The 270000-nt window shown below is 40.2% G+C and overlaps 2 protein-coding genes across 2 annotated transcripts in view; one reads left to right on the forward strand and one right to left on the reverse strand.

Moving 5' to 3' along the window:
- The first annotated feature begins 32098 nt into the window (after window positions 1-32098).
- Window positions 32099-155843, forward strand: LOC128693322 (short transient receptor potential channel 4-associated protein). Its single transcript, XM_053782944.2, has 16 exons — window positions 32099-32338; window positions 40364-40483; window positions 42504-42605; window positions 45433-45564; window positions 46584-46737; window positions 50080-50190; window positions 54146-54274; window positions 67761-67898; window positions 83460-83667; window positions 83980-84100; window positions 93164-93522; window positions 110496-110586; window positions 113955-114101; window positions 133450-133665; window positions 149203-149397; window positions 154697-155843. The coding sequence occupies exons 1-16, from the start codon at window positions 32237-32239 to the stop codon at window positions 154823-154825; spliced, it is 2454 nt and encodes an 817-aa protein (XP_053638919.2). The 5' UTR covers window positions 32099-32236; the 3' UTR covers window positions 154826-155843.
- A 69235-nt stretch (window positions 155844-225078) lies between these two features.
- The window catches only part of LOC128693170 (MAM and LDL-receptor class A domain-containing protein 1-like), a 63330-nt gene continuing 18408 nt past the window's right edge, over window positions 225079-270000 (reverse strand). Inside the window, exons 4-16 of the mRNA XM_070089543.1 lie at window positions 268051-268223; window positions 261815-261991; window positions 261395-261551; window positions 259886-260070; window positions 258789-258873; window positions 257654-257827; window positions 252149-252257; window positions 250151-250331; window positions 249105-249192; window positions 241109-241267; window positions 237376-237596; window positions 235890-236043; window positions 225079-227008 (exon numbers count right to left, since the gene is read on the reverse strand). Coding sequence (XP_069945644.1) covers window positions 226971-227008; window positions 235890-236043; window positions 237376-237596; window positions 241109-241267; window positions 249105-249192; window positions 250151-250331; window positions 252149-252257; window positions 257654-257827; window positions 258789-258873; window positions 259886-260070; window positions 261395-261551; window positions 261815-261991; window positions 268051-268223 — 1901 coding nt within the window. The 3' untranslated portion in view covers window positions 225079-226970. The remainder of the gene's footprint in view (window positions 227009-235889; window positions 236044-237375; window positions 237597-241108; window positions 241268-249104; window positions 249193-250150; window positions 250332-252148; window positions 252258-257653; window positions 257828-258788; window positions 258874-259885; window positions 260071-261394; window positions 261552-261814; window positions 261992-268050; window positions 268224-270000) is intronic.

Below are 270000 nucleotides of genomic sequence, written 5' to 3' on the forward strand. Positions count from 1 at the left end.
TCAACGAGATAAAGTCAGTTGATCAAATGAAAATGCTGGCCCACAGATGGCTCCAACTTCATCCTGTTCCCTACTTGTATGTCTCATAACAATAAAAATGCTTTCAAATGAGCTGATGTAAGTAACAGCTCTTAGCTTGCCAATAAAGTTAGGAATCCTTAACCTGTAAATAGCTTGTCAATAAAGCTAGGGATCCTTAACCTTGTCAAACCCTGTGTAAAAAAAAAAAAAAAAAAAAAAAAAAAAGAGAGAGAGAGAGAGAGAGAGAGAGAGAGAGAGGTGCGGGTGCCGAGAACACCATCGTCAGTATTTCAAAATTGTTTTGATGAAGACTAACAATAGTATTTAAAAGTATTCTATCACAATATATGATAATTACTGTTGCAGTGAGACTTGCGGGGAAAAAAAGTGGAAACTCAGTATATACATTATGGAACGAAATACAGTAGCCAAGCTTTACTTAAACCCCTATACTACAATAAATTCAATAATCAAGATAGCACTTTAGAACACTTGCGGAACCTACAGCACACAAAGATTATGAACAACAGTTAATTAAAGTTATATAAATTCTTATACAGGTTAGGTAAAATAAGTGACGATATATTACGTTTTTTTGTGAGATTAAGTTGTTATTATCAACCTGGAAGCTCCTAACCCGTAGGTCTCATACAGCTCCTAAGGAACAGGAGGTAATGAGCTTTGATCTGAGGAAAAGTAGTTCCAATTCCTTAGATCAAAAGCATTTTACCATCAAGGCACTAGCCCGGGAGGACTTAGGTTACGTTCCTATATTAATTTTGGTGAAAAAGTAAAATTGTCAAAATATTAGCATAACTTTTTATATATATATTTCATGGGGTGGGAGGAGGGGGGTTGAATTGTGAGACAGCGGTGACAATGTTGTCAGGTTTACAATCATGAGGACACATGCAGGTGGTGGCTGGAAGCTCAGCCTCCACACACTGCCCGTTATGTTTGGTAGCTTTGTCCGCTACTTCTGCTCCTGTTTTCATTTCCCCTTGTGGTTATATCAACACTACGTGCCGTGCTTGATTTATGGCAACTTTCATCACCTCAAGAAACACAGACTTTTGCAATTTTCCGAGTTTTCTGAACGGAATTAATCTCACATTTGCAGAGATAGTGACAGTGTACAATATGAACTTAAAGGTTTTTCTTAGGTTTAAGGCCTACCGAATATGCAAGGTTCAATACCCTGTCCATTAACATTAAGAATACTTCATTTCCTAAAATAGTGATTAAGTACTGTGTAAATATATGCACATCTCTATGGTGAAACATGCGTAGGCTACTGATGTTGGGCGTGCATCTTGCAAATACTAACAAAAACTCTCCTAGTGCTTCACGTCTTTCCTTTTTTTACTAACTCCGGTAGCTATCCTAATCCAGATGAGAGGTTGCACTGCCATGAGTTAGCTATTTCCCATTAACGTTTCCATGCGGAAGCATGGGTTGTTATACATAGGGTTGACAGTCTACTAGCCTCAATCCGCGAACTTGGAATGAACCTTGAAGATTTTATCAATTATTACAATATATACAAGGTAAAAATTTTATGTCGCGTTCAAGTTCTGTAACTTTTAATAGTCTGAGATTCGAAGATAAAACAAAGAAATCTGTATTCTTGCTCTTTTACATATACTACATGGCGTAATAGCGCACAAAATGCGTGCTAAAGGAATAACAGGAAAAGTCGGTCGATGGATCTATAATTTCCTCACTAACAGAACACAGAGAGTAGTCGTCAACAGAGTAAAGTCCGAGGCAGCTACGGTGAAGAGCTCTGTTCCACAAGGCACAGTACTCGCTCCCATCTTGTTCCTCATCCTCATATCCGACATAGACAAGGATGTCAGCCACAGCACCGTGTCTTCATTTGCAGACGACACCCGAATCTGCATGACAGTGTCTTCCATTGCAGACACTGCAAGGCTCCAGGCGGACATCAACCAAATCTTTCAGTGGGCTGCAGAAAACAATGTGAAGTTCAACGATGAGAAATTTCAATTACTCAGATATGGTAAACACGAGGATATTAAATCTTCATCAGAGTACAAAACAAATTCTGGCCACAAAATAGAGCGAAACACCAACGTCAAAGACCTGGGAGTGATCATGTCGGAGGATCTCACCTTCAAGGACCATAACATAGTATCAATCGCATCTGCTAGAAAAATGACAGGATGGATAATGAGAACCTTCAAAACTAGGGAGGCCAAGCCCATGATGACACTCTTCAGGTCACTTGTTCTATCTAGGCTGGAATATTGCTGCACACTAACAGCACCTTTCAAGGCAGGTGAAATTGCAGACCTAGAAAATGTACAGAGAACCTTCACGGCGCGCCTAACGGAGATAAAACACCTCAATTACTGGGAGCGCTTGAGGTTCCTAAACCTGTATTCCCTGGAACGCGGGCGGGAGAGATACATGATTATATACACCTGGAAAATCCTAGAGGGACTAGTACCGAACTTGCACACGAAAATCACTCACTACGAAAGTAAAAGACTTGGCAGACGATGCAACATCCCCCCAATGAAAAGCAGGGGTGTCACTAGCACCATACAATAAGTGTCAGGGGCCCGAGACTGTTCAACTGCCTCCCAGCATACATAAGGGGGATTACCAACAGACCCCTGGCAGTCTTCAAGCTGGCACTGGACAAGCACCTAAAGTCGGTTCCTGACCAGCCGGGCTGTGGCTCGTATGTTGGTTTGCGTGCAACCAGCAGCAACAGCCTGGTTGATCAGGCTCTGATCCACCAGGAGGCCTGGTCACAGACCGGACCGCGGGGGCGTTGACCCCTGGAACTATCTCCATGTAAACTCCAGGTAAACAAGTATAAAAATAGTATGAACACCTGCATAAATCTATGGCATATGCACTCCTAATATCAACAACAAATCATTTCCACTAGTATACACATACTTAATTAATTATAGGTAAATTTTAACAATGTAGATTCGAAAGGGCTATCGAGCGTTTAGAATGATACTAGTGGCGCTCATCACTGAAGGAACAGAAATACTGCACATGAGTTTCAGTGTGAATGCGTAATTTCTTGAGCTATCGTACTTTCGTGGTCACTGGTCCAGCAGAGCTACTACTACGGATAAAAGAAATTAAACAAGTTACAAAGCATGACAGATGATTTTACTCTTATAACTGAAAGCACTGTACTAAACCGCAGTGGTGAAGATTATTCACGCTCTACAGTATTTTCTATAAATACACATGAATGGTAGGCTTGGGTACCTTTCATGTGGGGGCTGTGATGCATTGCGTGTCTTGATGCTAGTGCAGGGCTATTTGTTCGAAGGAATTTCAACTTCCCTTTCCTTCCTTTGATCAAACCTAATTGGTTCCCACTCCCAAGCTCTGTATTACCCTTGTGGGTTTAGCGCTTGCCCATGAACTTAATCATAGTTTATTCAGGCTGATCATTGTGTGTGTACATTAAGCGGATCACATAGTTTTGCAAATTTTTAGATAAGTTAGGACTGTTAGGTGAATCATTTTTATGTAAATTTTAGCAAGGTTACCTGTAGCTGCTTCCTGAGGTTACCCTCCCTCTTCGGTAGCACTGTCTCAGACCAGGCCTCCTGGTTGCTGGCCCAATCGATCAGGCTTTTGGTGCACGCCGCCTGCAATTCCAGGTATGCACCACACACAGCCCAGCTGACCGGGAACTGATTTGAGCAACTTACCGAGTTCCTCTTGAAGACAGCTAGGGATTTGTTGGTAATTGCCCTTCATGTAGGCTTACCATACGTTCCGTTTTGACCGGAATTATCCCGGTTTGAAAGTCCTGTCCCAAAGTCCTGGTCGGCTTGTCATTTGTCCCCAACAGAAGCATCACAACAAAAATAAAATAAAAAAAAATATGAAAAATGGAAATTTCAATAAATTTGCTACACTGCGCATATCTGCGCTTGTAGTATTTTGGTCTTCAAACTGCGACATTTGGAAAATAACTAATACAAATTTTGAGGGAAAAAAATGAGTTCAACTCATTAATCATTTTAAGGAGCAGAACATTTCTCTACTTAACCCCAGCCGTTTCATGGTGTATGTTTTATGTCTACTAGGCACTTCTGCTCCTGCTGAAAGGTTATTCTCGCTGATGAACAATGTATAGTCTCAGGAAACGGGTAGAATGACTGAATCTACAGTAAAAGACTAATGTACCGCAAAATAAATATAGATTTAAGGTATATGTATAGAGTTTTATGAGAAAATACAAAAATAACAAACCATTACTCACGAAAGTTCATTCTAGTTTAAAATGCGAATGGTTCTCCAAAGAGTGATTACATACTTTAGGTGTTTTGTGTTTTTCATTCTGTAGTCCTTAATTGGGAAACTCGTACATTTTAGCCCTCACTTGTTTGCATTAAAGAAAACATACCTACTTTATATTTTATGCATTTTTTTTTTCAAAATCTCAAAAATGTCCCGGTTTGAGTCAAAGAAGTTATGGCAAGCTTACCTTTATGCACAATGGGAGGATATTGAAAACTCATGATCCCACGGAGCTATCTTGCGCCGTCAGTCAAGCCTTTTGTATTTGTATGGAGTGATTTCGATGTTTAGGTTTGGGATCAATTCCTCCAGAATCTTTCCAGGTGTCGATTATGATGTAGCTTTCTCGCCTACATTTTAAGGAGTACTAGTTGTGAAACTTCTCTGTACATTCTCCAGTTCTCCAATTTTGCTTAACTTCAAGTAGGTCTGTTAATATATAGCAATATTCCTGCCGAGAGAGAGGACGAGTGGTTCGAAGAGCATCATCATTGGCTTGGCATCACTTGTTTGAAAAGTTTAAGTTGTCCAACCTATCATTTTCTTAGCGTTTCGGATATCGTTGTTGTGCTTCTTAAGATAGGCAACTTTGATGAACGATAGGAAACCTTATTGATCCACTTGCTTTAAGCCTAACAGACAAATCGGTTTTTTCGACTGTGATTACATGCGGTATAAAATTCCACACAGCATACTGCTATCAATAACCGCATTTTCGTGCTGTATTGCAGTGGGATATTCTCATGCTGCGTGCAGTGCGCAGTCAAACTGATACTGCTTAACAAAGCTCATTCTCGCTACATGCATGTAGATTATGTTTGTCTTCTTGTGCCGCAGAAGTTTTGTAGCTATTATTTGTGGTTAATTATGTGGGTTTTATTTGTTTATGTAGCCTAACAACATAAAATAAACTATTTGTAAGCCCGGAAGGAAGAGGTATGAAGTCATCTTCACTTCAAAAACCTGTAACTAAAATGTATGTATGCTTACATAGTGTGTATGTGTTCACGCCCGAGCGCACTCACTAATTGCGTTTGTAGGGGTCAAGGCTCAGCTCCTGGCCCCACCTCTGCTGACCGCTACTGGTTTCGCTCTCTACTAGCTGTGCGAGCCCTGTCATACCTGTTCTTGAAGCTATGTATGGATTGTCTTTACCACTTCACTGTTTAGATCGTTCCATTTCCTGATAATCACTCTAAGGCTGAAGAAGTATTTCCTAACATCCCTGTGATACATCTGTGCTTTTAACTTCAGCCGTGACTTCGTGTACCTGAGACCTCGCATCTCGACTACTTGTCCTCCCTGTCAATTCCTCTGAGTATATTATACGTTGTAATCATGTCACTTCCTTCTTTCCTTTAGTGTCGTCAGATTTAGTTGATCTAGCCTTTCCTCATAGTTTATACCCCTCAGCTCTGCGACTAGTTTAGTTGCGAACCTCTACACTTTTTCCAACTTCTTTACATGCTTTAGCAGATGCGGGTTCAATATTGACGCTGCATACTCCAAGATGGAAAGCAATGATTTGTAGTGCTGGTAATGGTTTGGCCTCAGTGATGGTGTGGGAGTAACTAGGGTTGTGGTGGTGGTGGTATGTTTTTTTGTTGAAACATTTATGTGTACCATCTCGATGATGAAATTATTAATCGTATGAACCTTGCAATGTGGTGACTGAAAATAAGCAAGTGTTACAAACCATGTTTGACTTGCAGCATCTTTGTTCCGTCAGTATAACCGCTCCAGATGACCTTAAATTGTTTAAAGAAATGAAGTTAACTCTTCGAGGGCAATCCTAAATACCTAAATTCACCTCCTGGCTGTTTCTCTGTTACTGTTATTAAATTTTGGTGGTCCGTGGCCTGGTAGGTAAAACTCTCGCTTCACACGCTGAGGTTCCCTGGTTCGATTCCCGGCAAGGGTGGAAATATTGGGTGTATTTCCTTACACCTATTATCCCTGTTCAACCATCAATAAAATGGGTACCTGGGTGTTAGTCGACTGGTGTGGGTCGCATCCTGGGACAAAACTGACCTAATTTGCCCGAAATGCTCTGCATAACAGGAGCTTTTCTATATAGTAGTGTCATTGATGTGTTAGGCCTGCACACCTTGTACATGTATTTGTAGAAATAAAGATATTATTATTATTATTATTAGTTATTATTATTATCTGTGTTGGTGACCGCGAACTCACTGGCTGCAACTCATCCTCATAATATATCTTTCAAGCTTCAACATATTTGTCTTGTCCCATTTCCAAACGATCTACGTCGCTGCACATATCCTACCCAAGGTTCATTTAAGCTGTTTTAGGTTAGGCTACTTTCAGTTGACTTAAATATACAGTAACCTCCCTTAAAAAAAGGAGTACTCACCTAATTGTAGTTGCAGGGGTCGAGACTCAGCTCCTGGCCCCTCCTCTTCTCTCCCCCTGCTCCATGAGCTTTATCATACCTCGTCTTAGAGCTATGTATGGTTCCTGCCTCCACTACATCGCTCGCCAGACTGTTCCACTTCCTGACCACTCTATGACTGAAGAAATGCTTCTTAACATCCCTGTGGCTCATATGAGTCTTCAACTTCCTAGAGTGACCCCTTGTTTCAAAGCAGACATATGATATACATCGTCGTGCCTATTTCGTTGGAAACCCGAAGATCATTATCATGTCTTTGTTCATAAAAATCAGCGGAAAATGTTCATACTAAGTACAACTTCCTTATATGTGCATCTTTCATGAGTGACGGTTATTTTTATTCATATTCACGGGGAGCTAAACTAGCAGGGGTCATACATCGCCTGGGAAATGGGAGATACTCAGGTTTGATCCAAGGATGATTAGCGTAGCTCCTATTCCTTGGCCCAAGAGCCGCTCACCAGTATCAAGGCACTGACAGAATCACTGCATTGTCTAGGAAAGATTAATTAATTTATCTGGGTGCCTGTATGTTGGAACATTTTTATGGTCTCCGCACATCATTCACGTCATATGAAAACTATTACCAAAACATTTGTTTTAATCAGCAAATCGTTCTGTTACTGTGTGTAGCCCTTAAATGTAAATTTGCATATAGTGGTCATAAATATCAGTCTTAATGCTAAATTTTCACTCTCCTATTTGAAGCTCAGTGGAAGCTGTGTAGCCTTTCAGTGTTAGTTGTGCTGACTTATACAGGATTTATGTCAGCCATATATATAGCACTTTATTGTTAGTCAAACACTATTCCAGTGTCAGTCATACACTACTTCAGTGTCAGTCATACACTACTTCAGTGTCAGTCATACACTACTTCAGTGTCAGTCATACACTACTTCAGTGTCAGTCATACACTACTTCAGTGTCAGTCATACACTACTTCAGTGTCAGTCATACACTACTTCAGTGTGTCATACACTACTTCAGTGTGTCATACACTACTTCAGTGTGTCATACACTACTTCAGTGTCAGTCATACACTGCTACAGTGTCAGTCATACACTGCTACAGTGTCAATCATATACTACTTCAGTGTCATACACCACTTCAGTGTCAGTCATACACCACTTCAGTGTGTCATACACTTCAGTTGCAGTCATACACCACTTCAGTGTCATACACCACTTCAGTGTCAGTCATACACCACTTCAGTGTCAGTCATACACCACTTCAGTGTCAGTCATACACCACTTCAGTGTCAGTCATACACCACTTCAGTTGCAGTCATACACCACTTCAGTGTCATACACCACTTCAGTGTGTCATACACCACTTCAGTGTCAGTCATACACCACTTCAGTGTGTCATACACCACTTCAGTGTCAGTCATACACCACTTCAGTGTCAGTCATACACCACTTCAGTGTCAGTCATACACCACTTCAGTGTCAGTCATACACCACTTCAGTTGCAGTCATACACCACTTCAGTGTCATACACCACTTCAGTGTGTCATACACCACTTCAGTGTCAGTCATACACCACTTCAGTGTCAGTCATACACCACTTCAGTGTCAGTCATACACCACTTCAGTGTCAGTCATACACCACTTCAGTGTCAGTCATACACCACTTCAGTGTGTCATACACCACTTCAGTGTCAGTCATACACCACTTCAGTGTCAGTCATACACCACTTCAGTGTCATACACCACGTCAGTGTCAGTCATACACCACTTCAGTGTGTCATACACCACTTCAGTGTCAGTCATACACCACGTCAGTGTCAGTCATACACCACTTCAGTGTCAGTCATACACCACTTCAGTGTGTCATACACCACTTCAGTGTCAGTCATACACCACTTCAGTGTCATACACCACTTCAGTGTCAGTCATACACCACTTCAGTGTCAGTCATACACCACTTCAGTGTCAGTCATACACCACGTCAGTGTCAGTCATACACCACTTCAGTGTCATACACCACTTCAGTGTCAGTCATACACCACTTCAGTGTCATACACCACTTCAGTGTCAGTCATACACCACTTCAGTGTGTCATACACCACTTCAGTGTCAGTCATACACCACTTCAGTGTGTCATACACCACTTCAGTGTCAGTCATACACCACTTCAGTGTCAGTCATACACCACTTCAGTGTGTCATACACCACGTCAGTGTCAGTCATACACCACTTCAGTGTCATACACCACGTCAGTGTCAGTCATACACTGAAGACAACAGTTCCCGCCCATTGATCACCAGACACGATGGATTTTTTTTAATTAAACATGCATAATACATTTTTATTATTAAAACACTTACCTTGGCCCTTTTGTACTATCTTTATCTTCGTTTCCTTAATCTTCTTCTGTCCACTAACCGTTCACTATTATTGTTTTTAATTGTTTTTACTATATCTTCTCACACTGCCAAGTTGTTTACTCCATTGGTCAGGCCTACCATTTGTCACCGAGTGGCTAACTTTAATATTAGGCCATTATTCAGGCTTTCTTTAATTTATATATGCTTTAGAATGTTGTATTTGTCTCTATATGTGTGTGTGAAAACTTTTTTTTAAGTATCTCATCCACTTAAAATATTGTTACAGACTTACAGTATTTATGGAAGCTTCTTTGACTGGACTCGACGTTAGAGTCACAGAAAACTGCTCGTCGTTTAAGGCTAACTAAGATATTTATTTCAATCAACTTTTTTTAATTTCTTTTTTCACGTGCCAATATAGATGACGATCCTGAATCCATTATGCTCTTTCGTAATCTTTCCGCCACCTCCCAAAGAGCAGGTTTAAAATTTATAATAATATCATAAAACATATATAATATTTCCAGTCAAATTTTACTTGTGAAAGAAAACATACGTGCAGTTGTGATATTTATTTCAAATTCAAGTTCTTTATTTCACATGATATATCATTTGCATAACAATGGATGAAGAAAATGTTTCACACATGTGGCTTCTTCGGTCCTAATATGGAGACAGCCAAAGTACAGATATAAATATATAGTAAAGTGGGGTCTGGTGAAATAAGATAGGGAAGTGAGTCGACAGTTCCCTGTGTTGGAGTTATCTGACGGCTGTGTTAAGCTGGTTAACAATTGATTTGATGAATTAGACATATGTGCAACACTTGGGTATCTTTAATATGTAGACGTTTCGCCAATCAGTGACTTTATTAATACAATACAGAAGACTGGAGAGGATAGGGGACTGATTACCTCATCTTCTACATCCCCAGTCTTCTGTATTGTATTAATGTTGGTAGAATTACCGACAATATGTTAGGTAAAAGGACACAAGTGCAACTAATGTGACATTTTAATGTGGCAACGTTTTGCTCTCCAGGAGCTTTATCAACGGCTCGATAAAGCTACTGGAGAGCAAAACGTTGCCACAGTAAAATGTCACATTAGTTGCACTTCTGTACTGTAAAGATAAAGCCACTGGATGGCGGAAGGTCTACATAGTAAATATATCTAGATGTTGCACATGTGTCTAATTTATCATCTTGTCGGTATTGTATCATTTTCGCCCGAAATGCACATGCATCCTAATGGCTTTCTCTGTGCTTAACAATATTTTATTACATGTAAACTACACTTGTATACTACACAAAGAAATAAAATTTGTCTGTTTTATTGATATTTAGCAATTGATTTTCTAAGTATCTGGAGCCCTGAAGTCGTCCGACTTCTGTGGGATGGTGTTTGAGATTGTTATAGTGTAACTTTAGTGGATGGCTAGCTACGCATCACCATATTTCACGAGATGCCCCTGGGTGTTATGATGGCAAATGTGCACCTATAGAGCCTCAAACTTATAGTGTTCCATCCACCTCTTAAGACTATGCCTCTGACGAGGCAGAGTCAAGATACTTCATTAAAAATTGTAAGACAGTTTTAAAAATAAAATTGGTACCCACACCCTCTAATAACAATCCCAACCTTCTTATAAGTAGGATGCACCATTATTGAAAGGTTGAAGCTAATCAGAAGAGGCTTTCTCAAGTTATCACACAGAAACCAAAATTGAGAATTGTCTATATAAGTTTGACTAAGGGGCACCTACACATGTCAGTTGGTGCATGAATCTTTCCCTAGTTGCAAAAACAACTGTAAGCAGCAACAACTACACGCAAATTATTACCCTATGAAAGCTCACAAGCAATGTGCTAGGATGGCTCACAAGCAATGTGCTAAAAAGGCTAACAAGCAATGGAATTTATGAGCCATCATACAGAAACTAGTATCTAAATTTCTTCAAACCTTTCAAAGAGACCACTACCCTAAAATACACTCACATTAAACTTGAAACTGTTCAGAAGTTGTACTATCAAGTTATCAGCATGGAAAGGCTGAAGGTAATCAGATACGACGCTTTCAATTTATAGCATGAAAAGCAGTATTTAATTTTTTTTCAAATTACACTCGCCAAAATTATTACACATTTTCCTCTAGGTAAGACTAGCCAGCTTGTTAAAAAGTAATTAGGCACAGCAAACAATGGTATTGTGGAAAATTGCATTTATCTGTATGTATAATTATGTACATAACAGTAAATGAACATAGATAATTATTATTTATCAGTTAGACAAGTAGGAATTTGGGACACCTAGGTCGCAAAAATGTCCCCCTTCGATACCTACCACTGTCATATCCACAAGTTGCTCTGGACCTATTAATTAAATGAAATATACATACACCAGGAATACTGGTAAATATATAAATTTGTGGACTGTATATTAAAAATAATAAATGGTTATATATATACACAATTACATAACAGAAGGAAAATATATCTTAATATCACTCACCAATTTGACTGGATATTAAGTTGTATCATACTCAGATAAACCTCACTAACTAAATTTATGAAAACACTGGCCAGAATTATACACAAATCCAGAGAGCTTATCTGAGGTTCCTGGAGCTGCCTTGTCCAGTCGTCTGATATCTCAAGTTATGCAGGAATGCATGTCCAACAATTTCGCCTCCTATTTGAGAGGTGTCAGCCCAATTTCAACCTCTAGAGCACGAAAATTCCTTCCCATCACACCAACGTTGTATACAATTCAAAACCAAGATGGCGAGTCTCCTTCTGCGCAGACGCAGACTCTCAGTTTTCTATGACATAAATATTATTAAATACAGTATGGCCATCTATTTACATATAAATACTGAATTTCTGGAAAATATATACAGTATTTTCCACACTGCGGCCGGCCGGAGTTCGTTGCTAAACGACTCAAATTGCTCATTTGACAATGGTGGAGGACCTGGGTACATATAGGATCTGGCATCCACACGACGACATATTACACAAGATTTAATCACCCTTTTTACACTTTGCCGTCCTTGTGGAATCCAGAAAGTTTCCCTAATACAATTTAAGGTATCTTGTACCCCACCATGCATTACATTTTTATGGGCATTTAGAACAATCAAATTTGTTAGATGATGAGTTTTGGGCAGTAAGATAGGGTGTTTAGCATAATAACCCAATTCAGCATTTTGTAACCTACCTCTGCACCTAATTACACTGTTCTCTAAATACAGCCCCAATTTCTCTATTATGGAACCTTTCACAATTTTTCTTTCCATCATCAATTTAATCTCATTTCCATAGATTTCCTCCTGTACCCTCCTTATCCAATACTCAAGAGGATGTGAAAACTTATATGATATATTCATCTTGTTTAGAAATTTAAACACCAACTTAGTTACATTGATTAGTTTGGGTAAAGAAGAATACCTATTTATATCAATGGCTAAGGGAGGACAAACTATTGGAGCGGTGGTCACAGTAATTTCAACAGGAGCAATATACTCCTTTTGTACAGGCCAATTAGCTTTATTTACCAACCAGCTCGGTCCTTTAAACCATGATACAGCATTTACAAATTTAGCATAAGGTAAACCTCGAGACATGAAATCAGCTGGATTCTCCTCACCAGGTATATGATTAAATGTTAACACATGCTGACCCAAACTATTATACTTCTCTTGCATCTGATTAATTTCAGTGACTCTGTTTTGTACGTACACAATTTTACTGTTTCCATTACGAATCCATTGTAAGGATACCTCATTATCAGACCAAATTACAGTGTCGCTAATATTTATCTCCTGCAACTTATTTCTTATATAATTAGCTAATTTGACACCTACATAAATGGCTGTTAATTCCAACTGAGGTAAAGTACATGATTTAATTGGAGATACTTTAGCCTTAGACATAACAAGAGAGATAACACTATTACATTGAAGGTAAGCAACTGCTCCATATGCCAATTTTGAAGCATCACAAAAAATGTGGAGTACATTTTCCCCATTTGGATTGGCCACTTGGTGTGGGAACTCCAACATTGGAATTTTCTCATAATCACCAATTAATTCATCCCACCTGTTAATGAATTCCTCAGGTAGAATTTCATCCCAAGCACATTTAAGTTTCCATGCTTCCTGAATTAATAATTTCCCTCTTATAGTAAGGGGTGACACTAAACCTAGTGGATCAAAACATTTGGAAACTTCAGCAAGCAAAACTCTCTTAGTTAATTTATTGGGCATACTGTAATTATTAGGTTTTAACATTAACAAATCTCTCTCAGTATCCCAAGTTAAACCCAGTACATTACTACATTTTGGCATTTCATCTCCAGGGAAATCTTTACTTATTTTGTCCTTTAATTTGGACGAATTACTATTCCATTCCCTCAGAGGCATATTTGCACTTTGCATTATTTTATTAGCCTCTCCATAAGTCATTAACAGTTCCTCTTCAGTTGATGTCACACCCAGGAAATTGTCCACATAAAATTGTTTGCTCATTACTTTACTCAATGGACTTTCCATACATTTAAGGTGTGCATTTATCGTCGCTTGAAGTAGGAATGGACTGGATGTAGCACCAAATAATACGCTCCTAAAGCGAAAGGTTTTCAGAGGGCTAAGTGGGTCACTAGGATTCTCAGGCCATAAGAAGCGGGTACAATCCCGGTCAGCCTCTTGTAAACCTACTCTTAGGAAAGTTTTACTTATGTCAGCCGTAAAGGCATAGTGGTTCACTCTGAAATTTAATAAGATATCTCCTAATTTTTCCGTCAACGACGGACCTGTCATCAAACAGTCATTTAAACTAGGTACATTTTTGTTATACTCCTGGCACTACAATTAAACACAATTCTCAGAGGAGTGGTCTTAGAATCCATCTTCACTCCGTGATGTGGCAAATAGTGACCATAAATTTTGGCTTGCTCAGGAGGTACCTCTTCTATAAATTTATTAATTAATTGTTCAGCAATTATATCATTATAGGCAGTTAACAATTCTGGTGTCTTACTCAGTTCGCGGAGCTGAGCCTTTAACTGTCCATATGCCATTCTGTAATTAGTGGGCAATTCTGGATGGTTCAGTCTCCACGGAAGTCGCACCCAGTATTGTCCAGATTCAAATTTTACATCTCTCAGGTATTGATCCTGAGTAAAAGAATCGTCTGGACTTTCTTCATTTACATTTATTCCAATGCTGTCTAATTCCCACAATTTATGCACTGGCTCAACACCATCCTCTATGGAAGAATTATACTTGGGTACGATTTGATGAGTAAGACACACAGTTATGGTATTTGTAGTTTCCTCTAGTCATGAATTATTATTACGAGGAATCCTACCATACATTACTTGGCCTCCTGCAGTCTTCAAAAGGGTGACACCACATTTCTTTACCATGCCCTTTACAAAGGAGGCATAATAGTCACTACCTATCAAAATATTTATTGGGCCTACAGAATCATCACTTACACCAGAAGGTGCTAAATATACATTATGTGAAAGTCTTTCTGTAGCTTTACTAAGTCCTACTGTAGATATTTTCTCTGGAAGTCTATCAACAATTACTGCATTAACACGTTTTTTCTCATTGCCCAACCTGACAGTTACATAAACAGTGTCATACAATTGAGCCCTTTTATCCGAGAGAAAACCAGATAATTTTAAAGTTGTGGGATCTCCCATCTGTACTTTCATACCATCAAGACATTTACGTTTTATGAAAGTACGCCGGGATCCCTGGTCCAATAATGCAGTTACATTTTTTTTATTTATGTCTTTTATCATCATTTTTTACCTGTAACACAGGTAAGGCTACTTCATTAAAACCATCATTATTAACATTAGCAGCAATTTTTACATTAGCCACTGTTGTGTCAGGATTGTCAACATTATCATTATTATCAACATTATCATATAGACCTTTACACATGACTATATGGTGTCTTCCTTTGTGACATTGATAACAGAAGTTTAATTTGGCATAACAATCCTTTACATTGTGATTACCCAAACACCTGATACATCTGTCAAGTTCCTCCAATCTTTCAACTTTATCATTCCATGAAATGTATGCATTGCAATTCTTAGAAAAATGAGTACCCTTGCAGAAAAGACAATCTCTCTTTTCTTTGACTGGTTTCTTATTAACTAGGCTACTCTTAGGAGGGTACTTATTCTTCTTACCTTGTGGAGAATCATTTTTTCTGACTCTTGCTACTTGATATGCACCTATGCAACTATTTTTAGGAAATGAATTTTGATTATTGCCATTGGGATAATTTTTTCCTTTGTGAAAGTTGACAGATACCTCAGATTTATTATATGTTGCATCTTTAAAATGAGTTAGTTGGCTGGTCTGCAACTGCACAATTAATTCTTGTAGACCTAGTCTTATTTCCTCAAGTCCAAAATAACCTTTGTGATATTTATTCGAGAACCATTCAAGTGTTTTACAATTTAATTTATTCTGTACCATGGCACTCAATAACCAGTCTGATTCCTTCAGATTATATTTATTACTTAAAGTTTTGAGAGTGCTCTCCAGTTTAACTCTAAACTGTTGTAAACCTTTGTAAGTGTGATCTGGAGATTTTAAATTAACAATGATATTCACTAGATCCAACCTACTTTGTTCTATATTACCATAGGTGACCCTCAACAAGTCAACTGCTTCTTTGTAAGAATCATCTACATTGGGAAAGGCTTGTATGAGTGTGTGAGCATCTCCTCTTACCTGTCCTTTGAGGTAAAATAATTTAGTTACACAGGCTAGGTCACTCTTGTCATGCACAGCTGCTTTAAAAATTGACCAAAACTCCTCCCAGTTTTCTCCAGGATTAAATACAGGTAAACATAATTCTGGGAGTTTTGGCAAAGGCATCTTATTTGTTGGAGCAGACTGATTAACTGCCTGGTTTACACATTTTAATTTATTCAAGGCCTGACTTTTCCTCTAATTCACAATACTGATTAATCATAAGATCTACTTCAGTCTCATCTACACAGTTTACTAATAAATCTCCTTCACATTTGTTGTAATATAATTTGTATGAATCATATCTCTTACCTGGAGTTTACCTGGAGAGAGTTTCGGGGGTCAACGCCCCCGCGGCCCGGTCTGTGACCAGGCCTCCTAAAGCATCTAAATACAATTTTAAATCATCAGTATTCACAGTTTCTTGATTCATTAATTCCAAGCACTTATTATATGCCTTGGTTACATGAACTTTTCTAGCCTGTATTGTTGCTTTCTTTACTCTATATTCCATATGTTTGTCTTTTATATTAATTTCCTCATTTTCAGCCATGATGCAATGTATTAAATTCAACTTAATTAATAAGACTGATTACAACTTACAACACTGATACAACTTACCTCTGAATAAATCCTAGCTACTTGAGCTTAGCAATTACATATAAAAGATTGTAATATAAATTTTAAATGTACATGAGTACAAACCTTTAACCAGCCTTGGCTTATCAAAATTATTATACAAATTAATATAAATCCTTGCCAGAATTTGGCATAGCAAAATTAATATTATACACAATATAATCTTTAGCCACACTTGTCTTATCAATTACAATTACACTGATATAAATCTTGGCCAGAATTGTCTTATCAAATTAATATTATACAAATACATTAATATAAATCCTAGCCACTTTGGCTTTGCAAAATTAATATTATACACATTAATATAATCTTTAGCCACACTTGACTTATCCAAATTAATATTGTAATAATTATAATCCACTACACATTAAGTAAATTTGTGAACTTAACATCCACCTCCTTCTGTCATTTCACATATAATTATTAAGTAATTAACTAATTAATGACTTCACTAATTACCTCTGGTTCAAGAAGGACCAACGGGCAAATTAAATGTGGAAAATTGCATATATCTGAATGTATCATTATATACATAACAGTAAATGAACATAGATAATTATTATTTATCAGTTAGACAAGTAGGAATTTGGGACATCTAGGTCGCAAAAAATGTCCCCCTTCAATACCTACCACTGTCATATTCACAAGTTGCTCTGGACCTATTAATTAAATGAAATATACATCACCAGGAATGCTGGTAAATATATAAATTTGTGGACTGTATATTAAAATTAAAAAAGGATTATAGTATATACACATTTATATAACAGAAAGAGAATATCTTAATCATAACACTCACCAATTTGACTGGAGATTAATGTGTCATGTACAGGACCCCCCCTTTTGCCTACATTTATGAAAATTTTACTGGCCAGAAATTAAACATAAATTAGACAGCTTATCTGAGGTTCCTGGAGTTGTCCTGTCCTGTCGCCTGATATCTCAAGTTATGCAGGAATGCACATCCAACAATTTCGCCTCCTATTTGAGAGGTGTCAGCCCAATTTTAACCTCTAGAGCACGAAAATTCCTTCCCATTACACTAACGTTGTATCCAATTCAAAAACCAAAATGGCGACTCTCCTCTTTTTTAAAAATACACTTTTATTAAATACAATATAGGGCATCTATTTACCTATAAATTACCGTATTTCTAGAAAATATACAGTATTTTCCACAACTAGCATGCCTATGCATTTCGGGCAGACTTACAGAACGCATACGCTGAACCTGGCCGAGTATAACTCGATGCCTATTCATCTCCAAGCATGCACACTTCTGCACTAGTTGTGTCTGAGCTGCTTCAGACATAAGAAGTGACTCATGAGCACCATACGGTAGCTACAGCCTATACTGTACTACAAAAAGAAATGTTATTTCTGTGGTGGACTATTTCCTATCGGCAACAAGTGCCCAGCACGTGATGTTGCCTGCAATAATTTGCAGAAAGAAAGGGCATTTTGCCAAAGTCTTCCGGTGAAGGGCATTGGTGAGTATTGCTACACTATAATCCCACTGCTCCTGCAAGTAGTTTTATTTCCTTAGAGTCTCTCACATGCAACTACTAAAGTGACAGCAAATGGGTACAAATTTGATGATCGACTCGTGTAGTGAAAATTCTGCTAGATTAGATCTAATAGAATAAGACTCAATTAAAGAGATCTCTATGATATTAATTTCATTAAATACTAGCTCCTAGGGTTTTCTAATATAACCTTGGGAATCAATGACTAAACTTAATTCATTTACTAGCCTTGGAGTTTTGAAAGATCTGTTTTGTGACCTCCTTTAAGGCCAAGATTTCCAGAAACAACACAGAAGTTTGACATTCAAGTGTGGGGACGGGGGGGGGGGGGATATAACCAGAGTTCACAGTTCCTGATACTAATTCAGTCTGTACAATCTTACCAGTTTTGATTAACGAGCCAAACCTGCCCCATCCCTCATAATGTAAATCCATTTCAACTGAATCACAGCGCGTCGGGAAGGATGACCGTGTGCTGAGAAACAGACATCTCACTTGCTGTCAAGCTAGTGAAATGAGGACGCTCATGGTGAACGAAACGTCTCCTAAATAAAAGATCCGCATGAGTCTTCTTGATACACTTGTGGGTGCTAGTTATCGTGTGTGCTCTGTAATAATTGATTTCAGATTTCTACTGGCAGGACTCTTATGAAACACAGGAAAATAAAAATCTTCAATAGGTTGTAAGATTTTCCTGTCATCTTTCATGTCCGTGAACCAAAAAGAAAAAAACAAGCAATCATATCAGAGTGCAAATCATTTAACAGGCTTCCGTTTCTCAAACAGAAGACAGGACAATAATACTTCCTTAAATAGTTGCTGTTTGTCAACACTGATCAGTCCACGACTCGCTCACTCATTAAAGGCTTCGTAGAAAATTTATTTTAAAAAATAATATTGGATGATCAAGTGTGTCCCTGACTGCACACGATCACTGAATAAAAATGTACTTCTTGAAGTAAAGCTATATAGGCTATGTTCATCAGAGTTGTGCTGCTGCTCAGACCAGATACCTTGAGGGATGTGTGATGTAAGGCTTAAAACAACAGACGTGTATCCATTCTTTTACAGAAAAAAATAGCGATATTTGTACAGGTTATATGTTAAACTGCTACAGTTTATTCACTTTATATTAAATGATCTTTGTTTCAAAAACTAAAAATATAATGCCGATGATCAGTTACAACAATTTTTATAATAAACTCTATATAGTTAATGAAAAGTTAATGTGAAGTGAATGGTACTCTAAACAGGCTTACAAAAATAATAAAAATTTCATACAGTCATATAAACATATTTACATCAAATTGTTCAAGCTTTTTCTCGTGTGTCCAATATTGCTTTATTATACCAGTGTCCAGAAGCAGTCGGCCATCAAAACGATCATCAGGTGTTCCTGATATCTCTTCTTCATGATGGTTGTGTCTTGGTGAAATCATTCACCGTGTTCATCACCAAAGCCACGTAGGTTGGGTGGGAAAATTCAAGTTGAGAATGGAGGAAAGGAATCTTCAGGAGCATCCGATATTCCGTTTAAGAATGGTATACAATACCGACAAGATAAAATTAAGACACATGTGCAACATCTGGTATCTTTATTGTAGACGTTTCGCCATCCAGTGATTTTATCAATACAAATTCCAGAACATAACTTGACAGTAGAACTATGTACAGAAGATGAGGTAATCAGTCCCTCAACCTTGGAGTAGGTGCAAAGAGCACCGTAGTCGTGGAGATTCTGAAGCAGAAGCAATTCGTCTGACGCTTATATACTAACGTCAGGTGGAAATGGGACGGGTAGCAGACGAGGGGAACTGGGGAATCCCGCCTACCAGTGACAATGCCCTCGTCTGCTACCCGTCCCATTTCCACCTGACGTTAGTATATAAGCGTCAGACGCCTTGCTTCTGCTTCAGAATCTCCACGACTACGGTGCTCTTCGCACCTACTCCAAGGTTGAGGGACTGATTACCTCATCTTCTGTACATAGTTCTACTGTCAAGTTATATCCTGGAATTTGTATTGATAAAGCCACTGGATGGCGAAACGTATACAATAAAGATACCCAGATGTTGCACATGTGTCTTAATTTCATCCGATATTCCGTTAGGTGACAGAATGTTAACAGCGCTTCACAGTAATTCTTTATGTATTTATAATCATCACTGTGATGACTGCCCATAAAATCTGCACAAGTGTTCTTGAATGTCGCCTGTACCCTCAGCTCAGGATCTTGGAGACTTTCATCAAAATGAGGATCATTTAGCAATTTCCGAATTTAAAGTCCGATGAAGTTATCTTCCTTGAGTTTAGCGTCACTCTGGGAAACCTCTCCTTCAGATAGGCAAACCTTGCTCCTTCTTTATCCAAGGCTTTGACAAAGTTTTTAATGAGGTCTAGCTTGATGCATAAAGGCAGAAATATGTCCCTTGGGTCGACTAACGGCCTGCGTAGTACGTTCTTCACACCTACCTCATGATTCTCGAAATGTCCACTTACATTGAATGTAGTGCTGTTTCGTATCTCGAGTGTCCCATAAGTACTGAAACAACAGTACTTTGTAAGTCCACCTTGCAGTTCCATTAACGAACCTGTTAATTTAAGGTCACCACAGATTTTTCCACCCAAATTTTTCATGTTCGATCAGAATGACAAATTTATGCATTGTTTCCTGTTTCTTTCAAATTTCTAGCTACAGCTAAAGCTAGACTTGGTAGGGTGTTGCCGTCTTGAAGTAAGATTGTCTTCAGACTTCAGACTTATTTTGCTGGAATAAAAAAATAATGCCACATTGCAGGATCATATTTACAGGATAGTGATTCTAGTACAAGGAGATCCTGTGAATGCTCCACCAGTCTGACTGTAGAAGGAAGATCTGTGTGTTATTTTAGATTAGTTTTTTTTATATATAAAAATCCTTACACTTGTGTGATACAGAAATAATCCGCGGTGTGATCCTTTGGTTGCCTCCATACCATCGGGACTGCAAATGGCATATATGACTTCCAGCAAACCATTCGTGTAAGGAGTTGGAGCAAGTCACAAAATAGAGATGAGGTGCCCATAGCTTGTCCTGATCTCTGACCTTCATACCATAGTAATAAAAATAGGTTGTTATCACAAAAGACGTGAAGTTTCGTCTCTGCTTCGTCGGAGTAAAGCTGCCACATATATAACAATAAAACAAAATTACGGAAAGAGTAAAAAAAAAAAAGGCGCAATGCTGTGGCTGGGACATTATACGAATAAACCTCACAAAGGATAATGAAACTTATGGCATCGTTTCGGTCCAACTTGGACCATGAACTAGTTTGTTGAAAATTTTATATTATACCTACAAGTTGAAGAGTATGATCTACATCCACTGGGGAATCTCGCCTACAGTGACAATGCCTTCATCTGCTGCACGTCCCTCATCTGACGCCAGTCTTCATGCCTATGCTTCAGATTCTTCAAGACTACGGTGCTCCTCACCAACTCCAAGGCTGAGAGACTTGATTACCTCGTCTTCTGTATATAGCTCTACAGTCTTCCCATTATGTCTTTGAATTTGTATTGATAAAGCCACTGGATGGCGAAATGTCTACAAATAAGGATACCCAGATGCTGCACATGTGTCTAATTCTTCATCTTATCCGTGTTACATACCATTCGCATACATCTTTATTGTTGGCTGAAACGTTTCGCCTACACAGTAGGCTTCTTCAGTCAAAGACAGAGGCAGCAGGCGTAGTAGCTAAGTAAAGATGATGTAATCAATCCATCAACCTTTACTTCGCTACTACGTCTGCTGCCTCTGTATTTGACTGAAGAAGCCTACTATGTAGGCGAAACATTTCAATCAAATATAAAGATACCCAATTGTTGCACATGTGTCTTACTCTTCATTAGTAGCCCACGAGGGTGGTACCAAAAATACAGGGATGGGGGGACCAAAGGGCAGAACTCACCTAGGCAGAAGAAAGGAAAGGCAAAGAAAATACAGGATATGAAAAAGGGTAAGGAGAGGAGGGGGAGATAAAGATCAGGTCAAGTCACAAGTGTTCTGAAGTTTTGAGCATTTGACAATGTAATGAGAAAGAAAGGCTTCTACAGAGAAAAATCCAGGACTAAGATTCATATTAGGAAGCTGTTTATAATGAAGGGTAGACTGTTTTGGCAGAGGACCAGTTAAAAGGATGACTGTGATCTTCATACGACAGAAAAGAGCATTATTAATGTTGGCAAGTCTAACACTTCTTTTGTGTTCTTTAAATCTGTCAGAAAAAGAGCGGTTAGTCTCTCCAAAGTATTGGAGAAGCCAAGAGGAGCAGCAAATGGAATAGACTCTGGAAGCATCAGTAGCAAGAGAAGTACGAACTAGAACACTACGAAGGGGGTTAGTTTGGCGAAAAGTAAGTTTGATATTTATGGAACGGAGAGAGTCGTTAAGATTTGAGAGACTGGAAATATAGCGAAGGCAAAGAACAGGAGATTTCATAGGAGTAGATAGTCTGGGAGAGAAGAAAGTCCGTTTAGCATATGAGAAGGCAGTTTCTGAAATCATAAGGGTAAACAAGGTGAGAGAACGAATTGCAAAGAGTGGAAATTTCCGAGTCAAGGAACTCAGCGTCACGAATGTGAAGACACGTAAAAAGGGAGGAATGTGAACAGTCTCTTGACAGAAGCAGCATGGTAAGAAAAGTAGTGAATGTACATGCAACTATGCATGAACTTTCGATAAACTGAGAAAGAAAAACTTGTAGCCAAGAAATGGACATGCGCATCAAGGAAAGGAAGCAAAGTGTTTGATTCCGTTCAGCTTTGAACTTGATGGAAGGTGCAAGATTGTCAAGTGCATCGAGAAATGATTGAGAGAGACTAGGGTCATGTGGCCAAAGAGCAAAGATGTCATCAACATAGTGGAGCCGGAGGGAAAGGCGTACACCAATATTAGGAAGTAGAACAGTTTCGAAGTATTCCATGTAAGGATTAGCAAGAACAGTCAATAGAGGAGAGCCTATAGCAACACCGAAGGTTGGATAATAAAATTTACCTAGAAAGGAAAAAGAGTTGGAGTCCACACAAAGGCGAATAAGATCATGAAAGACATCAGTAGGTATAGGGAGATGAAGTAGCCCTTCGTTGGCCTTCACTCTAAGAAAATTGAGAACATCATCAAGAGAGACGGTGAAGAGGGACACGACGTCAAGACTTAACATCTTACAGGTCGGATGTGGCCAAAACATTCAATGAAACCTTGAGAGTGACGGAGGTGAGCAAGAGAAAAGTTACAAGTAAAGGCTTGAGAGTTTTGGCCGGTCAAGAGTTTTAGGGAGACCATAGAAATAAAGTGGAGAGGGACAGATAACACGGAAACATTGAGCAAGATCAAAGTCAGGAGGACAGATCGGAGAGAATCCAAAGTTTATGATTGAAAATTCTCTTGATGCGATCATGAGGGTTGGAAACGAAAGGAACGTAAATGTTTGAACCAGAGAGTAAGGCTTCGGCTTTTCGGAGGTAATCCTCTCGATCAAGGACAACCACCGAATTGTATTTGTCAGAAGAAAGGAAGACAATATTGGTATTTGATTTAGAGAAGAAAGGACAAGTTGATAGCGAGGAGGAAGGTGGCATTTCATAGACAGCAGGCTATCAAGGGTAGGACTGAAAGCACCACGAACAGAGTGAGGCTGACGAAAGAATTCAAAGGAGCTAATCAAAACAAAGAAGTTCAAGCTAATGCTGGGAGAGTGTGACAGAAGACAGATTAGTAACAGTATGGGAAAATTTAGACCAAGGACTATCGGAGATAAGCTGAAGTTTGTTCTGTAGTTTAATAGAATGAATTTTCAAATTAAAGAGGGCAGTGTAGAAAGCATTGGTAGTGAGAAGGTTACAAAGACCTTGTGGGAAAGAGGAAAAGAGAGCACGTTAAGGTAGACAGAGGGTGAAGAAAACATCAGCTTGAGACTTATTAGAAAGTATGACCTGCTGAAGTAAGAAGCAGGCATGATCAAGAAAGGGAGTGCCCTAGGTGGTGAATTTGAGAAAATGGGAGAAGGAAGGAGGGGGGGGGGGTTGGCAAAACTTCTTTAGCAAGACAGTCACATAGAAAGTGAAGTTGGTTCTTATGGCGCCTGGAAGCAATAGGAACAGCCTCATTTAAGTAAAAGAAGGATTTAAAAGAAGAACAAAAAAAGTTGGAAAGAAGTAGACGCTTTTCTTCAAGGTCCATAAAGAATAAAAGGGAACAATACACAAATAACCAGCGCATAAGATAAAGAAGCTTATGACGACGTTTCGGTCCGACTTGGACCATTAACTAGTCTGTTGAAAATGGTATAAAATATCGACAAGTTGCACATTTTTATTGTTGAAACATTTCGCCTACGCTGTAGGCTTCTTCAGTCAAACACAGAAGGTTGATGGACTAAGTACACCATCTTTACCTCGTCGTTTCTGCTGCCTTCAGTCCTTTCTCTGTATTTGACTGAAGAAGCCTACCGCGTAGGCGAAACTTTTCAACAATAAAGTTACCCAACTGCTGCACATGTGTCTTAGTCATTAACTAGTCACACAGAGGCTTGAAGGATTTAGGTTCAGATTCAGGTTCAGGTTCAGGTAGGTTTGCCAGGACGGGGCCTGATCCGGGTCTTACCCATGTGGTGACCCGGCAGTGGCTCCCGAAGGAGTGTCGGAGATTGTACAAGTGATGTACTGTTTACAACCCTATGGCAGGGGCAGCCCTATGGCTGGGGCAGCCCTATGACAAGGGCACGTGAGTCTTCAGGTCAGACTCAGTATCGTTTACAGCCCTATGACGGGGGACAGCGATGAGTCGTGTTCGGTTTAAGTGGTGTCAGGACCCGTGTTCTCGCTGGTATGAGGCTTTCAGCTCTCCGAAGCTCTGCCTCATTTGAGCCATTCTCAACACACGGACCTCAGCCCGAGTGTCGGGGCGATTCAGTAGATTTTCTGGAGGTGTGTTGTGACTGCTGAATACTGCGTGGTTTGACTGATTGATTCGTAAGGAACTGCGTCCCGACACGGGTCTTAATCCTAAGATGATCTGTCTGAGACTCTCGAAGGAGATGTCAATATAATTCAGTTCTGTGGCCGCGATCAGGGTCGGGACTAGAGCTAGTATATATGCAAGAGGGGGGACACAGGGATATGGGGCTGGGAGAACAAGAAGATGTACAAGTAGTGGTAGAGGTAGTGGCGGTAGTAGTAGTAGTTGTAGAGGAGGTACAAAAAAAAGAAAAAGGAGCACTGCAGGAGAGCTAATGGCCCACAAGGATAGGACCAAAAACACAGGGGAAAACCCCATATAACATTAATGTCGTTTAAGTAACTACGAGGCATTGTAAATTTATAACTTGACATTCGAAAATATTTAATTTGAAAAAGAGAAAATATACAGTTCATTAGTGAAAAAAAATTCTCACAAATTCACAAAACTCAAACAAAACCATGCATCACCTTCCACAGAATGACCAAGCACTCGGTAGACAATAATATAGTTGAAAAGTTATTGGGGGTAAGGGGGGTCCACTACACAAAAATTATATGTTTTGTAGCAAAACTAAGTTCAGAATTGAATTCAGTGTCCCAACATTAGTTAGAAGCACATATTTTTAAATCTGAATTGAAACCTTTGTTGACCAGTGTAATCATTATTTGTGAGTGAAATATGGTATAATACTGTGTGATAGTGCAGTAAATAATTTAGAAAACCGACAAGTTGAAGAATGAGACACTTGTACAACATTTTGTAATCTTTATTCTGGAAACGTTTCGCCAGTGAGTGGTTTTTTCAGTCCAGTACAGAGAAGAACGGTGTATACCTGGAGTTTACCTGGAGAGAGTTCTGGGGGTCAACGCCCCCGCGGCCCGGTCTGTGACCAGGCCTCCTGATGGATCAGAGCCTGATCAACCAGGCTGTTGCTGCTGGCTGCACGCAAACCAACGTACGAGCCACAGCCCGGCTGGTCAGGAACCGACTTTAGGTGCTTGTCCAGTGCCAGCTTGAAGACTGCCAGGGGTCTGTTGGTAATCCCCCTTATGTATGCTGGGAGGCAGTTGAACAGTCTCGGGCCCCTGACACTTATTGTATGGTCTCTTAACGTGCTAGTGACACCCCTGCTTTTCATTGGGGGGATGTTGCATCGTCTGCCAAGTCTTTTGCTTTCGTAGTGAGTGATTTTCGGGTGCAAGTTCGGTACTAGTCCCTCTAGGATTTTCCAGATGTATATAATCATGTATCTCTCCTGCCTGCATTCCAGGGAATACAGTTTTAGGAACCTCAAGCGCTCCCAGTAATTGAGGTGTTTTATCTCCGTTATGCGCGCCGTGAAGGTTCTCTGTACATTTTCTAGGTCAGCAATTTCACCTGCCTTGAAAGATGCTGTTAGTGTGCAGCAATATTCCAGCCTAGATAGAACAAGTGACCTGAAGAGTGTCATCATGGGCTTGGCCTCCCTAGTTTTGAAGGTTCTCATTATCCATCCTGTCATTTTTCTAGCAGATGCGATTGATACAATGTTATGGTCCTTGAAGGTGAGATCCTCCGACATAATCACTCCCAGGTCTTTGACGTTGGTGTTTTGCTCTATTTTGTGGCCAGAATTTGTTTTGTACTCTGATGAAGATTTAATTTCCTCGTGTTTACCATATCTGAGTAATAGAAATTTCTCATCGTTGAACTTCATATTGTTTTCTGCAGCCCACTGAAAGATTTGGTTGATATCCGCCTGGAGCCTTGCAGTGTCTGCAATGGAAGACACTGTCATGCAGATTCGGGTGTCATCTGCAAAGGCAGACACGGTGCTGTGGCTGACATCCTTGTCTATGTCGGATATGAGGATGAGGAACAAGATGGGAGCGAGTACTGTGCCTTGTGGAACAGAGCTTTTCACCGTAGCTGCCTCAGACTTTACTCTGTTGACGACTACTCTCTGTGTTCTGTTAGTGAGGAAATTATAGATCCATCGACCGACTTTTCCTGTTATTCCTTTAGCACGCATTTTGTGCGCTATTACGCCATGGTCACACTTGTCGAAGGCTTTTGCAAAGTCTTTATATATTACATCTGCATTCTTTTTGTCTTCTAGTGCATTTAGGACCTTGTCATAGTGATCCAATAGTTGAGACAGACAGGAGCGACCTGTTCTAAACCCATGTTGCCCTGGGTTGTGTAACTGATGGGTTTCTAGATGGGTGGTGATCTTGCTTCTTAGGACCCTTTCAAAGATTTTTATGATATGGGATGTTAGTGCTATCGGTCTGTAGTTCTTTGCTGTTGCTTTACTGCCCCCTTTGTGGAGTGGGGCTATGTCTGTTGTTTTTAGTAACTGTGGGACGACCCCCGTGTCCATGCTCCCTCTCCATAGGATGGAGAAGGCAGTTCTTGATGAACACGGAGTTCCACGAGTCTGGCCCTGGGGCAGAGTGCATGGGCATGTCATTTATCGCCTGTTTGAAGTCATTTGGCGTCAGGATAACATCGGATAGGCTTGTGTTAACCAAATTTTGTGGCTCTCTCATAAAAAATTCATTTTGATCTTCGACTCTCAGTCTGGTTAGCGGCTTGCTAAAAACTGAGTCATATTGGGACTTGAGTAGCTCACTCATTTCCTTGCTGTCATCTGTGTAGGACCCATCTTGTTTAAGTAGGGGCCCAATACTGAACGTTGTTCTCGACTTTGATTTGGCATAGGAGAAGAAATACTTTGGGTTTCTTTCGATTTCATTTATGGCTTTTAGTTCTTCCCGCGATTCCTGACTCCTATAAGATTCCTTTAGCTTAAGTTCGATGCTTGCTATTTCTCTGACCAGTGTCTCCCTACGCATTTCAGATATATTGACCTCTTTTAGCCGCTCTGTTATTCTTTTCCGTCGCCTGTAAAGGGAGCACCTGTCTCTTTCTATTTTACATCTACTCCTCCTTTTTTCTTAGAGGAATAAGCCTTGTGCATACATCGAGTGCCACCAAGTTAATCTGTTCTAGGCATAAGTTGGGGTCTGTGTTGCTTAGTATATCTTCCAGGCTTATATCGGTTAGGACTTGGTTTACTTGGTCCCACTTTATGTTTTTGTTATTGAAGTTGAATTTGGTGAATGCTCCCTCGTGACTAGTCTCGTTATGTCGGTCTGGGGCTCTATGCATACATGTCTGAACCTCAATTATGTTGTGATCTGAGTATATTGTTTTTGATATAGTGACATTTCTTATCAGATCATCATTGTTAGTGAAGATGAGGTCCAGTGTATTATCCAGTCTAGTAGGCTCTATTATTTGCTGGTTTAAATTTAATTTTGTGCAGAGATTTAAAAGCTCGTGTGAGTGTGAGTTTTCATCAGAGCTGCCTCCTGGTGTTATTACTGCAACAATATTATTTGCTATATTCCTCCATTTTAGGTGCCTTAAGTTGAAATCCCCCAGGAGCAAGATGTTGGGTGCAGGAGCTGGAAGATTTTCCAGACAGTGGTCAATTTTTAACAGCTGTTCCTGGAATTGCTGGGATGTTGCATCCGGAGGCTTGTAGACTACCACAATGACTAGGTTTTGGTTCTCGAGATCCCCCCCCCTTTTGCCTGTTCACTCTGTCACATCTGTATAGGTTGTAACCTGGGATCCATATTTCGTTGTCCAAGTGATCCTTTATGTGGGTCTCAGTGAAAGCCGCGAACATTGCCTTTGCCTCTGCAAGCAGTCCACGGATGAAAGGTATTTTGTTGTTTGTTGCTGGCTTTAGACCCTGTATATTTGCAAAGAAGAATGTCATCGGACTGGTGGTGTTGTTGGTACTGGGGGGGGGATTTTTTTTCCGGCATTAGTATCTGTATCTGTTGGTTTGGAGTGGAGGCCATCGACTGTGGTTCCACTCCAGGAATGACTGGATTTGGTGTACGATTTCTGCCATTTCCTGCCAGTTTTTTTTCCTTCCTGGCACTAAAAAACCTCTCCCTCTTGAGTGGCTGTGGCTACCCAGGTTTTCCCATGGCCTGGATGTTTTGTATCTTTTTGTACCCTTTAGATGGTGTGCCTGGCAATTTAAGTTATAGCACAATCTTTCCTGTACTGAAGAGGTACACATTTCAGGGTGAAAAAGCTTACAGGGAGGGAGTTTGCATTTTCCTGTTGTCATATGGGCATGGCATTTTCTAGGGTGGTCATAGTTGCACGTCCCGTCTGTTTTTTTTCCAGATTTCGCATGTCTGCAGATACCAAGTGCATAGTATGTGCACAGGCTTGGTTTCCGTTTGCCTTGGGTTTCTGTGACTGTATTCCCTGTTGGTGCATGTTTCCCTGTCTTATTCCTATCCTCCCTAGCACCAACAATGGAGCTCCCACCAGTTGTTTTTGGTAATATATCCTCACTATTGCTAGTGGAGTCCTCTTGTTTGCTATTTCCTGTGGTATTTCTAGTTTGCAATATTGGTTTTATCTTATCTATGACTACACTTGTTTCCCCACTATGGCTCCTGTCCCCTATGAGGTCATTTATATGTATTCCTTCCTGCGTATAATTCCCGACTACCTGGACAAAATCTCCAGCTTCACCATTACTGTCTCCCAGGACAGCACCTCCAGCTTCACCATTACTGTCTCCCAGGACAGCACCTCCAGCTTCACCATTACTGTCTCCCAGGACAGCACTATCAGCCCCACATTTACTGACTACCAGGACATCACCTCCAGCCTTACAGTTTCTGACTACATGGCCAGTATCAAGGGCAGTACCATTCAGCCCAGACTTTTTATGTTCCCATCTGTTGTAGAAAGCTTCCAGGTTGTCTATGAAAGCAGCTTTGATGTTATCCTCTTTTAATACCCTTGTGATTTTAGTCCACAGATTTTCCTCATTTGGGAGTCGATGTGTTCAATCTGTCAATCTTGAGAAATAGATTGATGCTTGATGGACTGAACACAACGACACGGTGGCCCGTGGCCTGGTAGGCAACGCTCTCGCTTCACACGCTGTGTCCATGGTTCTATTCCCTAAAAAGGTGGAAACATTGGACGTGTTTCCTTACGCCTGCTGTCCCGTTCACCTAGCAAGCAAGTAGGTACCTGGGTGTTATTAGACTGGTGTGGGTAGAATCCTGGGGGACAAGACTGAGGACCCCAATAGAAATATGACACAGTCCTCGGTGATGCACTGCCTTTCTTGGGTTATCCTGGGTGGCTAACCTTCCGGGGGGTAAAAATTCGAACAAAATCTTATCTGATTCCAGGCTGAGGGACTGGTTACCTCAAACACCTCATCTTTTACCCTTCGTGTTGGACTAAAGAAGCCACTGGTTGGCGAAACGTTTCCACAGTAAAGATTCCTAAAACTTGCCCAAATGTCTCATTCTTCATCGTGTGTGATGGTTGTGATGTCCATGTTCAAGTAACTTCAGACCTGCTGGTGGAATTCTAGTCAAATATACAGTCAAATGAACTTGGTTTTAAGCTTGACTTGCAGCAAAGGAAGAAAAAGAAGTAGAAACTCAACAAAGACTACTAGTATGCTTTATTTCCCTTGTAGTTAAAGAGCTTGTTGATAATAACCTAATGAGAGTTGTTAATAAGCTTGTTCCAGGTGCTACCTTGGTACGAGTACATCAATCTTGTAGTACATGACTGTGAAGAATAAAAAGGCACAGTACTGTAACTGGAAACATCACTTTTTTCTTCCTTTTTATTTTTGGAAGGTTATAAATGACCATAATTTTTAAAGGGGTGGACCGGTAAGCCAGCGGAAGGCCTCGGTCAGATGACCAAAAGCTCCAAAGGCGGGTCATCATCTGACTAAGACCCGCGTCAGGAAACATTTGTCCTGTTTCCTGACGAACCTTACCTAACCAAACCTGTAACTGGGACAATGTACAAATAATCCACATATACGAGAAAGAAACTTACGATAACGTGTTGGTCCACCGTGGACCATTAACTAGGCACACAGGAGCACGAAGGTTGGTAGTCAGGACGGCGGGACGGAAGCAAGAGAGGAGGAAAAAGTAATACGAAAAAGAAGCTAGAGGAAGTGATAGTAGTAGTAGTTGGTAAGGACCCCAATGGAAATAAATAACTTTGCCTGTCCTTTTTCGGGTTATCATAGGTAAGTAAGTTTATTTAGTCACAGGCACACATAAGTACAATTATCATAAATAGTGTAAATTACCTTGGAAAACCGTAAAAAAAATCAAAGTCCTTGACTATGTGTGATAAATGTACTTATGTGTATCTGTACCTAAATAACCTTACTTACTGACTTATTCCAATAATAATAATAATAATAATAATAATAATAATAATAATAATAATAATAATAATAATAATAATAATAATAATAATAATAATAATGGAATTAAAAGGACCCCAATGGAAATAAGTCACTGACTTTTTTGGGTTATCCTAGGTTCTCTACACATATGCTGCTATGTATGATAATCTATGTATCTGTATTTGTGTACATGAATGGCATATAATACCGACAAGATGACAATTAGACACATGGAACATCTGGGTACCTTTAATGTAGAGGTTTCGCCATTCATTGGATTTATCTATACAAATTCTAGGACATAATTTGAAGACAATAGAACTATATACAAAATATAAGGTAATCAGTCCCTTAGCCTTGGAGTTGGCATGAAGAGCACTGTAGTCGTGAAGGCTCTGGAACACAGGCAAGAAGGCTGGTGCTTATATACTGGCGGCAAGTGAAAAAGGGACAGGTAGCAGAAGGCATTGTCACTGGTAGGCGGGATTCCCCAGTGGAAGTAAGTCACTTTGACTTTTTTGGGTTATCCTAGGCTCTCTACACATATGCTGCTATGTATGATAATCTATGTAACTGTATTTGTGTATACCTGAATAAACTTACTTAATATACATATGAATATATTTCTGCAAGTACAAGGTATGCAGACCTAGCTAACGCAAGTCATTTTATCTGTCTTTTTGGGGTTATCCTACGTAATTTACACAATGTATAATAATTGTACTTATGTGTACGTGTGCCTAAATAAGCTTACTTCAGGGTAGTTGACTATGTTGAGTTTGAGTGTGGCGGTGAGTGGTGGGTGGTTGGTGTGAGGATGTTAGGGCCGGGAGGAAGGTTGTGTGAGGTGCGCCTCACTTGTCTGCCTCACATCAGCTGTTTGTTTGGGACGACCACAGGAAGAAGGACTCAGGAACTCAGTGCTCAACTACACGGTCCTCTCTGCACACTCTCAACATGTCTTCACGGTACTTAGTTAAGAAAAGATACAAGAATCTGTCAAGATATCGCCTCTACAAGAAAGAAATCAGTGGCCATGATACAAATACTGTATTTATGGTAGGTGGAGGGGATTGTTTAGGTTGATGACGTACAATTTGTGATCTGTATATTTCTGTATTGTTATCTGATAAGCTAGTGTACCATAAAAATGGAAAACAATGTGTGAATGTGTAAGGTATTTCTTTTTATTCGTTAGATTTACACGTGCTCATTGAAATTGGAAAGAATGGGTCCTTCATAAAGTACCTTGAATTATGCAACACCTTTAACTACTTCACCTGCTGCTACCTTCATCCTGGTGTAGAGTTCTTGATCCAAGGAAGGGAAACTGCCCTTGGGTTAAACTTGGTTGCTTTTCATACAGTAAGCACTGTATGACCCCCACAGGAAATAAGTCACTTTGTCTGACTTTTTTGGATTAGGTAATTTAAACAATGTATGGTAACTGTTCTTATATGTATCTATGCCTAAATAAACTTACTTACTTATAGATTTAGTGTTTCTGGTGAATATAATATTGTAATAATTATCCAGCTAGTACAGATATCAAGTATATCAATACTAACATTGTGGAGGAATGACACACTTGCAACACTAGATATTTTATTAAAGAAACTTACTGTCTTTTGCTTTGTCAATCCAGTAATTGATAAAAGCCCTTTTTGGATAAAACTTTTCCCAAATAAATATTCTTAAATGTTGCCCGTTTGTCCTTGCTTGCTATAATCCACCTGCTGCTGCAGTCCTGTGAGGTAGTTTGATGAATGTTTTGCTAGAGAAAGTTGCAGAAGGAAAAATGGTTGGCTTTTTTCCAGAGTGGTGAGGAAAGTAGCAATCTGTTGCTTCATCACTTGTGATTGAAGGATGATGAGTAACATTACTTCTGCATGACTGCTGAATTCAGCATGATGGTTACTTCTCTGGGTGCTTGAGCTGTATAGTCCTTGTGGCTTAATGCTTCTTTTTGATTATAATAATAATAATAATAATCTGGGTGCTTGAATATGTATACTGCAAGTTTATTTGTATTTACATAATACAATAGTGACCTGTGGGGGTGTCACACTGCCATGAAAATATAAAACATGTATTTTTTTTTTTTACAGACTTATTGCCTTACTTGTTTTGCAGTTGATACTGAACCTAAAGGTGTAGCTGTCAGGTAACTGGTAGATGCCTTATTAGTATCAGTGTACCAGTAATGTGTGCTGCAAAACTTCCCACAAAATTGTGAAAATTAAGTAATGTTTCCTTGTTTACAATGTCGAATGCTTCTGAAAATAAATTTATGATCAAGGCTGTTACCAAATGGACCAAATTTGAGGAAGTTTAGTACTGTATTCAGTCAAAGAGTGACTCTGTATTTATTATTACAATGTATTTTACTGAACTAATATAATTTGAATCATGGCTTTTTGTCTTGTTAAACAGTACTGTACAATGTTTCTTTATAGACAGCATCAAAACAATTGCTTTCATTGCCACTGACAACCATCGTCAGTTTATCTGGACATTTACATTAGTCTTGGTAGTCTGGATGTCTCGCTTTGCCCTGGGCATCGATAGCATAATCAAGAATACACGAGTGAAGGTATATTGTCCATGCTAGGCAGGTCTAACTTGCATACCAGCTACACCCATTAGTATACCTGTCCAACCTATATTTAAGGCTACACACAGTTCTCACCTCAGTGACACATGTTGGTAAGGTCATGTGTAGATTTTGCTAAATAAAACTTAGCTTTTTAGGGAAGCTAGTTCCTTATAGTGTGGCACATGAAAAATTTATAAAAAAAAATAGGCAATGGTCATTATTCATTTTTATTATAATCATGGAGTGCTAAACCCATGAGGAAGGGGATGGAAGGTATTCAGACTAAATTCAGGGAACTGAAGCACAGATCCAATTCCCCAGATCAGGACCCCCTCACCAGCATCAAGGAACCTTCCCTGAGGGGTGATCATTATTCAGTATTAGCTTTTGATACAGAAATACTATTGAGCCAGCAGACTGAAAAAGTGTGACTTGCTTAGTGAAGGCCTCTGATTTTTTTTTTTTTCATTCTGTTCTGAACAAATAAAATTGTATTTAACCATAAAACATTAAGTATGTGTGTGTGAAGCTATGGAACTTAACAATAAAACCTGCTTGTTATGCCCATGTTAAGAAATTGGTGAAAGTTCTCTGATTGGTTGTAGCATGTTTGAAATAGGACTTTTTTTCAGTGAAGTTCTCTTAAGTTTTGTAATACAGTAATGACTGATGAAATAACTTGCCAGAGTACATGAGATGTATGAAAAAGGCCATACTACACATCAAACCTAATTTTTTTTTTTTCATTTTTATGAGCCACACAGATTAGTTACAATAGTTAAACATTCAGATTTGTTATACAGTACATTTTGAATTTGGCGTGATTATAATACAGATATAATTCGATACAATATAAGGCTCAGAAGAAAGCTGCTAATTATGTAAGTGCATTTTGGTCAAACTAATCATAAGGCTTACATACTACTAGTATCTAGACCTATTACATAATTTTAGCACTGCTGGGGTAATTCGTTATACTCATAAGTATAATGAGATGGGTTGCAAATGAAGAATTGATTACTATTTACAAATAAATTGCATTGAATTTACACCGGATCAGTGATTTGCAGTTTATGGAATGGTTGAACTGAGCTGGTGAAATCAAAGAATGACAGTTTACAGACAATTAACCCTGTGACTGTTTTGGTCGTATATATACGTCTTACGAGCCAGTGTTTCAGACGTATATATCCTCAATAATTCTAGCGGCTTCAAACCAAGCGGAAGAAAGCTGGTAGGCCCACATGTGAGAGAATGGGTCTGTGTGGCCAATGTGCACCACAAAAAAAATCCTGCAGCACACAGTGCGTAATGAGAAAAAAAAAACTGATCGTTTTTTTTGGATTAAAACGCCGACTTTGAGGTGTATTTTCGTATAGTATTTATCAATGTATTTGCGTTTTCATGGTCTTAGCCGATAAAATGGAAAACATATTACAGAAATAGAGATGATTTTCATTACTTTGACGATGAAAACAACCTTGAAACTGAGCTCAAAGTAGCGGAAATGTTCGATTTTTACCAATGTTCAGGAGTAAACAAATCACACCACACGTCCAATACACGTCAACCGGGGAGTCTAATATTCTTTCACTAGTACACTGATATTATTTATACCATTTTTACATTAATGCAGTAGTCTGCATAACAGTAAATTTTGTATTTTTTTGTATGAATAAAAAATCAAAATAGAAAGCAATAATAATATAAGAGGGGCCTAGAGATGTGACTAATGAACAGAGGATATGTTATTTTAGTGCCAAGAATGTCTACCTTGTTTATTCTGGACCCTATATTGAAATTGGCATCTTTTTTAGTTTGCGTGAAATTGGCCAAATTGCCAATTTCTGACCACAATATTGGGTAGTCCAAATTGGTAAATTGGAGGTTTCTTGTACTCAGCTGATAGGTAAAATGGAGTTCTAAAGAAATAGCTATGAGTTTGGTCAACTGGAACAACGGAATTGGCTGAAAATAGGGCTCAAAGTCGGCGAAATCGCCGATACGCATATGTCGCAGAGACTGCTAACTTCGCGGGAGCGTAATTCCATGAGTTTTCGACCAAATTTCGAGCTTTTGGTGTCATTACCATCGGGAAAAGATTCTCTATCATTTCATAAGAAAAAATAATTTTTTTTTTTTTTTCAAAAATTTAGCGACATAGAATGACAGTTTCAGAAAGGGGCCTGAAACAGTCAAAGGGTTATTGGATATAATATTTATGAGAGATTTAATAAGTGTTTTTTAATGGATATAACAATTACAAGAGATTTAATAGGTACTTTATGAGATATTTTTTGAAATTTCAGTCAGTAGGCTACAAATTTGGGTGCCTTTTATCTGCATGGTCTTTTTAAGCTGGTTGAGTTCTACATGTGAAATGTCAGAGATACTTGTTCCTTGTATTATGTCCATGCTTTCTGTTGCAGCTCTCCAAATAGAATTTATGCTGTGGGTATGTGTTTGAATTAAGTATCCTGTAGGCATTGCATGCATAATAGAAAGTGTGAAAATTTTATACATTAAGAGTGATTATTTAAGTAATTATTCTGAGAGCTGTTTTTTGGTGAGTAACAACAGGTTTAAGATGATTAGCTGTTCTTGATCCCCATGCATAGGTACTACACACAAGGTATATATATGGATAAATTAGAGATTAATACAAAGTAAATAGGGATGTTTGGGGAGCGTAATAATGTGTTTCTGAGAGAATGCTTACAGTTTTGAAATTTTTTTTGGAATGTTCTGGTTTCTTGTGATGAATTTTAGTTTGCTGTCCAGGTGTATTCCCAAGAATTTCCTTTTGTCCTGCTCATCAGTTGGTGTATTGTTTAATATATATTCAGATGAATTTCTTTTGCTTTATTCTCAAACATTATATAGAAAGTCTTGCCAATATTGAGTGTGTTTGTTGTGACTGAAGTAGATATTTTGTCACGTTCGGTATTTACTGTGTTGTTGAGTGCAGTGGGATCAGGGTTTGAAATGACAAATGTGTCATCGGCAAACAGAATTGATTTGAGTTCCTGTGAATATTGGGAAGATCATTGATATAGATTAGGTATAGCAAAGGGCCCAGAATACTACCTTGTGGAACCCTTATATTGATCGATAGGCTGCTTGCGGACTTAAGTCATTAATGGTCACATGTTGGTGTCTGTCACTCAGGTAAGATTTCATGCTTGAGAGAGAGCATGTTCTCTTATTAATGTTCAGATTTTAGCAGTAGAATGAAGTTATACATTTGTTTATATATTATTTTTTTCAAAGGTTTTGGAAAACAGACAAATTTGAAATTGGCCTGTAATTATTGACTTCTGTTGGATCACCACTTGTTGATTTGTGTAACTTCTAATAGATTAAGTATTTTAGGAAAACTTTTGGCTTCACTTGATTTATTGAACAATTCTGTAATAATTGGAGATAACACAGAAGCTTTCTTGTATATTTGTTTCTGGATTTATTTTTTTTTATTTTTATTTTATTATCACACCGTTTCTGGATTTATTTTTTAAACTTGCAACATTCATCACCCACGCTTCACACCCATATAAGAGCGTTGGTAAAACTATACTCTCATACATTCCCCTCTTTGCCTCCAAGGACAAAGTTCTTTGTCTCCACAGACTCCTAAGTGCACCACTCACTCTTTTTCCCTCATCAATTCTATGATTCACCTCATCTTTCATAGACCCATCCGCTGACACGTCCACTCCCAAATATCTGAATACGTTCACCTCCTCCATACTCTCTCCCTCCAATCTGATATTCAATCTTTCATCACCTAATCTTTTTGTTATCCTCATAACCTTACTCTTTCCTGTATTCACCTTTAATTTTCTTCTTTTGCACACCCTACCAAATTCATCCACCAATCTCTGCAACTTCTCTTCAGAATCTCCCAAGAGCACAGTGTCATCAGCAAAGAGCAGCTGTGACAACTCCCACTTTGTGTGTGATTCTTTATCTTTTAACTCCACGCCTCTTGCCAAGACCCTCGCATTTACTTCTCTTACAACCCCATCTATAAATATATTAAACAACCACGGTGACATCACACATCCTTGTCTAAGGCCTACTTTTACTGGGAAAAAATTTCCCTCTTTCCTACATACTCTAACTTGAGCCTCACTATCCTCGTAAAAACTCTTCACTGCTTTCAGTAACCTACCTCCTACACCATACACTTGCAACATCTGCCACATTGCCCCCCTATCCACCCTGTCATACGCCTTTTCCAAATCCATAAATGCCACAAAGACCTCTTTAGCCTTATCTAAATACTGTTCACTTATATGTTTCACTGTAAACACCTGGTCCACACACCCCCTACCTTTCCTAAAGCCTCCTTGTTCATCTGCTATCCTATTCTCCGTCTTACTCTTAATTCTTTCAATTATAACTCTACCATACACTTTACCAGGTACACTCAAGAGACTTATCCCCCTATAATTTTTGCACTCTCTTTTATCCCCTTTGCCTTTATACAAAGGAACTATGCATGCTCTCTGCCAATCCCAGCACCATAATTATAGAAGCAGCCTCATTTGAAATAGTTGGTGATAGGTATAGAGGGCTTAGGTGGTTATCAGTGAAGTAATCATCAACTTAAGCAAGAGAGTGGGATTTTTCTGGCTAGATGTGTTCCAGTAGAAAAGAAGCACGTAATTTAATTTATTTGCTCCCTCTGAGGCTTGGATGGGAAGTTCATTAAGTTTGGTTTGATCTATTTGGTCAACTTTCCAATGCCTAGTATCTAAGAGTCTTTTCCCAGTCTTTTTTTTATATCTTCTTAGCATAATACTGTGCAGGTGTGCCCTGCATATACGTATAAAGACACACAACATATCCCTCCAAACTGCCAATATCCCAAACCTCTCCTTTAAAGTGCAGGCATTGTACTTCCCATTTCCAGGACTCAAGTCCGACTATATGAAAATAACCGGTTTCCCTGAATCCCTTCACTAAATATTACCCTGATCAGACTCTAACAGATCGTCAGGTCCCAAGTACCATTCATCTCCATTCACTCCTATCTAACACGCTTTCAATTATACCCATTATTTATTCAGACTTCGTACAGTAAATATATTCACTATTAACTAAGGATGAAAATATTTTAAGGCAAGTAATGTGTGTACTGTATGCATTTTTTTAGGCTTAGCTCTATTGTTCACTTAATATATGATAGTGTAAACCTGTTATCAGGCTTTTACTTGCATTTGAGAGTGAGAAAAGGCTGTTTCACTTTACAGCCATTTAAGCTTTACAGCAGTAGCCCGGAACCTAACCTGCTGTATAAACGGGACTCTCCTGTATATCTGTTTTTATTTCTATGAGCATTGAGTGTAAAATCTACTGCCAACAAGAAGTGAAACATCTGACAAATTGTGTGATGTATCATGAAAATTATGGTATAGTATCTCATCTTTACTCTTTACACTCCTGACTAACTGAGACACCCAGGCTGAACAAGGACTTAATTTCTCTTCAGTAACTACTGTTATAGGTGTATTGTATATTCTTAGTAAAACATTATATTTGTCCATATTCAAGATTGTGGTTAAGTACTGCTGTGCACTCACTAGTGATTCCAGACTTAAGCACTGGAAAACAGTTTCAGTTCACAAGTTTCCAACCATTTGGAATGTGTCACCCTTGAACAGTGTTATTTTCCATTGCCACTAAAACACTAAGCACTCCTGGAAAGAAAAACAAAACGATTTTCCCTCTTTCTGACCCTCACTGTTCTGAAAACACTGCTAACTTCTCCACAAGACCATTCTCAATGCTACCACCATCACCTCTTCCTATATCAGCAAAATCACTAGAATCTGCATTGGTTGCTCCTTGATGGAGCATGTCCAGTGTGGGGATGACTAGCAGCAACACTATACACGAGTATGTACAGTGTGTGTTACTGGCTGGCAGCAGCAGCATTCATGGAGTATGTATAGTGTGTGTGTGTGTGTGACTGGCTGGCAGCAACACCATTCGTGGAGTATATGCAGTGTATGACTTGCTGGCACCAACACTTTGCATGAAGTATGTGTGACTGGCTGGCAGCAACATCATTCATAGAATATGTGCAGTGTGACTGGTTGGCAGCAACACGTTACATGAATATATGTAGAGTATAACTAGTTGGCAGCAACACCATTCATGGAGTATGTGTAGAATGCAGTGTGTGGCTAGTTGGTTTCAGTGTCATACACAGAGTATATTTAGGTTGTGCTACTGGCAGCAATACTGTACTTTATGTACTGTATACAGATTTATTTCCTCTGTGCAAATAGAGCATTATACATGGACTGTTAATCAGTGGGGTTCTAAGGTAAAACAGATACACAATTACTTTTCATTATTTCAATACTCAATTTCCATTGGTTATACAGGTTTCCTGATATTTTATCAAACATCTGCACTTTTCTTCTTTATTTATATAGTACTGTATACATAAACCAGCTTGATACATCTTGTTTCTACAGGTTCCTGAAGATGGATTTGAACATATGCCACATAGTGAAGTTATGAGAGCTCTAAGAATTCTTGAGGCAGCTCTCCAACAATTTGAGGTCACTAGATTTTCTATTATGACACAGCTCAAGGTAATATTCTGAATAAGAAAATATTTTCTTAACTTATCTATTTACAAGATTGAAAAATTATTCTCACTAATATCACTCTATTTCTAGACTTCTTAAGAGCGGTTTTATCTAATCTTCCTGTTAAAGCTACCTATATTCTGCATACAGTCATTGGCTATTATAAGTTAGTGTCTAAGTACCACATATAGATTTAAAAATACTGTACTACCATGTACAGTACTGTACTATACTTTTACTTTATTTTGTCTTTTATATATACACTATACCATATGCTGTATAATAAAAGTTCATGTTTAGTCAAAATTAAATATCCAAATTAACCTCCAGAAATTGGAAAATGGTTGTCAAATGCTTTACACAAGCACTAAGGATGCTGCATCATTGTCATGGTGAAATACAATAAAACCTCAATAAAATTAACTTTTATAAAACTAATATCAGAACATCTGACTAGACAAAGGCTTAGTATGTTCACTTAATGGAGTGTCCAATAAAAATAGCAATGCAGTGGACTGAGTCTGCTGTATTGCACCACTGTCTGGTCCAGTCGTACTGTTGATAAAATGGGCCAAGTCTGATTAATTACAGGTTTGTCCAGCCCAGACTTTGTCCGGGACATGTCCATTTTCATTGTTCCTTTTCAACATCAGTTATATACAGTTCAATACAGTGTGGCGAAATGTTTCCACAATAAAGATATCCAAGTGTTGCATGTGTGTATTTTATCAACTTGTCAGTTCTCTGAACCATTTATCTACATTCCTGTCAGACACAGCAACATCTTGGAATCTTGATACAGGGAATTTTTCACTTGCCTAACCTATAAACATGACCTACTTTCACCTGTGGATTTGTCCAAGGTGACAGCCTATGACTGCTTCACCTCATCTGTCTGCAGTATAAGCCCTTTCTTTATGCATATGCTGTATTTTTATCAAGATTGATGGACTGATTACATCGAATCCAAGCTGAGAGGCTGATTACCTCAAACTCCTCTTGATCTTCAACCATTCTTCTTTTTATTAGACTGAGGAAGTCACTGTGTGGTGAAACGTTTCCACAAACAAGATACCCAGGTGTTGCACATATCTAATTTATCAAGTGAAAGAATTTGTGAAGATTTGTTTAACAGATATAACCCCAAGTTGAACTGTCCAACCTCTCCATATCTACTTTCAAGAAATTCAGAAATGGGTCTTTCTGCAAATCCATGTAAGACACTACACTCGACACTTCCACTTTAGTCCTGCCTGCCTGCTATCCAAGACTACCACTGGAAGACTACCTGCCCCTGCTGCCCTCTACATCTCGATGAATGCTTTGCTGGTGGGTTTAGCCCTGGTTCTTTATGACAGAAAGCACTACTCTCATGCAGTATTCTTTGCCTGTCTTCACTTCAAGGCTCACCCTCATGTGGTCTTTTCTGAATTCTGTCACTATCAATGTTATTGCTAAGCAGTATTACTGCTGGAGCTTTACAGCACCTCTGACTCAGGATAAGTTATTCTGGGTCACCACTAGACTACATGGGAATATTGTGCATCTGTAAGCTCTTCTATCCTCCAGGAAAGGCAAGAATAATGACTATACTCTACTGTATTGTACTTTACTTTCAACTCTTCTCTTCATGTACAGGTACAGTTGTATTCTACAGTACCACATTGTAATATTGTACTCTGGCTTATTCTTTGTATGTCAGGTGGTACACCAATAAAGTAAACTAAGTCTGCTTCATTGGGCATTTGTCTATGTATGGTAGTCGATCAAGCGAACTATGTCTGCTGAATCAAAACTTTAAATCTAATGCATTTTTGCTAACGCAGACAACCCCCCCCCTCCCATTAGTCCGGCTTATGGAGGGGGTTTCAGTGTAATATGAAAAATATACAAGGGTCACACTTAGTGTAAATGAAAAGCCTTTGCCAGTAATTTTTCCATTTCTAGAGGGTGTTTTGATACAGTATGGTGTACATATTTTACGGAATGAATAGCATTATTGAACTTGTATATCATCTGACAGGTATTACTAAATAATCTACATACAGGACAAGAGGAGAATCTTGGTGACAATTCTACAATGATAGATGCTATTTCCCAAATTAGTAAGCACAATGGTGTTAAGGTAAGTGCTTGGCAGTTACTAACAGTATTTGTTAATAGTTAGCTCCATTTAATACAGTTTTTTGCAGGTTTCTTTTGAGACATCCTGTATACTAGCATCAGTTTACTCCTAGTTTTCTCTTACCCTTAAGTTCACTTAGCTTCACTTCACTAGGGTATTAATATAGTAGTTAAGCATTCTTCCATATTCATACTATGTACAGTCTCTCCTCACTAAACAGCGTATGTACTTGTTTACCGACGCCTCAAACTTAAAACAGGCTTTCTGACCAGTATGCGTACCTAAATAAAGTATATTAGAGCTTATTTCCTCTATTCTGTTTATTACAATGTACAGTACACTACTGTATAAACATTTAAGAATATACCAGTAATGTTATAAATGGTGCAGAGGTGACATTAAAACAATATCAGAGATGGTTGACACAAACCCACTACCGTTATAGTATGCTCCTCACTTAGCGATGAATTCATTTACCGACACGTTCTTAGGAACGAAGCTCTGTTGTTAAGTGAGGAGAGGCTGTACTTGTATAACAAATCTCTGTCTTCCTATTTTAAAAATATATGATGCACAAAGCCACAATTATAAGTTTTCTTTATCTATTGTCCTTACAAGATGTCCACTTTAGAAAATCCACCATTGTCTACTGACTGTGAAACATTACAGTATTTGTCATAGTTCATTAATTAATATGCTGTAATGTTCAATAGGAAATTCCAAATAATAATGTGGATGAGAAATAGTAAATTGTGGAAATGACAGTGGACATTATTGTACATTCACTTATTGTTTTGAGTGAATTGAAAACTCAAATATTTCATACATAAATTTAGCTTAAACCAAGAGCAGTAGGAAAGAGTTACTTTTGTAATATTAAAATCTTTAAAAGAATGCTATGTAATTTGATGAATACAGCAGCATAAGAAATACTATGTTAACTGGAGGAATATATTAGTGTAGTAAAGATGTAATATAGAGCCTGGTAGTCAAAGAGAAGGCAAGCTTCCATTGGTATTCACAACAAATACCTGGTGCTTATTTTCACACTCATTGTCTTTGGTTTAGCCACTAAAGGATGTGAAAAACTATTGTCTTCATTTAAAAATACCTTTGCCCAAGTGCATTGATTTGTTTTGGATTTTTGTTGCTCCTTAACTGTAAATTTTATTTATGCTGAAGGCAGTTTATTTTATGATTAATTCGTAATTTTTTGAGGGAAATTGTACTTATTATGATACATACACACTGGTAGAAGTGGATATCTATTTGTTATGGATTAGTGGGATTGGTGTTTAATATAATTTTTTTAAGCACACTGGCTATGTCTCACCAAGAAAGGGTGACCCCAAAAAATAAGAAACACCATCACTCACTTTGTTGCTGTCTTTCCAAAGGCATGCCCCTCCAAACTGTTTGCAATATCTTCACCCCTCTTGGAGTGCAGGAACTGTACTTTCCACCTCTGTGACTTACAGGTTTCCTTGAATCCCTTTATAAATGTCCAGACCACCCAACAACCCCTCCTCAGTTCACTGGATAATACTTTTAGTAACCCTATGCCACCTAATCTCCAAACTACGAATGATTTGCATAAAATTCACTCCACACATTGCCCTCAGACATGTTATCTCACTGCCTCCAACCTTCTTCTCAATGCAGCATTTAAAACCCATGCTTCCTACCCCTATAAAAGTAATGGTACAGTACCATTATACTCTGGTGCATTTCCCCATTTGCCTCCATGGATTAGGTTCTTTGTCTCCACAGATGCCTCGATGCATCACCCACCTTTCCTCAGAAACTTGTCTCTCTTTCTCCCCCTCTTCCTCCCTCCATTCATTTCTGGGAAGACCCCTTTCCCTTTTACCTTCCACTGCAGATTTATACACCTTCAACCTATCCTTGTCCATTCTCTCTACATACCCAAACTAGCTCAAAAACCCCACTTCAACTCTCTGAATGTTACATTTGATCACCCTACATTGCTTTTTAAAATTCTATGCTCTAAATTCTCTGCATGATATTCACACTACACATTGCTCTCAAACTTGGTATCTCTGCTGCTTCTAACCTCCCTTTGTAGCATTAAAAACCCATGCCATGCATCCATATAAAAGTGTTGGTACACATGAGTGGACATGCTGCTAATATGCCCACTCAGTCATCTAAATATAGCCGCCACTTCCATACTCCCTCCCTCCCTCCCTCCAATCTGATGTTCAGTCTATCAATGCCTAGACTTTGATACCCTCATTACCTTGCTCTTCTCTCTCTTCACTTTAAATTTCCTTCTTTTTACTTACCCTCCCAAATTCATTCACAACCTTAGTAATTTGCCTTCAGAATCCCCTAAAAGAACCATCATCAGCCAAGTGTAAGTGGGATAACTCCCACTTTGATGAGTCAGTTGTGTAATAGAACATAACATCTATATTTTCATTTCCAAAGTGCGTGTTATTTGTGAATACTTAAAAGTTCTTTACTGTGTAGTAAACAGTGTACCATAATAGGTTACAGTGTATTGTTATATATTCAAAATAGCTTAAGCCATTTTAAATTTATAAAAATGTATGCTTATGGTAAATTAACCTGTTCACTATCTTGTATGTAGACAGTGAATGAGCTCAGGGAGCTCAGCTCCCTCTGATGAGCTGTGAGCAGTAAATTTTGTCTTAGACTTATATAAAAGTGAGTGTGCATGGTATAAAAGAAAAAATCCTCCCCAATACATTGCAGGATGTTATTGCTTGTATATCTGATTGCAAATATAATAGATACTTTTGTATTTTGGACTTTTTTTCATTGTCTTTATTATTCATTATAGACACTGGTATCTCTGCTAATGTTACCGGATCTTGGAGGACGGTGTTGTGATCTAGAGAGATGTGACCATTCTATCAGTGTTGGCAGCCTTCAAGCAGCAACGCTTAATATTCTCAAAAAACTCACGACACTGGTAAGGTTCTCTTTTTTTAGTATCTGGCCTGCAGGATGCTTGATGTCAGTGCTTGTGTTTCCTGCAGTCTGGAAGGAAGAGAAGATAGAAAATAATGATAAAGTAATTACTGCAATAAAATAATTGAGATAATATTAGTACAGTACTGTAATAATTTTTAATAGTATTGCTCATAAAGTAGCATTCTCCATAAATATCATTTAGTCAATAATTATTATATTTCATTTTTTTTTTTTTTTTAATTTCTGAGAATATCAATATTGCACTGCATTAGTTGGTGTCCAGATGTTCCATTAAGCCATTTAAAATATTAAAGAAAAAATCCAATAGAATTATTCCTGGTAATCAAAATGTAATGTCCACACAGAAGGAATGTAAGATTGAGTGAAATCAATGTTTGACTGTATTGGGCAAATGTAGAAAAATGGGTTTTGGTATATGGTGTAACTAAATTTGGCTAAGTTTTGTGGAATGCATCTTATTTGTTAAGTGGCAAACACCTGGATCAGTCTGTTTTTAAATATCCTTTTAAAAATGAAGTAAATATTGAAGCTAGAAAACACACGAGATCTTTTACTGTTTGCATTGAATTGCTAAAGCATATACCATTAAACATGGTCTTAGGTTACATTATTAGGAAGATATTTGAAGGTAGGACAGTTCCTCAAGCTTGTTCAGGCTATGCTGGTTCAGGAAAGTTGTGATGGTTATGTAGGCTTACTGGCCAGAAGTAGCAGTAACCTGGCCGATCATGCAGTCACTAAACAATTGGCAAGCCATTGGCTTACTTTCAGAAAGAGTACTAAATATAGTTTTTAGGTAGATACTTTTCAAATAATAGCAAATTATATGTCCTTGCTTATACAATGCCGTGTATGGCAAGATTAGCAATAATGGGATGCATATTTTTGAGCAGGTATGTTGTCTGAACTGCTGTGCCTCCGTGGCATGTATTTTTTAAGAAAGTATGCTGTTTAAACCACTGTGCCTCAATTTCTGTCTTTAATACTCATTGCCAGGATACCTCCATTGGAAGCCAACTAAGCGACAGTGATGAAGTACTACAAATTCTTTTCTCAATGATGTCCGACTCTGAGACATACACCAAAGCCATTACACTTATTGAACATCTCCTCATACTGAGAAAAAGCACTCTACAACTCGATACAATACGTAAGTTGAGTAGGAAGTATTATACATTAGTAAGAAATTTTATTGTTGAGGAAAAATGCAGAGTATGCAAGTCCATGACTCCTTAAGATTACAGGAGTGTACTACAGTAGTATGTCTGTTCATTCAATGGATTAAATGAATGAGTGAGTGTGTATGAGAGTAAGTTGAGGGTAGGAAAAGGAAAAGAACGGTAAGATGTACAGGTACTGCAAGTGTGAAATACTGATGAATGCAGGTGGGTACTGTATGAGAAGTGACAGTGAACATACTCTAAGTACTTTGTTAGTTGGAAAAAATGCTCAGATCTTATTCATGACAGCTCATTTGGTGTAATTTTACATGTTTGTAATATGGGTAAAATAATTATGTGCGTGTTTCATTAAAGTATGGTGTTATGGTAATAGCTTCTTGCGTGTCTGTAATGGGATGGCCCATGATTATAGGTACAGTGGAACCTCAAAAATCGAACTGCTCCCAACACAACCAATTATGTAAGTGTATTTTTTTAAGTGCTTTTATAAGTGTATTTTTGAGGGTCTGAAATGGACTAATCTAATTTACATTATTCTTGATGGGAATAAATTCATTCGGTAAGGGCACTCGAACAGCCTTCTGGACCGAAGAAAGTTCGATATTTGAGGTTCCACTGTAAACTTATTTTAAATGTACCACTCCTTATGACTACTCTTGTTCCACTTCAGAATGTCTGCTAACTAATAGTAATAATAATAATTTGGGATTTTATTATTCCTGAGTGCTTGTTCTTTTAAGAAATTCACAGGTGCTTGCACACCTAACCATAAATGCAACAACAATAATGAAAAAAGACTCAAGTATATATTCAAGAGGGACAGTATGAGCAGGATCATAAGCTCTAGAAAAGAAATGTGCTTTCAACTCTTAACAGACACTGGCAGCCTGTTGAACAGTCTGGGACCTACAAAAGAAAAGGCTCTTTCTGCGAATGATTTCTCCCCAACAGCCAGGGCCGCAGTAAGGCATGGGCTTTAGGGGCTGCAGCTCAGTGGCCTCCTCCAGCTGGAAGGCCTCCAGAGATTAAGTGAAAAGCGTTCACAATTTCTTTCCAAGAAATTACACAAAGCAAATGTTTGAATTTTAATTGTTATTAACCTTTTAAAAATAATTTTAGTATTTATTTACCTTTTTTCCTTTTGACAATATGACTGGGGGCCCCTCACAATACTGTAGCCCAGGGGCCTACAAAATCTTAATGCAGTTCTACCAATAGCACAAGGTTCAGTCAGTTGAAAAGGGTTTATGGCAATTCACAGAAACATTTCTGAGCCTGATGTTAAAGGTACAAGTGTATAGCAAGCTACTTGGACACATTAAACTTAATAGCTTTAAAAAGTAAATATGCAGAGCTTAAATAAAGTTCTTTCTTTGATAGGTAGTTATTGCAGCTTGTATTACTAGGTACTAGTGGGAACCTCAGCTGGGAGCAAAAGTATCAGTCTTGCAGCACAATTCAGTACAGGCTGAAGTCTTTTTAGCAAGTAGTTAGTCAAACCCACTAACAAACTTAATTACAAAAATCTATATGAGAGGAAACAAATACATGGATAAAACCTAATAATCTGCTTAAGATATTTTCTGACTGCATAGACACTGCAAATAGAATTTCAAGAATTAACAGTGTTTGTTGATGTGTTCAACTAATGACAATGAAGAGTCCAGGTATACACTCAGTGTCCTCACTGATTCTATAGGCTGCAAACTGTTAGGGCCAAAATATTCAGTCTGTACTTCACTCTGTGGTTTTCCTAACAAGCAGCAGGCACCAGAAAAGGTGTGTGGGGAGAAAGATGGGCTAGAGAGAGTAGGTAATGAATTTATCAGAGGTATGGAGTAGATTCAAGATTACAGTAGTAAGACTGTGCAGCACAAGTTTGTGGGTATAAGAGGGTGGGTGCTGGAGGAAAGAGGAGCGATTGGTGGAATGATGGGATAAGGAAGATGTGAAAGGTTTTTACAATGTAGAAGTGATTTACCTAGGGTAGAATATATGAAGAGTAATTTCTTGCATTGGGCAGGGAGGTATACTGTCATATAGGAGTGAGGGGGAGCCAGATGTAAGCAAGGGGAAAAGTGCATGAAACAGTGGCTCGAATGAAAGGGGATAAAACAACTGGGATAGATGGGATTAAGATAAAAATTTTAAAAGCAGGTGGGGATATAATTTTTGAGTGGTTGGTACATTTGTTCATATGCATGTGATGGGGGAAAATGCCTGGGAATTGGCAGAGAAGATTAAAAAAAAAAAAAAAAAAAAAAATTGGCAGAGAGCATGTATAAGGGTAAAGGGAATTAAAGAGAATTTAAGAATTATAAAGGAAAAAGCCAGTAGTGTGTTGTACAATTATGATTGAGTAGTGCATTGAGGTTTCTGTAGATACAAAGAATGTTTTCCATTGAGGCAATGGATATGGGTGTGAAGCATGGGCTATTAAACATTGCAGTGTGGAAGAGGCTGGAGGCGGTTAAGGAGTCATGTCTGAAGGCAATGTGTGGTGTAAATATTATGCAAAGAATTTGTTGTTTGGAGATTAGGAGGTGTGGAGTTACAAAAAGTATTATTCGGAGGGATGAGGAGGGGTTATTGAGGTGATCTGGACATTTAGAGAAGATAGAACAAAATAGGATGACTTGGAGGTGTAGTGGCAGGAAGGAGGGAAAGGGGTCATCCTAAGAAAGGTTGGAGGGAGAGGATAAAGGAGGTTTTGTATGCGAGGAGCTTGCACATCCGACAGCCTTGTTTGAGTGTGTTTAGATAGGAGTGAGTGGAAGCAAGTTCTTTTTATGTCTTGACATGCTATTGGGGTGTTAGTGAGGTAAGGTAACATTTATGAAGGGATTCAGGAAAACCAGTTAGCCAAACTTTAGTCCTGGAGGGGGATATTGCAGCTTGGAGGGGGCATCTGAACTGTAGTGTCAGTTCACCTCTAGCAAGACAGTTATGGAGTGATTGACGGTGCAAAAGTTTTTTTTTTTTTTTTCAAGTCACTCTACAGCTGGTGTATTAAAAATTTTTTTTTTTACTTTGGTTGAAGAGTAATTTGTTTCCATTTTTTCACTTGAAAATGGAGATAATAGGATTGTAATGTTCATAGAATGCAGTAAAGTGATAGTACTGTGAGTGTGAATTAATAGTTTACCATTGTGGCATTTATGCAGTTCACAAATGCATTTAAATGCATTTAAAAAAAGTTGGAACTAACTATTAGTTTATAATTCCCTCAAATTGATGTATACCTCTATATATTATCTTTAAAAGCTGCATAAATAGTGTTAGAAATATGCTGTTATTCCTGTGTGTTCCAGCTGGGCTGGAGAGACTCATTGGCCAGTTGGACGGAGAATACCTGGCCAATTTTTGCAGTATACTTGCAGTCACCATTTCAGATCTCGACGTTTATGAAAATAAAACTTTACGTAAGTAACATTGCCATGAGATTTTTGTTGTGCAGTACACGTGGTTTATTTTTATTGAAGGTTGACATTGAAAGTTTGTGTTCCCTGTATAGAGTAATATGACTGTTTGTTGGTCCATAGTCACTTGCATTGCTTCAAACATTATTTTGTAATTATAATTTAGAGAGGATGGAACAAAGTAGAATGACTTGGAAAGCATATAAATCTGTAGTGGAAGAAAGGCAGGATAGGGGTTGTCCTAGGAAAGGTTGGAGGGAGGGGGTAAAGGAGGTTTTGTGAGTGAGTGGCTTGGACTTCAGCAAGTGTGCGTGAACGTGTTAGATAGGAGTGAATGGAGATGAATGTTTCTTGGGACCTGATGAGCTGTTGGAGTGTGAGCAGGGTAATATTTGTGAAGGGATTCAGGGAAACCGGTTAGCCGGACTTGAGTCCTGGAGGTGGGAAGTACAATGCCTGCACTTTAAAGGAGGGGTTTGGGATATTGGCTGTTTAGATTGACATCTAAACTGTTGTATCTGAGCACCTCTGTAAGAACTGATTGTGTGTGAATGATGATGAAAGTTTTTTCTTTTTGGGGTTTTTCTTTCTTTTTGGGTCACCCTGCCTCGGTGGTAAATGGCTGACGTGTTAAAAAAAATTATTGTTTTATAATATTTTTATTTTTTATTTATTATTTGTGAAAAATAAAGCCTTGAACTTTAAAGGAAGATCCAAGTTTTATTCCTTTGTGAAAATGAAGGATAGAAAATACAGTGGACCCCCGCATAACGATGGCATCACATAGCGATTAATCCGCATACCACTTGCTTTAATCGCAAAAATTTTGCCTCACATACCGCTTAAAAACCCGCTCACCGATTTTCGTCCGAGACGCGTCCAATGTGCGGCCTGAGCCACGCTCACATGTTCCGCCGGTGGCATTGTTTACCAGCCAGCCTCCGCGGTAACATCCAAGCATACAATCGGAATATTTCGTATTATTACAGTGTTTTCGGTGCTTTTTCTGGAAAATAAGTGACCATGGGCCCCAAGAAAGCTTCTAGTGCCAACCCTACAGCAATAAGGGTGAGAATTACAATAGAGATGAAGAAAAAGATCATTGATAAGTATGAAAGTGGAGTGCGTGTCTCCGAGCCGGCCAGGTTGTATAATAAACCCCAATCAACCATCGCTACTATTGGTGGTACAGCTGCTGCTGCTGCTGCTGCACTGTCAGCTGCTGCTGCTGCTGTAGCATCGTCTGCTGCTGCTGCTGCTGTAGCATCGTCTGCTGCTGCTGCTGCTGTAGCATCGTCTGCTGCTGCTGTAACATCGTCTGTTGCTGCTGTAGCATCGTCTGCTGCTGCTGTAGCATCGTCTGTTGCTGCTGTACCACCGTCAGCTGCTGCTGCTGCTGTAGCATCGTCTGCTGCTGCTGTAGCATCGTCTGCTGCTGCTGCTGCTGTAGCATCGTCTGCTGCTGCTGTAGCATCGTCTGCTGCTGCTGTAACATCGTCTGTTGCTGCTGTAGCATCGTCTGCTGCTGCTGTAGCATCGTCTGTTGCTGCTGTACCACCGTCAGCTGCTGCTGCTGCAGCATCGTCTGCTGCTGCTGTAGCATCGTCTGTTGCTGCTGTAGCATCGTCTGCTGCTGCTGTAGCATCGTCTGTTGCTGCTGTACCACCGTCAGCTGCTGCTGCTGCTGTAGCACCGTTGTTGGTGTGGCTTATTGAGAATACCAAGAAACAATTAACCCCAGAGGATTTGCCACCCAGGATAACCCAAAAAAGTCAGTGTCATCGAAGACTGTCTAACTTATTTCCATTGGGGTCCTTAATCTTGTCTCCCAGGATGCAACCCACACAAGTCGACTAACACCCAGGTGAACAGGGAAAAATGCCTGGAACTAGTGCTCATATTGGTGAATTTAAAGCCAGCAAAGGTTGGTTTGAGAGATTTAAGAATCGTAGTGGCATACACAGTGTGATAAGGCCTGTTCTGGAAGAAAATGCCAAACAGGACCTACAGTACTCAGGAGGAAAAGGCACTCCCAGGACACAGTGTCTCATCAGTCATTGCTGCATCTTCAATAAAGGTAAGTGTCATTTATTCTTCATTTAGTAGACTAGTACATGCACAATATATACTGTGCATGTACTACTCTACTATTGTGCATGTATCCTTCTCTTTGTGTGTAGGAAAATGTATATTTCATGTGGTAAAAATTTTTTTTTCATACTTTTGGGTGTCTTGCACGGATTAATTTTATTTCCATTATTTCTTATGGGGAAAATTCATTCACATACCGATTATTTCGCATAACAATTACCCCTCTTGCACGGATTAAAATCGTTATGCGGGGGTCCACTGTAAAGGTGTTATTGTACCTAAGAATAATCAAGAGGGAATAAAGTAAAGGTGTTGTAAAACAATACCCACTCAAAGAATAAAAACTCAGACATGAAAGATAATTCTAAATTCAAAACAAGAGATAATGTTGAATATAGAGTCATGATTCTCAGCACTGTGTGTTCTTCAGCAAGTAAACTAGTAGTAGTAGTAAAGCATCCAGCAAGGGGGTTATAATACTCTAATTCACAGGTGACCATCCCGTCGAGTATAAGAGGTAGGATGGAGCTGAAGTAGTCCAGGGGATCAAGGTGGAGACAGGGAAAGTCAGCATTTAAATCTCAGGTGTCAGACAGCCTCACATTCCAAAGCTGATAGTTTTTAACTTAAGAAGGGAGTGAGCATTGCATGTTGAGTAGTAGAGGTAAAGGTAAAGATGGGGGACAGGCTGAATTCTACTCACCCAGGAGTGAGGCCACTAATATGACAGGGTTGACAGCTGACACATTTCAGACACATTTTACACTTTCATTAATAATGAGGTGATTCACAAATGTTAGGAGAAGGCTGGCTCACACAGACAGATGAAGAACATGAGACTTGTAGAATATAATTATGAGCACCCTCTTGGTCTGGTGAGTGTTTCTTTTTATGGGTCACCCTACCTTGGGATATGGCTGGTGTGGTTAAAAGCAAAACAAAGAAAAATTTTGAGCCATTAAAAGAACATATTTTGTCCTTTATAGGGGGGATATACTAAAAATTTTTTTTTTTTTTTAGCTTGATCTACAGACCTTGACATTATTGGTTTTATGTGCTACTTTCAATTCTCAATATTATTCAGATTAATGATGTATAGAATAGTATATTCCTAGGTAATAAGTTGGTAGACAGCAACCACCCAGGGATATACTACTGTCTTGCCAAAAGAGTGTGAAATGGAAACCTGTAATTGTTTTACACGATTGTAGTATTGCTGGTGTTTTTTTTTTTTTTTTGTCTCATACCTGGTATCCCACATGGTTATATCTTGCTACTTGTACTTGCACTTAGGTCACACTACACATGCATGTACATGCATATACATATATAGATACCCATCTGGGTTTTCATCTGTTGTCATAATATTTGTTCTTGTTTATTTCCTCTTAACTCCATGGGGAATTGAAACAGAATTCTTCCTCCATAAGTTATATATGTCATAAGAGGTGATTAAAATGCTGGGAGCAAGAGGCTAGTAACTCCTTCTCCTGTATATGTTGCTATATTTAAAAAGAGAAACTTTCATTTTTGTTTTTAGGTCACCTACCTGGGTGGGATATGGTTGGTTTGTTAAAAAAAAAATGAATAGTATATTGTTATCAGTGGAATGAATTACTAGTGTAGTACAGCCATCTTAGCACTGAGTATTTATATTTATTTTGTATGTTCCATAATTAGATTGTTTCCTGATGAGTTAAATTTTGTTAGATATTGACTTCACTTTTTATCAGTCAGTGCTTTAGTCTACTTTGTCCATATAATAAATGATGTTTGTGCCACTGTTATTCTTGTAAAGCTTTTAAGTTAAGTTATTATAAAGGGAAACACCATTTTATGATTAGTTATATGAAGTTTCTATCTACAGTATATGAACAAAGTAAACTTCGCAGCAATATTAAGAGCCTCTCACCTCTACGTGACATCAATCAGGAGTACATTCTTAGCATCCCAGAATTCCTCCCTCGTTTGGTTAATTTTGCAACAAAACTACCATGTAAGTATTTTGTGAGACTTATTCTGGATTTAATTAAAAGTGTCCTTTTTTTTTTTTTTTTTTTTTGTAGTTATAAAATGTTTAAGGATTTTCTATAGTAGAATTGATGCATGTATGAGAGTTAGAGAAAATAAAATTAGAGAAAATAAAAATTACAGTATTTTATTTTTTATCAATTGCTCTGATAATTATTAGAGTATTGGTGATTCTGTGGCCGCCATAAGCAAAAAGAGAGAGAGAGAGAGAGAGAGAGAGAGAGAGAGGTGTGATCAGTTTTATGGTAAAATGCAAGCACAGTATAGTATTACAATAGGAATAGAATACAGTACCATTCTTTGCATGTGTGCTACTAATGATTGATGTCTTATAAACATTTTGATCATTCCTTTTAGTAAACATGCACAATAGGCACATTTAACAAAATTATGGGAAAGTTTATATAATAATTTTAGATACAAGTTCTTGATAGAATTTATTGGAAGTCAGATGTGATTTAACCCCATAAATGTGGTATACTTCAAAAATAAAATTCTTGTGTGCTGGGAATGGGGGATGGGGATTAAAAAAACTTCGTTTGAAAAGTACATTTGCAAACTGTTGGCAGTGTTGATGCTAAAGTGCCGATTATTTTTTTCCAGTTTCTGGTTTTTCCAAGCTAAATAGTGTGATTTCATTTTTTATTGCACTTGTTAACACTGAGTACCACATTTTGCAATGGAAATATCCTGATTTCAAGCAAAAATAATACTGTACCATAAATAGCTCAGGAAGCACACTGCACCATAATAATAATGCAGTATCAATATTTGCTGTATATCTGTACAAAATCATGGTCTGTCTTGCATTTAATTATTGTTATACAACACTGTTCACATTTTTATTGCTGTATTAGAACTTTTTCAAGGTATGTTATTCGCAAGCCACACTGCAATACTACTAAACTTAGAGATGTATCTATTCGCTTGCTTTACTTTCTAGTTGTGTGCTGACTTACATAGCATTGTTTCTATGCCTTTTCCTCCTCCTGTGTAGCAAGAATAATGTCAGGAAAGTGTGCACTTCATTTCAACCAAAATGGATCACTTACACGGTGACATGTTGACAGCCTTAACCTGTTATCTGTCTTATGATAGATGGAAATCAGCCAGCTTGGATTTGTCCTGTTTTCACATGAAGCATATTGCATGCATTTAGCACTGCAACATCCAGTAGATGAAAAAGCAATTTCATGTATCACTTGCAGCTCCTCCTGATGCATTCCACAGACCCAGTTTGCATGTCAGAATTGTCTACCAAATGCATGTTGGTATTATTGTCAATGGTTGCATGGGATTTCACAATAGGTTCATTTGTTTGCCAGTCAGCCTTTCCAGTTTCCTTCATTTGATGACCATGTATAGGTATCAGATGCATTGAAATGGCAGTCATTGGTATGAAATACTTGGACTTCACTGGTACCCAGGGCTCTCGTGAGCGACAGCATGTTTTTTATTTCTTCTCACTGTTCCACTTACGTCAGTATTGTTCATGTTGAGGAAATCACAGTGAGAAGGGCTTGTGTACCAATTCTTCTTCTTTCAACGCACCAGCTGTATCCCACCAAAGCAGGGTGGCCCAAAAAGAAAAACAAAAGTTTGTCTATATAAATTTAGTATGTAAGCAGGAGAAGGGGTTACTAGCCCCTTGCTCCTGGCATTTTAGTCGCCTCTCACGACACACATGGGTTACGGAGGAAGATTTCTGTTCCACTTCCCCATTGTGTACCAATTATCTTTGAATAAACCATGGATAGGGTGGAGTGTGAACCCATGGCAAGCAAATCCTAAAATTCACAAACTAGTGAACTGATGTGGTTCCATCATATTCCTCACTGCACCAGAGAGTCCTAGCAGTGACAGAAAGTGATCAGTGGGCATGTTTTCACCAAAAGCTGGTGTTGCTCCAAGTCTATATGTACCCCAAAACTTAGATATATTATTCTTGTGATTGTATGGCATCAGCATTTATGAAAGTGTGTATGGCATCAGATAAAGCTCTGCAGCAATCATGACCTTTTATTGAAACATAAGAGTTGGTCACCATATACTTGCAATAGTTATTTGTTTGAACAACGATAATATTCATTAGTGTGTCATCAAAGAATAACTAAAAGTAGTCAAGTTTATTGGAATCATCTGTTATGCGGCAATTTGGCTAAATTCCTTTTTTTTTTTTTTTCCTCAACATGTTGGTTGTCTCCCACCACTGAGGCAGGGTGACCCCCCCCCCAAAAAAAAAAAAATTTACCATCTTTCACCATTGTTCACACATAATCACTGTCTTTGTAGAGGTACACAGATATGACAGTCAATATATCACTCTAAATAGCCAATATTCCAAACCCCTCCTTTAAAGTGCAGGCATTGTATTTCCCACCTACAGGATTCAAGTCTGGCCAACCGGTTTCTCTGAATCCCTTCATAAAATACTACCCTGCTCACACTCCAACAGTTCATCTCCATTCACTCCTATCTAATACACTCGCATGCCTTCGGTATGACCGTGTCCCTTACACACAAAACCTCTTTTACCCCTTCCCTCCATCCTTTCCTAGGACGACCCCTAATCATCCTCCCCTCCGCTATAGATTTATGCACCTTCCAAGTCATCCTGTTTTGCTCCATCTCTCTAACCACCTCAACCTCTGCTCATCCCTCACAATAATACTTCTAGTAACTCCACACCTCTTCCTAACTTCCACACTATGAATTCTTTGCATAATATTTGCACCACACATTGCCCTTAGACACGACATCACTGCCTCCAACTTCCTTGCTGCAGCATTTGCAACCCATGCTTCACACCCATATAAGAGTGTTAGGGCCACTGTACTCTCATACATTGCCTTCTTTACCTCCACAGTTCTGTGGTATACCTCGTCTTTCATTAACCCATCCGCTGACAAATCTACTCAGAATATCTGAACACATTCACTTCTTCCATACTCCCTCCCTCCAATGTGATATTCAGTTTTTCTTCACGTAACTCATTTGGTACCCTCATCACTTTACTTGTATCTATGTTCACTTTCAGCTTTCTTCCTATTTTTTTTTTTTTTTCTCTCAACAAGTCGGCCATCTCCCACCGAGGCAGGGTGACCCAAAAAAGAAAGAAAATCCCCAAAAAGAAAATACTTTCATCATCATTCAACACTTTCACCTCACTCACACATAATCACTGTTTTTGCAGAGGTGCTCAGAACACAACAGTTTAGAAGCATATATGTATAAAGATACACAACATATCCCTCCAAACTGCTAATATCCCGAAGCCTCTCCTTTAGAGTGCAGGCATTGTACTTTCCATTTCCAGGACTCAGGTCCGGCTATATAAAAATAACCGGTTTCCCTGAATCACTTCACTAAATATTACCCTGCTCACACTCCAACAGATCATCAGGTCCCAAATACCATTCGTCTCCATTCACTCCTATCGAACACCCTCATGCACGCCTGCTGGAAGTCCAAGCCCCTCGCCCACAAAACCTTCTTTACCCCCTCCCTCCAATCTTTTCGAGGACAACCCCTACCCCCCCCTTCCTTTCCCTACAGATTTATATGCTCTCCAAGTCATTCTACTTTGATCCATTCTCCCTAAAACGATTACAGGCTTTCGTTTTACACTCACTTGGCAGGACGGTAGTACCTTCCTGGGCGGTTGCTGTCTACCAACCTACTACCTACTACAGTATTACTATTACTACCTACCTATTACTGTCATCAAATTGTAAAATATTTGACACAAATGAAGTACTTATCTGCCTGTTCCACACCCTATTGGTCTTTGGGCACAAATACGTAATGGTAGTGGTAGCTGGTAGTGGTGTTGCTGCTGGTGGCATTGTTACAGCTGGTGTTGCCACTGCTGGTGTTGTCATGAGTGTTGTCATAGATGAGGTTGTCAAAGGTGTTTGTGTTGGCACAGCTGGTTCTGTTTTCACTGTTATACTTTCACAGCTGGTGTTGGTGCTGCATGTTCCAAATACCAATGAAAGCACCATCAATGTCTTGTTGAAAATTATATAAAATACCGACAAATTGAAGATTGAGACACATTTGCAACAGTTGGGTATCTTTATTGATAAAACATTTTGTCTACACATCACTTTTCTTCAGTCGAACACAGAGGGAGCAGGTGTGGTAGTGAAATAAAAATGACGACGCACATGTGTCTTAATCTTCAACTTGTCGGTATTTTATACCATTTTAGCATAGCTGTCAGACACTGCAGCGCAACAGTATTTTGGTACAGAGGGCATCTTCCCCTGAGAAGAGTTGGATTCCAGAGGGACCTGCCTTCTTTCTTCTGCCATTGAATCCCATTCCCTGCAACATCTTCAAGATCTTCCACCTAACTTTCGACAGTATTTAAGACTCCATTCTTATGCTTCAGCTTTATATCATTCCAGACCATGGAGCTGAATTCTTTCTCTAGGCTGAGGGACTGACCACCTCAAATACTTTTTCTCCAAGGACTTATTACATCATTATTTCACTACTACACCTGCTCCCTCTGTATTTGACTGAAGAAGCCTATTGTGTAGGTAAAACATTTCATCAATAAAGATACCCAACTGTTGCACATGCGTCTTAATCTCTACCATCAGTGTCACAATCACTATATCTCCTTCAACAATATCATACTGTCAAAGTGTCTTACCATAGAACAATTAAGCATCACACAATGGAAATCCAGACTCAGTGTTATGCCACACCAGTGTTTGTTTCAAGGGAGAATATTCTGCATCACTCTCCTCTTTATACATTATTCCTCTCCATAGTCTTTGCCCAAATCACACCAGGCACTGTCCAGTTTTGGGGTAAATATTATGTATAATAATGTTTCAGAGTTCAGTCAGTATGTGTTTTCATATTTCAGCCATTTTAACCTTATCTCTAATGCATTGCTTCTCACGAATATTCGTTTGAGATGAGAAGAGGGGTAACTCCCAGCTCTTTCAGTTTTTCCGTAACCACTCGCAGGGCAATTCACATTTCAGGAGGAAATGAGCTCTGCCTAATAATATGATGCTTCATTTTGTATCGCAAGTACGTCTATCAAGAATAAATACCAGGAAATTGCTTTTGCTGGGTTGGGTCTGCACCAATTCCTTAGTCAAAGATTAAGACGCTAATGCAACATATGGGAATCTTTATTGAAGAAACATTTTGCCACACAGTGGCTTCATCAGTCCAATACAAAGGAGGACGGTGTAAGGAGAGTAGGAGTTTGAGATAATCAGTCCCTCAGCCTGGAATCAATGTGTTCAGTCCATCACACTTGTAGAGGCATTTCTTCAATAAAGATCCCCATATGTTACATTAGTGTCTTAATCTTCAACTTGTCGGTTTTCAAAACCATTTATCGCACAATTCCTTAGTCACAGAATTTCAAGAGTAACTTTATTACGTGGTTTAAAAAAATGCCATGCTTCATTGCATGCAGTAGAAAACCTCATGCCACATGGTCGTAGCTCACATTTTCATTGTGATTTAAATTTAGGTTTTCATTTCCAGTAGAAGCTCACCCATTGCCATTAAGGTGCACAGGTGCAAAATTCATTTCCATTGGTGGTGCACATTTCTGTTGAGGAGCACTGCCTCAGGCAGGCCTGAGACCTCCCCAATATACATTAGGCAACTTCATTATCTTAGCACTGCTGGGGAGGGTGATGGTACAGAAACACTATATCAACCTCCCATGTGAGCCATTGTATCTGGACATGTATGATTTTAGCTCGGTGTACATCACTAAGTTTTTCATTTTCACTGCCCCATCTTGTCTCTGGATACTTACCATGGCTTGCAAAGGAAGTGCAGGTGATGCTGGTGAAGCAAGGGAGATGATGAAGCATGAAACCATGCTATTAGGAAGAAACTAGAAGTAATCGAGATGCTGTAGGGTGGTGCATGCATCATTGAGGTGCACAGTGTTTGGTGTTAGAGAATTAATGATTCTGTCAATTAGAGTGCAATGAGGCAAAGATAAGGGCTTGTACATTAAGTGATCCTTAGCATGACAGTGAAAAGACTGAGGACTAGGTCCACGGTTACCTCCTAAATTCACTTCAACATGTAAAGCATCCTGAACTCAAAGGTAACAAATAGTGTGGAGTATAAATGTATCCAGTTTTTTTTTTAGCCTATGTGCTTTCTTTAAACTGTCTGAACCACTAGAGTTCAGATATTTCACAGAGCATCATCTTTGACAATTTTTTTTTTTTTTCAACAAGTCGGCCGTATCCCACTGAGGCAGGGTGACTGATAAAGAAAATCCCCAAAAAGAAAACACTTTCATAATTATTCAACACTTTCACCTCACTCATACATAATCACTGTCTTTGCAGAGGCACCCAGATACAGCAGTTTAGAAGCATATACAGTGGTACCTCGAGTTTCGGCCATAATTTGTTTCAGAAGGCCATTCATGTGCCATTACCAAACGAGTTTGTTCCCATAAGGAATAATGTAAATTAGATTAGTCCGTTTCAGACCCCCAAAAATACACTTACAAAAGCACTTACAAAAATACACTTACATAATTGCTCGAGTTGGGAGGTAACAAAACACACAGTTGACAACTTCATTCATCTTGGACATCTAATTATACAGGCTATGTACATTTAAACCCAACTCTGCGAGGGTAAGATTTACATATGCAGAATGGTTATTGTCTTTGGGAGGATCGAATTCCTTTGCAATGGCTAACACATACCTTGACTGAGGGAGATCTGAATAAGCATCTACAAAAGATACAGCTACATTCACTAGTGACTGTGGAATTACTAACTGGTATACTCTTCTGCTTGGAGTACCCAACTCGGCTGTTCAATACAGTAATTCTTGGCTTATTACAAAGTCACTAATGGGTGCTGGTGGCTTCACAGTCAGAACAAGATCTTCCTGGAGCAGGAATTGAATCACACCAGACCACAAGGGATCGGTTCTTTCTTACTGGAGGAATGAACAAACTCGGTGGAGTGGATGACTCTCCCGGGGTGGAAAGCTGGCTAGCAGGCAGGGCAGGTACTTAAGACAGGCTGGATGGTGTAGGGCTCAACTCCCCCCCCTTCCCCCACAGACTGGCTTGGCGGCTTGGCTTAATTTGCAAACTTGGGTCAACCCCTCGGAAGTAATGCAAATAAGCAAATAAAACACTAAGATACAAAGACTGACCAGGAAGCAGGAAGCAAACAGGCTGGTGGACGCTTGCTCGGGGTAGCTGGCTGCTAGGCTAGGCCGCCATGCTGTCTCACACACAATGTCCGTCGTCGGCTGGCACCGTTTGTTGGGAGGGTTCGTGGAGATGTTATGGTTGGAGTTACACACACTTGTTGGATGGTAACACTTATATTAGCAGAGTGTGAAAGGGGAGCCTAGACTGCTTGTGTTGCCTGTTCGTAGACCTAAGCGCGGAGTAAAGGAGGAGGCCGGGAGCGCAGCGCTCGCATGCGGCATCACGTGATGTCACACATGCTAGTCACTGAGCCTAGCAAGGGGTCAACTATGTAAAGCATATGGATGATACTATGATACTCGGATAACATATACATATACAGGGGATCAGCAACTATGCAGACATCATCAGCAAAGAGCAAGTGTGACGACTCCCACTTTGTGTTAGATTCTTTAACTTTTAACCCCATACCTCTTGCCAACACCTGAGCATTCACTTCTCTTACAACCCTATCTATGACTATATTGAACAACCATGGTGACATCACACATCCTTGTCTAAGGCCTACTTTTACTGGGAAATAATCTCCCTCTCTCCTACATATTCTAACCTGAGCCTCACTATCCTCATTAAAACTTCACTGCTTTCAGCAATCTACTTCCTATTCTATACATTTGCACCCTATTCACCCTGTCATATGCCTTTTCCAAATCCATAAATGCCACAAAAACCTCTTTAGCCTTACCTAAATACTGTTTGCCTATATGTTTCACTGTAAACATTTGGTCTACACATCCCCTTTCTTTCCTAAAGCCTTCTTGTACATCTGCTATCCTACTCTCTGCCTTACCCTTAATTCTTTCAATAATAACTCTGTCATACACTTTACCAGGTATACTCAACAGATGTATTCCCCTATAATTTTTGCACTCTGTCCCCTTTGCCTGTATACAAAGGAACTATGCATACTGTCTGCCAGTCCCTAGGTACCTTACCCTCTTGCATACATTTATTAAATAAAAGCATCAACCACTCCAGAACTACATCCCCATCTGCTTTTAACATTTCTATCTTTATCCCATCAATCCCTGCTGCTTTACTCCCTTTCATTCTACCCACTGCCTCATGAACTTCCCCCACACTTACAGCTGGCTCTTCTTCACTCCTAGATGTTATTCCTCCTTGCCCTATACATGAAATCACAGCTTCCCTATCATCATGAACATTTAACAGTTCCTCAAAATATTCCCTCCATCTTCCTGATACCTCTAACTCTGCATTTATACCTTTCATATTCCCTTACAATCTTTTGTTCCTACATTAAATAATCACCCATGATCTCAAATATGACACATCTGCCTCCAGCCTCCTTTTCACTGCAATATTTAAAGTAGTCATTTTTTCTCTTTTGCCTTAATGGCTAGCTTCCCACCAATGTGCTTGACCCAAAGAAGTACACATTTTTTTTTTTTTTTTTTTTTTTTTTTTTCAACAAGTCGGCCGTCTCCCACCGAGGCAGGGTGACCCAAAAAAGAAAGAAAATCCCCAAAAAGAAAATACTTTCATCATCATTCAACACTTTCACCACACTCGCACATTATCACTGTTTTTGCAGAGGTGCTCAGAATACAACAGTCTAGAAGCATAAACATATAAAGATACACAACATATCCCTCCAAACTGCCAATATCCCAAACCCCTCCTTTAAAGTGCAGGCATTGTACTTCCCATTTCCAGGACTCAAGTCCGACTATATGAAAATAACCGGTTTCCCTGAATCCCTTCACTAAATATTACCCTGCTCACACTCCAACAGATCGTCAGGTCCCAAGTACCATTCGTCTCCATTCACTCCTATCTAACACGCTCACGCACGCTTGCTGGAAGTCCAAGCCCCTTACCCACAAAACCTCCTTTACCCCCTCTCTCCAACCCTTTCGAGGACGACCCCTACCCCGCCTTCCTTCCCCTATAGATTTATATGCTTTCCATGTCATTCTACTGTGATCCATTCTCTCTAAATGACCAAACCACCTCAACAACCCCTCTTCTGCCCTCTGACTAATACTTTTATTAACTCCACACCTTCTCCTAATTTCCACACTCCGAATTTTCTGCATAATATTTACACCACACATTGCCCTTAAACAGGACATCTCCGCTGCCTCCAACCGTCTCCTCGCTGCTGCATTTACCACCCAAGCTTCACACCCATATAAGAGTGTTGGTACTACTATACTTTCATACATTCCCTTCTTTGCCTCCATAGATAACGTTTTTTGACTCCACATATACCTCAACGCACCACTCACCTTTTTTCCCTCATCAATTCTATGATTAACCTCATCCTTCATAAATCCATCCGCCGACACGTCAACTCCCAAGTATCTGAAAACATTCACTTCTTCCATACTCCTCCTCCCCAATTTGATATCCAATTTTTCTTTATCTAAATCATTTGACACCCTCATCACCTTACTCTTTTCTATGTTCACTTTCAACTTTCTACCTTTACACACATTCCCAAACTCATCCACTAACCTTTGCAATTTTTCTTTAGAATCTCCCATAAGCACAGTATCATCAGCAAAAAGTAACTGTGTCAATTCCCATTTTGAATTTGATTCCCCATAATTTAATCCCACCCCTCTCCCAAACACCCTAGCATTTACTTCCTTTACAACCCCATCTATAAATATATTAAACAACCATGGTGACATTACACATCCCTGTCTAAGACCTACTTTTACCGGGAAGTAGTCTCCCTCTCTTCTACACACCCTAACCTGAGCCTCACTATCCTCATAAAAACTCTTTACAGCATTTAATAACTTACCACCTATTCCATATACTTGCAACATCTGCCACATTGCTCCTCTATCCACTCTATCATATGCCTTTTCTAAATCCATAAATGCAATAAAAACTTCCCTATCTTTATCTAAATACTGTTCACATATATGCTTCAATGTAAACACCTGATCTACACATCCCCTACCCACTCTAAAACCTCCTTGCTCATCCGCAATCCTACATTCTGTCTTACCTCTAATTCTTTCAATTATAACCCTACCGTACACTTTTCCTGGTATACTCAGTAAGCTTATTCCTCTATAATTTTTACAGTCTCTTTTGTCCCCTTTCCCTTTATATAAAGGGACTATACATGCTCTCTGCCAATCCCTAGGTACCTTCCCCTCTTTCATACATTTATTAAACAAAAGTACCAACCACTCCAACACTATATCCCCCCCTGCTTTTAACATTTCTGTCATGATCCCATCAGTTCCAGCTGCTTTACCCCCTTTCATTTTACGTAATGCCTCACGTACCTCCCCCACACTTACATTCTGCTCTTCTTCACTCCTAAAAGATGGTATACCTCCCTGACCAGTGCATGAAATTACTGCCTCTGTTTCTTCCTTAACATTTAAAAGTTCCTCAAAATATTCTCGCCATCTACCCAATACCTCCATCTCCCCATCTACTAACTCCCCTACTCTGTTTTTAACTGACAAATCCATATTTTCCCTAGGCTTTCTTAACTTGTTTAACTCACTCCAAAATTTTTTCTTATTTTCATTAAAATTTCTTGACAGTGCCTCTCCCACTCTATCATCTGCTCTCCTTTTGCACTCTCTCACCACTCTCTTTACCTTTCTTTTACTCTCCATATACTCTGCTCTTCTTATAACACTTCTGCTTTGTAAAAACCTCTCATAAGCTACCTTTTTCTCTTTTATCACACCCTTTACTTCATCATTCCACCAATCACTCCTCTTTCCTCCTGCCCCCACCCTCCTATAACCACAAACTTCTGCCCCACATTCTAATACTGCATTTTTAAAACTATTCCAACCCTCTTCAACCCCCCCACTACTCATCTTTGCACTAGCCCACCTTTCTGCCAATAGTCGCTTATATCTCACCCGAACTTCCTCCTCCCTTAGTTTATACACTTTCACTTCCCTCTTACTTGTTGTTGCCACCTTCCTCTTTTCCCATCTACCTCTTACTCTAACTGTAGCTACAACTAAATAATGATCCGATATATCAGTTGCCCCTCTATAAACATGTACATCCTGGAGCCTACCCATCAACCTTTTATCCACCAATACATAATCTAATAAACTACTTTCATTACGTGCTACATCATACCTTGTATATTTATTTATCCTCTTTTTCATAAAATATGTATTACTTATTACCAAATTTCTTTCTACACATAGCTCAATTAAAGGCTCCCCATTTACATTTACCCCTGGCACCCCAAATTTACCTACTACTCCCTCCATAACATTTTTACCCACTTTAGCATTAAAATCCCCAACCACCATTACTCTCACACTTGATTCAAAACTCCCCACGCATTCACTCAACATTTCCCAAAATCTCTCTCTCTCCTCTACACTTCTCTCTTCTCCAGGTGCATACACGCTTATTATAACCCACTTTTCACATCCAATCTTTATTTTACTCCACATAATCCTTGAATTAATACATTTATAGTCCCTCTTTTCCTGCCATAGCTTATCCTTCAACATTATTGCTACTCCTTCTTTAGCTCTAACTCTATTTGAAACCCCTGACCTAATCCCATTTATTCCTCTCCACTGAAACTCTCCCACCCCCTTCAGCTTTGTTTCACTTAAAGCCAGGACATCCAGCTTCTTCTCATTCATAACATCCACAATCATCTCTTTCTTATCATCTGCACAACATCCACGCACATTCAGACTTCCCACTTTGACAATTTTCTTCTTCTTATTCTTTTTAGTAATCTTTACAGGAAAAGGGGTTACTAGCCCATTGTTCCCGGCATTTTAGTTGACTTTTACAACACGCATGGCTTACGGAGGAAAGATTCTTATTCCACTTCCCCATGGATATAAAAGGAAAATTAATAAGACCAAGAACTATTAAGATAAAATCAAAGAAAACTCAGATGAGTGTGTATAAATAAATGTGTACATGTATGTGTAGTGTGACCTAAGTGTAAGTAGAAGTAGCAAGACATGCCTATAATCTTGCATATTTATGAGACAGACAAAAGACATCAGCAATCCTACCATCATGTAAAACAATCACAGGCTTCGTTTTACACTCACTTGGCAGGACGGTAGTACCTCCCTGGGTGGTTGCTGTCTACCAACCTACTACCTACATATTACATATATTTACCATCATTCACACAATATCGTTCCATACCACCCCTCCTTCAGAGTACAGGCATTGTCCTTCCCACCTCCTGGACTCAAGTCTGGCTGACCAGTTTTCCTGAATCCCATCATGAAAGTTACCTTCTCACAGTCCAACAGCACATCCATTAAAAATCATTTGTTTCCATTCACCCTGTCTAGCATGCTTACACAAGCCTGCTGGTTGCTCAAGCCCTTAAAACTGTCTCTTTTTAACCACCACCTCCACTCTTTTCTTGGATAACTCCTATTTTAACCTTCCACCCCCATATTTATACACCTTTGACAGCCTATCAACCTCTATCCTCTCTACACGGGTTACCTTTAGTAATCCCACTTTTAATTTGTAGGCTCTGCATTCTCTGAGCAATATTCACACCACACATTGCTCTAAAACATGACCTCACCAATACCTCTTGCCTCCTGCCTCCTCCTCACTGCATTATTCAAACTCTTGCTTCAAACCATTATACTCTAGTATATTCCCTGTTTTGCCCTCTTAGATAAGCTTCTCTCTTTCAACAGGTGCCTTAATTGACATACCACCTGCCTCTTGCCCCCTCATCTATATTAGGTTTCATGACCTGATGTGCTGTTGGAGCTAGAGTGAGGTAACATGAAGGGATTCAGGGAAATTGGTTAGCCAGGCTTATGAAATCAAAATCAAAATGATTTTTGACTTGAGTCCTGGAGATGGGAAATACAGTGCCTGCACTCTGAAAGAGGGATAGGAATAGGGGTAAATTTGGGATATTTGCAGTTTGGAGGGGCAACTGAACTGTAGTATGAGTGAGAGTCTGGCAAGACAGTGATGGAATGAATGATGGGTGATGGTGTTTCTTCTTTTCTTCGGGTCACCCTACCTCGATAGGAGATGGCCAGTGTGTTAAAAAACAAAAGTTTAATTACTACGTTAATTCACCTTTTGTTTGAAGGGTGTGATATTCATTGCATATTTAACCATCTAATGTGGCTCATTTTTGCAGAAAAGTTGTGGACAACTGCCTTAAGGGTATTTGTTTTCGCTGATTTAGTCTTCAATATTTTTAATGATAATTACATTTATCACTCAGATGAGCCACGGTACCAGGGGCATACTATGGAAGTTGACCACTGGATGCGTCTAATTGAAGACTCCATGTCTGAGGTGCTTCACCAACATGAATCACAAATGACACCATTCAATTCTAATTCTACTCTCTATGTAACAGGTATGGGAATTTCAACTTTATTAAAATCCATCTATAGGCTCACCAGCCCTGTTCTAGGCTCTGCATGATTCCTATAGCTTTAACATTTCCAAATGATTGTCATAGTAAAATAGTATGCACTTTGTGAGTGTACTAAGTAATTTTTCTTTCTCATTTTCTCTCGTATTTTTTATTTGTTGGTAAGTACGGCCAAAAGTAATGCCTGTTTCGCACGTTGACAGTTTCCTTCAATAGTTTGTGATCATTTGCAGTTGTCTTTCTGGTTTCAGTGGTCCTTTCTTTTGCTCTTATTTTTTTTTCTATGCTTGACTGCATATACATAATTCTTATTCGCTTTTCTTATGCATGATTCTTCCTTCTCAGAAGTTCCCTTTGTTTTACATATTCTTCAATTATATAAAAAATTTTTTAGGCAGGGTTTTAGTTTGTTGTATTTAACCCTTTGAGGGTAGGTCCCATTGTACTACAGCTTTGAAGCCCGGTTCAGTCTTGTTATTCTACGTGATGATCTCAGCTCTCAGATAAGGTGTGAGCAGTAAATTTGGGCCTAGATACAAGAGAATGGGTCCATGCAGTAAGTGTGCACCATATAAAAAAAATCCTGCAGAAAGCAGTGCATAATGAGAAAAAATTGCAACTGTGTTTTTGGTTTAAAACAGCAACTGTGCTGTGTATTGAACTGTGTTTTTTATGGTCTTATTCTTGGTTTCATAAGAACATAAGAATGGAGGAACACTGCAGAAGGCCTACTGGCCCATACAAGGCACGTCCTTATCAAAACGACCTCTACCCAAAGCTGCCCAAAAATTAACTCCCATACCCAATGACACCAATCAAACCCAGCCCCTCCCATTCATATATTTGTCCAATCTCTTATTAAAGCTACTCAAGGGCCTAGTCTCTATCACCCTACTGGGAAGATCATTCCACGCATCCACAACTCTGTTAGAAAACCAGTACTTACCTATGTCCTTTCTAAATCTAAATTTATCCAACTTAAATACATTATTGTAATAAAGTTGGTAGAATTACCGACAATATGTAAAGTAAAAGGACACAAGTGCAACTAATGTGACATTTATTGTGGCAACGTTTCACTCTCCAGGAGCTTTATCAGGCCATTACAAACAATACATGGACACAGAGGGTATATGAAGGTTCAGAGTGAGGTGCAATACTAGTGAGGTACCATTTCGATGTTCACTAGTGGTAGTAGTAGTAGTAGTAGTGACAAAAGTAATACAATATGGTAGAGCAATTAATTCGTACATGAGTAAAAGGATATAAAAGCTATTACTTGGGTAACATAAAAATAGGTTGGACAAATATAGACTGGAAAGAGGCAGCTTGTTCACTCTCTGTAATGTGCTTTGTGTAGTATAACAGGAGGGACTATGTGATGGCAGGGTTTACTGTTTTCAGGAGGATTCTTGCTAAGACTTCGGAGATGGTGAAGCTGCCGTTGTTTTGTTTAACTGTATTTGAAACAGCGATCAGTACTGATTCGAGGCACTTGCGTCTGCGGAAATTAGTTTCTTTGATCACTAATTGGGCGTCTCTGAATTTCATGATTGGTGGAATTTCGGTGTTGTACACAGGCGTTGTTCAAGTTATCGTTCCTACATGCGTAAATGTGTTCATTGAGGCGGGTGTCGAGGTTTCTTGCTGTTTCGCCTACGTAAATCTTGTCACAGCCTCCACAGGGTATAGTGTAAACTCCTGCATTGACTGGTTCGTAGTGCTTGGATTTTGTCCTGGTTAGATCCTTTATTGAAGTGCTAGAAGCAATGGCGACTCTAGTGTTAGCTTGTGAAAGTACTTTTGAGACGTTCAGTGCAACCTGGCTGTTGGGAAGAATTATAACTTTGTTGGGAGTGGTGTTGATGCGTGGAGAATTAATAATCTGAAGAGCTCTTTTCTTGCAGTCTTTGATGAAAAAAGAAGGAAAATGTAACTCAGTGAATGTTTGGTGAATGTACGTACATTCCTCGTCAAGAAACTCAGAACTACAAATTCGGTATGCTCTTAGGAAAAACCCGATGATGATGCCTCTTTTGGTCTTGGTATCTTGACTGGAATAGAAGTGTGTGAGATCATTTTTATTGGTGGGTTTCCGATAAACTTGAAATCTTAGGTTGTTGTCTACTTTGTGAATGAGGACGTCGAGTAAAGGTAGCTTGTCATTGGACTCTTCTTCTAGTGTAAATAGTGTTAAATACATTATTTCTGGTTCTTTCCTGGTTCGACACCCTCAATACTTTAATAATATCTCCCATGTTTATGCCTGTCATCTACTTACACACTTCAGTGATATCTCCCCTCATTCTACATCTCTCCAGAGAGTGAAGATTTAAGGCTTTAAGTCTATCTTCATACAGGAGATTCCTTACACACTAAATCATTTTAGTCATTCTTCTCTGTATGTTCTCTAATGAGTCTATATCCATTCTGTAGTAAGGAGACCAAAACTGAGCAGCAAAATCTAAATGAGGCCTCACTAGTGATATATAGAGCTGTAAAATAACTTTTGGACTTCTGTTACTTATACTTCTTGAGATAAATCCAAGTACGTAATCTGTTAGCCTTGTTGCGCACACTTAGGCACTGCTGTCTTGGCTTCAGGTTTCTGCTTACCATAACTCCCAAGTCTTTTTTTGCATTCTGTATGATCAAGCTCTACTTCACCTAGTTTATAGCTTTGAGGGTTATTTTCATTACCAAGGACCTTACACTTATCCACATTGAACTTCATCTGCCATTTTTCAGACCAAGACATTAATTTGTCCAAATCCTCCTGGAGTTCATTGCTATCCTCTCAGAATGAATCATACGGCCTATCTTTGTGTCAGCAAATTTGCTCATGTCACTCGTAATCCCTTCATCAAGGTCATTAATGTAAATTATGAACAAGAGAGGGCCTAAAACTGATCCTTGTGGAACGCCACTAGTGACTAATCCCCATTCAGATTTGACCCCATTAATCGAAACTCTCTGCTTTCTATTGGTAAGCCATGCCTCTATCCATGCTAGAACTTTACCTCCTATACCATGAGCTGCCACTTTCCTTAAGAGTCTCTTGTGAGGTACTCTGTCGAAGGCTTTACTAAAACCCAAGTAAACAGTATCATATTCTTTATCACTGTCTACTGCCTCAAATGTTCTCTTGAAGAACGTCAGTAAATTTGTCAGACAGGAACGACCTCTTGTGAACCCATGCTGAGATTCATTTATCAAGTTATGCTCTTCAAGGTGACCTCTAATAATGTCAGCTATAACTGATTCTAGTAACTTGCCCACTATAGATGTCAGGCTTATTGGACGGTAATTTGAAGGAACGGACTTATCCCCTGATTTGAATATAGGAACCACATTAGCCAACTTCCACAACTCTGGCACAACACCAGTAAGGATGGACGCATTAAACACACTCGTTAATGGCTGACTAAGTTCCATCTTGCATTCCTTAAGTACCCTGGAAAACAACTCATCTGGCCCTGGGGACTTATTTTGCTTCAGTTTGTCTATCTGTTTGATAACCATGTCCTTCACAACAGTAATATTAGTCAATTTGAATTCGTCAGGAACTGAATAATTGTTAATTTCTTGAATCTTATTTATGTCTTCCTGTGTAAAAACTGACAAAAAATAGTCATTAATATGGAGCACATTTCCAGTTCGTTATCTGTCAGCTGTCCATTCCCAGTTTTCAGGGGTCCTACTTTTTCCTTCACCTTCATCCTATACACTTGAAAGAACCCCTTTGGATTGATCTTTGATTCATTAGCAACTCTAATTTCATAGTCACGTTTAGCATTTCTAATTCCCTTTTTCACTTCTCTTTTAAGCTGAACATATTGGTCAGTAAGGTTAACCTCTCCTCTTCTGATGCTCGTATAAATTCCCATTTTCTCCCCTAATAGATGCTTCAGCCTCCTGTTAACCCATTTGGGATTGTTATTATTAGACCTAATTTCTCTCTGGAGAATGTATATACTCTGAGCACGGTGTACATTATTAAGAAAAAAATCATAAATGGAGATCCCTTCGTAATCATAAGTATGATCATCGTCAATAAAATCATTAGCTAGATAACCCCAATCGAGATTAGACAGATGTTCCCTAAGTCCATTGTAATTGGCAGAACGAAAATCAGGGATTTTTACCGTATTATCATTATTCTTGTATTCCCAGTTAATGCTAAAAGTGATGGTTTTGTGATCACTTGCGCCAAGCTCTTTATGATCTCCAGATTATTTACGATTGTTTCCTTTTTTGACAAGACTAGGTCAAGCAAATTATTACCCCTGGTAGGCTCTGTTACACACTGCTTCAGAAAACAGTCCTGAACTGTTTCCATAAAGTCACTGGACTCCAGATTATCAGTCAAAGAAGTCCAGTTAATTTGACTAAAGTTAAAATCCCCTACTATCACTACGTTATTGTGTCTAGAAGCCCTAACAATTTCATCCCAAAGAAGTCTCCCTCTATCGTGGTCCAAGCCTGGAGGTCAGTATATTACACCTAAAATTAGTTTTTCTTGACCTTCTACAAACTACCCAAACAGATTCTGTTACTGTTCCATCTATTTTTATACCTGATTTTGTGCAACAAGTAATATTCTCTCGAACATATAATGCAGCTCCTCCCCCCTTCCCATTACATCTATCTATTTGGGACAACTTAAACCCTTGAATATTACACTCAGCAATCATATCCCAACTCTTTAAATCATACCACGTTTCAGTTAATGCAATGACATCAAAGTTCCCAGCACATGCTACCAAACCTAATTCATTAATCTTATTTCTTGCACTTTGACTGTTAGCATAAAATACCATCCTATGTTTTTTCTTCTGCACATTTTTCCTATTCACCTTTGTTTTTGCACAATTTCTGAAATTATCATTACCCAGAGTTACTCCATGACAGTTACTATTAAGATTCTTAATATCAGAGCATAAGTCAATATATCCATACTCATTATTTATCATTTCTAAACCCATGCCTCTAACTTATCCTAGTTTAAAGTCCTAACAACCCCCTCAACTGAGCTAGCAAGAAAACCCACACCTGCCCTGGATAAGTGAACCCCATCCCTGGCTTACATGTCATTTCGGCCATAGAAGTTGTCCCAGTTGTCAATGAATGGTACTGCATTATCCTTACAGTGTTTATCCAGCCAATAATTAATACCAATTGCTCTGGACAACCATTCATTTCCAACACCCCCTTCTTGGCAAAATGCCACATATAACAGGGTGCTCCCTTCTTCCTAATTATGTCTATTGCTGTCCTGAACCTTTTAACTAAATCCTCACTGCTACGCTTGCCTACGTCATTGCCTCCAGCACTGAGGCAGATAATAGGATTGATCCCATTACCGTTCATAATGTTGTCAAGCTGGCTAACAATATCCTCCATTCCAGCCCCAGGAAAGCAAGCCCTCTGTCTCCTACTCCTGTCCTTCAAGCAGAATGCCCTATCCATGTACCTAACCTGGCTATCCCCAACAACAACAACAACAACAACAACAACAATATTCTTGCCTTCCTTGGTGTTATTCGTCATGACGTTCCCAGTAGTCGACTCACATTCGTCGGGTAGCACGGAGAATGCATTAGATGTTTCCACAACAGTTTTCACAGCAGTCTCTTTCTTCTGCATCATTTCTACCTTTCGTCAACTTCGTTCCATGCTATCCAGCCACTGTCCAGGTTCCCTTCTTGACCCGAGGACTTGAAACAGGAGGACTACTGCGAATCCTCTCGTTTTCCTCAGTCAATCGCCCTATCTCCATCTTCGCTTCCCTCAATTCCTCCTCAAGCTGCTGGTAAAGTTGCTTGATGGAGGGCATTTTAGTTCAGTCCAAGGAGAGTACACTAACGTCCTCACTGAGCTAAGTACACGTCACCACTGAGCTAAGTACACGTAACCACTGGAGCTAAGTATACACTTACCATCCGATTTACGACCGTGTTTGGTTCCGACCAACCGGTCGCAAGTCAAAATGGACATAAGTCGAGCCTTAGAAAATTGCCGACGTACTGGGTAATAGTAGTAGTTATACATGTGGTGGAAAAGTCAGCTGGTACATGAGAAAGAAAGGTTACAAAAGCTATGGTTTGGGTAGCATAAAACAATAGGTTGGGCAAATGTATATGGATGGATATGAGAAGGCATGTTTCAGTGTCCTCTATAGAAAAGGTAACTTGTCATTGTACTCTTCAACATTAATAAGAACATAAGAAAGGAGGAACACTGCAGCAGGCCTGTTGGCCTATACTAGGCAGGTCCTTCACAAATACATCCCACTAACAGAACATTTGCCCAACCCACTTTCAACGCTACCTAAGGAATAAGAACATAAGAATAGAGGAACACTGCAGAAGGCCTGTTGACCTACACTAGGCAGGTCCTTTGCAAATCCATCCCACTAACAGAACATTTGCCCAACCCACCTTCAATGCTACCCAATCAATAAGAACATAAGAAAGGAGGAACACTGCAGCAGGCCTGTTAGCCTATACTAGGCATGTCCTTTATGTAGTAGCAATTATGTGATGTGGAAAAAGACACTTATGTACAGTTCAGGACATTTATTAAAGGAAATGTTTCGCCATGAGGCTGAGGGACTGATTACCTCAGTCTCCTCCTCTCCTTACCCATGTCTACTTTGTATTGGACTGATGAACTTCAGGAGGATTTAAACAAACACAATTCCTGGTCAGAAAAGTGGCAGATGCAGTTCAGTGTAGATAAATGCAAGGTATTGAAGTGTTAGGTGAGACACATGCAACAGTTAGGTATCTTTATTTCGAAACGTTTTGCCTACACAGTAGGCTTCTTCAGTCAAGTACAGAAAAGTTGATAGAAGCAGAAGAGACTTGAAGACGATGTAATCAGTCCATCACCATTTGCCTACTGTGTAGGCGAAACATTTCAAAATAAAGATACCTAACTGTTGCATATGTGTCTTACCTAACAACCTGTCGGTATTTTATACCATTTTAATGTTCACAAGGTACTGAAGCTCGGGAGTGTCCATAACCCTAGTACTTATCAGTTAAATAACGTAGAACTTAGCATACAGATTGCGAAAAGGATTTGGAGGTTATGATAAGCAGCAACCTTAAACCAAGACGGCAGTGCCTAAGCATACGTAACAAAGCAAACAGATTACTGGGATTTATATCTAGAAGTGTAAGCAACAGAAGCGCAGTGGTTATTTTACAGCTTTATACATCATTAGTAAAGTCTCACCTAGATTACGCAGCTCAGTTCTGGTCTCCATATTACAGAATGGATATAAATTCGCTAGACGAAGAATGGAGGAAGACATGATCGAAGTGTATAAGTGGAAGATGGGTATTAACAAAGGGGTTATAAATAAGGTTTTGAGGATATCACTTCAAGAAAGAACCCGGTGAATATCAAAATGGTATACAATACCGACAGGTTGGCAGGTAAGACACATAAGCAACAGTTAGGCAACTTTATTCTGAAACGTTTCGCCTACACAGTAGGCTTCTTCAGTCGAGTACAGAAAGTAGGCAGGAGCAATAGAAATGTGAAGACAATGTAATCAGTCCATCACCCTTAAAGTGGTAGATTTGAGGTAGTCAGTCCCTCAGCCTGGATAAGTTCTGTTCAAAAGTCTGGAACTAACTGAAAATCAAGCAACAGTGTGGAGACTTAAATACTGTCGGAAGGAGAGGTGCAGAGTAGTAGTAGTGAGAATGTAGCCACTGATAGGTCACATCCCTCTCAGATCAAACAGTTCTCACTTGAATAAGTTGTCCAAGGTGTTTTCTCTTCTGTACCAAGATGCCATTGTGTTGCAGTGTCTGACAGATTTAAATATTCAATTATTTTTTCTCCTACAAGCTTTTTGGTATTCAAAATCTTAAAAGTCATCTTCACTACATTATTTTGCTTTTTATTAAAATAATAAAAAATGAGTTTTTATTTTTCCAACAAATGCATTTGTGTTACAATGGTTGTTGTACATTGTAATTTCTTCAGTGGAACTGCTCATAGCTAGGCAAAGCATTTTGGGCAGAATAAAACGAGACCAATCTTTTTTTTAATACATCGGCCATCTCCCACAAAGGTAAGGTGATCCAAAAAAGAAGAAACACTTTCATCATCACTGTCTTGCCAGAGGTGAACTGATACTACAGTATCAGGCACAGAGTGCAGGCACCGTACTGTACTTCCCACCTCCAGGACTCAAGTTGGGCTAACTGATTTCCCTGAATCCCTTCATAAATGTTACCTTGCTCACACTCCAACAGCACGTCAAGTCATAAAAGCCACTTGCCTCCATTCCCAGCTTCATGAATACATGTCCAGTATGAATGCTCCTTAGGAGCTAGCTGTGTTTGTGAATTGCGTTTTAACTTTTAATTGCCATATCTCATATCTGCCAAGCAATTATGGCACCCAGTAGGCATACAAGTGTTGCTGAAAGTGGTAAGAAAAGGTATAAGCATTTAAGTCTTAGAGCTGGAAATAAATGGTATAAAATACCGACACAATGGAAATATAAACACATATGCAGTATAATGTGATCCTTTATTGACTATGTTTTGCCCACACAGTGGGCTTTTTCAAGTCACAAACAGATCTACCTGGGGTGGAAGGGACGCGAGTATTTATAGTCAGGTTCAGAATGCTGTGGTCAGGTGGAGAATGCTGCATCTGATGATGTACCGAGTGGGGTTATAGAGTCTGAAATCTTGGGTAGCTTGGAAAGGAGATTGGATAAATACTCGCGTCCCTTCCACCCCAGGTAGATCTGTTTGTGACTTGAAAAAGCCCACTGTGTGGGCAAAACATAGTCAATAAAGGATCACATTATACTGCTGCATATGTGTTCATATTTCCAAGTCTTAGAGCTAACGAAGAAAATAGAGACATTAGACAAGAGATAGCCTATGGCGTTAATGAAGCTTCAATTTGTACAATTAAAAAGAACAATGTAAATGTATGAGTTTGTGTAACGAATAGCTGACTGACTTATTTATTTGACTTAACTTGACTGACTTAAAGTTAGACTTTTTCACTGAAAAGGACCCCTGACAAATCTAGAAGCAGTGCTCTGAAATGGTGTCTAGAGCAGCTGATGCCTTACTGTCAGCTGTATAATATACTGCAGGGTAAAATAGAACAGAAATCCATTACAGAATTTATGCATACTCCAGTACAACCATCGACTTCAGTACGGAAACTTCTGCCATCCACCTCAGCCCAGTAGGGCCACAGCATAACACTCTACTCTCTTCACAGTCATCAACAAAATCAGCACCCACAATTTAAGGTAAATACTATTATTTCTGTTGCATTTGTAGTGTTAAGCAGTAAACAGCATAATACATCACGACGACAACAACTACATATTCACATTTATTTTTGTAAGATCTGGAAGTCCAAAAAAAAGTTGTTTAGATTTTTTTGGGGCTCCCAGGAATGTAACCCAATTTTTCCCATAAGTTCTTCAGTTTATCTAACATGGATTCACCTAACACAGCATTTTCAGGAACATAACTACTGTGTAATATAACGGTCTACTGTATATGATTTTAGGATTGCTGGTGTCTTTTTATTCTGTCTCTTAAGCATGTGGGATACCAGGTACGTATATCTTGTTACTTCTGGTTACATGTCAGAGTCATTATGTATATATATGCATTTTTTTTTTTTTAACTTAGTTGGCCATCTCCCACCAAGGCAGGGTGACCCAAAAAGAAAGAAAATCCCCAAAAAGAAAATAATTTCATCATCATTTAACACTTTCACCTCACTCGCACATAATCACTGTTTTTGCAGAGGTACCCAGAACACAACAGTTTAGACGCATATACGTATAAAGATACACAACATATCCCTACAAACTGCCAATATCCCAAACTCCTCCTTTAAAGTGTAGGCATTGTACTTCCCATTTCCAGTACTCAAGTCCAGCTATATAAAAATAACTGGTTTCCCTGAATCCCTTCACTAAATACTACCTTGCTCACACTCCAACAGGTCATCAGGTCCCAAATACCATTCGTCTCCATTCACTCCTATCTAACACGCTCACACATGCTTGCTGGAAGTCCAAGCCCCTCACCCACGAAACCTCCTTTACCTCTTCCCTCCAACCTTTTCAAGGATGACCCCTACCCCGCCTTCCTTCCCCTACAGATTTATACGCTCTCTATGTCATTCTACTTTGATCCATTCTCTCTAAATGACCAAACCACCTCAATAACCCCTCTTCAGCCCTCTGACTAATACTTTTATTAACTCCACTCCTCCTAATTTCCACACTCCAAATTCTCTGCATAATATTTACACCACACATTGCCCTTAGACAGGACATCACTGCCTCTTCACTGCAGCATTTACAACCCAAGCTTCACACCCATATAAGAATATAAGAGTGTTGGTACCACTATACTTTCATGCATTCCCTTCTTTGCCTTCATAGATAATGATGTTTTTTGTCTCTACCACTCACCTTTTTTCCTTCATCAATTCTGTGGTTAACCTCATCCTTCATATATCCATCCGCTGACACGTCAACTCCCAAATATCTGAAAACATTCACTTCTTCCATACTCCTCTCCAATTTGATATCCAATTTTTCTTTATCTAAATCATTTGATACCCTCATCACCTTACTCTTTTCTATGTTCACTTTAAACTTTCTACCTTTACACACACTCCCAAACTCATCCACTAACCTTTGCAACTTTTCTTTAGAATCTCCCATAAACACAGTATCATCAGCAAAAAGTAACTGTGTCAACTCCCATTTTGTATTTGATTCCCCATAATTTAATCCCACCCCTCTCCCCAACACCCTGGCATTTACTTCTTTTACAACCCAATCTATAAATATATTAAACAACCATGGTGACATTACACATCCCTGTCTAAGACCCACCTTTACCGGGAAGTAGTCTCCCTCTCTTCTACACACCCTAACTTGAGCCTCACTATCCTCATAAAAACTCTTTACAACGTTTATTAACTTACTACCTATTCCATACTTGCAACATCTGCCACATTGCTCCCCTATCCACTCCGTCATATACCTTTTCTAAATCCTTAAATGCAATGAAAACTTCCCTACCTTTATCTAAATACTGTTCACATATATGCTTCAATGTAAACACTTGATCTACACATCCCCTACCCACTCTAAAACCTCCTTGCTCATCTGCAATCCTGCATTCTGTCTTACCTCTAATTCTTTCAATAATAACCCTACCATACACTTTTCCTGGTATACTCAGTAAACTTATTCCTCTATAATTTTTACAATCTCTTTTGTCCCCCTTCCCTGTATATAAAGGAATTATACATGCTCTCTGCCAATCCCTGGGTACCTTCCTCTCTTTCATACATATATTAAGCAAAAATGCCAACCACTCCAACACTATATCCCCCTCCTGCTTTTAACATTTCTGTTATGATCCCATCAGTTCCAACTGCTTTACCCCCTTTCATTCTACGTAATGCCTCACACACCTCCCCACGCTCACATCCTGCTCTTCTTCACTCCTGAAAGATGGTATACCTCCCTGTCCAGTGCATGAAATTACCTCCTCCCTTTCTTCGTTGACATTTAAAAGTTCCTCAAAATATTCCCGCCATCTACCCAATACCTCCGTCTCCCCATCTACTAACTCCTCTACTCTGTTTTTAACTGACAAATCCATTCATTCCCTAGGCATTCTTGACTTGTTTATCTCAATCTAAAATTTTTTCTTATTTTCATCAAAATTTCTTGACAGTACCTCTACCGCTTTATCATCTGCTCTCCTTTTACACTCTCTCGCCACTCTCTTCACCTTACTTTTGCTCTCCATATACTCTGCTCTTCTTATAACACTTCTGTTTTGTAAAACCTCTCGTGAGCTACCTTTTTCTCTTTTATCACACCCTTTACTTCATCATTCCACCAATCACTCCTCTTTCCTCCTGCACCCACCCTCCTATAGCCACAAACTTCTGCCCCACATTCTAGTACTGCATTTTTAAAACTGTTCCACCCCTCTTCAACTACTCATACTTGCACCAGCCCACCTCTCTGCCAATAGTTTCTTATATCTCACCCGAACTTCTTCATCCCTTAGTTTATACACTTTCACCTCTCTTACTTCTTGTTGCCATTTTCCTTTTGTCCCATCTACCTCTTACTCTAACTGTAGCTACAACTAAATAATAATCCGATATATCAGTTGCCCATCTATAAGCATGTACATCCTGAAGCCTACCCATCAACCTTTTATCCATCAATATATAATCTAACAAACTACTTTCATTACGTGCTATATCATACCTTGTATATTTATTTATCCTCTTTTTCATAAAATATGTATTACCAAACCTCTTTCTATACATAGCTCAATTAAAGGCTCCCCATTTTCATTTTCCCCTGGCACCCCAAATTTACCTACTACTCCCTCCACAACATTTTGACCCACTTTAGCATTGAAATCCCCAACCACAAGTACTCTCACACTTGGCTCAAGACTCCCCACACACTCAGTCAACAATTCCCAAAACCTCTCTCCTTTACACTTCTCTCTTCTCCATATATGCATTTTTTTTTTTTTCAACAAGTCGGCCATCTCCCACCGAGGCAGGGTCACCCAAAAAAGAAAGAAAATCCCCAAAAAGAAAATGCTTTCATCATCATTCAACACTTTCACCACACTCACACATTTTCACTGTTTTTGCAGAGGTGCTCAGAATATAACAGTTTAGAAGCATATACGTATAAAGATACACAACATATCCCTCCAAACTGCCAATATCCCAAACCCCTCCTTTAAAGTGCAGGCATTGTACTTCCCATTTCCAGGACTCAAGTCCGACTATATGAAAACCGGTTTCCCTGAATCCCTTCACTAAATATTACCCTGCTCACACTCCAACAGATCGTCAGGTCCCAAGTATCATTTGTCTCCATTCACTCCTATCTAACACGCTCACGCACGCTTGCTGGAAGTCCAAGCCCCTCGCCCACAAAACCTCCTTTACCCCCTCTCTCCAACCCTTTCGAGGATGACCCCTACCCCTCCTTCCTTCCCCTATAGATTTATATGCTTTCCATGTCATTCTACTTTGATCCATTCTCTCTAAATGACCAAACCACCTCAACAACCCCTCTTCTGCCCTCTGACTAATGCTTTTATTAACTCCACACCTTCTCCTAATTTCCACACTCCGAATTTTCTGCATAATATTTACACCACACATTGCCCTTAGACAGGACATCTCCACTGCCTCCAACCGTCTCCTCGCTGCTGCATTTACCACCCAAGCTTCACATCCATATAAGAGTGTTGGTACCACTATACTTTCATACATTCCCTTCTTTTCCTCCATAGATAGCATTTTTTGACTCCACACATACCTCAATGCACCAATCACCTTTTTTCCGTCATCAATTCTATGATTAACCTCATCCTTCATAAATCCATCCTCCGACACGTCAACTCCCAAGTATCTGAAAACATTTACTTCTTCCATGCTCCTCCTCCCCAATTTGATATCCAATTTTTCTTTATCTAAATCATTTGATACCCTCATCACCTTACTCTTTTCTATGTTCACTTTCAACTTTCTACCTTTACACACATTCCCAAACTCATCCACTAACCTTTGCAATTTTTCTTTAGAATCTCCCATAAGCACAGTATCATCAGCAAAAAGTAACTGTGTCAATTCCCATTTTGAATTTGATTCCCCATAATTTAATCCCACCCCTCTCCCAAACACCCTAGCATTTACTTCTTTTACAACCCCTTCTATAAATATATTAAACAACCATGGTGACATTACACATCCCTTTCTAAGACCTACTTTTACCGGGAAGTATTCTCCCTCTCTTCTACACACCCTAACCTGAGCCTCACTATCCTCATAAAAACTCTTAACAGCATTTAGTAACTTACCACCTATTCCATATACTTGCAATATCTGCCACATTGCTCCTCTAACCACTCTATCATATGCCTTTTCTAAATCCATAAATGCAATAAAAACTTCCCTACCTTTATCTAAATACTGTTCACATATATGCTTCAATGTAAACACTTGATCTACACCTCCCCTACCCACTCTGAAGCCTCCCTGCTCATCCGCAATCCTACATTCTGTGTTACCTCTAATTCTTTCAATTATAACCCTACCGTATACTTTTCCTGGTATACTCAGTAAACTTATTCCTCTATAATTTTTACAATCTCTTTTGTCCCCTTTCCCTTTATATAAAGGGATTATACATGCTCTCCGCCAATCCCTTGGTACCTTCCCCTCTTTCATACATTTCTTAAACAAAAGTACCAACCACTCCAACACTATATCCCCCCCTGCTTTTAACATTTCTGTCATGATCCCATCAGTTCCAGCTGCTTTACCCCCTTTCATTCTACGTAATGCCTCACGTGCCTCCATCACACTTACATTCTGCTCTTCTTCACTCCTAAAAGATGGTATACCTCCCTGGCCAGTGCATGAAATTACCGCCTCCCTTTCTTCCTCAACATTTAAAAGTTCCTCAAAATATTCTTGCCATCTACCTAATACCTCCCTCTCCCCATCTACTAACTCCCCTACTCTGTTTGTAACTTACAAATCCATACTTTCCCTTGGCTTTCTTAACTTGTTTAACTCACTCCAAATTTTTTTCTTATTTTCATTAAAATTTTTTGACAGTGCCTCTCCCACTCTATCATCTGCTCTCCTTTTGCACTCTCTCACCACTCTCTTCACCTTTCTTGCCTTTTTTGCCTCCCTCTCCCCTGCTGCTCGAGAAAACTGCTACAGCGGTTGCTCACTGCAAGCGTGGACATGGCATATATGCATATACATGCATATATATGCATACCCATTTGAGTTTTCTTCTATTTTCTTAATAGTTTTTGTTCTTTATTTCCTCTAATCTCCACGGGCAAGTGGGACAGAATTCTTCCTCCTTAAGCCATGCATGTTGTAAGAGGCAACTAAAATGCTAGGAGCAAGGGGCTAGTAACCCCTTCTCCTGTATAAATTACTAAATTTAAAAAGAAAAACTTAGATTTTTATTTTTGGGTCACCTGCCTTTGTGGGATGTAGCTGGTTTGTTAAAAAAAAAAATACGAGTGCTTATTGGAAACTGTGTAGGCATGTATAATCAGAATATATTTGAAGTACAGTGGACCCCCGCTTAACGATCACCTTCCAATGTGACCAATTATGTAAGTGTATTTATGTAAGTGCGTTTGTACGTGTATGTTTGGGGGTGTGAAATGGACTAATCTACTTCACAATATTCCTTATGGGAACAAATTCGGTCAGTACTGGCACCTGAACATACTTCTGGAATGAAAAAATATCGTTAACCGGGGGTCCACTGTATTTTAAAAGGCAGCTAAGTATCATATCATTATACAAGAGGCTCCTCCTTTGAGAAAAGAACGTTTATAAAAACAGAGCTCTGACAGTACTGCAGTAGTAGTCAGTTTCTTTTTTTAAGTTAATTGCCTACATACTGATGCATTCTACACTTGATTTTGACAGAATTGATGGATAGAATACAACCCCAAGCTATTGCAAGTCAACTAGAAGCCTTAACCAGCCCAATGTTGCAGCGTGTTGAGAGTGTTTATGTTTTAGGACTTCTGCTTCTTGGTAAACAGCGGAAAGATGTGCAAACACAACTAGCAAGACTTCGGCTCATTCCCCGCCTTTCTCAACTTTTTGATCTTTTTATTTGGAAGTGTGAAACGTAAGTAAGAATGCCTCCACTTGGTGTATATGGGTGTTAAAGTATATTATTCTGGTGTCATCATGTTTCTGGGATAATACTTATAACACCATTTGAAAACAGAAATTGGTCAGTACAGTACAGTACAGTATAGGGGCTAGTAACCCCTTGTCCTCTATAAATTACTAAATTTAAAAAGAAAAACTTTTTAGGTCACCTGCCTCGGTAGGATACGGCTGGTTCATTGAAAAAAAATTAATGTTACTGTGAACTAATTCATAAAATGTTGGGGTCTTGAGTCTGGCTTATAAATGTCTTTGGCTATACACACAGGTACCAGGAGCGAATAAGAGTGCCGGGTCACTTGAGTTCATGTGAATGCAGCCCAGAAGTAGCACTCAAGATACAGTTCCTGAGACTAGTTCATAGCTTTTGTGACCAATCAGAATACAGAGTAAGTTTTGTGTTTCAGCAGTGCTTTTCTTTCCTGTTTCTTAATTGTTGGATTTCTTTTTGCTGTTTTTTGGAAAGAAAGCAAGCAAGCCTACCTGTACTGTAGTGTTATTCAGAATTTAAATTTCAAGGAAGGTTCTACACATTGCTAGGGGATTGAAAAGCTATGTGATCTTAGAGTAGTTGACACAGTGCCCAGGATACATAACCCCTAACAACCTTAGATGCAACAGGACCACATCAGTGACCACAGACAGCACAGTAACCACAACAAAGAATTCTGAAATGTACTGACCCTTTGAGATATCGTAGATTGTCAGTCTGAAAATGCCTAGCACTAAGCCTGATAGAGACAGTTATGAGCATATCAAGGCTGGTCAGCAGTGGTATGCATTTTGAGAGAGAAAAGCCACAGTGTTCTAGGACAGAAACAGTGACCATAAAAATTTAATGTGCCATGCCCACACCCTCTCCAGTAACTAGTCATAGGCGTAACATAACCTCAGCAGCAGCATCAAACAGAGCAACAGTTACTACATAGGATAAAAATATATCAAAACTTCAGCAGCAGAGGCCAAAAATAGTTTATTCCATCAAAGACAGCATGCAACAATATCCATAACAGTCAATAGTAGGGATGGGATAGCAGCAAATATTAGCCAATTCTGATACTCTGTTTTAGGCTTATAATGCCTTCAAAATTAACCAATACCCACTGATACCATAAAAAAATAGCCAGTCCCACCTATACTCATGCTTTGGCACACCCCTAGTTGATGGTGATACTTTCTGGGCTGGGAGAATGAGTGGTTTAACCCTGCAAATCCCTTTCCATGCCTTGTTTATTCTGTAAGAGTTGGCAGTAAGCCATCAGTACTGTAGGGGTCTAACTCATGATGTTAATTCATTTCAGAAAATTAATAGTAAGTAGATTCTGTGGTACCCAGAGAATCTACTAAAGATTTTTCCGTAAGAAACAGTGTAAAATAATGCATTCCCAAACCATAATATTCTGCATATCTAATTTCAATTAATTTTTTGCAAAGAATATTTTGCATACAATACTGTTCATTTTCACTTACAAATTGATGAGAGGGGATTAGTGTGAGAGAGGATGGGTGTGAAGATGAGTGGAGTGGATGCAATGATGGGTGGTGTGAGTATGATGGTGGGTGGTGTGTGATGATGGGTGGTGTGAGGGTGGGCAGAGTAGGTGTGAAGGTGGTGGGTGGATAGGTTAGTGGGTGGTTGAGGGTGGGTATGAGAGTAGGTGTTTAACATTAGGGAAAGTGTTCTCACATGGTATTGCATTTTAGTCCATCTGTTTATTGAGCACATCCATGACACAGCTAGCAGTGCTGAGTGGGGAAAGGGGCTCCCACCTGGCCAACAGCCAAACCACCAACCTCCCTGTCTTGCCAACCCCCCACCCCTGTCCTCCACTACCAACTACTGTTGTACTAACAATGTAAATATTAAATATTTAATTGTTAACCATTCTTTACCAACAAATCTGAGTTCTCTATACATGCATTAAATAAACATCAACAAAGTTTGAATTCATATGGTAAAAACAATGAACAGAGAAATATATTCATACTTAAAAAAATAATAAATAAGTAACCCTATGTTGGAAGAGCAAATCATTGTTCATAAGCAATTAGTTGGTTCCAAAATACCACTGTCAGAAGTGTGAAACCACATAATTTGGAACCTTACAAGTAAAGGCTCTTACGTACAAACATACTGTTCAGATATTCTCTTTTGCATTTTGCAAGCACATTAGCATTAAAAAATGATGGGGTTTGGTCAAGCTGTAAGGCAGAAAAGTTGACCGAAAGATGTGAGTATGTAATGGGATGTGGTAAAAAAATTCTCGAGTTCTCCTTTGAGTATGTTCTAACTAAATAGCAGTAAGCATATGATAAAACCTGCTCCCTGAAATTCTGATTCCAATTACATGAGGGTAGAAGATTGAGACACTTATGCAGCATATGGGAATCTTTAGCAGCATATGGGAATCTTTATTCAGGAAATGTTTCGCCACACAGTGGCTTCATCAGTCCAATACAAAGAGGAAGGCGTAAGGAGAGGAGGAGTATGAGGTAATCAGTCCCTCAACCTGGAGTCAATGTGTTCAGTCCATCAATCTTGTAGAATGTACAGCATAGGGCCGTAGACGTGGCTTATATACTGTAGTGAGGTGAGGTGAAGCAGGCGGAGGTGGGGTCATAGTGGTACCATCCACTAGTCGAAGTAGGTCTTCATCCAAAGGTTGAACAAGTGTTGAAGAATTCTTTGTAACAAGATCCCATGATGCTGCAGTGTCTGACAGTTGTGATGAATGGTTTGAAAAACCGACAAGTTGAAGATTGAGACACTTATGCAGCATATGGACTGAACACATCGACTCCAGGTTGAAGGACTGATTACCTCATACTCCTCCTCTCCTTACGCCTTCCTCTTTGTATTGGACTGATGAAGCCACTGTGTGGCGAAACGTTTCCTGAATAAAGATTCCCATATGCTGCATAAATGTCTCAATCTTCAACTTGTCGGTTTTTCAAACTATTCATCACAACTGTCAGACACTGCAGCATCATGGGATCTTGTTACAAAGAATTCTTCAACACTTGTTCAACCTTTGGACGAAGACCTACTTCGACTAGTGGATGGTACCACTATGACCCCGCCTCCGCCTGCTTCACCTCACCTCACTACAGTATATAAGCCACGTCTACGGCCCTATGCTGTACATTCTACAAGATTGATGGACTGAACACATCGACTCCAGGTTGAGGGACTGATTACCTCATACTCCTCCTCTCCTTACGCCTTCCTCTTTGTATTGGACTGATGAAGCCACTGTGTGGCGAAACGTTTCCTGAATAAAGATTCCCATATGCTGCATAAGTCTCAATCTTCAACTTGTCGGTTTTTCAAACCATTCATCACATACATGAGGGTATTCAAAAACAAGTAGGTCAGGGTTTCCTGTATAAGTGATCAGATTCTGTTTAATTTGCAGCCGAAATCCTCTGCAATAAACCCCATCTTTCCTAATATTACAGTTCATTCAATATGATGTAGTATTAGATTAATGGTCTTGAACTTAATTTCATTAGTATTTATTTTTACGTTATTCTACTCTTGAATTTGCCTTAAATTCTAATGAATTTTCAAAATTAATTTTGTCTCTAATCCTATTTCTGAGTGATTATATTGATTAGTTTGCTAGCTATATAAATGCCTGCTGTTGTATTCCATCACATAACACTTGATACTAGTCACCTTGGAGTACCTGCAGATGGTCTGGTTTGATTTAGACTTGCTTTTTTTTGCCTGGATAAGAGAAATTACAAACTATATCACACTCCTTAACCATGCTTGCTACATAAATATGCTTAATAAGAATAAAATATTTTACTCAGGTTAATTCCTTCATACAAAACAATTTATGCATTATATTGGTTTTTAACCCTTTCAGGGTCTAAGGCCAAAATCTGAAGTGGTGCCCCAGTGTCCAAGAATTTTCAAAAAAAAAATTTGTTATTTTTTCTTTTGAAATAGTAGAGAATCTTTTTGTGAAGGTAATAAAACAAAAAGTACGAAATTTAATGGAAAATTGACGAAATTATGCTTTCGCAAATTTTTATGTGTCAGCGATATTTACGAATTGGCGATTTTGCCTACTTTGACTCCCATTTTAGGCCAATTACATTATTCCAGTCGACCAAATTCTTCGCTATTTCACTAGTATTACTTCTATTCTATCAATTGAGCACAAGAAATCACCAACTGTTTCAACTACAAAATAAAGTGATCGGATATTGGTAATTTGGCCAATTTAACACAAAGTTCAAAATATTCCAATTTCAAAATAGGGTCCAGAATAAACAATGTAGGTATTCCTGGCACTAAACTAACATTTCCTCTGTTCATTAGTTATGTATTGAGGCTTTACAAATGAATTCCATTTTGATTTTTTATTCACATAATGAATTTTTATTCACACCAAAAAATAGAAGATTTACTCTTATGCAATATTGTAATAATTGTATAAATATCATCACCACATTTGTGAATGTATATTAGACCCACCAGCTGGCGTGTATTAGACGTGTGAAGTCGTTTGTTTACTCTTGAACATCGGGAAAAATTTAACATTTCCACTTCTTTGAGCTCAGTTTCAAGCCATTTCCAGTGCTAAAACCAATCAAAATCATCTCTATTTCTGTAATATGTCTTCCATTCTATCAAATGAGACCAAGAAATCGCAAATACAACTATAAAAAACATACAAAAAAACACTGCAAAGTCGCTGTTTTAATAAAAAATCACGGTCTCAGTTTTTTTCTCTCATTATACACAGTGTGCTGCAGGATTTGTTTTATGTGGTGCACACATACCACATAGATGTATTCTCTCATATCTAGGCCCAAATTTACCACTCACAGTTTATCAGAGTGAGCTGAGCTCATGGCGTAGATCTACGGTTTGGACCCTGAACGTAAAGCCGTAGATCTACGGGACGGACCCTGAAAGGGTTAAACTTAATAGTTGTTATTACCTACATTTGCAGATTTTTTTTTTTTTTTTTTTTTTTTCAACAAGTCGGCCGTCTCCCACCGAGGCAGGGTGACCCAAAAAAGAAAGAAAATCCCCAAAAAGAAAATACTTTCATCATCATTCAACACTTTCACCACACTCGCACATTATCACTGTTTTTGCAGAGGTGCTCAGAATACAACAGTCTAGAAGCATAAACATATAAAGATACACAACATATCCCTCCAAACTGCCAATATCCCAAACCCCTCCTTTAAAGTGCAGGCATTGTACTTCCCATTTCCAGGACTCAAGTCCGACTATATGAAAATAACCGGTTTCCCTGAATCCCTTCACTAAATATTACCCTGCTCACACTCCAACAGATCGTCAGGTCCCAAGTACCATTCGTCTCCATTCACTCCTATCTAACACGCTCACGCACGCTTGCTGGAAGTCCAAGCCCCTTACCCACAAAACCTCCTTTACCCCCTCTCTCCAACCCTTTCGAGGACGACCCCTACCCCGCCTTCCTTCCCCTATAGATTTATATGCTTTCCATGTCATTCTACTGTGATCCATTCTCTCTAAATGACCAAACCACCTCAACAACCCCTCTTCTGCCCTCTGACTAATACTTTTATTAACTCCACACCTTCTCCTAATTTCCACACTCCGAATTTTCTGCATAATATTTACACCACACATTGCCCTTAAACAGGACATCTCCGCTGCCTCCAACCGTCTCCTCGCTGCTGCATTTACCACCCAAGCTTCACACCCATATAAGAGTGTTGGTACTACTATACTTTCATACATTCCCTTCTTTGCCTCCATAGATAACGTTTTTTGACTCCACATATACCTCAACGCACCACTCACCTTTTTTCCCTCATCAATTCTATGATTAACCTCATCCTTCATAAATCCATCTGCCGACACATCAACTCCCAAGTATCTGAAAACATTCACTTCTTCCATACTCCTCCTCCCCAATTTGATATCCAATTTTTCTTTATCTAAATCATTTGACACCCTCATCACCTTACTCTTTTCTATGTTCACTTTCAACTTTCTACCTTTACACACATTCCCAAACTCATCCACTAACCTTTGCAATTTTTCTTTAGAATCTCCCATAAGCACAGTATCATCAGCAAAAAGTAACTGTGTCAATTCCCATTTTGAATTTGATTCCCCATAATTTAATCCCACCCCTCTCCCAAACACCCTAGCATTTACTTCCTTTACAACCCCATCTATAAATATATTAAACAACCATGGTGACATTACACATCCCTGTCTAAGACCTACTTTTACCGGGAAGTAGTCTCCCTCTCTTCTACACACCCTAACCTGAGCCTCACTATCCTCATAAAAACTCTTTACAGCATTTAATAACTTACCACCTATTCCATATACTTGCAACATCTGCCACATTGCTCCTCTATCCACTCTATCATATGCCTTTTCTAAATCCATAAATGCAATAAAAACTTCCCTATCTTTATCTAAATACTGTTCACATATATGCTTCAATGTAAACACCTGATCTACACATCCCCTACCCACTCTAAAACCTCCTTGCTCATCCGCAATCCTACATTCTGTCTTACCTCTAATTCTTTCAATTATAACCCTACCGTACACTTTTCCTGGTATACTCAGTAAGCTTATTCCTCTATAATTTTTACAGTCTCTTTTGTCCCCTTTCCCTTTATATAAAGGGACTATACATGCTCTCTGCCAATCCCTAGGTACCTTCCCCTCTTTCATACATTTATTAAACAAAAGTACCAACCACTCCAACACTATATCCCCCCCTGCTTTTAACATTTCTGTCATGATCCCATCAGTTCCAGCTGCTTTACCCCCTTTCATTTTACGTAATGCCTCACGTACCTCCCCCACACTTACATTCTGCTCTTCTTCACTCCTAAAAGATGGTATACCTCCCTGACCAGTGCATGAAATTACTGCCTCTGTTTCTTCCTTAACATTTAAAAGTTCCTCAAAATATTCTCGCCATCTTCCCAATACCTCCATCTCCCCATCTACTAACTCCCCTACTCTGTTTTTAACTGACAAATCCATATTTTCCCTAGGCTTTCTTAACTTGTTTAACTCACTCCAAAATTTTTTCTTATTTTCATTAAAATTTCTTGACAGTGCCTCTCCCACTCTATCATCTGCTCTCCTTTTGCACTCTCTCACCACTCTCTTTACCTTTCTTTTACTCTCCATATACTCTGCTCTTCTTATAACACTTCTGCTTTGTAAAAACCTCTCATAAGCTACCTTTTTCTCTTTTATCACACCCTTTACTTCATCATTCCACTAATCACTCCTCTTTCCTCCTGCCCCCACCCTCCTATAACCACAAACTTCTGCCCCACATTCTAATACTGCATTTTTAAAACTATTCCAACCCTCTTCAACCCCCCCACTACTCATCTTTGCACTAGCCCACCTTTCTGCCAATAGTCGCTTATATCTCACCCGAACTTCCTCCTCCCTTAGTTTATACACTTTCACCTCCCTCTTACTTGTTGTTGCCACCTTCCTCTTTTCCCATCTACCTCTTACTCTAACTGTAGCTACAACTAAATAATGATCCGATATATCAGTTGCCCCTCTATAAACATGTACATCCTGGAGCCTACCCATCAACCTTTTATCCACCAATACATAATCTAATAAACTACTTTCATTACGTGCTACATCATACCTTGTATATTTATTTATCCTCTTTTTCATAAAATATGTATTACTTATTACCAAATTTCTTTCTACACATAGCTCAATTAAAGGCTCCCCATTTACATTTACCCCTGGCACCCCAAATTTACCTACTACTCCCTCCATAACATTTTTACCCACTTTAGCATTAAAATCCCCAACCACCATTACTCTCACACTTGATTCAAAACTCCCCACGCATTCACTCAACATTTCCCAAAATCTCTCTCTCTCCTCTACACTTCTCTCTTCTCCAGGTGCATACACGCTTATTATAACCCACTTTTCACATCCAATCTTTATTTTACTCCACATAATCCTTGAATTAATACATTTATAGTCCCTCTTTTCCAGCCATAGCTTATCCTTCAACATTATTGCTACTCCTTCTTTAGCTCTAACTCTATTTGAAACCCCTGACCTAATCCCATTTATTCCTCTCCACTGAAACTCTCCCACCCCCTTCAGCTTTGTTTCACTTAAAGCCAGGACATCCAGCTTCTTCTCATTCATAACATCCACAATCATCTCTTTCTTATCATCTGCACAACATCCACGCACATTCAGACTTCCCACTTTGACAATTTTCTTCTTCTTATTCTTTTTAGTAATCTTTACAGGAAAAGGGGTTACTAGCCCATTGTTCCCGGCATTTTAGTTGACTTTTACAACACGCATGGCTTACGGAGGAAAGATTCTTATTCCACTTCCCCATGGATATAAAAGGAAAATTAATAAGACCAAGAACTATTAAGATAAAATCAAAGAAAACTCAGATGAGTGTGTATAAATAAATGTGTACATGTATGTGTAGTGTGACCTAAGTGTAAGTAGAAGTAGCAAGACATGCCTGTAATCTTGCATATTTATGAGACAGACAAAAGACATCAGCAATCCTACCATCATGTAAAACAATCACAGGCTTCGTTTTACACTCACTTGGCAGGACGGTAGTACCTCCCTGGGTGGTTGCTGTCTACCAACCTACTACCAATAGATAGTAGATAATAATTAGTTGTTAAATTATCATTACTTAATATAGGTGTCAGATCAACCAGGCTATTATGGCTATGTGGGGCAATGGGCTGCCAACAGCAGAAGTCTGGTTGAACATGCATTCAATAGAATTCTGGCCTAGGCCTGGTCACTAAGGTAGAAAAACCTTTTAAATCAGTCACAGGTAGCAGAAATTTACTTTAAATTTTTAAGTGTTGCTGATAGGTTTTTAAAGTTGAGATGTTTAAGGAAATTTAAGAAACTTTTTGTACATAAATATGAAGTGACATGTGATTTGATGAAACTGCTGTATTAAATTATTAAAAATTTATTTGGCACTACAACAGTGAGACTTTTGGTGCTGTATTATACTGATTTGTTCTGCATGTGATTCATTAGCTATAAGGCATCAGTTAGCAGTGTAAAGTTGTATTTTGATTTTTTATTGTCATTGCTTTCCCCTCCACTTTTGATGGTCAGTATTTTCTCTTGCATTTGTGATTGTCACTGATTACTTTACACTTCTTTATTATCACTGTTTCCCCTACATTTTTGAACCAGAGCTATTTAGTGTATTGTATATCCTTGTAATCATGTGATGTTTTAAAAGGAGATGCTGTGAATAGTTTCAGCATTATTTACATTAAAAATTAAAATTCTACATAATTTTTATGATAGTTGGGTCATTGTTTTTAAATTTGTAGTACTGTACTTGATGTTGAAACTTTTTTTTTTTTTTTGACAGGAATTGATGTTGACACTTGTTGTATTTAATTCACAGTACTTGATGTTGACACCTGTGGAGTACCGTGAAGTTTGTAGCATCAGTGCTGCTAAGGTACTTCTGGAAGACACCCCAAGCCCAACCACAACTTGTATGGAACTGACTGTGACCCAAGGCTCTAACAGTAATGGATGTGGTTCACAAGAGAGCAGTTCTCCTACAAGTGTTCTCCAAGAAGATAGTGTTGTTAGCAGGGAATCTTCAAGTATTTTGAAATTAGAGCCTCTGGGTGGGTCTGGATTGGCAAATCAGCTACCAGTGGAGTACCCTATAGAACAGATGTGTTCTGGTCCTCAGGGGCTTCTCTCAAAAATTGTCGAAGCTTTAAAAAAGGAAACTACTGGGTCTACCTTTAGGTACAGTGTACTTGTTTTAATCTCCAGCTACAGTGAATATTTTTTATACAATAGAACCCGTTTCCATGGTTTCAGTTATCCGCTATTTACTGTGGCCCAAAAATAACTTAATTTTGCTTAATGATGACACCAAATCACAAAAGTGGTGAAGAAGGCATTTCTTCAAAGTCTAGCCATGAAGCGCTTCACATCAGTGAAAAAATGTTTTGACTTGTGCATAATTTACCAATTAAACTTATCATAGGTATGTACAGTAGACTGTCAATTAACACGATAGTTTTTTTTTTTTTAAACAAGTCGGCCATTTCCCACCGAAGCAGGGTGACCCAAAAAGAAAGAAAATACTTTCATCATCATTCAACAACACTTTCACCTCACTTACACATAATTATTGTTTTTGCAGAGGTACTCGGAATACAACAGCTTAGAAGCATATACATATACAGATACACAGCATATCCCTCCAAACTGCCAATATCCCAAACCCCTCCTTTAAAGTGCAGGCATTGTACTGTACTTCCCATTTCCAGGACTCAAGTCCAGCTATGTAAAAATAGCCGGTTTCCCTGATTTTTTTTTTTAACGAAACGGCAATATCCCACCAAGGCAAGGTGACCCAAATAAGAAAAATGAAAGTTTCTCTTTTTAAATTTAGTAATTTATACAAGAGAAGGGGTTACTAGCCCCTTGCCCCCGGCATTTTAGTCGCCTCTTACAACCACACATGGCTTATGGAGGAAGAATTCTGTTCCACTTCCCCATGGAGAAGGTTGCCCTGAATCCCTTCGCTAAATATTACCCAGCTCTCACTCCATCAGCTCGTCAGGTCCCAAATACCATTCGTTTCCATTCACTCCTATCCAACACGCTCATGCACGCTTGCTGGAAGTCCAAGCCCCTTGCCCACAAAACCTCCTTTACCCCCTCCCTCCTACCTTTTTGAGGACAACCCCTACCCAGCCTTCCTTCCCTTACGGATACACTCTCCATGTCATTCTACTTTGATCTATTCTTTCTAAATGACCAAACCACCTCAACAACCCTTCCTCAGCCATCTGACTAATACTTTTATTAACCCCACACCTTCTCCTAATATCCAAAACTGTTGTCCAGAGGGCTGAGGAAGGGTTGTTGAGGTGGTTCGGACATGTAGAGAGAATGGAGCGAAACAAGAGTGACTTCAAGAGTGTATCAGTCTGTAGTGGAAGGAAGGCGGGGTAGGGGTCGTCCTAGGAAAGGTTGGAGGGAGGGGGTAAAGGAGGTTTTGTGTGCGAGGGGCTTGGACTTCCAGCAGGCATGCGTGAGCGTGTTTGATAGGAGTTAATGGAGACAAATGGTTTTTAATACTTGACGTGCTGTTGGAGTGTGAGCAAAGTAACATTTATGAAGGGGTTCAGGGAAACCAGCAGGCCGGACTTGAGTCCTGGAGATGGGAAGTACAGTGCCTGCACTCTGAAAGAGGGGTGTTAATGTTGCAGTTTAAAAACTAGTGTAAAGCACCCTTCTGGCAAGACAGTGATGGAGTGAATGATGGTGAAAGTTTTTCTTTTTCGGGCCACCCTGCCTTGGTGGGAATCGGCCAGTGTGATAATAAATAAATATAAATAATAAATAATATTTACACCACATTGCCCTTAGACAGGACATCACTGCCTCCAGCCATCTCCTTGCTGCAGCATTTACAACCCAAGCTTCACACCCATATAAGTGTGTTGGTACCACTATACTTTCATACATTCCCTTCTTTGCCTCCATAGATAACGTTTTTTGTCGCCACATATACCTCAACGCACCACTCACCTTTTTTCCTTCATCAGTTCTGTGATTAACCTCTTCTTCTTTCTTTCTAAATCCATCCGCTGACACGTCAACTCCCAAATACCTGAAAACTCGGTGTTAAACAAAATCGTGTTCAACAAATTGAAGAACTTTGGGGGGGGGTAATAGGGTTACATTCCTGGGACCCCCCCAAAATGCCAAACAGTATTTTTTTTAGGTCTCCAAATCTTACAAAAGATAAAAATGATAATGTAATTATTGTTCATTGTCATGATGTATTACATTTTTTTATTACTTAAGGCTACAAATGCTACAGAAATAATATGTCTTACCTTAAATTGTCCTAGGCAGTAGGTTGGTAGACAGCAACCGCCCAGGGAGGTACTACCGTCCTGCCAAGTGAGTGTAAAATGGAAGCCTGTCATTGTTTTACATGATGGTAGGATTGCTGGTGTCTTTTTTTTGTCTCGTACACATGCAAGATTTTAGGTACGTCTTGCTACTTCTACTTACACTTAGGTCACACTACACATACATGTACAAACATACATACATACATACATATATATATATATATATATATATATATATATATATATATATACACACACATACATACATACATACACACACACCCCTCTGGGTTTTCTTCTATTTTCTTTCTAGTTCTTGCTCTTGTTTATTTCCTCTTACCTCCATGGGGAAGTGGAACAGAATTCTTCCTCCGTAAGCCATGCGTGTTGTAAGAGGCGACTAAAATGCCAGGAGCAAGGGGCTAGTAACCCCTTCTCCTGTATAAATTACTAAATTTAAAAAGAGAAACTTTAGTTTTTCTTTTTGGGCCACCCTGCCTTGGTGGGATACAGCCGTTTCATTAAAAAAAAAAAAAATGTGGTTGCTGGTGTTTGTTGCTGATTGTAAAGAGTGGAGAGGGATTCTGTGGCCCTACTGGACTGAGGTGGATCATTGTTGGTTGTCGGCTTAAGTAAATGGTTGTTGGCTGAGGTGATGGTTGTCGGCCGAGGTGAATGGTTGTCGACTGAGGTGGATGATTGTTGGTTGAGGTGGATGGTTCTTGGCTGAGGTGGATGGTTCTTGGCTGTCAGCTGAGATGGATGGTTGTTGGTTGTCGGCTGAGGTTAATGGTTGTTGGTTGTCAGCTGAGGTGGATGGTTGAGGTTCTGGTACTGAAGTCAGTGGTTGTATTGGAGTGTGGATAAATTCTGTAATGCATCTCTGGTCTCTGTTTACCCTGCAGTACATTATACAGCTGACAGTAAGGCATCATCAGCTGCTGTAGACCTCATTTTAAAGCACTTTCTAGATTTATCAGGGTTCTCTTCAGTGAAAAAGTCTGCAACTTAACCAGTAATATGGAACTGCTCACAAAACTGTTGCAACGTTAACTCTTTTTCTTCAGGTTCTTCTTCATCTTCTGTTATCTGTCTCCCTTCTGTCTGTGCACTGAACTCTGCTAACATTTCCTCTGGACTCCTGTCGTCGTCATCGTCGTTGTCTTCGTCTTCGTCTTCTTCTAGCTCAGTCACATCATCTAAGAGCTCAGTCACATCATCTAAGAGCTCAGTCACATCATCATCCTGCATATCTTCAAAGCTGTCACCTGGTAATCTTGCCAGCTGAACTATTTCCTGCACTTGGCTGTGCAGCAAGGGAAAAACCAGTGAAAGAATTATTTACACAAGGCCATAACTTTCCCCAGCCTGCACTAACCCTTTCAGGGTCCATGCCGTAGATCTACAGCTTTACGTTGAGGGTCCAAACCGTAGATCTACACCAAAATTCTAGCGGCGTCAAGTTTAGCACAAGAAGGCTGGTAGGCCTACATCTGAGAGAATGGGTCTGGGTGGTCAGTGTGCACACTATAGAAAAAATCTGGAAGCCCGCATGACATTGTGGGAACGCCACCAAAGTAGCTTTGTTCATCGTGCCTCGCGGCAAGGAAGCTCTCACTCCCCACTCACTCTCCGGGCGAATTCTGACTCTCCTCTTCACAACTTAGTTCTAAGACTGATGGAAGTGGAGCTGAAGAGGAATTCTATGGTTTTGAACCATATGGTACAATGGTACCATATGGTAAATTGGTGCCATATTGTAAATTGTACCATATGGTACATTATACCATATGGTACATTATACCATATGGTACATTATACCATATGGTATATTGTACCTTATAGTGCAGGGACCCTAATGGAAATAAGTCTGACTTTTTTGGGTTATCCTAGGTTCTCCAAACATATGTTGCTAAGTATGATATTCTATGTAACTTTATATGTGTATACCTAAATAAACTTACTTACGATGCCACATGCACTTGAGTAAGTTTATTCAGGTGTACAGAAATACAATTACATGGATTATTATACATAGCAGCATATGTATAAAATCCTAGGATAACTCAGAAAAGTCAGGGTGATTTATTTCCATAGGGATCCTTGTATCTGTACCATATGGTGTCCTGTACTGTATGGTACCGTGTACTGTATGGTACCCTGTACTGTATGGTACCCTGTACCATATGGTACCCTGTACCATATGGTACCCTGTACCATATGGTACCCTGTGCCATATGGTACCCTGTACCATATGGTACCCTGCACCATATGTTTTCCTGTACTGCATGGTACCCTATACCATATAGTACAATGTACCATATGGTACCCTGTAACATATGATACCCTGTAACATATGATACCCTGTAACATATGATACCGTGTACCATATGGTCAATAAGAGGTGTTGGTGGCACGAAACACCAGCCAAGACTGAGTGAGTGGCGATGTAAGCTAGCTACTGACTCAGCAGTTTCCAAGACAAAACGCTTTGTCATCCACCTCAAGGAACATGTCGAGTTCCTGTACATTTGTAAATATATAATAGAACATTACTAATATACAACATTTTTGCATATTTTTGTTGTAAACAATTTAAACAAAATTATGATGAAAATATAAGTGTGTTTATTGTGTTGAATACAACGGTACCATATGGTACAATGAACCATATGGTATCATTGTACTGTATGGTACAATGTACCATATGGTACCATTGCACCATATGGTACCATTGCACCAAATGGTGCCATTGTACCATATTCTACCATATGGTACTATTGTATCATGTGCCATTGTATCATATTGTACAATTGTACTATATGGTATCATTGCACCCTATGGCACCATTGTACCATATGGTACTATATGGTAACGTTGTATTCAACACAATAACCGCACTAATATTTTCATCATTTTGTTTACAATAAACTTGTAAACAAGTTTTGTAAGCAATACATTATAATGATAAATTAGTGCAGTTATTGTGTTGAATACAATGAGTGTACACTTATATAATATACATTATATTGGTCTCACAGGCCACAAATGTTACTAGAAAAAGAAAAAAATTAGAAAAGAAAAGAAAAAAGTATAAAAAATGTAAAATAAAAAAATGCAATTTTGCGGAAGTCACTGATGTTGCTGCCACCCGGTCATTTTGGGTCAACTTCCCGCCGCTGTATCTCGGTAAGTACTGATCAGAATTTTTTTTTGTTTTATTACCTTCACAAAAATAATATCTTTAATTCTTTTTTTTTTTTTTTTTTTTTTTTTTTTTTTTTAAATTTCTTGGACACTGGGGCACCCCTTCAGATTTTGGCCTTGGACCCTGAAAGGGTTAATGTTGATTGGGCATTTCATTCCATGCACTTCTAGCATAGTTGTTGGCATCTGCATTGTTAAATTTATTCCAGAAGTTTGGAACTGCCAGGTTGGAGCTTTTTCATCACTTCTTGTGTAGTTACTCTTGCATGACATAATAACTCCACAATCCAGTGGTTATATTAAAGATGTTGTATTTGGAGGTAAAAATACAACTTTTACATGTGGATTCACATCCAGCAAAACTTATAGATAAGTACAGAAATTATCAAGAGTGAAGAGAATGAAGTAGTTCATAAACCAGTCAGTAAGGTGCTTTTATCTACACCTTTCAAAGCACAAGAATTCTTGGAGTGATAAATAATCATGGGCTTGCACTTAAAATCACCTGATGCATTACCACAAAGGAACTAGGTGAAATGATCCTTTGTTGCTTTGAAGCCTTGTGCACTTTTCTCTTGCTGACTGATATAAGTTCTTGTTGACATTTTCTTTTGAAACACACTTGTCTCATTAGCATTAAACACTTGATGTAGCTTGTAGTCACCCTCAGAATAATTTTCAGCAATTCAGCTGGGAAATTACTTGCTGTTGAATGATGAGCTGAAGCACTTTCACCAGAAAACTTAATATTATATAACCTGATCTGTAACTTTAGCTTGTGGAACCAGCCAGTGCTAAACACACTCTTGTTCAGGCTTTCCTTCATCATCACACACTGTTTTATAGAACTCTAATTAAGATAAAATTAAGTGGTGCACCTTTCTTTGTTTTTTGCTCAACCCACCCAATCAGTAAATATATTGTTTTATTTACCTGTTGTGATCTATGTGTTATTCTTTTCAGCAGGTGACAACCAGGGTTATTCATTGCACAAGCCCGTATATTTGCCTCATTCTTTCTAATTGTGTGAACTGAAGCTTCATTAAGGCCATAAGCTTTCACCATGTCCACCACACATGCTTGTCTAATACAGTGGACCCTAATTTTTCATAATTAATTCATTCCAGAGAATGTGACTAATATCGAACTTGACGATTTGTGAAACCATTTTTCCCATAAGAAATTATGTAAATCCAATTAATCCGTTCCAGACACCCAGAAGTATTAAAACAATAATTTTTTTATGTGAACTATACATTTACCTACACAGAAAGCAATGAGACATGAAGAATAAACAATAATAGCATGACACTTAACTTTATTGACAATTCTTCTTAGTGTATGGCTGATGGGAGGAGGGGAGAGGATGGATTACTTACTGTTTGGAAGGGGAATCCCCTTCCATAAAGACTTCAGGTACCAAGTACATTTCCTGGGTTATTTTTTTTTTTATTATTATTATCACACTGGCCGATTCCCACCAAGGCAGGGTGGCCCGAAAAAGAAAAACTTTCACCATCATTCGCTCCATCACTGTCTTGCCAGAAGGGTGCTTTACACTACAGTTTTTAAACTGCAACATTAACACCCCTCCTTCAGAGTGCAGGCACTGTACTTCCCATCTCCAGAACTCAAGTCCGGCCTGCTGGTTTCCCTGAACCCCTTCATAAATGTTACTTTGCTCACACTCCAACAGCACGTCAAGTATTAAAAACCATTTGTCTCCATTCACTCCTATCAAACACGCTCACACATGCCTGCTGGAAGTCCAAGCCCCTCGCACACAAAACCTCCTTTACCCCCTCCCTCCAACCTATCCTAGGCCGACCCCTACCCCGCCTTCCTTCCACTACAGACTGATACACTCTTGAAGTCATTCTGTTTCGCTCCATTCTCTCTACATGTCCGAACCACCTCAACAACCCTTCCTCAGCCCTCTGGACAACAGTTTTGGTAATCCCGCACCTCCTCCTAACTTCCAAACTACGAATTCTCTGCATTATATTCACACCACACATTGCCCTCAGCCATGACATCTCCACTGCCTCCAGCCTTCTCCTCGCTGCAACATTCATCACCCATGCTTCACACCCATATAAGAGCGTTGGTAAAACTATACTCTCATACATTCCCCTCCCCTTTTTTTTTAATGCCACTAGGACTAGCTTGAGAGTCACTGCACACCTGTGGCACTAAATATCTGTCCAGAGAGCTCTGTTTCTGGCATCTCTTTAAAATTTCCCTAAAATGGGACAAGACATTGTCATTGTACATGTTTCCGACACAGCTTGCAAGAGCTTTGTCAGGTGTCGTATTCCTCCACAAATCTTTCCATCCTACTCTACATTGCATAAATCTCCTTAATCTCTGAGGAAGGCACTTTCTTCCATCTCTCTCCTTCCATCTCTGAAGCAATTTCCTGAGCTGTGGTCTGTTGCTGTTGCAGATGAAGCTCTTGCAGCTCTTTAGTGGTTAGCTCTTTGTTGTGGTCCTCCACCAACTCTTCCACATCCTCGCTACTCACATCCAACCCCATGGAATTCCCCAATGCTACAATAGATTCCACAGCTGGCATAGGGTTCTCAGGGTCAGCCCCAAACCCTTCAAAATCCCTCTCTTGGACACAATCTGGCCACAATTTTCTCCAAGCAGACTTCAAAGTCCTGGAAGTCACTCCCTCCCAAGCCTTACCTATAAGGTTTATACAATGGAGGATACTGAAGTGATCTTCCCAAAACTCTCTTAGGGTCAATTGAGTGTCTGAGGTCACATCAAAGCACCTTTGAAATATTGCTTTGGTGTAGAGTTTTTTGAAGTTTGAAATGATCTGCTGGTCCATGGGCTGGATGAGAAGAGTGGTATTAGGGGGCAAGAACTTCACTGTGATGAAATGAAACTTCTCCACAATTTGGTCATCCAAGTCTGGATGATTAGCAGGTGCATTATCCATTACCAGGAGGCACTTGAGTTCCAATTTATTTTCCAGGAAGTATTTCTTCACACTGGGGCCAAACACTTCATTGAACCAATCAAGGAAAATTTTCCTTGTGAGCCACACCTTACTGTTAGCCTTCCACATCACACACAATTTACTCTTGGTGACACTGTTTTTCTTGAAAACTCTGGGATTTTTAGAGTGGTATACTAGTAAAGGCTTCACTTTGAAATCCCCTCTAGCATTACTACAGAACAAGAGAGTAAGCCTGTCTTTCATAGGCTTGTGTCCTGGTAATGCCTTTTCCTCCTGCGTGATGTAGGTCCTCCTTGGCATTTTCTTCCAAAAGAGGCCTGTTTTGTCACAATTGAATACTTGTTGGGGTTTGAATTCTTCAGCCTCTGCATACTCCTTGAATTCATGCACATATTTTTCAGCCACATATTTGTCAGAACTGGCAACCTCACCATGCCTTGCCACACTGTATGCCACTATGCTGCTTAAATCTCTCAAACCAGCCTTTGCTGGCCTTAAATTCACTAACATCAGCACTTGTTGCAGGCATTTTCTTTACGAGATCGTCATGCAGCTGCCTTGCCTTTTCACAAATTATTGACTGCATAACACTAACTCTTGCTAATTGTTTCTCATTGATCCACACTATCAGTAACCTCTCAATATCTTCAAGTACTTGTGATCTAATTTTTTGAGCATATTTACCACTTTTGCAACAACAACTTCCTTGATTTCCTTTGTCTTGGCCATGATGGAAACGATGGTTGTATGGGGTTTGTTATATAACCTGGCAAGCTCTGTGACACACACTCCACTTTTGTATTTTTCATTGATGTCTTTCTTGAATTCTATTGTTTTTCTCACCTCTACCAAAGGCCTGGCACTAGGAGCTTTCTTTGAAGCCATGGTGGCTTATTTAGCAGTTGCAAGCACTAAAACGATACCATATGTCTCGTATAAATGCGTTAATAAACAATGGCACACTGGCTGGGAATAGAGTGTGGGGCTGCTCAGGGCCGTGCGTACGCATCTGGGATGAATCACTATTTGCGAGGCAATGTTTTGACGGAAAAAAAAAGTTACAATTTTTGAAAATTACGGCTTCCAGTGCTTACGAAAAACGAGGGCCCACTGTATCACGATTTTCTACATACCACCCAGATTGGAATGCTTAACCCTTAAACGGTCCAAACGTATATATACGTCCACGCGCGTAGCGCCCCAAACGTATATATACGTTTTCTTTGTCATTCATTCAACATTGCCACATTAAGCCTGAGTCACCTAGACATGAGAGAATGGGTGTGTGCACTCACTGTGTGTCATATTAAAATAATTGGGGATGCCTGGGTACCATATGCTCTTTTTTCCTTTTAAAAGAAAAGATTGTTTTTTTTTCCTCAAAAAAGTTGGGGCGCTACGCGAGTGAACGTATATATATACATTTGGACCGTTTAAGGGTTAAGCTTATTTCTTGCCACTTCCAGCATCATTCTCATACCTCTTGGGTACCAAGGTTGCTTAGCGGATATAAGATATGGTAATGAAAAGATCAAAACCTGATTTCACAAACACGGATCTGGGAATCATACAGGACATGTATATACAGAGCACTGAGACACGAGAGGTGGGACTGGGTGGTAGGGGAGGAAGCTAGGCTTCCCCTGCAAAGACGGTGCCTTGACCCACAGGCAGGCTGTCCAGGAGCCCATTAGATGGAAGGGGAAAAATCCTGAGGTCCAGTTCGCAGTGCTCCAGTTTTTTCCCCACCCAGAAGCAGAACTGTGTTAATTGAATTTTACGAAGTGTTAGTCGTCGGCAATATGCTGCAATTTTACAGTAGTGTAATGGAGAGAACATGATAAAGGAACACCTGTTAATCAACAGTCTATTGTGCGTAAACTAAAAACGATGTACATATGAGGTTTGCTATTATCCATGATTTCAGGTATCCGTGGTAGGGCTTGGAACATATCCCCAGTGGATATGGGAGGACTACTGTGTTTATACATAAAACATTAGATTTTTTTTTTTAATTAAAGACTGAAAATAGCATGCTACAAATTTAACTTTGCTTCTGTAGCTGCAAATAGGTCATCACACATACACAGAAGTAGTGGAGGCAGGTTCCATGCATAGTTTTAAGAGCAGGTATGATAATGCCAATGAAGCCAGAAGGAAGTGAATCTCGTCAAGCAGCAAGTCCTAAGAGGAGGGGCAAGGAGCTAGGACTTGGCAACTGCAGCCCCCACACACTCTCACGCACACACACACGTAGCGTAAGAGCATGCGTGCGTGCATTCTGATACTTAAGTAAGGAATCGTTCAAAAGACTATTCACTGTGTACGTCAAGCCCATACTGGAATACGTAGCACCAGTTTGGAACCCACATCTGGTCAAGCACGTCAAGAAATTAGAGAAAATGCAGAGGTTTGCAACAAGGCTGGTTCCAGAGCTAAGGGGAATGTCCTACGAAGAAACATTAAGGGAAATCGGTCTGACGACACTGGAGGATAGGAATGGCAGGGGAGACATGATAACGACATACAAAATACTGTGTGGAATAGATAAGGTGGACAGAAACAGGATGTTCTAGAGATGGGACACAGAAACAAGGGGTCACAATTGGAAATTGAAGACTCGAATGAGTCACAGGGATGTTAGGAAGTATGTCTTCAGCCACAGAGTTGTTAGGAAGTGGAATAGTCTGGCAAGTGATGTAGTGGATAGAGGAACCATGCATAGTTTTAAGATGAGGTATGATAAAGCTCATGGAGCAGGGAGAGGGAGGACCCAGTAGCGGCCAGTGAAGAGGTGGGGTCAGGAGCTGAGTCTCGACCCCTACAACCACATTTAAGTGAGTACACATACAGACACACACACACACACACACACACACACACACACACACACACACACACACACACACACACACACACACACACACACACACACACAAAACCTGAGGTATGGAAAACGGCAAATGTAGTCCCTATTTTTTAGAAAGACAGAAACAAGGCCTTAAGCTACAGACCGGTGTCACTGACGTGTATAGTATGCAAAGTCATGGAGAAGATTTTCAGGAGAGTGATAGAGCACCTGGAACGGAACAAGATTATAAACTACAACCAGCACGGATACGTGGAAGGAAAATCCTGTGTCACAAACCTTCTGGAGTTTTATGACAGTAACAGAAGTAAGACATGAGAGAGAGGGGTGGGTTGATTGCATTTTCCTGGACTGCAGGAAGGCCTTCGACACAGTTCCTCACAAGAGATTAGTGCAGAAGCTGGAGGATCAGGCGAGTATAACAGGAAGGGCACTGCAATAGATCAAAGAATACCTGAAAGGGAGGCAACAGTGAGTCATGGTACATGATAAGGTATCACAGTGGGTGCCTGTAACAAGTGGAGTCCCACAGGGGTCAGTCCTAGGACCAGTGCTATTTTGGGCATATGTGAATGACATGATGGAAGGGATAGACTCAGATGTGTCCCTGTTTGCAGATGATGTGAAATTAATGAGGAGAATCAAATCAGATGATAATCAGGCAGGACTACAAAGAGACCTGGACAGGCTGAACACATGGTCCAGCAACTGGCTTCTTGAATTCAGCCCCATCAAATGCAAAGTCATGAAGATTGGGGAAGGACAAAGAAGACCACAGACAGAGTGTAGGTTAGGTGGCCAAAGACTGTAGACCTCGCTCAGGGAGAAAGATCTTGGGGTGAGCATAACACCGAGCACATCTCCGGAAGCACACATCAGCCAGATAACTGCTGCAGCATATGGGTGCCTGACAAACCTGAGAATAGTGTTCTGATACCTTAGTAAGTAATCGTTCAAGACTGTACTCAGTGTATGTCAGGCCCATACTGGAGTATGCAGTTTGGAACCCACACCTGGTCAAGCACATCAAGAAATTAGAGAAAGTGTAAAGGTTTGCAACAAGGTTAGTTCCGGAGCTCGGGGGAATGTCCTACGAAGAAAGATTGAGGGAAATCGGCCTGACGACACTGGAAGACAGGAGGGTCAGGGGAGACGTGATAACGACCTACAAAATATTGCGGGGAATAGATAGGGTGGACAGAGACAGGATGTTCCAGAGAGGGGCCACTGAAACAAGGGGTCACAATTGAAAGCCGAAGACTCAGACGAGTCACAGGGATGTTAGGAAGTATTTCTTCAGTTACAGAGTTGTCAGGAAGTGGAATAGTCTGGCAAGTGATGTAGTGGAGGCAGGAACCATACATAGCTTTAAGACTAGGTATGACAAAGCTCAGGGAGCAGAGAGAGAGAGAAGACCTAGTAGCAATCAGTGAAGAGGCAGGGCCAGGAGCTGAGTCTCAACCCCTGCAACCACAATTAGGTGAGTACATGCACATACACGTGTGCACGCGCATGTATGTAGAAGAGTGTGGAAACTTAAAAAAGCTTTCGGAAACCTAAGCAAGGATTTATTAGCAGCACTATATACAGTATGTGTCAGGCCCATAGTGGAGTATGCAGCACCAGACATTAAGAAACTGGATAAAAAGCAGGGGTTTGCAGTGAGACTGGTCCCAGAGCTAAGGGGTATGAGCTAAGAGGAGAGGCTGAGGGAGCTAAACCTGATGACATTAGAGGACAAAAGAATGAGGGGTGATACATGACTTACAAAATAATGAGAGGAGTTTATAGGGTGGATGGGGTAGAGTTTTTGAGACCAAGGAAACAGGAACACAAGTACAGCTGGAAGTTTAAAATACAGCCTTAGAGCAGTTAGGAAACAGAACATCCTACCAAGCAAGATTTGTACATAGCTTAAACCTTAAACTTCTTATCATTAACCATTTCAGGGTTTACGACGTACTAGCACGGCTTACGCACCAGGGTTATTGAAGTACTAGTACGTTTAAATTCTAACGCCTTCAAATCTAGCGTGAGAAAGCTGGTAGGCCTACATATGAAAGAATGGGTCTCTGTGGTCAGTGTGCGCAGTATAAAAAAAATCCTGCAGCACATAGTGCGTAATGAGAAAAAAAAACTTTGACCGTGTTTTTGGATTAAAACAGCGACTTTGCACTGTATTTTCATATGGTATTTATGGTTGTATTCTAGTTTTCATAGTCTCATTTTATAGAATGGAAGACACAGAAATTGAGATGATTTTGACTGGTTTCATGATGAAAAGTACCTTGAAATTGAGCTCAAAGGAGCAGAAATGTTCAATTTTTACCAAAGTTCAAAAGTAAACAAATCATGCCAAGCGTCCAATACACGTCAACTGGTGAGTCTAATATTCTTTCACAAGTGCGCTGATATTATTTATACCATTTCTACACTAATGCAGTAGTCTGCATAACAGTAAATCTTCTATTTTTTTGTAAGAATAAAAATTCAAAGTGGAAAGCAAAAGAAATAAGAGGGGCCTGGGGACATGACTAACGAACAAAGAACTTGTTATTTTAGTGCCAGGAATGTCCTTCGTGTTTATTCTGGACCCTATTTGGAAATTGGCATCTTCTAAAATTTGTGTGAAATTGGCAAAATTGCCAATTTCTAACCACTTTATTGGATAGTTGAAATTGGTAAATGGGTGGTTTCTTGTACTCATTCGATAGAAAAAAATGGAGTTCTAGCGAAATAAATATGATTTTTGCTGATTAGTACACAGGAATTGGCCAAAAATAGGGCTCAAAGTGGGCGGAATCGCCGGTGTAAACATTGGCGAGACTGCTAACTTCGCGAGAGCATAATTCTGTAAGTTTTCCAACAAATTTCATACTTTTGGTGTCATTATGATCAGGAAAAGATTCTCTATCATTTCATAAGAATTTTTTTTTTTTTTCCCGAAAAATCTTCGACCCTGAGAACAAGTTTAGGAGAGGGCCTCTCGACCCTATCACCTAGTTAGGATATAGTTAAGTGTTTTCAGTCTCTAAAAAAAGTAACTCATATCTCTTGGCTATAAGAGGCATTTGTAGCATGTCTTGGAACCTATCTTATCTACATGGTACTTTTAGGTGTGAACATAACACTACCACTACATTTTTCCAATTCTGACCTAATGTAGTTGTATGCAGCTCTTTTTAGCTTTTCTTAGCCCATTTATATTGTCCAGAGAAAAGGTTTTTAACAAAATATTATTTCACAGGAAAAGTGACTGATCATGTGAAAAGTAAACTTGAAAAACTGATCTGGGAGACAGTCATAAAAGCTAATTGTGCCGTAATCATGCAGTCCCGTGTTTACCCTTTCAGGGTCGAGAGCCCCGATCCCGACCTCACTCTCAGGGTCAAAAAAATTAAAAAAAAAAAAATCATGAAATGATAGAGAATCTATTCCCAATGGTAATGACACCAAAATTATGAAATTTGATGGAAAAGTTACGGAACTGTGCTTTTGCGAAGTTAGCGGTCTCGGCGATATTTACACATCGGCGATTTCGCCCAATTGGAGCCCTATTTTTTGCCAGTTCCAATGTTCTAGTCAACTAAAATCATAGCTATTGTGCTAGAACTCTATTTGTTCTATCAAATGAGTACAAGGAACCTCCCATTTACCAATTTCAACTACCCAGTGAAGTGTTCAAAAATTGGCAATTTGACCAATTTCACACAAATTTCAAAAGATGCCAATTTCAAAATAGGGTCTAGATTAAGCAAGACAGACATTCCTGGCATTAAAATAACATTTTCTCTGTTCATTAGTCATGTCTCCAGACCTCTCTTATATTACTCTTGCTTTCCATTTTGAATTTTTATTCTCACATTATTGTAAAAAGGATATAAATAATATCAGTGCACTTGTGAAAGAATATTAGACTCACCAGTTGACGTGTATTGGACGTGTGGTGTGATTTGTTTACTCTTGAACATCGGCAAAAATCAAACATTTCCGCTAATTTGAGGTTAATTACAAGGTACTTTTCATCATGAAACCAATCAAAATCATCTCTATTTCTGTAATGTATCTTCCATTCTGTTAAATGAAACCAAGAAAACGAGAATACAACCATAAATACCATATGAAAATACACTGCAAAATCGCAGCACTGTGTGCTGCAGGATTTTTTTTTTTATACTGCGCACACTGACGACACAGACCCATTCTTTCATATGTTGGCCTACCAGCTTTCTTCCCCTTGATTTGAAGGCGCTAGAATTTACACAAACAAGTACAGCACTGACCATGGCTCTCAAAGCCGTACAAGTATGGCACCAACCCTGAAAGGGGTAATAGTTATGTACCCACTTCAGCTGTATTTTAAAATTGTTGAATATGTTGACAATTGATAATAAGAGTGTGATAAGTTGTTAAATGATAGTTGTTTCATGAAGATGTGATGTTGGCTGAGGTTTAACTTTAACAAAATAGCTTCTGTTCGAGTGCTTATAGGGTCACAGTGTCACCACAGCTTATGTCATATTGGCCTGTATTGGCCCTCCACACCACTGGGAGTAGGCTAGGATGGCTCAAGCCATCCTAGCCTTTAAGAATCAAGAGCATCCAGCTTCATTTTATTACCATATTACTGCATTTTTCTTGATTATTACTTTCTTAAATACCTTCACATTTAGTAAATATTTGTATGGTATATACTTGTGGTGAGTTCCTGTATGTTTAGTACTATTTGGTGAGGAAATGTGGTTCATTTTTACTGATCTTGTCGTTGATGGCAGGTAATTGTGGTGGTAGCTGAATACTTCCTGCCACATGTTTACACAGGTATTGTACAAGGCCACATCAACACTCTCTACACACTTAAGAACATAAGAAAGAAGGAACACTGCAGCAGGCCTACTGGCCCATGCGAGGCAGGTCCAATTCTACCTTCGCGTCACTGCCTTAAGCTAGCCAGGTCAGGTCACGTTCCCTTAAGGAAGGAGCACGGCATCTGACCTAGTAGCACAAGCTAGTCAGGTCAAACTCATACCCACTTGTGTACTTATCTAACGTATTTATAAAACTATGCAATGTCTTAGCCTTTTGACGGTACTCGGGAGTTTGTTCCACTCATTCACAACTCTATTACCAAGCCAGTGCTTTCCTGTATCCTTCCTGAATCTGAAATTTTCCAGCATAAAGCCATTGCTGCAAGTCCTGTCTAGGCTAGTTATTTTTAGCATGCTATTTACACATCAAAAATTCTTGTTTGTAGACTCAAGAAACATAATCGTATTTTTGCCCTATGTTATTCATTTCAGTTAAAGCTATTTTTCTGGAAAATAACCTGTATGATAATTGGAATTTGACTGTACAGTGGTACCTCGGGATATGAACCTAATTCATTTCAGAAGGCTGTTCGAGTGCCGATCTGTTCGAGTACCGAACGAATTTGTTCCCATAAGGAATAATGTAAAGTAGATTAATCCGTTTCACACCCCTAAAAATACACTTACAAAAGTACTTACATAATTGTTCAAGTTCATATCCCAAGATTCCACTGTATTTTGAAGTTTACCAGCGTAGCATAAGTATTTCTCAAACTTTATTTAGGATTTTTCTTCGACCCTCTTGCCACATTGGAAATGTCATTTTGAAGTCAGAAAATTATGGAGTCTAAGATGACAGCTGGAGAATTACTAAGAATTTACTGAATTAATGTAAATCTTCACTGGAAGAGCCGTTTTAAGTGTAAACTATTTTCTGTGAATTAAATATCTTGCAAAACTTATAAATTTTGATCATGAATTTGCAGGTTTTGGTTTTCAAGAGCTATTGAAAGTTATCTAAGAAGTGCTAATCCCTATGCTGACCAAGTATTCCTACTTAGGAGAGGTCTCTTGAAGGTAAGCTTGCTACTTCATTTGGTGCCAGATAGCCTCATCTCATAATTCCTTATTAGGGCTCTTTAGTTACTAAGTATATGAAAGTATATATGATGAACTTCAACATTTAACATTTTTAAGATAGTGTGTTGCCTGAAACTAGAGTTTATGGTACCAATGGCTGATTTTTTGTGTGATAATGTACTTGAGGTACTAGAGGTAGTAGGATAGTTGGCAGACAGCAGCCATCCATTGAGTTACTACTGTCCTGCTATATGAGTTTTCCAGCTAGATTGATTCTTCTCATCCATAACACTGCTGTCAGGTGACTTGAGAAGTGAGATGTACTGCAGTGGGTGTACTATCTCATGTTAGGTAGATAGACACTCCTCACTTATTGACCTACCTGTTTAATAACCATGCGGACTTATGACCATCTTTCCGACCAGTTCGTATTGTATGCTATACAAGAATTTTGGTTGCGGAAACGACAGTGCGCCATGCTTAATTTAGATGTTGAAGTGGAAGATATTGAAGAATTAGTGTAACATGTTGAGGGAGAGCTAACTAACGAAGATTATTTAATAGAGTTGGAAGTGCAGCAGCACTTGGAAGAGGGAGAAGAGGAAAGAATGGAAGAAGTGCAAAAGTTCACTGTAAAGGGGTTAGCTGGTGTGTTCTGGAAAGTGAATGCAGCTATATTAGAACTAGAGGGTATCGACCCAAATGTTGAATGGCTGATGAAGGTGGAGTGGCAAATGGATGAACTTTTACAATGCTATCGTGAAATTCATGAAAAAAAGAAAATTACAAAGCAGACCACACTAATTGGGTTCTTCTCAAAGCTACACCCTGAACCCCTACCACTACAAGTCATTCCATTTCCTCGCCATCATCTCCCTTATCCAGGCCCTCTACAGCTCCTGAGAACCCTGCTGATAACTCCGATGATGATGCTTCTCGCTTATCGACTAATTTGCTTAACGACCTAGTCTTAGGAACGGAATTCGGTCATTAAGTGAGGAGTGCCTATACTGTGTTTTTCAGCTGTCTCTGCATTAGGATTGATAAAGCTACAGGTGGCAAGTCTCCTTCATTAAATGTGATTGTGCATGTGTGACTGTTACTATAGTTAACATGTTTTTAGGTGGGGTAAAAGAAATGAATGCTAGGGTGTTGGAGACTGGTGCTAGATTTTAAGTTACTGGCTCTGGGAGATTCTGTAAAGTTACAAATATTGATGGAGGAATTTGGGATTATATGTAGAAGAGGGAAATTAAAGGTGAATATAGAAAAAGAGGAAGATGATGAGAGTAACAAAAAGTATTAACAATGAAAGAATGAGTATCACATTGGACAAAGTGAATGTACTTAAATATTTGGGCATGAAGATGTTGGCAGATTGGTCTATGAAAGTCAAGGTGAACCATAGAATAAATGAGAGGGAAAAAGAGTAGGTGATGTGTTAAGGTTTCTATGGAGAGAAAGAAGTTTATCTATAGAGGTAAAAAAGGAGACTGCACCAGGGTATAGTGGTGCCAACACTTTTATATGGATGTGAAGCATGAGCTTTAAACATTGCAGCAAGAAGGCTAAGGGCAGTGAAGATATCAGGTTTGAGAAAAATGTTTGGTGTAAATCTGATGCATGAAATTCATATTGTAGAAATTAGAATATAGCGTGCGGCTACCAAAGGTATAATTCATAGGGCTGAGAAGGGGTTGTTGAGGTGCTTTGGGCATTTAGAGAGGATGAAGCAGAATTGGATGACCAAGAGGGTATGTAAATCTGGGGTGAAAGAATGGAAGGGTAGTGCTCATCCCTAGAAGGATTGAGGGGTAAAGAAGGTTTTGAGAGCATCCAACAGGTTTGTATCAGTGTCTGGTAGTATCAAGGGTAGGCTTGGGTAGATTCATCCTTACAAGAGGTTTTTATGACTTCACATGCTGTTGAAGTATGAACAAGATAACATTTGTGTAGGGATTCAGAAAACATCCTCATCTCATTTTCAGGAGGGATGGGGATGTTTCTGTTAGAAGGGTCATTTTGAATATGAGGTCTGTACACTTGTACTAAGACAGTTATTAAATGACTGGTCATGAAAGCGTTTCCATTTTAGCATCGCTGTACCTTGATAAGAGATAGCTGGTGTTTAAAAAAAATGTACCCATTATACTGACACCTCCAAATATGGAAAACACACAGATAGCATAGCTGTTTTGTAAATGCCTCGTCTTTGACTGTGCCTTAATTAAGGAAGAGCCCATTTCCCATACTGTGGTATCAATGCACCATGCAGAAACAAGCAGGTATATACAAAGTAAAATCACAGTCAGCAGAATTCGATCCCACTGCAGGGAGACTGTCAGGGTTCCCAACATGACACACTACACTGCTCTGCCACAAATGCTTGTAAAGGATGAAAGTTGAAAGTGAACATAGATAAGAGTAAGGTGATGAGGGTATCAAATAAGGTGGGTAAAGAAAAATTAGGTATCACATTAGAGGGAGGGAGTATGGAAGAAGTGAATGTGTTCAGATATTTGGGAGTAGACTTGTCAGCATATGGGTTTATGAAGGACAAGGTTAACCATAGATTTGATGAAGGAAAAAAGGTGAGTAGTGCATTGAGGTATCTGAAGACAAAAAACTATCCATGGAGACGAAGGGAATGTATGAGAGTGCTATAGTGGTACAACACTCTTATATGGGTGGGAAGCATGGGTTGTAAATGCTGCAGCAAGGAGGAGGCTGGAGGCAGTGGAGATGTCATGTCTAAGGGCAATGTGTTGTGTAAATATTACGTAGAGACTTCATAGTATGGAAATTAGGAGGAGGTGTGGAGTTACTAAAAGTATTACTCAGAGGGGTTGTTGAGGTGGTTTGGTCATTTAGAGGGGAAGGAGCAAAATAGAATGACTTGCAGGGTGTATAAATCTGTAGTGGAGGGGAGGAGGGGTAGGGGTCATCCTAGGAAAGGATGGTGGGAGGGGGTAAAAGAGGTTCTGTATGCAAGTGGCTCACACATGCAGCAGGCATGTATGTGCATGTTAGATAGGAATGAATGGAGAAGAATGGTGTTTAGGACCTGACAAGCTGTTGGAATGTGAGCATGGCAATATTCTGTGAGAGGATTCAGGGAAACTGGTTAGCTGGACTTGAGTCCTAGAAGTGGGAAGTACAATGACTGCACTTTAAAGGAGGGGTTTGGAATATTGGCTATTTAGAATGACATCTAAACTGTTGTTTCTGAGTGCTTTTGCAAAGAGTGATTGTGTGAATGATGGTGAAAGTGTTTCTTTTATTTTGGGTCACCCTGCCTCAGTGTTAAAAAAAAAAAATGCTCTACATTTATTATTGAAGAGTTTAGAACTTGCTTTATTTTTCAGCACCTGGCAGGCTCTTTACTGCAGTGTGATCCTGGACCAAGTCAAAAAGAGGTATTACAGTCTACCTTTGATCTTCTTGGAGAACTGCTCAAATTTAATGTAGAAGCTTATCGTAGATTAGACAGCATTATATCTACGGATCCTAAAGTAAGTTGACTATAAATGTATTTTAATGCTTGAAATAAAAAGGAGTTTAATTTATCCAGATGCCATACAATGACATTACATATTAAAATTCACTTTTCATTTCTTAATTTTAATTTTTTTTTTTAAGTGTAATATCACTATTTATACAGGAGAGGCTTTCATTGTTTCTCATACTAACTCTCTCATGAAGAAAATTGCAGCCAGTAGTAGTATTGTGTTGCTTTTATACAGTTGTTTAACCCTTCAACTGTCCAAACGTAGATCTATGTCCACGTGTGGGCGGCTCTGAACGTAGATCTACTTTTTTTTTTTTTACATGCTTTCAAATGGGGAAAATAAAGGTCAGAGCGCTACGCATGTGAACGTAGATCTACGTTTGGACAGTTTAAGGGTTAAACCTGAGCAATTTCTTAATTATTTTTGTGTAAGCAATGCTAAATGCTGGCAGGATTACAAAAGGAATCACTTTTCAGAATGTTTCATGTGTCTGTTAGATATTCTCTGTATGCTTCCATTAATAAGAGGTTATGATACACAGTAATTGCCCTCACCCAAAATTAAGATTATCATCACTCCTACTTGTGGTTCAGACAAGTGTCAAACACACAGTTGTTGTTAAAAAAAAAAAAAAGTTGTCTGCCAGTTACTGCATTATATTTGACACTCAAAGTGTATTAGGGACTCTGGTAGGCAGAAGGAAAAATTGCAGTGCAATTGAATTAAAGCAGAACTAATGCATTCAAGATCTATGGCAAAAAATCAGTTTATCTGGATGACTTTACTTGTTTATACCATGTTGTCACTACATCAGTGGCATCAACAAAACACTTAAGATTTTCTTTCACCAAATAGCAAACCATGCTTAAATGATGTAATGAGTTGGGGTGTCTTGGTTAAGGATATCTGAATTTTGCATCTAATTTGTTTTAACCATTATAGTTTATTTAACCTTGGGAGTAGGTTGGTACACAGCAACTGTCCAGGGAGGTACTATCATTCTGCCAAGTGAGTGTGAAATGGAAGCCTGTAATTGTTTTGCATGATGGTAGGATTGCTGGTATCTTTTCTCTGTCTCATAAAAATGCAGGATTTCAGGTACATCTTGCTACATCTACTTATACGTAGGTCACGCTACGCATACATGTACACACACATACGTATATGCATACTCATACTCCTCTGGGTTTTCTTACTAGTTCTTGTTCTTGTTGTTTATTTCTGCTTATCTCCATGGGGAAGTTGTACGAGGCAACTAAAATGGCGGGGGCATGAGGCTTGTAACCCCTTCTTCTGTATATATTACTAAATTTAAAAGGAGAAACTTTTGTTTTTCCTTTTGAGCCACCTAGCCTCAGTGGGATACAGCCTGTTTGTTGAAAGTAGTAGTTTATTTAGCACTTCAACAGGCTATTAACCCTTAAATGGTCCAAACGTATATATACGTTTTTTCAACATCTGAAAGTATGTAAAAAAATGTAGATCTTTTTTGTTTTACATTTGAAAACGTGTCGGTATTTATCTACTTTTTTTTTTGTTATATTTCAAAATATGTAAAAAAAAGTAGATCTACTTTTGTAGCACTACGAATTTGAACGTCGATCTCTTTGGACCGTTTAAGGGTTAAAATTTAATTCCACATTATAAAAATCTTCAGTTTAACACTGATCACATACAACTAATATATATTGCATATAATGAATTTATGATATCAATGGGATATAGCATAATAGCTGATTGGCATAATGCAAACCCACATAGAGTGAGGAAAAAACTTGTATATTTGAGAAAGGAAGTTTGATAATTTTCTTTCAAAATAATGTTGTATACCTTACCTCCAGCTAGTCAGTGTGGGTGGTCTTCAGCTGTGTTAGTACAGTGAAACCTCTCCTTGCGAATTTAACCCGTTCCATGACCTTGCTCGCAACTGGATTCGCTTGTTTGCAGAGACAATTTTCCTCATTTAAATTAATTGAAATGCAATTAATCCGTTCCATTGTAATTCTGTACTTCAATAATTTTGCTAATATCAACTCTATGGCTTATTTATCTATCTCACTTCATCTAATGTGACATAATAAACAATATAAATAACATAGAAACCTGATATATACTCTAAAATGATGAATTAAATATGTAATTCATGTAGTGGTATGGGCGGTGTCGGTGGTGGACGAAAGTTTGTCTGGAGACCGGACAAAATACTTCTTGAATAATTTCTCTAATATCATATATATGGCTTATTTATCTATTACAGTTCATCTAATATGACATAATAAACAATATAAATAACATAGAAACCTGATATGTCATGTGGTGGCGGCCAAAGAGAGTTTGTCTGGAGACAGGACAAAATACTACTTGAATATTTCGCTATCGTCAACTTTACGGCTTATTTGTCTATCACAGTTCATCTAATATGAAATAATAAACAATTTTTTTTTTCAACAAGTTGGCCGTCTCCCACCGAGGCAGGGTGACCCAAAAAGAAAGAAAATCCCCAAAAAGAAAATACTTTCATCATTCAACACTTTCACCTCACTCACACAAAATCACTGTTTTTGCAGAGGTGCCCAGAATACAACAGTTTAGAAGTATATACTACATATAAAAATACACAATATATCCCTTCAAACTGCCAATATCCCAAAGCCCTCCTTTAGAGTGCAGGCATTGTACTTCCCATTTCCAGGAGTCAAGTCCGGTTATATAAAATAACCGGTTTCCCTGAATCCCTTCACTAAATATTACCCTGCTCACACTCCAACAGCTCGTCAGGTCCCAAATACCATTCGTCTCCATTCACTCCTATCTAATATGCTCATGCACGCTTGCTGGAAGTACAAACCCCTCGCCCACAACACCTCCTTTACCCCCTCCTTCCAACCTTTTCAAGGATGACCCCTACCCCGCCTTCCTTCCCCTACAGATTTATACGCTCTCCATGTCATTCTACTTAGATCCATTCTCTCTAAATGACCAAACCACCTCAACAAACCCTCTTCAGCCCTCTGACTAATACTTTTATTAACTCCACACCTTCTCCTAATTTCCACACTCCGAGTTTTCTGCATAATACAGTGGACCCCCGCATAACGATGGCATCACATAGCGATTATTTCGCATACCGCTTACTTTAATTGCAAAAATTTTGCCTCACATACCGCTTAAAAACCCGCTTACCGATTTTCTTCTGAGACGCGCTCACATGTTCCGCCGGTGGCATTGTTTACCAGCCAGCCTCCGCGGTAACATCCAAGCATACAATCGGAATATTTCGTATTATTACAGTGTTTTCGGTGCTTTTTCTGGAAAATAAGTGACCATAGGCCCCAAGAAAGCTTCTAGTGCCAACCCTACAGCAATAAGGGTGAGAATTACAATAGAGATGAAGAAAAAGATCATTGATAAGTATGAAAGTGGAGTGCATGTCTCCGAGCTGGCCAGGTTGTATAATAAACCCCAATCAACCATCGCTACTATTGGTGGTACAGCTGCTGCTGCTGCTGCACTGTCAGCTGCTGCTGCTGCTGCACTGTCAGCTGCTGCTGCTGCTGTAGCACCGTTGTTGGTGTGGCTTATTGAGAATACCAAGAAACAATTAACCCCAGAGGATTTGCCACCCAGGATAACCCAAAAAAGTCAGTGTCATCGAAGACTGTCTAACTTATTTCCATTGGGGTCCTTAATCTTATCTCCCAGGATGCAACCCACACAAGTCGACTAACACCCAGGTGAACAGGGAAAAATGCCTGGAACTAGTGCTCATATTGGTGAATTTAAAGCCAGCAAAGGTTGGTTTGAGAGATTTAAGAATCGTAGTGGCATACACAGTGTGATAAGGCCTGTTCTGGAAGAAAATGCCAAACAGGACCTACAGTACTCAGGAGGAAAAGGCACTCCCAGGACACAGTGTCTCATCAGTCATTGCTGCATCTTCAATAAAGGTAAGTGTCATTTATTCTTCATTTAGTAGACTAGTACATGCACAATATATACTGTGCATGTACTACTCTACTATTGTGCATGTATCCTTCTCTTTGTGTGTGGGAAAATGTATATTTCATGTGGTAAAATTTTTTTTTTCATACTTTTGGGTGTCTTGCACGGATTAATTTTATTTCCATTATTTCTTATGGGGAAAATTCATTCACATAACGATTATTTCGCATAACAATTACCCCTCTTGCACGGATTAAAATCGTTAACCGGGGGTCCACTGTACAGTGGACCTCCGGTTAACGATATTTTTTCATTCCAGAAGTATGTTCAGGTGCCAGTACTGACCGAATTTGTTCCCATAAGGAATATTGTGAAGTAGATTAGTCCATTTCAGACCCCCAAACATACACGTACAAACGCACTTACATAAATACAGTGGACCCCCGCATAGCGATATTAATCCGTGCAAGAGAGCTCATTGTTATGCGAAATTATTGTTATGCGAATGAATTTTCCCCATAAGAAATAATGGAAATCAAATTAATCTGTGCAAGACACCCAAAAGTATGAAAAAAAAATTTTACCACATGAAATACACATTTTCCTACACACAAAGAGAAGGATACATGCACAATAGTATAGTAGTACATGCACAATATATATTGTGCATGTACTACTCTACTAAATGAAGAATAAATGACACCTTTATTGAAGATGCAGCAATGACTGATGAGACACTGTGTCCTGGGAGTGCCTTTTCCTCCTGAGTACTGTAGGCCCTGTTTGGCATTTTCTTCCAGAACAGGCCTTATCACACTGTGTATGCCACTACAATTCTTAAATCTCTCAAACCAACCTTTGCTGGCTTTAAATTCACCAATATGAGCACTAGTTCCAGGCATTTTTTCCCTGTTCACCTGAGTGTTAGTCGACTGCTGTGGGTTGCATCCTGGGAGACAAGATTAAGGACCCCAGTGGAAATAAGTTAGACAGTCTTCGATGACACTGACTTTTTTGGGTTATCCTGGGTGGCAAATCCTCTGGGGTTAATTGTTTCTTGGTATTCTCAATAAGCCACACCAACAACGGTGCTACAGCAGCAGCAGCAGCTGACAGTGCTACAGCAGCAGCAGACGATGCTACAGCAGCAGCAGACGGTACTACAGCAGCAGCAGCAGCAGCTGACGGTGGTACAGCAGCAGCAGCAGCTGACGGTGGTACAGCAGCAGCAGCAGCTGACGGTGGTACAGCAGCAGCAGCAGCTGACAGTGCTACAGCAGCAGCAGCAGCTGACAGTGCTACAGCAGCAGCAGACGATGCTACAGCAGCAGCAGATGGTACTACAGCAGCAGCAGCAGCTGACGGTGGTACAGCAGCAGCAGCAGCTGACAGTGCTACAGCAGCAGCAGACGATGCTACAGCAGCAGCAGACGATGCTACAGCAGCAGCAGACGGTACTACAGCAGCAGCAGATGGTACTACAGCAGCAGCAGCAGCAGCAGCTGACGGTGGTACAACAGCAGCAGCAGCTGACGGTGCTACAGCAGCAGCAGCAGCTGTACCACCAATAGTAGCGATGGTTGATTGGGGTTTATTATACAACCTGGCCAGCTCGGAGACACGCACTCCACTTTCATACTTATCAATGATCTTTTTCTTCATCTCTATAGTAATTCTCACCCTTATTGCTGTAGGGTTGGCACTAGAAGCTTTCTTGGGGCCCATGGTCACTTATTTTGCAGATAAAATCACCAAAAACACTGTAATAATACGAAATGTTCCGATTGTATGCTTGGATGTTACCGCGGAGGCTGGCTGGTAAACAATGCCACTGGCGGAACATGTGAGCGTGGCTCAGGCCACACATAGACGTGTCTCGGACGAACAGCGTTGAGCGGGTTTTTTAGCGGTATGCGAGGCAAAATCTTAGCAATAAAATGTAGCGGTATGCGGATTTAACGTTATGTAAGGCCATCGGTATGCGGGGGTCCATCCACTGTACACTTACATAATTGGTCGCATTGGGAGGTGATCGTTAAGCGGGGGTCCACTGTATTTACACCACACATTGCCCTTAGACAGGACATCTCCACTGCCTCCAACCGCCTCCTCACTGCAGCATTTACAACCCAAGCTTCACACTCATATAAGAGTGTTCGTACTACTATACTTTCATACATTCCCTTCTTTGCCTCCATAGATAACATTTTTTGCCTCCACATATACCTCACTGCACTCTCACCTTTTTTTCTTCATCAATTCTATTATTAACCTCATCCTTCATAAATCCATCCGCTGACACGTCAACTCCCAAATATCTGAAAACATTCACTTCTTCTATACTCCTCCTCCCCAATTTGATATCCAATTTTTCTTTATCAAAATCATTTGATACCCTCATCACCTTACTCTTTTTCTGTGTTCACTTTCAATTTTCTACCTTTACACACACTCACAAATTCGTCCACTAACCTTTGCAATTTTTCTTTAGAATCTCCCATAAGCACAGTATCATCAGCAAAAAGTAACTGTGTAACTTCCCATTTTGTATTTAATTCCCCATAATTTAATCCCACCCCTCTCCTGAACACACTAGCATTTACTTCTTTTACAACCCCATCTATAAATAAATTAAACAACCAGGTGACATTACACATCCCTGTCTGAGAACCTACCTTTACCGGGAAGTAGTCTCCCTCTCTTCTACACACCCTAACCTGAGGCTCACTGTCCTCGTAAAAACTCTTTACAGCATTTAGTAACTTACCACCCATTCCATATACTTGCAACATCTGCCACATTGCTTCGCTATCCACTCTATCATATGCCTTTTCTAAATCCATAAATGCAATAAAAACTTCCCTACCTTTATCTAGATACTGTTCACATATATGCTTCAATGTAAACACCTGATCTACACATCCCCTACCCACTCTAAAACATCCTTGCTCATCTGCAATCCTACATTCTGTCTTACCTCTAATTCTTTCAATAATAACCCTACCGTACAATTTTCCTGGTATACTCAGTAAACTAATTCCTCTATAATTTTTACAGTCTCTTTTGTCTCCCTTCCCTTTATGTAAAGGGACTACACATGCTCTCTGCCAATCCCTAGGTACCTTCCCCTCTTTCATACATTTATTAAACAATAATACCAACCACTCCAACACTATATCCCCCCCCCCCCCTTTAACATTTCTGTCATGATCCCGTCAGTTCCAGCTGCTATTTCCCCTTTCATTCTACGTAATGCCTCACGCACCTTCCCCACACTTACATCCTGCTCTTCTTCACTCCTAAAAGATGGTATACCTCCCTGTCCAGTGCATAAAATTACCGCCTCCCTTTCTTCGTCGACATTTAAAAGTTCCTCAAAGTATTCTCGCCATCTACCCAATACTTCCATCTCCTCATGTACTAACTCTCCTACTCTGTTTTTAACTGACAAATCCATTCCTTCCCTAGGCTTTCTTAACTTGTTTAACTCACTCCAAAATTTTTTCTTATTTTCATTAAAATTTCTTGACAGTGCCTCTCCCACTATATCATCTGATTTTCTTTTGCACTCTCTCACCACTCTCTTCACCTTTCTTTTACTCTCCATATACTCTGCTCTTCTTATAACACTTCTGCTTTGTAAAACCTCTCATAAGCTACCTTTTTCTTTTTTATCACACCCTTTACTTCATCATTCCACCAATCACTCCTCTTTCCTCCTGCACCCACACTCCTATAACCACAAACTTCTGCCCCACATTCTAATACTGCATTTTTAAAACTATTCCAACCCTCTTCAATCCCCCCACTACTCATACTTGTACCAGCCCATCTTTCTGCCAATAGTTGCTTATATCTCACCCGAGCTTCCTCCTCCCATAGTTTATACACTTTCAACTCCCTCTTACTAGTTGTTGCAATTTTCCTCTTGTCCCATCTATCTCTTACTCTAACTGTAGCTACAACTAGATAATGATCCGATATGTCAGTTGCCCCTCTATAAACGTGTACATCCTGAAGCCTACCCATCAAACTTTTATCCACCAATATATAATCTAACAAACTACTTTCATTACATGCTATATCATACCTTGTATATTTATTTATCCTCTTTTTCATAAAATATGTATTACTTATTACCAAATCTCTTTCTACACATAGCTCAATTAAGGCTCCCCATTTTCATTTACCCCTGGCACCTCAAATTTACCTACTACTCCCTCCACAACATTTTTACCCACTTTAGCATTGAAATCCCCAACCACAAGTACTCTCGCACTTGGTTCAAAACTCCCCACGCATTCCTCAACATTTCCCCAAATATCTCTCTCTCCTCTACACTTCTCTCTTCTCCAAGTGCATATATGCTTACTATAACCTACTTTTCACATCCAACCTTTATTTTACTCCACATAATCCTTGAATTAATACGTACATTTATACTCCCTCTTTTCCTGCCATAGCTTATCCTTCAACATTGTTGCTACTCCTTCTTTAGCTGTAACTTTATTTGAAACCCCTGACCTAATCCCATTCATTCCTCTCCACTGAAACTCTCTCACTCCCTTCAGCTTTGTTTCAATTAAAGCCAGGACATCCAGCTTCTTCTCATTCATAACATCCACAATCATCTCTTTCTTATCATTTGCACAACATCCATGCACAGTCAGACATCCCACTTTGAAAATTTTCTTCTTTTTAGTAATTTTTACAGGAAAAGGGGTTACTAGCCCATTGTTCCCGGCATTTTAGTTAACTTTTACAACATGCATGGCTTACGGAGGAAAGATTCTTATTCCACTTCCCCATGTATATAAAAGGAAAAGTAATAGGAATCAAGAACTATTAAGGTAAAATCAAAGAAAACTCAGATGAGTATGTATAGATAAACATGTACATGTATGTGTAGTTTAGTTAACTTTTACAACATGCATGGCTTACGGAGGAAAGATTCTTATTCCACTTCCCCATGTATATAAAAGGAAAAGTAATAGGAATCAAGAACTATTAAGGTAAAATCAAAGAAAACTCAGATGAGTATGTATAGATAAACATGTACATGTATGTGTAGTGTGACCTAAGTGTAAGTAGAAGTAGCAAGACAGACCTGTAATCTTGCATATTTATGAGAGAGACAAAAGACACCAGCAATCCTACCATCATGTTAAGCAATTACAGGCTTTTGTTTTACACTCGCTTGGCAGGACGGTAGTACCTCCCTGGGTGGTTGCTGGCTACCAACCTACTACTAGTAATATATATTGATATATTTATAGATGGGGTTGTAAAAGAAGTAAATACTAGGGTGTTCGGGAGAGGGGTAGGATTAAATTATGGGGAATCAAATACAAAATGGGAATTGACACTGTTACTTTTTGCTGATGATACTGTGCTTATGGGAGATTCTAAAGAAAAATTACGAAGGTTAGTGTACGAGTTTGGGAGTGTGTGTAAAGGTAGAAAGTTGAAAGTGAATATAGAAAAGAGTAAGGTGATGAGGGTATCAAATGATTTAGATTTTAAAGAAAAACTGGGTTTCAAATTGGGGAGGAAGTGAATGTTTTCAGATATTTGGGAGTTGACGTGTCTGCGGATGGCTTTATGAAGGATGAGGTTAATAATAGAATTGATGAGGGAAAAAAGGTGAGTGGTGCATTGAGGTATATGTGGAGACAAAAAACTTTATCTATGGAGGCAAAGAAGGAAATGTATGAAAGTATAGTAGTACGAACACTCTTATATGAGTGTGAAGCTTGGGTTGTAAATGCTGCAGCGAGGAGGCGGTTGGAGGCAGTGGAGATGTCCTGTCTAAGGGCAATGTGTGGTGGTAAATATTATGCAGAAAATTCGGAGTGTGGAAATTAGGAGAAGGTGTGGAGTTAATAAAAGTATTAGTCAGAGGGCTGAAGAGGGTTTGTTGAGGTGGTTTGGTCATTTAGAGAGACTGGATCTAAGTAGAATGACATGAAGAGCGTGTAAATCTGTAGGGGAAGGAAGGCAGGGTAGGGGTCGTCCTAGAAAAGGTTGGAAGAAATGGGTAAAGGAGGTTTTGTGGGCAAGGGGCTTGGGCTTCCAGCAAGCATGCATGAGCGTGTTCAATAGGAGTGAATGGAGACGAATGGTATTTGGGACCTGACGATCTGTTGGAGTGTGAGCAGAGTAATATTTAGTGAAGGGATTCAGGGAAACCGGTTATTTTTATATAGCTGAACCTGAGTTCTGGAAATGGGAAGTACAGTGCTTGCACTCTAAAGGAGGGGTTCAGGATATTGGCGGTTTGGAGGGATATGTTGCGTATCTTTATACGTATATCCTTCTAAACTGCTGTATTCTGGGCACCTCTGCAAAAACAGTGATTATGTGTGAGTGAGGTGAAAGTGTTGAATGATGATGAAAGTATTTTCTTTTTTGGGATTTTCTTTCTTTTTGGGTCACCCTGCCTCGGTGGGAGACAGCCGACTTGTTAAAAGAAAAAAACCTAAATAACATAGAAACCTGATATATACTGTAAATTGAATAAAAATGTCATTATGTAACAGGCGGAGGCAGCCACAACCGCTCCCTCTTTGTTGTGGTAAACACTGCCATCTAGTGTCGGCCTTTTGAAGCCATCTATTATTATAATTATTATTATGTAGTACATTATTATTATAATATACAGTGGACCCCCGCATAGCGACCTTAATCCGTGCAAGAGGGCTGGCTGTTATGCGAAATGTTCGCTATGTGAATGAATTTTCCCCATAAGAAATAATGGAAATAAAATTAATCCGTGCAAGACACCCAAAAGTATGAAAAAAAATTTTTTTTACCACAAAAAAATGTTAATTTTAGTACACACAAACTGAAAAAGGCATGCACAATTACATGACACTTACTTTTATTGAAGATCTGGTGATGATTGATGGGATGGGAGGAGGGGAGAGAGAGTGTTAGTGTTTAGAAGGGGAATCCCCTTCCATTAAGACTTGAGGAGGCAAGTCCTTTTCTGGGGTTACTTCCCTTCTTCTTTTAATGCCACTAGGACCAGCTTCAGAGTCACTGGACTTCTTTCGCACAACATATCTGTCCATAGTGGCCTGTACCTCTCGTTCCTTTATGATTTGTCTAAAGTGGTTCACAACATTGTCATTGTAACAGTCACCAGCACGGCTTGCAATAGCTGTGTGAGGGTGATTTTCATCAAAAAAGGTTTGCACTTCAAGCCATTTTGCACACATTTCCTTAATCTTTGAAGTAGGCAATTCCTTCAATTTCTCTCTCCCCTCCTTTGAACCAGTTTCCCCAGGTCTGGCCTCTTGCTCTTGAAGTTGATCTATCAGCTCATCAGTGGTTAGTTCTTCATTGTCCTCCTCCACCAACTCTTCCACATCATCCCCACTAACCTCCAACCCCAAGGACTTCCCCAATGCCACAATTGATTCCTCAACTGGTATACTCCTCTCAGGGTTAGCCTCAAACCCTTCAAAATCCCTTTTGTCTACACATTCTGGCCACAGTTTCTTCCAAGCAGAGTTCAAGGTTCTCTTAGTCACTCCCTCCCAAGCCTTACCTATAAGGTTTACACAATTGAGGATATTAAAGTGATCCTTCCAAAACTCTTTTAGAGTCAATCGAGTGTCTGTGGTCACTTCAAAGCACTTTTGAAACAGAGCTTTTGTGTACAGTTTCTTGAAGTTGGAAATGACCTGCTGGTCCATGGGCTGCAGGAGAGGAGTGGTATTAGGAGGCAAAAACTTCACCTTAATGAAGCTCATGTCCCCATAAAGTCGCTCTGCCACGTCTGTAGGATGACCAGGGGCATTGTCTAACACCAGGAGGCACTTAAGTTCTAATTTCTTTTCAGTTAGGTAATCTTTCACATTGGGGGCAAATGCATGGTGTAACCAGTTATAGAAAAATTCCCTAGTGACCCATGCCTTACTGTTTGCCCTCCACAGCACACACAAATTATCCTTGAGGACATTCTTTTGCCTGAACGCTCTGGGAGTTTCAGAGTGATACACTAATAAAGGCTTAACTTTGCAATCACCACTAGCATTGGCACACATCAACAAAGTAAGCCTGTCTTTCATAGGCTTATGTCCTGGGAGTGCCTTTTCCTCCTGAGTAATGTAGGTCCTGCTTGGCATTTTCTTCCAGAACAGGCCTGTTTCATCACAATTAAACACTTGTTCAGGTTTCAGTCCTTCAGTTTCTATGTACTCCTTGAATTCCTGCACATATTTTTCAGCCGCTTTGTGGTCCGAACTGGCAGCCTCACCATGCCGTATCACACTATGTATGCCACTACGCTTCTTAAATCTCTCAAACCAACCTTTGCTGGCCTTAAATTCACTCACATCATCACTAGTTGCAGGCATTTTTTTAATTAAATCCTCATGCAACTTCCTAGCCTTTTCACATATGATCGCTTGAGAGACGCTATCTCCTGCTAGCTGTTTTTCATTTATCCACACCAATAAGAGTCTCTCAACATCTTCCATCACTTGCGATCTTTGTTTCGAAAACACAGTTAAACCTTTGGCAAGAACAGCTTCCTTGATTGCCGTTTTCTTGCCCACAATAGAAGAGATGGTTGATTTGGGTTTCTTGTACAACCTGACCAGGTCGGTGATACTCACTCCACTTTCATACTTATCAATGATCTCTTTCTTCATTTCTATAGGAATTCTAACCCTTATTGCTGTAGGGTTGGAACTAGAAGCTTTCTTGGGGCCCATGGTCACTTATTTTCCAGAAACAGCACCGAAAACACTGTAATAATACGAAATATTCCGATTGTATGCTTGAATGTTACCGCGGAGGCTGGCTGGTAAACAATGCCACCGGCGGAACATATGAGGCTGGCTCAGGCCGCACATTGGACACGTCTCGGACGAAGGCCGCTGAGCGGGTTTTTGGGCGCTATGCGGGGCAAAATTTTAGCGAACAAAGCGTCCGCTATGCGGATTGTCCGCTATGCAAGGCGTCCGTTATGCGGGGGTCCACTGTATATATATACGTATAAGGAGGTTTTGTGGGCGAGGGGCTTGGACTTCCAGCAAGTGTGCGTGAGCGTGTTAGATAGGAGTGAATGGAGACGAATGGTACTTGGGACCTGACGATCTGTTGGAGTGTGAGCTGGGTAATATTTAGTGAAAGGATTCAGGGAAACAGGTTATTTTCATATAGTCAGACTTGAGTCCTGGAAATGGGAAGTACAATGCCTGCTCTTTAAAGGAGGGGTTTGGGATATTGGCAGTTTGGAGGGGTATGTTGTGTATCTTTGTGTGTATGCTTCTGAACTGTTGTATTCTGAGCACCTCTGCAAAAACAGTGATAATGTGTGAGTGTGGTGAAAGTGTTGAATGATGATGAAAGTATTTTCTTTTTGCGGATTTTCTTTCTTTTTTGGGTCACCCTGCCTTGGTGGGAGATGGCCGACTTGTTGAAAAAAAAAATGTATTATTATTATACGTATTATATTATTGTTATTATTATTGTATTATATTATTCTACTATTATTATTATACGTATTATTATTATTACATATTTTTATTATTATTATTATATAAATTGTAATTTTTATTCACACAAAAAATATAAGATTTACTGTTATGCCTTATTGCAATAATTGTATAATGTCAACCCATTCACGACTGCATATCGGAGTGGACAGTGACATCATTTGTTTACTCTTGAACATAGCCAAACAATCGAACATTTCTCCTACGTTGAGCTCAATTTCAAGGTACTTTTTGTGGTGAAAGCAATCAAAATCATATCTATTTCTGTAATATATCTTCCATTCTATGAAATGAGACCAAAAAAACGAGAATACAAACATAAAAATCATACGAAAAAATGCCGCTAAGGGGTGGCTAATTGCTGAGAAGTGAACTCCCTTATTTATGCTCCGATTTCTTTCATTTTTGGTGTACATTAAGAAGCATCTTTCCATCATACATTGCCCAAGTTTTAAAAAGATAGTCCAACAAACAAATGAGATACAATTCTCTAGATCAAGAGCAAGAGCCCCTCACCAGTGTCAAGGAACCTACCTTGAGGTCTTCTTGCTTATGGAAATTTTGCTTGCATATGGTAGCAAAAAATCGACCCATTGACTGCTCGTATTTGGAAAAACCCTTCACGTGGATGCACTTGCAAGTAGAGGTTCCACTGTATAGGTTTCAGGCACTGATGTAGACTTCATCTTACAGTGGTGTTGCTCCTACATGTATTTTTTAATAAAAATGGAAACAATGAAATATTGTGTTGACAAAGAAAATCTTAAATTTAGATATGCACTGGAGAAACAGGGCTTTATAAAACTGACACAAACATAAAAATAACAAATACATACGTAATGGTGAATAGTTTTTTTTATTATTAAATACTGTATTTAGTATCATTACCGAATTACCCAGTAATTTAACCCTTTCAGGGTCAAGACCCCAGATCTCAAACTTGCTCTCAGGGTCAGAGAATTTAAAAAAAAAAAATTCTTATGAAATGATAGAGAATCTTTCTGAAGGTAATGAAACCAAAAATATGAAATTTGACGGAAAACTCAGCAGTCAGCGGTCTTGGCAATATTTATGCACTGGCGATTTTGTCCTCTCTGAGCTCTATTTTCAGCCAATTCCATTGTTCCACTCGACCAAACTCAGTTATTTTGCTAGCACAGTGGACCCTTGGTATTCGATGGCATCGGTATTCGATAAATCTGGTATTCGATGCATTATATCACAAAAAATTTTCCTCGGTATTCGATTGAAAACCCGGTATTCGATACGATTCGTACAAGACCTGTCCACGTGTGGCCTGAACTGCTCCGTGTGTGCCAGTGTTTACAAGCCAGCCAGTGTGCGCGCATCTAAGGATACATTCGGTACATTCCATATTATCACTGTGTTTGGTGCTTGTTTCTGCAAAATAAGTCACCATGGGCCCCAAGAAAGCTTCTAGTGCCAACCCTGTGGTAAAAAGGGTGAGAATTAGTATGGAAATTAAGAAAGATTTTGAAGGGTTTGGGGCTAACCCTGAGAAGCCTATGCCAGTTATGGAATCCATTGTGCCTACTTCAAAAATTAAGGAAATGTGTGCACAGTGGGTTGAAGTGCAAACCTTTATGGATGAAAATCACCCTAACACAGCTATTGCAAGCCATGCTGGTGACTGTTACAATGACAATGTTGTGGCCCATTTTAGACAAATCGTAAAGGAACGGGAGGTACAGAGCTCTATGGACAGATTTGTTGTGCGACAGAGGTCCAATGACTCTCAAGCTGGTCCTAGTGGCATTAAAAGAAGAAGGGAAGTAACCCCGGAAAAGGACTTGCTACCTCAAGTCCTAATGGAAGGGGATTCCCCTTCTAAACACTAACACCTCTCCCCTCCTCCCATCCCATCAATCATCACCAGATCTTCATTAAAGGTAAGTGTCAATTATTTTATTGTTATTGCAATTATTCTATTGCATTAAACTTAATATTTCATGTAGTAAAATTATTTTTTTCATACTTTTGGGTGTCTTGCACGGATTAATTTGATTTCCATTATTTCTTATGAGGAAAATTGATTCGGTTTTCGATGTTATCAGTATTCGATGAGCTCTCAGGAACGGATTAATATCGAATACGGGGGGTCCACTGTATTTTTTTATCGATTGAATACAAGAAACCGATCATTTACCTATTTTAACAACCCAATAAAGTTATCAGAAATTGGTAATTTGCCCAATTTCACACAAAATAAAAAATTCCCAATTTAAAATAGGGTCCAGAATAAACAATGTAGACATTCCTGGCACTAAAAAACATTGCCTCTGTACATTAGTTACATTCCCAGGCCTCTCTTATTATTACGCTTGCTTTCTATTTTGAATTTTTATTCACACAAAAAATAAGAGATTTACTGTTATTCAGACTACTGTATTATTGTAATAATTGCATAAATAATGTCACTGCATTCCTAAATGAGTATTAGACTGGCCACTTGGATGTGTATTGGATGAGTGATGTCATTTGTGTACTCTGGAATATTGGCAAAAGTTGAACATTTCCATAAATTTGAGCTCAATTTCAAGCTACTTTCAGTCCTGAAACCAATCAAACTCATCTCTGTTTTTGTAATATATCTTCATTTTGTCAAATGAGACCAGAAAACTGAGAATATAACCATAGAAACCATACAAAAATACATGCAAAGTTGCTCTTTTAAAGCAAAAACATGGTCGCAGTTTTTTTTCCCATTATGCACTGCTTGCTGCAGGATTATTTTTTGTATGGTACACATTTACTGCATAGACCCATTCTCTCATCTTCTGGCCCATATTGACTGCTTACAGTTTACCTGAGTTAGTTGAGCTCATGGTGTAAAACGAAGGGACACACCCTAGCTTCAAAGCTGTATACTACAGGACTGACCTCAGAAGGGTTAATATTGTCTTAGTTTATTTAAAAATTTGTTTTAGGTAGGTTCATACCTAATTGGCTAACTTAAGATTATCATACCAATTAAGTTTTTTTTTATACTTTTGCTTACCGTATATGCTGGTATACAAGTCAGCCTGGCATACAGGTTGACCCCTAAAACTTTGAGAAGTTAATTCAGGTTTAGGCATACATTTACAGGATAGGTTGATCCCTATACTCCAAAAAAAAAACAAGGCAGCATCACTTGCAGTAGACTGTCAAGTTCAGAGGGTCTGAGTGGACTGACATGGAACATTAGGGAAATAGGTACATCTTATTTTCTCCAGCATTTGGAGTGAGATTAACAAGTTAAGAAAGCCTAGAGAACAAATGGATTTGTCAGTTAAAAATAGGAGAGGAGCGTTATTAAATGGAGAGTTAGAGGTATTGGGAAGATGGAAGGAATATTTTGAGGAATTGTTAAATGTTGATGAAGATAGGGAAGCTGTGATTTCGTGTATAGGGCAAGGAGGAATAACATCTTGTAGGAGTGAGGAAGAGCCAGTTGTGAGTGTGGGGGAAGTTCGTGAGGCAGTAGGTAAAATGAAAGGGGGTAAGGCAGCCGGGATTGATGGGATAAAGATAGAAATGTTAAAAGCAGGTGGGGATATAGTTTTGGAGTGGTTGGTGCAATTATTTAATAAATGTATGGAAGAGGGTAAGGTACCTAGGGATTGGCAGAGAGCATGCATAGTTCCTTTGTATAAAGGCAAAGGGGATAAAAGAGAGTGCAAAAATTATAGGGGGATAAGTCTGTTGAGTGTACCTGGTAAAGTGTATGGTAGAGTTATAATTGAAAGAATTAAGAGTAAGACGGAGAATAGGATAGCAGATGAACAAGGAGGCTTTAGGAAAGGTAGGGGGTGTGTGGACCAGGTGTTTACAGTGAAACATATAAGTGAACAGTATTTAGATAAGGCTAAAGAGGTCTTTGTGGCATTTATGGATTTGGAAAAGGCGTATGACAGGGTGGATAGGGGGGCAATGTGGCAGATGTTGCAAGTGTATGGTGTAGGAGGTAGGTTACTGAAAGCAGTGAAGAGTTTTTACGAGGATAGTGAGGCTCAAGTTAGAGTATGTAGGAAAGAGGGAAATTTTTTCCCAGTAAAAGTAGGCCTTAGACAAGGATGTGTGATGTCACCGTGGTTGTTTAATATATTTATAGATGGGGTTGTAAGAGAAGTAAATGCGAGGGTCTTGGCAAGAGGCGTGGAGTTAAAAGATAAAGAATCACACACAAAGTGGGAGTTGTCACAGCTGCTCTTTGCTGATGACACTGTGCTCTTGGGAGATTCTGAAGAGAAGTTGCAGAGATTGGTGGATGAATTTGGTAGGGTGTGCAAAAGAAGAAAATTAAAGGTGAATACAGGAAAGAGTAAGGTTATGAGGATAACAAAAAGATTAGGTGATGAAAGATTGAATATCAGATTGGAGGGAGAGAGTATGGAGGAGGTGAACGTATTCAGATATTTGGGAGTGGACGTGTCAGCGGATGGGTCTATGAAAGATGAGGTGAATCATAGAATTGATGAGGGAAAAAGAGTGAGTGGTGCACTTAGGAGTCTGTGGAGACAAAGAACTTTGTCCTTGGAGGCAAAGAGGGGAATGTATGAGAGTATAGTTTTACCAACGCTCTTATATGGGTGTGAAGCGTGGGTGATGAATGTTGCAGCGAGGAGAAGGCTGGAGGCAGTGGAGATGTCATGTCTGAGGGCAATGTGTGGTGTGAATATAATGCAGAGAATTCGTAGTTTGGAAGTTAGGAGGAGGTGCGGGATTACCAAAACTGTTGTCCAGAGGGCTGAGGAAGGGTTGTTGAGGTGGTTCGGACATGTAGAGAGAATGGAGCGAAACAGAATGACTTCAAGAGTGTATCAGTCTGTAGTGGAAGGAAGGCGGGGTAGGGGTCGGCCTAGGAAGGGTTGGAGGGAGGGGGTAAAGGAGGTTTTGTGTGCGAGGGGCTTGGACTTCCAGCAGGCATGCGTGAGCGTGTTTGATAGGAGTGAATGGAGACAAATGGTTTTTAATACTTGACGTGCTGTTGGAGTGTGAGCAAAGTAACATTTATGAAGGGATTCAGGGAAACCGGCAGGCCGGACTTGAGTCCTGGAGATGGGAAGTACAGTGCCTGCACTCTGAAGGAGGGGTGTTAATGTTGCAGTTTAAAAACTGTAGTGTAAAGCACCCTTCTGGCAAGACAGTGATGGAGTGAATGATGGTGAAAGTTTTTCTTTTTCGGGCCACCCTGCCTTGGTGGGAATCGGCCGGTGTGATAATAAAAAAAAAAAAAAATAAATTTTGGTGTTTTAGGTATTTTCATAAAATGTGACATTGTTTTTAATTCAAAACATGTAACTGGGCAACAAAAATAAAATTGTTAAGTGGCAAGTAATACTTGGGACTGTGGTACAAGTTATAGTACTAGCATGACAGCATTACTAGTTGCATGGTATCACTTCCCTCCTTCGCCAGTGTGCCTTGGCCTTATTTTCACCTGTGTCACATATCGGCAACTTTTATGTTCTGCTTAAACATTCGACTTATATGCTGGTATATATGAATGAAATCAGTATCCAAGTTGGTGAGAGAGTGGTTAACCATGATTCTGGATGAGCATAAGCCAGTTAAGAGAGGGATCACTGCATTTGGTGTCTAAGACTCAAACAGTGATTTTAAATTTTTTATGAAGTGGTTTACAGTGTCTTTGAGGGAGATTAACAAAAATATGTGGAGTCGTGACCTTTACCTAAATAAAAGATTTTTTGCTTTAGGAGTCTAGTTGGGAGAGCAAAATGAGATAAAGCTTAAATTAAAACCTGAGACATTCCAAAGATAAGAGTATGTAGAACAAACAGTATATTTTTAGGATTATTATAGCCACTTTATGCAATGATGTAATTAAAAAACAAAATATTAATTGTACTGTATTTGTTTTTTCTTCTTTTTTTCAGGAAAAGAAACTGTTCCGCCTTGTAACAAAAAACTTAGTAGATTCCAATATGTTAGTACGATCATTAGTTTTGTCCAATGATCTCTTCACTAGAGAAGGCAAAGCTGTTGAGTTTGCTTCTCGCTCGAGGACACTAAGACATGTTGCAACATTCAAGCAAAGACTAGACTTCTTGGTACAGCTAATCAAGACAATCAGTGTGGACACTTTAACACAGGTCAGTATTCCAAATAAAACAGTAATAGTGTAAGTACCTGTGGCCTGAGGTTACCTGTAGCTCCATGGTGGCATGTTTGGTTTGGAACCAAAAGAACCTGGTTTTGATTTCCAGATGAAGTGAAACATATGGGTAAATCTTTCACTTGCTATGTTCCCCAGCAGTAATTAGGTACCTAGGAGTTGGCTGACTGTTGTGGGTCACATCCCTGGGGAAGGCAGCAAATGAAATTATGTATATTATTGTCTTTGAAGGGTTATCCTAGGTTAATAGCCATCCTGGGTTCTTCTGAGTTAATAGCCCACCTGGGTTATCTTGGGTTAATAGCCCTCCTGGGCTAAACAATGTTAAGGATGCTTTTCTTATTGCTGTTTCTGCTCAAGAAAGGTTCCTTGATACAGGTGAGGGGCTCTTGATCCAAGGGACCTGCAGTAGAAACAAGTCACTTACTTTTTTTTTTTTTTTTTTTTTTTTTTTTTTTTTTTTTGTTGTTGTTATCCTAGGTAATTTACATGTGGTACTATGTATGATCATTTTTTCAATGCACTGGCTGTCTCCCACTGCGGCAAGATGACCTAAAAAAATAAAAAAGTTTTTCTTGTTTACTTGTAGTAATTATACAGGAGAAGGGGTTACTAGACCCTTACTTTTGGCATTTTAGTCACCTCTTAAAACCCACATGGCTTATGGAGGAAAGATGATTTTTCACTCCCTGAATTTGTATAACTGTGCTTACTTGTACCAGTACCTAAATAAACTTGCATACCTCCCTTTGGTTGAACCTAAATGTGCATCTTTCTCCCATGTGATGTATATACGACCTCTGTAGGTTTAGTGTCCTTCACCGTGAACGTAACAATAGTAATCTGCTATTTTAAATTGAAATCTGTTGTGATGGATACCGGTCCACCCCCAGACACTTCATTCTCACCTCCCACGTCTTTTTTCACATTGCCTTTCTTCACGTCATCCCAATACAGTGATCCCTCAATAATCGTCCGGCCTGAAAGTCGTCCATTTCGGAAATAGTCCTGTTATTTGGTCTAAACATTGGCTCGCAAATGGTCCGTTAACTCGCTAATCGTCTTTCATCCTGGACGAGTACTCACGGCTCTGAGCCGCATCGTCCTCCCTTCCCAGCCAGTGTGCTATTGTTTACCAGTGAGTGACGGTCCCCTCACGTGTTCATACAAAATATTTCATAATATTCCATTCATTTTAGTGCTTGAAAGTGCTAAATAAGCTAACATGGCTCCAAAGAAAGCTCCTAGTGCCAAGCCTTTGGTAAAGAAGGTGAGAAATATGATTGAATTTAAGAAAAACATCATTGAACAATATGAAAGTGGCGTACGTGTGGGCGAACTGGCCAGGATGTATAACAAATCCCATACAACCATATCTTCCATCATAGCCAAGAAAAAGGAAATCAAGGAAGCTGTTGTTGCAAAGGGGGGTAAATATGCTGACAAAAATAAGATCACTAGTACTCGAAGATGTTGAGAAGTTATTATTGGTGTGGATAAACGAGAAACAATTAGCAGGAGATAGTCTTATGACGTCGCTTATTTGTGAAAAGGCTAGGCAGTTCCATGACGATTTGGTAAAGAAATTGCCTGCAACTAGTGGTGATGTGAGTGAATTTAAGGCCAGCAAAGGCTGGTTTGAAAGATTTAAGAAGCATACTGGCATACACAGTGTGATAAGGCATGGTGAGGCTGCCAGTTCGGACCAAAAAGCGGCTGAAAAATATGTGCAGGAATTCCAGGAGTACATAGAGGCTGAAGGACTGAAACCTGAACAAGTGTTCAATTGTGACGAAACAGGCCTCTTTTGGAAGAAAATGCCAAAGAGGACCTACATTACTCAGGAAGAAAAGGCACTGCCAGGACACAAGCCTATGAAAGACAGGCTGACACTCATGTTCTGTGCTAATGCTAGTGGGGATTTCAAAGTGAAGCCGTTACTAGTGTACCATTCTGAAAATCCCAGAGTGTTCAAGAAAAACAAGGTTATGAAGAGTAAATTATGTGTGTTTTGGAGATCTAATAATAAGGCATGGGTCACGAGGGACATTTTCGTCGAGTGGTTCAATGAAGTGTTTGGCCCTGGTGTGAAGAATTACCTCCTGGAAAAGAAATTGGATCTCGAGTGCCTCCTAGTAATGGACAATGCACCTGCTCATCTTCCAAACTTGGATGACCTAATTCTGAAGGAGTTTGGGTTCATCACAGTAAAGTTCTTGCCCCCGAATACTACTACTCTCCTCCAACCCATGGACCAGCAGGTCATTTCAAACTTTAAAAAACTCTACACCCAAGCAATGTTTGAAAGGTGCTTTAATGTGACCTCAGACACTCGCTTGACCCTAAGAGATTTTAGGAAAGAACACTTCAGTATTTTCCATTGCATAAGCCTTATAGGTAAGGCTTGGGAGGGAGTGACTACCAGGACTTTGAACTCTGCTTGGAGAAAACTGTGGCCAGATTGTGTCCACAAGAGGGATTTTGAAGGGTTTGAGGCAGCCCCTGATGAGCCTATGTCAGTTATGAACTCTATTGTGGCACTGGGGAGTTCCATGGGGTTGGATGTGAGTTTGGAGGATGTGGAAGAGTTGGTCGAGGACCACAACAAAAAGCTAACCACTGAGGAGCTGCAAGAGCTTCAGCAGGAGGATGTTAGGTAAGACACATATGCAACAGTTAGGTATCTTTATTTCGAAACATTTCGCCTACACAGTAGGCTTCTTCAGTCGAGTACAGAAAAGTTGATAGAAGCAGAAGAGACTTGAAGACGATGTAATCAGTCCATCACCCTTAAAGTTTTGAGGTGGTCAGTCCCTCAGTCTGGAGAAGAGCATTGTTCCATAGTCTGAAACAGACTATTGTTTCAGACTGTGGAACAATGCTCTTCTCCAGACTGAGGGACTGACCACCTCAAAACTTTAAGGGTGATGGACTGATTACATCGTCTTCAAGTCTCTTCTGCTTCTATCAACTTTTCTGTACTCGACTGAAGAAGCCTACTGTGTAGGCGAAACGTTTCGAAATAAAGATACCTAACTGTTGCATATGTGTCTTACCTAACAACCTGTCGGTATTTTATACCATTTGAATGTTCATTCAGCAGGAGGAGCAACAGATCCCAGCTCAGAATCTTGCTGCAGAGGAGGAGGAAGAAGAGAGATGGAAGAAGGTGCCTTCTTCAGAAATTAAGGAGATTTTTGAAATGTGGGGTAGGATGGAAAGATTTATGGAGGAACATCACCCTGAGAAGGATGTTGCAAGCCATATCGGCAACTTGTACAGTGACAGAGTCTTGGCCCATTTTAGGGAAGTTTTAAAGAGAAGCCAGAAACAGAGCTCTCTGGACAGTTTTTTTTGCGAGACAGGACTCCAGTGACTCTCAAGCTGGTCCTAGTGGCATTAAGAAACAGAGAAGAGAAGTAACCCCAGAAAAGCACTTGGTACCTGAGGTGTTGATGGAAGGGGATTCCCCTTCCAAACAGTAATTCAATGTCTCTCCTCCTCCAGTCTTCCATACACTAAGAAGAATCGCCAATAAAGGTAAGTGTTATGCTGTTAATGTTTCATTCATCATGTGCCATTGTATTTTTATGTACTACATCTATATTTCATGTAAAAAAATTTTGTTTTAATACTTCTGGGTGTCAGGAACGGATTAATTGTATTTACATTATTTCTCATGGGGAAAATAGATTTGAAAATAGTCTGTTTCGATAATAGTCCACTTCCAGGAACGGATTATGGACAATAATTGAAGGACCTCTGTACTTCACTTCTTACTAGTTTCCAATTGCCTCTGCTTGTTGACTTTACTGACTCTCCTGGCCGGTAGGCATGTGCAAAGTGTTACTGTTATGCTCTCTTAGCTGATCATGGCATATTTACAATGGAATATTCGAGGCCTCGCGAGTAATCGGGGAGAGCTTCAGATATTGCTCTTCTCAGTTTTCCCTTGTTTGTGTCTGTTTGCAAGAACCAAAATTGCGCTCTGCTGTTGACCATCCCATTTCGGGGTATATCTTATTGCATTCATCGGATTGTTTTCCCACTGGGACTTTCAATGGAAGTGCACTTCTCATGTGCCACAGTATACCACATTCTCGGCTCCTTGTCTTTACTTTGCTGCATTACACTGCAGTCCACACCTACTTGGACAACTGTTATAGAGTCTGCTCTTTATGTCTTTCTCCTTCTCAGCCATTTTCTGTTCAGGATGTGGCATCTCTGGTTTCTTCCCTACCTCCTCTCTTCTTATTAGGAGATTATAATACTCATCATTTCCTCTGGGGAGGGTCTCACTGTGACACTCATGATGACCATTTAGAGGCTCTTCTCACTTCTTTTACCCTCCATGTTTTAAATACGGGTACTCCCACTCATTTCAACCCTCACACTCGAACACACACACTTGCATAGATCTCTTGATTTCCTCCTCAACTGCACTCGACTTTATCTGGTCATTGCTCCCTGATTTAAAGGACAGTGACTATTTTCCCATCTTATTTGCTTCTCATACGTATTCTTAATCTTGAGCCCATAATGGTGGCTTGATTGGGTGAATTAGGCCACTTACTCACATCAAGCTGTTTTTAGTGAAGAACCTTCTCCTTTATCCTCAACTGCTGAGCTATTACAATTATTCTTGTCCTCGGTTTTATCTGCAGCCTCAAATACAATCCCTCAAACCTCAGGTAGGAACCTTCAGATATATGTGCCTTGGTGGTGTTCTACTTGTGCTCGTGCAGTGCATTTGAAATGTGCTGCATGGGGTCGATATCATTATAATAGGACCACAAAGTGACTCCTTGATTTTAAGTAGGATAGGACAGTTGTCTGACATTCCATCCAAGAAGCTAAATGCACTTGTTGGCAGGATTGTTTCTCCTGTCACTTCGACTTCCTCTGTGAGTGCAGTTTGGAAAAAAGTACAGAAATTGAGTGGCAAATACTCTCCAGACCCAGCTCTGGTTCTTAGGGTTGCTGGTGTCAGCATAGCTAGCCCTCTTGAAGTTGCCACAGAAATTGAAAATCATCTTGTCCTATTTCTCAGGGGCTCCATCTATACTCTTCAGATATTTCCTCCAAGTCTGCCAGAGAGTTACTGCCTTTAGACTTTTCTTGTTGCAGAGAAGTCACTTGCTGATCATCAGCAGCTAGGCTTGATGGCATAAATGTTTGAATACCTAGGCATTTACATCCATCAGCCCTCGTAGTCCGCTTACATCTTTTTTAGCCTTATTTGGTCGCAAGGGGTTCTTTCCCAGCTGTGGAAAACTGCCGTTGTACTGCCTTTTTGTTAACCAGGTACTTCAGGCCATGATGCCTCACACTATCGTCCCATTGCTTTTATCAGTGCAGTTTGCAAGTTGATGGAATGTCTAATAAATAGATGTTTGGTGTGGTATTTAGAGACATGCAATAACCTCTCCACTAGTCAATTTGGCTTTTGTAAGGGCCGCTCTACTACCCCTTACTCTGCTTAGATACCTGTGTTCATAATGCCTTTGCTAGTAACCTCTCACTTATTAGTCTCATTTGATCTTGAAAAGGCATATGACACTACTTGGAGATATAACATCTTGGCCCAAGCTCATTCCTTAGGCCTCTGATGCACTCGACCACTTTTTCTTAAAATCTTCTTATCTGAGAGAGATTTCCGTGTTTATGTTAATAATTTGCTTTCCCTGGACTTTACTCAAGCTGAAGGTATCCCTCAAGGATGTGTCTTTAGCACTACTAATTTTTGTACTTGCTATAAATGATCTGGCTTTTGTTCTCCCATCCAATATTTGGTCATCACTTCATGTTGATGACTTAGCTATAGCTTGTGCAGACACTGACTCACCTAGTAGCAGCCTCTCTCCAGAATGCTTTCAACTATGTTTTTCACTGGGTCACAACACGTGGGTTTAAATTTTCTGATGCTAAAATGCACTACATTACTTTCACCAGAAATTCCCTTGTCCCTGATACTCCATTGTACCTGTATGGTTCCCGTATTCCTGAGCATGATACGGTCAGATTTTTCGACCTTCTGTTTGATCGCTGGCTGTCCTGGAAACCTCACATTACCTTCCTGAAAGCAACTTGCCATAGCTGGCTGAACCTTCTTAAAATCCTTGCTCATCTTCTGTGGCAGGCGGATTGTTGAACTCTCCTTTGACTGCATTCAGCCCTAATTTTATTGAAACTAGACTATGGTGACCAGATATATTCTACAGCCTCTCCTGCAACTCTTTCTAAACTTTATCCCATCCATCATCAGGGATTACATTTATGTCTAGGTGCTTTTCCCTCCTTCCGTGTCGAGACCCTATATGCAGACATGAATGTTCCATCCTTGAGCAATCACCGTGATGCCCATTGTCTCCATTATTTTGTCTGCTCTAATGACTTTCACGATCCTTCTACATACAGGATAGTAAAGGACGTTAGTAGTGGTCCATTATTTGTTTGCTGCCTCTGTTTACTCCATCCCTTTTGTCTTCATCTTCACTTGCTCTTATCCTCTCTTTGGTTGACCCCCCCATCCCCTTTATATGTACCTCTAGCATCTAACTTTTCTCTTTCCCCTTGGGAGGTTCCGACAGTTCGTGTTTGTTCTTCCACACTGCCATACATGAAAGTTTAGATACCTACAGTGGCTTCTCATTCACTTTTTCTTAACCACTTCCGGTCTCATTCTCATGCTGTTGCAGTTTACACTGATGGTTGTAAATCCTCTGATAGTGTCAGGTTTGCAGCAGTATTCCTGGACAATGTTTTTCGAAGTCATTTATTAAACTCAGCTAGCATCTTCACAGCTGAACTGTATGCAATTCTCTTAGTGATTATCCGTATTGCGTCCAGGCCTACCTCAACGTTTGTGGTAGTCTGACTCCTTTAGTGCTTTGCAAGCTATAAAAAAATTTAATTCGCCTCATCCCCTAGTTCTTCACATACAACTTTGGTTGCAATGTATTTCTAATTAAAACAAAAATCTTTTTCTGCCGGATATCTGGGCATGTTAATGCTCAGAGCAATGAGCAGGCAGACTTTGCTGTATGATCAGCAGTACATGACCTTCCAGTCTCATATATTCCATTCTCAGATTATTTTGCTGTAGTCTCTAACCACCTTCACATCCATTGGCAACACCATTTGTCTGAATTGATTCATAACAAATTTCACTCTTATCAAGCCGAGTTTAGGATCCTGGTTGTCTTATCATTGATGTCTTGATTGGGAGGCTATACTTTCCCATCTTTGCATCGGGCACATACGTCTCACTCATGGGTACCTTATGGAGAGGCTCCCAGTTCCACTCTGTGAATTGTCAGGTTCCAATTTCAGTTTGCCATATTCTGTTGGACTGTCCAGTCTATCAGCGAGCACAGAAAATTTACTTTCAACATCATCACCGCTTTAACACCCTTACTTTATCTTCCCTCCTCGTTGACAGTCCCACTTTTGACAGACTTCCTCTTTGACTTTTTGACAGCAACAGATTTATTACACAACCTTTAGCACCCTTCACCAACCTTACAATACCTATCCTGCAGCACTGTATGACCCTGGTGGTTTAGCACTTAATTTTGGTTATAATAATAATAATAATAATAATAATAATAATAATAATAATTAATAATTTAACTGTTATAGAAGTTTTCAAGAGGAAACTGGACTTCTGCTTACTAGTGCCAGATCAGCCAGGTTGTCATGACAGCAACAGCCAGGTTAGCAAGACAGTCAGTAAGAAAGTCTGGCCTCAGGCTGGGCTATGAGGGCACAGTAACTCAAAATCAGTCACAAGTATGTCACAGGTATGAAATAACACAAACTCAAATTTCATTTAGCTGAGACTGAGAAAGAAACTGTGGACAAAGGAGGAGTGCCCTAGTAGGAATTTACAAGTAATGAAATGTAATAATATTAACCCCTTCCCTGTTCGAAGCCCTAAATTAAAATTGCTTTCAGTGTCCACATTTTAAATAATTTTTTTTCTTAGCAATTAAAAGAGTACATTGTTTTTGGCAGCAACAAAACAAAAATCCCTGTCATTACTTTCTGAGATGTGAAGGTGTGAAATTAAAAGTTGATGACCTGCTGATGGCAGCATTGGTGATTGTCATTTGCCCCACATTTTTCTGTTTTATTTTTTTGTACTTTTTCAAAGATTTTCTAATTTTTTACATTTTCCAGTAACACTTGTGGCCCATGAGACCCATATGCACAGTGTACATATATCCATCCATTGTATGCATCACAATACCTGCACTAATAGTGTCATCAGTACATTATTTACAAAACATGTTTACACAACATAAACATATACAAATGTTTCACATTACTACTGTTCCAACTTTTTTTTTTTAATGCACTGGCCATCTCTAACCAGGGCAGGGTAACCTAAAATGAAAAACAGAAGTTTTTATTTTTTACATTTAACCCTTTCAGGATCGACTGGCCCTCTCAGAGACTTGTTCTCAGGGTTGGCCAAATTTAAAAAAAAAAAAAAAAAAAAAAAAATTCTTATGAAAAGATAGAGAATGTTTTCCCAATCATAATGATACCAAAACTATGATATTTGATGGAAAACTTACAGAATTGTGCTCTCATGAAGTTAGCGGTCTCGACGATGTTTACGCATCGGCGATTTTGCCCACTTTGAGCCCTATTTTCGGCCAATTCCAGTGTACCTGTCGACAAAAATCATAACTATTTCACTAGAACTCCATTTTTTCTATCGAATGAGTACAAGAAACTACCCATTTACTGATTTCAACTATCCAATACAGTGGTCAGAGTTTAGCAATTTTGCCAATTTCACACAAATTTCAAAAGATGCCAATTTCCAAATAGGGTCCAGAATAAACAAGAAAGACATTCCTGGCACTAAAATAACATTTCCTCTGTTCATTAGTCATGTCCCCATGCCCCTCTTACATTCTTTTGCTTTCCACTTTGAATTTTTATTCTCACAAAAAATTAGAAGATTTACTGTTATGCAGACTACTGCATTGGTGTAGAAATGGTATAAATAATATCAGCGCACTTGTAAAAGAATATTAGACTCAGCAGTTGACGTGTATTGAACGCATAGCATGATTTGTTTACTTTTGAAATTTGGTAAAAATCGAACATTTGAAATTTGGTAAAAATCGAACATTTCTGCTACTTTGAGCTCAATTTCAAGGTACTTTTCATTGTGAAACCAGTCAAAATCATCTCAATTTCTGTAATATGTTTTCAATTCTATAAAATGAGACCAAGAAAACTAGAATACAACAATAAATACCATACAAAAATACAGTGCAAAGTCTCTGTTTTAATCCAAAAACACGGTCAAAGTTTTTTTTCTCATTACGCACTGTGCTGCAGGATTTTTTTTATACCGCGCACACTGACCACATAGACCCATTCTTTCATATGTAGGCCTACCAGCTTTCTCTCGCTAGATTTGAGGGCACTAGAATTTAGGAGTATTAGTACATCAAAAACCCTGGTGCGTAAGCCGTACTAGTACGGCCGAAACCCTGAAAGGGTTAATAATTTATACAGGAGAAGGGGTTACTAGCCCTTTGCTCCTGGCATTTAGTTGCCTCTTACAACACGCGTGGCTTATGGAGGAAGGATTCTTCTCCACTTTCCCAGCATTTATGTACATATACAGTAAGGCCCCGCTTTATGGCGTTCTGCTAATATGGCGATTTCAAATTATCACCAAAACTTGCTATACAGCTCTCCGTCTTTATAATAGCGCGCTCCCCACCTGGTTTGTTTACATTCTCCATGAGCACATCTCTCTATTATGTCTGGAAACTTTCCAAAATTTCAAGCATTTTAAAGTTATTGCATATTTTATATGTACTCTGATAATTACACTTATGTGTACCTGTACTTAAATATACTTACACTCTGTGCTGGCATACAGGTACACATTAAAATCACTAAGAGTCTCCCTACCCTTGATGCCATAAAATAATCTCTTGGGTGCATTAAATATCGTATATTACATTATTATAAACATTTCCATTAATCCATCTATGATATTTTTTTCAAATTTATATAATAAATATACTACATAACATATAAACATGATACATACACCCACAGTATAATAATTGACATAAATATGAGATGTGTTTACCAAGCGGTTTATTGGAGTGTCGGAAGAATTATGTTTTTTCTAGTCAAACACCGTTACTGGGGAATAACTGTAGAAAAATATTCCTTTTATATGCCTTCACTCTATCTATAGCTATTCACTACCCTTGTGAGTTTAGCACTTCTTGTTTATTAAAGTTATAATAATAATATCATTCACTCTAAAAATGATATGTTGCATGAGAGTGGGAGTGTTGCTGCTTATTTATTCTTCTGTACTAACTTGTCAGAGCATCATTCCTTCTAAAAATGTAACATGAGAATGGAAATGTTGTTCTTTATTTATTCTACTGTACCACTATGGAGACAACTTGTACATAATGTAAGGTGTTTGTATGAATGTGTGTCAACCATAACCAGACACGTTTGTTCGTTTGTTTACATAAGTACAGTGGTCCCTCGTTTTTCGTAACTAATCTGTTCCTGGAACCGTTACTATAAACGAAATTTATGATTTGCGAATCAATTTTCCCCATAAGAAATAATGTAAATACAATTAATCCGTTCCTGACACCCAGAAGTATTAAAACAAAAAATTTTTTTACATGAAATATACATGTAGTACATAAACAATACAATGGGAAATGATGAATGAAACATTAACAGCATAACACTTACCTTTATTGGAGATTCTTCTTAGTGTATGGGAGACTGGAGGAGGAGAGAGAGTGGATTGTTTATAGTTTGGAAGGGGAATCCCCTTCCAGCAACACCTCAGGTACCAATTGCTTTTCTGGGGTTGCTTCTCTTCTCTGTTTCTTAATGCCACTAGGACCACCTTGAGAGTCACTGGAGTCCTGTCTCGCAAAATAACTGTGGAGAGAGCTCTGTTTCTGGCGTCTCTTTAACACTTCCCTAAAATGGCCCAAACTTTGTCACTGTACATGTTGCCAATATGGCTTGCAACAACCTTGTTAGGGTGATGTTTCTCCATAAAGCTTTCCATCTTACCCCACATAGTAAAAATCTCTTTAATTTCTGAAGAAGGCACCTTCTTCCATCTCTCTTCCTCCTCCTCTGCAGCAAGATTCTGAGCTGCGATGTGTTGCTCTTCCTGCTGAAGCTCTTGCAGTTCCTCAGTGGTGAGCTCTTTGTTGTGGTCTTCCACCAATTCTTCCACATCCTCCAAACTCTCATCCAACCCCATGGAAATCTCCAGTGCCACAATTGATTTTGCAACAGACATAGGCTCATCAGGGTCAGTCCCAAACCCTTCAAAATCCCTCTTGTCGACACAGTCTGGCCACAATTTTCTCCAGGCAGAGTTCAAAGTCCTGGTAGTCACTCCCTCCCAAGCCATACCTATAAGGGTTATGCAATGGAGGATGCTGAAGTGTTCTCTCCAAAATTCCCTTAGGGTCAAGTGAGTGTCTGTGGTCACAGTCAAGCACCTGTGAAACATTGCTTTTGTGTAGAGTTTTTTAAAGTTTGCAATGACCTGCTGGTCCATGGGCTGGAGGAGAGGAGTGGTATTCGGGGGCAAAAACTTTACTGTGATGAACCCAAACTCCTCGAAAATTAGGTCATCCAAGTTTGGAGGATGAGCAGGTGCATTGTCCATTACTAGCAGGCACTTGAGATCCAATTTCTTTTCCAGGAGATACTCCTTCACACTAGGGCCAAACACTTCATTGAACCACTCGACGAAAATGTCCCTCTCCCGTGACCCATGCCTTACTATTAGATTTCCAAAACACACACAATTTACTCTTCACAACATTGTTTTTCCTGAACACTCTGGGATTTTCAGAATGGTACACTAATAATGGCTTCACTTTGAAATCCCCACTAGCATTAGCACGGAACATTAGCGTCAGCCTGTCTTTTATAGGCTTGTGTCCTGGCATTGCCTTTTCCTCTTGTGTAATGAAGGTCCTCTTTGGCATTTTCTTCCAAAAGAGGCCTGTTTCGTCACAATTGAACACTTGTTCAGGTTTCAGTCCTTCAGCCTCTATGTACTCCTGGAATTCATGCACATATTTTTCAGCCGCCTTGTGGTCCGAACTGGCAGCCTCACCATGCCTTACCACACTGTGTATGCCAGTACGGTTCTTAAATCTCTCAAACCAGCCTTTGCTGGCCTTAAATTCACTCACATCACCACGATTTGCAGGCAATTTCTTTACCAAATCTTCATGCAACTGCCTAGCCTTTTCACAAATAATTGAAGTCATAAGAGTATCTCCTGCTAATTGTTTCTCATTTATCCACACCAATAATAACTTCTCAACCTCTTCAAGTACTGGTGATCTCATTTTTGTCAGCATAGTTACCCCCTTTGCAACAACAGCATCCTTGATTTCCTTTTTCTTGGCCATTATGGAACATAAAGTTGTGTAGGGTTTCTTATACATCCTGGCCAGTTCGGCCACACTTGTACCACTTTCATATTGTTCAATGATGGTTTTCTTAAATTCAATCGTATTTCTCACCTTTACCACAGGCTTGGCACTAGGAGCTTTCTTTGGAGCCATGGTAGCTTATTTAGTACTTGCAAGCACTAAAATAAATGGAATATTATGAAATACTTCGCTGGAGCACATGAGGGGACCTTCGCTCACTGGTAAACAATGCCAGACTGGCTGCCGCCACGGCTCACGCCGTGGGTACGCGTCCGGGACAAATTGCGACTCGCGAGTCAACTTATGAAAAGCGAGTCCATGTTTATACGAAAATGACCCTATGATTGGCGAAATTTACGATTGCCGGGAACTGCGAAAAGCGAGGGACCACTGTACTCTGCAGCTCTGTCCTCTTACTCATTCTCTCTCTCTCTCTCTCTCTCTCTCTCGTTTATTCATTTTTATCTCGCTTACTCGCCTCTCACTCTACATTAAGACTACAAATATTTTAAGTAATGGGTGTACTGTATGTGCATTTTATCGCTCTTCGGTGCTTTAAATGTAGTGTATTATGTGTGGGTGGAGTGGCCTGGTGGGCTACCATACCTCCTTCACCTGACTTTCTACAAACAAATGCTTTTCACCTCTCACCCTGCATTAAGACCATTACAACTACAAATATTTTAAGGTAAGTAATGAGTGTACTGTATGTGCATTTTATCACTCTAGGGCACTGTAAACATTGTAGTATATTTGTGGGTGGGGTGGCCAGGAGAGCTACCATACCTACCACACCTGTCTTAAAATAAATACTGCTAGCCTTTTGCCCTACAATAAGACTACAAATATCTTTAGGTAAATAATGAGTGTACTGTTTGTGTATTTTACTTTTTATTGTTTTTAATGCCTAGTTCTATTGCTAACTAAATATATGTTAGTGTACACCTGCTATCTGGCATTTATATATATTTATAAGTAGAAAAAATGGCGTTCTGCTTTCTGGCGATGTCCGCTTTCCGGCGGCAGCCTGCAACCTAACCTTCTGTATAAGTGGGGCCCTACTGTATACAGGCACTGATCGTGTTCCTAGAACTGTTGCAGTCTGTGGAATTTCTGTCCTCCAGTCCCATCAGGCTGAGTCCCTTAACCACTCTTCATAGGACATACCCCTTATCTCTGGAACTAGTCTTGTTGCAGACTTGTGCAGACCATAGAACTGAACTCTTCTCCAGGCTGAGGGGCTAAGCCATCTCAAACTGTTTCTCCAAGGTTGATGAACCTCTCTACCATTACTGCTGTCTACAATCCATTTTCCTCTGTACAGCCTCTCCTTGCTTAGCAACGTACTCATCTACCGACCACTCGGACTTAGGACCAGCTCTCCAAGCAGTATACATACCTAAGTAATGTATATTAGATCTGATTTCCTCTATTCTGTATATTACAGTATACAGTATGCTACTGTATAAACATTTAAAAATGTACTAAAAATGGTTTAAATGGTGCAAAGGTGACATCAAAAAAACAATTAAAGATGGTTGACACAAACCCACTACCAGTATAGTATGCTCCTTGCTTAACCCTTTGAGGGTTTGTCACGTACTTGTACGTCATTGCATCTAGGGTCGGTCACGTACTTGTACGTGTAAATTCTAGCGCATTCAAATCTGGTCGAAGAAAGCTGGCAGGCCTACATACGAAAGAATGTGTCTGAGTGGTCAGTGTGCACAGTATAAAAAAAATCCTGAAGTACACAGTGCATAATGAGAAGAAAAAACTCTGACCATGTTTTTGGCTTAAAACAGCGACTTTCAAGTGTATTTTCATACAGTATTTATGGCTGTATTCGCATTTTCTTGGCCTCATTTGATAGAATGGAAGATATATTACAGAAATAGAGATGATTTTGATGGGTTTCATGAAGACAAGTATCATGAAATTAAGCTCAAAGTAGTGAAAATGTTCGATTTTTACCGATGTTCAAGAGTAAACAAATCATGCCACAAGTCAAATACACATCAACTGGTGAGTCTGATATTCTTTCACAAGTGTGTTGTTATTATTTATACCGTTTTTGCAATGATGCAGTAGTATACATAAAAGTAAATCTATTTTTTGTGAGAATAAAAATTTAAAATGGAAAGCAAAAGTAATATAAGAGGGGCCTGGAGACATGACTTATGAACAGATAATAATTTATTTTAGTGCCAGGAATGTCTGTCTTGTTTATTCTGGACCCTATTTTGAAATTGGTGTCTTTTGAAATTTGTGTGAAATTGGCCAAATTGCCAATTTGTGACCACTTTATTGGGTAGTTGAAATCAGTAAATGGGCAGTTTCTGGTACTCAGTCAATAGAACAAATAGTTTTAGCAAAATAGCTATGATTTTAGTTGAATGGAACATTGGAATTGGCCGAAAATAGGGCTCAAAATGGGCAAAATCGCCGATGCGTAAATATTTTCAAGACTACCAACTTCATGAGACCATAAATCTGTAGGTTCCGTCAAATTTCTTACTTTTGGTGTCATTATGATCGGAAAAAGATTCTCTATCATTTTGTAAGGCCCCCCCCCTCCAAAAAAAAAAAAAAAAAAATTGACCCTGAGAACAAGTGGGAGAGGGCCTCTGGACCCTCAAAAGGTTAGCGACCCGTTCATTTACCAACCTACTCATAAGAGCGGAACCCTGTCGTTGAATAAGAAGAGGCTGTATTTGGCTGAAGAATCCTACTGCATAGGCAATATGCTTCAATGATAAAGATACTCAACTGTTGCATGTGTGTCTTGCCCTGCCCTGCCCCTGGTTTTTTAAAAATAATTTCAGCTTTTATTTTTCAATATATTTGCGACACACATACAGGAAGTATTATTTCTAGGTATGCCACCGTTAAACTCTAATAATAGAACTTCATTGGTGCACCACTCAGGCAGTATACATTTAAAGTTTTCTAGTAAAGCATAAATAAACATTTAGTTGTAAACTTACCAATAGCTGCTAAAAATTTGTATTTTTTATTTTTTTAAGGAAAATGTAAGCTGTCTTAACACTTCATTAGTAATTCTGATGTTGGCACACCGGCATGCTGAGCTGCCACTATACCTAGAGGGCCTCAGAAGTCATGTTGAACCACATCTTCTGACAAATCTCCGTTCTCTTCTCCGCTTCTGGCAGACACATTATCTGCATAATAAGGATAAGGATTGCAACACACTTCAGAGGGTAAGCAACTGGTTTATCGAGCTATTTCTTTTTTAATTTTTTAATTCTAGTATATTCTAAGTATATATAAATTTTTTTACCTCGGCAGCAGTCTCCTGCTGAGGCAGGGTAAATTATAGAAAGAAACTCATTCACTGTCATTGATTCAATTGCTGCCTTTCCAGAAGTGTGCTGACAGCACAGTTAGGATTACCCTTTAGTTAGTTAGTTTAATATGTTTATTATGCACCCCATACCCATCCTGTGGGCGGTAGTCAAAAGATTACAGAGGTACATAATGGGTCCAGGGACTGGGCCTCAAAGTTTTGATAGCTGAGCAAGCCACAGAGGCAATGAACTCACAATTTACAAAGGTAATGAACTCACAATTTACAAAGGTAATGAACTCCAGGTAGGTCTAGTCACAATCATTACAAGTTACAAAGGTATTTACAGATTACAGAGGTACACAATGGGTCCAGGGACCGGGCTCCAAAGTTTTGATGGCTGAACTAGGTACAAGGTAATGAACTCACAAGTTACAAAGGTAATGAACTCACAAGTTACAAAGGTAATGAATACTGTAAGAATGGTTACTTATGTTTATACATGGCTGCAATCATGAACAAATTTTAGAGTAATGAGCAATTCACACTTCCACACCCGGTCACAACTGTAGTGAGTTATTGGTGCAAATGTTGATTGCTGAGTCTCTCTCTCTCTCTCACACACACACACACACACACACACACACACATACAAATTCATACACACACACACATAAACACACACACACACACACACACACAAACTCATACACACACGCACACACACTCATACTCACACACACTCATACACACACTCACACTCATACACACACACACTCATACTCACACACACACACACACACACACACACACACACACACACACACACACACACACACACACACACACATGCACACATGTGGTAATGCTTTATTTACAGCTAGCAAAGTCAGGGTATTTCTCCAGAATGGTCTGTAATATACCACTGTGGATAAAATACTTAGCCATTTCTTGAACACTTCTGAGTGAGTTGTTTCTAAATTCATTAATTTTATCGCACTCCAGTACATAATGACGCAGGGTGTGACAATAATCCATCTGGCAAAGTTTACATTTCGTTTGGTCTACATCTGGTGGTGGTGATTTAACCTGCCAAAGATACTTGTAACCCAGCCGGAGCCGGGCGGTAGTGACATCCAAGAGTCTGCTTATTTTGTTGGATGCACCATAGACATGTGGCTCCTCCTGCATGATAGAATGATGATAGATGGACTCACTGGTGTCAATCTCCCTGAGCCTTAAGTCCATAAAATTCAGCTGAAGTTCTTTTCGTATTATTGTTCTCAAACTACTACCTGACAAGCCAAGATTGTAATCTACTCCCTCTTTGAAAGCATACAGCTTAGCCAATTTATCAGTTCTATCATGCATCTGAAGACCAATGTGAGATGGAATCCACAGCATGTGCACTCTGACTCCACTGTCCACAATCCTACCATACCTGTGTCTGGCTTCTGACACAAGCATGCCACAATTTATGCTTAATGAGTTGAGAGCATTTATGGATGACAGAGAATCAGTTACAATTAAACTGTCAATCTTTGATACATAGATGCATTTCAGTGCAAGGAGTATGGCAAACAGTTCTGTCTGAAGGGTAGAGGCCCAATTATTGATGCGTGCTCCAATTTCTTTAAGAGAGCCATCACTCTGTACGACAACAGCAGCACTACCAGCTGCACCAGTGGATTGGTGAACAGAACCATCAACGTAAATAATTTGCGAGAGTGTGTGCTGTGTGACTAAGTTATCAATACAGCTTAAGGCCTCATGTTTGGCTTCAAGGCGAAGTTTTGGTTGTGATTTAAGAAGTAGTTTGGGGGGAAATGGAGGAATGGTAGTTTGGAATGGGGTAATATTCCATGGAGCGGAGAAGTGCCGCTGTTGCCTTACTTGACATAGATCATGTATCTGATTCATGCGGAGGTCGGTTCCAGTCTTTTCGATCCATCTGGAGGAGTGTTCACCAGTGCTGAGGAAAGTTTGGAGGGCTTCTGTGCAGGGGTTTGAATGAGCTTGCCTGAGCATATTAACCCCAATTAGGATATTTCTTTCAGTAACACGATCTCTGATGCTTGGAATATCAAGTTCTTTTTGCATATTTAAAATTTTGGCAGTACGAGGGCATCCTAGGATGATCCTCATTGCTTCGTTCTGCAGTTTTTCCAGCCCTCCAAGCTTCCAGTCAGACACAAGAGCAAGTAGTGGCGCAGCATAATCAACCAATGATCTAATATAAGCAAGATACATCATTTTCACAATTTTAACATTAGCACCATACCTGGGGTGAAGCCCTGCCACAACTCTAAGTGCTCTTAGTCGTTCTTTGTATTGGCAACAAAGTCTTGTTACAACAGGTCCAAGTAGTGGAACTTACCCCTTTGACTGAACCATTCCTACCTCTTCTTCAGAGTGCTGGCACTGCCTTTCCCACCTCCAGGACTCAAGTCCAACCGAGTGATTAGATTTCTTATATCATTAGTGAATGTTGCTGTTCATGCAGAGACTTTGTACCCACTTGTATGGTTCAAGTTTTATTTACCATCGTAGATTATTCCGTATGTAGTACATACCATCAGTGGTGATATTGCTTTCACTGCTATTTAATGTAATTTTATACAGTAACACCAAGATTTTTATTTTTATCTGTAATGCAACAGGCATTGTTTCATGCTAGAGGGTTTTGTGCTTATATATGATACTGGGATGGACCCAGCATGTTTGTTTTTTGCTACGAACATTTTTATCTTTGCCACTTCATAACATATCTGATCAGTTCATTAGTTGTTTACAATCGTATCACTATGATTTTGCCAGTCATTTTTGTTGCATTTATTGTTTCTGGTATCATATTCACTGTGTTTTGAATAATACTGTAATAAACAGTAAAATTAGTGTTTACCATCCATAAAGTATCATTTTACCATGGCAGATGAGTTCAGTCTTGCTGCTTCTTGACTTTACATGTTTTATTTGGTCTTACTATCTTCAGAACTTTAAAGAATGCCATAAATATCTCCACCAGTATCACTCATGGCTGCCTGCAATAATATATAGTAACACCAGTATATTTTTTCCAGTAAGGCAGAATGTCTTCATGATGACTACTTCATTATTAAACAACCTTCCTTGTTGAACACAAAAACTTTTTCATTTGATATCAGTTTGGTGTGCAAAACCTGAAATATTTTTCCTTAGTTACATCATGTCATGTCTGTTTAAATTAGCCTGCAAAAATTAAATTGATTGTTTTGTTTATGTAGTAAACAGTTTCACACACAGTTGTAGATACTGATGAAGTGATTAAGACTTAAAGACAAATTTTGATAGGTGTATGAGATAAGCACTAATGGACTATAAACATGCCTCACACTCATAAAAGTGCTGGTACCACTACTCACCATCCGACTTATGATCTGCATGTCATACAACCACTCGACTTACGACTGTGCGTCTGGCAGCAGGGCTGCCAGACACACAGTTTGATGCAGCAGTATAATGTGATCCTTTATTGACAACGTTTCGCCCACACAAGTAGAGGTAGTAGTAGTAGTTATACATGTGGTGGAAAAGTCAGTTGGTACATGAGAAAGAAGGTTACAAAAGCTATGGTTTGGGTAGCACAAAAAATAGGTTGGGCAAGTGTATGTATGAGGATGGATGGATTTGAAAAGGAATGTTTCAGTGTCCCTTCCCTATTACATAAGAACATGAGAAAGGAGTAACACTGCAGCAGGCCTGTTGGCTCAAACTGAGCATGTCCTTTATGTAGTAGCAGTTATGTGATGGCAGGGTTTACTGTTTTCAGGAGGATTCTCGCTAAGACTTCAGAAATGATGAAGCTATTCTTTTTTTTTTATTATTAACACATCAGATTCCCACCAAGGCAGGGTGGCCCGAAAAAGAAAAACTTTCATCATCATTCACTCCATCACTGTCTTGCCAGAGAGGTGCTTTACACTACAGTTTATAAAACCAACATTAACACCCCTCCTTCAGAGTGCAGACACTGTACTTCCCATCTCCAGGACTCAAGTCTGGTCTGCTGGTTTCCCTGAATCCCTTCACAAATGTTACTTTGCTCACACTCTAACAGCACGTCAAGTACTAAAAACCATTTGTCTCCGTTCATGCTTGCTGGAAGTCCAGGTCTCTCACACACAAAACCTCCTTTACCCCCTCCCTCCAACCTTTCCTAGGCCGATGCCTACCCCGCCTTCCCTCCACTACAGATTTATACACTCTTGAAGTCATTCTGTTTTGTTCCATTCTCTCTGCATGTCCGAACCACCTCAACAGCCCTTCCTCAGCCCTCTGGACAACAGTTTTGGCAATCCCGCACCTCCTAACTTCCAAACTATGAATTCTCTGCATTATATTTGCACCACACAGTGCCCTCAGACATGACATCACTGCCTCCAGCCTTCTCCTTGCTGCAACATTCATCACCCATGCTTCACGCCCTTATAAGAGCGTTGGTAAAACTCTACTATCATACATTCACCTCTTTGCTTCCAAGGACAAAGTTCTTTGTCTCCACAGACTCCTAAGTGCACCACTCACCCTTTTTCCCTCACTGACCCGTCTGCTCACACATCCACTCCCGAATATCTGAATACATTCACCTCTTCCATACTCTCTCCCCCTAATCTTTTTGTTTTCCTCATAACCTTACTCTTTCCTATATTCACTTTTAATTTTCTTCTTTTACACACCCAAGAACCTTGTCACTGGCAGAAGAGGAACTGTGACAATTCCTGTTATAATGTTGGAAGCATTATCTTCCAGTCCTACACCTCTCCCAAACCCTAATATTCACTTTTTTACAATCCCATCTATAAATTTATTGACCCACAATGGTGACTAAACACATCTTGGTCTAAGGCTTGCTTTTACTGGAAAATAGTCCCCTTCACTCCTACATACCAAAACCTGAGCCTCACTTTCTGTATACAAACCCTTTACTGCTTTTAGTTAGTAACCTGTTACTTCTGTACATTTTCAGCATCTCCCACATTGCCTCCTTGTCCACCCTGTCATATATATGTCATATATTTTCTTGAGCAAGTACGGTTTTCAAAAGTAAAAAGGGCATTAGAGATCTGGGCAGAAGAATTGTATAATTTTTGTGTTTGCTGTATTCTGATAAATTAGTAAATTTATTGTATCACACAAAGTATTACATTGAAAATTAATTCAAGCTTTTCCCGCAGAGTTCTGGCATTTCATTTGACTTCTGGCGGGAAACTGTGGCAACACTGGTTGCAGAGAATAAGCTCTCACCAGACTGCATCTTCCACTACCTCTCTCCCGAGGATCTGAACCTCTCTCGCACCAGCTAGTTGATGATACAGTTAGCTGCTGTAGAAGAAAGAATGCAAATATGGATGATAAGTTACACCATATAATACAAATGTATTATTTTTTCATCATTACTGTTTATATGCAAACAGCATCAGACAAAACGACAGTAGCTTGCCCGTTATGCATATTTTTGCATTTTTTAGTACAAAATTGTAGCTTTATGTCCTGTTTGCCTTGATATTAACATGATATTTGTACCAAGGCAAAGGAATAATGTGCATGGCATACTGTCAGCTACATTGTTTTGCTATTGCTCATAGCAATGCGGTATTTTCGCTATCAGCAGCGATGATGATGATAAGGTACAGGACATATAGGGAGTAAATATGTATCCATAATGATCTAGTCATGATATTTAACAAAGGACTAGATTATATGGTAATTTTAATTTTGCATTTTGATTATGTTTGCTGCAGGTCAAAAGCTGTGCCACTTTATTTTGACACTTGTTATGGATTTAAATATATGCTGGATATAATACCATATCACATGAGAATGTGATCAATTTCAATTATAAATTGGGCTGAAAGTAAGTTGGTCTGAAATGTAATAAAATACTGTAGTATGTATATACAATGAAGAGATACGGTGTTTCTGTAGTGTGCAGAAAACATTTTTGTTAATTTTTTCACTTGAAGCCAAGATTATGATTTGTGTGTCCTAGTTCAGGCTCTTCTGGATCAGTGCTAGTTGTGAAGAAGTAAAATAAAAATTGGTTCTCTGGTCACCATTTAGCTTCCTCCTGTTTGATCAATTTGGTTTATCATTTGCATTCATGCCATTAGTAAAACTTCCTCTGCAGTCAGTTAGAAATTAAAGTGATGAGTTAAAACTCATTGTACATACATTTATTTGACTCTGTAAATTGCAAAGTTTTTCCAGTGTTATAATTGGTAAATGTCTTGCAAGTTAGTGTGTACTTATATCTTAAGATATTTAATGTGGAAATTAGGAGAAGGTGTGGAGTTAATAAAAGTATTAGTCAGAGGGCTGAAGAGGGGCTGTTGAGGTGGTTCGGTCATTTAGAGAGAATGGATCAAAGTAGAATGACATGGAGAGCATATAAATCTGTAGGGGAAGGAAGGCGGGGTAGGGATCGTCCTCGAAAAGGTGGAGGGAAGGGGTAAAGGAGGTTTTGTGGGCGAAGGGCTTGGACTTCCAGCAAGCATGCGTGAGCGTGTTAGATAGGAGTGAATGGAGGCAAATGATATTTGGGACCTGACAAGCTGTTGGAATGTGAGGAGGGTAATATTTTGTGAAGGGATTCAGGGAAACTGGTTATTTTTATATAGCCAGACTTGAGTACTGGAAATGGGAAGCACAGTGCCTGCACTTTAAAGGAGGGGTTTGGGATATTGGCAGTTTGGAGGGATATGTTGTGTATCTTGATACGTATATGCTTCTAAACTGTTGTGTTCTGGGAACCTCTGCAAGAACAGTGATTATGTATGAGTGAGGTGAAAGTGTTGAATGATGATGAAAGTATTTTCTTTTTGGGGATTTTCTTTCTTTTTGGGTCACCCTGCCTCAGTGGGAGACAGCCAACTTGTTAAAAAAAAAAAAAAACTATCATGTTGGATAAAGGGGCCCAATGGTAACATAAAGATAAAATCAAATTACAGGTCGGCCATCACTAATCTGGCATCATTGGGGCCTGTAGAGTGCTGGATTAGTGACTTTGCCAGATTAGAGAGTGGTTAGGTTAGAATACACTTAACCCAATGGTGATATTTACGCATTGGCGATTTCGCCCAATTTATGCCCTACTTTTGGCCCATTCCATTGTTCGAGTCTACCAAACTCGTAGCTATTTCACTTGTATTCCTTCTGTTCCGTCGACTGAGTACAAGAAACTGCCCATTCACTTATTTCAACTACCCAATAAAGTGGTAAGAAATTGGCAATTTGGCCAATTTTGCACAAATTTCAAGGGACACCAATTTCAAAATAGGGTTCAGAATAACAGTGAAGACATTCCTGGCACTAAAATAATATTTTCTCTGTTCATTAGTCATATCTCCAGGCCCCTCTTATATTACTCTTGCTTTCCATTTTGAATTCTTATTCACAAAAAATAGAAGATTTACTGTTATGCAGACTACTGCATTATTGTAATAATTGTATAAATAATGTCAACCCATTCAGGACTGTGTATTAGACTGGCAGTTGAACACGTATTGGATGGTGACGTCATTTGTTTACTCTTGAACATTGGCAAAAATCGAACATTTCTGCTAATTCGAGCTCAATTTCAAGGTACTTTTCATCATGAAACCAATCAGAATCATATCTACTTCTGTAATATATCTTCTGTTCTATCAATTGAGACCAAAAAAGCAAGAATACAGCCATTAAAAACCATACGAAAATCTTCCACTGAGGGGCGGCTAATGGCTGAGAAGTGAACAATGTTATTTGTCATCCAATTTTTTTTCATTTTTGGTGTACGTTAAGAAGCATCTTTCCATCATGCATTGCCCAAGTTTCAATAAGATAACCCAACAAAGAACTGAGAAAAAAATACTACCAAAAATCATATATGGCAGGCCCAAGCCAGATATTGGCACTACGAGAAGCTGTTTGGGCACTACCTGCTGATAAAACATTGCTAATCCAAATTTATCATGAATGTAATTACAGTGGTCCCTCAATTATCGTCCATAATCTATTCCTGGAAGTGGGACTATTATCGAAATGGACGATTTTCGAATCAATTTTCCCCATAAGAAATAATGTAAATACAATTAATCCGTTCCTAACACCCAGAATTATTAAAACAAAAAAATTTTTACATGAAATATAGATGTAGTACATAAACAATACAATGGCACATGATGAATGAAACATTAACAGCATAACACTTACCTTTATTGGCGATTCTTCTTAGTGTATGGAAGACTGGAGGAGGAGAGACATTGAATTACTGTTTGGAAGGGAAATTCCCTTACATCAACACCTAAGGTAAAGTGCTTTTCTGGGGTTACTTCTCTTCTCTGTTTCTTAATGCCACTAGGACCAGCTTGAGAGTCACTGGAGTTCTGTCTCACAGAAAAACTGTCCAGAGAGCTCTGTTTCTGGCATCTCTTAAAACTTCCCTAAAATGGGCCAAGACTGTCACTGTACAAGTTGTTGATATGGCTTGCAACATCCTTCTCAGGGTGATGTTTCTCCATAAATCTTTCCATCCTACCCCACATTTCAAAAATCTCCTTAATTTCTGAAGAAGGCACCTTCTTCCATCTCTTCCTCCTCCTCTGCAGCAGGATTCTGAGCTGCAATCTGTTGCTCTTCCTGCTGAAACTCTTGCTCCTTTCATATTGTTCAATGATGTTTTTCTTAAATTCAATCATATTTCTCACCTTCTTTACCAAAGGTTTGGCACTAGGAGCTTTCTTTGGAGCCATGATAGCTTATTTAGCACTTGCAAGCACTAAAATGAATGGAATATTATGAAATATTTTGTATGAACACGTGAGGGGACCGTCGCTCACTGGTAAACAATGGCACACTGGATGGGAATGGCTCAGAGCCGTGAGTACGTGTCCAGGACGAAAGACGATTAGCGAGTTAATGGACCATTTGCGAGCCAATGTTTAGACGAAATAATGGGACTACAGTGGTCCCTCAATAATCGTCCGTAATCCGTTCCTGGAAGTGGGACTATTATCGAAATGGACGATTTACGAATCAATTTTCCCCATAAGAAATAATGTAAATTCAATTAATCCGTTCCTGACACCCAGAAGTATTAAAACAAAAAATTTTTTTACATGAAATATAGATGTAATACATAAACAATACAGTGGCACATGATGAATTAAACATTAACAGAATAACACTTACCTTTATTGGCGATTCTTCTTTGTGTATGGAAGACTGGAGAAGGAGACTGATTGGATGAATTACTGTTTGGAAGGGGAATCCCCTTCCATCAACACCTTGGGTACTAATTGCTTTTCTGGGGTTACTTCTCTTCTCTGTTTCTTAATGCCACTAGGACCACCTTGAGAGTCACTGGAGTCCTGTCTCGCAAAAAACTGTCCAGAGAGCTCTGTTTCTGGCGTCTCTTTAAGAGTTCCCTAAAATGGGCCAAGACTCTGTCACTGTACAAGTTGCCGATATGGCTTGCAACATCCTTCTCTGGGTGATGTTTCTCCATAAATCTTTCCATCCTACCCCACATTTCAAAAATCTCCTTAATTTCTGAAGAAGGCACCTTCCTCCATCTCTCTTCCTCCTCCTCTGCAGCAAGATTCAGAGCTGCCATCTGTTGCTGTTCCTGCTGAAGCTCTTGCAGCTCCTCAGTGGTTAGCTCTTTGTTGTGGTCCTCCACCAACTCTTCCACATCCTCCAAACTCACATCCAACCCCATGGAAGCCCCCAGTGCCACAATGGATTTAACAACTGACATAGGCTCATCAGGGTCAGCCCCAAACCCTTCAAAATCCCTCTTGTGGACACAACCTGGCCACAATTTTCTCCAAGCAGAGTTCAAAGTCCTGGTAGTCACTCCCTCCCAAGCCTTACCTATAAGGCTTGCACAATGGAGAATACTGAAATGTTCTTTCCAAAAATCTCGTAGGGTCAAGTGAGTGTATGAGGTCACATTCAAGCACCTTTCAAACATTGCTTTGGTGTAGAGTTTTTTAAAGTTTGCAATGACCTGCTAGTCCATGGGTTGGAGGAGAGGAGTGGTATTCGGGGGCAAGAACTTTACTGTGATGAACCCAAACTCCTTCAGAATTAGGTCATCCAAGTTTGGAGGATGAGCAGGTGCATTGTCCATTAATAGGAGGCACTTGAGATCCAATTTCTTTTCCAGGAGGTAATTCTTCACACTGGGGCCAAACACTTCGTTGAACCACTCTACAAAAATTTCCCTCGTGACCCATGCCTTACTATTAGATTTCCAAAACACACACAATTTACTCTTCATAACATTGTTTTTCCTGAACACTCTGGGATTTTCAGAATGGTCCACTAGTAATGGCTTCACTTTGAAATCCCCACTAGCATTAGCACTGAACATTAGCGTCAGCCTGTCTTTCATAGGCTTGTGTCCTGGCATTGCCTTTTCCTCTTGTGTAATGAAGGTCCTCTTTGGCATTTTCTTCCAAAAGAGGCCTGTTTCGTCACAATTGAACACTTGTTCAGGTTTCAATCCTTCACTGTTTATGTACTCCTGGAATTCATGCACATATTTTTCAGCCGCCTTGTGGTCCGAACTGGCAGCCTCACCATGCCTTACCACACTGTGTATGCCAGTACGCTTCTTAAATCTCTCAAACCAGCCTTTGCTAGCCTTAAATTCACTCTCATCATCACTAGTTGCAGGCAATTTCTTTACCAAATCGTCGAAATATGCCTAGCCTTTTCACAAATAAGCGACGTCATAAGACTGTCTCCTGCTAATTGTTTCTCATTTATCCACACCAATAATAACTTCTCAACATCTTCGAGTACTGGTGATCTCATTTTTGTCAGCATATTTACCCCCTTTGCAACAACAGCGTCCTTGATTTCCTTTTTCTTGGCTATGATGGAAGATATGGTTGTACGGGATTTGTTATACATCCTGGCCAGTTCGCCCACACGTACGCCACTGTCATATTGTTCAATGATGTTTTTCTTAAATTCAATCGTATTTCTCACCTTTACCAAAGGCTTGGCACTAGGAGCTTTATTTGGAGCCATGGTAGCTTATTTAGCACTTAAATAACTTGCAAGCACTAAAATAAATGAAATATTATTAAATATTTCACTGGAGCACGTGAGGGGACCGTCGCTCACTTGTAAACAATGGCACACTGGCTGGGAAGGAAAGGCTGAGGCGGCCCGAGGCCGCTCAGACTGTGCATACGCGTCCGGGACGAAGGACTATTAGCGAGTTACCGGACCATTTCCGAGCCAATATTTTGACGAAAAAACAGGACTATTTCCGAAATGGACGACTTTCAGGCCGGACGATTATTGAGGGACCACTGTATTTCCGAAATGGACGACTTTCAGGCCGGACGATTATTGAGGGACCACTGTACTGTAATTTGTCCTATCTTCATTCTTTAAAAAAATAAAATTAATATGGTTTTGACATTTAGCAAAATATCTGCCTTTTACCCTCATACAAATCAAAAACAAATTGTGATATTTCAAAAATAACTTCACCAGTTTGTAAGACAATCATTCTTTTATGTTGTCTGTGAAATTCATTGCATTCCTATTATTATTAATGCCACTGTGTTAAGATATAAATGAATAACTTACTTCCTAGATAATCAATGAAAACAAGCACGCACCAAAAAAAAAAAAAAAAAAGAGAAAATATTTTTTTTTTCAGTTTTATGGTGCATTACAAGCATATATCACAGTTAGCCCTGTACTACACTACGTTTTCTCTCATATCCCATATCCTCTAGCAGTTACTTCATACCTCTGTTGGACTGCTCGGTATTATGTCAAATATTATTCATTCTGGAGTATTTACCATGTTTTTATGTTATTTACATTGTTTATTAGGTCATACTAGAACACTTGTGATAGGTAAATAAGCTGTAATAATAAAGCATATTCCCCTGCATCACAAGACCCCGGAATCCTGCTGACATAAGCAAATGTTCCCAGATTGTTCCTGATTGGCTCTCAGACTCCATAATAGCTCCACCCACTCTGTTATGATGCCAAATTGTGACTTACTATATTAGAAAGAATAATAAAAGAAATAAATGAGAAAAATCGGAAAATTCTGAAAATTGACATTTTAGCACGCATCCTACGGGTGGCGACGTCACCGTATATGTTATAAATGACTATAATTCCTTGTAGGAACTTAGTACAACAATGATTCTTATACCAGTGTGTTGCCAAAGTGTTAAGCTATTTTTCTATATTCGTGCGCATTAGCTGCCCCTAAGTTGCTGTTTTACACCACGGTCACAGTTTTTTTTTTCTCATTATGCACTACATGTTGCAGGATTTGTTTTTATATAGTGCACACTTACCACACAGACCTATTCTCTCATATGTAAGCCCAAATTTACCAGGCACAGCTTATCTGAGTGAGCTGAGCTCATGGCAACCGACAGTTGCTTTAAAGCCACCTTATCTTTCACGAATGATGTATGGTGTATGTGCTTTACACAACGAGAAGCATTTCTTTTATTTGTTGGAACTATGGGTAGGGCTAAAAGTAAGCAGGTTATAACAATAAATGGAGAAAAAAAAATTGAAATGACTTGTGCAACAAGTAGCGCCACCAAACAGTAGCAGCTGGTTGGTGTGACGACCTTGGAAATTTGAAATTATGCTAGCTGAAATTAGTGCCGGATTACTGATGGAACCGGATTAGTGATGGCTGACCTGTACTTCGTATTTCATGGCATGCCAAAGAATGCATATAAAGAATGATACTTCTTTATCCGGTACATAATTGTCGTTTTATGCACCCAGTAACAACACGACTTAGGTCTTTGTTTATGACCATTATGTATAGAGCAGTTTTTTTTTTTTTTTTTTTTTTTTTTTTACCTGGCAGTTTCCTTTCACTGGTGATCCTGGTGATCTGGAAGTGTGGTTAAGGTCTCTGGCAGATGAATGACTGAAACCATAAATTGCATCATCCATTTTTTATCGATGTTCTGTTGGTTTTGCCCTGTAAAACTTTTAATTTAATTCTTGCTTTAACTGCAGGTGGTTATGTTTTGGCAAATTACAAACATGGTTTTCAATCCCTTTCTTAACTGTGTTTTGTAACTAAGTTCATTCAATAAATAATGTGGTTTTAATACAAATTAGGCACTGTCAAAAATGTGCTGAAAAACCTGTATTCCAAGATTTGCCTGTATATTTGGTACAGTATTCATTTTTATATCGATCTGGTGGGCTATTATCTTTGAATAATTCTTATTAGTATATGAGTCTAAAGCTTTAGTGTTAGAATTTCTTTGTGATATCTTGGTTTGGTTTCTTCCATTCAAGCCACAACAGCTTTATGTGAGAAAAGCATTATCAGTGTAATATTATACTACAGTTCTGTATATTCTGTCATGATTTCTACCTCATGTAGTACATATTGAAAAGGAAGACACTGATTTGGGCAAAACAAATGGCTTCTTTGTAGTTACTTGGCTTTATATATATAATAAAGCACAGGTAATAAAATGGCACTTCCACATTAAAGAAGATAACTTCTGTTTCCCAATAATTAAAAAGAAATATTTACTCACTATTACTGCTGATCTAGAAGAGTGTGCATTTGTATACAAGCTAAAAGGCCATCATTTTGGGAGAACACAATGGTAGTGTATAGTTATTGTTATGAGGTACTTTGTTTCAGATGAAATTATTTTAGTAGTCTCCTATTATTCCAGATTGATTGGCAGATTTTTATAATTAAACTTGTTCCATTAAATATTAAAATTGCATACTGTATATACTTCACAAACTACTTTTGTCATCTACCCACCTCTTGAACACTGGTTAATGTAGTAATGCTGTACTTATTCTAACTCTTTTCAAATGACCTTCCTACCTCTATATTGTGTGATAACACCACTAATTCTGATTCCTACCAGATGACCTACCCACTTTTTAATATTGTGCAGTACCTCTGTACTATTTCTGACACTATTCCCTTAATGAATTAGTTTAAATATTTAATGAAATAGTTATATAGTAAAACCTGAATATTAATCTGAAATTTTGAGACATACTTATAACATTAATTTTAAGTGTACTTCCAGTGTTAGGCAGCTTAATCATAAATGGCTGTAGGAGAAATTTGATTTGTCAAAGATCTCATTGTCCAAATAGATGGACCTAAGTATTTTTCATATTATATAGAGTTGGTGGAAAATTAAATGACATGTGATATCTTTAATAAAATTAAGTTAAAATCATATTCAGAGTTTAAGCCATTTTTTTTAAAACCACTCACTCTGTAGAATGAGTAATACCTAATTTTTGTGCAGTATTTTATCTAAGAGCTGTATACCTTTCCTTTTTCTTTTTAACCAAATCTAGATACTAGCAACATCTTGCATAAATTGTCAATAGGAAGAGTAATTAAGAATGTTTAATAGTGTATAATGGTGCATGAATGCCTTTAAATAAGATTTTCTTGTAGAAAGTAACAAAACAGATTTCAAATAAACACTTTTGAAGTGAGCCAAATTTAACTAAATATTGCACTATTAGCAGCATTTTATATTTGTGTGTAAATGGTTGTGTGTGTGTGATATAAAAATGTGGTAATTTGAAGACACTCTCTCAAGCTCAAAATATATTAAGGATGTTACACAATTTGAGCTCAATTATTATAAACAGTGGATACTTTATTTTTGTTTAGCTATGTATGCCAAAAGGGTAAGGTTAAGCCTGCCTGAACACCTTAATGAATTATGATAGTGAAAATTAACCTTTCAATATTACATTAATTTTTTTGTGTCAATGCACAAATTGTACACAACCCAATTTAACTTGTTTGGTAGGTACATCTATTAATTTATACCTGAATAAGTTAAAGAATTAGAGTATGTAAGTGTCACTTGCTTACACAGTTATAACCATAAATACAAGTAGGTGAGTGCAGTTTTTGAGCCTTAGTGTTAATAACATTGATGAGTGCATTAGAATGAAAGGGGAGAGAGAGGGGAAAGAAGGAAGACAGAGAGATGAGGATAGGGGAAAAATAAAGGAGAGGAGGGAAGAGGGGTGTACTATAATGCAGTCTGACTGCATATTTAACATAGTGGTTTCTGTTAACTATTATCATTAGATCAGAAGTGAGTGGATAACATGCAAACAGGTATTATTATATGATGAGCATGTGAGGCAACACTCCTTCCTGGTCGATCACCACACAGTGACAGGCCCACTTCCTCATTACCACACTTGCCACTCTCTCTCCTACTTTGTGTTAATTAATAATTGTGTGTGGTTTTTGTGTGCACACATGTGCTTTTTTTTGTGTGTGTATGTGTGAGCAAGTAAGAGTTCCAATACAAAATGGTAGTTGACACAGTTATTTTTTGCTGATGATACTGTGCTTTTGAGAGATTCTGAAGAGAAGTTTAAAAGATTAGTGGATGAGTTTGGGAGGGTGTGTAAAGGATGTTGAAAGTGAACATAGGTAAGAGTAAGGTGATGAAAAATTGGATATCAGATTGGAGGGAAGGAGTATGGAGGAAGTGAACGTGTTCAGATATTTGGGAGTGTATGTGAAAGACAAGGTGAACCATAGAATTGATGAAGGGAAAAAGGTGGGTGGTGCATTGAGATATCTGTGGAGACAGCGTTATCCATGAAGGCAAAGAGGTGAATGTATGTATAGTGGATATTGCAGCAAGGAGGAGATTGGAGGCTGTGGAGATGTTGTGCCTGAGTGCAATGTATGGTGTAGATATTGCACAGAGAATTCATAGTTTGTAGATTAGGAGGAGGTATGGAGTTACTAAAAGTATAATCCAGATGGCTGACGAGGGGTTGTTGAGGTGGTTTGTTCATTTAGAGAGGATGGAACAAAATAGGATGACTTGGAGGATGTATAAATCTGTGGTGGAGGGATGGCGGGGATAGGGGGTCATCTGAGGAAAGGATGGAGGGAGGGAGTAAACAAGGTTTAATGTGCAAGGGGCTTGGACATACAGCAGGCACATGTGTGTAAGTATGTTAGATAGGAGTGAGTGGAGACAAATGGTTTTTGGGACCTGACAAGCTGTTGGAGTGTGAGCAAGGTAATACTGTGTGAAAGGATTCAGGGAAACCAGTGAACTGGACTTCAGTGCTGGAGGTGGAAAATACAGTGCCTGCACTCGAAAGGAGGGTTCAGGATATTTACTGTTTGGAGGGCCATCTGAATTGTCATATGTGTGTGTCTGGCAAGACAGTGATAGTGTGAATGGTGGTGAAAGTTTCTTTTTCAGGTCACCCTACCTCAGTGGGAGATGGCCAGCATGTTAAAAAAAACACACACACGCACACATGCACAAAGGCAGTAGCAAGTCATGCCACGCGACAAGGTGTCGGAGTGGGCGCCTGTGATGAGTGGGGTTCCACAGGGGTCAGTTCTAGGGCTGGTGCTGTTTCTGGTAAATGTGAATTTCATGACAAAAAGGAACAGACTCAGAAATGCCTCTGTTTGCAGATGGTATCAAGATAATGAGGAGAACTCAATTGGAGGAGGACCAGGTAGGACTACAAAGGGATCTGGACAGGCTACAGGCCTGGTCCAGCAATTGGCTCCTGGAGTTGAACTCTGCCAAGTGCAAAGCCATGAAGAGCGAGAAAGGGCAAAGAAGACCACAGAGAGAATACAGTCTACCAGGCCAAAGACTACAAATCTCATTCAAGGAAAAGGGTCTTGGGGTGAGTACAGCCTCTCCTCACTTAACAACGGAGTTCCATTCTTAAGACCATGTTGGTAAACGAATTTGTCGTTAAGTGAGGAGTATACTGTAATGGTAGTGGGTTTCTGTTAGGTATCTTGGATATTGTTTTAATGTCACCTTTGCACCATTTATAACATTTCTGGTATATTTTTAAATGTTTATACAGTAGTGTACTGTATATTGTAATAAACAGAGTAGAGGAAATCAGCTCTAATATACATTATTTAGGCATGCATACTGGTCAGAGACCCCATCGTAAGTCCGAGGCATCAGTAAACGAGTACGTCGCTAAATGAGGAGAGGCTGTATAACACTGAAAATATGAAGCTCACATTAACCAAATAACTGCTGCAACATACAGGTGACTAGCAAATCTAAGAACAGCATTCCGACATCTCAGTAAGGAGTCATTCAGGAATCTGAGCACCATGTACATTAGGCCCATATTCTAGTATGCAGCACCAGTTTGGAACCCACACCTCACCAAGCACATCGAGAAATAAGAAAAAGTGCAAAGGTTTGCAGCAAGACTATTCCCAGAGTTAAGGGGCATGTCCTATGTGTTTAAATACTTGGGAGTGTATACGAAAGACAAGGTGAACCATAGAATTGATGAAGGGAAAAAGGTGGGTGGTGCATTGAGATATCTGTGGAGACAAAGAAAATTATCCATGAAGGCAAAGAGGTGAATGTATGAATGCATAGTGGATGTTGCAGCAAGGAGGAAGCTGGAGGCCGTGGAGATGATGTGTCTGAGGGCAATGTGTGGTGTAAATATTATGCAGAGAATTCATAGTTTGGAGATTAGGAGGAGGTATGGAGTTAGTAAAATTCTTAGGTTTGCTAGTCGCCCGTATGTCGCAGCAGTTATTTTCAAATTCAAATTCAAAGTTTATTCTCTATAAGGATTACAATGCTGAGTTTACAGAATTTGGTTATTGTGTGGTTTACATGTAGTAAAATAATAATTACAGAGTGTACCACTAGAACATCTAGCATGGCTAGGCATTTCGGGCAGACTTAGATTAAATCTTAAGTTTAAAATATTACAAAATTATGAGGTAAGTTGGTATTATGGCTAAGTGACTGAATACTAGTTTGTGAGTTTAGCAATGTGAATGCTTTTGTTTTGGCACTATACATAGTTTCAGTATTGGAGTATCACAGGCCAACTTATGACTAGTTAAGATTCATTATTTTGAGATTGAGATTGATATTTCTGTTTATGGTCAAATGGGTGAGTGAGTGTAAGTGTTAACCACCAGGTGGTATTCGTGTAATTAGTTGACAGGGTGTATCAGGGAGATGAGATGTTTTCTGATGGTAGTTTTGAAGGTGATGAATGTGTCTGCAGTTTTAGAATTTTCAGGTAGGGTGTTCCAGATTTTAGGGCCTTTGACATACATTGAATTTTTGTAAAGGTTTAGTCGGACACGGGGAATGTCATAGAGATGTTTGTGTCTGGTGTTGTGCCTGTGGGTTCTGTCACAACTATCAAGAAAGAGTTTTAGGTCAAGGTTAATATTGGAATTTAAGGTCCTGTAGATGTAGATTACACAGTAGTAAGTGTGGATTTTCTGAACAGGGAGTAAGTTTAGATCTATGAAGAGTGGGGGGGGGGGGGTGTTGCCAGGGATGGGATTTAGTGATTATTCTTACTGCGGCTTTTTGTTGGGTTATTATTGGCTTTAGGTGTGTTGCTGCAGTTGAACCCCAAGCACAGATAGCATAGGTGAGGTATGGATATATAAGTGAATGGTATAGTGTGAGAAGGGCAGTTTGCGGCACGTAGTATCGTATCTTGGAGAGGATCCCAACCGTTTTGGATACTTTTTTGGTTATGTGTTGGATATGGGTGCTGAAGTTCAGGTTGTTGTCGAGGTACAGGCCTAGGAATTTGCCCTCATTATGCCTGGCAATTAGAGTGTTGCCGATCTTAATGTTAATTTGCGCATCTCCTGCTCTGGTTGATGTGCGCCTCAGGAGACGTGTTCAGTGTTATACTCGTCCCAAGATCCTTTCCCTTGAGTGAGATTTGTAGTCTTTGGCCCTCTAGACTATATTCTGTCTATGGTCTTCTTTGCCCTTGTAAATAAATGGTATACAGTACCAACAAGATGAAAATTAAGAAACATGTGCAACATCTGGGTATCTTGTGGACGTTTCATCATCCAGTGGCTTTATCAATACAAATTCAAGGACATGAATGGAAGATAGTTGAACTATATACAAAAGATGAGGTCATCAATCCCTCAGTCATGAAGGTGGTGTGAAGAGCACCATAGTCGTGAAGATTCCAGCGAGTCATGGTTTGGCGAAGTGTCAGAATGGGCGCCTGTTACGAGCAGGGTTCCACAGGGATCATTCCTAGGACCAGTGCTGTTTCTGGTATTTGTGAACGACATGACGGAAGGAACAGACTCAGAAGTGTCGCTGTTTGCAGATGATGTGAAGTTGATGAGAAGAATTCAGTCGGACGAGGACCAGGCAGAGCTACAAAGGGATCTGGACAGGGTGCAGGCCTGGTCCAGAAACTGGCTCCTGGAGTTCAACCCCACCAAATGCAAAGTCATGAAGATTGGGGAAGGGCAAAGAAGGCCACAGAGTACAGTCTAGGGGGCCAGAGACTACAAACCTCACTCAAGGAAAAGGATCTTGGGGTGAGTATAACACTGGGCACATCTTCTGAAGCACACATCAACCTAATAACTGCTGCAGCATACGGGTACCTAGCAAACCTAAGAACAACATTCCGGCATCTTAATAAGGAATCACTCAGGACCTTGTACACTGCGTATGTTAGGCCTATATTGGAGTATGCAGCACCAATTTGGAACCCACACCTAGCTCTGCACGTAAGGAAACTAGAGAAAGTGCAAAGATTTGCAACAAGACTAGTGCTGGAGCTAAGGGGTATGTCCTATGAGGAGAGGTTAAGGGAAATCTACCTGACGATGCTGGAGGACAGGAGAGAGAGGGAGGGATATGATAATGACATATAAAATACTTCCAGCAAGCATGCGTGAGCGTGTTCGATAGGAGTGAATGGAGACAAATGGTATTTGGGACCTGATGAGCTGTTGGAGTGTGAGCAGGGTAATATTTAGTGAAGGGATTCAGGGAAACCCGGTTATTTTTATATAGCCGGACTTGAGTCCTGGAAATGGGAAGTACAGTGCCTGCACTCTAAAGGAGGGGTTCGCGATATTGGCAGTTTGGAGGGATATGTTGCGTATCTTTGTACTTATATGCTTCTAAACTGTTGTATTCTGGGTACCTCTGCAAAAACAGTGATTATGTGTGAGTGAGGTGAAAATGTTGAATAATGATGAAAGTATTTTCTTTTTGGGGATTTTCTTTCTTTTTGGGTCACCCTGCCTTGGTGGGGGACGGCCGACTTGTTAAAAAAAAAAAAAATAAAATACTGAAAGGAATCGACAAGGTGGACAGAGACAGGATGTTCCAGAGATGGGACACAGCAGCAAGGGGTCACAGTTGGAAGTTGAAGACTCAGATGAATCACAGGGATGTTAGGAAGTATTTCTTCAGTCACAGAGTTGTCAGGAAGTAGAATAGTCTGGGAATTGATGTAGTGGAGGCAGGATCCATAAGGTATGATAAAGCTCATGGAGCAGGAAGAGTGACCTAGTAGCAACCATTGAAGAGGCAGGGCAGGGAGCTGTGGCTTGACCCCTACAACCACAACTAGGTGAGTACATATTCAATGTGAAAAATGCTTCCTGATAGTTTTTCATCAAAAGAAGGGGTAGCTGGCAAAAGTAGTGAAGGTCTTATCTCTCTTGTATAAAAAAAATCTTCAGCTGCTTATGTCAGCTTATCCTCAGAGGCAAAGAATGCTTATGTTTTAATGGTTCCAGATAGTTTTTAATTATTTTTTCTTTTACTCAGCAGAGACCAATGTAATTACTTTGTTACCTCTGATTAAAAATTTCTGGTGTTGTTTCCATGTCATGCTTAGGCTCCTTATCTCTCCTCAAGCTAAGACTACTGTTACCAAACTTTTATTTTGAAAATTTGGTATTTTACAGGGGTGGCACCACAATTTCTATACTGAGGGACTTGGGGGTTGCATCTGGTTGGAAACAAGGAAAGGCTTTTTGACTTTTTTTGAAGAAATGTTATTTTTTCATTTTTATATGAGAAACTGAAAGTTTCCTTGGAGCTCCCACCTCTGGTATTCTATTTTAAACTCACAAGTGTACTGATTTAACATAATACCAGTAGCAGATAACTGAGAATTGCCACTGCCAATTTTCTAGATATTTGTCTTCATTTCAGTGTTATTAATATATTCTTACTTGTTGGAGATTTGGGTAGACTTTCACATTGCAGGGATACACTGAACTGTATAGACTGTATTGGTAATATGAGAAGAAGAAAAAAGTAGCAGTATCCAGATATCATGAGATGATGCATCTGTCTCATTTCAAGCATTTGGAACCTCATGAGTTTTATATATATTGTATGAAGATTAAATACACTCAGTGCTTGAAGTGGATGGTAATGCTGGTATGCATATAATTCCTACTTCTCTAACTGAATATTTTTTATAATCCCACATGAGCAAAACGATTACTCTTATTTTTTTGTGTACATTCAAAAGCTACTATAGTTTTACACTGATCTGTTGTACTACAGTACTAGTAAGTTTTTTGACACGTTCCAAAAAGGGTACATGACAGGAGAGAGGGGTCTAGTGCTAACAATAGAGCATGTGTGTCTAGAAAACAGAGCTGCTAAGCTGGAAAGAGCTGTAATAGAAAAAAGTTTCATGCCAAAGTGGCTTCAGTTCTATCATCCCAGCAACATCACATCCAGCAGTAATCTGCAGGAGGCACACAAGTCAGGTGCTAAGATAGTTTAGAACCTGGCTATATACTGAAGATGTTAGGGGTCATTCTAGCTAAGGGATGGCAAATACTTTTTCATAAAGACAACAGAAAATGTTAACTGCGCTAATATTTCCACCTCTTTAATGGATCATTCTCATATTTCATGAAGCGTAATCAGGCTACTACATGATGTAACATACAGATTAAAAATTCTAAAAATGGAAGTTGCTACAGTATTGCCATTTTATGAAGGAACATTGCCTTACTTTTGTATTTTCTACTCTGGCCTTTGAATTCAATTGTCTTTTTTTTTTTTCATAAGGTTTTACATTTAAAATACAATACTATAATTTTTAAGTGTGACTAAGACAGTAGATGAACTACAGATGTATAGAATTAGCTGTTGTCAACACTGTTTTGCATTTTGAGCTAAATTAACTCTTACAACATCGATACTCCTTTAGTAGCATTATGATGCGGTGAAAGAGTTTGGATCAGATATTTGCAAATCGTTTCAGTCATTTTTTTTTTTTATTAAAAAGTGTGTTGTTAATTTTTGTAAGACTAATCCTGAAACTCAAGAGATATATTATTATTATTTTAAAATATTGAGGTTAGGTTGTACAGTATATTGTTAGAGGTATTATAATTCCTGAATTAAAATTTCTCCAGAAGTTTTATGATTTTATTTGCACATTGGCAGACAATATTTTGCACTGTCCCAGTTCTGTGAAATTTTTCATAAAATAAAGATATTGCATATCACAAATTATTTGTTATCTCTATTTGTTTTCATAAGTGCTATTTTGTGGTTTAATCAGCACAATTGTTTTACTGGTTGCATCTTGATCTTTTATTTATGATTGGTGATATAAAAGCCCTAAATGGGCACATACTTAATGCACAAATTCCAGAAATGTTTGGATCACTACTGCATTATAAAGCTAATATATAAGTTATCCTCCCTGTTTTATCATTATGAAAATTGCCAAAATTTTTGTAGTCAAGATTTGAGAGTTTATAACATAAAAATATCTTGAAAACCAAAAATTTTTGTAGTCAGTCAGGATTTGAGAGTTTTTAACTTAACATTTCTATATTTACATGTACTGTAAATAGTCTTTTGCATTAATTGACTAAAGACAAAAAAAAAAAAATTAGCTATGAAAATCCTTACTAGTATTGCAGTGCTTTATCAAGTACAGTGGACCCTCGGTTTTTGTGTTTAATCCATTCCAGAGCCATCGGCCGAAACTGAAATCGGCCAAAACCAAAACCATTTTCCCCATAAGAAATAATGTAAATGGAATTAATCCGTTCCAGACACCTAGAAGTATCAGCAAAAAAATTTTTTTTTACCTTAAAGATAGATTTACATGCACAAAAGAATGAACACTACACATGACACTTACCTTTATTGAAGGCTGTTGTTGCTGGAAGGAAGAGAGGGAGGAAGGGAGAGGGAAGAGAGGTTATTCTTTCAAAGGGGAATCCCCCACCATAAGGACTCTAGGTACCAAGTCCTTATCTGGGGTCACATCCCTCCTTTGCTTTTTATTGCAACTAGGGCCAGCTTGTGAATCACTGGACCCCTGTCTCACAAAATATCTGTCCAGAGTGCTCTGTTTCTGGTGTGTCTTTTAAGATTTGCCTAAAATTGGACATGGCATTTGTCATTGTAAAAGTCGCCAGCACGGATTGCAACAGTTTTCTCAGGGTGATGTTCCTCCACAAATGAATATACTTTAGTCCACATTGTACAAATCTCCTTAATCTTTGAAGAAGGCACTTTCTTCCATCTCTCTTTCTCCTCTGAAGCAAGTTCCTCAACTGTGGTCTGTTGCTGTTGCAGATGAAGCTCTTGCAGCTCATCAGTGATTAGCTCTTCATCGTGGTCCTCCACTAACTCTTCCACATCGTTGCCACTCACATCCAACCCCATGGAATTCCCCAATGCCACAACTGATTGCACAACAGGTGTAGGGTCGACAGGGTCAGCCTCAAACTCTTCAAAATCCTTCTTTTGGACACAATCTGGCCACAGTTTTCTCCAAGCAGAGTCCATCGTCCTGGAAGTCGCTCCCTCCCAAGCCTTATCTATAAGGCCTATGCACTGGAAGATATTGAAGTGATTCTTGCAGAACTCTCTTAGGGTCAATTCAGAGTCTGTGGTTATGTCAAAGCACCTTTGAAACATTGCTTTGGTGTACAGTTTTTTGAAGTTTGCAATAATCTGCTGGTCCATGGGCTGGATGAGAGGAGTGGTGTTAGGAGGCAAGAACTTCACTGTTACAAAGCTGAACTCCTTAGACAATTGGTCTTCCAAGTCTGGAGGATGAGCTGAAGCATTGTCCATTAACAGGAGGCACTGGAGTAGCAATTTATTATCCAGGAGGTATTTCTTCACACTTGGGCCAAACACTTCATAGAACCATTCCAGGAAAATTTCCCTAATGATCCATGCCCTACTGTTAGCCTTCCACATCACACACAATTTACTCTTGACAACACTGTTTTTTCTTGAACAGAGTGATGCACCAGTAAAGGCTTCACTTTGAAATCTCCACTAGCATTACCACACAACAAGTGTGTTAGCCTGTCTTTCATAGACATGTGTCCTGGGAGTGCCTTTTCCTCCTGTGTAATGTAGGTCCTCTTTGGCATTTTTTTCCTAAACAGGCCAGTTTTGTCACAATTGAATGCTTGCTGGGGTTGGAATTTTTCAGCCTCTACATAACATTTGAAGTCTCGCACGAATTTTTCAGCCTCTTGTTTGTCTGAACTGGCACCTTCACCATGCCTTTCAACACTGTCTATGCCATTTCACTTCTTGAATTTTTGAACCAGCCTTTGCTGGCCTTAAATTCACCTACATCAGCACTTGTTTCAGGCAGTTTTTTTATGAGATTGTCATGCAACTGTCTTGCCTTTTCACAAATTATAGACTGCACAACTCTATCTCATGCTAACTCTTTCTCTCTGATCCACACCAACAACAATTTCTCCACTTCTTCAATTGTTTGGGATCTCTGTTTGGTTATCGCATTCACCCCTTTTGCAACATCAGCTTCCATGATTTCTTTTCTCTTTGCCCCAATGGAGCTGATTGTTGATGGCAACTTCCCGTACATCCTGCTGAGTTCAGCAATGTGCATGCCACTATCATATTTTCTTAGGATTTCTTTTTTTAGTTCTACGTTGTTCCTCACTTTCTTTACCAAAGCACTGGCACTAGAAACTTTCTTTGGGACCATGGTCGCTTATTTAGCAGTCATACATAAACAATTCGCATTGGATCAATGGGTTATTACGAAATGTTTTGTATGACCTGGCAGGATATGTTCACTCACTGAGAAACAATGCTACACTGGCTGAGAATGGGTGTGGGAGACGGCTTTGCGTGCTGAAAAGTCAGCGAAAACCGAAATCAGCAATAACGGAGATCGACAAAAATGGAGGGTCCACTGTATTACTGTTTTCATTATTAACATAATTATGATTATTTTCCACTGTTATACTCTATTAGCAGGCTAAAAATGGACTGTAAAAATTTTATATATACTAATTACACTAGTACTGCCTGTTATTGCCAAGGTAAGAGCATAAGCTACTGATAATAAAAAGAATTCATTGTCAGAACCATTTTATAGTCATTTTTATTCTTATACTAAAGTTGGCCTAATTTGTTCACTAATAATGTTTTTATGAGTGGTTTAGTTCTCATCCTCAGTATAGACTATGAATGTGAGAGACCCGTTGTCACTGACATTTTCACCGATAAGTGTCAAGTTGCAATATATTAATTTTTATCAGTGGCTGTGTAATAAAGATGCTCTATTTCATTTACCTTAAGATCCTTCAACTAGCCTTAGTTTAAGAAAAGTATATGTACATACATTACATTTAAATGAGTTTGTTAATATATTTCACTGAAATGTTACTTGTGTTTTAAATTTCATAAATGTTAGGAATATATACAAGTATGTCATATTATTGAATTATAGGGGTATTTGTTTAGTTATAATTAGTATACTGTATATTCAAAACAAGCACTGAATCTATATGGGCTTAGTGCCTGTTCTGAATATATTTTGTTGTGCTGAATAACCCATATGGGTCATTTAGCACTACATTGGAAAGAATGGTGACATTCAAGGGTAGAAGTGTGGAAGTTGAGCTCATCTGCAAAAGGAGGTAATCATAGCTTGTGTATTAAGTCATTTCCAATTATGCATCGAGAGTGGGAGGTAGGTAAAGAATCAGTAGTCAGTATTCAGCAGCAGTGGAAGAAAAGTTGGAATACTTGTGTTGGGTGCATTGCAGGAAGGTCCTGCAGTGTGTGGTTCAATTCAGCCTGGCTTAGTCTGGTCTGTTCAGTCTAGTCTGGCTTATTCCAGCTCAGTTCTACATTTACAACGCCTTTGCCAGAGGTCTGTGTGTAGTGGCAGTCTTTTTCAACTTAGAAAAGACTTGAATACATTGTATGGTAATATTACATCTTGTGCCAGGTCCATTTTGTCAGCTTGTTAGTCAACTCCCACTTTTTTTTCAAAACGTTCATGACAGATCAGTATTTTAGTTCCTGGATCAGCAAAAGCAAAAGGCGTTCCACAAGACTGCTTTCTTAGTACAACTCAGCTATTAATGGTTTAGTTTCAGAACTACCTCAGGGAATTTAATCCCTTCATACCTCTTCAAGGGGGTCTCCTTGGTGTGGTGAAGAGGCTCTTGGTTTGAGGAATTAGACCTGTTGGTCTCCTTCCTCAGACCGAACCTAATTACCCCCCAACCCCCCCTTCCCTCTCCCATCCTTCCCTTCTTCCTTTTTTCCTCCTCCTCCTCCTCTCCACCCCTCCCTTTTGCCCTTCCTTTTTGGCCTTTGGGATTTTTTCCCACAGGCACGCTAGTTCCTAGGTAGGGGAAAGGGTACCGGGGTCCATCCCATTCCGTTGAGGTTCTTGGCGGTGGTGTAGTTTGCCGTGGAATCTGGATTGCCTGGGGATGTCCCGATCCCTCTCCGGTATCCCGGAGGGTGGCTTTGGGTGTCTCTCGAGCGACAGGTGTATCGCTGGAAGCCACCTTTCGGATTCTCGGGGTGGTGGCCGAAGGAGGTATGCTTTGTGGCAGATATCCGGCCGCCCTCTCTTTTGTCCACCGAGGTAGCTCGGCAGATGTGAGGTTGCTATCCCGGATTGCTGGTTGCATGATGGGTAAAGAAAGAAGTAACCTAACCATGGCAGCCCTAGTCCATGAACCTGCTACCCCCAGGCCCCTTCTTGATACCGCACCCCGTTCTGACCCCGCCTCATCTTTGGACCACTCTTCGGACACTCCTCATGCCTCTGTACCTCTTGCCGGTGCTGTTTCCTCACCCACTTCAGGTACTGAGGTCTCGACTGACTCCTTCGATTTATCTGACCTCCGCTCTCCTTTGACTATGCTTCCGGCCTCTCCCTCTACGGTGCGGCAATTTTCGAATCGCCGGCCCGTTCCACGTCGGACCAACTCTGGTCCCACGCCTAAACGCCAACGACAATTACCTGCTGATGATACTTCTCCACCTTCTCGTTCTTCTCAGAAAAGATCGACACGTCCTGCACTCCCTTTCCACGCTCGGTTTCAGAATGCACAATGGACTAAATTCTTCACTTTACGACCGACTTCCTCTACTGCCTATCTTTCTGACCACAGTATTGGCAAGGCACTCCTACTCCATGTTGGTAAAGATATTTCTTTTCATGCTCTTAAGAGCGGTACGTGCATCATCACTGTACAGAATGCTACCCAGGCTCATGATCTTTCTCTTCTTTCCCATATCGATACTGTTCCTGTCACTATTGAAAAACATCATTCCCTCAATTCTTGTAGTGGTACCATCATTCTGCCCCATACCATAGTTCAACAAAATTTCCAGACATGTGGCAATGACATTCTTGAACAGCTGGAACTCCAAGATCTCCCAATCCTCAAGGTAGACATTTATGTTCTTCCTGCCCGCGGGCGGAGACGATACCCTAGCAATGTGGCTCGTTTAACTTTTGACAGCCGTGAACTCCCATCCTCAGTTTATGTAGCAGGACATCGGTTACAAGTTCGAAAGGTGATCCCTACACCACAACAGTGTAGAAATTGCTGGCGATTTGGCCATCCAGCGAAATATTGCAGATCTATAGCCGAATGCCCAGTCTGTGGTGCCGATGACCATTCTAATACATCTTCCAATCGACCTCCCTTTTGCCTTAATTGTCATGAGGCTCGCCCTTCGTACTCTTACCGTTGCCAAGTCTACTCAAATGAGCGGGAAATCCGTTACCTCAAAGAGGCAGAAGGTCTCCCTTATGCCATGGCAGTTTCTCATCTCCGCCTCCAAGGGAGACTAACTCCTGTTTCTTATTCCCATGTTTCAAAACGTCCCCCCACTTCTGGGGTCCCATCTTCTGCAGCCTCCTCTGTGGTTACCTCTCCCATAGACACTCCTGTATCTAATTCTTTTGCTGTCCTAGGCTCAGACGTCCCTACTTCAACGCCTCAGTCTGTTCTCTCTTCTTCGTGTACTCCCTCATAAGCCTCAGTATCAACGAGATCTCGTACGACACCTCCTCCCAATCGTCCCTCTACTTCTCAGAAGTCAAAAAAAGGTCCTTTAACCCCTCCTTCCCTTCTTCCACCTCCTCATTTTACCTTCCCTGTATCTGTACCTGGTTCTTCCCCTATCACTGGCTCTGTTACAAGTGTACCTTCCTCCCCTGTTCCCTCCCGAGTTTCTTCCTCTTCTGCCACCTCCCAGGTTTCTGCCTCTTCTGTCCCCTTCCACGCTTCTCCAGTTCCCTCCACCCTTTCGCCCCCCCCCCTACCTTGGTACAGTCCATTACAGTTCCAGTCTTTACTCATCCTCCCCCTACCATCTGCAGTATTGTCTCCTATACGACGTCTCTGAATTCCGAAACACTTGAAGCAATCTCTTAACATATTGTAGAGACCAAACCATCATTGGACACTGATCCACCCTCTGTTCCTTCTCTCTCCTCTCCTCCATCTGCGCAACTCCTTTCTCCACAGCGCACCGTTCCTTCGCTGCTTGAACGTTTTCCGCTGCCTCCGCATGTGGACTTTTCAAACTCCTCTAGTCCGTAGGAACCCTTGCCTGCGGATTTCAGGTATCTTTATCATTGCCAATCATGGCCTATTTGCAGTGGAATATATGCGGCCTCAGGGGTAATCGGGGTGAGCTTCAGATGTTACTCTCCCAGTTTTCCCCTGTTGGTGTTAGCTTACAGGAACCAAAATTACACTCTGCTGTTATCTCTCCCATCTCAGGCTTTAATGAAAGTGCCCTTCTACGCACTGATATTCCATAACATCAACTATTTGTTCGTACTTCGCTGCATTACACAGCAGCCCGTATCCACTTGCATAGGTGGTATATGCTCTGTTCTTTATATCTCTCTCCTTCTCGGGCATTATCTATTCCGGATATTGCCTTTCTTGTTTCATCATTACCGCCACCGCTTCTGTTACTTGGCGATTTTAATGCCCATCATTTTCTCTGGGGGGGGGGTCTCACTGTGATTCCCGTGGCATTCAGTTAGAGGCTTTTCTTGCCACCCACCCCGTCCATGTTTTAAATACAGGTACTCGCACCCATTTTGATCCTCGGACTCTCACTCTCTCTTGCATCGATCTCTCAGTCTGCTCTTCCTCCGCCGCATTAGACTTCACCTGGTCTGTTCTCCCGGATTTACATGACAGTGATCATTTCCCAATCATTCTTACTTCCCCATCATATTCACCACCTCTTCGTATCCCACGCTGGCAATTTGATCAGGCAGATTGGAGCCTTTACTCACCATACCCACGGCCGGGATTGAACCCACGGTCATAGAGTCTCAAAACTCCAGCCCGTCGCGTTAGCCACTAGACCAGCTAGCCACAATAAGATTCATCCAACTAGGTATATTTCTACACCATAGGGTATGGTTTGTTTGCAATCGTGTCATTATGATTTCTTGAGTCATGTTGACGGCAGTGAAGGGACTTGAGCTAGAGTTCGTCACGGCCACACTAGCTGGAGATTCGTCTGTAAAAACTTGCATTTGTGGTCACAGAGGTGCCTGTGCTAACTTTCCTATGGTGTAGAAATATACCTAGTTGGATGAATCTTATTGTGGCTAGCTGGTCTAGTGGCTAACGCAATGGGCTGGAGTTTTGAGACACTATGACCGCGGGTTCAATCCCGGCCGGGGGCATGGTTTGTTTGCAATCGTGTCATTACGATTTCTTGAGTCATGTTGACGGCAATGAAGGGACTTGAGCTAGAGTTCGTCACGGCCACGCTAGCTGGAAATTCGTCTGTAAAAACTTGCATTTGTGGTCACAGAGGTGCCTGTGCTAACTTTCCTATGGTGTAGAAATATACCTAGTTGGATGAATCTTATTGTGGCTAGCTGGTCTAGTGGCTAACGCAATGGGCTGGAGTTTTGAGACACTATGACCGCGGGTTCAATCCCGGCCGGGGGTATGGTTTGTTTGCAATCGTGTCATTACGATTTCTTGAGTCACCTTTACTCACAACTAACTGTTTTTAGTGAGGTTCTTTCTTCGTCCTCCATTGATGAGCTTTTACACCTCTTCTCGTCCTCTGTTTTAATCACAGCTTCTCATTCTATACCCCAAACTTCGGGCAGGCATTCTCAGAAATGCGTGCCTTGGTGGTCTCCTGCTTGCGCTCATGCAGTACGTTTGAAACGCGCTGCATGGGGCAGGTACCGGTACAATAGAACCACGGAGAGACTTCTTGATTTTAAGCAGAAGCGTGCGATCGCTTGCCGTGTCATCCGTGACGCTAAACGCACTTGCTGGCGAGATTGTCTCCACCATCACCTCTGCTTCCTCTATGAGTGCAGTCTGGAAAAAAGTACGAAAACTGAGTGGTAAATATTCTCCTGACCCGGCTCCTGTTCTGCGGGTTGCCGGTGTTGATATAGTAAACCCACTAGATGTTGCCAATGAAATTGGCAATCATCTGGTCCGTATTTCTTAGGGGCTCCATCTATGCCCCTCGTTTCTTTCCTCAAAGTCTGCCAGAGAGTTAGCACCATTGGACTTTTCTTCTCTCAGAGAAGAACAGTATAATGTGCCTTTTACACTTTAAGAACTGGAGGCAACACTCTCAGCTTGCCAATCGTCGGCAGCTGGGCCCGACGACATTCATATTCGTATGCTACAACATTTACATCAGTCAGCCCTTGCAGTCCTATTATGCCTTTTCAACCTTATTTGGTCACAAGGAGTTCTTCCACAGCTGTGGAAATCTGCCACTGTTCTCCCTTTCCGCAAACCAGGCACTACGGGACATGAAGCCTCCCACTATCGTCCCATTGCTCTTACCAGTGCAGTTTGCAAAGTGATGGAACGCCTGGTAAATAGACGTTTATTGTGGTAATAAGAGACACACAACAGTCTCTTCACTCATCAATATGGCTTTCGTAAGGGACGTTCTACCATAGACCCCTTACTACGCTTGGATACGTATGTTCGTAATGCCTTTGCGAATAACCACTCAGTTGTTGCCATATTTTTTGACCTTGAGAAGGCATATGACACAACTTGGTGGTATAATGTTTTGGCCCAGGCATTTCCGTGTTCGGGTTAATAATGTGCTCTCCCCGGACTTTATCCAAGCTGAAGGTGTCCCCCAGGGATGTGTTGTGAGCACAACACTTTTTTCTCCTTGCTATAAATGATTTGGCCTCTAGTCTTCCATCAAATATTTGGTCATCACTCTATGTTGATGACTTCGCTATTGCCTGTGCAGGCGCTGACTGTCACCTCATTACAGTTTCTCTCCAGCATGCGGTCGACTGTGTTTCCAATTGGGCCATCACACATGGGTTTAAATTTTCCAGCACCAAAACTCACCAAATTACTTTCACTAGACGCTCTGTCTTCTCCGATCATCCTTTGTACCTCTATGGCTCCCGTATCCCTGAAAGTGATACAGTCAGGTTTCTGGGCCTCCTCTTTGACCTTAGGTTATCCTGGAAACCTCACATTACCTCTCTGAAAGTAACTTGTCACAGCCGGCTGAACCTTCTTAAAACCCTTGCCTATCTTCCATGGGGAGCTGATCGTCGAACTCTCCTTCACCTACATTCCACCCTCATTTTATTGAAACTTGATTATGGTGACCACATCTATTCAGCGGCCTCTCCTGCTACTCTCTCTAGCCTTAACCCCATTCATCACCAAGGATTACGTTTATGCCTTGGTGCTTTTCGCTCTTCCCCTGTTGAGAGCCTCTTTGCAGAAGCGAACGTTCCATCCTTATCCGATCGCCGTGATGCCCATTGCCTTCGCTACTATGTACGCTCTCATGATCTCCGCAATCCTTCCATTTATAGAATGGTCACCGATATTAGTAGATATTCTTTATTTGTTCGCCGCCCCTGTTTACTCTGTCCCTTCTCTCTTCACCTACATTCGCTCTTGTCTTCTCTTCAGTTACCACCTTCTATGTTCATGTAGCATCTCACTTTTTCCCTACCCCCCTGGGAAGTTCCAGCTGTTCGAGTCTGTTCTTTCTCTCTCCCTTGCTCGAAAGCCCAACTGCCTACGGTCGCTTCCCGCTCTCTTTTTCTTGACCACTTCCACTCTCATTCTCATGCCATTGCAGTGTACACAGATGGCTCTAAGTCTTCTGACGGCATAGGATTCGCAGCATTGTTTCCGGACAGCGTCGTACGAGGGCATTTACTATCTTCGGCTAGTATTTTTACTGCTGAATTGTATGCCATTCTTGCAGCACTTATCCGTATTGCATCTATGTCTGTGTCATCATTTGTGGTTGTCTCAGACTCCCTTAGTGCTTTACAGGCTATACAGAAATTTGATACACCTCACCCCTTAGTCCTCCGTATCCAACTTTGGGTACACCGCATCTTTACCAAGCATAAAGATATTGTTTTTTGTTGGGTCCCTGGTCATGTTGACGTACAGGGCAATGAACAGGCAGACACTGCTGCGCGGTCAGCAGTACATGACCTACCAGTTTCATGTAGAGGTATACCATTTACGGACTGTTTTGCTGCAATAGCTACCCACCTTCACACCCGTTGGCAACAAAGTTGGTCTACTATGCTAGGTAACAAACTTCAATCTATTAAACCGAGTATAGGTTACTGGCTGTCTACTTGTCACCAGTGTCGAGGTTGGGAGACTACTCTCTCCCGTCTTCGCATTGGCCATACTCATTTTACTCATGGATATCTCATGGAGAGGCGCCCTGCTCCTCTCTGTGAGAATTGTCAGGCTCCATTATCAGTCAGCCACATTCTGTTGGACTGCCCACTTTATCAACGAGCACGCAGAATTTACCTCCATCGTCGTCTTCGCTCCGCTGCTCTCTCTTTACCTTCCCTTCTTGCTGATGGACCCACCTTTCATCCGGACTCTCTCATTGATTTTTTGACAACTGACTGACTTCACAAACTCTGATGATACTTTCAGCCCGTTCTACCTCAATCTCTTGCTGCCCTCTACCCCTGCACTATCCCCTGCCCTGCTGTTTTCTGTAACCTACAGATCATCCCTCCCCCCTTCTACCGCCCAATGCCCTCGCTTCCTTCCCTACCCTGCAGCGCTGTATAGCCCTTGTGGCTTAGCGCTTCTTTTTGATTATAATAATAATAATCCCTTCATATGTGAATGATTGCCCCACTGTGTGTGCAAGGATTTGCCTCCTTACAGAATGCAATTAACTCTTTATCTAGCTGAGCTACATCACACCTAATATCCAAAATGAACTTGATTATATTCACTTGGCACCTTGCCATTCCCCATTTTGTACTCTCCCTGTATTGGTTTCCTTATTCTGAACCTAGAGACTATAAAATTTCTTGACCTTCACTTTGTAGGATGAATGGAAATTATGTGTTTTAGCAGACTGAATTATCTGAAAAGATTGTCATTTTACTTTGGGGTTGATAAGTAAGTTCTTAGTCTTCATATGGCCTTGGTTCTATCAAATTTGATTATGGAGAGCAGATGTGTTCTTCGTCTTCATCAATATCCATCATCAAGGGCTTCATTTAAATGTCTTGGTGCCTTTTCTTTGTCCCTGTTTGAAAGTCTGTATTCAAAATCAAATTTTTCTTAATTATAATACCATCAAGATAATCATTGTGTTATGTTCTTCACTTTTATGATCTTCACGACCTTTCAACCTATAGAATAAACACATGTAAGTAAAGTTGATACTTTCAGTTGTCATTGTCTTTTATTACATTTTTTTTAATCTCCACTTTTAGACTCTAGTTTCTTCCCTTGGTCTCTTCCCCCATCCCTTCCTTTTCTTTCCAAAGTCTTATATCTCTGTCATGGACGTCCACTCCTTCCTTGAGCATTTTTAGTTTCTTGCTACTGCTGTGTATGCTGAATATTCCAAATCTAATGGCACAAGATGTACAGCAGTTTTTTTTCCAGATATTATGCTACTGAGATGCTTGCTTTAGTGGTTAGTATTTTCACTTAAGTTATACACGCATCTTGTTGCTATCATCCATACTGTCTCTTCCAACTTTTTTATTGTAGTCTCTGATTATTGAAGTGGGTTAAAAGGTCTTTGGAACTGACTAATTGTATCTCATCCTTAGCTTTCAACACTGGTTGTGTTAATTCTTCAGCAAGCATAAAGACTGTCTTTTGCTGGATTCCTGGTCATTTTGGTGTTTCAGAGCATAGAACTTACTCTTCTACACATTGTATGGTTCAGAGCCTCTCTATATCTTGCAGGGATCTGATTTTTTTTTTTTTCCAAACTATTTTTGCAGTTCTGTCTTGAAGTATTCAGGATTGATGGCAGCATTGTTGGTCCAGGTTAGGGAACAAGTTGCTATAGATGAAATCAACTTCTTTTTGTTTCTGTTTCATGTGGGAAATAGCTTTTATGTGACTACATGTTGGCCACAGGACTCCCACCTAGCTATCACAAGGAAAGTTACCTGTTGCCTTGCTCTGATACTTAAGTCTTGTTGATGATCAAACACCTTAATTGATTTTAACATATACCAATCACTCACACTATGCTTTTTTTCACTGCAACCGACTTGTTAAATAAGTTCACCCTTCTCACTGTTACCCTTTGCCAATAACTCTCCTCAGTCTTACAGCACTTTATGCCCCATGTGGGTTTGATAAATTTTTGTAAATATGATAATCCATCAGCCTTGCAGTGCTGTATGATCCTTATGGGTTTGGCACATTTTTGCGAATACTATATAATAATAATAAGTTGATTATCTTGTTCATTAGGAAGCAAGTGATGAGTCGCATCTAAAGTGCGCGTGCGAAAACAAACAAAAAAAGCAAACACACACACACACACACACACACACACACACACACACACACACACACACACACACACACACACACACACACACACACACACACACACACACACACACACACACTCACACACACACACACACACACACACACACACACACACACCTACCTACCTACCTACCTACCTACCTACCTACCTACCTACCTACCTACCTACCTACCTACCTACCTACCTACCTACCTACCTACCTACCTACCTACCTCCCTCCATCCAGCTGGCCAGATAGCCACCACCATGGTAGCTTATTTCACAGTTGCACTTAATAAACAAGCACCAAACACAATGAATTAATTGTGAAATGTTTAAATGAGCAGCAGGTTAGTGTTCATACAAGCATCAACAAAGCCAGACTGGCTCACGAGGAGATGAGGACAAATCGGACTGGCGGACAGGTTCGGTACCCAGCGGTTTGAAAGATGGGTAGAGTTCGATACCCGGAACAAAATTGGTTTGAAAAAAGCGTTCTAAACACGAAAAGTTTGATAATCGGTAAGTTCGTAACTCGAGGGTTCACTGTACACACAGATACACAGTCTTGAAGATCGGGGAAGGGCAAAGAAGACCACAGACGGAGTATAGGCTAGGTGGCCAAAGACTGCAAACCTCGCTCAAGGAGAAAGATCTTGGGGTGAGTATAACACCGAGCACGTTTCTGGAAGCACACATCAACCAAATAACTGCTACAGCATATGGGCGCCTGGCAAACCTGAGAGTAGTGTTCCGATACCTTAGTAAGGAATCATTCGAGGCACTGTACACTGTGTACGTCAGGCCCATACTGGAGTATGCAGCACCTGTTTGCTTGATCAGGCACATCAAGAAATTAGAAAAAGTGCAAAGGTTTGTGACAAGGTTAGTTCCAGAGCTAAGTGGAATGTCCTACGAAGAAAGGTTGAGGGAAAGCGGCCTGACGACACTGGAGGACAAGAGGCTTAGGGGAGATATGATAACATACAAAATACTGCATGGAATAGACAAGGTGGACAGAGACAGGATGTTCCAGAGAGGGGACACAGAAACAAGGGGCCACAATTATAAGTTGAAGACCCAGATGAGTCAGAGGGATGTTAGGAAGTATTTCTTCAGTTATAGTCAGGAAGTGGAATAGGGTAGCAAGTGATGTAGTGGAGGCAGGAACCATACATAGCTTTAAGATGAGGTATTATCCAGCTCATGGAGCAGGGAGAGAGAGGACCTAGTAGCACTCAGTGAAGAGGTGGGGCCAGGAGCTGAGTCTCGACCCCTGCAACCACAATTAGGTGAGTATGCACAGATATATACACACACAGATGACCATAACTTCGAGCACATCTCTGGAGGCACACATCAACCAGATAACTGCTGCAGCATATGGGCGCCTGGCAAACCTGAGAATAGCGTTCCGATACCTTAGTATGGAATTGTTCAAGACACTGTACACTGTGTACGTTAGGCCCATACTGGAGTATGCAGCACCAGTTTGGAACCCACACCTGGTCAAGCATGTCAAGAAGTTAGAGAAAGTACAAAGGTTTGCAACAAGGCTAGTTCCGGAGCTCAGGGGAATGTCATTTAACACTTCTTTTTTTAATATAATAATAATAATCAGGGGAATGCCCTATGACAAAAGGTTGAGGGAAATTGGCCAGATGACACTGGAGGACAGGAGGGTCAGGAGAGACATGATAACGACATACAAAATACTGCATAGAATAGATAAGGTGGACAGAGACAGGATATTCCAGAGAGGGGACTATCATGCTGGGGCATTTTGGGCAGACTAATCCTAGTACATAATAACTATTTAAATCTAGATAATAGTGGTTAAGTTTGATAGTGACAATGACAATGTTTATTTCTTTGTAAAGCTTACAATGTGTGGTTTACATGTTATTAAGTATTAATTACAAAGAAGGCCACTAGCATGCCTAGGCATTTCAAGCAGAATAATACTAATTCTTACACTGTATTGATATAGGTTATGGAGCATTATATTTGAACATACATAATTAGATTTATAATAGTGAGGTAGTATAAATGCTCAACAATATTACAAATGTTAAATTTAGTAATGGGATTGGATTTGTCTTGGCATGATACACTGTTTCTATTAAAACTCCTATACTGGAAGAGTATATTAGGCAAACTTAGGACTAACTTAAGATTTAATAGGCAATAGTTATATTAGGAATTTTATATTTATAGTCATTCGGGTGAGTGTATGTGTAAGTTATGGGGAATTACAGATAACGAGAGGAAAACTATATTGTTTTGGGTGTGTTCATGATACAAGACCCCTCAGGGAAGGTTCCTTGATGTTGGTGAGGGGCTCTTGATTTAGGGAATTGGAGCTGTGCTCCAGTTCCCTGAATTAAGCCTGAATGCCTTCCACATCCCGGGTCCCCCCCCAGGCGCTGTATAATCCTACAGGTTTAGCACTTCCCCCTTGATTATAATACTGTAATAATAATCATGATACAAGAAATGAGAATTGGGTGGTTTTCATTTGGTTGGCTGATGATGGAGTGTGTTAGGGAGATAAGATTTTTTTAACAGTAGTTTTAAAAATGGTGGTTGAGTCTACAGTTCTAGAGTTTTCAGGTAGGGAGTTCCTGATTTTAGGCCCATTTATGTACATTGAATTTTTGTAGAGGTTTAGCCAGACGAGGAATGTCATAGAGATTTAGCCAGACACGAGGAATGTCATAGAGATTTTTGTGTCTGGTATTGTGTCTTTGGGTCCTGTTGCAATTGTCATGAAAGTGTTTTAGTTCAGAGTTAATATTGGAATTTAAGGTTCTGTAGATGTATGTTGCACAGTAGTAGGTGTGATTGTTCTGTACAGTGAGTAGGTTTAGGTCTTTGAAGAGTGGGGGGGGGGGGTGTTGTCAAGCATTGGATTACATGATAATTCTTACTGCAGCTTTCTGTTGGGTTATTTAAGTGAGTTGCTGTTGTTGATCCCCAGGTACAAATAGCATAGGTAAGGTAGTCAAGGTGGAGGTTTATAAGAATAATGTTGAAGTTGCACATAAAAACAATATTGCAATTAATGGTTCAAGCAGTAATATTTCATAGATTAGCAGATGTTTAATAGATTAGAGGTCACATAGTATAATAACTGATTAGAAGTTGTTTTGGTTGGTTTGGTTAGTATTGAGAGATGAGTTAATTTTTAAGCAAAGTCCTAAATTTATAGGTAGTCAAGGGATCCTTTACCAATTCAGGTAGTGAGTTCCAGATCTTCAGGGCCCTTTATGTGCATTGCATTTTTGCATAGTTTGAGACTGACACGAGGAATGTCAAAGAGTGCCTTATGCCTTGTATCGTGACTGTGCTTTCTGTTGAAGCTATCAAGGAGAAGTTTGAGTGGAGGGTTTATATTGGAGTTTAATGTTCTGTATATGTAGAAGGCACAATAATATGAGTGTATGTCTCATATATTTAGCAAGTTCAGGCTTTTGAAAAGTTGTGGGGTGTGTTGTCTAGCACAGGAGCTGGTAATCATCCACACAGCAGCTTTTTGTTGGGTTACAGTGGTGACCTGTGAAGACGTGTCTAGTGTACTCTGTGGACTGAACCAAGATGCCCTCTATTGAGCAACTTTACCAGCAGCTTGAGGAACTAAGGGTGGCCAAGCTTGAGATACAGCGATTGACAGAGGAAAACAAGAGGATTCATAGTTCTCCTGTTGTTAGTCCTCAGATCAAGAAAGGAACCTGGGCATTGGTCAGACAGCATCGAACGAAGTTGAATATCAAGAAGAGTGGAGAGGTAGAAGCAAGAGACTGCTGTGGAAACTTCGAACTCTTTCTCTGTGCTACCAGACGAATGCGAGTCGACTACTGGGAAAGTCTCAATGAAGAACATTAAGGAAGGTAAGAATATTGTGCTTGTTGGGGACAGTCAGTTTAGGTACATGGATAGGGCCTTCTGCTTGAAAGATAGGAGTAAGAGACAGAGGGTGTTTTGCTGGGGCTGGGATGGAGGATATTGTTAGCTGGCTTGACAACATCATGTATGGTGATGGGATCAATCCTATTATCTGCCTTAGTGCTGGAGGCAATGATGTAGGCAAGCATAGAAGTGAGGAATTAGTTAGAAGGTATAGGGCAGCAATAAACATTATTAGGAAGAAGGGAGGGAGCAGTGTTATATGTGGCATTATGCCAAGAAGGAGTGTTGGAAGTGAATGGCTGTCCAGAGCGATTGGTGTAAATTGCTAACTGGGCAAACACTGTATGGATAATGGAGTACCATTCATTGACAACTGGGACCACTTCTATTGTGGTGGTTCACTTACCCAAGGTAGGTGGGGGTTTTCTCGCTAGTTCAGTTAAGGATGTTATTAGGGCTTTAAGCTAGGATTAGTTAGAGGTACGGGTTTAGGAATGGAAAATAATGAGTGTCGAAATATTGATTTAGGCATTGATATCATAAATCTTAACAATAACAGTCATCGAGTAACACAGGGTAATGATAGTAACAGAAATTGTGTAAAAGAAAAGCTGAGTAGGGAAAAGGTTCACAAGAAAAAACATATTAATGTATTTTATACCCACTGTCGAAGTGCCAGAAAGAAAATTAATGAATTACATTTGGTAGCATGTGCTGGGAACTTTGATGTCATATTCAAGAGTTTAAGTTGTTCCATGTAGATAGATATAACAGGAAAGGGGGTGGAATTGCATTACTTATACTATATGTACGAGAAAATATAAATTGTTGCATAAAAACGGGTATAAAAATATATGGATCAGTAAGAGAATCTGTTTGGGTAGAGTTTCTAGAAGGTCAAGAAAAACTAATTCTAGGTGTAATATACCTACCTCCAGACTTGAATCACAATAGAAGGAGACTTCTTTGGGACAAAATTGTTAGGGCTTCTAGACACAATAACATAGTGATAGTGGGGATTTTAACTTTAGTCAAATTGACTGGACTTCTTTGACTGGTATTCTGGAATCCACCCTACCCTTCCTAAAGCCTTCTTGTTCATCTGCTATCCTACTCTCTGTCTTACTCTTAATTCCTTCAATAATAACTCTACCACACACTTTACCAGGTATACTCAACAGACTTGTACCCCTATAATTTTCACTCTCTCTTTTGTCCCCTTTTACTTTATACAAAGGAACTATGCATGCTCTCTGCCAATCCCTAAGTACCTTACCCTCTTCCATACATTTATTAAATAAAAACACTAACCATTCCAAAACTATATCCCCACCTGCTTTTAGCATTTCTATCTTTATCCCATCAATCCCAGCTGCTTTACTTCCTTTCATTCTACCCTCTGCCCCACGCACTTCCCCCACACTCACAGCTGGTTCTTCCTCATTCTTATAAGATGTTATTCCTCCTTGCCCTATACATGAAATCACAGCTTCCCTATCTTTATCAACATTTAACAATTCCTCGAAATATTCCCCACCATCTTCCCAATACCTCTAACTCTCTGTTTAATAATTCTCCTCTCCTATTTTTAACTGAAAAATCCATTTGTTCAATAGGCTTTCTTAACTTATTAATCTCACTCCAAAACTTTTTCTTATTTTCAACAAAATTTGTTGATGACATCTCACCCACTCTCTCATTTGCTCTCCTTTTATGTTGCTTCACCACTCTCTTAACCTCTCTTTTCCTCTCCATGTACTCCTCCCTCCTTGCATCACTTCTACTTTGTTAAAACCTCTCATATGCAAACTTTCTCTCTCTCTCTTACTACTCTCTTTACATCATTATACCACCCACATCTTTATTCTTTATATCATTATTCCTCCCACACCCACTTTCCTGTAACCACAACTTCTGCTGAACACACTACCACTATACATGTATTCTTAAACTTACCCCATACATCTTCTACCCCATTGCTTATACTCTCACTGGCCCATCTGTCCTCCATCCTCCAACAGTTGTTTATATCTTACCCTAACTACCTCCTCCTCCTCTAGTTTAGTTTATAAACCTTCACCTCTCTCTTACTTGTTGCTTTCATTTTCCCTGTATCCCATCTACCTTTTACTCTCACTGTAGCTACAACTAAAGAGTGATTTGATATATCCGTGGCTCCTCTATAAACATGTACATCCTGAAGTCTACCCAACAGTCTTTTATCTACCAAAATGTAGTCCAACAAACTACTGTACTGTCATTATGCCCTATATCATATCTTGTATACTTATTTATCCTCTTTTTCTTAAAATGTGTGTTACCTATAACCAAACCCCTTTCTATACAAAGTTCAATGAAATGCTCCCCATTATCATTTACACTTGGCATCCCAAACTTACCTACCACACCCTCTCTAAATGCTTCTTCTACTTAAGCATTTAGGTCCCCTACCACAATTACTCTCTCACTTGGCTCAGAAGTTCCTACACACTTGCTTAACATCTCCCAAAATCAATCTCTCTCTCTCTCTCTCTCTCTCTCTCTCTCTCTCTCTCTCTCTCTGTCTCTGTCTCTCTCTCTCTCTCTGTCTCTCTATCTCTCTATCTCTCTCTCTCTCTCTCTCTCTCTCTCTCTCTCTCTCTCTCTCTCTCTCTCTCTCTCTCTCTCTCTCTCTATCTCTATCTCTATCTCTCTATCTCTATCTCTATCTCTATCTCTATCTCTCTCTCTCTCTCTCTCTCTATCTCTCTCTATCTCTCTCTATCTCTCTCTCTCTCTATCTCTCTCTCTCTCTCTCTCTCTCTCTCTCTCTCTCTCTCTCTCTCTCTCTCTCTCTCTCTCTCTCTCTCTCTCTCTCTCTCTCCCCCCCCCCCCCTCCCTCCCCCCCCCCCCCCCTTCCTCCTCTACACTCCTCTCTTCTCCAGGTGCATACACTTATTATGACCGACCCTTATTTTAATCCACATAATCCTTGAATTTATTAGAATCAATTATAGCTGATATTATTAGAAGTCACCTTGAAGAGCATAATTTGATTAATGAATCACTAGAAGTCATTCCTGCCTGACAAAGTTACTGACATTTTTCAATAAAACATTTGAGGCAGTAGACAGTGCTAAAGAATATGATATTGTTTATTTAGATTTCAGTAAGGCCTTCGATAGAGTACCTCACAAAAGAGACTTAAAAAAAGTAGCAGCTCATGGTACTGGAGGTAAAGTTGTAGCATGGATAGAGGCATGGCTTACCAATAAAATACAGGTCAACTCTGAATGGGGATTAGACACTAGTGGTGTTCCACAAGGATCAGTTTTAGGCCCATTGTTGTTCATAATTTACATTAATGACCTTTATTTATTTATATATATATATATTTATTTATTTATTTATTTATTTATTTTATGTCTTTGCAAACAGTACATTGAGATTTTGTATTTTTCAACAGTGGGTTGCAATGCAAAGAGAGCCTCTATTATGCCTAGGCATTATGGACCAACTTAATATTATTGGCATACAGTCTACTTTATACTAAGGAGTATATCATAGTTGTACAGTAGGATAGTAATTATTTCATAGTTATACAGTAGAATATTAATTATAAATGAATCAAAATTTGTATAATACAAAGATATATTTATATTCTAAAATGCTTTTGTGAAAACAATGATTCAATTATATTCCTGTCAACAATGGATAAAAGGTTCAATGTGATTGTTTCAGTTATGATGTGTGTGTATGTTATGAGTAAGTGTGTACTGAGTATTTAGCATTTAGTCTAGGGTGATTAAGTGGCTTTTGAGAAGAGTCTTAAATTGATTTTCAGACTGGGTTACTTTAATATCTTCTGGTAATGAATTCCATATTTTGGGGCCCTTTATGTGCATAGAGTTTTTACACAGTGTGATATGGACACGAGGTATATCAGAGATATGTGTCTTGTGTTGTGGTCATGTGTCCTGTTTAGGTTGGTGAGGAGAAGTTTGAGTGGGGGGTTTATATTTGCGTGTATTGTTCTGTGTATGTACTAGGCACATGAATAAGTATGGATGTTCTTAATGGTAAGCAGATTCAGACTTTTGAAAATTGGTGGAGTATGCCGGCGGGAGTGGGTATTTGTTATCATTCTTACTGCTGCCTTTTGCTGGGTTGTTAGGGGTTTTAGGTGATTGGATGTTGTTGATCCCCATGCACAAATTCCATATGTAAGATAAGGGTATATGAGTGAATGGTGCAGTGCCAGGAGAGCTGTTTGTGGAACATAGTACCTTATCTTTGATAGTATGCTTACAGTCTTGGAGATTTTCTTGGTGATTTGTTGTATGTGTGTCCGGAACTTAAGGCTACTATCAAGGTGGATACCTAGGAATTTTCCCTCTGTGAGTCTTGTGACTGATGATCCATTTAGCGTTATGTTAATTGAATCATTTGCAGCTTTGTTTCCAAACTGAATGAAATAGGTTTTATCAGTGTTCAGGGTAAGTTTGTTAGTCATCATCCAGGCAGATATTTTCTGTAATTCAGCATTGACTGTGTTTGCTAGTACGACTGTGTTTGGGTGGGAAGAGACATATGTAGTGTCATCTGCAAATAATATGGGTTTGAGTAGCTGTGATGCATCGGTAGATCATTGATGTAGATGAGAAAGAGGAGTGGTCCAAGGACACTTCCTTGTGGGACTCCTACTTTGATTGGTTGGGTGGAAGAGTTTGCATCATTTGCATACACATATTGAGTTCTGTTACTGAGGTATGACTTTAGGTAGTTGAGGGAGTGGCCTCTGATACCATAGTGCATTAATTTGGAGTACAGCAGTTCATGGTCAACTGTATCGAAAGCTTTACGTAAATCAATGAAAATGCCCAGCGGGACTTCTTTCTTTTCAAGTGTGGTATATATTAGTTCTAGCATGTGTATGATAGCATCATTTGTGCTTTTATTATTCCTGAATCCAAACTGACAAGGGTTTAATATGTTGTGTGAAACGAGGTAGGAATAGATCCGTCTATGAATTAATTTTTCAAAGATTTTAAAGAGCAGTGGTAAGTTAGATATTGGTCTATAGTTATTCAAGTCAGCTTGGTCACCTCCTTTATGGATCGGAGTGACCCTCACTATTTTAAGGATTGTTGGGAAGGTAGATGATTCAATGGATTTGTTAAAGAGCGTTGCAATAATTGGTGACAATACTTGAGAAGCTTTTTTGTACATAAAAGCAGGCAAGTTGTTTATGTCTCCTGCCTTGTTTTTAAGGGTGTTTATGATGAGCGTAACTTCAATGGGGTTGGTTGGAGCTAGGAATAGCATATTTGGGTAGGTACCTATGAGGTAGTCTGATGGACGGGTGTTTGTGCTTGGTATTGTGTTTGCTAGATTTTTTCCTATGGCGGAGAAGAAAACATTAAGTCTGTTTGCTGTTTCGGTTGGAGTGAGTAGGGGTTCATCTGATTTTGTTAGTTTAATTGCTTTGTTTTTGGATAACTTTTAAGTTCCAAGAATTTCAGATAGTTTTCCAGGTTTTTTTCATATCACCTTTGATGTTATGTAATCTATTTTCATAATACAATTTTTTTGACCTTATCAGGCTGGTAAGTGCTGACGAGTAACTTTTCAACTGTTCTCTAGTTATTTGACCCATTCTATACTGTTTTTCATATTTGTGCTTTGTGTTAATGGATTTGAGGATGCTTGGTGTTAGCCAGGGATTATTCAGTCTCTTTACTGTGATCTGTTTAGTTTTTCTAGGGCAATGTCTGTTATAGAGGCATTGGGCTTTTTTTAGAAAATTATTTATACATTCATTCATATCTGTATGTCATATTACATGAATTGTGATAGATAAATAAGCTGTATAGTTGATATTAGGGAAATTATTAAATTATTTTCTCGTGCCTGGAATTCCACTGGAGCGAATTAATTCCATTTCAGTTAATTTAAATGAGGAAAATTGACTCTGCAAATGAGCAAATCCAGTTGTGAGCAAGGTCATGGAATGGATTAAACTCGTAAGTAGAGGTTCCACTGTATTTCAAGAAGTATAAGTAATAGAAGTCCAAAAATTATTTTACAGCTCTATACAACTAGTGAAGCCTCATTTGGATTATGCTGCTCAGTTTTGGTCTCCTTACTACAGGATGGATATAGATTCATTGGAGAGCATACAAAGAAGAATGACTAAAATGATTTACTGTGTAAGGAATCTCCCGTATGAAGATAGACTGAAAGCCTTGAATCTTCACCCTCGGGAGAGACGTAGAATGAGGGGAGATATCATCAAGGTGTATAAGTGGATGATGGGCGTAAGCAAAGGTGATATTAATAAAGTACTGAGGATGTTGCTAGGTAAGACGCATATGCAACAGTTAGGTATCTTTATTTCGAAACGTTTCGCCTACACAGTAGGCTTCTTCAGTCGAGTACAGAACAGTTGATAGAAGCAGAAGAGACTTGAAGACGATGTAATCAGTCCATCACCCTTAAAGTTTTGAGGTGGTCAGTCCCTCAGTCTGGAGAAGAGCATTGTTCCAAAGTCTGAAACAATGCTCTTCTCCAGACTGAGGGACTGACCACCTCAAAACTTTAAGGGTGATGGACTGATTACATCGTCTTCAAGTCTCTTCTGCTTCTATCAACTTTTCTGTACTCGACTGAAGAAGCCTACTGTGTAGGCGAAATGTTTCGAAATAAAAATACCTAACTGTTGCATATGTGTCTTACCTAGCAACCTGTCGGTATTTTATACCATTTTAATACTGAGGATGTTGAACCAGTTAAGAACCAGAAATAATGGATTTAGGTTGGATAAATTTAGATTTAGAAAGGACATAGGTAAGTATATTTGGTTTTCGAACAGAGTTGTGGATGTGTGGAAAAATCTTCCAAGCAGGGTGATGGAGGCTAGGACCTTGGGTGATTTTAAAAAGAGATTGGACAAATACATGTGTGAGAGGGGCTGGATTTGATTGGTGTCATGGGTACAGGAGTAAATTCTTGGGTAGCTTTGGGTAGTGGTGGTTTTGATAAGGACCTGCCTTGTATGGGCCAGTAGGCCTTCTGCAGTGTTCCTCCATTCTTATGTTCTTATTAACGTTCAAATTCGTAGTGCTACAAAAGTAGATCTACTTTTTTTTACATATTTTCAAATATAACAAAAAAAATAATGTAGATAAAAGTTTTTTACACGTTTTTATATGTAAAACAAAAAAGAAGATCTACATTTTTTACATACTTTCAGAAGTTGAAAAAACGTATATATACGTTTGGACCATTTAAGGGTTAAAGGTTTAAGGTGGTTGGCTGTGGTTGATCCCCAGGCACAAATACCATAGGTGATTTAGGGATATATAAAAGAGTGGTGTAGGGTAATGAGTGTCATTTGGGGTATATAGTATTGTATTTTGGAAAGGATACCTACTGATTTGGAAATTTTCTTGGACATATGTTGGATGTGGGAATGAAATTTAAGATTACAGTCAAGGAGAAGACCGAGACCAAGAGAGTGCAAAGGTTTGCAATGAGATTAGTCTCGGAGTTATGGGGCATGTCCTACGAGGAGAGGGTAAGGGAAATCGACCTGACAACACTGAAGGACAGGAGGGATAGGGAGGACATTTTAACAATTATAAAATACTGAGAGGAATCAAGAAGGTGGACAGAGACAGGATGTTCTGGAGATGAGACACAGCAATAAGGGGTCACAATTGGAAGTTGAAGACTCAGATGAGTCACAGGGATGATAGGTAGTACGTATTTCTTCAGTAATAGAGTTGTCAGGCATCGGAATAGTCTGGAAAGTGATATAGTGGAGGGAGGATCCATACATAGTTTTAAGAAGAGGTATGATAAAACTCACAGAGCAGGGAGAGTGTGACGTAGTAGTGACCAGTGAAGAGCATTGCCAGGAGCTATGACTTGACCCCTGCAACCACAATCAGGTGAGTACAATTAGGTGAGTGCATGCACGTGTGCACACACACGTAGTGGAGGCAGGAACCATACATAGTTTTAAGACGAGGTTTGATAAAGCTCATGGAGCAGGAAGAGAGAGGACCCAGTAGCAACCAGTGAAGAGGCAGGGCCAGGAGCTAGGACTCGACCCCTGCAACCACAAATAGGTGAGTACACACGTGTAACACACACAATGTGCACACTCACACATGCAAACTCACACTTACACACGTTCACACTTACAGGAGCTGAGTCTCGACCCCTGCAACCACAATTAGATGAGTACATGTGCACATTCACACACATGCACACTCACACGTGCACACACACTCACACACTGAAGGTATGGTACACAAACGCTGATGGAATAACAAATAAGTGGGAGGAGTGGCATGAAAGAGTCAAAGAAGCATCACCGGACATCATAGCTCTCACAGAAACCAAGCTTACAGGTATGATAACAGATGCCATCTTTCCAACGGGATACCAAATCCTGAGGAAAGACAGAGGGAACAGGGGGGGTGGAGGAGTGGCGTTGCTGATCAAAAATCGCTGGAATTTTGATGAGCTGGAGAGAGGAGACAGCGGAGAAGAAAGTGATTACATAGTGGGAACACTTCACTCTGGAGGTCCCAAGGTGGTAATAGCAGTGATGTATAACCCACCACAGAACAGCAGGAGGCCAAGGCAAGAGTATGACGAGAGCAATAGAGCGATGGTTGACACATTGGCTAGAGTGGCCAGAAGAGCTCATGCATGCAGGGCAAAGCTCCTGATCATGGGTGACTTTAACCACAAGGAGATCGATTGGGAGAACTTGGACCCACATGGGGGCCAAGATACATGGAGGGCTAAGATGATGGAGGTGGTACTGGAAAACTTCATGTGCCAACACGTAAGGGACACTACAAGAGAGAGAGGAGAGGATGAACCAGCAAGGCTGGACTTAGTATTCACCTTGAGTAGTGCAGATATCGAGGACATCACATATGAAAGACCCCTTGGGGCCAGTGACCATGTGGTTTTAAGCTTCGAATACACAGTAGAGCTACAAGTGGAGGGAGAAGCAGGAAGGCCAGGACGAATGAAGCCAAACTACAAGAAAGGGGACTACACAGGAATGAGGAACTACCTGAACGGGGTTCAGTGGGACAGAGAACTGGCAGGGAAGCCAGTTAATGAGATGATGGAATATGTAGCAACAAAATGCAAGGAGGCTGAGGAGAGGTTTGTACCCAAGGGTAACAGGATTAATGAAAAAGCCAGGATGAGCCCATGGTTTACCCAAAGGTGCAGGGAGGCAAAAACCAAGTGTGCTAGGGAATGGAAGAAATATAGAAGGCAAAGGACCCAGGAGAATAAGGAGAACAGTCGTAGAGCCAGAAACGAATATGCACAGATAAGAAGGGAGGCCCAAAGACAATATGAAAATGACATAGCAGCGAAAGTCAAATCTGACCCGAAACTGTTGTACAGCCACATCAGGAGGAAAACAACAGTCAAGGACCAGGTAATCAGGCTAAGGAAGGAAGGAGGAGAGACAACAAGAAATGACCGTGAAGTATGTGAAGAACTCAACAAGAGATTCAAAGAAGTGTTCACAGAGGAGACAGAAGGGACTCCAGAAAGACGGAGAGGTGGGGCACACCACCAAGTGCTGGACACAGTGCACACAACCGAGGAAGAAGTGAAGAGGCTTCTGAGTGAGCTAGATACCTCAAAGGCAATGGGGCCAGATAACATCTCCCCATGGGTATTGAGAGAAGGAGCAGAGGTGCTATGTGTACCCCTAACAACAATATTCAATACATCTATCGAAACAGGGAGATTGCCTGAGGCATGGAAGACAGCAAATATAGTCCCAATCTTTAAAAAAGGAGACAGACATGAAGCATTAAACTACAGACCAGTGTCACTGACATGTATAGTATGCAAAATCATGGAGAAGATTATCAGGAGAAGAGTGGTGGAACACCTAGAAAGGAATGATCTCATCAACAGCAGCTAACATGGTTTCAGGGACGGGAAATCCTGTGTCACAAACCTACTGGAGTTCTATGACATGGTGACAGCAGTAAGACAAGAGAGAGAGGGGTGGGTGGATTGCATTTTCTTGGACTGCAAGAAGGCGTTTGACACAGTTCCACACAAGAGATTGGTGCAAAAACTGGAGGACCAAGCAGGGATAACAGGGAAGGCACTTCAATGGATCAGGGAATACTTGTCAGGAAGACAGCAGCGAGTCATGGTACGTGGCGAGGTGTCAGAGTGGGCACCTGTGACCAGCGGGGTCCCGCAGGGGTCAGTCCTAGGACCAGTGCTGTTTCTGGTATTTGTGAACGACATGACGGAAGGAATAGACTCTGAGGTGTCCCTGTTTGCAGATGACGTGAAGTTGATGAGAAGAATTCACTCGATTGAAGACCAGGCAGAACTACAAAGGGATCTGGACAGGCTGCAGACCTGGTCCAGCAATTGGCTCCTGGAGTTCAATCCCACCAAGTGCAAAGTCATGAAGATTGGGGAAGGGCAAAGAAGGCCGCAGACGGAGTACAGTCTAGGGGGTCAGAGACTACAAACCTCACTCAAGGAAAAAGATCTTGGGGTGAGTATAACACCAGGCACATCTCCTGAAGCGCACATCAACCAAATAACTGCTGCAGCATATGGGCGCCTAGCAAACCTCAGAACAGCATTCCGACATCTTAATAAGGAATCATTCAGGACCCTGTACACCGTGTATGTTAGGCCCATATTGGAGTATGCGGCACCAGTTTGGAACCCCACCTAGCCAAGCACGTGAAGAAACTAGAGAAAGTGCAAAGGTTTGCAACAAGACTAGTCCCAGAGCTAAGAGGTATGTCCTACGAGGAGAGGTTAAGGGAAATCAACCTGACGACACTGGAGGACAGGAGAGATAGGGGGGACATGATAATGACATACAAAATACTGAGAGGAATTGACAAGGTGGACAAAGACAGGATGTTCCAGAGATTGGACACAGTAACAAGGGGACACAGTTGGAAGCTGAAGACACAGATGAATCACAGGGATGTTAGGAAGTATTTCTTCAGCCACAGAGTAGTCAGTAAGTGGAATAGTTTGGGAAGCGATGTAGTGGAGGCAGGATCCATACATAGCTTTAAGCAGAGGTATGATAAAGCTCACGGCTCAGGGAGAGTGACCTAGTAGCGATCAGTGAAGAGGCGGGGCCAGGAACTCGGACTCGACCCCCGCAACCTCAACTAGGTGAGTACACACTCACACGTGCACACACACACACACACACACACACACTCACTCTCACACTCACACAGAAACAAGAGGTCACAATTGGAAGTTGAAGACACAGATGAGTCAGAGAGATATTAGGAAGTATTTCTGCAGTCATAGAGTTGTCAGGCAGTGGAATAGCCTAGAAAGTGATGTAGTGGAGGCAGGAACCATACATAGTTTTAAGACAAGGTTTGATAAAGCTCATGGAGCAGGGAGAGAGGGGACCCAGTAGCAACCGGTGAAGAGGTGGGGCCAGGAGCTAGGACTCGACCCCTGCAACCACAAATAGGTGAGTACAAATAGGTGAGTACTCTCACACGTGCGCACGTGCACACACACACACACACACACACACACACACACACATTTTTAAAAAAGGAGACAAAAGAGGCACTAAACTATAGACCTGTGTCATTGACGTGTATAGTATGCAAAATTATGGAGAAGATTATCAGGAGGAGAGTGGTGGAGCACCTGGAACGGAACAAGAGTATAAATGCCAACCAGCACGGATTCATGGAAGGCAAATCCTGTGTCACAAACCTTCTGGAGTTTTATGATAAAATAACAGAAGTAAGACACGAGAGAGAGGGGTGGGTTGATTGCATCTTCTTGGACTGCAAGAAGGCCTTTGACACAGTTCCTCACAAGAGATTAGTGCAGAAGCTAGAGCATCAGGCGCATATAACAGGAAGGGCACTGCAATGGATCAGAGAATACCTGACAGGGAGACAACAACGAGTCATGGTACGTAATGATGTATCACAGTGGGCACCTGTGACGAGCGGGGTCCCACAGGGGTCGGTCCTAGGACCAGTGCTATTTTTGGTATATGTGAACGACATGATGGAAGGGTTAGACTCAGAAGTGTCCCTGTTTGCAGATGATGTGAAGTTAATGAGGAGAATTAAATCTGATGAGGACCAGGCAGGACTTCAAAGAGACCTGGACAGACTGGACACCTGGTCCAGCAAATGGCTTCTCGAATTTAATCCTGCCAAATGCAAAGTCATGAAGATAGGGGAAGGGCACAGAAGACCACAGACCGAGTATAGGCTAGGTGGCCAAAGACTGCAAACCTCACTCAAGGAGAAAGATCTTGGGGTGAGTATAACACCGAGCATGTCTCCGGAAGCACACATCAACCAGATAACTGCTGCAGCATATGGGCGCCTGGCAAACCTGAGAACAGCATTCCGATACCTTAGTAAGGAATCGTTCAAGACACTGTACACCGTGTATGTCAGGCCCATACTGGAGTATGCAGCACCTGTTTGGAACCCGCACTTGATAAAGCACGTCAAGAAACTAGAGAAAGTACAAAGGTTTGCGACAAGGTTAGTTCCAGAGCTAAGGGAAATGTCCTATGAAGAAAGATTAAGGGAAATCGGCCTGACGACACTGGAGGACAGGAGGGTCAGGGGAGACATGATAACGACATATAAAATACTGCGTGGAATAGACAAGGTGGATAAAGACAGGATGTTCCAGGGAGGGGACACAGAAACAAGAGGCCACAATTGGAAGTTGAAGACACAAATGAGTCAGAGAGATATTAGGAAGTATTTCTTCAGTCATAGAGTTGTAAGGCAGTGGAATAGCCTAGAAAATGACGTAGTGGAGGCAGGAACCATACACAGTTTTAAGACGAGGTTTGATAAAGCTCATGGAGCGGGGAGAGAGAGGGCCCAGTAGCAACCGGTGAAGAGGCGGGGCCAGGAGCTAAGACTCGACCCCTGCAACCACAAATAGGTGAGTACACACACACACACACACACACACACACACACACACACACACCAGTGAAAGTGACCTTCACGGCAGAATCGACTCTGAACAGGATCCTGCAGGAGAAAGCACGATTAAGGGACATGCCGGCATACAGGAAGGTGTATCTCGACCACGACAGAACACGAGAAGAAAGGCAGAAACTGAGAGAGATAGTACAAAGGTGAAAGGAGGAAAGAGAGGGGATGGAGGAGACAGACAGGAGATCCCAGACCCAGGAAGAAGATCAAATACAGCCTCCCTCACAACTTCCTGTAGAAGCCCCCAACCAGGTCAACCCCAGTGCAACCAAACACTCTAAACCAAAGCACCCATGCCATATCCAATGCCCCCACCCACTGCATTACAAACTCCACCCCCACAGCAACCACCCATAGTTCCTTATCAGGTCTCCCACTTCCCCAACCCCAATATACCTCCCAGACCACAGTCATAGAAAAGAAGTTGAAGGTGTGGTATACAAATGCAGATGGAATAACAAATAAGTATGAGGAGTGGCATGAAAGAATCAAGGAGACATCCCCAGACATAATAGCACTCACAGAAACAAAACTCACCAGAATAATAACAGATTCAATCTTTCCATCCGGATATCAAATCCTCAGGAAAGACAGAGGGAGGAGAGGGGGAGGAGGAGTTGCGCTGCTCATTAAAAACCAGTGGGGTTTTGAGAAAACGGAAGGAATGGATGGCATGGGCGAAAGGGACTACTTAGTAGGAACAATCCAGTCTGAGGGACATAAGGTGATAATTGCAGTAATGTACAACCCATCACAGAACTGCAGGAGGCCAAGAGAAGAATACGATGAGAGCAACAGAGCAATGGTCAACACACTAGCCGAGGTGGCCAGGAGAGCACACATGGGGGGAGCAAAGTTACTAGTTATGGATGATTTCAATCACAAGGAGATTGACTGGGAAAACCTGGAGCCCCATGGGGGTCCCGAAACATGGAGAGCCAAGATGATGGATGTGGTACTGGAAAACCTCATGCATCAACATGTTAGAGACACTACCAGAGAGAGAGGAGAGGATGAACCAGCAAGGCTGGACCTTGTATTCACCTTGAGTAGTTCGGACATTGAGGATATCATGTATGAAAGGCCCCTGGGAGCTAGTGATCATGTGGTTCTGTGCTTCGACTACATAGTCGAGTTTCAAGTGGAGAGAGTAGCAGGAATAGGTTGGGAAAAACCAAACTACAAAAGGGGGAACTACTCAGGCATGAGGAGCTTTCTGCAAGACATTCAGTGGGAGAGGGAACTGACAGGAAAACCAGTACAAGAAATGATGGACTATGTGGCAACAAAATGCAAGGAGGCAGAGGAGAGGTTTGTTCCCAAGGGAAACAGAAATAATGGGAAGAACAGATCGAGTCCTTGGCTCAACCAAAGGTGTAGGGAGGCAAAAACTAGGTGTACTAGAGAATGGAAAAGGTGCAGAAGACAGAGAACTCAGGAAAATAAAGAGATTAGCCGAAGAGCCAGAAACGAATATGCACAGATAAGAAGGGAGGCTCAGTGACAATATTTAAATGACATAGCATCGAAAGTCAAGTCTGACCCGAAGCTGTTGTATAGCCACATCAGGAGGAAAACAACAGTCAAGGACCAGGTAATCAGACTGAGGAAGGGTGATGGGGAGTTCACAAGAAACGACCAAGAGGTATGTCAGGAGCTCAACACGAGATTTAAAGAAGTATTTACAGTGGAAACCAGTAGGACTCCAGGAAATCAGAACAGGGGGGTACACCAGCAAGTGCTGGATGAGGTACATATAACCAAGGAGGAGGTGAAGAAGCTGCTAAGCGAACTTGACACCTCAAAGGTGGTGGGACCAGACAACATCTCTCCGTGGGTCCTTAAAGAGGGAGCAGAGATACTGTGTGTGCCATTAACAAAGATCTTCAACACATCAATTGAAACTGGGCAACTCCCTGAGGTATGGAAGATGGCAAATGTAGTCCCAATTTTTAAAAAGGGAGACAGACATGAGGCACTAAACTGCAGACCTGTATCACTAATGTGTATAGTATGCAAAGTCATGGAGAAGATCATCAGGAGGAGAGTGGTGGAGCACCTGGAAAGAAACAAGTGTATAATTGACAACCAGCACAATTTCAGGGAAGGAAAATCCTGTATCAAACCTTCTGGAGTTTTATGACAAGGTGACAGAAGTAAGACAAGAGAGAGAGGGGTGGAGTGACTGCATTTTTTTGGACTGCAAGAACGCCTTCGACACAGTTCCTCACAAGAGGTTACTGCAAAAGCTAAAGGACCAGGCACATAACAGGAAAGGCACTGCAATGGATCAGAGAATACCTGACAGGGAGGCAACAACGAGTCATGGAACGTGACGAGGTGTCAGAGTGGGTGCCTGTGACAAGCGGGGTTCCACAGGGGTCAGTCCTAGGACCTGTGCTGTTCTTGGTATATGTGAATGACATAAGGGAAGGGATAGACTCAGAAGTGTCCTTGTTTGCAGATGGTGTGAAGTTAATGAGAAGAATCAAATCAGACGAGGATCAGGCAGGACTACAAAGAGACCTGGACAAGCTACAAGCCTGGTCCAGCAACTGGCTCTTTGAGTTTAACCCTGCCAAATGCAAAGTCATGAAGATTGGGGAAGGGCAAAGAAGACTGCAGACATAATATAGTTTAGATGGCCAAAGACTGCAAACCTCACTCAAGGAAAAAGATCTGGGGGCGAGTATAACACCGAGCATATCTCCTGAGGCGCACATCAATCAGATAACTGCTGCAGCATACGGGCGCCTGGCAAACCTACGGATAGCGTTCTGATACCTCAGTAAGGATTCGTTCAAGACTTTGTATACCATTTACGTCAGACCCATACTGGAGTATGCAGCACCAGTTTGGAATCCACACCTGGTCAAGCACATCAAGAAATTAGAGAAAGTGCAAAGGTTTGCAACAAGACTAGTCCCAGAGCTAAGGGGATTGTCCTACGAACAAAAGGTTGAAGGAAATCGGCCTGACGACACTGGAGGACAGGAGGGTCAGGGGAGACATGATAACGACATGTAAAATACTGCGCGGAATAGACAAGGTGGACAAGGACAGGATGTTCCAGAGATGGGACACAGACACAAGAGATCACAATTGGAAGTTGAAGACTCGGATGAATCAAAGGGATGTTAGGAAGTATTTAGGAAGTAGTCAGGCCGTGGAATAGCCTAGAAAGTGACGTAGTGGAGGCGGGAACCATACATAGTTTTAAGGTGAGGTATGATAAAACTCATGGGGCAGGAAGAGAGAGGACCTAGTAGCAATCAGTGAAGAGGTGGGGCCAGGAGCTATGACTCAATCCCTGCAAACACAAATAGGTGAGTACACACACAAACTCACACACACACACACACACACACACACACACACACACACACACACCCGTAAGGACCCCATTATCAAGCGGTCACTCTACCCTCAGCCTTCTTTCCCCTCCCTCCCCTTCTAATCCCATCATACACACACCTCCCCCACTTCTAAGAGTCACTCATTCTTCTTTCCCCCTCCTCCCCTCAATCCCATCCCTCTCTCTCCCACACTAGCACACACACATACACAAGCACATATACACTTGACACAAACACGTTCTCCCCCTTCCCCTAACCACCTCTCCTCCTCCCCCTAGCCACCTACCCCTCCCCCAAACCATCTAACCCCTCCAAACCATCTAACCCCCTCCCCCCAACCACCAGTCCCCCTCCAATAACCATCCTCCCCCTCCCCCAAAACCATCCATCCTCACTCCCCCTAGCCATCTATTCCCCTCCCCCTAACCATCTCTCTCCCTTCTATGGAGCAATGGGGCAACCTAGAACTAGGATGAGAACAAAGGGCCCGAAGGACGAATCTGGGAGGGAGGACTGGGAGGCAGAGCTCAAAAAAAGGTAGGAAGACTGGGGAAGGAGGCTAGATGAGCTTACAAGGAAGATGGAGGAGAGGTTAGCAGCAGAATCCAGAAGATGGGAGCAACATGCCACAGTAGCAGAAGCCAAGATACAGAGATTAGAAGAGGAGCTGAGACATCTGAAACAGCCTAGAGACAAAGATATTACAGAAGTAGCATCAGCAATGTCTACATCAGACACAGACAATGGGTCTGAAGGGAGCATGGAAGCTAAACTGTATGCAGAGGTCCTGTCAAACCCACATGGGGCCAAAACAAAGACAGGAAGCACACTAGGACAGAATGAGAGGTTGGAAGACATTGAAGGAACTAGGACATGTGCAGGGACCTTACCAGACACTTGTGGGGGCCAGGAACAGGTGAGCAGGAAGGACAAACCAATGAGCATATAGGCCACAGCTAGGGAAGGGACTGAAGGAAGGAACACTCCACGGGAAGGAACTAAAACACCTCAGAGGATGCAGTGGGAGGTGGAAAGGGAGAGATCAGTTTTTGTCTATGGGCTAGACGAAGCTAAAGGGGAAACTTATGAGGAAAGAAAGCAGGAGGAGAAAAAAACGATTGAAGGTATCATGAATGTGATAGGTGAGGGAGACATGACCCAGGTGACAAATTTTCAGAGAATCGGGTGGTTCACAAAGAAAAGGAATCGGCCTCTCAAAGTAATTTTCAAGGCAGAATCAACCCAAACCATGATCCTGCAGGAGAAAGCACGGCTGAGAGGCAAACAGGAGTTCGTGAGTGTGTACCTCGATCGAGACAGAACACAGGAGTAAAGGATGATACTGAAAGAGTGCAAAAACGAAAGGAGGAATGGGAGGAAATGAAAAATGAGAGCAGAATAGCCCAGGAACAGGTGGAAGGACAAGCACACCCCCCAGAAACACCTGCAGAAGTAGAGGTTCCATTGTATGGTGGTACCTCGGGATACGAACAGCTCAAAACATGAACAATTATGTAAGTGTATTTATGTAAGTCCTTTTGTAAGTATGTATAATTTTGGGGGACTGAAACAGATTAATCCAATTTACATAATTCCTTTTGGGAACAAATTCGTATGGTATCAGCACTCGAACAGTCTTCTGGAACGAATTAAGTTCGTATCCTGAGGTACCACTGTACAGTGGACCCCCGCATAACGATATTAATCCGTTCCTGAGAGCTCATTGTTATGCGAAATTATCGTTATGCGAATGAATTTTCCCCATAAGAAATAATGGAAATCAAATTAATCCGTGCAAGACACCCCAAAGTATGAAAAAAAAAATTTTTACCACATGAAATATTAATTTTAATACACACAAACTGAAAAAGACATGCACAATTACATGACACTTACCTTTATTGAAGATCTGGTGATGATTGATGGGATGGGAGGAGGAGAGAGTCTTAGTGTTTAGAAGGGGAATCCCCTTCCATTAAGACTTGAGGTGTCAAGTCCTTTTCCGGGGTTACTTCCCTTCTTCTTTTAATGCCATTAGGACCAGCTTCAGAGTCACTGGACTTCTGTTGCACAACATACCTGTCCATAGAGGCCTGTACCTCCCATTCCTTTATGACTTACCTAAAGTGGTTCACAACATTGTCAGTGTAACAGTCACCAGCACGGCTTGCAATAGCTGTGTTAGGGTGATTGTCATCAAAAAAAGGTTTGCACTTTAAGCCACATTGCACACATTTCCTTAACCCTTTCAGGGTCCAAGGCCCAAATCTGGAGTCACGCACCAGTGTCCAAGAATTTTCAAAAAAAAAATTTGTTATTTTTTCCTATGAAATCGTAGAGAATCTTTTTGTGAAGGAAATAAAACAAAAAGTACGAAATTTGGTGGAAAATTGACAAAATTATGCTTTCGCGAATTTTGATGTGTCAGCAATATTTACGAATCGGCGATTTTGCCGACTTTGACTCCCATTTTAGGCCAATTACATTATTCCAATCAACCAAATTCTTAGCTATTTCACTAGTATTACTTCTATTCTATCGATTGAGCACAAGAAATCGCCAAGTCAACTGTTTCAACTACAAAATAAAGTGATCGGAAATTGTTAATTTGGCCAATTTAACACAAAGTTCAAAATATTCCAATTTCAAAATAGGGTCCAGAATGAACAATGTAGGCATTCCTGGCACTAAACTAACATTTCCTCTGTTCATTAGTTATGTTTTGAGGCTTTACAAATAAATTCCATTTTGATTTTTTATTCAGATAATGAATTTTTATTCACACCAAAAAATAGAAGATTTACTGTTATGCAATACTGTAATAATTGTATAAATATCATCACCATATTTGTGAATGTATATTAGACCCACCAGCTGACGTGTATTAGACGTGTGAGGTCGTTTGTTTACTCTTGAATATCGGCAAAAATTTAACATTTCTGCTACTTTGAGCTCAGTTTCAAGCCATTTCCAGTGCTAAAACCAATCAAAATCATCTATATTTCTGTAATATGTCTTCCATTCTATCAAATGAGACCAAGAAATCGCAAATACAACTATAAAAAACATACGAAAAAACACTGCAAAGTTGCTGTTTTAATCGAAAAATCATGATTTCATTTTTTTTCTCTCATTATACACAGTGTGCTTCAGGATCTGTTTTATGTGGTGCACACATACCACATAGATGTATTCTCTCATATCTAGGCCCAAATGTACCACTCACAGTTTATCAGAGTGAGCTGAGCTCATGGCGTAGATCTACGGTTTGGACCCTGAACGTAAAGCCGTAGATCTACGGGACGGACCCTGAAAGGGTTAATCTTTGAAGTAGGCAACTTCTTCAATTTCTCTCTCCCCTCCTCCCAACCAGTTTCCTCAGGTGTGGCCTCATGCTGATGAAGATGATCTAGCAGCTCATCAGTGGTTAGTTCTTCATTGTCCTCCTCCACCAACTCTTCCACATCATCCCCACTAACCTCCAACCCCAAGGACTTTCCCAATGCCACAATGGATTCCTCAACTGGCATAGGATTCCCAGGGTTAGCCTCAAACCCTTCAAAATCCCTTTGGTCTATACATTCTGGCCACAGTTTCTTCCAAGCAGAGTTCAAGGTCCTCTTAGTCACTCCCTCCCAAGCCCTACCTATAAGGTTTACACAATTGAGGATATTAAAGTGATCTCTCCAAAACTCTCTTAGAGTCAATTGAGTTTCTGAGGTCACTACAAAGCACCTTTCAAACAGAGCTTTTGTGTACAGTTTTTTGAAGTTTGCAATAACCTGCTGGTCCATGGGCTGCAGGAGAGGAGTGATATTAGGAGGCAAAAACTTCACCTTAATGAAGCTCATGTCCCCACAAAGTAGCTCTGCCACGTCTGTAGGATGACCAGGGGCATTGTCTAACACCAGGAGGCACTTAAGGTCTAATTTCTTTTCAGTTAGGTAATTTTTCACATTGGGGGCAAATGCTTGGTGTAACCAGTCATAGAAAAAATCCCTAGTGACCCATGCCTTACTGTTTGCCCTCCACAGCACACACAAATTAGCCTTGAGGATATTCTTTTGCCTGAATGCTCTGGGAGTTTCAGAGTGATACACTAATAAAGGCTTCACTTTGCAATCACCACTAGCATTGGAACACATGAGAAGAGTAAGCCTGTCTTTCATAGGCTTATGTCCTGGGAGTGCCTTTTCCTCCTGAGTAATGTAGGTCCTGCTTGGCATTTTCTTCCAAAACAGGCCTGTTTCATCACAAACACTTGTTCAGGTTTCAGTCCTTCACTGTCTATGTACTCCTTGAATTCCTGTACATATTTTTCAGCTGCTTTGTGGTTCGAACTGGCAGCCTCACCATGCCTTATCACACTATGTATGCCACTACGCTTCTTAAATCTCTCAAACCAACCTTTGCTGACCTTAAATTCACTCACATCACCAGTTGCAGGCATTTTTTTTAATTAAATCCTCATGCAACTTCCTAGCCTTTTCACTTATGATCGCTTGAGAGATGCTATCTCCTGCTATCTGTTTTTCATTTATCTACACCAATAAGAGTCTCTCAACATCTTCTATCACTTGCGATCTCTGTTTCGAAAACACAGTTGAACCTTTGGCAAGAACAGCTTCCTTGATTGCCGTTTTCTTGGACACAATAGTAGCGATGGTTCATTGGGGTTTACTATACAACCTGGCCAGCTCGGAGACACGCACTCCACTTTCATACTTAGCAATGATCTCTTTCTTCATCTCTATAGTAATTCTCACCCTTATTCCTGTAGGGTTGGCACTAGAAGCTTTCTTGGGGCCCATGGTCACTTATTTTGCAGATAAAATCACCAAAAACACTGTAATAATACGAAATGTTCCGATTGTATGCTTGGATGTTACCACGGAGGCTGGCTGGTAAACAATACCACCGGCGGAACATGTGAGGCTGGCTCAGGCCGCACATTAGACGCGTCTCGGATGAATAGCGTTGAGCGGGTTTTTTAGCGGTATGTGAGGCAAAATCTTAGCGATAAAATGTATCAGTATGTGGATTTAACGTTATGTGATGCCAACGGTATGCGGGGGTCCACTGTACTTGCATATAACCTATTAAGTAGCTAGAAAAATTTTAGAACCTATGGAAGAACACTTTTGATACATTTGCAATTAAAAACCTTGATGATCACTAGCACAGTCAAGATTTTAATCTGGGGAGAGCTTAAGCAAGGATTTTAATCTGAAGGAAGACTTAACCTTTTCACTGTCCAGACCCTCAAAATTAATATTGCTCTCAATGTCCACTTAAAAAAAAATTTTTTTTTAGATGGTAAAGAATCTTTTTCTGAAGGTAATGACACCGAAATTTGATGAAAAATTTACGGATGTATGGGGACCCATCTTTAGGAAAATTAGCAAAAATTTAATATCTCCTCTAATTTAAGCCTGATTTCAAGCTACTTTTTGTCCTGAAACCAACCAAAATTATCTCAATTTCAGTAATATGTCTTCCATTCAATCAAATAATATCAAGACACAACCAATAAAACCAAAAAAGCCATCCTAGACAACACTCAAAGTTGCTATTTTAAACTAAACACATGGTCAGAGTTTTACTTTCCTCATTATACAATGAGTGGGGCAGGATTTTTTTTTTTTTTTATACTGAGCATACGCGCCTTGCAAACCCATTCTCTTATATCTAGGCCAAAATTTACCACTCACAGCTTATCTGAGTAAGCTGAGCTCGTGATGTAGAACTACGTTTGTGGACCCTGGCTTCAATGACAGTTCTACAGTAAAAAAAGTAGCCATTGATTGAAAAAAAAGTTAGCATAGGAGGCTTTAGCTCCATATTCCCCTTTCCCTTATAGCTGTACCACTGTTAATGATACAAAGATGAATGAGTTATGTACAGTGGAACCTCGGCACTCGAACTTAATTGATTCCAGAAGGCTGTTTGAGTACAAAACAAATTTTTCGCATCCTTTTTTCTTTTTGGTTGGCTGTTATCACTAACCCTCTTAGGACCCATGATGACTTACTTTAGAAATATGTATAAAAAACAACAACAACGAAGTTCTGACAGATCATGTTTGTTTGGTCAAGTGCTGAGCAAACAGTCAACTACCAAGCGATTTGTTTACCGAACAAAGCGTTCAAATACTGAATTATTAGAGTACGGAGCTGTTTGAGTACCAAGGTTCCACTGTATATGGGATCGAGCTCCAGTTTCACTGATGGTAAGGCAAACATGCTAACAAGGTGTTGACATATTTACCTCATAACCAGTGGAATGAAGGTTCAGTTTTGTTTCTCTCTATACATATTATATTATTACTGTATTAGCACCAACAGCCTAGCTGATTTAGGTCATTACTTGAATGCCTGGCCTGAAGCCAGACTGCAAAACCAATGATTTCTTGAACCATTCATATTTAACCTACATTGTGTATCACAGCATAAATATTTTCCAAGTGTCTGTGTTGTTGCTTAACCAAGAAGCAAATAAAATGTTAATGTGCAGTTTAATTCATATCTGAAGCAACCAAAATGGTTTAAACATAAAATATTAATTATTATTTTTATTATCACACCGGCCGATTCCCACCAAGGCAGGGTGGCCCGAAAAAGAAAAACTTTCACCATCATTCACTCCATCACTGTCTTGCCAGAAGGGTGCTTTACACTACAGTTTTTAAACTGCAACATTAACACCCCTCCTTCAGAGTGCAGGCACTGTACTTCCCATCTCCAGGACTCAAGTCCGGCCTGCCGGTTTCCCTGAATCCCTTCATAAATGTTACTTTGCTCACACTCCAACAGCACGTCAAGTATTAAAAACCATTTGTCTCCATTCACTCCTATCAAACACGCTCACGCATGCCTGCTGGAAGTCCAAGCCCCTCGCACACAAAACCTCCTTTACCCCCTCCCTCCAACCCTTCCTAGGCCGACCCCTACCCCGCCTTCCTTCCACTACAGACTGATACACTCTTGAAGTCATTCTGTTTCGCTCCATTCTCTCTACATGTCCGAACCACCTCAACAACCCTTCCTCAGCCCTCTGGACAACAGTTTTGGTAATCCCGCACCTCCTCCTAACTTCCAAACTACGAATTCTCTGCATTATATTCACACCACACATTGCCCTCAGACATGACATCTCCACTGCCTCCAGCCTTCTCCTCGCTGCAACATTCATCACCCACGCTTCACACCCATATAAGAGCGTTGGTAAAACTATACTCTCATACATTCCCCTCTTTGCCTCCAAGGACAAAGTTCTTTGTCTCCACAGACTCCTAAGTGCACCACTCACTCTTTTTCCCTCATCAATTCTATGATTCACCTCATCTTTCATAGACCCATCCGCTGACACGTCCACTCCCAAATATCTGAATACGTTCACCTCCTCCATACTCTCTCCCTCCAATCTGATATTCAATCTTTCATCACCTAATCTTTTTGTTATCCTCATAACCTTACTCTTTCCTGTATTCACCTTTAATTTTCTTCTTTTGCACACCCTACCAAATTCATCCACCAATCTCTGCAACTTCTCTTCAGAATCTCCCAAGAGCACAGTGTCATCAGCAAAGAGCAGCTGTGACAACTCCCACTTTGTGTGTGATTCTTTATCTTTTAACTCCACGCCTCTTGCCAAGACCCTCGCATTTACTTCTCTTACAACCCCATCTATAAATATATTAAACAACCACGGTGACATCACACATCCTTGTCTAAGGCCTACTTTTACTGGGAAAAAATTTCCCTCTTTCCTACATACTCTAACTTGAGCCTCACTATCCTCGTAAAAACTCTTCACTGCTTTCAGTAACCTACCTCCTACACCATACACTTGCAACATCTGCCACATTGCCCCCCTATCCACCCTGTCATACGCCTTTTCCAAATCCATAAATGCCACAAAGACCTCTTTAGCCTTATCTAAATACTGTTCACTTATATGTTTCACTGTAAACACCTGGTCCACACACCCCCTACCTTTCCTAAAGCCTCCTTGTTCATCTGCTATCCTATTCTCCGTCTTACTCTTAATTCTTTCAATTATAACTCTACCATACACTTTACCAGGTACACTCAACAGACTTATCCCCCTATAATTTTTGCACTCTCTTTTATCCCCTTTGCCTTTACACAAAGGAACTATGCATGCTCTCTGCCAATCCCTAGGTACCTTACCCTCTTCCATACATTTATTAAATAATTGCACCAACCACTCCAAAACTATATCCCCACCTGCTTTTAACATTTCTATCTTTATCCCATCAATCCCGGCTGCCTTACCCCCTTTCATTTTACCTACTGCCTCACGAACTTCCCCCACACTTCTTGGGATCTTAATACTTGGGAATTCTTCGCTTGCCTAATTCTTGGGCACGACCTACTTCGACATTGAACAAATGTTACACGACCTATGACTTCTGCACCTCTCCTGCCAACGGTTTATAAGCTCCTTCTCAGCACGTATGCCGTATTCTATTCAAGATTGATGGACTGACCACATCGACTCAAGGTTGAGGGACTGATTACCTCATTCTCCTCCTGTTCTTCAAGATTCTCCTTTGTATGGACTGATGAAGCCACTGTGTGGCGAAATGTTTCCTCAATAAAGATACCCAAGAGTTGCACATGTGTCTAATTTATCAACATGTCGGTTCTCTGAACCATTCATCTACAAACCTGTCAGACACTGCAACTTCTTGGGATCTTAATACTTGGGAATTCTTCGCTTGCCTAATTCTTGGGCACGACCTACTTCGACATTGAACAAATGTTACACGACCTATGACTTCTGCACCTCTCCTGCCAACGGTTTATAAGCTCCTTCTCAGCACGTATGCCGTATTCTATTCAAGATTGATGGACTGACCACATCGACTCAAGGTTGAGGGACTGATTACCTCATTCTCCTCCTGTTCTTCAAGATTCTCCTTTGTATGGACTGATGAAGCCACTGTGTGGCGAAACGTTTCCTCAATAAAGATACCCAAGAGTTGCACATGTGTCTAATTTATCAACATGTCGGTTCTCTGAACCATTCATCTACAAACCTGTCAGACACTGCAACTTCTTGGGATCTTAATACTTGGGAATTCTTCGCTTGCCTAATTCTTGGGCACGACCTACTTCGACATTGAACAAATGTTACACGACCTGTGACTTCTGCACCTCTCCTGCCAACGGTTTATAAGCTCCTTCTCAGCACGTATGCCGTATTCTATTCAAGATTGATGGACTGACCACATCGACTCAAGGTTGAGGGACTGATTACCTCATTCTCCTCCTGTTCTTCAAGATTCTCCTTTGTATGGACTGATGAAGCCACTGTGTGGCGAAACGTTTCCTCAATAAAGATACCCAAGAGTTGCACATGTGTCTAATTTATCAACATGTCGGTTCTCTGAACCATTCATCTACAAACCTGTCAGACACTGCAACTTCTTGGGATCTTAATACTTGGGAATTCTTCGCTTGCCTAATTCTTGGGCACGACCTACTTCGACATTGAACAAATGTTACACGACCTATGACTTCTGCACCTCTCCTGCCAACGGTTTATAAGCTCCTTCTCAGCACGTATGCCGTATTCTATTCAAGATTGATGGACTGACCACATCGACTCAAGGTTGAGGGACTGATTACCTCATTCTCCTCCTGTTCTTCAAGATTCTCCTTTGTATGGACTGATGAAGCCACTGTGTGGCGAAACGTTTCCTCAATAAAGATATCCAAGAGTTGCACATGTGTCTAATTTATCAACATGTCGGTTCTCTGAACCATTCATCTACAAACATTGGTTATGCTCCATCAAGCACAAAGAAGTGCTTTGCTGAGTCCCTGGAAACAATGATGTTCAGAGCAGTGAGCAGACTCTGCTGCTCTATCCTCTATTCAGTACCTACCAATCTCACACAGGGGTTCTTTTCTCAGACTTTTCCTGTACACTCATGAGTAGGACACCACACTTGCATGATTATGAACTGAACACATGTGACTTTTCACATGGATACCACATGGGGGAGATGCCCAACATCTCACTGAGAATGCTGGCAGTCTGAGCTGTCAATTAACCATATCTTAGTGTGTGTGTGTGTGTATCAGAGCAAGTAGAATTCACTTTCATCATTGCAATGCTCTTATGCACTCAAATTGACCTCCTCACCAAAAATCCCACCTTTGATGCAGATTCCCTCTTTGACTTTTTAACAGAAACTAACCTACTGTGCAAATTGACATTAATTTTGCACTTGCACTTACACACTGCCAAGTAAATGTACCATTACCCAAAAAATATGGACAATATACAATACTATAATACTTTAGGAGAACACTGATAGTTGGCCTGATGACTTGAGAGGTGTTGTCGTGTTTGGTAGGACTGGGAGAGATGTGATGATCTGTCCCATCAACTGACCAATCTACTTGAGGAGGACAGTTGTTGGGAGTTACATTAATGTAGAGGGCCTAACTCTTGCTACAGAAAATCTCTTCTTAGGAGCTTCCTTAGCTGTACAGGGACTAAGCTCATTTATTTTTCCTGTGAAGGCTATACAAATTCACACTGTGTTCAAACAGCTCATAGTAATATCTTAACTCATTATTGATTACCATTCTGATGCTAATGCTTCAATCTAATTTTGGATATTTTTTCCTCATGAGCTCTGAACCTTCTTTAATATGGTTATAACTCCTGCATTATCCTTTGAGTTTAAAGGTTAGGTATTTTTACACTGTCATCCTCCCCATCCTCTTCCAATAGCTCACTGTTTCTTCAAATTACATCAGTCTCCACTGGAAAGGGCCTTTCCATGAGGGTCCATTCAACTGACACGTCAACCTCATCACAGGCATCAAATTCAGCATCCCTGGCCACATCCAAAATCCAATAAACTTGTGTATAGCTAGAACACACCAGGAATTCATAAAATCTGTTTTTACAGTCATGTCAGATACTCCACACTATTCATTGAAAACAGGATCTATGAATGTTTCCAATGATATCCATGATTATACAGCCTCTCCTCACTTAACGACGGAGTTTTGTTCCTGAGACCACATCAGTAAATGAATTCACAGCTAAGCAAGGAGCATACTGTAATGGTAGTGGGCTTGTGTCAACCTTTGCACCATTTATAATATTTTTAGTATATTTTTAAATGTTTATACAGTAGTGTATTGTATATTGTGATAAACAGAATAGGAGAAATCAGCTCTAATATACATTATTTAGGTATGCAAACTGGTCAGAGAGCCCATTGTAAGTCCAAGTCATCAGTAAACGAGTATGTCACTAAGTGAGGAGAGGCTGTAGAGGAAATCAGCTCTAATATACATTATTTAGGTATGCATACTGGTCAGAGAGCCCGTCATAAGTCCAAGTCATTGGTAAACGAGTACGTCGCTAAGTGAAGAGAGGCTGTACGTATATCTTTTGCTGATGTGAGTAACAACTTACTACTGTAATTGCCATAGAATGGCAGTGCAGCTAATATAATTTTGTTTGTCAACAAGAATACATTTGGGAACAAATTTACTTAATAATAGTGTGTGCTCTGTTTAAGAAAGTGTCTTGTATCATTTTGCATCAGACTGGCAGATCCTTGTGCCTCCAGGACAAATGAATGAACACAGTGTTCAGGCTGACCACCATTATTTTCTTATTTCAGTGCTTTTGGTGCATTTTAATCCAGTCAGTATTAGTACCAAATGACTGAATTTAGTGATGTATTTTGAATTTGCGAGGACCTCTAGAAACCTAACCCTCACAAATTTGGGGGTGTCACTGTATTCATAAAATGTTCACTGATTTTTTTTACAGGTATTGAAGTATTTACACCACACATACATCACTTAACATATGTTTTGCTGTGAAGCAAGTTTACAGAGCCAAGTGCAGTACCCCAACATGAATTTCATGTGTGCTACTGTATTAACATGTGTTTGTTTTATTTACTTTTTGTATTTGTATTTCAGTGTTAAATAATGGGATTTTCATTATAATTTAATAACTAATCATTATTTTACATGATATGAGCTTATTAATTTGAAATAAAAATTAATACTGTACAGGCAAATTACACTTACATTCATAGATTTATGCTAGTACAATACTACTATGATTTGGCCTCTGCTTGCCCTCATTCAGATTTGAGTAATGCTTATTCTTATAGAGTCCAAGCTTGCCTTTAACACTCAATCTGCAAAGCTTTACCTATCAGTGACAATATTAGTGGAATTTTTTTCTATGTTAGGTTTCTAGTTTTTACACCAGATTATTGCTATTGGCTCACTAATGCTGGAATTGCTATTGAATAGTAATACGTTATATATTTTATCATTCGAATGAGTAAATTCTTTCCAATGTACTTTGAGAGGTAGCATAATATACCAAATTATCTGTAGTGCAGAAAATCGCTTTTGAGTATGTGTGTGACTTTTAGAGAATGAATGTCTTATGCAGCGTACAGAAATAAAAATTCTCCCATGTAAAATATGAAGCTGGCCACTGTACATCTTAATTTTTCAGATTTAGGGAAATACTGTATACAGACTTGATACATGATGATTTGGATACAGTTTACATGGAAGTTCCTCTTCAAGGGGGGCTCCTTGGCGTGGTGAAGAGGCTCTTGGTCTGAGGAATTAGACCTGTCGGTCTCCTTCCTCAGACCGAACCTAATTACCCCCCAATCCCCCATTCCCTATCCCATCCTCCCCATCCTCCCCTTTTTCCTTCCCCCCTCCTCCTCCTCCTCCCCACCCCTCCCTTTTGCCCTTCCTTTTTTTCCTTTGGGTGTTTTTTTTTTTTTTTTTTTTTTTCTCTCCCCACAGGCACGCTAGTTCCTAGGTAGAGGAAAGGGTACCGGGGTCCATCCCATTCCGTTGAGGTTCTTGGCGGTGGCGTAGTTTGCCGTGGAATCTGGATTGCCTGGGGATGTCCCGATCCCTCTCCGGTATCCCGGAGGGTGGCTTTGGGTGTCTCTCGGGCGATGGGTGTATCTCTGGAAGCCACCTTTCAGATTCCGGGGGTGGTGGCCGAAGGAGGTATGCTTTGTGGTGGATTTCCAGCCGCCCTCTCTTTTGTCCACCGAGGCAGCTCGGCAGATGTGAGGTTGCTATCCCAGATTGTTAGTTTACTGGCATGATGGGTAGGGTATGGCACGGGGTCCATGCTGCATCTGCGCTACTTGTGGTGCTGAGGTTCTCTTGGGCGCGGAGGGAGATTTCTGGCCCTTTCATTCCTCCTAGGAACTATCCCTCCCCGGTCCCCCCTTTTTTTATTCTTTTTTTATTTTTATTTTCTTTTCTTCTTTCTTTTTTTTTCTTAAAAACAAAAAGAAAGAAGTAACCTAACCATGGCAGCCCTAGTCCATGAACCTGCTACCCGCGGGCCCCTTCTTGATACCGCACCCCGTTCTGACCCCACCTCGTCTTTGGACCACTCTTCGGAGACTCCTCATGCCTCTGTACCTCTTGCTGGTGCTGTTTTCTCACCCGCTTCAGGTACTGAGGCCTCGACTGACTCCTTCGATTTATCTGACCTTGGCTCTCCTCTGACTATGCTTCCGGCCTCTCCCTCTACGGTGTGGCAATTTTCGAATCGCCGACCCGTTCCACGTCGGACCAACTCTGGTCCCACGCCTAAACGCCAACGACAATTACCTGCTGGTGATACTTCTCCACCTTCTCGTTCTTCTCAGAAAAGATCGACACGTCCTTCACTACCTTTCCACGCTCAGTTTCAGACTGCACAATGGAACAAAATCTTCACTTTACGACCGACTTCCTCTACTGCCTATCTTTCTGACCACAGTATTGGCAAGGCACTCCTACGCCATGTTGGTAAAGATATTTCTTTTCATGCTCTTAAGAGCGGTACGCACATCATCACCGTACAGAATGCTACCCAGGCTCATGAGCTTTCTCGTCTTTCCCATATCGATACTGTTCCTGTCACTATTGAAAAACATCATTCCCTCAATTCTTGTAGTGGTACCGTCATTCTGCCCCATACCATAGTTCAACAAAATTTCCAGACATGTGGCACTGACATTCTTGAACAGCTGGAACTCCAAGATCTCCCAATCCTCAAGGTAGACACTTACGTTCTTCCTGCCCGCGGGCGGAGACGATACCCTAGCAATGTGGCTCGTTTAACTTTTGACAGCCGCGAACTCCCATCCTCAGTTTATGTAGCAGGACATCGGTTACAAGTTCGAAAGGTGATCCCTACACCGCAACAGTGTAGAAATTGCTGGCGATTTGGCCATCCAGCGAAATATTGCAGATCTATCGCCGAATGCCCGGTCTGTGGTGCCGATGACCATTCTAATACGTCTTGCAATCGACCTCCCTCTTGCCTTAATTGTCATGAGGCTCACCCTTCGTACTCTCGCCGTTGTCAAGTCTACTTAAACGAGCGGGAAATCCGTTACCTCAAAGAAGCAGAAGGTCTCCCTTATGCCATGGCAGTTTCTCAGCTCCGCCTCCAAGGGAGACTCCCTCATGTTTCTTATTCCTGTGTTTCAAAACGTCCCCCCACTTCTGGTATCCCATCTTCTACACCCACCTCTGTGGTTACCTCTCCCATAGTCACTCCTGTATCTAATTCTTTTGCTGTCCTCGGCTCAGACGTCCCTACTTCAACGCCTCAGTCTGATCTCACTTCTTCGTGTTCTCTCTCACAAGCCTCAGTAGCGACGAGATCTCGTATGACACCTCCTCCCAATCGTCCCTCTACTTCTCAAAAGTCAAAAAAAGGTCTGTTAACACCTCCTACCCATCTTCCACCTCCTCATTTTACCTTCCCTGTATCTGTACCTGGTTCTTCCCCTCTCACTGGCTCTGTTACTAGTGTAGAGGTTCACCCTCCTCCTCGTACTGTACCTTCCTCCCCTGTTCCCTCCCAGGTTTCTTCCTCTTCTGCCACCTCCCAGGTTTCTGCCTCTTCTGTCCCCTTCCACGCTTCTCCAGTTCCCTCCACCCTTTCGCCCCCCCCTACCTTGGAACAGTCCAATACAGTTCCAATCTTTACTCATCCTCCCCCTACCATTTCCAATATTGTCTCCCATACGACGTCTCTGAATTCCGAAACACTTGAAGCAATCTCTGAATATATTGCAGAGACCAAACCATCAATGGACACTGATCCACCCTCCGCTCCTCCTCTCTCATCTGCTCCATCTGCGCAACTCCTTTCTTCACAGCGCACCGTTCCTTCGCTGCTTGAACGTTTTCCACTGCCTCCGCATGTGGACTTTTCTAACCCCTCTAGTCCGTAGGAACCCTTACCTGCGGATTTCAGGTATCTTTATCATTGCCAATCATTGCCTATTTACAGTGGAATATACGCTGCCTCAGGGGTAATCGGGGTGAGCTTTAGATGTTGCTCTCCCAGTTTTCCCCTGTTGGTGTTTGCTTACAGGAGCCAAAATTACACTCTGATGTTATCTCTCCCATCTCAGGCTATAATTTATTGTATTCTTCAGATCCTTTTCCTGATGGGACCTTTAATGAAAGTGCCCTTCTTCTACGCACTGATATTCCATACCATCAGCTATTTGTTCGTACTTCGCTGCATTACACAGCAGCCCGTATCCACTTGCATAGGTGGTATACGCTCTGTTCTTTATATCTCTCTCCTTCTCGGGCATTATCTATTCCAGATATTGCCTTTCTTGTTTCGTCATTACCGCCACCGATTCTGTTACTTGGTGATTTTAATGCCCACCATTTCCTCTGGGGGGGGGTCTCACTGTGATTCCCATGGCATTCAGTTAGAGGCTTTTCTTGCCACCCACCCCCTCCATGTTATAAATACAGGTACTCCTACCCATTTTGATCCTCGGACTCACACTCTCTCTTGCATCGATCTCTCAGTCTGCTCTTCCTCTGCCACATTAGACTTCACTTGGTCTGTTCTCCTGGACTTACATGACAGCGATCATTTCCCAATCATTCTTTCTTCCCCTTCATATTCACCACCTATTCGCATCCCACGCTGGCAATTTGATCAGGCAAATTGGAACCTTTACTCACACCTAACTGTTTTTAGAGAGGTACCTTCTTCGTCCTCCATCGATGAGCTTTTACACCTCTTCTCGTCCTCCGTTTTAGCCGCAGCTTCTCATTCTATACCCCAAATTTCGGGCAGGCATTCTCAGAAATGCATGCCTTGGTGGTCTCCTGCTTGTGCTCGTGCAGTACGTTTGAAACGCGCTGCATGGGGCAGGTACCGGTACAATAGAACCACAGAGAGACTTCTTGATTTTAAGCAGAAGCGTGCGATCGCTCGCCGTGTCATCCATGACGCTAAACGCACTTGCTGGCGAGATTATGTCTCCACCATCACCTCTTCTTCCTCTATGAGTGCAGTCTGGAAAAAAGTACGAAAACTGAGTGGTAAATATTCTCCTGACCCGGCTCCTGTTCTGCGGGTTGCCGGTGTTGATATAGCAAACCCACTAGATGTTGCCAATGAAATCGGCAATCATCTGGTCTGTATTTCTCAGGGACTCCATCTATGCCCCTCATTTCTTTCCTCAAAGTCTGCCAGAGAGTTAGCACCCTTGGACTTTTCTTCTCTCAGAGAAGAACAGTATAATGTGCCTTTTACACTTCAAGAACTGGAGGCAACACTCTCAGCTTGCCGATCATCGGCAGCTGGGCCCGACGACATTCATATTCGTATGCTACAACATTTACATCAGTCAGCCCTTGCAGTCCTATTACGCCTTTACAATCTTATTTGGTCACAAGGAGTTCTTCCACAGCTGTGGAAATCCGTCATTGTTCTCCCTTTCCGCAAACCAGGCACTACGGGACATGAAACCTCCCACTATAGTCCCATTGCTCTTACCAGTGCAGTTTGCAAAGTGATGGAACGCCTAGTAAATAGACGTTTAGTGTGGTATTTAGAGACACACAACAGTCTCTCCACTCGTCAATACGGCTTTCGTAAGGGACATTCTACCATAGACCCCTTACTACGCTTGGATACGTATGTTCGTAATGCATTTGCGAATAACCACTCAGTTATTGCCATATTTTTTGACCTTGAGAAGGCATATGACACAACTTGGAGGTATAATATTTTAGCCCAAGCCCACTCCTTAGGCCTTCGAGGCAATCTACCATCCTTCCTTAAGAACTCTTTAACTGACAGGCATTTCCATGTTCGGGTTAATAATGTGCTCTCCCCGGACTTTATCCAAGCTGAAGGTATCCCCCAGGGATGTGTTCGGAGCACAACACTTTTTCTCCTTGCTATTAATGATTTGGCCTCTAGTCTTCCATCAAATATTTGGTCATCACTCTATGTTGATGACTTCGCTATTGCCTGTGCAGGCGCTGACTGTCACCTCATTACAGTTTCTCTCCAGCATGCAGTCGACCGTGTTTCCAATTGGGCCACCACACATGGGTTTAAATTTTCCAGCACTAAAACCCACCAAATTACTTTCACTAGACGCTCTGTCATCTCCGATCATCCTTTGTACCTCTATGGCTCCCGTATCCCTGAACGTGATACAGTCAAGTTTCTGGGTCTCCGCTTTGATCGTAGGTTATCCTGGAAACCTCACATTACCTCTCTGAAGGCAACTTGTCACAGCCGGCTGAACCTTCTTAAAACCCTTGCTCATCTTTCATGGGGAGCTGTTCGTCGAACCCTCCTTCGCCTACATTCCATCCTTATTTTATCGAAACTTGATTATGGTGACCAGATCTATTCAGCGGCATCTCCTGCTACTCTCTCTAGCCTTAACCCCATTCATCACCAAGGATTACGTTTATGCCTTGGTGCTTTTCGCTCTTTCCCTGTCGAGAGCCTGTATGCAGAAGCGAACGTTCCATCCTTATCCGATCGCCATGATGCCCATTGCCTTCGCTACTATGTACACTCTCATGATCTCCGCAATCCTTCCATTTATAGAATGGTCACTGATATTAGTAGACATTCTTTATTTGTTCGCAGCCCCTGTCTACTCCGTCCCTTCTCTCTTCGCCTTCATTCACTCTTGTCTTCTCTTCAATTACCACCTTTCTATGTACATGTAGCATCTCACTTTTCCCTACCCCCCTGGGAAGTTCCAGCTGTTCGAGTCTGTTCTTTCTCTCTCCCTTGCTTGAAAGCCCAACTGTGTACGGTTGCTTCCCGCTCTCTTTTTCTTGACCACTTTCACCCTCATTCTCATGCCATTGCTGTGTACACAGATGGCTCTAAGTCTTCTGACGGCGTACGATTCGCAGCAGTGTTTCCAGACAGCATCGTACAAGGGCATTTACTATCTTCAGCTAGTATTTTTACTGCTGAATTGTATGCCATCCTTACAGCACTTATCCGTATTGCATCTATGCCTGTGTCATCATTTGTGGTTGTCTCAGACTCCCTTAGTGCTTTACAGGCTATACAGAAATTTGATACACCTCACCCCTTAGTCCTCCGTATCCAACTTTGGGTACGCCGCATCTTTACCAAGTATAAAGATATTGTCTTTTGTTGGGTCCCTGGTCATGTTGACGTACAGGGCAATGAACAGGCAGACACTGCTGCGCGGTCAGCAGTACATGACCTACCAGTTTCATATAGAGGTATTCCATTTATGGACTATTTTGCTGCAATATTTTCCCACCTTCACACCCGTTGGCAACAACGTTGGTCTACTATGCTCAGCAACAAACTTCAATCTATTAAACCGAGTATAGGTTACTGGCCGTCTTCTTATCACCAGTGTCGAGGTTGGGAGACTACTCTCTCCCGTCTTCGCATTGGCCATACTCGTCTTACTCATGGATATCTCATGGAGAGGCGCCCTGCTCCTCTCTGTGAGAATTGCCAAGCTCCATTATCAGTCAGCCACCTTCTGTTGGACTGCCCACTTTATCAACGAGCACGCAGAATTTACCTCCGTCGTCGTCTTCGCTCCGCTGCTCTCTCTTTACCTTCCCTTCTCGCTGATGGACCCACCTTTCATCCAGACTCTCTCATTGACTTCTTGACAACAACTGACTTACTTCACAAATTCTGATACCTTCAGCCCTATCTACTTCAATCTCTTGCTACCCTCTACCCCCATACTATCCCCTGCCCCGCTGTTTTCTGTAACCTACTGATCATCCCTCCTCCCTTCTGCCATCCAATACCCTTGCTTCCTTCCCTACCCTGCAGCGCTGTATAGCCCTTGTGGCTTAGTGCTTCTTTTTGATTATAATAATAATACATGGAAGTTAGAGTAATGTAGCTATTTATTAGACAGGATAACGAATTTTATGCAAATTTTGTGATTTTTTTTTATTAAATTAAATCTTGATAAGAAAATCTGGAACACAGCAAATGTTACTGTGTAAGTTTTTCTATTGTAGATTTTGATATGCAGAAATTAAATTTAAAAAAGAAAATGCAGTAATTTCTTTTTACTCTGAGAGCTTCTAATTTCCATTACTATAATAAAATATGTGAAATGATACTGTAATATGCACAATTTATTCTCCAAGTTTTTTCTGTATGCTGTGGTGAAATTTTTAATATGTAAATATTGTAAATAAATGCATAATATATACATAATACAGTTTTTTGTCAACTATTTCTCCTACCTAATCATAAAATAGTTAGGTTCTTTATTTAAAAAAAATATATTGTGAATTTAAAAGCATTTGAAATTGGAATAAAATTGGGGCTGATAATTATCAGTTATAAAATAATGATTTCTAAGGTATAACTTCTGCAGTTCTGAATTTAATGCACCTTTTCTGTCCTGTCCACCTTTCTTCTCTCTCTCTCTCTCTCTCTCTGCTCAAGTACAAAATCCACTTCTCTTCCCTTTTGTAATGTCCAACCAAGTGATCCAAAGTTGAGCTAGGCAAGTTTCCTTGATGCTAATACACTTGATAGACCCTAATCTCTCATTTCTTATCCCCACAAGGAAAAGTCACACTATTGTAAAAATTATTCTAGTGTGCTAATAGCTTAACATCTTTTGATAGACTTAAGATTTGATCAGAGGGCATTTTGATTTAATTCTCAACCTCCTTCAGTGTCCTGATATGCTTCTCTCTCTAAGTCCTACTTTTCATCTTTAATTAATGCAGATTATTATAGTTTAATGAATGACCCATACACATTGCATTTGAAGGTAATTAAAGTTTATATCGCACTGTTCTGTAATGGCTATTTATAAGCTGAGAAATTAACCAAACATTTTTACCACAAGTCATAACAGCTGGAAGAAAATGCAGAGCCAGTGGAAAAGCAAACATAATGATCAACTGTATCAACCATTTCAGTACAGGTGGCCCTCCCAATTAGTGAGGGTTAGAGGATCAAGAACCTCACCAATGTTGAAAATTCGCAAATGTTTGGTGCACAAATACATATACGTATATTGTAGGGAAATACTATAATAATAGCATTTACTTAGCCTAACAATACTGCTTCCTTAACCTTTTGAACCATGAGCAATCATAAAACACATGACAACATCATAAAATACATACATGTATTGTATATACATGAGCTGTGCTGTCATTCTCACCGCTTGCCCTAGTTTTTCAAGGGTCAGGGCTTTAGGTTGATTGGCCTCAGCAACACTCTCCTCTTCTTCATCCTCATTCTCTGCCTGCACAATCTCCAACAACTCTTCATCATTTAAGCCCAGTGCATGTTCTTCAACCAGTTCTCTCACCTCACCCTCCTGCATGTCCTTGAACCCTTCACCACCAATTAGCCTTGCTAACTCCAGTCTTCCTCACGGCTCTGTTAACCTTGTCCTGGGGACCAAATCCAATAAAAACACACACACACACACACACACACACACACACACACACACACACACACACACACACACACACACACACAGAGAGAGAGAGGGGCCACAAAGCCCTCCAACAACCCTTCACTGTCTGAGTGCAAATCCTTGACACTTATGCACTATTGAGAGGCAGTCAGTGATGGTGATTCGCGAATGTTCAAAGCTCGCAAAAGTGGAACTCATGAATGTGGGGGGCCACCTGTACATACTTTGTATCAGTAATAGTCTATTAGGAGTTCCATTACAGAATAATGTGCTAAATTGTACCATACATAGGTCACTTAGCTAACATTAATGCTAAGTATTAACTACAACATATGTATTGCAATATATACTAATACTTCATATTAAATAACTAATGTATGCATAACATTTTATTAAATATATACAAAAATGTTCATAAGACATGTTTGGAAAACTAGTACACTTCAGTCATATCATTGACAAATAGTATAATTACACAGTCAATTTTACTTATTAAGATATAATTGCATTATACATCCAGCACCCCTCAAAGGAGGTTCCTTGATGCCAGTGAGGGACTCTTGATCCAGGGTATTGTACTTGCCCTCATGGATCGAATGAGATTGGCTTCCATTTTCCCCAGGCATTGTAAAACTTGTATGGGCTTAGGACTTCCTCCTAAATATAATAATAATTCACTTGAAAGGCAAATTTTTGACATTACTTGCACCTTATACTGAACTGAGTCAAGTCTTTTTGCTATCTACTAGAAACCTGTACAAATATTTAAGTTTTAGTAATGTCACTGCAGCCATCTTATTCACCTACATTGTAACTTTTACACAACATATCCTTGAGATAATTTTAAGCAAGAAAGTTCTTGAGGTATAATTCTCCACCATGTTACTAATGGTAATTTCATACTCTTATTGGGTTTGTTATTTATTACTACAGTACTAGCAACAGTCCATATCAAAGAATAAATTTAGCGAAGCATATGAAAGGTTGTATACACTCAGTTTCCCTTCCATACACATTGTGCATACATATCACCTCAATAATACCATGTCAGGCACAGCACCTCTTAGGATCATACCTTGGTCTCATGAGTTATTTCAATTATTAATTCTTACATCATTCTATAGTTGTCCCCAATGGTTAAATCTTTCATTAATGACACACATGGATTTATGATTCACCATAGGTTTAAAATAATTTTGTTGCTATGTACTGTGTCATGTTTTAAACTGTTGAGTCTTGAAATACTTTATTATAGGCATATTGTGCACTTATCACAGTACAAGTACAATAAACTGAAGAATATATATGGAAATGCTAATGACTTGTACACAGTACTTGTTCTGATTTTGGTTGTTTATGCTATAAAAGCTAAGAGTTCGGTTTGATTTAGAATCACTATTAGTTAATACTTTTTATGTTCGTGCAATAGCTGCTGCATCCCTTGGCCTTCCTGAAAAAGAAGTGAAGAAAAGTAGCATTTAGTAGTTTCAAATGGTTATGAATACACCTTACTATCTCTGTAAAAGTGACTCCAGCCTCAAGAATGGATTGACTTTTAAATATTTAAGCCTTACCCTTACTGAGGGTCACTTAGATAAATTAAACTGAAATTTCATGCTAAGTATGGAGTAAAACTATTAGTGTATCTGATAACCTGGACAGTTTACACTAGTAAATAAGCTACAATATACTGACCATTTAAATGTAAATAATTTATAAAAATTGCAGATCCCCAACTACATTTCAATAAGACCAGAAAAATATCACATCCTTCTTTCTACTTTATTTTACAGACTTCTTCATATGTATAGTATGTATTAATGTTCTTGGAATGTAGCACTCTTGGCTTTGCTAAGAAGTCCTCAATTCTGTGTCTTATCATACATGTAGTCCCCACTTTATAGTGCTTCGCTTTATGGTGTTTCGCTAATGCAGCATTTTTCAATTATACCCATTCTTCATTTATTCAGACTTCCTTCAATAAATATATTTACTCACTATAAGCTAAGGATGAAAATATTTTAAGGTAAGTAATGTATATACTGTATAGTACACATTTATTAGGCCTAGCTCTATTGCTCACTTAATATATGATAGTATAAACATGTTATCTAGCTTTTATATGCACTTGAGAGTGAAAAAAAGGCTGTTTCACTTTATAGTGATTTCCACTTTACAGCAGCAGCCCAGAACCTAACCTGCTGTATAAGCAGGGCTCTCTTGTCCTTGGCTCCTGTAAACATCATAGCCTGTCAGTGCTCTGTAATTAATGAACCAAGTGGCAGTGTTCAAGAGATACTTGTATGGTACATCTTCATGATGCAGCTTAAAATTCTCTCACAGATTAGCTGTAGAATGTGAAGAGGATTTCTAGCATTCCTTTGCAGCTTCCTTTTTTTGCTGAGTACCAAAATAACTCCATGTTTTATTATTTCTATCAAACTCAAAGGCAAGTTAGATGAAAACTGGTACCCTGGAAATTATATTCCTACAAGCAAAAAATCTAGAGATCCAGGAAAAATTGTAGTACAGTACTAAATTTTTTTGCTTCCATACAGTACTAGACGAGATGGCAGCCACCTGGGTGAGAACATGATTTATGAAGGATCTGATAAACTGCAACACATGAATTTAAAAATTTTTAGTTGCTTTTGTCTGGTTTCTCTTGCTTATATTAGAGTATAATTACTTATTCTTCCTCTGCTCTCCTCTTTAAGTGGGGCTCCTTGCAGTGGTAAAGAGGTTATTGGTCTGAGGAATTGGACCTCTTGGTTTTCTTCCTCCAACTGAACCTAATTACCCCCCAATCCTCCCTTCCCTACCCCACCCTCCCCAACCCCACCCTCCCCATACCCCCTTTTTTTCCCCTTTCCTCCCCTCTCCCCACCCTCCCCTTGTTTCCCATCCCATTTGTAGCCTCTGGGGTCCTCCCCTCTGGCATCACAGTTTCTAGGTAGGGGGTGGCATGTCGGGGTTCGTCCCACTCTGTTAGGTCCCTCGGGGGTGGTGTGGTTTGCCATGGAATCTGAATTATCTGAAGGTGCCCTGCTCCCTTCCTGGATTTCCGGGAAGTGGGCGGGATGCCCTTTGGGTAACGGGTGTATCTCCAGAAGCTGCCTTTCGGTTCTGGGAGGTGGTGGCCGAAGGGGGTATGCTTTGTGGTGGGTTACTGACCACCCTTTCTTTTGTCCACTGAGGTAGCTCGGTAGATGTGAGGCTGCTATCCTGGAGCGCTGGTTTACTGGCATGAAGGGTAAGGTATGGCACGGGTTCCACACCGCATCTTCACAACCAGTGGGCTCGAGGCCCTCTCGAATGAGGGGGAAGAGCTTTCGGCCCCTCCATGCCTCCTAGCAACTGTCCCTTCACTGTCCCTCTTTTTTTTCTTTCCTTCTTTCTTTTTTTCTTAAAATAATAAGAAAGGAGATATCACAGTAGAACCACCTTTATTATGGAGTCTTCGCCCAGTGAAACCCTTCCTCCTCCCAGACCATTTCTGATCCCACACCCTATTCTGACCCAGCTTCATTATCAGTCCATTCTCTCGACTCCTCTCCTACCCCTGTACCTTCTGGTGGTGACGCTTCGTCACCTACTCCAGGTGCTGTGGCATCACCCATTTCTATTCATGCCGCTACTTCTAGCATACCTTTCACACTGCGTCCGGCTTCCCTGAATACGGTACAACTTTTTTCAGATCACCCACCTCCCTCAGGTCTGACCACCCACAGTACTACATCCAAGACAACCTACTGACGACAGTTCATCGATAATTGCTCAGAAATGACCTATGCGGCACTGACTACCTTTGTGTACCGGGCTAACAAGTACACACTGGACAAAATTCTTTTCTTTACAGACAACATCTCAAACCGATTCTCTTTCTGATCATGGAATTGTTAAAACTCTTTTACGGCACATTGGTCAAAATATATCCTTCCACACTCTTCGAAGCGGTGCGCATGTCATAACAGTACAAAATTTAGAGCAAGCTCATGCTCTCTCCCACATCACTTCCATAAATAACATACCAGTCACCGTTCGTAAGCATGCTACTTTTAATTCTTGCAGTGGTACTGTGGTCTTACTGCTTACCATTGTACAGAGTGATTTTTTGTCTTGTGGCAAGGATACATATTTCAGAACAATTAGCCCTTCAGAACCACCCTATTCTTAAGGTAGATAAGCGCTGTATAGTCCTTGTGGCTTAGCGCTTCTTTTTGATTATAATAATAATAATTAAGGTAGATACATCCTACCTGCTCATGGGTGGAGGTGTTTTCCTAGTAACATGGCTTGTTTAGCCTTAGACTGCCGTGAACTTCCGTCCTCTGTCTATATTGCAGGCCATCGCTTAGAGGTCTGTCAAGTAGTTCCCACTCCCCAACAGTGTTGCAATTGTTGTCATTTTGGGCACCATGCTAAACACTGCAGATCTGTGGCAGAATTCCCGGTCTGTGGTGCAGCGGATCATTCCAATACCCTCTTGTCTCAATTGTAAGGAACCGCATCCTTCCTTTTCACACTTTTTGCCAGGTCTGTCATAATGAATGAGAGATCTGTTATCTTAAGAAGCGTGAGGGCCTTACACTATGGCTGTCTCTCAGCTCCGCCTTCAAGGAAAGCTTCCCCAAGTCCCGTATGCTCGGGTAGCCCAAAGATCTCCAACCTCGACAGTCCTCCCTCCTCCCAATCCCTCTACATCCGTGTCTTCTGGGGTCACCCCGGTTTCTAATCCTTTTGTGGTTTTATCCTCTGACACTCCTACCTCTGCACCACTTCCTACTTCTACTTCATCTCGCTCGCTTGCTTCTCTATCTACAAGACCTCGCAGACCTACACTTCCTTCGCTTACATCACCTGTACAGAATCTGTCTTCTACCTCAGAAACTAGTTCTCACCCCCTTTCCAGCTCTCAGACGAAAGTGGAAGTTCACCCCCCCACCCTCGTGCAGTCCCCTCTTCCCCCCAGTCTTCCTCCATAGTTACCCTCCAACCTCCTTCCTCTCCTGTTACACTGCTGGACTCTTCTACCTCAACCAACACATCTATCCAGGTTCATACTCTCCCCCCCAGACCTCTTTGGTTGCCTCCATAATTACTCTGGCCTTTACTTGCAGTGCCTCTCCTGGCATCGTCGGCTTAACAACTGAGACGTTAGATACTGTCTCCTGCTATATTGTGGAAACGACACCCCCAATGGACACCAACGCGCCTCCTTCTACCCCATCTATTTTACAACCCTCGCAACAATCTATTCCTCCGCAATATTCTAATTCTTCCTTGCTTACCCGCTTACCCTTGCCCCCACATGCTGACTTTACTGATCCTAAAAGCCCATAGGTTTCATTGTTTCTTATTGTTGTCATTTTTTATTTCTGTACATAATGTCTTTTTTACAATGGAATATTCGTGGCCTTAGGGGCAATCGAGGAGAACTCCAAGTATTGCTCTCCCAGTTGTCCCCAGTATGTGTTGGGTTGCAAGAGCTCAAAATTCATTCTGCTGTCATTTGCCCCGTTTCCGACTACGTGCTGTTACATTCTTCCGATCCTTTACCTGATGAATCATTTGATGAAAGCGCGCTTCTTGTGCATGTTGATATACCATATCAACAAGCTTTTGTTTGTTCCCCGCTGCATTATACTGCAGCTCATATTTATTTACACAAATGGTTCACAATTTGCTCTCTCTATCTTTCTCCCTCCCATGCATTCTGTATCTCTGATATCGCATTTTTAATTTCTTTTCTACCGCCACCCATCTTGATGTTGGGTGATTTTAACACTCACCATGATTTGTGGGGAGGGTCCCACTGCTACTCTCGTGGTGATCAGTTGGAGACTCTTCTCGCTTCTCATCCTCTTTGTTTTAAATACAGGTGCTCCTACCCATTTTGACTCTTGCACTCAGACACTCTTGCATTGATCTTTCTATCTGTCCCTCGCCCATTGCACTTGATTTCAAGTGGTCTGTTCTTCCAGATTTACATGACAGTGATCACTTTCTTATCCTTCTACTACATATACCCAACTGTTTCATAACCCTCGTTGGCAATTTGCTGGAGCAGATTGGGACTTGTACTTACCACCTGTAGCAAGGACCCCCTTTTGTCCTCTATTAATGAACCGGCACACTAATTTTCGACCTTAGTCCTATCTGTGGCGATGCGTTCTATCCCCCAAACCTCGAGTAGGCATTCTCAGACATGCGCCCATGCAGTGTGTTTAAAACGTGCTGCATGGGGCCATTATCGATATAATCATACGGCAAAGCATCTGTTGGATTTCAAGGAGGCAAGGGCAGTTGCTCACCACATCATCCACGACGCTAAACTCTCATGTTGGTGAAACTACGTGTATGCCATTACTTCATCTTCCCCTATGTGCGCGATTTGAAAAAAGGTGCGGAAATTGTGTGGTAAGTACACTCCAGACCCATCTCCCATTTTGCTGGTTGCTGGAGTTGATATCGCAGATGCTCTAGAAGTTGCCACAGAAATCGGGAACCATCTCCTGAGGGCTTCACTGCTGTCCCTCATTTCTTGCATCTAAACCTACCAAAGAGCAGTTGCCCTTAGATTTCTCCTCCGATAGATTGGAGCCATATAACGTACCTTTTACTCTTCTAGAATTGGAGTCCATGCTTTCCATTTGCCAGCCAACGGCTGGCAAATGGAAGTATACATGTAGCATACATCAGTATGCTATAACATCTCCATTCTACAGCCCTTTCCGTTCTTTTACGTCTTTTCAATCTAATTTGAGAGCGAGGGGTTCTCCCTCAACACTGGAAATCGGCTATTGTACTACCACTTCACAAACCTGGTGCCTCGAGGCTTGACACCTCTCACTATCGTCCCATTGCCCTGACCAGGGTGGTCTGCAAGGTGATAGAACGATTGGTAAATAGACGTCTGATGTGGTTCTTAGAGATATACAATAGCCCTTCCCCTCGCCAATATGGCTTTTGCAAAGGCCGCTCTACTTTAGACCCCCTTGCTCCACTTAGATACGTATATTCGAAATGCCTTTGCTGACAACCACTCTGTCCTAGCAGTCTTTTTTTGATCTAGAGAAGGCATATGACACCACTTGGAGGCATAACATTCTAGCCCAAGCCCATTCCTTCATCGCTATTTTCTTGTCCGATAGACATTTTTGGGTCCGTATTGGTGCCTTGCTTTCCTCGGACTTGTAGGGAATCCTACAAGGTTGTGTCTTTAGCACTACTCTTTTTCTCTTAGCTATAAATGACCTACCTTCTGTTCTTCCTTCGCATATTTGGTCGTCACTTTATGTTGATGACTTCGCTATAGCTTACTCGGGCGCTGACTGTCGACTGGTAACAGCCTCCCTTCAGGTTGATAGACCGAGTCTCCCATTGGACCACTTCTCATTCCTTTAAATTTTCTAGTTCGAAAACCCAATTCATTACCTTCACTAGATGTCTGCTTATTCCGGATACTCCCTTGTACTTACACAGTTCACGTATTCTGACATGTGATACGGTCAAGTTTCTGGGCCTGCTTTTAGATCGCCGGCTGACATGGAGACCTTACATTTCTTCTTTAAAGACAACTTGCCATGGTCAGCTAAATCTCCTTAAGGTTCTTGCACATCGTTCATGGGAAGCAGATCGTCACACTCTCCTCCGTTTGCATTCCACCCTAGTCTTGTCCAGGCTATATTATGGTGACCAAATCTATTCTGCAGCCTCTACTGCAACTCTAAGTTAGATCCCAATCGCCTTGGTGCCTTTCGTTCACCCCCTGTTGAAAGCCTCTATGCAGAAGCGAATATTCCATCCTTGTCCGATCGCCGTGATGCTCATTGCCTTCACTATTAGGTTCAATCTCATGACCTCCACAATCCTTCCATATACAGGATAGTCACTGATGTTAGCAGACATTCTTTATTTGTTCGTCACCCATTTACTCCGTCCCTTATCTCTCCACCTACATTCGTTCTTGTCTTCTCTTCAGTTACCACCTTTCTATGTTCATGTAGCATCTCACTTTTCCCTGCCCCCTTGGGAAGTTCCAGCTGTTTGTGTCTGTTCTTTGCCACTGCCATGCATGAAAGCCCTACTACCTACGGTGGCTTCTAACTCCCTTTTTCTTGACCACTTCTGCTCTCATTCTCATGCCATTGCAGTGTACACCGATGGTTCTAAGTCTTCTGACGGCGTCGGATTCGCAGCAGTGTTTCTGGACAGTGTCGTGTGAGGGTATTTATTATCCTCGGCTAGCATTTATATGGCAGAATTGTATGCCATTCTTGTAGCACTTATCTATATTGCATCTATGCCTCTGTCACCATCTGTGGTTGTTTCAGACTCCCTTAGTGCTTTACAGGCTATAAGAAAATTTGATACGCCTCACCCTTTAGTTCTTCGCTATGTTTCAAAATACACAATGGACTAAGTTTTTTACTCTACGACTGGCTTCCTCTACTGCCTATCTTTCCGACCATAGTAGTGGCAAGGTGCTCCTACACCATGTTGGTAGAGATATCATCACTGTCCAGAATGCTAACCAAGCTCATGCTCTTTCTCTCCTTACCACTATCGATACTATTCCTGTAACTATTGAAAAACATCATTCCCTCAATTCTTGTAGTAGTACTGTCATTCTGCCCCATACCATTGTCCAGCAGAATTTCCAGACATGTGGCAATGACATTCTGGAACAGCTTGAACTCCAAGACCTCCCAATCCTCAAAGTAGCCACTTATGTCCTCCTTGCTCCGCAGGCAGAGACGATACCCTTGCAATGTAGCTCGTTTAACTTTTGACTGCCATGAGTTTCTGTCCTCTGTATATATTTGCGGGACACTGTTTAAAAGTTCAAAAGGTGATTCCTACTCTGCAACAATGTAGAAAATGCTGGTGTTTTGGTTATCCAGCAAAATATTGCAGGTCCATGGCCGAATGCCTAGTCTGTGGTGCCGACGACCATACCAATACGTCTTGTAGTCTACCTCCCTCTTGCCTTAATTGTCATGAGGCTCATCCATTTTACTCTCGCCGTTGCTAAATTTACTTAAATGAGCGTGAAATCCATTGTCTCAAAGAGGCAGGTCTCCCATATGCTATGGCAGTCTCATCTATGCCTCCAAGGGAGACTTCCCCGTATTTCTTATTCTCGATTTACTAAACGTCCCCCCTCCTCTGGGAGTCCCAACTCCTGCAGCCTCCTCTGTGGTCACCCCTTCCACAGTCACTCCTGTGTCTAATTCTTTTGCTGTCCTGGACTCAGAGGTCCTTACCTCGGCACCGCATTCTGTTCTCACCTCTTCCTCTTCTCACTCACAAGTTTGTGTCTACAAGACCTCGTATAACACCTACTCCCTATCGCCCCTCTCTTCCGAAGTCCACAACACCCCCATTGTTAAAATCTCTAAACACCTCCTTCCCTTCTGCAACCTGCACATTTTTCCTTCCCAGTCTCTGTACCTGGTTCTTCACCTCTAACTGGCTCTGTTACGAGTGTGGAGGTTCATCCTCCTCCTCCCAAGTTTCTTCCTCTTCTGCCGCCTCCCAGGTCACTTCCTCTCTTGTCCCCTCCCAAGCTTCTCTAGTTCCCTCTACCCTTTCGTCCTCCGCTACTTTGGGGAATTGTCTATCGACACCTGCCTTGTACAGCTGGTAACTACTACTACACACAAAATATATATATACACATCAGGGCAAGTGTCTATCGACAAGTGCTTCTGACAATTAGTAACTAACACACAAAGTATATAGTGCATACCGGATGTTAGTACGGTCATTAGTACAGTCATCTTATGTATTTATGAAACTAAGAAAAGGTCAGCAATCCTGCCAGTGTAAAATATTTAACTGGTTTCTTTTACACATTCATATGCCAGGGCGGTGGTAGCAGTTACCTACTTGGATGGTTGTTGTCTACCTGCCTCCCCTCCAGAGGTTCATGATGCCGTTGATGAGCTTTTGATTCAAGAAACTGAACCTGCCCTCCTTTTGTATCGAACTTGAATGCCTCCCATTCCCCCAGGTGCTATATGACCTCCGTGGGTTTAGCTCTCTCCCATGAATGCAATAAGGTCTACCCCCCTTGATGCTGGTGAGGGGCTCTTGATCTAGGGCATTGGATCTGTGCTTCAGTTCCCTGAATGCCCTCCATAACCCCCCTTACAGGCGCTGTATAATCCCTACGGGTTTAGTGCTCCCCATAATAATAATAACAATAATAATAATGTCTACCAACCTACTACCTGTTTATTATAAAAAATATTATTCAACTTCAAATTATCTTGATTCATTTATCATTATTTCAGAGCTTAGTCCCCCAGATACACTTTACTTACTGGCACACGCTCCACTGTACACTTTGAAGTCATCCATTGTGTAACCACCATTGTAAGAACTACCCTCTATGACTATCTGAAACCGAGTCCCAGACACGAGGGCAACTTGAGCAAACTGCCAATCAATGGTCCGTTGTAGCTTGTAGCTCCATATCTGGTAATAAAGAAACAGTACTATCGGTTAATCCACTAAACACATTGATAATTTTACAGCATAAATTCATTGTGGGTAATTGACAACTATTTGGTCCATGCGAAACTGATTAAACCGAGACTTCTTTTGTATTACAGTTAAATTGTTAAAAAGTAAACAAATTTATATTTATTTTTAATAGTCTTTGACTCCATGTCTTGTTGGTCGCTGTTGTTGGCATATGTGCGGCTGAGAACCTAGGACATCCCAAATAAGAATACAAGAAGGAACTCTTCAGTAAGCATATTGACCCATGCTAGGCAGGTCCAATTCGCACCCATCCATACTCACTTTTGTACCCAGCCAACCTATATTTAAAGCTATCCAAAATTTTCTTCCTAATGACGCTACCTGGGAGTTTCACTCATCTTCAACCTTACTGCCAAACTAGTACTTACCTATATCTTTTCTAAATCTAAATCTGATGGATTTGAATACATTGATGCAAGTCTTATTTTGGTTACTTTCAGTACGTTATTTATAGCCACTTTATTTATTCGTTTTCCATTTGTACGCTTCACTTATGTCCTCCTTAATTCTACTTCTTTTTTTGAGAATGCAAATTCAGTGCCTTCAACCTTATCTTAGTAGGGAAGGTTTCTGATAAATGGGATCATTTTCGTCATCTTTGTCTATATTTTCCAGGCCGTTTATGTCCATTCCGTAATATGGAGACCAAAACTGAACGGTATCTCTATAAAGCCAAGGATTCTATTAGTATTATTACGCACTTTAAATTTCTGCTAACGAGAACTAAATCTTTCTTGCATTCAGTATGACTAAAATCTAAATTATTTAGCTTGTAAGTACCGTAGTTATTTTTTTCCTAGGCTTAGTCTTACATTTGTCCGCGCTAAATTTAATCTACTACGTCTCTGACCACAATATAAACCTTCCAGGTCATCCTGTAGCTTCCTGGTGTCCTTATCAGAAATTATTTGGTGGCCAATTTTAGTATTATCGGCAAGCTTATATCAATATTTATCCCCTTATCTATTTCGTTTATGTACATTGTGAACAAGTGTCCTAATACCTACCCCTGTGGTACATCACTTGTATAGGGGTCCCCATTCAAATTTCTCCCTTCTCATGCACTCTTTATTGCCTGTCAGCCATGACTCGCTACCCAGGAATACTTCCGTTACTGACGAGGAAGGCTTAGAGTGAGGTTAATGGCGTCATATTCATTTCGTAATACACTCCACTACTATCAGTAACTGGTGTTTCTACTTATATTTCTGAATGTTTCTTAGCTTCTTTTATTATTTAGTTTTTCAACAAAAAGAAAATTACCAAAATATCATCTGTGAGGTCATTTATGAGCTGGTTGTTGTCCTCCTGAGCGGGTCGCTGGAAGAGTTTGAGTGTAGTGTTGTTGTCCGCACCAAAGCCTGCAAACCAGAAGGTGAAGCAGAAGGGAGAGCGATCAGCTGCTGGCTCCATCACAGGTGACACAAGTTGCAGACGTTGAGACCGTGAGTTGAGATTGAAGACATCAAAGTAGATATATCCAACTGTACGAAAGGAAAACAATATGGTAAATATATAAAATCTTGCTTCACTTTTAAACCATAATACCTGTTAGGGTGATATATTTACTGATGACGTACACTCGGTATCCAATGGTATATTACAAACCATTCTGGAAAGATATCCTGACTTTGCTCATTGTAAATAAAGCATTACCCCTGTGTGTGTGTGTGTGTGTACTCGCCTAGTTGTGGTTGCAAGGGTCGATTCACAGCTGACCGCGCGTCTTCAATGGTCGTTACTAGGTCACTCTTCCTGCTCCATGAGTTTTATCATACCTTATGGATTCTGCCTCCACTACATCAATTCCCAGACTATTCCACTTCCTGACAACTCTGTGACTGAAGAAATACTTCCTAACATCCCTGTGATTCATCTGAGTCTTCAACTTCCAATTGTGACCCCTTGTTACTGTGTCCCATCTCTGGAACATCCTGTCTCTGTCCACCTTGTTCATGCCTCTCAGTATTTTATGTCATTATCATATCCCCACTATCTCTCCTGTCCTCCAGTATCGTCAGGTCGATTTCCCTTAACCTCTCCTCGTAGGACATGCCCCTTAGTTCCGGGACTAGTCTTGTTTCAAACCTTTGCACTTTCTCTAATTTCCTTACAAGCTTGGCTAGGTGTGGGTTTCAAACTGGTGCTGCATACTCCAATATAGGCCTGACATACACGGTGTACAGGGTTCTGAACGATTCCTTATTGAGATGCCGGAATTCTATTCTTAGGTTTGCTAGACGCCCATATGCTGCAGCAGTTATTTGGTAGATGTGTGCCTCAGGAGATGTGCCCAGTGTTATACACACCCCAAGATCCTTTTCCTTGAGTGTGGTTTGTAGTCTCTGGCCCCCCTAGACTGTACTCCGTCTGAGGTCTTCTTTGCCCTTCCCCAGTCTTCATGACTTTTCACTTGGAGGGGGTTTGAACTCCAGGAGCTAGTTTCCAGACCAGGCCTGCAGCCTGTCCAGACCCCTTTGTAGTTCCGCCTGTTCCTTGTCCAATTGAATTCTTCTCATCAACTTCACATCATCTGCAAACAGGGACATTTCTGAGTCTGTTCCTTCTATCATGTTCACAAACACCAGAAACAGCACCGGTCCTAGGACTGACCCCTGTGGGACCCCGCTCCTCACAGGCGCCCATTTTGACACCTCGTCACGTACCATGACTCGCTGATGAGTTCCCGACAGATATTTCCTGATCCATTGAGTGCCCTCCCTGTTATACCTGCCTGGTCTTCCAGCTTATGCACTAATCTCTTGTGTGGAACTGTGTCAGAAGCCTCCTTACAGTCCAAGAAAATGCAATCTACCCCCCCCTCTCTTGCCTTACTGCTGTCACCCTGTCATAGAACTCCAGTAGGTTTGTGACATAGGCTTTCCAGTCCCTGAAACTGTGTTGGTTGTCACTGACAAGTTCATTCCTTTCTAAGTGCTCCACCACTCTCCTCCTGATAATCTTCTCCATGATTTTGCATACTCTACATGTTAATGACACTGGTCTGTTGTTTAGTGCTTCGTGTCTGTCTCCTTTATTAACAACTGGGACTACATTTGTTGTCTTCCACACCTGAGGTAGTATTCCTGTTTCGATAGATGTGTTGAAGATTTTTCTTAGTGGTACACATAGTGCCTCTGCTCCCTCTTGTTGCAAACCTTTGCACTTTCTCTAATTTCCTTATATGTTTGGCTAGGTGTGGGTTCCAAACTGGTGCTGCATACTCCAATATAGGTCTGACATACACGGTGTACAGGGTTCTGAACGATTCCTTATTGAGATGTCGGAATGCTGTTCTTAGGTTTGCTAGACGCCCATATGCTGCAGCAGTTATTTGGTTGATGTGCACCTCATGAGATGTGCCCTGTGTTATACAGACCTCAAGATCCTTTTTCTTGAGTGAGGTTTGCAGTCTCTGGCCCCCTTTGACTGTACTCCGTCTGCGGTCTTCTTTGCCCTTCCAAAAATCTTCATGACTTTACACTTGGTGGGGCTGAACTCCAGGAGCCAATTGCTGAACCAGGCCTGCAGCCTGTCCAGATCCCTTTGTAGTTCTGCCTGGTCCTCGTCTGATTGAATTCTCCTCAATTTCACGTCATCTGCAAACAGAGACACTTCTGAGTCTATTCCTTCCGTCATGTCGTTCACAATTACCAGAAACAGCACCGGTTTTCGGACTGACCCCTGTGGAACCCCGCTCGTCACAGGCGCCCAGTTTGACACCTCGTCACTTACCATGACTTTCTGTTGTCTTCCTGACGTATTCCCTGATCCATTGCAGTGCCTTCCCTGTTGTCCCTGCCTGGTGTGTGTGTGTGTGTGTGTACTCACCTAGTTGTGGTTGCAGGGGTCGAGTCCTAGCTCCTGGCCCCGCCTTTTCACTGGTCGCTACTAGGTCACTCTCCCTAAACCGTGAGCTTTATCATACCTCTGCTTAAAGCTATGTATGGATTCTGCCTCCACTACAACGCTTCCCAAACTATTCCACTTCCTGACTACTCTGTGGCTGAAGAAATACTTCCTAACATCCCTGTGATTCATCTGTGTCTTCAACTTCCAACTGTGTCACCTTGTTGCTGTGTCCCATCTCTGGAGCATTCTGTCTTTGTCCACCTTGTCAATTCCTCTCAGTATTTTGTATGTCGTTATCATGTGTGTGTGTGTGTGTGTGACAATTAACGCCTGCATAAATAATTATAACTCATTACAATTGCGACCGGATACAAACATGTAAATAGTTCATTACCGCTGAAACTTGTTCAGCTATCAGAACTTTGGGGTCCAGTCCCTGGACCCATTATGTACCTCTGTAATCTTTTGACTACCGCCCACACCATGGGTATTGGGTTCATAATAAGAATATTATACCAACTAAACTCTGTTAAGCAGCTTAACATTTATCACCATATGTACATGAAAATCACTACATAATTCATAATTTGTATAATAAATAATAAATATATATAAAATATAGGGAGGTACCACCTCTAGAACTGTCATGGGGACCCTCATCCTCAGAGAAAAGAATAAACTTGCTTCAGGGAAAACTCAAGGTTTTCCCTGAAGCTGTTTGAGAATTTTCTCCTACCACCCCCTATATTTCAAGTATGTTTTATTTAAAGACAAAAATAGATTGTCATATATATATATATATATATATATATATATATATATATATATATATATATATAATAAAAAATTAAAAATATACAAATATAATGCTTTAGCCATGTGAAACAACATGAAAAATATGCAGAGAAAGACCTATACAAAACTACATCGAAAGGTACCCTGAAAGGAATGTACCATAATAACGGTAAAATGCTCTTGATCCAAAGAATTGGAATTAGCTTCCCTTTCCTTGGATCAGATTTGATGCCCCCCCTTTCACCTGGAGCTGTATGATCACTATGAGTTTAGAGCGCCCTTCGATAAGTGTATAAATCATTTTCCCAATGGGTTTTGCGCTTCCCCGAACTATAATAATACACCAGACCTGGAGAACCATATGTATGGTCTCTCATGTTGATAGGACGACGAATGGGCGAGGCATTGCTCCAGTTAAAGTCTGGGTCTGATGTAAGGTTCCTCCATCCACAGGAGCCTCGCGTAAAAGTGCAGTCGCCAGCTCGAACCACAGCTGCGTCTGGGATTGCTATAATGGTATACAGAAATTACAATGAATGAATGCTTATTTACAAGATCATTATTTGAAAAGACATATTATTAGATAATAACTACTGATTACAAGAAAACGTGTCGCTAAGTCAAGTTTTATCCGATTAAAAAATGTTTTGCCTGTTGTCAACAAGCCACGGGAGTATATATTTGGAACTTGAAATTACAGTACTGAATATATTATTTTAACAAGGAATTTCTGTATATATTACTGTATATATTATTTTAACACAGGAAATGCCTACCAAGGTAGGGTAACTTAAAGCAAATACATTTACCATCACTCATTCCCCAAAAATGCAACACCCCCTCTCCTCTCCTTCCAGTCTAGTCAGTGCAAGCACTATATTTCTCACCTTCAGAACTTAAGTTTACCTAAATGTTACGGTATCATATTCACACTCCAACTGCATGTTAAACTGAAGACCACCCGTTTCCATTCAGTCTGATTTTATATGCCCCCTGGATATTCTTGCTTCGACTGAAATTTCTCTACACCTTACGAGCTTCCTTTCAGTATTACTGACGGTGTAGAATACCAACGAGTTAATGAATATGGCGCATATGCAACACTTGGGTATCTTTAATGCCTGTGCAGCAGCCATTTTTCATTCGGATACAGGTGACTAACACTGGAGACGGTAAAATAGTAATTTTAAGCTAGTCTGTTCCTCGGCTTTGATAGAAGACCGCCAATACCTCAGCCTAAAGCAGAGACATTTGGTGAGACTTTATATGCTTGAGCATAAGTGAAGTGTAGCAGCTGGGGGTGACGTTACAGGTGAGCATGGAACATTAATGTAAAATGGCCATATTAAACAGTTGTTTTAAAGAGATCTAAGTGTTGCAGACATATCTTATTCATCAGGTTTTTGGTACTGCATGCCATCAGTAATATGATACTTGTCTGATACAGTAACACCATGATCTCTTGCCACAGGGTAAATCTGCAAACCTTCCTTTACACTTAACCCTTACATTATACAAAGAAACTATAAATTTACCTCCTTTCCCACATACATGGTAACAAATGGACCAACCATTCGAAAACTACATCCCCACCTGGATTCAGTATCTCCATTCTTAGTCAGATCCATCTTGGTTGTTTTTAAACCCTTTCAAGCTGTCTACTACCTCACTAACTTTATTCCCTTCTCACAAGTCTTTCCTCTTAACAGATCTATTCCACTCTACTCCACGCATGAAATCACTGCCTCCTTTTCATTATTATTATTGTTATGGGAGCGCTAAACCCATACGGATTATACAGCGCCTGTGGGGGGGATGGAAGGCATTCAGGCTCAATTCAAGGAATTGGAACATAGATCCAATTCCCTAGATCAAGAGCCCCTCACCAGCGTAAAGGAATCTCCCATGAGGGGTACCTCCTTTTCAAAATATTATCTCCAATACTTTTATTGCCTTATCTTACATCTCACCTCTTAAGTAAGTAAGTAAGTAAGTTTATTCAGGTATACACAAATACAGTTACATAGAATTATCATACATAGCAGCATATGTGTAGAGAACCTAGGATAACCCAAAAAAGTCAGAGTGACTTATTTCCATTGGGGTCCTTTTACCTTATTATTATAATATAAAGGTTATAATATTTTCTTATTATTCTACTTATTATTCTTATTATAACTACCAAATCATCTTACTCCCTAGAGCCAGGCTTTATCACCTTGAGGAATTTCTCTCCAAAACAGTTGCCTGTTTTATAAATAATCATCGCTTCTCTTTTTCCTAGTTGATTTTTCCGTCACTCGCTTAACTTCTCTCCAGGTGTTGTGCCGTTTTATATAATTTGTACAATTTGTACTCTATAAAAATCTTTCACACGTTAATTACCTCATTACCATACTTTTTAACCTCATCATTTTAACAGTCATTCCTCTCTCCTCCTACATCTGTTCTTTTATAACCACAGATGTTTGCTGCGCACTTCAGCACAACATTCATAAATCTTCACTATACATCACTGACCTCCTCATCACCAGTTTCTCTCGCACTAACCCACCTTGCTTGGAAAATCCTAGAAGAGTTGGTCCCAAATCTGCAAAAATAAATCACTTCCCACGAAAGCAAGAGGATTAGCATACGGTATAATATACCCCCAGTGAAAAGCAGGGGTGCGACAAGTACACTAAAAAAATACAGTAAGTGTAAGAGGCTCAAGACTATTCAACAGCCTCCCTTCCATACATAAGGGGAATTGAGGAAATGGTATGGTGATACCGACAAGATGTGGAAAAAGACACTTATGTACAGTTCAGGACATTTATTAAAGGAAACGTTTCGCCACGAGTGGCTTCTTCAGTCCTAATACAGAGAAAACTAAGAAAACATTTATATATATAGTGGCAGGAGTCAGGTGAGGTGACGCGTGGGTAGAGGTGGTGGTGGTAGTAGTAGTAGTAGTAGTAGTAGTAATGGAACTAAGGAGGTGAGGCAAGAGAGGGACCTGCTGGCATCAAGTAACACCAGTTCCCAGGATGGGTAATATCCTCTTGCTTAGTAATTTTGAAATACTGTAACTACCGGACTTTTGCTTTATAGTGTTACTGACAGAAATTAGTGCAGCTTCAATGCATTTTCTCCGTCTTACGTCGTCTTCTTTAATAACTAGTTTAGCTTCATTGAATTTCATGAGGTGTCCAACATCGTCTCTATGTTGAACACATGCGTTTTTGCGGTCATCGTTTCTGCAAGCATTTTTGTGTTCTGCTATTCTAATGTCCAGAGTTCTGGCTGTTTCCCCTACATATACTTTGTCACACCCCCCACATGGTATAGTGTAGATTCCTGCACTTGTGCCAGAATCATGCTTGGGTTTTTGTATCAGGTTCCTAATAGTAGTTGAAGAGCTGGTAGATATTTTAGCCAGTTTTCTGTCAAACATGTTTGAAACATTAGTGGCAACGTTGCTGACCGGTAAAACGATGTAACTTGGAGGCTTTTCTTCAATTTGATAGGTGTTGGTCTTACTGAGGATACGTGCCGCACGTTTTCTACAGTCACGTATGAAGTGTAGGGGAAAGTGCAGTGAACTAAAAGAGTTGGTGATGTATGTACATTCTTCTTCGAGGAACTGTGGACTGGAAATTCTGTAGAGCCTACAGAATTTCCAGTCCACAGCTCCTCGAAGAAGAATGTACATACATCACCAACTCTTTTAGTTCACTGCACTTTCCCCTACCATCCTTCCTTAAGAACTTTTTAACTGACAGACATTTCCATGTTCGGGTTAATAATGTGCTCTCCCCAGACTTTATCCAAGCTGAAGGTGTCCCCCAGGGATGTGTTCTGAGCACAACACTTTTTCCCCTTGCTATAAATGATTTGGCCTCTAGTCTTCCATCCAATATTTGGTCATCACTCTATAATTGATGACTTTGCTATTGCATGTGCAGGCGCTGACTGTCACCTCATTACAGTTTCTCTCCAACATGCGGTCGACCGTGTTTCCAATTGGGCCACCACACATGGGTTTAAATTTCCCAGTACCAAAACTCACCAAATTACTTTCACTAGACGCTCTGTCATCTCCGATCATCCTTTGTTCATTGCCTCTGTAGCTTGCTCAGCTATCAAAACTTTGAGGCCCAGTCCCTGGACCCATTATGTACCTCTGTAATCTTTTGACTACCGCCCACAGGATGGGTATGGGGTGCATAATAAACATATTAAACTAACTAACTACTTTGTACCTCTATGGCTCCTGTATCCCTGAACGTGATACAGTCAGGTTTCTAGGCCTCCTCTTTGACCGTAGGTTATCCTGGAAACCTCACATACCTCTCTGAAGGCAACTTGTCACAGCCGGCTGAACCTTCTGAACCCTTGCTCATTTTTCATGGGGAGCTGATCGTCGAACTCTCCTTCACCTACATTCCGCCCTCATTTTATCGAAACTTGATTATGGTGACCAGATCTATTCAGCGGCCTCTCCTGCTACTTTCTCTAGCCTTAGCCCCATTCATCACCAAGGATTACGTTTATGCCTTGGTGCTTTTCGCTCTTTCCCTGTTGAGAGCCTGTTTGCAGAAGCAAACGTTCCATCCTTATCCGATTACCGTGATGCCCATTGCCTTCGCTACTATGTACGCTCTCATGATCTCCACAATCCTTCCATTTATAGAATGGTCACCGATATTAGTAGACATTATTTGTTCGCCGCCCCTGTTTGCTCCGTCCCTTCTCCCTTCGCCTACATTCGGCTCTTGTCTTCTCTTCAATTACCACCTTTCTATGTTCATGTAGCATCTCACTTTTTCCCTACCCCCCTGGGAAGTTCCAGCTGTTCGAGTCTGTTCTTTCTCACTCCCTTGCTCGAAAGCCCAACTGTCTATGGTAGCTTCCCGCTCTCTTTTTCTTGACCACTTCCACTCTCATTCTCATGCCATTGCAGTGTACACAGATGGCTCTAAGTCTTCTGACGGCGTAGGATTCGCAGCATTGTTTCCGGACAGCATCGTATGAGGGCATTTACTGTCTTCGGCTAGTATCTTTACTGCTGAATTGTATGCCATTCTTGCAGCACTTATCCGTATTGCATCTATGCCTGTGTCATCATTTGTGGTTGTCTCAGACTCCCTTAGTGCTTTACAGACTATACAGAAATTTGATACACCTCATCCCTTAGTCCTCCGTATCCAACTTTGGCTACGCCGCATCTCTTCCAAGCATAAAGATATTGTTTTTTGTTGGATCCCTGGTCATGTTGACATACATGGCAATGAACAGGCAGACACTGCTGCGCAGTCAGCAGTACATGACCTACCATTTTCATATAGAGGTGTTCCATTTACGAACTATTTTGCTGCAATAGGTACCCACCTTCACACCCGTTGGCAACAACGTTGGTCTACTCTGCCGAGTATAGGTTACTGGCCATCTTCTTGTCACCAGTGTCGCGGTTGGGAGACTACGCATTGGCCATACTCGTCTTACTCATGGTTATCTCATGGAGAGGCACCCTACTCCTCTCTGTGAGAATTGTCAGGTTCCATTATCGGTTAGCCACATTCTATTAGACTGCCCACTTTATCAACGAGCGCACAGAATATACTTCCAACGTCGTCTTCGCTCCGCTGCTCTCTCTTTACCTTCCCTTCTCGCTGATGGACCCACCTTTCATCCAGACTCTCTCATTGACTTTTTGACAACAACTGACTTACTTCACAAACTCTGATGATACCTTCAGCCCTTTCTACCTCAATCTCTTGCTGCCCTCTACCCCCGCACTATCCCCTGCCCCGCTGTTTTCTGTAACCTATTGATCATCCCTCCCCCCTTCTACCGCCCAATACTCTCGCTTCCTTCCCTACCCTGCAGCGCTGTATAGCCCTTGTGGCTTAGCGCTCCTTTTTTATTATAATAATAATAATACCAAAAGGCTTGGTCTAAGACCGAGCCGCGGGGGCGTTGATCCTCGGAACACTTTTTGGGTAGAATCTAGGAAGTTCTCACTAACCATTCCCTTTATTTCATTCACCTCTACTTGTGTTTTATCCAGTGACAAATTTCTTTGTTCTTAATTTTCAACTTGACTCTTACTGCAGCTACCACTAAATAATGATTTGAAACGTCAATTATTCTAAAAGCATGTATGTCTAGAAGTCTCCCCTAAACTTTTTTGTTAATCAATATATATTCCTGGAGTATACCTGGAGAGAGTTCCGGGGGTCAACGCCCTTGCGGCCCGGGCTGTGACCAGGCCTCCTGGTGGATCAGAGCCTGATCAACCAGGCTGTTACTGCTGGCTGCACGCAAACCAACGTACGAGCCACAGCCCGGCTGGTCAGGAACCGACTTTAGGTGCTTGTCCAGTGCCAGCTTGAAGACTGCCAGGGGTCTGTTGGTAATCCCCCTTATGTATGCTGGTAGGCAGTTGAACAGTCTCGGGCCCCTGACACTTATTGTATGGTCTCTTAACGTGCTAGTGACATCCCTGCTTTTCATTGGGGGGATGTTGCATCGTCTACCAAGTCTTTTGCTTTTGTAGTGAGTGATTTTCGTGTGCAAGTTCGGTACTAGTCCCTCTAGGATTTTCCAGGTGTATATAATCATGTATCTCTCCCGCCTGCGTTCCAGGGAGTACAGGTTTAGGAACTTCAAGCGCTCCCAGTAATTGAGGTGTTTTATCTCCGTTATGCGCGCCGTGAAGGTTCTCTGTACATTTTCTAGGTCAGCAATTTCACCTGCCTTGAAAGATGCTGTTAGTGTTCAGCAATATTATCGTCTTAAAACATATACTGTTACCAAATCTCTTACTAAACACAATTCAAATAAAGGATTCCATTATCCTTTATCCCGGGTTTCAAAAAAATGTTCTACAATACACTACACATCTCTCGCTTTATTATTAACGTTACCAAAGTAGTTATTGTCTCACTTGGTTCAACATTCCATAAACATTCATTTAATACCTCCCAGAATTAATCACTCTCTACGTTCCTCTTCAGGTGTATAGATACTTATTAACCGCCACTTCTCACGTCCCAAGGTTATTCCTAACTACAGAATCTTGTAATTTAAAAAAAATATATTATTACCACAGTGGTTCATTTAATATTACCACGACTCTTCTTAACTTTGGTTATCTTGGATACACTTGATTTAATCCCATTGACTCCCCATCCACTCTCTGGGTTGGTAATATTATGGGCCATAACACGATGGTAACGTTACACAAATGTATTTATATGGAACCTTTATTAAAAATAAAAATTCCAGAAACTGCATTTGTGTCTTCCATTGTTGCACCTGGTGCTAGGACATTCAATTTCTTTCCAATAACAATAATTTCATTCTTAACATCCATATTTCATCCACTCAACCTGATTTCAAAACTTCTTTGTAATTGCATATATATATAGAATAATACGTTATCAGTTTCTTGTTCCAAGCACCTAGTTGCCTTCTGTGACATATTTTGAAATTTGGTTAGTTTCATTTCATTATGAAAATAAAATTGACACTAATTTTTTTTAGGTCACCAAGACGTATCATAAGATTTAAATGAAAAATGAGTCCTACATTACATTTAATATTAATAAGGACAACATCAGTAAACATCTAACAATTGTGAAAAATATTAGATATGATAATATAATTATAAACTCAAGTTATATAAAACGTGATAGACTTAACTGATGAACAACCTTAATTTAAACAAAATTACATTGATGTGATACCTATGTAGCTTACTGTAATTATCCTAATATTTGAATAAACCCGAGTTAAATTCATAGGAGAAATTAAGATATTTATCTCGCTCATTAACCTGTGAAGCTTTGGAAAATAATTTTAGGATTATCCGTAAGCAAAGGCGTTAAATGTAATCAGAGAGTATTTTAAGAGTGTGAGAATGATGAATGAGATACTCAAGTAAGAGTAATAATGTGGAATTGATACAGTACAGTAAAAATAGATCAGACAAATTTTGTTGTCATATTTCTCATCCAATCATCCAGAGGTCTTATTATTGAAAGGCTCTTGATCCATAGAATTGGAGCTGCTATTTCCTTCACCAGATCAGATCTGATTACCACTCTTTCCCCAGTCACTGCATGCCACTTACAAGTTTAGCGTTTCCCCACTAATGTATTAAAAATGTAACTGTGTGCCGTTGCTACTTTTCCTTCATGCAACTGAGGTTACACGGCACAATATTTTTTAGGAATATTATCGACCGCAATTTGAACTGTACTTTTGGTGTAGATGAAGCCTGAAAACAATCTTTAAATAATTAGTGAAGGCTCTAGCCTTTAGAAAATTAGGGCTTTTTGCAAAACTTTAAAACTTACTGGGACAGTTGCCTTCAAAGATGCTAACATCATCAATAGCAATGGTGCCAGAGCTGTTAGCAGCGCCCCACACGCCTTCAAACACAACCTATAACATTAAAAATATACAAATATAAATACTTTTTCATAAAAGCTTACAATGGTTACAAATTGTTACAAAAAAGTAGCATGGGTTTGATGCTTAACCCCTGATTACGCAAAGCATTTAAAGCATACTGAGACTATTCTTTATAACTAGGATTCAAAACAAGTTTAGAATTCATAGTTAAAGCTTGAGTGTTGAGTTTAATCCAACAAGTTAATATGAAGAGATGGTAATATAAACATTGTGGCCCGGTGGCCTGGTGGCTAAAGCTCCCGCTTCACACACGGAGAGCCCGGGTTCGATTCCCGGCGGGTGGAAACATTTCGACACGTTTCCTTACACCTGTTGTCCTGTTCACCTAGCAGCAAATAGGTACCTGGGTGTTAGTCGACTGGTGTGGGTCGCATCCTGGGGGACAAGATTAAGGACCCCAATGGAAATAAGTTAGACAGTCCTCGATGACGCACTGACTTTCTTGGGTTATCCTGGGTGGCTAACCCTCCGGGGTTAAAAATCCGAACGAAATCTTATCTTATCTTATCTTAACATAAATTAAACTGACAATTCTGATTACATTAATAATTGGGTGATACATTACATATGATAAAAATAAGCCAGCATTTAAGATACAGTATCATATTTACAGTAATTTGAAGCAAGATCACTTTTGCAAATATTACTATGTAACATTTCTCATCCGTTATCAATATTTTTAGCCCTTAAACTGTGGCAGATCCCACTGCGACAGGTAACGGTCCTGAACAATATTTCATAAATAATTCAGTATGTTTGTTTAATGACGCAGGTGAAGCTATCAACATATATACTGATAATATTCTTTACCCAAGAGAAAGAACATTAATTAACCTTTGCTTCGGCTCTCAGAGGACAAGCAAAATATTGCACTTCATGCACTTTAGTTGTTATTGTACCTAAACTTATACTTTTTCTAATCTTGTACCTTGAAGTCTCCATCAGCTCTAAGAGGAGCCTGTCCGAAGTACCAAGTGAGCCCCTGGAAGTTTTGCAATGCCCAGATGGGTGTGAGGACAATGGAACTCTGGTCATCTTCACGCAACAAGAAGGCACTCAGTGAACCAAGATTGGGCTCAGCCTCGGTCAATGGTTCAAACAGCAAGTACCTGGAAAAAATTGTTTTATTAACAGAAGTCTAAACAGTGTGGCAGCAGCAGTAGAGGCCATAATTAGTTAAAATAGCGACAGTGTTGGTGGTGGTGTTTGTGAATTTTCATTTTGAATTCCTAGCTACTATAAAAGGAAAGACGAAATGCAAGGCGTAACAGGAAACAGGGTGACATATTGTGCATGGAACTGAAGTTAATGGTTAGTGAAACCAATGGTCGAGGTGTTAGTAAATGTGTAATGGCTCCAGTAACGTAGCACATACAGACATAATAAGAGACAGAACTTAGTGAGCACAGTGAATTATTGCACAATACCTCACAGAGGTAAAGCCATCACCCCTAGGCTGGGGCACAAGTTCTTCATCAACCTCTACAATTTCTCCTGTGTCTGAAATTTATATCATCATTTTGCAGTAAGGTAATGCAGAATGATAATATAAAGGAAATTTTAGATTAATAAAGATTTGTAATTACACTGCTGTTAGGCGTGATTTCTATATCTTGCTTAGAATGAAAACTTATCACTTAATTCGAGGATTGACGCATAAATCCGCTAGTATAGCAGGTCTCTAATTAAATGTAACATCGACTTATATTGTAAAAACGTATTTTGTGTTATAATTTAGGGGTGTTACTTTAATAAATGTAGTAATAAGATCAAATGAATATTAATGCGTTTAGGTATGGTGTAGGTAGCAGAGAGACACCTGTGGTGTCTCTCTGCTAGAATGAGGATCTGTTCACTTGAGGCTCCGGAAATGGCGTATAACGCCTGTATTCAGGTATATTATTGTTTATAACCTTTTCCAAAAGTTGAAGTAATAAGTTTCACACCCTCTCCTTATTTGATCTGCGCATTTTTAAAGTATTATGGATGCAATAGTTTTTATTTGTAAAGCTTAGTAAAAGATGCTTACCATAACCATCTGCTGGGGATAGTGAAGGGAGTTAACAAATCTGAGGTTGCCCCCGCCCCGTACAGTGCGCTGTTTACATCGCGTCATTACGATTTCACGAGTCAATATTGGAGAGTTTTGCTTCTTTTAGCGATTTAATTTTGTTATTATGAAGAAAATAGGTTATAATCATAACCATAACTTTTAAAGGGGTGAACCGGAAAGTCAGCGGAAGGCATCGGTCAGATGACCAAAATCTCAAGCTGCGGGTCTTCACATGACTAAGACCCGCATCAAGAAACTTCCTGTTTCCTGACAAACATTATACACACATACATATCGATTCAATGGCCATCTACTGGAAGCTAGGATGAACTATAAATTGGGAGAGATCATGGTAGGTGGTCAGACTGTCCACCTGCCAAGGCTGACAGACTGATCACGTCAAAACTATTTTTACTCTCTAGCGTTATATTCACCTGTATTTGAGTAAAAGTTTTGTGCAGACGAAACGCTTAGGCAATAAAGATACCTAAATGTTGCACGTGTTTCTTATTCATCAACTTATCGGCATTATATAAGATCAATAATAAGATGCTTGTATAACACATCAACACCCTGGTATCTTGGTACAGAAGACGGTGTAACTCCTATCCTAAACAACAGTTCAGCATGACCAACTTCCACTAGTGGATCACACTCACTTGTGACGTCAACTCCAGCTGCTTCATCTCACCTCTACTCCAGTACATAACGTCTGGCTACTTACCTATGCTTTGAGTTTGACGGTGAAACGTTCGGCAATAAAGTTACCATAGCATTTTAGATGTATCTTTCTTTCTAACAATGAAGATAGCAGATGCGTGGTCGTAGATAAGCTTTTCACACTACAAAATGTTTGTAGTCACAGTGACTTACCAAAACGACAAGCATTTAATCTGTCGTTGACCTTTCATGACCGGAGAGAGCAGCCAAGCACGATCACCCTCATATTTCCTGTCTGGGCTTTCCAAGGCCATGTAGAAACCTGTCCAAATAAGAAGATTGAAATAAAGATTATGCAACAATCTGGAGATCGCATATAAAGCATTTTTCTATATTAAAAAACTTGACACTTATGGGGAATGCAACTGAATGTTGTAAAGAAGTCGGCAAAAAAATAAGATGAAAACGATTTGTTGTGGTTAATAATAATAATAATAATAATAATAATAATAATAATAATAATAATAATAATAATAATAATGAATAACAACAATAATAATAATAATTTGACTTTCTATAATTTTTGAGCGCCTGTTCTTTCAAGAAATTCACCAGCCTTTACGCAGCTCAGGTTAACCAAGGCCGGGTCACCACTACTTGGAAAAGACCCGGGCCGGGAGAGTACCGGCGAATAAAAAACAAAAACAAAAAAAAAAAAACAATGTAAATCTGTAACTTTTAGTAGCGTATCACTCAGTTTATATTCACAAGGGTTGTTATTACTTTCCCACATTTCCATTACACAGAACCTACCTACATTACTCCAATTTTCATTGCCCTATTTTGTTCAGTTTATATTCTTGTAAGGATTTACAGTAATTTTTTATTACCTTTTGCATTTGATTTTAGTATCATCTTAAAATAGTGTTTTCCTCTTGTTAAGTTTATATATATATATATATATATATATATATATATATATATATATATATATATATATATATATATATATATATATATATATATATATATATATCGTGCCGAATAGGTAAAACTGGTCAATTAGCAAGAATTCATTTAAAATTAAATCCTTTCTAAAATTTTCTCTTATACGTTTAAAGATATATTTTTTCATTTATGTTAATGTAAAAATTAATAATTTTGTACCAAAAGAGCCTTAGAAAACGTCCCACAGGGAAGTGTCGTTGGCCCTCTTCTCTTTCTCATTTACATAAACGACCTACCAAATGCATCGCAACTACTCAAACCCACACTATTTGCAGATGACACAGCATACGTCTCCTCTCACCCAAGCCCAGTCATACTAGCCAATACTGTAAATACCGAATTACACAAAATATCTACCTGGATGATGATTAACAAACTTACTCTCAATATTAACAAAACCTACTTCATTCATTTTGGGAACAGAACAACAGATGTTCCTCTTAACATAATGATAAACGGATCACCTATTACAAAGCTCACAGAGAGAAAATTCTTAGGAATCCACCTTGATAATAGACTCAAATTTCAAACACATGTACAACAAATTTCCAAAAAAATCTCCAAGACCGTAGGCATACTATCGAAGATACGGTACTATGTTCCCAATCAGCTCTCCTGGCCCTATATCACTCACTCATTTACCCCTATCTCACCTATGGAATCTGTGCATGGGGCTCAACAACAATAAATCATTTCAGACCATTAATTACCCAACAAAAGGCTGCAGTCAGAATGATAAATTCCCACTCCAGGCAACATACTCCACCAATATTCAAAACTCTAAACTTACTCACCGTACAAAACATCCATACTTATTATTGTACTTATTACATACATAGAACACTAAACTCGGATATAAACCCTCCCCTCAAACTTCTCCTTACCAACCTCAACAGAACACATGACCATAATACAAGGCACAGATCACTCTTTGATGTTCCTCGTGTCCATCTCACACTATGTAAAAACTCAATGCACATAAAAGGCCCAAAAATCTGGAATTCATTACCTGTGAATATAAAAGAAACACTGTTTATCAATTCAAGACTTCTTAAAAACCACTTACTCACTCACAACTAAGTAAATACTGAATAACTGAATCTCATAAATATATAACCTGTGACCCTATCAAACTATGTTTTTTTTTTAATTACATTACCTATTAGAATACTCCATTCTCTTGAATGCGCAGTAACTCATTAAATAACCATGACCTGTTTGTGCACTACAAATCATTGATTTTATTCGATTTGATCGGATTATATCATACATTGTTATGCTACAATTTTGTTACTTTAATGCTTCTTATTTAAAATACTCATTTGTACTTCATGTTGTAATTTGTTTACTATAGTTTTTACCACTGAATATATCATTGCTTAGTTAATCTTAAGTTAATTTTAAACCTGCCCATAATGCTCTGCAAACAAGGGGCTTTTGACATGTACACCCAATCACTATATTTCTTTGTACAACTATGTATCATGTCCAAAATAAATAAATAAATAAATAACAAGCGCAATTTAATTTAGCCTACTCCAACTAAATATATTTTAGATAAGTTTACAATAATACATACATACACATGCACACACACACACACACACACACACATACACACACACACACACACACACATACACACACACACACACACACACACACACACAGAGCTACAAGTGGAGGGGGAAGCAGGAAAGCCAGGACGAATGAAGCCAAACTACAAGAAAGGGGACTACACGGGAATGAGGAACTTCCTGAACGGGGTTCATTGGGACAGAGAACTGGCAGGGAAGCCAGATAATGAGATGATGGAATATGTAGCAACAATGTGCAAGGAGGCTGAGGAGAGGTTTGTACCCAAGGGTAACAGGAATAATGAAAAAGCCAGGATGAGCCCATGGTTCACCCAAAGATGCAAGGAAGCAAAAACCAAGTGTGCTAGGGAATGGAAGAAATATAGAAGGCAAAGGACCTAGGAGAATAAGGAGAGCAGTCGTAGAGCCAGAAATGAATATGCACAGATAAGAAGGGAGGCCCAACGACAATATGAAAACGACATAGCAGCGAAAGCCAAATCTGACCCGAAGCTATTATACAGCCACATCAGGAGGAAAACAACAGTCAAGGACCAGGTAATCAGGCTAAGAAAGGAAGGAGGAAAGAAAACAAGAAATGACCGTGAAGTATGTGAGGAACTCAACAAGAGATTCAAAGAAGTGTTCACAGAGGAGACAGAAGGGGCTCCAGAAAGACGGAGAGGTGGGGCACACCACCAAGTGCTGGACACAGTACACACAACCGAGGAAGAAGTGAAGAGGCTTCTGAGTGAGCTAGATACCTCAAAGGCAATGGGGCCGGATAACATCTCTCCATGAGTCCTGAAAGAGGGAGCAGAGGCGCTATGTGTACCCCTAACAACAATATTCAATACATCTATCAAAACAGGGAGATTGCCTGAGGCATGGAAGACAGCAAATGTAGTCCCAATCTTTAAAAAAGGAGACAGACATGAAGCACTAAACAACAGACCAGTGTCACTGACATGTATAGTATGCAAAGTCATGGAGAAGATTATCAGGAGAAGAGTGGTGGAACACCTAGAAAGGAATGATCTCATCAACAGCAGCCAACATGGTTTCAGGGACGGGAAATCCTGTGTCACAAACCTACTGGAGTTCTATGACAGGGTGACAGCAGTAAGAGAAGAGAGAGAGGGGTGGGTGGATTGCATTTTCTTGGACTGCAAGAAGGCGTTTGACACAGTTCCACACAAGAGATTAGTGCAAAAACTGGAGGACCAAGCAGGGATAACAGGGAAGGCACTACAATGGATCAGGGAATACTTGTCAGGAAGACAGCAGCGAGTCATGGTACGTGGCGAGGTGTCAGAGTGGGCACCTGTGACCAGCGGGGTCCCACAGGGGTCAGTCCTAGGACCAGTGCTGTTTCTGGTATTTGTGAACGACATGACGGAAGGAATAGACTCCGAAGTGTCCCTGTTTGCAGATGACGTGAAGTTGATGAGAAGAATTCATTCGATCGAAGACCAGGCAGAACTACAAAGGGATCTGGACAGGTTGCAGACCTGGTCCAGCAATTGGCTCCTGGAGTTCAACCCCACCAAGTGCAAAGTCATGAAGATTGGGGAAGGGCAAAGAAGACCGCAGACGGAGTACAGTCTTGGGGGCCAGAGACTACAAACCTCGCTCAAGGAAAAAGATCTTGGGGTAAGTGTAACACCAGGCACATCTCCTGAAGCGCACATCAACCAAATAACTGCTGCAGCATATGGGCGCCTAGCAAACCTCAGAACAGCATTCCGACATCTTAATAAGGAATCGTTCAGGACCCTGTACACCGTGTACGTTAGGCCCATATTGGAGTATGCGGCACCAGTTTGGAACCCACACCTAGCCAAGCACGTAAAGAAACTAGAGAAAGTGCAAAGGTTTGCAACAAGACTAGTCCCAGAGCTAAGAGGTATGTCCTACGAGGAGAGGTTAAGGGAAATCAACCTGACGACACTGGAGGACAGGAGAGATAGGGGGGACATGATAACGACATACAAAATACTGAGAGGAATTGACAAGGTGGACAAAGACAGGATGTTCCAGAGATGGGACACAGCAACAGGGGGACATAGTTGGAAGTTGAAGACACAGATGAATCACAGGGATGTTAGGAAGTATTTCTTCAGCCACAGAGTAGTCAGGAAGTGGAATAGTTTGGGAAGCGATGTAGTGGAGGCAGGATCCATACATAGCTTTAAGCAGAGGTATGATAAAGCTCACGGTTCAGGGAGAGTGACCTAGTAGCGACCAGTGAAGAGGCGGGGCCAGGAGCTTGGACTCGACCCCTGCAACCTCAACTAGGTGAATACACACACACACACACACTCACACACACACACACATATGTGTGTGTGTGTGTGTGTGTGTGTGTGTGTGTGTGTGTGAGTGTGTGTGAGAGTATAGGTTTGATCAATAAGGCACCCCGATGGTGACAAATCTGCATGGTGGAATATTCACTCATGAAATTTGTGGCACTGCCCAAAACGTCTTTATGACAGCATTTTCACTCACAGGATGAGCTGCACTACCCGATGCTGTCTTTAAGGCAGTATGTTCACTCATCATACGTGGCACTACTTAAAACTGTGTTAATGGCAGTCAGTATGTTCAGTCGCAGGATAAGTGGAACTGCCCAATGCTATTGTTATTGCAATACGTTTACTTAGAGGGGAAGTAGTACGCCTAAGGTTCTCTTTTTTTTGTACTGTAGTATATTAATTTAGGATGAATGGCAGTGTATATGATGGTATACTTTCTCACAGGATTAGTTGTGTATGATGGTACACTTACTACAGGACTAGTGACACTGCTTAATACTGTTTTCGTGGCGACATCTTCACTTGCAGGATAAGAAGCACTGCTAAATGAATAGTTCCTTCTGGATAATATCTAAAAGCTATGGTTAAATATTTAAGGTGAAATCATTTTGAAAATTATAATTTCACTTACACGATAATTTAATGCAGTGTAAAACTGGGCTTTTTTGACCAACACCTTAAACACTTTTTTAAGACATTTTCTTCAAGACTTTTAGTTTATCTCTTCCCTCCCCAAACATACGTATCATTTTTCCTTAATTTCCCAAGACAAGGTCACCTAGCTGTTCATCTCTCATCACATGCAACAAATATCCTACCTTGCTGGCTGCCTGTGGAGTGGTCAGTGGTGGGAAAAACAAACTCAGATGCTTTCACTCTCAAGAAATCAAGATCATCGAGTCGCTGCCTGATCTTTGGGTTGATCCAGCCGCAGGAGTCCTCCTCAAAAGTGCAGTCACCCGAAGTGGGAGGAGATGCCACCGCTGGTAGTGCTAGCAGACACAGGCACATATAAATATAAATTAGTAAATACTTCAGTCATTATTATGAAATATATATTGCTTAAGAGTAAATAGATGATAAGTGCTTTACAAACAGAACATGGTATAATACGTAATTTTAAAAGTTTATACGAGATGGAACTATGTTGCTTTTGGGGAAAGAGAAATGTAATAGAGCAAAAGATTTAATGATGAATATTCTTAAGCATCAGGTAGTAGGAAGGTAGACAGTAACCACCCAGGGAGGTACTACCGTCCTGCCAAGTGAGTGTGAAACGGAAACCTGTAATTGCTTTACATGATGGTAGGATTGCTGGTCTCTTTTTTCTGTCTTATAAACATGCAAGATTTCAGGTACGTCTTGCTACTTCTACTTACACTTATGTCACACTACACATCCATGCACAAGCATATATATACACATCCCTCTGGGTTTTCTTCTATTTCCTTACTAGTTTTTGTTCTTGTTGATTTCCGCTTATCTCCATGGAGAAATGGAACATAATTCTTCCTACGTAAGCCTTGCATGTAGTAAGAGGTGACTAAAATGTGAGGAGCAAGGGGCTAGTACCCCCTTCTGTATACATTACTAAATTTAAAAAGAAAACCTTTCGTTTTTATTTTTAGGTCACCCTGTCTCAGTTGGATATGGCCGGTTCGTTGAAAAAAAAAAAATCTTAAGCATGTTTTGATAAAAGTGCAGCATATTCGCAGAGATAGAGCTTAAATACTGCAGACAAACGTGTGAGGTGGAGCAGCGGAAGGCGAAGGTACCAGTGCAAAAAAGAAAAAAACAAAACTGGTGGAAATAGGTCATGCCTATAGGTTAGGCCAGCTTTGAAGAATTCCCTACATCAAGATCCCAAGATGTTGCTGTGTCTGACAGAATGTGAATAAATGTTTTAGAAACCCGACAAGTTGATAAAGATACATGCAGTACATTGTAACTCACTAGCACAAGGCCCCGAGATTATGGTGATGTCGTCTATGGCAATGTCTCCCAGACGCGGCTTTCCGATACTGGCTTCAAATACAACCTGCAAAGAACTGGTTGTCAGGGTAATATCTTTATACATTAGGAGGTAATATTTCATACAGTATATTGCCGGTCATTAATTTGTAGTATTTGAATCCAATGTAATTTCCAGAGGTCTGGAAAAGTAGGAAGAATGAGTTGCTGCAAAGTATGGAGTTAAATTTATTGATACTTATGCCATAATTATAATCTCATAATATTAAACCTTTCAAGAGAGGGATGTATCCTGATGCTAACGAAAGGCTCTTTATTCGAGGAATTACAGCCACCTTCCTTTTCTTTGAATCAAACCTGATTGCCTTTTATACTCCAGCCACTGTAAAAATCCTTCGGGATTTGCGATTTCCCATGTTTATAATAAATTTGCGATATGAATTGGCTGACAATTTTAAAGTAACTTCGTCTTGTTTTGCACCTTAAGTATGTGCATAGCATATATGATTAATGTAGGTTATTTTCAGTTTAATATACAAAGGATATATTGGTAGGCTTGCTGAGACAGTACCTAAGACAGTAATATGACCATAATTTTTAAAGGGGTGGACTGGTAAGCCAGCGGAAGGCCTCGGTCAGATGACCAAAAGCTCCATCTGTAGGTCATCATCTAAGACCTGCGTCAGGAAACACTTGTCCTATTTCTTGACGTACCTTACCTAATCTAACCTAGACAGTAATATTGTCTGACTTCTCATTTTAAAACTTTATATTTATTTACAGTCACATTCATTATCACACACTCAACTCAAACCCAACCATTTTAACAAGCGAGTGACAAAAAAATCTGTGCTTGTTCCATATAAAAAAAATCACTCACACTCAATTCAGACACTATCATTTTAACAAGCGAGTGACCAAAAAATCTATGCTTGTACCAAATAAAAAAAAGACTGTGCTAAAATTTAAGTTTTATGATATATAAATCAGCAGAAAATTTTGAAAATACACTGAAGTATCAATAATTGCTTAATAATATAATTTAGCTATATACTGGTTCATTCGCGGTCAAGACTTGCCTTGAAGGGTGTGTTGGAGGAGAGAGGAAGCTGAGCCATGATCCACTGAGAACCTTGGTTCCCTGCGAGGCCCCATAGCACTCGCTCTCTCCTGGAGACCACGTCTTGTAGGATCACACGCAGGGTACCCACACCGCGTCCAGACATGAAGGTGTAGAAGCGCATACATGGGGGGTTGTTGGGGTCTGGTGTTGGGAAAAACATTGTGGTGTAGGTACATTGTGATTTAGTGATGGAAAGAAACATTCTTGGCGAATGTAAATTTTCGGTACTTTTATCATTTGACCTAGACTTATCTGTCTTTCTAGTTGTTCATAAATACAACCCAAATAACCCATCGAACCGCAACATCTTCACCTGTCACAGTGTAGGCGCTGTACTTCCCGTTTCCAAACTCAAGTTAATTGGTAGGTTTACTTGAATCCGATCTTGGATATCACCTTGATATTATCCGACCATACATATTACGACCAGCACATCAAAACCCAAAAGCCATTTGTTGTCCGCTCCTACTGGATGTTTCTTTCCTACCTCTCAAAACCTTTACGCCCTCCATCCAACCCTTCCTAGGACGTCTCCAACACTTATCCACACCCAGATTATTACACCCTCTTCATCAACTAATCTTACTACATCATTTCTAAATGAAACCATTTCAACAAATCTACTTCTTTTCTTGAATTATGCACTACCTTTCATAAAACAATCTTCATATGTTCTTAAACTCTTGTGTATTTTATATACCCTCCTCCAAACTTTTTTCCCTTTTTGTGGCAAACCTTTTTTTTTTTGAGACTTTACTATGCTATGTACTAATAAATAGAAACAGCATACAGCTGTTTCTATTTATTATCCAAGAGTAAAATCTCAACTTGTTAATTATTATCTATCACATGTCTTGTGGTATATAGAATCGCTTTAGGTAACAAAACTCCCTCTTAGACCAATCTTATGACTCACACAATGCCCCCTTCTTAACGTCAAGTTGAAATATCTCATTCCACTCTTGTAAAAAAATGATCTAAACCGATATTTCCCATTGTTATGAATGTAACTGATTTTAAAATATTGAGCTTCTTTTTTTTACTTTAGGTAAAAAATTACCCTTTACCTTTTATCAAAACAACAAATATCCGTATTTAATTTTCTGAACAATTGTATTAAGAGGCCTTAATAACAAATATTACATAGTAACCACATGAATCATCAGCTCCTTTGATAAATTAAAAAAAAAACGAATATCCAATACCGATTTGCTGATGGTGAGGAAAAACACCCAGTTAAACCGATATACTAAACCAAAAGAATTGCTCACCAGTCTGCAATATATATATATATATATATATATATATATATATATATATATATATATATATATATATATATATATATATATATATATATATATATATATATATATATATATATACAGCGCTTAAGTGATGGCAACACCTGCCTTCCCGTACATTGCCTGTACTCCTTATTTTTTTGGGTATAAATCTAGCTTACCTGTCTCTTGGAACTCGATGCTCTCCAGCCTAGCGATGTCATCAGGTCTGCGGGGAAAGCCAGAATCAGCGTAGACGTAGGCACCGCCCAGGGAGTCACCCTGGGAACTGCTGTGGTCCCTTGGAGGCCCTGTGATGGGATTTTGAGTGCCACGACCCTGAGAAAAGAATACATCGTATTAAGGTCATCTAGTTATGAAGATCAAAACTATAATTATATGACAAACCAAACATTGCCGTACGACTGGAAAGCAAAAAGCTGTGAAGAATTACATCAGCTACGTACGTTAACACACGTTACAAGCTTGTCACAAGGTAATTGTTGTGAGGAATTTATAATGCAACATTATATCAAATCACACATAAGCAAGTGATAAAACCACCATGTCTAAGATAATTTTTATTATTCCACACCACTTACAAGTTTCCAATCAAAGTCGTCAGTACGGGCGTTGTTCCAGTCACACATACCACCCTCAAAAGAGCACAGTCCAATACACTCCAACCCTGGCCGTACCCCGAGGTCATCTACTGCCACGTGACCTCGGAAGATATGGAACGGATCCACCCCTGACGCCGGCACCGCCTCCACCACCAGCTGTGAGATAAGCAAAGAAAGGTGAGAAGGAAAAGAAGTTGAAAATGACAAAATCTACCCCCACCCTTCATACACATATCACCCTCCGCGCCCCCGTCAAATTTGCTGACACTAATAAACGAATCATCTTACAGGAAAGACCACTGGGTCCGACTAGTTAGCTAGCGATCCCCTGTTGGTTTTGCCCGCCACAGAACCATCGGCTGTCCCACTTCCACGTATGTCCTCTTAATACCACCCACCTCTTTGCTGCGCCCATACCATAATGCCAGCACCATTGAACTTATGATAAAGACCCGTATCATGTGATTTACCCTGACGAACATAATAACACGGAGACCACACACCCAGACCTCTTAAGTTTCAGTATATATCTAGCCTAACGACTTTCTGTCTTTAGTCTGACAATAGTAGGTTTACAAATCTATACAGATGTGTAAATCTTAATGTGTAGGCCTATATAGCTGTTTTATTTAACTTTTTACAGGTGTTCAAGAATATTTGCAAGTTACCAGGTGATCCCTCTTGCACTTGATAGACTGCAAACTTAATAAACTTGTAAATTTAGTGGATACAGAATTAAGGAGTCATTAAGACCGCAATGTTATTCGGTGGCAACCAAGAATACTTTAATTCCAAAAATACGGCTCGGTCTCGGACCTAACCAATGGGTACATACCCTTTTATACATTGTTCAACAGTATCTCACGCCAAACCATCTCCTCCTGCTACATCCATTTTCCCCTCAATCGAGCCTGTGAGTTTACGACCATAAGACAGAGCACTGCGTTTGGCATTGTATGCGTAGTAAGCACACAATAAGTCCACTGCTAGGTCATCAGAGGACTAAAACCCTCGACAGGATACTTTTTTTATCCCCCTAACCAAAAAAAAAAAAAAAAAAAGGAGAGATTTTGCAAAGCATCACACCTCTTGCCAACAAATACAGTACCCAAGAATACAACGAAGGCTAAATTAGTAGGAATCATACAGCGCCAGGGAAATGAGGTAAAATGATTTGTTCTAAGGGGGAAGGTAGCTTTATATCCTTGCATCAAGAGCTATACATTGCCATTAAGCAACTTCTTTGAAGGGAAGAAGTGATCTAACATTTCTGTGCGTTGTTTCAATTACCACAAGTCGATAGGGATTTTTTTTAAACGAAATGTTTAACTTAGTTCCCTCGTACATTCACTCAAGTAAGAGAAGCCCAATCTTTCGTCAGCTAAACGCGAGACACCTTACCTAATTGTCGTCTCCTAGTTAAGAGTTCGTCCCGTAGCTCGATCGCTAGTGCACTCAGCTCACACACTGAGTTCCGGAGTTCGAATCTCGGGAATGGCTGGTGTTAGTCGACTGGTATGGGTCATATCCTGGGACAAAACCGACCTAGTTTGCCCGAAATGCTCTGCATAACAAACGGCTTTCTATATAGTAGTATGTCACTGATGTTAGCTAGGACTGTATACCTTGTATATGTACTTGTAGAAATAAAGATATTATTATTATTATTATTATTATTATTATTATTATTATTATTAATCGAGTTGTTCTGCTGAAGGTTTAGTAAACTCTCTTATAAAGCCTTACCATATAGTGTGATTTTTTTTTGTAGGTGCAGTTGAAAAAGTTCTTTCAAAATTGAACAGCATGTACTATGAAGCACATTCCACGTGCTCTTACAATTTTGAATGTACTTTTTTATAGCATTTACAAAAAAAAAAAACCGCAGTTAGGGTTTCTTGTTCCCGGAAACTGAAGTAACCCATACCTTACTGACATCAATCCTGATGATCTCTTCATCAATGAGATACTTTGCAGTACATAGGTATCTTTATTACCGAAATGTGAAAACCTTAAGGAATACTAGTAGCTTTGATGTGATCAGTGCGTCATCCTCGTGGAAGGTGACCAGTCCCTCAGCCTTGTTTTATACTGCTACTAGGATCACAAGACTTGTGTGCTGCTACTAGGATTACAAGAGTCGTGTGCTGCTACTTGGATCACAAGACTCGTGTTTACCTGGAGTTTATCTGGTCAACGCCCCCGCGGCCCGGTCTGTGACCAGCCCTCATGGTGGATCAGAGCCTGATCAGCCAGGCTGTTACTGCTGGCTGCACGCAATCCAACGTACGAGCCACAGCCCGGCTGGTCAGGTACCGACTTTAGGTGCTTGTCCAGTGCCTGCTTGAAGACAGCCAAGGGTCTATTGGTAATCCCCCTTATGTATGCTGGAAGGCAGTTGAACAGTATTGGGCCCCTGACCCTTATTGTGTTGCCTGTTAACGTGCTAGTGACATCCCTGCTTTTCATTGGGGGGATGTTGCATCGTCTGCCGAGTCTTTTGTTTTCGTAGTGAGTGATTTTCGTGTGCAAGTTTGGTACTAGTCCCTTTAGGATTTTTCCAGGTGTGCTGCTATTATGATCACAAGACTTGTGTGCTACTACTAGGATCACAAGACTTGTGTGCTGCTACTAGGATCACGAGACTTGTGCTGCTGCTAGGATCACAAGACTCGTGTGCTGCTATTAGGATCACAAGACTCGTGTGCTGCTCTAGGATCACAAGACTCGTGTGCTGCTATTAGGATCACAAGACTCGTGTGCTGCTACTAGGATCACGAGACTCGTGTGCTGCTATTAAGATCACAAGATTCATGTGTTGCTACTAGGATCACGAGACTCGTGTGCTGCTACTAGGATCACAAGAATGAATGTAAAGCATAAATCACAATGCTGTGGCTTCAACAAATTATAACTAAGCTACAGTTTGGTGTAGTAGCGGATTCATAAGTCCAGAGAGCCCCAGCGCTGCTGTCAGTTGCTGCACTAGTGGAAATTCAATTTTAACTTAAAGTACCAGTGGTTGCTGTGGATTGTAATAGCTGACGACGACGACTGCCGCCTTGATGCTGGTAAGAGGCTCTTGATCCAAAGAATTAGACCTGCTTTTCCTTTCTTTGGATAGCACCCAGGTAGCCTCTTATTTCAAAAGTGCTGTTTGACCACTCTTTAGCGTTTCCCATTAAATATAATAATGATAATAATAATAATAATAATAATAATAATAATAATAATAATAATAATAATAATAATAATAATAATAATAATATAATACTAAACGATATCTGGTGCCACCTGAATATTATTGACAAACTATGCCAGCAGTTGTTAATTAAAAAAAAAAAACACTAGTAGGAGTAGCCCTAATTATATGACGTTTCACCCACTGGGGATTTATAAAGTTCCTTAATAAAGCCTCACTGTGTGTGAAACCTATAGTAAGGGCTTTCCCTTTTAAAAGTTTGTTTGAATTGCCACTAATATTCCCGCCACGGGAGCGGGAGCCTACATTTTTCGAAAATATGGAAGTTATACGGGTTTCAGTACATCATCGCTTTGTAATTTTCTTAAGAAGCCGTTCTCCTCCCAGTTCAGTTACCCTTTATTGATAAATAATATGAAATAATATTTAAAATAGAAAACAAAAGCTTTTTCTATCTGCCATCTGAGGGTCAGTGTCGAGTGACGGTGTGTGAGGAGCGGGGGTGTTGTCAAGAAAAACTGAAACTTTGGTAGTTAATACCTTTACTTAAGCTTATTGATAGGTGAAAAGGCTAAGAATGTTAAAACAAGGAATATAATTAATGTGTGATATGATTTATAAGGTAACAACAGCAATTACAGTAGTGATTTCCGTCATTTAATGTGAACATTTTCGAAGTTGTAGGTAAGCAACTATGTAGTTTACTGCCCCAGTTGTTTTATTTCATGTGTTTTTCCACTATGGTGTTGAGATTCCGAAACATTAAGCAGTTATTCTTTTTGTTTAAACATTATGCAGAATTGTGTTGACAAAATAATCAGTTTTAAAAAAAGTAGTGGTGCATTAATACAGAAAATTATTTTTATACAAAAATATGTAGTGATACACTGATTAAAATATGCGCATAGTGATTGATAAAAAAATATACAATGATGTTTTTAGCATGGAAAAACTTTTATGTGCTACCATTTATTTAGAAAAATGGATATATTTTTCTTGTAAACAAAAACTTTTCAATAACAGTTACGTGTTGAGAGATAGAGATGCTTCTATACGCTGAGATGTTGATATAGAAAAGTATATAAGAACGTTGGATACGCTACCACTGGCATCATAGTCCTGGCTGTGAGTATAACTGAGAATGTTCACATCTTATCAGAAAGGGTTGTTAGAGGTAATTGATGATTGTTCCTTAATGCATTTCGGAGAGTAATCATAGTTTGAATGGTAGAGAATTAAGTTAGCTTTACGTCAGAGATATTTTGTTGTGTAAATGTTAAAAAAAAATCAGCAAATGTAACGAAACCCACCTTAAATAACATAACGTAACTTCACGTTGGTCTGTGTTCACTTCTGCTGTCTGTCTTGACATCCACTGTGACTGACCGCAACACTTAAGGTTACACAAGTAACCCGCACATAGGAGAGAGGAACTTACGACGACGTTTCGGTCCGACTTGGACCATTTATGAACACTAAACGTTGATTAGCTGTGACGTGCTACTTGTGCCAAAAATGTATTTTCGGTAACCTTTCCCCCCCCCCAAAAAAAAAAATGGCCCAAGAAATAACTTTATTCAGAGGTGTACATGGCATGTACGTATCGTATGTAGATACATATGAGATGGGGTCCACCTCTAGGCACGTGTGTGTTGATCATAGCCTCGCTGTAGTAAAAAAGCTTTAAAGGAAAAAATACTGAGTTTTCTCCTCAAGGCTGTTTGAATATTTTAATAGATTTATAACACTTTCACGTTTGTCTGCTCTTCCTCAGTATGGTCCACACGGGTGTACCACATTTCATTATTGTAACAATAATTAAATTTCCAAACATACTCAGTATTTTAAACGAGTCAGTGATCAGCACTTGTCTTTTAAAAGGGGTTTACAGTCCTGTTTTATCCAAGCACCCCTGGTGAGAGCTTAATTTTGTGGTAATTTACTCCGCCCCATTATCGGTTTATAAATGTGTGGTCTCCTTGCTTCACTGCTGTAGTCAAAGTGGAGGTTTACAAAATGTTTAAACTAAATAACCTTGTTTTTTTTTTGTCAGTAATATCAAAAGTACACATGGTTGGCCATTTTTTTTACGGTTGAGGCTCTTGCTGCACCACTGTAAAAAAATGTACATGATTCTAAAAAGTTATTTTTCTTCTGCTAGCAATGCAATATTTACATAGCAATTATTCACTCTTGTATCCCACATGCAAGATTTTGTACGCTTAACTTTTTATATTGTATACAGTATATATAAATTACAGATCTTGGAATGAGGGGCATACAACAATGCACATCATTAACATATTGAAAATACTTGCTTGTTCCTCTCCCTTCCAGTTTAAGCTCACACTGCTGCCTTAAATTAAAATTTTAATGACTAAATAAAAACGGTGGAACATTAATTTAATTTCATATGTAGTTGGTGACAGTCGGTCTAAGGCCTCGCAAAGTATGAATAGCCTGGAATTTAGATTTTTAAAATTCTAAAGTTAGGAAATACTGAGCCACACAGGTTGATCCAAGATAAAATTTTCCAGAAAGTTGCCACCAATTTTCTTTGTAATCACTTAACTGGCACTAAATTATGTAACTATTATTGCCTTAAAGTTATCAATTGGTTTCGTTAAATATATTTTTGAAATCATTCACTTTTTGTGCTGAATTTACTTTTTGCATTTATTTTATTCTGCAAGAAATTTGTGGACAGATTTAAAATGCATTTAAAGCAGATAAAAATTTAAATTTATTCACGCATCTGTCACTATGGCGAAAACTGAAATTGGTATAAAACATATCATGGATTGCCAGCTTCAGGGAACATTGTGTGGTTGCCAGTATCAAGGAACATACCGTGTGGTTGCCAGTATCAAGGAACATACCGTGTGGTTGCCAGTATCAAGGAACATACCGTGTGGTTGCCAGTATCAAGGAACATACCGCGTTGCCAGTATCAAGTTTCATTCATGTGCTCGCCAGTACTAATGAACATAGTTGTCATTATCAATGAACATACCGTGTGGTTGCCATTAAATGTGTAGAGGGCCTGGGCTTCCTTCCAGTCTCCCCTGGTCTGGTCTCTGGTCTCCCAGATGGTGGTCATCTCTGTGGCGTCAACACCTTTCACCTTCACTCGTAATTGGCTGGCACTCAGCCCGTTCATAGAGTACCAGAATTTGAGGCATTTTCCTGATTGACAGAGACAGTTTGTTAGGGTTAAGGTCTAGCTACTGCAAAAAGGTCATGGAGGTCGAATTTAACTTAATACTGTATTATCAAAAATCCATAAAACAGAGAATTAAGGAAACTGCATATACTCTTAAGATATGCATTTCATGTACTGTATACTACATGTGATGGAATTAAGAAACGGAGTTAACGGACCTAGAAGTAGGAGGGATTTAGTGGAGGACTGAAGGTATTGCAAAAGGTAGCATTACAATGTGGAAGGTGTCGTGAAGTTGAGAGGGCGTTATGGAGATTGTAGGAGTGTAGAGGACACATCAAAGCTATTACCTAATTATGATGCAAAAGGCATGATGGAGCTAAACAGATTATTGATAACATGCATAGCAGACGAAGGCATGCACATTCTTACTAAGTGAATACTGTGTAGATTGTTGACCATAATGGGTATTGTGTGTCCATACTGCTACTGTAAGGGTATAGTAGAGGGCATACTGGAAGCTGTTGTTTGAATGTACTGTAGGTCTTTCTATTTTGGAGGACCAACGGCAATAAAGGTGTTTGTGATGAGGATAAAGGTTGTGGTATGATGAAGAGGTGGTGGTGGTGGTGGTGGTAGCAGTAATGATGACGGTTGTGGTGTGGCATTGAGATGGTAGTAGTGGCGAGGATGAGGGTTGTGGTGTGGTGTTGAAATGGTGGTAGTGATAGTGAGGGGTAATGATTTGGTGTTGAGATAGTGGAAGTGGCGAGGATGACGGTTGTGGTGTTGATAGTGGTAGTGATGATGAGGGTTGTGGTGTGGTGTTGAGATGATAGTGGTAGTGGTCATGAGGATGACGGGTGTTTTGTGGGGATAACAGTGGTGGCGATGGTTCTGGTTGGGATGATGGTGGTAATAGTGATTAGGTTTTCGTGTGATGTGACGGGGATAGAGGTGATGGTGATGGGGCACTGGTTTTGTGATGTGGTGATATATGTTGTAGAGGGGATAGTGGTAGTGGCTGTGGTGAGGATGGTGATGGTGGTTTTGTGGGCATGATGGTGGTAGTGGCTGTGGCAAAAGTGATGGTGCGGTTGGGATAGACGGGATAATGGACGGTGGAAATAGTTTTTTTTTTTTAGTTTATTTGTACACGCTGAGGGCTGTTAACTTATTCAAGTTTACTTTAAAACTTCACCTGAATTAAAGTAATACTACCCCGCAAGTTGCAGTCCACAAGGGTCGACTAGGTGATCAAGGATAGCAGGTATAAGGAGACATGCTTATACGTTTTGTCCTAGTTTTGGATGGAATGGTGCAAGTGATGGCAATATTAGGAAAACATGATGATGCAGTTAATGATAATGATGTTTGGGGGAATATGGTCGTGCGGGTATTGACAGTGATGTTAGGGGAATATAATGGTGCAGGTAATGATGGTGATAGGGGAACATGATAGTGCTTGTGAATATAGTGTTATTGGGGAAACATGATGAATGTGACGCCACTGGTATATTAACCATCCCTGCAATTTCCTCCTGAGAGGAACTGAACTTTCCCACTCCTCATTCAATTTGCTATTATCATATCTAGATAGTGTCACCCACAGCCTTTACTTACCTTTCCTGGTGCAAGGAAAACATAGTGATACAAAGGGAACTTAGTAGTCCAGGGAAATACTATAATGATATCAGAGGAACTCAGTGTCAGTGATATATACAGTAACAACAAGGTGGAACATAATGTATCACAGCTTAATGTTTGTGAACATATTGCGCCAGAGAGGTAGTGCCAAGG

This window comes from Cherax quadricarinatus, chromosome 28 (genome assembly GCF_038502225.1).
Source record: "Cherax quadricarinatus isolate ZL_2023a chromosome 28, ASM3850222v1, whole genome shotgun sequence".
In the NCBI taxonomy this organism is placed as follows: Eukaryota; Metazoa; Arthropoda; class Malacostraca; order Decapoda; family Parastacidae; genus Cherax; species Cherax quadricarinatus.

Coding starts and splice junctions, on each gene's coding strand:
- LOC128693322 (XM_053782944.2), top strand. CDS start 32,237: ATGTCTTCACGGTACTTAGTTAAGAAAAGATACAAGAATCTGTCAAGA. Junction 84,101..93,163: donor GTGACCAATCAGAATACAGA/GTAAGTTTTGTG, acceptor TTTAATTCACAG/TACTTGATGTTGACACCTGT. Junction 133,666..149,202: donor GTGTGGACACTTTAACACAG/GTCAGTATTCCA, acceptor TATTTTTTTAAG/GAAAATGTAAGCTGTCTTAA.